The 247,135-nt window shown below is 45.5% G+C and overlaps 6 protein-coding genes and 6 long non-coding RNA genes across 23 annotated transcripts; 9 read left to right on the top strand and 3 right to left on the bottom strand.

The window, feature by feature from the left end:
- Nucleotides 1–9,421: 9,421 nt before the first annotated feature.
- Nucleotides 9,422–55,209, top strand: ZNF532 (zinc finger protein 532). 5 transcript variants are annotated; one of them, XM_084304477.1, is made up of 10 exons: nt 9,422–9,561; nt 12,029–12,138; nt 24,578–26,934; nt 32,664–32,845; nt 35,884–36,060; nt 42,536–42,698; nt 46,361–46,639; nt 50,489–50,601; nt 51,523–51,670; nt 52,946–55,209. In XM_084304477.1, the coding sequence occupies exons 3-10, from the start codon at nt 24,598–24,600 to the stop codon at nt 53,438–53,440; spliced, it is 3,894 nt and encodes a 1,297-aa protein (XP_084160603.1). In that variant the 5' UTR covers nt 9,422–9,561; nt 12,029–12,138; nt 24,578–24,597; the 3' UTR covers nt 53,441–55,209. The 5 variants fall into 5 exon arrangements, with proteins under 5 accessions (XP_084160603.1, XP_084160606.1, XP_084160602.1 ...); XM_084304476.1 differs by lacking the exon at nt 9,422–9,561 and adding an exon at nt 10,357–10,416; XM_084304478.1 differs by lacking the exon at nt 9,422–9,561 and adding an exon at nt 11,371–11,592.
- Nucleotides 55,210–70,182: 14,973 nt separating this feature from the next.
- On the top strand, nt 70,183–76,754 carry SEC11C (SEC11 homolog C, signal peptidase complex subunit). Its single transcript, XM_084304357.1, has 6 exons — nt 70,183–70,297; nt 70,479–70,588; nt 71,827–71,976; nt 73,727–73,846; nt 75,080–75,137; nt 75,544–76,754. Exons 1-6 carry the CDS (start codon nt 70,256–70,258, stop codon nt 75,595–75,597), a joined length of 534 nt encoding a protein of 177 aa, XP_084160483.1. The 5' UTR covers nt 70,183–70,255; the 3' UTR covers nt 75,598–76,754.
- Nucleotides 76,755–86,734: 9,980 nt separating this feature from the next.
- Nucleotides 86,735–91,002, top strand: GRP (gastrin releasing peptide; the record flags this gene model as incomplete). The annotated part of the gene is made up of 3 exons (XM_084304362.1): nt 86,735–86,882; nt 87,820–88,070; nt 90,949–91,002. 3 exons carry the CDS (start codon nt 86,735–86,737, stop codon nt 91,000–91,002), a joined length of 453 nt encoding a protein of 150 aa, XP_084160488.1.
- Nucleotides 91,003–99,654: 8,652 nt separating this feature from the next.
- On the bottom strand, nt 99,655–101,563 carry RAX (retina and anterior neural fold homeobox; the record flags this gene model as incomplete). Its single annotated transcript, XM_084304338.1, has 3 exons — nt 101,139–101,563; nt 100,809–101,035; nt 99,655–100,107 (listed from the first exon to the last, which is right to left on the bottom strand). Exons 1-3 carry the CDS (start codon nt 101,413–101,415, stop codon nt 99,655–99,657), a joined length of 957 nt encoding a protein of 318 aa, XP_084160464.1. The 5' UTR covers nt 101,416–101,563.
- An 8,136-nt stretch (nt 101,564–109,699) lies between these two features.
- Nucleotides 109,700–126,731, bottom strand: CPLX4 (complexin 4; the record flags this gene model as incomplete). Its single annotated transcript, XM_084304318.1, has 3 exons — nt 109,700–109,927; nt 123,409–123,496; nt 126,565–126,731. 3 exons carry the CDS (start codon nt 126,729–126,731, stop codon nt 109,700–109,702), a joined length of 483 nt encoding a protein of 160 aa, XP_084160444.1.
- A 4,682-nt stretch (nt 126,732–131,413) lies between these two features.
- Nucleotides 131,414–151,132, bottom strand: LMAN1 (lectin, mannose binding 1). Its single transcript, XM_084304435.1, has 13 exons — nt 150,925–151,132; nt 149,626–149,780; nt 149,430–149,537; nt 146,682–146,743; nt 145,845–145,944; nt 144,210–144,333; nt 143,759–143,817; nt 143,037–143,169; nt 142,142–142,335; nt 141,952–142,022; nt 136,673–136,826; nt 135,847–135,968; nt 131,414–134,399 (listed from the first exon to the last, which is right to left on the bottom strand). Exons 1-13 carry the CDS (start codon nt 151,118–151,120, stop codon nt 134,363–134,365), a joined length of 1,515 nt encoding a protein of 504 aa, XP_084160561.1. The 5' UTR covers nt 151,121–151,132; the 3' UTR covers nt 131,414–134,362.
- Nucleotides 151,133–151,253: 121 nt separating this feature from the next.
- LOC311220881 lies at nt 151,254–161,797 on the top strand. The gene is made up of 4 exons (XR_014619275.1): nt 151,254–151,680; nt 159,614–159,825; nt 160,591–160,618; nt 160,722–161,797. It is a non-coding gene; the product is annotated as an uncharacterized lncRNA (long non-coding RNA).
- A 5,756-nt stretch (nt 161,798–167,553) lies between these two features.
- LOC311220812 lies at nt 167,554–179,134 on the top strand. Of its 3 annotated transcripts, XR_014619264.1 has the most exons (5): nt 167,554–167,728; nt 169,929–170,062; nt 175,888–177,121; nt 178,522–178,595; nt 178,764–179,134. It is a non-coding gene; the product is annotated as an uncharacterized lncRNA (long non-coding RNA). The 3 variants fall into 3 exon arrangements; XR_014619265.1 differs by having other exon boundaries at nt 175,888–178,595; XR_014619266.1 differs by lacking the exon at nt 178,764–179,134 and having other exon boundaries at nt 175,888–178,731.
- A 9,239-nt stretch (nt 179,135–188,373) lies between these two features.
- On the top strand, nt 188,374–189,763 carry LOC311220813. The gene is made up of 4 exons (XR_014619267.1): nt 188,374–188,521; nt 188,643–188,692; nt 189,078–189,171; nt 189,281–189,763. It is a non-coding gene; the product is annotated as an uncharacterized lncRNA (long non-coding RNA).
- Nucleotides 189,764–190,786: 1,023 nt separating this feature from the next.
- LOC311220767 lies at nt 190,787–198,884 on the top strand. Of its 6 annotated transcripts, none has more exons than XR_014619242.1 (11): nt 190,787–191,313; nt 192,487–192,654; nt 192,794–192,895; nt 193,589–193,687; nt 194,416–194,489; nt 194,920–195,065; nt 195,196–195,438; nt 196,138–196,535; nt 197,333–197,431; nt 197,855–198,131; nt 198,624–198,884. It is a non-coding gene; the product is annotated as an uncharacterized lncRNA (long non-coding RNA). The 6 variants fall into 6 exon arrangements; XR_014619243.1 differs by having other exon boundaries at nt 192,465–192,654; XR_014619244.1 differs by lacking the exon at nt 192,487–192,654 and having other exon boundaries at nt 190,790–191,313.
- Nucleotides 198,885–232,916: 34,032 nt separating this feature from the next.
- LOC311220779 lies at nt 232,917–234,204 on the top strand. The gene is made up of 4 exons (XR_014619250.1): nt 232,917–233,554; nt 233,674–233,723; nt 233,823–233,891; nt 234,117–234,204. It is a non-coding gene; the product is annotated as an uncharacterized lncRNA (long non-coding RNA).
- Nucleotides 234,205–236,138: 1,934 nt separating this feature from the next.
- Nucleotides 236,139–236,681, top strand: LOC311220780. The gene is made up of 3 exons (XR_014619251.1): nt 236,139–236,390; nt 236,510–236,559; nt 236,659–236,681. It is a non-coding gene; the product is annotated as an uncharacterized lncRNA (long non-coding RNA).
- Nucleotides 236,682–247,135: the final 10,454 nt, after the last annotated feature.

Genomic DNA, 247,135 nt, shown 5'->3' with positions numbered 1-247,135 from the left:
TTAGCAATGCCTTTCACCTGGTCTATTTCTAATGCTGGTCATTCTCTGCCTGTCTTTGGAATTCAACAGCCTTCAACCTGGGTGCCTGTTGATGAAGCAAGTTAAGTTTGTCTTGGAGCCTTTGAAGGAGGAGAAAGGTGTGGTACAAATGAAAGAACAAGTTCAAATCCTTTCTCATGTCAGAGGGATTTTCTACAAACAGATCCTGAAATTTCACATTGTCCCTAGGAGGATGAGGATACACGTGGATTCCTAACAGGACAAAGGAGTCATGTAACTCTCTTTTCTTTGCTTTTAATGTGCTAGTATGATCCATGTGTTTTGCCCTCCCAGGGACCATTGCACCCACTCTGTTCTGAAAGCGAAGCTGATTGAATGGCATGACCTTGGCCAGCCTGTGCAGTTGGGCTCAGGTTCAGGACTTCAGTTAGCTAATGCAGTTTGTTGCCCGTGAGACTGTTTGGTTTTCCTTCGGTTGATGTAGGAACACTGCAGGTAAGATTATTCATGGAAAATGTAGCACAGTAGCTCAAAAAGAACAAATGATACTTTTTGTCATGAAGGAAGCCTACAGTGATATTTTAGTCATTAGCTATTCACTCCTAGATGTGGGTTTCTTGATGCCTGAGGCTCCAACCTGCACGCATACTTGTTGAACACAGACAGCGTGCCTGCAGAGGCTGAGGACAGCTGCATGAAGACTCACTGACAGAAGCTCTGTTTCTGCTGTCCCTCTCTCGCACGTGAACATGCAGGATAACACATGGTTAATGCCAGTAAAGCTTTGATATTTTCTGTAATTATTTTGTTCCATTGCTCAAGTTCCCGTGGCACAGCCCGGGAGCGGCCCCCCGGGCCCCGGTGGCCACCTGAGCAGTTGGCTGCGGTAGCCACCAGGTGTCAACGTTCTTCTGCAGAGCCTGCGCCTCCCGCCGCCGGGCGAGCTGCGGGCTCCTTCCTCTGTGAGAGGATGCAAAACTTCCAGTGTGGGGCTAGTGAGGCTGTGCTGTGGAGGGAGTGTTTCTGCAAACGTCGATTACACTCAGAAGCTGTGTAAAGGAGGTCCTGCTGTGGGACCAGGACCTTGGAGGGGGATGAGGAGGCAATGCTGGGACAGCAGCAGCTCCCCCAGACCCCAGGCACAACGAAGCCCTGGGCTGTGGGCAGGTGCTGGTGGGAGCAGCGGCTGCGTGGGAGTGTAACTTCTGAGGCAGCAGTTTCTGAGAGAACGGACAAAGAGGCAAGATACTCCAGGTCTGAAGCAGTGGATTAGGCCCACAGACAATGCGTGCACGTGCTGGAGGAGCCGATGCCCACAAACTGCTCATAATCTCCCCAAACAGCCTGACATTAAACACAATCTAATCGGGGCCACAGCAGGTGCAGTCAGACCGAGTATTGTCACCAGTGACAGCAAGGGATGCCTCACCGACGGATAACGCTCAGCCATCCTGCTGCATGGAAAAACGCTCATTCGAGTGGGAGGCAGCTGGGCTGGGGGCACGCAGCCGGCCCCCTCGCCATCCCACGGGAACGTGCTGTCACCTGGGGACCCCTTCCAGCGAGATAACTGCCCTGCATTTGTTTCTTTTGTGTGAAACAAACTGAAATGGCCTCACCACCTGCCACTCCGCACAAAGAAGGGAGAGCCACCAGGGACTGCTGATCCATCTCAAAGAAGGCTGATAAAGTGATGAGTACGGGCTGCCCTGGGTACCAAAACCTCTGGGCTGGGTCTGTGTTTGGGGTCCTCTGGCTCATCCCCTCCCTCTTCTGTGGGCCTTGATCCCTCTGCCTCTTCTGCCCCCTTTATGTCAAATGAGAGAGGGGCATTTCCAGTGCTGGGCACATAAATTAGTGGTGTGACATGCTATGAGGTGACATGTTATGAAAGCAGAAGTGTTTCCCTACCCCAGATGTGTTTTACAATATTTTTGGTGATCTAGGTTATTGGGTATTTTTAAGACTGCTGTAGGACTGCACGCCACTCAGCAGGCAGGAAGCAGGCGTTTCCGGCAGAGAACAACCTCCCTCCTCTCATCGTGCTAACACAGGCAAAGTTACCTAGGACAGTGCGTGCACATGCGGGTAATGCCAAAGCCCAGCAATGAGTTAACTGCTAAGACAGCAGGTGTTGCTTGAGCTAGAGGAATGTGTGCAGCAGACCTTGGACTCATGGTGGTGGAAGAAAGCCAAAGAGCTATTAATACTATTGGTTTCCTGTTGTTTAATTGTACAAACCTGCAACCTTCCTTAATGTCCCTCTAGATGATGGCTACAGACCTTTCATTTTCCTTGGAAATTTTTACAAAAAGAAATTTGCCTTGTTTTCAATCGTAGGTGACCATTTAGCTCTGATATGGACTTCTAAAACCCTCAACAGGACGGTGTTTGGGGACAGGTTGCTCCCTGGCCCATCCTTTTGCTCCAGCAAACTCCTCGGAAGAAGGCTCAAGACCTTGAAATGGGTATGTACAGTGTAGAGCTAGCAAACCTAAGATTTTAGGTTTCTATTAGTGAGCATGCAGCGTGAGACACGCTACATAAGTGTGCATACATACGTGTGTGTGTCTATGTGTGTGTGCAGCTTGCACACGCGTGTTGTCAGCGTGCAGCCCAGGCAGCTGTGCAGCACTGCCAGGGTGTCGCAGTGCACTGTGCGTCCCTGCGCATGGGGATGCTGATGGCCTGAGCTTGCGTGAGCTCAGCATCATGCGTGCACTGGCAGGCTTGGGCAGGGCTGGGGAGCACCCATGAGGAGCTCAGAGGGGCAGGAATACGACCATGCCGTGCCCATGGCCCCAGGCTCATGAGGGATGCAAGAACAGCCGCATCCTTCCAGGGGTGCTGGGCTGCACCATGCCACAGGCCAGAAGGGTCCCAGGGCGCTGGCACCATCCAAGGAAGCACCGAGGGCAAGGGAAGTGCCCTGGCCAGAGGCCACCGGAGTGAGCAAGCAGTCAGATGGCGGTACTGAGGTGCTGCCCCACAGCTGCGTATATTTTGCTGTTTGTTTGCACACACACTGGGCTTGGCATCGCCCTGTGGCACTCCACGAGCATTCTTCAGCTCCCACCTCACACTGTGACAGAAACACTAAACAGTGCACAGTGCAGACGCATGAATTATTTCCCACAATGAGCTCACCAGTGGTGTAAGGGTGACCCTACAGAGAGGCTGTAAGTCTTCCTTGTAACCTCCTGGTGTCCGTAACTCAGGACAAAGCAGGTGTCATTGCAATTGCTAGGGTTACGCTTGCTCACAATGTGTTTCCTGTGAGACCTGGCACAGGAGTCAGCTCAGCTGCCATGTGTGCAAGTTATTCAGTACTGTCAGGTAGCAGACTCACAGAAGAGGTAGCAAGAGTTGGAACATTAGGGAAATGGAAATGGTGATAATAGTAACTGTCTTTCCTAGGGAGGGATGATTTTCCAACCTTGTGCCATGGGTGGTAAATTAAACAGAGCTCTCGACAGCCAGTACATTTCAAGGAATTTATGTTTCCTAACCATCTGTAAAAATAACGTTTCCTTAAAATGATTCCTAAAGAAAAAGGATGTGTAAAAGAGAAAAGCTTGTAAGAGGTCTAGGGGATTTATTTGAATTTGTTTTTTATTAGCTGTTTATCATAAATATGAGTTTGCCAGTATTTTAAATATTCTGGGTTGAGTTTTATATCAATGCAGGCTGAGTTTAATGTGAAGTGCACATGCACTTCTCCCATATCTTATCAAAAATTTTGATCAAAGTTATTTCTGCTTTTTATTTCACTCATCATAGGGTTTGGGTGTCCATCATCACTGCTCTTGGAAGGCTTTTCACACATCCTGATAAGCCCAAGACATTTTTCTGACAATGTGTTTCTGTTCTGTTTCCTCATCAGCCCTGTTCCCTCTGCTGCACGCTGCCCCAGGGCTGAGACCCCCCGAACACCAATAAATAGGCTGCACAAGCACTGCAGCCCCAGTCTGGGTGATAGACTGCTTGTTGCTGTGTGGCTAGGGTTTTGTTCAGTGGCGATCTTTATGGCAACAGAAAAGGATGTCTTCAGCACAGCAAGTAGTGTTATTATACAAGCTAAATGGAATTTGTATAACCTTGACTCATCTTCTGTAGGCTTTGGTGGTGATGAATCAGATGTCCTTCCTCCAGCAGGAGATAGCAGGCACCAGCAGTGAAAGTTTGGGGTTGCTTGAAAGGCTCACAGGCTGTGCAGGCTGCAAATCAGCAAGCCTCCTTTATTTTTGCTTTTATTTTTGCTTCAGTTGTAGGAAGAACATAACAAGCTGCTCAAAATCAGCAACCACAGCCAGCCTAAGCAGCTGGTGGCATCCTCGTCCACAAAGACAGTAGAGAGCAGTGTGGAAACAGCCATAGCCGTGGTGGCATTGCAGTCTGCAGGGCTTAGACACAGGGGTGAACACACCCAGCGCTGCTAAGCCTGCCCAGACCCACAGGACAGCGGCCAGGTCCCCTGAGCATGCTGTTAGCAGGGCAACAGCAAGGAGGGCGAGCCGGGGAGTGCTGTACCTGACACTTTACTACTGCTACAGTAACACTCTCTCTTGCCCTGTGTTAAGCTCCAGCCTTTTCCTCACAGGGCTGGGTAAATGCAGGTGAACATACAGCATTCAAATAGCTGTTGATAGCACCATCTGCAAAAGGCTAATGGCTCATTCATTAAGCAGTGGGAGCCAGCACAGCCACAGTCTAATCAGATATTGTATGATGAATAATTCAGAAATAATCCTCGTATACTTGAATAAATATCAGGAGAAGGGAGGAAAAAAAAACATACATATGGCACGTTAAGGGAACAAAACAGACATTTTTCAATGTCCTATGCTGATGAGCTTCGTTATACTGGATGTTAATCATGCAGGTGGCTAATGCCTGAAGAGAAAGCTGACTGAGGGGTTTCTGGCCCAGCATTTGGAAGGTGTTAGTAAGCGGAAAAAACCATGGTGCTCATGGGAAAATCCATTAGTCTTGCATTTTGTAATTTGCATGTGGTCCCGTTGTGTAATTTGCTGGTAACACAGGTGGAGAATTGAGTCTGTGAGGCGATAGCTGGGAAAACCTGGGCCTGGCCTTCTGCAGTGCTCTCCTGTGCTGCTGGCAAATCACTTGGATCACCCAGCTCTTGCACACACACAGGCACCCCCACCCCTTTCACTGTAATGTTTTACCCTTAAATGACTGTTTTTTTATTGTTGTTATTTTGTTGGGGTTTGTTGTTGTTGTTGTTTGTTTTGTTTTGTTTTTTGGTCACTGTATATGTGCAATAGGGGTTCTTAGATATGTGTGTATCTTGAGCAAAATCCTTTTTTCTGACTGAGAAGATGCTTGAGACTGCACACTATAGTGCGCATCTATTTGCAGGAAAACTGCTCATGTTTGCTGTGAATAAAACTCACTTCAGCCCTGGAACTGGACAGCAGACACAAGGCAGCCTGGGCACCAGGTCAGGACTCAGAAGAGCCCCGGGGCTGGCCGGTGGCCTCCTCCTGGTAGCTCCGGGAGCCTGGAGGGAGGGCGAGGTGAGACTGAGCCTCAGCCCTGCATCAGTGCAGGAGCCTCCGAGGCAGACAGGTGCCATGGCACCCGACAGACATGGCACATGGCAATTTTGGCTTTTACGGTGCCCAAAGCTAGCCAAACAGAGTCATAGAATCATAGAATATCCCAAGTCAGAAGGGACCCATAAGGACCATCAAGCCCAAGTCCTGGCTCCACGCAGGACCGCCCAAAAACCAGACCCTGTGTCTGAGAGCGCTGTCCAAACGCTCCTGGAGCTCTGGCAGCTTGGTGCCACCACCACTGCCCCAGGGAGCCTGTGCCAGAGTCTACAGATGTGGCTGCAGGTTTGTGCCTTTCTGTTGTGCATTGTCTGTTCGCTAGAGTGAGAGGCATTTTCCATTGAAAATTGTCCTAGATTTTAATTTTTACTTAACTCCAGCATTAGCTAAGATGCATTTTGAGCCTGGCTATAGATTTCTCCTTTCCAAAGTCCTTCATCTTACATTGTATGAGATCACTTTCTTTTAATAAATCTGATCTTCCCAAAAGCAATCCTCGACCTTTTAGTCCAAAACATAACAGGAGACTTGTTTTAATAAGCAGTGAATGAAATTGAATTCTTTGCCCAGAAAATATGTAAAGAATTGTAATATGAGCATCTGAAAAAGAAAAGTTTAGTTGCAACATTTATGCTTTTAATACTAAATGTTTAAGTATAGTCCTTAATGAAAAGTAGTGCCATTGCATTCTAAGCAGTGACAAAAGGAAAATCTATGTATCACAGAACAAGAAATGTACATTTTTGCTGTGCTCTTGGGGATAATATGCTACAGGAAAACTTTAAGCTGGAAACCTAAAGAAACAACTCAAGTGACAGATAGTATTATGTTTTTGCCAAATGTTGTAGAACTATTAGAAAGAAAATAAATTTAGGATTTAGGATTTAGGATTGAAAATGTGGAGTTTATATTCTACCCTTCTTGGTTAAAGTAAGAATGTTTCACTAGCCAGGAGGGAAACGTTTTGTTACTGACTAAAATAACAAACAAAGCTGGGAGAGCACAAGAAAAAGGCATCATTTATTCTGACATTTAAAAAAATGCAAATTGATTTTGTCTTTATTGTGTAAATCCACCTGCAAAATCATCTTTGGACCCATTACATTTGTGATGTACAAAAGCTATACTTCATGCTATTTATATTTGATAAAATTAAAACTGCTTCCAATACAGAAAGTGGAAATAATACTCCAGGTTTTGGAGTTATGGATTTCAAGAGCCCTACAACCTTTACAAAGTTAGGTAATAAAGAAGTTGTTATTGCACACACCATCAGCATTCACTGCAGCATCAAGAGAAAATAGAATTTCTTCCACCACTGGTTCCAAGGATTCTGTGGTATGGTGTCTGCGGGGGAAGAGAACAGGACCTCTGCTCCAGACACTCATCACCTGAAGCAGAAGATCAAGTCTTACTCTAATCTAGATGTCAATGCTGCCTGCAGCCAGAGCCCCTCGCCACTGATGGCATGGGCTCTCGCAGCCCCTCTCCCTCCTCTGAGCCGTGCTGTGATGGGGGCCTTCTCCTTCCTTCCCCACCGCAGAGGGACTGTGGCACCGCACCATTGCAGGATAATAAAGGGCAGCGAGAGGAAGGACTTTGGGGTGGAAGCTTCAAGGTAGGAACTGCGCAAAGTGGGGAACCGAGCCTCTCCTCTCTGACTGCCCAGGTGATGTCCCTGTACAGACCAGCTGCAGAGGCAGGACAGAGGGGCTCCAGGTACCACCTCTGGAAATGCCACTGTAACCTAAAATCACCCGCTGTCCCCGACAGCCAACTGAAAAAGCTTTTCCTGCAGAGGCATCATGTTCTTGAGGTGAGCTGGGGACTCTCCCTCAGATCTACGATGCATGGTCAACATGCTGAAAAAAGTGCTGAAGCCTCACAAAACAAAACGGTACTGTGGGGACACTTGCATTGCAGTTTTCTCTTATTTTGTCTGCTTGAACAAAAAGGCTACTGGAGAAGGGCTGTCAGCTTGGCACCGCTTGTAAATGATACTTTAAATTCTCTTAATTTTATTATTTGAGAGTTAAATATTTTGGGTGCCACACTTTTTCTTCCACGGAGACGTCAAAGACACCTGGTTGGAAAGAAAACAAGTAGATCTGTCTGAAAGACAGCACACACGGGGACCTTTATGCCATGTATAAACTGTGAAAGCAATTAACGTTTTAGGTATTAATATAAAAGTAGTAGTAGCAGCTGCCTTCTTCTTTATACTATTATGCAAGCAGACCACAGAAATCCAGTGTAAGAAAACAGACTGTGTTTTTCACCTCTTTATCAGTTTATTGGTTAATCAGGGGGAAAAAATGTTAGAAGTATTACAGCCTGGTTCTACACGTCACTTGCAGAATGAGCCCTAGGCTTGTGCGAGCTGAATTTTGTGGCCCTTCCTGAACATTATAACTAGTGCAGAACACAAATCTATTTATTTTTAATATAATTTATCAATTTATGATATTCAAATCCTACAAACTTGTTGGACTCGCCAATTGCCACAGCTGGTAATGTAGCAGTTTGCTGGGATTTGGTTAAGACTGGAAACAAGTTAGAACTGGTATCTGATGAAGTCCCACCTGCTGGGGCGCGAGCGGCCCGGCCAACAATGCCTGCACACAGAGCTTCTGGCAGGGCATCTGCCCATGAGAGGCTGCTTTAGGAACAGTGCGGTAGCTCTTGGTGACTTGCTGCGTTACAACGGCCTTATAAGAGGTCTTAATACAACACCATTGTTTCAAATAGGATATGTTGTTATTTATATACTCTATAAAAAGTCAATTTATATCATAAACTGGATATGGGTGTTGCTGATTCCCTGCACTTACAGCCATTGCTATCACCCCACAAAGGGATTCACATGGGACACTTTAAATTCCAGGAATCGTGCTGCGCACTTGTGAAAACGACAGAAAGAGGGGAAATTTCATTTCGACGAAAATTTCATTTAAATTAAAAATTGCAACAATGGAGTGACGTCAGGCTGCCTTGCAGCAAACGAAAAGCAGCTTGTCACAGAGATGGCAGCCGAAAAGCACAGGCCGTCTTCAGGAGGGGCTGCGAAAACTCGTGTTAATCTTGGTTACCGTGAGACGCAGCAGCCGCGCCACGGGAGAGCCGCGGGCTGCGCTCCGCTCCCTGCAGCAGCGCGCACCAATGGCTCCCCGGCGCCAGCAGGCGGGGGGCCCGCAGGTGCCGCGCGCTCCGCCGGGCACGGGGCCGGCGTGCGAGGGGCGCCCGCGGCGTGCGGCCGGGCAGGGCGCGCTCCGCAGCCCCGCGGGCACGAGGCCCGAGCGGCGCCGCCTAGGGCGGCCGGGCCGGGCCGCGCCGCTCCTTCGCCCCGGGCCGCGCGCCAGCCGCAGGCCGGGGACGCGGGGGCAGCGCAGCCCCGTTGGCAGCCGCTGAGGGCGCCGCGGCCCGGCCCGGCCCGGCCCAACTCCGCGGCTCCAGGCCGGCGGCTGCGGCGGTGCGGGCGCGCCCGGAGCCGCCCGCGGGCACGGCGGGGCCCGGGCCTGCCCCGTCCCGGCCGCGGCCTTAGCGCGGGGAGGGCTCGGCCCCGGCCCCGGCCCCGGCCCCGTCGCCGTCGCCGCCCGGGGCGGGCTCCGTGACCGCCTCGCCTCGGCGCGTGCCGGCGGCGGGAGGCCGCGACCTGCCCCGCGCCTCCCGCCCGGCCTCGGCCCCGGCCCCGGCCCCGGCCCCGGCCCGGAGCCTGCCCGCGGAGCGCCGGGGGCCGCGGCAGCCCTCCCCGCCCCCGGCACGCTCCAGGGAGCCGTAGCACAGGAATCACACGGGAGCGTCTCCCCCATCTGTGCGAGCCGAGGCACCCCCACCCCCGCCTTCCCGCAGTCCCGCAGAGCCTCTCTGCCATTATGCTCCGCCGTCTCCCGGCCAGGCCCCTCCGCAGGCGGCCGGGGCGGCGCGGACCCTAGCCATGCCCGCCTGAGGCCCCCCCGGCCGGGGCAGCCGCGGGCCGCAGCAGGTGTGTTTGCATGGGGTGCGGAGTTTGCATGCGGGGGGGTCGCCTCCTCCCGGCCCGGCTCCCGCACCGCCTGCGCGCAGGCCCCGCCGCGCCGCGGGCAGGCTGCGGGGAGCGGCCCGCGGGGCCTGCCCGGCTCGGCTCGGCTCGGCTCGGCGCGGCCCGGCCCGGCCCTGCCCCGCCGGGGCGCCGCCAGGACGGCGGCGGCCGGAGCCCCGCGGCCACCCGAGCGGCGGCTTCGTCTGTCCCGGCGGCCGCCCCGCCGGCGCCTCGCCCCCCCCCGCCGTCCCCGTCCCCGTCGCCGTCCCCGCCCGGCCGCCCGAGGGGCCGCGGCCTCCCCTCCCCGGGCTGCCCCGCCGCGGGGTCGGTCGGTGCAGCCGGCGGGCCCGGCGAGGGGCGGGGGGCGGCGGCGCGGGGAGGGGAGGGGAGGGGAGGGGGCCGCGGGCCGTGTGCGAGGTGCCCGGGGCCGCGGCGGCCGCGGAGGCCGCAGAGGCGGGGGCAGCCCGCCCGGGCTGCGGGGCCGAGGGAGGGCCGCCTGGGGCCGCCTGTGCGGAGCGGAGGGGCCGAGGCAGCGGCAGAACAGGGCAGCGGTCCCCGGGGTGGGGTGGGGTGAGGGATGCGGGGAAGGTGCCGGCTCTCGGCGCTCTCCGCAGGGGAAGGGGGGTGCGGGTTGTGCCCGGGGCCTCTGCTAACAGTTGCAGGTGCAGCCTGGAGAGAGGCAGGGGCTAGGTGCTGTAGCCTGGCGTGGCAGCTCCTTGGAGGAAAAAGCCTCGCTGAAGAGCCATCCCGCGGCACATCCCGGCGAGGATGGGGCTTGGCACGTAGCAGGAGGTAGTTACGGGTTGTGCCAGTGCGAGGGTGAGTAGCCAAACAGGAGCGGGGCGAACAATGCCTGGGCCTGGGGCAGCTGTCAGCCTCGCAGGAGGAAAGGCCCCGGGTGGCAGAGCAAGCGGGGGGCACGGGCCACGAGCAGCGCTGTGCCGGGCCAAGGCAGGCGCAGGGCCCTCCTCTGGAAGGGGGCTGGCAGCATGGGGAGCCGTGCCACGGCGAGGCGTGGGCCCAGTGCAGCCGTGGGACGCAGCGCAGGGCTGCGGCCAGCAGCCATCTTTGCGGGGTGGGCCCCGGCCTCCCACGGCTGCAGCTGTGGGAGCCGGGGGGTGCTGGGGCGCCGCAGCCTTCGTTTCGGTGCCTCAAGGAGAAGCTGAAGAGCAAAGGAAAAAAAATCGTCTGAGCAGCCAACTCGGTGCTGCTCGGAGGGGGCAAAGGAACTGTTTTGCAGGCATCTCGCTGCTGCGGAAATGGATTTCTTGAGGGGAGGGAGGTGCGCGTGTGGGTAATCTTTGTAGTTAATGCAGCACGGAGCAGGGAGAATGCCACTCGAGCGGCCCCAGATGCAGCGAGCAGTGGGGCGGGTGGGCGCAGACCCCCATCAGCCCTGGGCATGAGGGGGCAGCTGTGCCGCCGAGCTGCGGCCACCCGTGTGCCGTGGGGAGCGGGGAGGGGGAGCAGCCCTTGGTTAGCAGCCCGTCTCCCAGTGCTGTGGCCGAGCCTGCCTGGTGCTGCAAGAGAGATCCTGTGAGGATTTTTATTGCGGTCTCTTTGTTAGCTACAGACAGGCACGCACACACTCACAGCTTTCAGCCAGGTTGTGGGAGGTAAGTGGGGGAGGAGAGGAAGGGGCGCGTGGGGCGGCACTGGGGAGCAAGGGGCTGCGCGGGCCGGCCGGGCACGGGCTCGGGCACGGCGGGAGCAGGGGGACCGGCTGCTGTCGGCCCCACCGCCACAGAAAGCAGAGCCCCTGCAATTCCAGGGACTTGTTGGCAACTCAGCGAGGGTTGCCATAGCTTTTTATGTAGGGTGACCAGAACCGGCTGGAACTGGTTTGAGGCAGATCAGCTCCTGAACACAATGCAGTCACTGAGCTGCTACAGTGGGATAGCTTCCTCCCTTCATGGCAGCCAAAAGCAGAGGAGCTTGCAGAAAGATACCATCCCAAAACAGTATGTGAATGCACACTTTAGACACACAGCACTGGTATGTGGCTAATGTAGTCATAAAGGATTCTGTATATAAATGTACATATTTGCAGTAACTGAGATTACTTTGGCTTTTCGTGCCTTTTTATGCTTAAGGAATGGGCAAGAGCTGAGATTTATGACCCTTATTAAAATATTTTTGCTTTGCAAGGGTGGGACACTGGTTATGCAGTCTATTTTAAAACTAAACTAAATAAAATTGATTGAATGATTTGTAATTGTAGTTGTGCTTGTGACTGAAGAATGCTGCTTTGCATGCTGTTTTATTTACAGGGTGCTGTCTTGTGGTTTTCTTCTTTAGGAGACGTTGGGGGGGGGTCTGTGCCTTTCTGAAAGGCCAAAAGGAAACGATATTGTTGTAGAATTGTGCATAAAAGCATTGCAAAGATGCTGTAAGGCATACTCGTTTCTCCCTTTTTTTTTTCTCCTTGTAGGCCTATTGATTGGGGCTGCCTTTAACCCTTTCATATTTGCAGAGGTAATGCATCTGTGGCAGTAACTGAGCATTGGCTAAAAAATTCTTTCAAAGGTCAAGGTTCACAAGGTGAGATGCGGTGTTTTGGGTATGAATATAACAATAGTACAAAGGTACATGTATATGAAAAGTAAATCTGGCTCCTGATTGCACACTTGGCACATTAGTAAAAGAGACAATGGTTTAAGTGTTAGTAAAGAAATACTATTAACCTCCAGGTTTAATAGGATTAAAGCTATTGTTTGTAAAGTCTTACCGATACCTTAGCTAAATACAGTATTTTCATTTGAATATCTTATATCCAGATAGACGTTTTTCACAATGTGGTGATAAAGCATAGGCCTCTGAGTGACAATCATAAATTGTGGACCACATGGCAGTGAACCGTTCTGTGCTGCTTTGCAGCATTGCACATTCAGATTTTGCCGTCTAATTATTTAAAGGTTGCTTGTGTGGCCATATGTGAGTAACCTGATGTTTATTTCTGAATCGAGGTCTTCGGTGTTAAACATGTACTTAATATATCTGACATAGAAAAAAAAAAAAAAAAACATAAAAAATAGATTGTAAGCATGGTGTTTCTTAAACTGTTGTAACCCAGGGAGAATTTTGCAGCAGCCAAGTGGAAAGATGTATTTTAGAGATCTGATGGAGCTCCAGTGGATTATTAGTTGCATGAATTATAATATTGTGCAGTAATGAAGTAAGAATGGGAAACCGGATGGGCAGTGCATCAGCTCCTGAGGGATGACTACTTTTAACTCAAAGCAATGGATAATGGATAGGATTATTTATTTATTTATTTATTTTTAATCTAAAAAATGAATGTGTACTTAGGTTTGAGCTGGCGTTTGCATCTTACAGTGAAAGCTGGAGGATTCAGAGAGAGGGAGAGGGGGAGAGAGAAGAAAGCAGTAACGAATATAGCAAAGGGAAGAACAAAGGCTGTTAGAGCTTGCACATTGGAACACTAAACATTTTGCTTTGGGGATTCTTTTGCCAGAGCTGTTACTTCCTATAGCAGGAAATCAGCAGCTCTAGACTCTTATGCAGTGTGATTTAAAAAAAATCTGACCAGCCTTGGCTATGTTAGCTGGTTTGGTAATCTACAATCAAGATAAATATGGAGGCAAAATGGTGAAAATGTTCTGGTCTAGGGTGAAATGATGCTTTTTTCCTCTGTTCAGCAGAATAAAGTAGACAGTCTTAAAAGCCTTGAGAGATTGTGGATATTGGGTAAGTTTTATGGTGGCTGATGATAGGCAGGGTGCCTGCATCAGAGTGTGACAAATACAGGAGAACCTTTTTTGTTTCTGACTGCAGCGGATTACATAAGATACTTAGATATTAACTGTAGAAAAGTGGAAGTAGAATGCCGATGTTTAGCTTGAAATTAATGTTTTTGTGGTTTTTAATGCAGCTGCAATGTATTGTTTCTCAGATTTGATAGGGCAGTAAGTAGCTTGTGTGGTGGAACAAAATGCCTAACAACACTGCGCTGATTTGTGTCCATCTTTTTCTGTAATTTGTATGCAGAGGTTCTATATATATTTGACTGTAGACATCTGTAGCAGAATTATGCTTACAAACATGAATTCTTGTTGCATGATAGGAATAGTATCTGTCGCTGCCCTTAATGCATGCTTTTTCCAAGTGTCAGCTAAAATGCATGTAACATGAGAGCACCTTTTAGATTTTTTTTCCCCTCAACCAGAATAGAAAGGTCCGTAAAGTTTTAAGTACTTGAATGGTCACCAAATTCAACATATCTGTTTTATTTGGATTTTTGAACAAGATCTGTGCTATGAATTTTTATTTTTAGCAAAGGATTTGAATTTGCGGGGACTTTGTAGGCTCTAAGATAAGAAACCTGAATAGATGCTGGAGTCTGCAGTATTCTTGGTGAGTTGTTATTTGTTTGTTTGTTTTTTCTTTAGACTAAAAGTGTTTGCAAATGCTCTTCACCGGGTGATTTTGATTTTGCACATAGGCCAGCTTCTCAGCAGAAAATGCTGCTTAATGTTTGAGGGTTGGTCCTCTGTCTCAGCAATCATGAGCTCATCTTCCGTTGAGGCTTGTCTCAGGAATTTAATCTTGAGAACAGGGGTAATGACTTATCAAATTTCAAGTCTCTTTTGAATTAATTAACTAGGTTTGTTTTTCTTGGAAGTATGAACGTGTGATAAAATATAAATATGCACACAGATTGCTGGGAATGGCTGTTTTTAAAAAAAATGTTGACCCTAATGTTTTAGGGCCTGTTTGTTGCTAGTGTTGCACAGGCAGGAGCACTCTCACTGGGGTCCTCTGGAGCTGCTTCATGCAGTTCTCAAGCAGAAATTGACATCCACTTAAAAAATTGAAGGAAATGGACAGGAAGCAAGTGTAATTTGGAACGTGGTTCAGAGTTGATTAAATGACGTGATTTAGTGATGGGACTCAGTAGGTCAGGTTGATGGTTGGAGTTCATGATCTTGAAGGTCTTTTCCAACCTAGATGATTCTGTGATTCCAGACTGCGAATCTCTGAATTCACGCTAGTGTTGTACATCCACACTAGTCACATTACTGTACCAGCCCACTTCACATATAGAATTATAAAACTAAACCATTTTTAAATGGGGTGCAAAAATAATGGTTTGAGGACCTACCTGCTTTTTATTAATTCATCTTATTTTTAAAAGAAATCAGGAAGTTACAAGGCCCAAAACTTTAACAGGATCTCTTTGCAAATGTAGGTTGTTTTTATTTGGACAGCTGTAGATAGAGATGGTATGTTCGGCTCCCTGTGGTGTGAGAAAAGAGATAACCTGCCTCCGTGTTGAAATACTCCCTTTATTTTTGCCAGCCAGAGGCTGGTAATAGTGAACTTTGAACCCATTGCATGTGGTTCTCTTCAGACTCTGCTAGAGGTGTTTCAGTGGCAGTGTGTGAGGAGACATTGACTAGACTTCAGAAGATGGCTCTTCTCTTTCCCTTCCTGTACTGTCCTACTCAAAGAGGAGAACTTGAGATAACCCGTTTTGAAAGAAAAAAAAAAAAAGTTCAAAAAATTAGTAGCTAGACTGCAAGATGAGGCTTCCAAGGAGCTGTAAATTACAAGGGATTTTATTTTGGCTGTGGAAAAAAAAAAAAAAAAAAAAGTGGGATTTTGCATAAGAAAGTGAATAAAAACTCTAAAGCCTGTCTTTACTTAATTATACCTATTGGGGGAAAAAGGACTAGAATTTTAAAAGGTAAGATAAATAGGATCTGTATTCAGGTACAGGATAGAGTAGAAAAGAGGACAAAGTCAATTAGCCACTCTTAGATAGCCAGTTATAGGAATGGATATGTTTTGAAAGAATGTGATAACATTCAAAGCAACTCAGGCTGCTTTTGAGAATAAATACTTGACTTGTTGGCTTGACAAGGCTTTGCCATACCTCATGTTAAAGACTGAATAAGAGACTCTTCTGCAGAGATCTTGTATTCGTAGAAGTTCTACCTGCACGAATCAACAACAAATGGCAGTGTAAGTTTTCAAACTTCATTCTGGCTGCAAGTGCATCTGCATTCTGTATGTGGAGATAAGTATCATCCTCATGGCCTCTGGGGACTCCCACATAATTCTGTTTACTGGGAAAAGACAATGTGTATACACATGCAATGTAGGTCTGTCTATGCCAGGTTTTTAGCAATATGCTGTGAACATTGTGCAATTGCACAAGTGCAATTCAGGATTTTTTTGTGTGTGATTTTTCCATAACTTCATGTTCTGCTATGCCAACTGTAATTTGTTACGGTTGCTTTCATTTCTGCTGTCTGTGATGTTGAACTTCCACATTTTTTGTGAAAGACACTCCAGAATTGAAAAGTTAAAAATATTGTAAACAATTGTAACCAAACTGAACTTTTGTACAAACCAACAGAATATGCTTGGTGATACATTGACTTTAGTGCTTTACAACTTGTTTGCTTTCAGTATTGGCCAGTTTAACACAGCTCTTGCAGCCTGTGTGCAGATTAACAGGCCTCAGTGATAGTCTAGAACTAGGCAAACAAAAGTAGAGTGAATGGAGGAATCTTTTTTTTTTTTTTTTTTTTTAATCCTTTTTTAAGTATTTTAGCAGTTATTACAAATTGACGTCTTTTGCATACAGTACTGGACAATATTTTCCTCCTTAAGACATCCAGATTTGTTTAAAGTGTCTTTATTGAACAACTTGCATGAAATTAAATCAAATCAAATGTGAACTGGTACCGTCTGTTGTGGTAGCATTTTCTTTCTGCACTTCAAATTTCAGAATTTTCCATTAAAATACTGAATCTGACTTTCTCCTGTTACACTGTATACATTCGCAAATTGTGCCCAAAGTTTTGAGAAACAAAATCAAGAAGCCTGAACTAGCTCCAGTGCTGCTAAGCAAGGCTTCCATAGCCAGCGATGGTCTTTGCTTGAAACCACATGCCTGCAGTTGCTCAGAGGTTGGGGATAAAAGAGAGGAGAATGTGGACATTTCCCCAAAGTTATTTTGGTTAGGACCTGACTGCGTATAGCTAATTATGGTTTCAGAAAACTAAAGAAAAACCATTATGTATACAGAGTTTTGCCATCTGCTTCTGTCTGTATGCTTTTGGCAATGTATGGTAACATCTACATTTGTCTAAGTTGGTAGAAATAACTTCTGTTGAAAACCAAAATGCTACATTTAATCATTTTACTGTAGTGAAGTTGTGCCTTTGACTAGTGGATACACGTGCTTGAATGGTCATATTTTATAGGGGCAGAGCAGTTTATTGTGAAGGGTGCAGAGACAGATGTATAAATCACAGGTACTGGCTGGGCATTGTGTAGCATCGTACCTTGTGCCAGTTCCAAAATGTTCTAAGTGATAGTGCTGGGAGCTGGGATTGTGCTCCAGATCAACAGTTTGTGGGCAGTGTTTCAAAAAGCTTCCATAACTTGCTTCCATTTGATAGAGGACCCTAAAGATGCGTTCAGATACTGTTATGATTGGGTAATAGGGCAAGGTAGGTCTGGATGCTCATTACTGGTTTAAAACTTTTATGATGAGAGTGGTCAGTCCCTGGAACATGTTGCCCTGAGAGGTTTTGGAGTCTCCATCTTCAGAAATATTGACAGCCTGACTGGACAATGTCTTGAGCATCCTACTGTAGCTGACTCTGATTTGAGCAGAAAAGTTGGAGTTCCAGAGGTCCCTTTCAACCTCAGTTATTCTGTGCTTCTATGAAATGGCTGTTGGAAACTTCTAGGGGCTAGTAAAGAATAAATCTTCAAATCCTTCTGAAACTATCGACAGTTGCTGTTGATAAATTAAAAAAAAAAAAAAAAAGTTAATACTTGAAATATGTCGATACTACTTGCCTTCCCAAGCTTTTTTGAAGAGGTGGAAGAGGAAGTAATAAAATTGGTAGACTGTTCTCTTAAAAAAATAGAAGTGCAAATTCAAACTTGTCTTACTCATTGAAGGTTGTATGTGGAGACAAGTAGGATTTTCCTTTTTTAAGGGAGCTACTGTGTATAATGTTGAAATATCAGATTGCTTGGTATAAATGTTGACTGTAAAACGCACTAGTACTTCAAAAAGATGGTCAAAAAGCTAAGGACTGGTACAACAGCTGCCTGTCATGAAGGTTTTATTTTTGGAAGCAAGAATCTGCCTGATTTTTTTCAATACTAACAAGTCATGGGATCCTTGATAAACCAAAAGGAGCCTGTATTTTATGTGAATATGATCAGCATTGCTGATTGTGGTTAAAGTGGCCTCTTGCATATCCTTCTTGCCTGCTGAGTATTTCAAACCACACTGAGTCATGATTTGAGATGTGGTTCTCATTTCCTGGAAAAGTTTTGGTGGTTGAACTAGCATATTGCTTTTGTCTCTCCTTAGATACTTAGCTTTCAAACTAAATAGTCAGAAGTGTTAGTCAATCATCATTGCTAATATGCAAGATAACTAATGAGCTGCTTATAATTTGTGTGTCAGGCTAATATTTGCCTAAGGTTGGGATATATTACTGTAAGTCTGGTTGAATCACTTACTTCTTCTCTGTATGATGAAATTTCTTGGCATAATGATACAAAAATAAAAAATATATATTTTCGTGCAGGTGAGGCTGGTATTACTCTCTGTGTATGCATTTTGTTCCAGAGTGAACTTGTTGCTATATAGGTGTCATTACTTGCATTTGAAAGCAGAATAATTACACCAGATTATCAGATATTTGTTCTGGAATACCACGTCTAACTGGGAATTTATAAATATTTTGCTGTTGCTGTTCCATAAATCTTCTTATAGAGACTAGGCATTACCATGTACTAGACACCAAAAAATGTTTTCTCAGTGCTGTTGTTTCTTGGTACTGAAAAGGATGCTAACTTTCTTTAAAGAATGTACAAAAGAAAATGTGTCTGCCCTAGAGAGAGCACAGTCCACAACTGTATATTGTATAGAAGTAAAAACAGTAGGAAGTGTTTAGGGAAATTAAAGGAATGTAGTCACAATAACATGAGTGCCATAGGTAGATGAAAATTAACTTCTTTTTTTTTTCTTTCCTTAAATAGTGAACAGATTTGCTGCTGAAAGGAAACTTAAGTTGCATATTTGAGCAGGAACATGGAGACATACAGCCAGTGTAGATGGTCATGTGGGATTTGAAGACAAAAGTTGGGAATTTAATACAGCAGAAAGGACAAGGCTGATACAGGCAGTTAAAACGATTGTGTGGTGCCATTGGATTTGTGGTTGAGAAATGAAGAGTTGGATGGGCAAGAGCGTGTGTCAAGAAGGAAAACTTGTTCAGTTTTTTACAGATTAATGATGAATAAAAGAATAAAAATTGAGTATGTTAGACCATGCTTGTGATTAAGAATATGTTGTTAGAAATATTAATGCAAAGAGAGTGTTCACTGGGTAAGTACTGGAAAGGCAGTTGGATTATTTGTCAGTGCTGGGTCTGAAAAGCTTAAATTGTTCTCGTACCTGACAGACAAAATCAATGTTATGCGCAGTTTGGATCTATGTGGGAGCTGGCAGATCACTCTGTTTTTTGCCTTCATTACGGTGGTAACTTCCCCCAAAAGTCTGACTGCTTGCAGTTGCTTAGCTTTACACCAAAAAGTACCTTTTAATTTCTGCAGTAATTTAAAGACAGCTTGGTCTGTCTTGTGGAGAATAATGTGCCCCATCTGCAGCAGTCCTAAAGCCCAGCTGTAAGATGGATCATACTTAGTAACTGAGTAAAAGTATTTTCTTCTGTGTTTTTTCCCCTTGACAGAGTGCGTGAAAAGGTAGGTTGGTTTGTTTTTTCTCATATGGCTAGAATCCCTCCACCTGGAACCAGCACAGATACAGGGCTTGAGGAGGAGCGACAAAAATTCCCTGTAGTAAAACAAAACTGCCTTTAATCCTTCAGAAGCAGCTATTTGCTTCTAGGCCCTAATGTTTCTTCAGTTGCTATTTATGTCATCACATGTTTGAGCCTTCCCCACATCTCTGCAAACAATCACTGTAAGAAAGCTGTATTTCAAAATGGTATCTTGAATCTGTGACAGTAGAATAGGAGCTTTCAGATGTACTCTGTCTTGCACATGTTCTGCCGTTTTTCTGGAATCAGCCTTAGAAAACCCTTGCATGCATCTTTAGGTTTTCCATTTTAACAGGTAGGATACGACAGCGCCAAAAGGTTTACAAGAATGTAACTATTCCTTATGGGTAAGGCAGCAGATTCTTGTCCTGCTCGCTTACTGCCTCACTGATGGCAGAGCGTTCTCACAGAGGGGTTCTTGTTTTGACATAATTACCAAGCGAGTGCTTCACTGGAATGTGTTACCAGATGAGTGAAAAGGCTAACTGGGAGAATAAGACAGTGGAACAGCAAAGCAGTATCTTCCTTTGGCTGAAACCTGGGCCGTTTTCTCCATGCTGTTCATAGGAAGCCCTTATTCAGGAGATGCATTTCCAAAGAAAGAAAAAATTAGCATCGTGAACAAATGCTTTGAACGGGGAAACAAAATGATCTTTATGTCTCCTCCAGCATTTAATTCAGACCTTACATTTCATCAAGATAATGATGTGCATGTAACAGTGGACTTTATCCCCAGAGAGACTGATGTAAACCATGAAGCAAGGATATCCTTACAACTCTCAGAGTCCTTTATCTTCTGGACTTAAGACTCACTGGTAGTCTTACCAGGAGTCCAGTCACCCACCGTCAAAAAACAGAACCCAAAAGCATCGTTTCTCGCTGCACTGTGGCTTTCTAGCTGTACAATTCCTGCTGGACATATCCTTTTTTTTTTTTTTTTTCCTTTTTGCTTTTATCACTGAATAATCGGGAAAGTAATGCTTAAATTTTTAAAGACCCTTTTAAAATTATTATTTTTCATAAAGTAATTCGAATTCCATTGCAAATGTGGCAGGCCTTCCGTGACATTCTCCTGGTAACAATCAGCAGACAGCTGGGAGGAGAGGCAGGAAATGGAGTTAGTCCAAGGGAAGTAAAAGGAGTTTACAAAGTGCAACCACCATCTGAAAACGAAATGGTACTGTGGACAGAGAGAGAACATCTAAGAACTGTCTCTTTATATAAGTGCACCCCAGATTAGGGATATTTAATTTATGGTATAATCTATCCAGTGTGTTTTGTAATATATGCTTCAAGTTAGTAGTCCCATGTATTGATGTGCATTTCATTTCTGTTATTTAGAAAATAAAAATAGAAAGTATTTCAGACAAAGATGTTTGAGGAGGTGGATGTCTTGCAGGTTGTTTCTTTAAATATTTTCTTTTTGCTTGTCCTTGGTTAGACGTGTTGCAGACTGCTTCTCTGTTTAATTCTGAAGATCTTCCTTTGTTAAGTGCACTTGAAAGTCATTAGCAATAAAAGAGATAATTTTAATGGCAGCCTTTTGATGCAAGGTGTTTTTTTTTTTTCATCTTTGTATGTCTCTTGGGAGATGTTGAGCTTTGCTCACAGCAATTCTCAAAGAAAGCAGCTGTCAAAGAAATTCCAGTTCCTGGAAAATCACCATTTCCTAGGGAACCAGGAACTTGCCTCATTTCCCATTCTGAAGTATTTACAGGCTTTGGGTCAGCCCAGAGAAGGAATAGACCAACAACTTGTCTGGCAGCCAAGGCGACAGTCAATTTCAATCTGAGATAAAAGACAAAGTTTCATCTTTAAGGGGAAGGGTTATTGAAAGATGTCTGTAGAAGCCACCTTCCTCTTTTTTTACTGAGTCCTGACAATTGTGAAGTGAACATAGTTCATATACTGAGTCTTAAATTGATACTCTAGAATAACAAGGAAAAAATTAATAAAATGTCAAGGTTACAACTTTGTTTAGTTGTTTAGCAAGACTTGCCATGCCTTTTCTCCCTTCTTGTTTAATTTAAATTGCTTTACAGGTTTGAAGGATGGCAGAGATCCTCTGCAAGGTCAAGAGCAGTTCTGGGTGCCCTATGCAGACGAAACCACTCCGTTCTTGTGCTCTGGTAGAGTGCAGGAATCGGTCTGGATGCCTGAAAGACAGTTGTAGCTTTATGCAGAGTGCTCTCTATGGATAAATGTATGATCTCAGCTTAAAGCTTCAGACCTCTGAATTCTTTTGAGATATTTTCCCATTTTGGAATTAGCCTTAATGAAGTTTCTTGGTAAAGAACAAATGCGTCTCCTCCTCTGTTACGTAGTTTTGCTCTTAAAGATACATGGATAAAATACTGTGTGAGTGGCCTTTACTTAATTCATTGCTATTGTTAAATGTTAATGAAACTCCATTACATATAATTGGAGGAAGTTTTAGACAAGGAATATTTTAAGGTTCTTTTTAGTATGTTTAGTAACTGCAAAAAGACATCCATAGATAGATGTACAGTTGGAGTGCAAGTTAGTATATCAAATCATTAAAAACTGTCAATTAAGGCTTTGTTATTGTGGGTTTGTGTGGATTTGCATGCTGTGGTCTCTAGAAACTTCTTCACTTAAATTTTATAACAACTTTCTTTGTAATGTTAACATTACATGTGTATGTGATTCTTCCTCTTTGTTAAATAAATAAAAAGAAGTAAAGTAATTCATAAAGATGTTAACAAGTACCTTGCAACCCAGCAATCTCTGCTCAGTAATTTGTAAGCAGGGTGTTAAAGTTGCAGTTCAGTCAAGGTGAACTGTTACTTAAATATCCACTGTCTGTTTTATTTTTTTTTACCAGCCTAGGTAGCGACTTAACTCTGAATTGTTGTCGTGCCTGGGTTATGTTACCACAGTTGTGATTATTTGCATTGTGAATAAAACATAACTGGGGCAGAAAAAAAAGGTCATTTTAGACATTTGTCTTTCAGGTTACATTCATTATGGTACATCCAGTGTGTTTTCTTAATTCGTGCTTCATTTATGATAAGGTATGCATCCACATGGAAACAAGGGATAAAATCAGACTGGCAGCTCTAGATAGTCTTTTGTCCTTGTCTGCCGTGCCAGATTCTGTCACCAAAGACAGAAATGTTTTGATCTGTGGTGTTCACTGTAGCTTAGTATTCAAACTAGCAAAGTGGTTTTTCTTACATTTTAACTATTGAAGGAGTATCTTGGCAGAGCTCCTCTTCCAATGTCTACGACAGCTGAAAAGAGGAAGCAGGCAGCAGGACAGCATCTTTCCGAAGCTGTGCTGTGGCCGGGCTCCTTTTGAGTGGGCTCACTTTCTGGTTGTCAGTTCTGTCCTTTGCAAGTTACTCCTAGTGAGTAATTCAGTGTCATGTAATAAATGTGTCTGGTCTCCTGGGATCTACTCTGGGTAAGGGCTGATGACACAGTGGTACACAGATACCTAAGCCAGTTTTAGGCTGAGTAGTTTAAAGTCCCAAGAACAAAGCAGTCATGACTGTGCATTCAGGCTAACTTACTCTTTGGGGACATCTGTGCAGGGTGGAGTTTTTCCCCTATTGTGCTTTGTTAGACAATTAGAGAAGGCATTCTGGAAAGGTTTCAATTTCTTGTTCTTTTCTGTTAATACCTTCACTGATGTAGAGTAAGTGATTATTGCAGTCTTCATCCATGGATTATATAAAAGTCTTTGCACTTCAGGAATGCTCATTTGTCTCTTTGTCTTGCAGGGAATAACTTAATGGCTTTTAAATCTAGAAGGGACCATTATGTTTATGTAGTGTGAACTTCTGCAAAGCTTGGACCAAAGAATGTTCCTCAGTAACTTTTGTATCAAACCTGTGTGTGTTCTGTATATGGAGCTTTTTGAAATAAATCAATAATAGACTTAAAAACATAAACAGATTAAAAAGGAAATTATGCCAGTGCAGGATTCCTTTTATCACAAAATCACAGAATGATTGAGGTTAGAAGGGACCTCTGGAGGTCATCTGTCCCCCCCATCCCCTCTCCCTTCTGTAATTCGTCTTTTTAGACCTCTGTAAGTGATTTGTTTTGCACACCTTTGCAAATTCTTGAAACATATGTGGAAAAAGGCAAATACCGTAGTGGGATTTATGAAGGAAAAGTACACTCAAAGTTAGCTTTCCTTTTACACAGCATTTGCAAAGTTTCAGTTTTTAGTTATCTGTTGGGTTTTGGAATGGAAAGGAAAAAACAGTGATAGTGTCCAGTGCTGGACAGAAAGAATGGGATCTGGAAATTGTTATCAGTAAAGGGGAAAAACAAACAACAACAAAAGAAACCCCTAAGGATCTGGTATTGTTTACCCTAAAAAGTAGACTGAAGGGAGGTAATGGTCTCAGCATAAAGTGCTGTTGCAAAGAGTATAGGTGAATAGAACCACGCGTAGTTGCATCAAGAGAGATTCAGATTATTCAGTAGGAAATACAATGGTGAAATTGTGAACAACTGGAATAAATTGCATTGGAGGTTGTAGAATGGGAGGTCTGTAAAGTTGATGAGACACCTGGAAAGCAATGCAGATATAGCAGATCCTTTGTGGGAGTTACTGGAGAAAAAAAAATGCATTGAGGATACTGGGAGACAGATATTCCATAATTCATATAAAGCAATTTAGCTTATAGAAAACAGTGCATTAGTCTTGAACTGTTAGTAGCAATACATCTGTTTTGCTCACTTTGAGAAGGTTCATGAGGTTGATAGTGCAAATATCAAGTCAAAACTAGACTTAGGAGGAATTGCAAATACCTAATTTTTCTGAAAGTCTAGGTATCTTGCTGTAATCGTAGCATGGGTGGGAGATGGTAGCAGGGAGTGTAGGAGAGTGGGCAGGAAGAAAGCTACTTGAAGAGAAAATTTGCTCCTAGAATAAAAATACTAGGTTACAGTCTGTGAACGTGATGGATTGCTGTAGCTCTTGGCATTGTAATCCAACTGTACCTCTGCACTGGATATTATTCTGTAATGTGTAATTTCTGAAAATACTACTTCAGAGGTGAAATAACTTTTTGTATGGCATATGTGAACATATGCTTATTTCGTATGTGTGCTATTAGAACGTAAAATTCTGAGATGATGATTTTCTGCTTATTTTACAGACTTGCTTACAATCAAATACATGACCATGGGGGATATGAAGACCCCAGATTTTGACGACCTTCTTGCAGCCTTTGACATACCAGACATGGTTGACCCAAAAGCAGCTATTGAATCTGGACATGATGACCATGAAAGCCACATAAAACAAAATGCTCATACAGATGAAGATTCTCATGCACCATCATCATCTGATGTTGGTGTGAGTGTCATTGTGAAAAATGTACGTACAATTGATTCTTCTGAAGGAGTGGACAAGGATGGCCACCATTCCACAGGCAATGGCTTGCATAATGGCTTTCTAACATCATCAGCTCTCGATAGTTACAGTAAAGATGAAGGCAAGTCATTTAAAGATGATGGGTCAACTTCCGAGAGTACATTGAAGGATTCAGCTTTCAACCAGTTTAGCCCAATTTCAAGTGCTGAAGAATTTGATGATGATGAAAAAATTGAGGTGGATGACCCTCCAGATAAAGAAGAGATGCGTGCAAATTTCAGGGCAAATGTCTTGACAGGATCTGTATCTCAGCAGGAATATGACAAACTAAAAGCACTTGGAGGGGAGAACTTGATTAAATCTGGTATCCCTGTTTCAAGCAGTATAGATAAAAATAAAGTAGCTAAACGAGAGACAGAGACAAACTCTGTGAATTTAAGTGTTTATGAGCCTTTCAAAGCTCGGAAAGCAGAGGACAAATTGCTAAAAGACAATTCTGAGAAGCTTCTTGAAAACAGGGTACTTGATGGAAAACTGAGCACAGAAAAAAGTGAAACGAGTCTTGCCAGCATTTCACAGTCCAAAGCAAAGTCATCAGCAAAGCTTTCTTCGTGCATTGCTGCGATTGCAGCACTGAGTGCTAAAAAGGCAGCTACAGATACCAGTAAGGATTTACAGTCTAATTCAGGAGAGTCTTCTCCATTACCAAAAGACATGAGCGAAAGTCCCCGGGCTATGGAAAAGTCACCCGAATCTCAGAGTCTTATTGATGGTGCTAAAAAGCCGTCTGTTAAGCCACCTGATAGTCCCAGGAGTGTATCAAGTGAAAACAGTAGCAAAGGGTCTCCATCTTCTCCTGCAGGGTCAACACCAGCAATTCCTAAAGTTCGCATAAAAACCATCAAAACTTCCTCTGGGGAGATAAAGAGAACTGTTACTAGAGTGTTGCCGGAAGTTGACTTGGACTCTGGTAAAAAGACAGAGCAGAGTGCTTCCATGGTAACTTCCATGACATCTCTGCTGTCCTCCCCAACTTCTGCTGTTCTTTCCTCTCCTCCTAGAGCTCCTCTCCAGTCCGCAGTTGTCACCAATGCAGTTGCATCTGCAGAACTTGCACCAAAGCAGGTCACCATCAAACCTGTGGCTACTGCCTTTCTCCCAGTTTCAGCAGTTAAAACAGCAGGTTCACAAGTTATTAATTTGAAGCTTGCTAACAATACTACAGTGAAAGCCACTGTAATATCTGCTGCTTCAGTGCAGAGTGCCAGTAGCGCCATTATAAAAGCTGCCAATGCTATACAGCAGCAGACTGTTGTGGTGCCAGCATCCAGCCTTGCCAGTGCTAAACTTGTGCCAAAGACAGTCCATCTTGCCAACCTTAATCTTCTGCCTCAAGGTGCTCAAACCACCTCTGAACTCCGCCAAGTGCTAACGAAACCTCAGCAGCAAATAAAGCAGGCAATAATTTCTGCAGCAGCCTCACAGCCTTCTAAAAAGGTGTCTCGAGTCCAGGTGGTGTCATCTCTACAGAGTTCTGTAGTGGAAGCGTTCAACAAGGTGCTGAGTAGTGTCAATCCTGTCCCGGTTTACATCCCAAACCTTAGTCCCCCTGCCAATGCCGGAATAACGTTACCAACACGAGGTTACAAGTGCTTGGAGTGTGGCGACTCGTTTGCTCTTGAGAAGAGCCTGACACAGCATTATGACAGGAGGAGCGTGCGAATTGAAGTGACATGTAATCATTGTACAAAGAATTTAGTTTTCTACAACAAGTGCAGCCTTCTTTCCCATGCTCGTGGACACAAGGAAAAAGGAGTTGTAATGCAGTGTTCCCATCTGATTTTAAAACCAGTCCCAGCAGATCAGATGATAGCATCTCCTTCAAGCAATACTGCTACATCTATGCTTCAAAGCCCTGTGGGAGTCGGCACGCATACTGTGACAAAGATACAGTCTGGCATAACGGGGACAGTAATATCAGCTCCAGCAAGTACTCCCATCATTCCAGCTATGCCACTAGATGAAGATCCATCAAAACTCTGTAGACATGGTCTAAAGTGTTTGGAGTGTAATGAAGTTTTCCAAGATGAGACATCTCTTGCTACACATTTCCAGCAGGCTGCAGACACAAGTGGACAAGTAGAGTATCATATGTTTAAATTCCAATGTTTCACTTATAAGCCTAGGAGACTTTGGATATGTTTTTCTTTCGTTTAGATGTTAATTACCTGAATCTCCATGATGCAAAACAAACTAAAACCACAAAAAAATCTTGCACGCACCTTTATAGTGAACGTCAACATTTTTAAATAAGACTTTTCTTAGAATTTTTTAGGTCATTGAAGTCTAAAATTTCCACTGTCTATTTTTAACTAGAATTTAGCATTAGCTTTTTTACAGGTGAACATTATAATACTGCAATTGATAATGGCCTTTACTATCTTTGTGCTTTGAAATTTGATTATCCCATGGAATCCACTTAATTGGCACCCTCATTAACAGCATGCTTTTTAGTCTGAGAAATATTTTTAAGTGATTCATTCTTGAGCCATCCGTGGGTTTTGTTATTTTCATGTAACACTATAAGTGAGGTTGGCATTCCTGTTACCTACAGGGACTCTAGCCAGCGAATAAATGGCACACTGTCCTGAAAGGGTACACGTGCTGTGTTCTTCAGGTCTTTCTTGAACAGAAAGTGGTGTTCACTAGCATACGTTACTTGCTATGTGACCATTTGCATATTTGCATTGGTTTTACTTTCCTCTCATGATTGCTAATGAATTAAACTTACTTTAGTAAAGAATTCTAAAATGGTTTGCGTGTGGCCTAATCTGAAACACCTCATTCAATAAAAGTTACTATTAATCAGTGTGCCATGTATTTTATAACCCTGTAAGAATTAAGATCATTAATTAAATGATATAGCTGAATTTCCATCGGAGTGTGCCAATTAAAAGGGATTCTGGCACGTTTCAAAGCATTCAGTTGATGTTGCGGTTTGTTCCTGCGCATCAGCAACAAAGCTGAAAGCCTGCAAACAGGCTCTGACTGATTAAGTCAGGGATGCCCTGGGAATATTCCTGGGACTCTCACAGTAAAGTGCAGAGTAAAGGATTACATCCTGCAGCTAGGAAGAAGTCCGCTAGAAACAGAAGTGCAGAGAGGTTCCCGCTGGAATCTCTTCACTGACCTTAAGACCTGTTATGTGGCCATGAAGCAGGTACACTGTTCCCACCAGTACAAGCAGAGATGCAAAGAGATATGAATGTGGAGATAATCTTGATTATATGGATTATGTGGCTCTGCCTCAGCTCCTACTTCACCAACTGGTTAGCAGACTTAGGCTGAAATTGCCTGGATCCACAGTGAAATGCAATGTGAGCAAGTTTGTGTTTGTAATGTACTACAGACAGGCCTACCTAAAGCCAGTTTATTTAAGCCTTATGTCAGAAAGAAGTTAGCAGAATATATTTTGTCCTTAGATCTTGCTGCAGTTTTGAACATTTTCTAATAGCTGACCAAGAGCATGTTCTGCACCAGCTCTCAAGTTGGGCAATACACAGTAATTGTTTTTAGCTAACTCCTCTGTTGGTGCACATTAAGTTTATCTTTTTTTTTTTTTTTTTTTTTTCCCTAATAGGTCCATTAATTATCATTTGTGGTATAGTAAGATGCAGTAGTCCTTGGGAAACCCCTGTTGTGTTTGGTACTATGAAAATGAGTAATTAAGATGGTAGTTCACAAGCAGAAAGCCTCCAAAACAACCAAGTGAATAAGACAGAGAAAATAGGTTGGGAGGATGAGGCAAGGACAAAATGGAAAAAATAGAGAACAACAAATATTAAAAAAAAAAAAAAAGTATTGTACTTGCTTTTTGTGAGGGCCTTTTTTTGGTATGGACAGGTAAACAGGTTTGTAGAAACACCTTTGGCCTTTCTTGCTACCTCTTATCGGTGCTTGTGCTCTGTTGCTGCTGAGTATGCTCTGTATGCATGTCCTCTTAGATACTGTTTACCTTGGTGAATTTACTGTGGAAAAGCAATGAGATCTTCACACAGCATCAAAATGTAGCGTCAGTTAAGCAGAAAGATAAGTATGGGTACACAGATACTGCTGTTTAAGGAGGAAAGCTTACGAAGATACGGAAAATAGCATTGCCTACAACCTACCGATGTGTTTTTATCTCTTGTTGGAAAGCCACTGTCTTTTAAGAGCTGAGGTATGAATAAGGCATTAGTACCTGCTTACTAGGCCATGCTTTTCCAGATTTCAAAAAATAAAAAAAAAATAAAATAAAAGCCTTGTGCTGCAAAACAGAAAGGAAAAGAAGCAATTTTCATGTTGTTCCATTTTAAAAGAACACAATCAACATTGTTTAAATGTTTGTTGAACTACCTCTTAAAAACGACTTAAATATTTTTTATGGTCCTTTTAATACATCAAGCAGCAGTTTTCAATTGTGTGCTTTTTTTATGTTGTGCTATATTGCATACTGTAATGATGTCGCGCTACTGCTACATCATGGAAGCTGCCTCACTGAACAGTTGCTTTACAGTGAGAGCAATGCCTCCAGCTTTCTTGACAGGTTAGCTTCTTGTCCCCTCTTCAGTTAGCATGAGCATCACTGCAAGAGTAGTGCTTGCTGAAGAAAGTCTGTGTATAGGTGTTTATTAATAAAAAATAGTATGTTACCCCTTTAAAAGCTTGAAAAAGAGCTTTATTTGACTTCTTTTAGTGCTTGGCACTGGGTTTTTGTTCTGAAACTACAATTAATATGGGGGGAAGGAGACATGAAAGTTATATAAAATAGATATTTTCACTTGAGGAGGAAGGAAGGAAAAAATATTTGGATGTAAAAAAAAATAGAAAAAATAGTTATTATTGGCAACTTATCATTCTTTCTAGTGCCTACCTCCTTACTCTTGAAAAGGAAATTGCATACTGCTTTGTGGTAAAAGTAGGAAGTAGCTGTTACTTCTTTTTAAACTCCTGCTATAAAGGTAGAATGTTTCTTTTAGAATAATTAAAAAATAAAAAATAAAGTGAAACATCAATTAAATGAACAGCAATTGAACAGCAATTAAAAAATGTTCCCTATAAAGTTTTTACTTTTCTGTAGCATCTTTTTTCTGTTAGTAGTCCCATTGAAAGGAACCAGACCACTCACTGGTAGATTTCATGGTTGAATGTAACCCTCACCTACTTGGTGGGGAAACAGAAGTAGCAGACCCAGACTAATGCATGTTAATGTTTGTCTTACTTATAGCTAGCTATAAGTGTATTGCTCTCGGGGATACTACATAGTTCATTTACCTTCATGCTCATAGTTCTTGTGTATCTTTATTTTCCACCTCCACCATTTTTTCTTCTAACCGTTTTTTTTTCTGGAACTTTGACTTCAAATGCAGGCAGGTGATGATTTTCACAAACTGTTTTATTTTGGTATGGGTTGGAATGAGAGAACTGGAAGTTAATGCCACCTTAAGCCCAGAATAAAATGGTAAGCAAAAGTGCTGAATTTCAGAATTTTGCAGTAGATTATTCTTGATCTACTCTAATCAGTTACAATTAAATATTTTCCAAGTCAACATAGCAAACCAGTAGCCTTAACAAATAGCATTATTGGCATTTCTTGTCAGTCTGAATTACTGGCATTGCAGATGAATCTTGAAGACTGCTTGTTGCAAAATCACCATCTGGGATACACTTAGCTGGGGTTGGAAAGTTGCATGGCTCTTACGTGGCATAACACCAGGTTTCCTTTTACAGTGCTGCAGACAAAATGCTTGGGAAGGGCTGTGAAAACCCAGTATGTTTCTGTGATTGGAGTAAGAAGTTTTGTTTTGTTGGTTTCTTACATAATCAAATAACATTCCAGGCCCTCCAGTGTTATATTGCTACTTGTTAATACATATATGACAGAAGATAAATTTTAGGAATGGTGCAGAAGGCAAGTAAATGTGGCAAGCACATTTTAAGTAGAGTTACGGTTAGTCAGGCGTTTGCAGCCCGTCAGCCTGAGCTGAATACAAAATTCACATCCCAGACCAGCTCTGTTCAGTGTCGACAGGCATGAGTCAGTGGTTCAGACCATGGTTGTTTGGTCAACTGAGGACAAACTCTGACATTTCAGAGTGGATAATATGACTATATTTAGTCATGTTTGTATGACTGTAAAGCCTTTTTGCTTCCGGCACTGGGGTTAGTATTTGTCTCGCATTGATTAAATGGATACAGGTGATTTTTTGTACTGGCAAAGTTGCCAATAGTAATAAGGCAAACTCATTTGAAACCTATTTGTAACACTGTAGTATTTCTTCTGCAATGGTAGCTTTGATTCTGCTGTTATGTGCTCTGAAACTACTGTTTTTTAAAAGACACAGGTTACTGGCCTAAACTGGAAGAAGGGGGGTGTCCCTTTGTGAAGCCCCTGTCTTTCAGTAAGAAACTGTTTTATCATGAGGGAAAGGATTATTTCTTAATTATTTGAGGATTTCTTTATACGTAGGTTAGTAAATCATTTTTAACACAACTTTGGAGATCTTGTTTTTTCTATATTCTTGCAAAATGTACACATTACTCCATCTGCAAGACTCTTACGGATAACATTTCTAAAAATATGTAAATATCTTGTTCAAAAATACCCATACCACGAAGAAGTCTTAGTTTTACTTTTAAATCTTCACAAGTCACTGATGACATTCATAATTTCCAGGTCATAAGAGAGAACAATAATCTAAAAGGTCTTACAAAGCAAAGTTGTACAAAATTAAGTCGTTCTGCAAAGACTTTTATTTGTGCTTGAGTTTTAGCCAGTGTTTCTGTTAAAGTCAATGAAGCAGTAGCTTCTGTGATAAAACTTAACCAGAAGCATTGCTCCATAGAGACTGTCAACCACCTGATTAGAGATCTTTGTGATGTAATACTCTAAATGAAACATTTTCACAAATGGTTTTACAGGTGCTGCTCTTTGTTCTCTCCAGTGATGGAAAGCAACTGTGAGCAGAAGTGAAGCGTGTTTCCAGCTCAGTTGCATCATTTACATTTCACCCCAAGAATGACACACAGTACCCAAAGAATTCCGTGATTCTGATTTGGCAAATGGTCAACATGTAGTTGAAGTTGTGTGGTTTTTTTTATTTGTTTTTTTTTTTAATTATTTTTGTGTAACAAAATACTAGAAAAGAATTGGTACAGGAAGTAGTTCCTGCACTAAGATTGCCCTTCAAAGAAAAGCTTCTGAAGTATTTAGTATATCTGCAGTTTTTACTCAAATGCACAATATTTTGATATTTTACAAAGCAGATGCTGTGGTCTAGCCTGAGAAATATATTTTGAAATTATTTATAGACTATTTGATTGATAATACTCTGTTTTGTTGGTATTAAGGATATTGCCAATAAAATTCATCAAGAGCAAGTATCAAAGAAAGTGAAGATAATATATATATATCTTTTTTTTTTTTTTCTGTGTTTATTTTTTATTTCTTGTCACGGTACTTTTAGATAAAGCTGCTATGTTTGTTTCTCAAGTTTTACATAGACTCCTTGCACTATTAAGGTAATCTTTTGAGGCACGTAATAAAATTTAAATAATCTGACATGCATCTTCTATGGTCAATGGTATGTGAAAGAGCTTTGTTTTGTCAGAATCTGGCACAAAATGCCAGTATATCCTGTGGCCAATATTCTTCCCTCCGTCCCATGAGGTTAGTCAACAGAGTCCAGAATTTAGTCCTTGGCTACTTCTTTTGATTCACATCACAGTCACAACATTTAACCTTTTGTTTGTATTGCAGTGTTTGACACGAGAAATTATGTCTAGCTGAACCAAACCTTTTGTTTCATCTATTTTGGTTTATCGTTTAGAAGACATGCAATATCTGCCAGATGCTGCTTCCTAACCAGTGCAGTTTTGCATCACACCAGAGAATTCATCAGCATAAATCTCCATACACGTGTCCTGAATGTGGAGCAATCTGCAGATCTGTCCACTTCCAGACTCATGTTACTAAGAACTGCCTGCATTATACCCGAAGAGTTGGTTTTCGGTCAGTATAATGATTACTTTCTTGTGAATTTATATGTAATTTATGCTTTCAAAAGTAATTTTCCATTTTCATAAACATTGTTTGTAGAATACAGCTTCATGGGTTTAAGGTTGTCATGGAAACAATGCTATTAGTACTACAAATTTTGGAATAAATACTGCATTAAAATTCAGCTTTGTTTTGGGCATCCGCTTTTGTATGTTATTAAATCAGAATATTAGCTAATCTCATTCAACCATAAAATGTCAGATTCAGGACTTCACAGTTTCTAAGGTCTAGAAAATTCAGATGTATTTTCTTAATTTCAGGTTCATAACAGACTTCTTGAGTTTTTTCAGGACATTGAATTTTAGGCTGTTCTTTCTGGTAGAACAGTCATTTTCAGTATTTATTATCAAGAGAATTTATTATCAAGATGTGGATGGGCATACTGCACCGGTCTGGTAGCATAATAAAAACAACTTTTTAAAGTCCTTTTTGCTCTATTTGCTGTGGGAAGTCAAGATTTGTCTCTTTATACTGCTTGAAAATTATCTTCCTCATTCAAACAGCCTGCTCTTCTGGTTGTTCATTGTTACTCTTCAGTTTTCCTTTTATTCTTTCGTTTCCCTGTAATGGCAACTCACTGAGAAAATGGGGATCAGAGGCATTTCATGAAAATGTTAACTTTTGAAAGGCTTGAAAATTGTTTTATCGTCAGAATTTTACTGACTCTGAGTGGCAGGCAGCACAGCGAGAGATCGGAAGAGCAACCTGTACAGCTGCTCTTTGCTCAGCAGTCCTCAAGCATTTCCATTTCATCCTATCTGACTGGGGAAGGGTGATTTAAAGTCCTGCCTACTAGAAAGCTTCTTCCCCTTCATGGTACCACAGTTCATTTACTAGGATGGCTGTGACGTCCTTCCACAAAGGGAAGAAAGCATTTTTCCTCCATCAAGGCAGCTGCTGTGGCAATCAGTTTTCAGACTGAACCTATGGCCTGACACAACTCTCAAATCTTCATGTTTCTTTGGATTCTTTTCTTTTATCCTTTCCTCCCTATCCTTAGGTCTTTCTTGTCCTAAGTTTCTTACGTCTGCTTCCTCCACTCTACTGCCCTTCCCAATAGTCTGTACCTCTTTGTATCATCTTCAGGGACTCTTGGCCTGCACCAGTAACACCAGAAGATTCATAAATCCTTCACAGTGAATCATGATAATGTTCCTAAGCTTTCTGAGATTTATCATAAACATCTCATGTCACACTAAGTCAGAATTTATTTGGTGAGAAGAAACCAAAAGTACTTAGGCAAGGAAAAGCAGCATCTGGGAAAGTTTAACTCCTCAGCATCTCTTTATCACCATGACACATGTGCTGGTGAAATGCATGGTATGTCTTGCCTCCCCAATGGACCTTGTAAGGCCAGTTTGGTTTCAGTGGTTTAGGCTAACTTCTGAACTAAATAAGCTAAAAGTGTCAACCTGAAGTTTGATTGCATCCTAGTGTGTTGAGAACATGAAAGGTGATGCTACAGTCGAAGAAAGGAAGGCTTGGGCCTTAGGAGTTGTTTTAATATGCAACAGTGGATGCTGAGGATCATTTATGATTTTGCATCACTAGAGAATAAATTCCAGGCAGAATGGGATGGAGGGGGAGAGGGGGGATGCGCCCCAGCTCTATTGAGGTGACGCCATAGGAGTAGAGCTATTGAGGATTCACTGCAATGAGAGGGTCACACTTTCTACTGCTATGAAGAAATGTTCATCTCTATATAAACAGAGAACAGCTTAACAGAACCCAAAAAGGTGAGGACCATTTACTTTAGAAAATGTACCGGCAAGTGGAGACTAGATAGCTATGGACTTATTAGGATTTACTAGTTATTTACTTATTTACTAGTATTAGGGATGTAAATTAAGTGCTTAAGAAAGAAAGGGTGACATTTCATAAAATTCCATGAAGGTGCATTTTAAAAGGAAAGCAGGATTGTTAAGTGTAATTTATAACTATCTAATGCTTTATTGGTATCATTAAGACGTTTAAACAGTATCCAAAAATCGAAATCCAATATCCATTTGATGTTTATACAAAAATGATCATGCTAATGTGATAGATGCCAGAATTATTATTTCAGAAGCAGGGGCCTTCCAAGTTGAAACTAAAACTCTTACTGCAAAACACGGATCACTAAGAAATCTGTTGATTTGACAGGTTATGTTTTAATTGCTTATTGCAGTATATTCGCAGACTTCCTGGGTATATATACTAAGACTGGACTGGAGGTGCATGGCACTATAAAAGGGGCCATTGTGGGTAGAAATTCTCATGTGCTAATTTTAATTCAATTTTTTAATCATTTTGTTTTAGAATAGATGCGGAAAGGTCACAAATTTTCGACATTGCAGAAGTACGTTTTTGAAAAATATTTTCAGAATTCCAATCTGATATATTGACGTGATTGTAGAGATTCAGTTTAGTTGTTCTGAATTTAAATATACTTTTTGTTTGTTTGTTTTAATCCAAGCATTGATTTGATTACTAGCACAGAAAATCATTACCATTATGTTTTCATTAAGTCTAAACAAGGGAAGTGGTGAAAATGTTTTGCTTACTGGTTTTTCATTTTGGTGGTAGCTCCTAAATTACTGTGGTGTACCTTACATAATCCACTGCATGTGAAAAAAAAATGCATTTTATAAAAGCTCTTTACAAATTTGCAGAGGATTGAAGCGTTCTTTTTATAATCAATAGAATATTTGTCTGACTCTTCTGTCTATTCTGTTGTAATATCATAAAACATGCTCCGACTTCATCTCTCTTAGATTTTACAAGTTAAAATTGGGACAATCCTTTTTTTTCTCCTTTTTGATATGCAAATCTCTGCTTATAGTGATTCTTATTCTGTTGTTTGTACTTTTAAATTGACAGTGTAATGTAGTTTTAACTGGTTATATGCATATGCTTAACTCTTCCACTTGCTTGAAAATCAGTGTTGATTCCATTTCTTTCAATACTGCTTTATGCTAGGCTGAACTGACTCTTTTCCACTCTTTTTGCAGCTGCGTGCATTGCAATGTTGTATACTCTGATGTGGCGGCACTCAAGTCTCATATTCAAGGTTCTCATTGTGAAGTCTTTTACAAATGTCCTATCTGTCCCATGGCATTTAAATCTGCTCCCAGCACACATTCCCATGCCTATACACAACACCCGGGTATCAAGATAGGCGAACCAAAGTAAGCAAAATTACTGTTTTTACTGTACTTGCTTGCATTCTAATAACCTTTGAAATTGCATTCTGTCCTGTACTTACAATCTTAAGTCAAGTACTGAACAATCAACAGTTTGTCATCCATTTGGTAATACGTGTCATTCTTCTAATATTTTCAGGAGGTTTTAGCTAGGAATTTATTAGGCAAAGGTTAAATTTCCATGAACATAGCCATAGCAGTTCTTTAAACACAGCACTCCAATAAAGTGATGCAGTAATTATAAAAACAATTCAGCCTGCTAGTGTGCTGCTTCTTGTTTTCTAATCCACTTACCTCACATGCATTTTTACTGTGAATTAAATGTAATGTGATTCCAAAAACAGCTGCTAAGACTCGCCAGTGCTTTTATAGTGATTTTCTTAATGTCTGGTTGAAAAGGCAGAAAAAAGTGATTTTATTTTTTTCTGTTATGTGTTTACAAATAGTTGTCTAGGTGAATTTGGGAAATTGGTTCTTCTGGTGCCATCAGCCCTCAAGGGTTGGGGTGCACACTTGTGGCTGGGGCGTTAGATGCAGCTGCAGTTGTCTCTGGGCAGACCTTAGGCGGCTCTCATGGGCTGCAGCCTCCTGCGGTGCCACAGAGGTGGTTCTGATCAGGCAGCTGCTCGCTTGTCAGGCTGCTATCTGCTAGATGTGTCCTCGTGAAAGCTGTAAGTTTGGGAATGGTGAGCTAGGTTTTAGCTTCACTAAAACTGTCATGTCTAAAGGACAACAATCCCCATCTGATAAGTGAGAGGTGCCAGCCTTTAAACTTTTTCCAGCCTTGCCCTGAAATTCAAAATATATATATATATACAGAGCTATTTTTATATAAGACTTTTTCTGATACAAAATCTTTTCTGGATTAAGGCAGAAGTGTTTCCATTCTTCACCTAGGTTGGTTGTATATAAACACAGTAAGTGGTTTACTGAAGGCAGTAAGAAGGAGCATAATTCAGGGTCTTCATTGTGAAAATGTTGAATATTCAAGGCAGGGGGAGCTGCAGGTGTCGACACATATGAAAATCAGACTTCAAACCGCATAGGCCTTAAGCCCAATGCCTTCTAATCACAGGCCTTTTTCTTCTCTCTTCTTCCTCTGCTGGTATGAATGCAGAACAGAGTAGATACTCAAATGTTTAACTCTGTTTTGTTCCGTTGAACTGCTTGGACCACGCAAGTACATTTTAACAAATTTCAGAGTCGAAAAAATATAGAGCAGATGAAAGAAATAAGGTATCCTGCATTGTAATAACCAGATTTCACAAGAATCTGGCATAACACTTTTATTTCTAGCCTATTAAAAGATCTGTTTGTTGGTTTTGTTGTTGTTTTTTTTTTTCTTTAGCAAAATAGCAACAGACTTACTGTGTCTGATACTAAATTCAGACATTTCCACCAGTGATAAATTATACCTTGTTTTAATTCAGGATAATATCTGAGTGACAGACTTTGACATACCAGCATTTAATCTAAAACTTGTTTAAGGTTCCCATAATTTCCATTACAGAAAACTGAAAGATTAAGATCACCAATTGTGTAAGATACTCCACATATGAAAAGTAGAGAAGATTTACTGAGTTGTGCTTGGATCTGTTGAATTCCTCATAAATTTGGTGAATTAAGTATTTTGCATTAGTTTCCTTTCCATATAAGAAGGTGTGTTTTCTTTAAATTTGGCCATTTAAATCAAGATGCTGTCTCACATGCTTGCGGAATGACTAGTAAGGTTTTCCCAGTCTTTGCAATGTTTGGAGTTACTTGTTTCTGTTTCACAAGCACCTGTAGGTAGTACAGTGTCAGCACCAGGGCACAAGATGCTCATTGATTACTGTCTGACCATTTAATGAGGTCTATTTCAGGCTATCAGGACCTGTGGTTTTCCTCAGAATTAACTTAATGTATTTATGCTGTTCAGCAGCAATGTAAAATGGAAAGTATTTTCTTGTTTGGATTAATTGTTTGCTGAGGATATTTCTCACATATCTTAGTCAAGTGACATCAAGTTTTCATAGCTCAAAGTCTTTTTTATCTACTGTAGTGTGCCATATTGTACTAGAAGAAATTTTATTCTTGCTTGATGAATATGCCAGTGCCACTGCTGGTTTACCTGTCTTGTGTTACCAGCTATCTGTGCTGCACAAGGCCTGCATACATTCTGAAAGCTTGACAATTTGTTGTAAAGAAGGAAGATAATAAATACAGTATTATAATACTAGAGATATTACCATGAAAGTTCAATTGTTTATTGTTACGAAGTAAGCGTTTTAAAATAAATGAAAAGCAGTGTACAGTACCCTTTTGTGTTTTAAAACAGGAAGCTTTCAGGCTTTTATGTAGTGTTTGAAGGTCATTTAACCCAGATTTTTAAATGGGAGTTTCAAACCTTATGCTGATAGGCAAATGTTTTCGAACTCCTGTCTGACCACAGAGCCTGGTTTCTAGAGGCCCTGGTCACGGCGGTGCTGCGGGAAATCAGGCTGTGTGTGTGAACAAATCAGGGGAGCTGGGAAGGATTTATTAGTTCTCCCTCATAAATGGGCCGAGACCAGCTCAGGCTCTGTTTACTTGTTCACACAATTTTTGTTTACAGGAATTAGGCTTAGCGGGTAAATGGCTGTGTGCCTCTGGCATTTACTGGAATTGTATGATTTATAATTATATTAAAAATGGTTGTTTCAGAACAGATATAGTAAACTATTTGCTGCATGAAAAATGAAGTCTATATGCAGTGATTCTCTAACAGTTGAAATTAGATTATCTTAATATAGGGAAATGGATGGCTTTCAACTTTGTCAGCTCTCTCCTGTAACATATCTAGGATGTTTTGATGTGAAACCTAAGCTTATATGTGATTTAGTTTTTTCAGTAAATATTGGAAGTCCATAGAAACAGCATTAAGGTATTTTTCATGGCTGATCTCTTTTTGGATATTGGAGAAATTCTTGTTTATGAAGCCAGATTATGAATATATACTGTACTCTCAGAACAAAATATATTATCCCACAAGTAGTGTTTTTTTTTGCGGAAAAATGTGCAGGAAGGAGAAATACCATGCTCTGCAAAAGCTTTCAAAATGCTAGACATCTTTAACGCAATATGAAAGTATTTTTCTGTGATATACATGTGTTCATTCAAAGATAATATATGAATATTTATTACCCAGATTTTTGAAAAATGAAGAAGTGTACGTATCATGCCTATTTTGGTGTGTACTGTGGAGCAGGAGTAGTTGTGCAGTGGCAGTACAACTGGCTGCCCTTCTCAAGGATCTTGTTGAACTTAAGCTGTTGTAAATTATGTCCTGAAGAAGCATAACAGCCTTTAAACTTTGGGCAGAGCTTTAAGCTGATGTATGTTAAATACCAATTACCTCAAATTTAAAGCAAATCAGCACACTCAGTTGCATGTGTTTAGGATTGAAAGTCATGCCTTCAAATGTGAGTCAAAGTAAAACTTGGTGGAGGATATAGTCACAACACGTACTGTTAGGTATCTTGGTATGAATTTGAATTAAGACAGAGGCCTGAGTTTTAAAGTTCAATCTATACCAGATAGTTCCTGTGCTTTTGTGAAAACAGAGTAATGTCATTTAGCTTTCATAGAAAATGTAAGTATTCAGCTCCTGGTGTTTTTAGAGAGAGATTTTTTTTTATATACGATGAATTCACAAATAAGTGATTTTTTTTGTAGCAGATTCACTTTCTGGTGCCAGTAGCACCTGTAAGTGTTAGTGAGTGGTGCATTACTCAAGGTGCACTTTAAGGTCTTTAAGGGACTGGGAAGAGCATTGGCAGCAAATCAAGGGAGGTGATCCTTCTCTTATCTCTTCAGTGCTGATGAGACACATCTGGAGTACTGGGTCCAGATCTGGCCTCCCTGGTAGAAGGGAGATGTGGACATAGTGGAGTGAGTTCAGCACAGCACGACTAAGGTGATGCAGGGCCTGGTGCATCTCATGTGAGGAGAAGGTGAGAGAGCTGGGACTGTTCAGCCTGGAGAAGAGAAGGCTCAGGGAGACCTTATCAATGTGTATCAATGCGCACCTGATGGGAAGGAATGAAGAGGAAGATGAACACCTTTTATCAGCACCCACTCACAGGACAAGAGGCAATGGGCAGAAATTAAACCACTAGAAATTCCATCTGAACACAATAAATTACAGGTTAGTGAGGTTGGAAGTCAAACACTGGCACAGATTGCCCAGAGAGGCTGCGGAGTCTCCACCTGTGGAGATGGTCAAAACCTCACTGGACATGGTCCTAGGCAGCTGCTCTGGCTGACCCTGCTTGAGGCAGGGCTGGACCAAATGACCTCAAGAACTCCCTTCCAACCTCAGTCATTCTGTAGTCTTGTGTTACTTTAGGTACATTATGAATCTGAGGCATACAATAGGTCATAGTTTATTTGGTTGAATTACATAATCCTGCAATAACAAATTTATGTTCTACAGACTTGAAATTGTTCCAACTCGGATGACTGTCTAGTTCCACAACAGACGATAAAGCAGGTTTTCCAACTTTTCTTTTGCCTCGTTTTATTTCCAAGATACTGTTCGAATAAAGATGTCATGAAATACACAGGCAATAATTTTTAATTCTGCCAGTCCTTATTTACATCTCATTAATCCAGAACACTGTAATTTTACTCATCTTTCATTAGCACTTAGCAGTGGCATTGAGTACTCAGTAAGAGGCACCAAAATTCTGGAATTGTGGTTGTTATCAGTGGTCCATGAGCAAGGAACCAGGAGGGTGACAATCTCCCTCCCAGGGGCAAGGCTTTGATACAGTCTCGTGCCTTGGGTTGTTTGCCTTGTTAGTTAGTGATCAGGTTTTGACATTTCATTACTTTTGGACAAAGTTGTTGAGGAAGATGTAAAACAGTATTATAGAAGACAGGACTTAAAGGATGGAATAAAAGTATTTGGTACCCCAGAACCAGGAAATATCATCAGGCAGTTAGTATCTGCTCTCAGCTTGTGTTCTGAGATATTAACTACAGAATTGTAGCAAGTACTTCTCTGAGGAAATTACATTTTTTCTTGGGTGTAGTGAAGGCAGCTGGCAGTAAAATTTTTGCTTCAGATTATCTTGAACTGTTCCGATGAGAAAAGACCAAGATGTTGGTTTAGCGTGCTGAGATACTCAGCAGCTGTGTGCTGAGGGAGATGATCTATTGCATAGTAAATCTTCACGCTCTTGCTTTTCTGTTTCCCTTAAACAGTGCATCCCATAGCGAGTGGATGTCTGTAATAGTGCCCTGTGCCTGGGCAGATTCACGTTCTCTCCATTTCAGTCTGCATTCACTTCAGTTTGTCTGCCAGGGTGGTAATCTGCTGATTTATTTCCCCGGGAGTTGTCTCTTATAATCTCAGTTTAAACTGTTAGTAAGATAAGTGAGGTTTTATTGATGTGAGATATATGAGGTGAAACTGCATTTTAGAAACCTTTTTTTTTCCTTACCAATTAATATCAAGAAACATTTCCTATTCCTGGCAAGCTCTTTAACACCTTCCTTACAGGAACTTACGTGGGCAATGAGAAAACTTAGCATGCTAACAAGCAGGGGTTTTGTTTGTTTGATTGTTTTTTAATGGAAATCCATTTTTTAGGACAGAGATCAACCTCTAAGTGATGGGATTAGGAAGACTGCTTTCACAGAGGAAGTGCCTGTCTTGGTACTCAGCACTTGTGCTTGAGTTTCCTTTATCTTATCTGAAGTTTCTCTGAAGTACCACTACAGATGGATAATGGATTTGATTTATCTCTCATCTGATGATCTATGGCAAATTTCTGTATTCCTTTTCTTTCACATGTCATTTCCTTTCATTCATTTTCCAAGTTAAAAAATGCATATGCTTTGAGAGAGGAAGTTGCGGTTTTGGTGGTATCTCTACATTGCTGTGATAGACAGATTCTTAAAGGCCTGTAATTGCAAAACAGGGAAATATCACCCTGTGAAGTCTCAGTTTCAGGACATTAACAGAGTCTAGATTTGTCATTCAAGAGGTTGAAAGCCATATACATTGACAAAAAATAAGTGCATCTTGAAGTGTAGTACTGATTATGATCAAATCAGTAACTCCCTTAAAATACATTGCCTTTGCAACCTGAAACAGGTGTATTCTTTGTCCTTCAGTTACAACATGGGTTCAGGAGCTGAAGACCTGTTACTTCAGAGTACTGTAAGCAGATGTTGGTGTTATATATGTAACTGGCATATGCTATTGTTTTCTGGCTTAGTCATTTTTTTCTATTTTTCTGCTTTTTCTACTGCTCCTTTATTTTGATTTTGGAAGATGTTCTGAATTAGTTTCATTTTACCTTTTTTCAGGCAGTGCAAAATAATTGCTTAAACGTGTCAGATCTTGTATCTGCTGAGAAAAAAGTTAACATCATGATTCTTGCTGATAGATCATAAACATGACTGACACTGTTTATTGTACTTCTGTTTTTAGAATAATATATAAATGCTCTATGTGTGACACTGTGTTTACTCTACAACCTTTGCTCTATCGCCACTTTGATCAGCATATTGAAAACCAGAAGGTGTCTGTTTTCAAGTGTCCAGACTGCTCTCTTCTGTATGCACAGAAACAGCTTATGATGGATCATATCAAGGTGTGTAGGCATCTCTTGTTTTATTCTTAGATACTATTTATCATGCGATATGTGTTTTGAGAAAATGCTGTAAAAAAGGCTCAAAATAACAAGAAAGCTGCTGGAAGAAAGAGATGTTAATAATTCCAAAAGATTAAATTGTGAATATTGTTTTCAGATGTTAGTCTTATATTTCATATGGTTTTCAGCATCTGTGATGTAACCACTTACTATTTCTACGTGATTGTTTATTTTGATATGCTAGGAATATCTTAGTACATTGCATTCAATATGTTATTTTATGAAAATTAAATGAGGAGATAATAGTGTATAATAATAATATTAGAGTACATTGATCCAATCCTAATAACTGTTGAGCCTTATTTACAGTATTTAAAGTATTATTCCCGTTGTTAGTAGTTGAGAATGCTGAGCACGTCACAAAATGGAACCTTTAATATTCAGAACTAACTGGGGGGAACCCGTACGTTTCTCAAATGTAGAAATTTTGTGTGTGGTGTCTGTGTGTGTGTGTGTGCACATGAACACATGCACACTTCAAAAAAAAGAACCTGAAGTGGATTTTTCATCAATATCCTTATAACTGCTTGAAGAATTTGACTAGAAAAGACTTATTGCCATCCTTGCAAATCATGTTATTAAGAATCAGCAGTCCCCTGGCTCTAACTTGCTAGCTATACACTTTAAGTACTCCGTTACCTTGTTTTAAATACACCAAGTCTGTTAGCAGTGCTGAAATTTCTTATACATTATTATCATTATCTGGTGCCTGGCAACTGTTGAAGTGATTTAAATAGTAAAATTTATATACAGAGTAGTGAAAAATCAGTTATCTTTCTTGCCTGCTAAAACTATCATTTTGCATTTTAGCCTCAACTATGGTACTTATAACCTTAGAAATCACTAAAGGTGCATTGAAAACAAGATCAGAATTCTTGCAAAAACAGCTGGTTTTAAAGCCAGTTTTAAACATGAGTTGGAGATAGGGAAATGTCCCAAGATGTTCAGAAATGCAAGGACAATGTATTTTCTTTGTTTCTGAACTAGTTTATAAATATAAACAGTAAGAATCATTTTAGACTTATGTCAGATACCTTAAATGGTCCTCTAATGCAGCAATGCAAAGTCATATTTTCTAATTCCTTCAATCTACATGTATCGCTTCTTTTCTAACTAGTTAGGCAAATTCCATACATTGGAGTGTATGTCTTATGTACATAATTAGTTTTTCTTGAATCAGGTATTTTTGTGGAAGTGATGTTACATACGTATTTCTTTAAGATCTGAAAACCACTTTGGGACATGATGTTACTGTAGTTAGAGATAGGAGCTATTCTTATATGTTAGGGTTGCTCAGCATCTCTCATAAAGTTACACTTAGTTACCTATGTTTTGGATACTTTTTTACATTTTGGCTGTAGTTTACCATGCCAGTATTTGTACTTTTGTCCAGTATATTCTTAGCATGTTACACTACAAATGATGCAGACAATTCTGAGAACAAAACTAGTGAATTAGAACACAGGCTTTCAGTAACAGCATTACAGCTTTTGTTCAGAATTGCTAGTGCTTTTACATTTAGGATGTGTGTATGGTATTAGGAACAACAGCAGAAAAGTGTAAATTGGACTTGACTCTAGGGGGAAAGAAAAAGACAGTAACAGGGTATAGATAAAAGCAGAAAAGGACACAGGGAGAGGAAGAGTGCTCAACAAGGGCAGAGCTCATCCCAGCTGCAACAAACATAATTGTTTGATATGGCTAGACATAAAGCAGCAAGGCAGAGAAGACTTGGATGAAAATAGAACAGAAAGGGTTAGAAAGAGGCTCAGAAGGAGGTTATTTAAAGCTACAAAAATAACCTAGAGTAATTCCTGCAGATGGGAAGGTATCTTGTTGGCAAAATGTATGTCTTATTTTCCTCTAATGGCTTGCTACAAAAAAAAAAAAAAAAGGAACAGCCAGTGATAACAGATAGTGAAGGTCTGGACTGGAGGCATAACACTTAAGTCTAGTGGTGGTATATACTGTCACTGTGACTTCAGGTTACGCTTTAATGCTTTGGGATTATTTTTAAGAAACTAAATTTCAGATACTACATTTAAAAGACATAAAGAAAGTTGAGCACTAATGCCTTACATGCTGATAAGTTAAGATGGGATGGAATCTCCAGATCGATCTCCAGTTGCCTGAAACTAGAGGACCCTCCTTCCCCGCACTCAATGCTTGTACTTCATCTCCTAGTGCAGTGAGATACCCCAGAAAACTTCTTCCTTTACTACACAATTTTAATTTATTCTTAGAAGCTGTCAGTCAATCCTGTGCACTTTACTTTTTAATAATGTCTTAGCTTTTAAAAGTACTGGCTTTCTTTTCCAGTCGACTATTCAAATAGAACGTGTTCTACAGATCAGGTTGATATTTGCAGTACAACATGCAGGTAGTCCCAAAAGCCACACGATTCACAAAGAACTTGGTACTATAGTGTTACACTGGAGAAGCAGATTGGTATACTTACATTGTCCAAATCAAGAATATATTAGATGCTTTTTGTTTCTGAAGTTACCTGCATGTTTAGGGTGGCCAGACACATTGTCCACAATAGCTATAATGCAGATCAATATATGAGATGATTAGAATGCTGTCAATGTAAAGGGCAAGTCTTTTGGATGTGAAAGAGACCTTGACAGTGGATCCATGTTCAACAATACGTTAAGCCTGGTTTGCACTCATCTTTGTTGGCCCAGAACCCTGCTGATTTATTCCTGTTGAGTCCATGGTCATATATGAAACAGACACACAGCTGAGGTCCAGGTCTTCCTGAAACAGTCATCTTCTCTGTGGGCTGAGGTATCACGCCACCATGCGACACTGGCTCCATAAACAGGGGAGCTGCAGAAGTTTTCCCATCATACTAATCAATTACCTAATCTTAAAGGCTAGAAATACATCAGTGAGGAAGGATCACTACCTAAGAGCTGCAGGGTGCTGAGCAGCTTGTAAGGCACTTAGCTGTTCCCGCCAGTCCTGCACACCTTTGATTCCAAGAACCGATAGCAGTGTGTAGCCCTAAGCAGTTATAACCTGAGCATGCAGTAAGACGGGGCTTAGCACAGGCTTAACATAAAACATTAATATATCCTAAAAAACATAATTGCCTGATCTTTCCAGAGTTACCTTTTCTTGTCTTATTTACCGATGCTCCAAGTCAAAACTTGTCAGTAAAAACCCTGCCTTCTTGGAAATCTCTCTTTAGACACACAGTTTGAAATGAGGATGTTCAATAAACTACATTAGGTAAGTAAAGCAAGAAACTGAACTTAACCTAATGTACTTCTTGAGCCCTTTTTTTCTCTTTATTCAACAGCAATTTATACTTAACCTACATAGTCTCATTTTTTGTGAAAATATCCAGCCACTGAATGAAAATTACTACTTTAGCTATGGCTGGTGTCAGTGTTGTTGGCTAGTTTCTGCCTGTGCTAGACATTGTCTATATTTAATCATTGTTTCTTTAAGTTAAAAATGTGATCTGATGAAGTATGACAAAGAAGTAAATGGAGACTCATGTTTCAGTAGGTCTTCTGCATTTTGTCAGTACAATTGTACACAACTGTGTTAGTTGTTTGCTTATATATATATATTTTTTTATTTTATTGTAGTCAATGCATGGAACTTTGAAAAGTGTGGAAGGGCCACCAAACCTGGGGATAAATTTGCCTCTCAGTACGAAACCTACAAATCAGAACTCAACCAGTCACAACAAAGAGGACACAAAATCTGTCAACGGAACAGAAAAGTTAGAGAAGAAATCTCCTTCTCCTATAAAGAAGGGAGAGCCTAAAAAAGTCACTAGTCGTGGCTGGACATGTTGGGAATGTGATAGGTTCTTCACTCAGAGGGATGTTTACATTTCCCACATGAGGAAAGAACATGGAAAGGTAAATGAATAATACCTAATTACAAAAAGTGAGTTAAACCTGAAATATTGTCTTTTTTTTTTTTTTTCAAATTGTTGTGGTTTTGTAATTAATTCCTTTAAGTTCCATCATTATTTTCCTCTGTTCTTACATGTATGTCATCTTTCTCTCTTTTGCTTCTTGGTTTTTGTCATTTTCTACATAGTTCTTTTGAGAAAATCTACACATGCTTAGTTAATTGTAGGCTTGTTCATCCAGTACCAACATTTCTTGAAGATGGAAAGAATGAAAGATGTTCCACTATTTCATCCAAGTCTTCTAATCTGATCCAGATTATTTTTTCCTTTGTGATTTCACAGTTCCTTCTGTCTTGAAAATTCATTAGCTGTTAAACTTAGGGAATGGAATCTCAATTTGCTGGTCCAATGAGCACCAAACAGCATTTCATTTTAAAGCTAGACTCACTCTAACATCAAATCATTGTTCTAATCTTACACTTGCGGGCTCAGGCAACAAGTCAGCAGAGTTGAGCAAGGTAGCATTTTTTATTTAAGGCAGCTAGATGTGAGATAGCTTACTTAAAACTGACTGAAAGTGAAATATGGAAACGCTGTAGTCTCAAGTCAGCAGAAAGACAGGCTGATGTCCTTGATGCATTCTATAACGTTTCCACTTAAATTAAAAGGACTGGCAGGTGGACAGTGGTGAAACTGAACAACTTTCTTCTGCTACTGCTTTCAGGGAAGAGAGCAACAAAACTGACTTTTTAAATTTAGCTTAAAAAGGAAAAGAATAGTGAAAAACATAACTTCACAGTGCAGTTTGAGGAGTCTATCTTCATACATTGCAGTGCTGCAAGCTAGAGTAAAGCAAAAAAGCAAAAAGTTTTGTTATTTAAGATGAATTTTCCATTTTCAGTTCAGACTTCATTCTTCCACATAGTACCACATTGTGGATTTGGCTACCAAGCTCAGTGAAGTCAGTGAAATTCTTTGGGTTGATTCAGTTTGAATCAGACCCTGTGCTACTGCTTGTAGCAAACACATAAGTAGTGAGTGATTCGTATATGTAGCACTTATGATTTGTATGAGGTTACTCAAGTGCATGAGTATTTACAGAAGTGAGGTCAAAGTGCTAATTGTCAAGCACAGAACCAAAAGGGGAAAAGTAAATTTCGGTTCCTTTATTGGTTTGGTTTGTTGTTTTTTGTTGTTGTTTTGCTGCAATAGTGTCTGTGTCCCCTGTTGCCTTGCCTGCATTAGCTCTCCTGATGGTACTAAAACTGTTGTACCCACCTATAGCAAGGGTTGAAACTAGAAGGCGGTTATCAAAGTCAAAGTGAGCCAAGACTGGGAGACACAAAAGCTGAAGATTACACTGACCCAAACATCAAAAATGAGCAGGGGCTGCATGGGAGGAAAAGATGCCAGGGAGCTGGGCTTGTAGGCAGGATTCAGGGCAAGGAGAGCATGGAACTGAAGGAAAACCAGGCGAGTAGGAATTAAAGGCCAGTTCCACAGAGTCTGGACAAAGGAGCAAGGAGTAGCAGGGCAGCGTTAACCCAGTGTCATGAACAGCCAGGAGCGGTGGTGCCGGGAGCAGTGCAGTTCCTCACCCCCCAGCGGGCTGGGCGCTCTGCCGGGGTCCTCTGCTGGACCCTGCGTAGCTGTGGGTGGGACTGGCCAGGGCAAGGTGCAGCCCGATACTGCAGCACCGCGGTCGTCTGCTGTCCAGTCCTGGCCTTTGCTGTGTGCCAGGAGCAATGGCCTGATTCTTCCCTCAACAGAGAAGCAAGGAATTAAACTAAAGTACTGTGCTGCACTGAAGAGAGAGAGCAGGGCTGGAAGGGACAGCAGATTTATTTTGTCTAAGTGATGAAGAATCATCCAGAGTGGAAAAATCTGTAGTTTTCAGGATGCTGATATGCTACAATAAATGATAGCACATTTTCAGAGGTTTCTGTGTCTCTTCAAATTTCAGTGCTTATCTCTGAAGCTGTGTTGTGCAAATTGTTTTATTCTGTTTCTAAACATTTTATGGAAAGGCTGAAAATGCCAGACTGCTGAGTGTCATCTCTAATTTTCTTATGACAACTTCAAGCAAATGGCTCCCAAGCCTGACTGAAAGACCATTTTCATGCTCATCCTTGCCTTCGGTAACTCCCACTCTGTTCTTTCAGCCACGTCTGAGAGATATTGCCTTCCTGCTGTAAAGAATGCCGTATTCAGGCTGCATAGCTACATTTCCAGTAACCCTTGGAACAAAACACACAAAAACAAATGATTATGATTCACAGAACTACATTTTCTTTTACCTGGTTCTCCTTTTACAGTTTGAGGGCGTGAAAGTTGGACAAACATCTCTGTTTGGTTTCTCCTGTTGCTTTAGAAGCCCATTTTTGCATTTCTGTCTGTTGAAGTCACTAAGGAATTAGTGTTAATTGCTTCAGTTTCAAGCCTAGCAAGTATATTTGTGACACTTATGCTACGGAGCGTCTATAAAGAAACTCCGTAAAATATGTTACAGTCCCTGTAGTATGACTGAACTAATTACTTACTCCTGATCCTGTAACACTCATACAATCATAGTTTAGTTTTCTTTCAAAATCAGTCCCTTTAGCAGCATGTAAAACGTTTTGCCCATTAGTGCAAATACTAACTCATCAATGCTTTTAGTGGCAAACAGAAGTAGGTTCAAGCTCAGATACACTTACTTTTTACACTGATACAATTCTTTAAAACAACACAAAGCAACACACCTCCCCATAATACTGTCACTTCTAAATGAGCTGGGGAATCACATCCAGTCTAATCAAAGCTACCTCAGAGTGACAGAAGGCAAGTAAAAAAATATTAGTACCATATAGATAATGCTTGTTCAATTAATTACAGTTTCTACAGTATAGGCCAGGGCTATTTTTTGATTGAATCCTTAATATGCCTTCACATTCTGCTTTAAGCATCCGTAAATTCTTCTCAGAGTACTGCAGTCAAAAGCATACTGCAAAACCATACTGCAGAATGTACTGATTAATGCATTTAATTAATTTGTTTGGGAATATTTCAGTTTCCTTGCTACAACTACTTGGGCTGGTAAGACAGGCCATTTGGACTGAGTTCTAGGATTGACGATGTGCTAGTAAATTTAAAGGATAGGACCATGTCATTCGTTCTTTTATAGCTGACAGTTTTGGAGATGTTATTTCTTCAGATACTATAGCTCCTGTGGCTGTGTTCAGCTGCAATGACATGGGTGGAGACCACTCCATCATTTTTAACTTTTCTTTCTCCTTACACTAAACTAATAGTAATATAAGATCCATAGAACTCCCCAAGTAAATGTTCCTCAAGCTGACATCAGACCATCTCTCCTCATGACTTTTTTGAGCCCTATTATCACATCAGTATTCATGACGTTTTGCTATGGTCACTATTTAGTATGTGCCCTTCGCCTCTTTTCTTGTGGGTGATTGGTAATCTCTCCCTGTCAGCAGCTGCAGAAGCAATTTGGTGACGGGAAGGGTGAGATTACTTTATAGTGAAAGCAGATCTTTGACCATGCTACCTTTACTGGTCCAGAAATAATCCACTGATTTTCTGTGCTTCTTTGATGGAAGAACTTCACTTCACCCACAGTTTGTGGTACCAGTTTACAATTTTGGTAGGTGCATGTGTAATTCATGCTGGTCACATTGTTTTGAAAGAGCTTTAATTCCTCTGACTCCTACAGTGTTGCTGTAGGAATGGTGTATAGTTGAAGATGCAGTGCCAGACACTAGTAAGTATGTTTCTTTCCTATTGTTAAAGGATTTAATGCATGCACTACTTTTACTTAGCTTTATTTAGTTAATGCATTTTTCTTCTTTTAAAGCAAATGAAGAAACACCCTTGTCGACAATGTGACAAATCTTTCAGTTCGTCCCATAGTTTATGTCGTCACAATCGTATCAAGCACAAAGGCATTAGGAAGGTTTATACATGCTCGTAAGTTCTATTTATTTATTAAACATACTAGAGACAGACTATAAGCCAACAAAAACATTGTTAATTGAATTTATCTTCTTAACTGTATAAAAGCAAGTGTCTTGTTCATTAAAATGAATCATTTATTTAAATACATTTTAATTGCATTATATTAAATACTATATTAAATATGTAAATATTTAAAAACAGTCCAAACTATTTGAGCTGTTCTGCCTGCATGAAACATAACAAACTACTCAGAACACATGTACGTAAAGTATGCAGCTTTTCAGGAGCTTTAGCAAGCAAGTCAGGAGTTCTACTGAGCTGAGAGTTTCCGTGGCTGATAGTTTTACAGTGGTGAATTTGGTGTTTAGTAGTCTCTGAAATATACAAACCACTCTTCTAATCTGCAAAAGTCAATATTAGTAGTATGTTTCTCATGCATAAAACAGTGTGTAATGTCAAAAAGTCCTCAGTGATATTTAAGTGGCTGGAGAGAGAACACATAATGTAATAAAAAGATCCATGTCAATCAGATAAAACATATAATAAGAAACTTTCTGCTCTATCTTTATGTGTATGTATACATATATTTGTATTTGCATACTGTGGAGCTAAATTCGATGTTATGATAAGGATGATATGCTCACAAGTTTTATTCTGACCCATGCTTCCTACCATTTTGGATATTATCTTCAGAGAACTTTCTCATTTTCTGTGAATACAAGTTGCTCAAACATTTGTAGTTTTATTTTGTAGTTGTTCTCCTTTTCTTATAATACTTACCCATATGATTGATTGGAAAAGCATTGTCACTGTAATAGATTGTCCTGTTGTCTGGATTTATTTACTAGTTCTGTTCTCATTCTTCAGAATATTACATCTTTTTTTTTAAACATGATATTTGAATCTCTGCATGTCTGCTTTGTGTTTGTATAGACACTGCCCAGATTCAAGGCGTACTTTTACCAAGCGGTTGATGTTGGAAAAACATATTCAGTTGATGCATGGCATTAAAGACCCTGATGTAAAAGAAATGACTGAATCGACCAATATGGAAGAAAGGGAAGTAAAAGAAGATACAAAGGTAATTTCTTGGATTTCACTGAAAGTGAGATTTTTTTGTGAGTATACATTCAGGATCTTTAAATAGATGCAGATATTTTGATCCCATAAGATTTTGATCTGTGAAGTAGAGCCCCCAAAATGTCTCAACGGTTACTGCAACAAATTCTATCCTGCTTGAGCTATAACATGTTTTTTGAAAGACTTTCAGTCTAATTTAATCACTAAATCATAGAGAATGTAACTCTACTTTTGGTGGTTTGTTTCATGAGCACCTTTCAAAACTTCTGCAACTAAGTCCTCTCATAGCTGTAGGAAAGCTAAAGGTTGCATAGAAGCATTATGATCTTATTCCAGGTACCCAGCCTTGAGCTTATTTGACATAAATTTTAGAGTGAAACTGCTTTCAGTCTGATGATGAGCGTTAGGAGGAAAGCAAAAATAAGAAGACAGCGCTGTCAAAAGACTTGTTACGTGCAGAGTTTAACAGCTTTATATATATATATTTTTTAAGTGTTAGGGGCGCTGTATGATGAAGAATTTCACATGTGATAGCACAACCAGAGCTGATAGTAGATACACAAACATACATGTTTTTTAAAATTTATTCTTGTCTTTTACATGACTCTTTTTCAGCCCAACATACTGCCTTTTTATTTAAGTGTTAAAAATGTGGCAGCTATATACATTGTCTTCTGAAATATCATGGAGTGTATCCAAGCTACGTAGGATGTAGAGGATTGTAAAGAAATATTCATGTCAGAAAAGTAACAACAAGAATTAAAAAAAAAAAAAAAAAAAGATATGTTTAAATAGTTTTAAAAAAAAACAAAACCTTGCAATATTAGTTCATCCTTTGCCATTGTGTTCTTTTGGCTACTAACAGCCAGTAGATAATCCATCCTGTCAAATTTCAGTTATGAAATATTAAGTGCAATTAAAATACAGTTTCGAAGGTGGTGCTAAAAACTTCTTAGACTGATACTCCATGCACAACTGTAGTCACATTGATGTGTACTTGGATGCAGTTACACTGGCAAGTTAATCATGTTAACACAGTGCATTAGATACTGTTGCTTTATCGGAGCTGACAAAATCTACGTGAAATTTATAGTAAAGAAAACCCTTACTTTTCTAACATGTGCGACATATATTTGCACGTATTATTTCAAATACCGTATTTTTCAAAGTTGTACAGGAATCTACCACTGGAAAGTTTTTGCAGTTTGCAGTCACAGTCATGGAAGTCACTGCATATTTATGCTTACACAAAATGCTGTTTATGGCTTTTTTTTAGGTTCCTAGTCCAAAGCGTAAATTGGAAGAACCTATACTGGAATTCAGGCCTCCACGAGGTGCAATCACGCAACCACTGAAGAAGCTAAAAATAAATGTTTTTAAGGTTCACAAGTGTGCTGTCTGTGGCTTTACAACAGAAAATCTTCTCCAGTTTCATGAACATATTCCTCAGCATAAATCTGATGGCTCTTCATACCAATGCAGGGAATGCGGACTCTGCTACACATCTCACGTGTCTCTCTCCAGACATCTCTTCATTGTACATAAGCTGAAGGAGCCTCAGCCAGTGTCAAAACAAAATGGGTCTGGGGAAGATAATCAGCAAGAAAACAAGCCCAATCATGAGGACGAGTCATCTGACAATACGGTATCAGACAGAAGATGCAAAGTGTGTGCAAAGACTTTTGAAACTGAAGCGGCCTTAAATACTCACATGAGAACACATGGCATGGCCTTCATTAAGTCAAAAAGAATGAGTTCAGCAGAAAAATGATCAGATTATTTGGGACACAGAAATTTCTCTCCACATTGGAATACTAATGACATTTTTGTTACAGAAAGTTCAAGGTATAATAGTGTTAACAGTACTGTTCAGGCTGTTGCAATATATTCTGCATAAAAATGTCCCCTTCACCTCATTGTCTATACCCTCAAAACCATTGAAGCAGTATTTGAGTTGAAAAGAGTTTGTATATATTTAAACTAATAACTTTTATACTCTTTGTTACGTGTTTGTATTGGTATCTAGTGGAAAATTGTTTTTTGTTTTGTTTCTGTTTTTTGTAGTAAGTTTCTCTAAAACAGAGTTCTTAATGCTGGGGCAGTTTCTCGGGTTTCTTAAATGAATGCTTCTGAAAGAAAGTTTAGCTAATGGGAGTGCATCAGAAGGCAGTGCTTGGAGGGGAAAAAATGAAGAAAGAAAACAAGCCAAGGAGAGATTTTAAATTCTACAGGACTAGTGTTTCTAAATGAGTAAGGAAGCTTTTAAACCTTCTCTCTACAAAGGAAAGAAAAAAAGAAAAAAAAAAAGAAAAAAAAAAGAAAAAAGAAAAAGAAAAAAAATTATCACTGCGTGTGTAAAGTGCAGTGCTGGTTTTAGGTGTCAACACCAAAACAGGTGCAGACCCCCTAGAATGATAAAGTACTTCTGAAAAGTATAATTGCACAACTATATATGTATCATGAAGTAATTTTTAGACCATCAGGTGCTTGTGATCAAAGCTAAAATACTTATAAAAGGGCTGGGCTGCTCTGGATTAAATAAATAAGGTGTAATTAGAGGAATAGGTTTATAATTATGATGTTTTTTGTCATGTAATTTATTAAACATATAGAAGCGAGTACACAGCATTATGTATTTTCCTTAATTTCTGGTTATCAAAATAAAATAGTTAACCCTTGCTGCAGGGGTTGGTGTTTCCCAGCTCTGTATGCTAATGCCAAATGTTCTGGTGCTCAGTGTTACATACAGCCACAACTGTCAAGAAGCTAACACACCAGCCTATGTAAGTATTACTGGGGCTTTCAACTTTAGCACAGATCTTACGATGCTAGTTCAGCCATTTCAAAAGTGTATCTAATATCACTAGTTATGCTTTCACAAAGTACAAAGAGGTACCATACTGTCCCTTTCATATATTGGTCTCTGTGAGAGTTATATTTTTGGTTTGTTTTTGCATTTTATACCTTGTATGTATCCCTATAAAATTTTTTGTACTTTTTTTTAAAACAAATCATGTATATATAGATAGCTGCATGATATATGGTAGTAATTGTTTGGTTCCTTAAAAGTCTTGCTGCTGTCAGATGTTACTATACACTATGTCCATTACAACTGTATTAAACACATTTCATATGTAAATAAATGTGGAGCATTTTGCCCCTAAAGATTTGTGAGATTCTGTTATTTATCATTAAATTTTAACAATTTTAACAATTTTAAAGATTGAAGTGTTTGAAAAAATACGGATCCTTCTCAGCCACCTCTGTAAACCTTCTTAATCATTCTGGAAATTGTGTATCAGATACGTTAATTCTGCTTTGTCTCTTCATCCTCATTCTTAAATTGATTCATTGGTAAATGCTTATCCCATTTATAAGACTCACCAATTGAGTGGTTATGAGGCACTCCATCCTAAAACAGCTGGCAATGCAGGATCTTAGTGTGTAATGTACACTGGCCATCACTGCCCTTCTCATTAAGTGTATACCTCTTTAATACTTGTTTGTTGATGTGCACTGTCAACTGTACAACAAATGAGTTATCACTATGCAGAATGGTGTTTTGTACACAGTGAACAGATAATAAAAGTTAAATTTTCACAGCCATTATTAATACTTCTGTTTGTTTTACCACATCATAGTGCTGCACCTCCACGGGATGCTGTGAACCAATAACTTATGTCATTGTCACTGTGAGAAGCAAAAGTCACTGACAAGCCAGTAGTGCTCGAGCCATCTGAAAGTTGTTGGGGACTATGTGAAACCATTCAGTGGTCACAGGCCTCTTCCTGGGTCAGACGTGTGGTGTAAGGTCCCACGCTGCCTGCTCCTTGTAATTGGCACCAAATGGGCACGTGGGATTTCTTCTTGCCTGGGCAGTTGAGTGGAGTTCAGCTTCTTGGCAGTGGGCTCTGTTCAATCCTTTCTAAGTAGAAGAAGGATTTAACTCTAAGTAATCTTGTGAAAGGTTCAATGGAAGGTAGGTTTTGAACTGCTTGATAATCTCTAGGCATGTTTCTTCTGTGTCAGAGTTTTTACCCACTTGGGTACACCGGGAAAGTACAGCTTTTTCCTCCAGGCCAGCAGTCCACTCTTCTAACTGTCTCCTTTTGACAGACAGAAATCCTCTCAGCTAGATAAGGGGATAGGAGTTCCTTAGAGAAATGTTGCTTCTTTAAACAAACAGTAAAAAAGACCTAAATAATAATAATGATTTTTTTAAAAATAAAGGAAATAAAAGGTTTAGCAGGACAACTAATTTCATGATGTTGATCACCTGTATTTCTTACCTAGTCCCACAGAGTCTGGGGATTTTCAGTCTCCCATCTTCTGAGTAATTCAAGATTCATCAAGATTCATAGGTATTAGTAATGAAAAAGGCCTGTTAGGTACTTCTCTCTCTTTCCAGGGTAGATGGAAATCCAATCCCATTTCCAACACTACTCAAGACAGTTTCTGTCTGTTCCTGTTGTGACTCTACTGCTTGGAAGTTGATCTTGTCCAAGGGGAGATTTCCTGGTAAAGACCAACCTGTTTTGTATTTAGCTTGATCTTGGGCAAAGCAAATTTTCATGTTTTATTTGGCCTGACCCTTTTCAAAAGTTATGGCTCCTCTGCTGTTGAAACCACACAATACAAGATTGTCACGGTCCTGTGCATGCTGGTCTCATCTTTGCTCCAGCCCTCAGGAGTCACGCTTGCTTACAGAGGGAAAAGCAAAAGCAAGTAGTGCCCAAATAGTGTCCAAAATGCAGGCACATTGGAAGCAAAGTGGCTTATTAATGAAATATGTTTTTCACAGAATCACAGAATCACAGAATTTCTAGGTTGGAAGAGACCTCAAGGTCATCGAGTCCAACCTCCAACCTAACGCTAACAGCCCTCCACTAAACCATATCCCTAAGCTCTACATCTAAACGTCTTTTGAAGACTTCCAGGGATGGTGACTCCACCACTTCCCTGGGCAGCCTGTTCCAATGTCTAACAACCCTTTCAGTGAAGAAATTCTTCCTAACATCTAACCTAAAACTCCCCTGGCTCAACTTAAGCCCATTCCCCCTCGTCCTGTCACCAGGCACGTGGGAGAACAGGCCAACCCCCACCTCGCTACAGCCTCCCTTGAGGTACCTATAGAGAGCGATAAGGTCACCCCTGAGCCTCCTCTTCTCCAGGCTGAACAAGCCCAGCTCCCTCAGCCGCTCCTCGTAGGACTTGTTCTCCAGGCCCCTCACCAGCTTCGTCGCCCTTCTCTGCACCCGCTCAAGCACCTCCATGTCCTTCTTGTAGCGAGGGGCCCAAAACTGAACACAGTACTCGAGGTGCGGCCTCACCAGAGCTGAGTACAGGGGGACGATCACCTCCCTCGCCCTGCTGGTCACGCCCTGCTGGTCACGCTGCTGGTCAGTTTTTACTGAGTTGGAGTGTGGCTGGTCCCCTGTCCCCTACCAGCAGCTGCTTGGGTGAAGGTTTTCACTCTCTCTGCTGGATGAGAGGCTGAGCAGAGCCCTGCTGCAGAGCAGGGGACAGTGCCGCCATCCTTGCTGTGATGTGTGGCTTTCAAACAGAAAGCATTTTAAGGGACAATGGCGCTATGTAGCCAGCAAGGACAGCACAAGGAAGAAAATGCATAAGAGAAGGTGTCCGCATTTCCATGCCAAGGAACCAGTAGCAATCAGCTAGGTGCAGCCACAGCACTCTGGGAACCTGGGGAGAGCTGCTGGAGGGCTATGGTAAGGGAAGGGGGTGAAAAGAAAGGAAATGACTTTGTGCCCTCTTCCCCTCTTCTGTACTCTCTGTTTGGTTGTCCAGTTGGTACTTTGAAAAGCATGGACTAGCCTCCAAGGCTTCTGCTGGCGTGCAAACTGAGCAATGACATGCACTGGGGGTTCAAATTGAAGTCACTTGGCCTGGTGTATGTGTGTTGTGAGTTTATGGTGCTTCCCTCAAGACAAGGAAGCAAATCCCAAGTTACAACTTCTCCATAGAGAAAACATGGGAACGCCAGGATGGACAGGAGTGGCAAGACGTCTTTCAGAGCACGCAGGGGGGCCCCGCCGAGGGCAACCCGTTGCAGCCAGTCCCATGGGGTGGTCAAGCAGCCCTCAGGCCTGCGGCCCTGCAGTGAGCCTCGGGTGCAGAAGCCAGGCCCCAGCAGCATGCAAACGGAGCCCCAGAGCCCTGCCAGGTCTTCCTAGGGAAGACGATTTCATGAGACCAGGCAGTGAACAATACTTCCTAGAGCAACGTGAGGCATAAATGGAATGGTAAAAAAACTCATTTTGCATGGCTAGGAGAATAATTTACTCTTGTAAACTATACAGAAGATATTTAAACATATTTTTACTTGAGTTCTGACATCTGAATTGTTTGTTTTTAATTAATGTTGTGACACTGACAGTCAATTATAATGATGACATTAGTACACCTCTTTGCTACATCTGCTTCCCTCTGAGGACTTAACAGTAATGAATAAAACCTCCTAGAGCCTCTCTGTGAGGTAGGAAAGGGATCATTTAGCTTCCAGTGTTTTGCAGCCACTCTTTTGGTTGAACACAAAGGTACTTAGCATTGTGCATCAACTCTCCAAGCAAATTAGAATGGAAATACTAATTAAGGCTTCAGGGAGCATTTAGGCAGGCAGAACAAAGGGTTAGTGTCAGGTCAGGGGTTAGCATTTGGCTGATTCACTCAATTCATCTAGTAAAAAGGCAGGAATTTCCGATTTCAGCAGGGGCAGTGCCTGTCGAGGGGTGGGTAGGGTGGTGGGGTGTGTGTGGGGCTGTATCCTCCCACTTGCTATGTGCATTCCCAGTCAATCCCTTCTGCTCTTCAGCAAGGTAGGAATTTCACTAGGACCTCTTCCTACGTATCCACCACCAACTGGAGCTGTGGCCCAGCAGTGTGCGCCTGTTCCACCTCTTCCATTCAGGTTCAGAGCAGGGCAGCAGCCACATGCCCACCGCCCAGCCTTGGCAGAGGCGCGCAGGCATGGCCGGTGCTGGTGCCTCCAGTCCCAGCGGTGGGCCACTGCAGGCCGTCCCTTGGGCAGGTCTGTCCTACGCCACTGGCCGTGGAGTGCCAAAGAAGGTGATGTCCTGGCTCAGCGCTCTCTGTGTGATGAACGGCCAAACCCACTGGCAAACAATCGGAGCAAGGACTGGAGAAGCTGGTGTGTTTTGGGCTAGGGAAAGTCTCGTTACAGTGTTGGTGCAAGTGCTCCTGATTCCTATGATGAACTTGTTACAGCATTGGTGGTATTTAGTAGGAAAAACACGTATTTCCCTCAAGGGTAAGATAGAAACGATGAAGTTCAGCTTATCACACTGCACCACTCAAAAGGCAGCAAAGCTTCTGGGGTGCCTCTGCCAAGGCTGGGAAGTCCCCATCCTGTCCAGCCACTGGCTTCTTCTGCCTCCTGAACATTTATCTCAGCCCCCAAAATTTTCCAACCGAGGCTCAGAGTCAGTAGTAGAGACTCCAAGGGAGCATGACAGAGTTCATGAAAGATGTTAAGAGAATTGTTTTTATGCTAACATTAGCAACTGTGTTGGTTAAGAAAAATCAGCACAAATATGTTGTTGTTGTCAAGCTATTTTGGGAGCTCTGGATCTCTGGTCCATTCACCAGTTCCTTCATTTTCCCTCAGACTGTAACATCATGCAGCACAGCATGCTAAAGAAAAAAAAAAAAAAAAAAAAAAAAAAAAGGAAAAACAAAACAAAAGCCTCCACCCTAAAACACTGTGAGCATTACATTTTGAATCACAAGAAATGTGATGCTGTTGTCATTGTCCATTTCAATAAAGAAATCGCAGGATCCATGGCAAAAGTGAGAGCCAGGGGCTGCACGTGGACACAGGGCAGGGCCCAGGTGCTGCCATGCCCCAGCGCTGCCCTGTCCAAGCGGGCTCTGCTGAGCAGTGGTCAAACTCATTCTCCACCTCACACCCCTTTGGCCCACCAAACCATGCTTTAGTGGTCAAAAGCAAAGCTTTCAAAAGTGAAACTCTCCCCCGCTCTTGCAGTTCATAGTACGTACACACTTTGATGCCTGGTTTGCAGGTTTGAATGGGCACGAGGCTTTCCCAGGGCCGTGGGTGTGTGGGCAGTGCCCAGCAGGTCTTCGGGCAACAGCACAGAAGCAGGCCAGCAAGGATATAGTACACATTAAGCGAAAAGAAAGATCAGGGGAAGTTTTGAATGCAAACAGCTTCATGGGGACGCTCATCCAGTTACCAGTGGGAAAGTGATAGAAAATGACAGCATGTGAGTTTACAATAGCACAGCGTGGAGCTGGCCCTTCGCATTGTGCATGGGGCCACACTGAGACATCAAAATGTTCAATTTTCCAGCAACAAAATGCCCTTGAGAAAGGCTGTGAGAAAGGCAGGACAGAACAATGGGCAATGGGAAGTGGGACACTGGGTCAGCCAGAGCCACCGCATCCAGGGCAATCAGCCCCCACTGGAAGCAACACCCCGTGCTGGATAACAGCCACGGTGGGCCCCGTGCTTCAGGGCACCATGAGCACTGCGGGCGTGCGAATGGTGTGAGGAGGTAATGAAGCCTCCAGCTGGTGATGGCTTCTCTGCCCAGCCACCCTGCTTGCGTGCAGCACCGGTATGGGCTGAGACCGACAGAGGCAGCGCAGTGAGAAAGAGCGGGCTGAAAGCACAGCTCAGTGCGCGGTGCAGAGGACGCCTCAGGATGCGACAAGGGGAACCATGGCCCGCAAAAAGCAGAACAGCCAAAACTAATAAAAGCTGTATTTCTAACTCTGTTAAACAGTAAAAGTGTGGAACTCAATGCTACAGGGGAAAAAAAAAAAAAAAAAAAAAAAAAAGTTTAGCAAGGTTCAAAAATGTATTTATATGAAATACAAACATTTTGGAAGGAATCCTCAATCTCTTATTCTGATATAATTATGCCTTTCCAAGAAACCAGATTACTGCATGTCTGCCCTGTAGGTTTTCTTCATTCACATTGCAAGAACATGGACTAACACAACCTGGAGACAGATGGGGTCTGGTAGCAGTTTCTACACTAGGGGTAACTGATCTACTAATTTAATCCAGCTGATCTAAGCCTTTGAAGCCTTTGATTTCCATGCAGGTGGAAACCTGCTTTTCAGCTGCACACATACAGAGTCACAAAGTTTAATTTTTCTGCTGGGCCTCAAACAAGGTTTGGCTGGACTGTTGGCACTGCTTAGTTGCTCAACTGAAACAAGATTTGACTTAGTCATAAAAACACAAGAAGAGAACAAAGCTCTTCAGTGTCAAGGCACACCTGCTTACATCCAAAGTACCACACAGCAATGACACTTCTATCCATGCAGGTTAGTTGTGAATTAGTCCCCAGAGGCATCTGGGTTGAAGGCTGTCCTGTTCATAAACAGTCTGAAAAAGGGAGCAATAGCAAAGTCACAAGATTGCTAATGAGACAAAGTTACGTAGGATCTTATAAATGAAGAATGATTGCAAAGCAAAGCATTGCATAAGAATATCACAGTAATGAAAAAGGTGAAAAAGTGGCAGTGGAGAGTCAATGTGGAAAAAAAAAAAGTGACATGATTCAGAAGTGAACAAACAGGACCAACTTTATGTACCAAGTGACAGATCCTGAACCAGCAGTTGCTAATCAGGAGAGAAGACTTGGAGCAGGGACTAATAATGCTATGAGGTTGTCCTCCTGGCACTCAGTAACGATTAAGAAAGCAAACAGGTTAGTAGCACAGGAATACAGACATAATTATAAAACATAGTTGTGCCATTGAATAAATCCATGAACACCTGTCCAGGGAATTTAAGCCTTATACAGCTTAAATTCCCCAGCAGCACTCAAAAGACAGAGCAGACCCATGCAGCACAGGGAAGGGCTGGAAGAGGGGATGGACACAAGATGGACTTCTGTACAGGGGACATCACAATGGGGTAAGGGATGGGCAAAGCAGGTGTGACAGAGGTTACCAAAGCCACAGTGATAATGAACAGGGAATGACATCTCCCTTCATGAGATGCAGTGGCATCTAAACGAGGCGTGGAGTTCCTACAGGAGTGCTACATCCTGTGCATAGTGAAGCTGGGAAACTCTGCAACAGGATGTTGCAGATCTTGACAGTTCATATGCACCAAAAAGTAATTAGACAAATTCCTGGAAGAAAGACCCAATCAGTGATCTTCAAATGCAAAGAGAGCTTCTCTGACTTGGGCAGCACCTGTTCTTAGAGCCTCCTCCAGGCAGACGGTGGTCTAGGCTTTGTCAGAGACAAGGCTGGAGCTGGACAAACCTCCGCTCTGATCTGGGCAGGTTGGCTTTAGACTCCTTCCGATCCTAGCTGTAGTTTTCTCTTGGAGGCTGTGATGCTGTCACGACCTCCTCCTGCTGTGCTGCCAGGCTTGGCTGCTTCCTGCCTCTGGGGGATATTTGCAGACGCAGAACTCAAGCTGCCGAAGGCCCAGATGCTCTCAGTTCTTAACCGCTGCTTATCCACAGGGAATCCAGCATGCCAGGCCTATTTAGTTTTTAAAGGATTTTTATATAACTCTGACCTTTTCATTCTGTTAATATTACCTTTCTCAGTGCGCCTGGCATGCACGCACAGCTGCCAGGCTAATAATGGGACACAGAAAAGCCTATTTTATTTTAAAACCTTTCTCAAATATTAGGGCAGTTCAGGAGCAAACTCCTCATATTTGAATTTCAGATTATCACCAAAAGGTTACCCATCCAGGCTCCCAGAAGGGCAAAGACTGAGTAATGGAGTGAAAAGAGAAACGAGGCCAGAAGGCGGCAAACAGCAAGCGGGCAGCACCCGACCCGCAGTGGGGCACTGCAGCTGGGGCTGGGCACGGGTGCACGTGAAGCCATGCGTCTCCATCCTCTGAAACGGTTGCATTTCCACAACGGTTTGGTTTCCACAACAGCGGCCACACAAAAGCTGTTTCATCAGTATTAATTTTTGAGCTTTGCAGGCCACCAGCAGGCAGGGAGACGTGCGGAGGATGCTGGGCACAGTGAGCACACCCACAGCGGCGCAGGGAGCTCTGCAGCAGGGTGAAGGCGCTGCCTGTGCGAAGCACTGCACTTGCCTCTGCTGCGACAGGGCACGTGAAAGGCCCAGGGAGAGCAGGGTGCTGGAAATGACTTGGATTCCTCTGGAAGATGAACTGGAGGCACTACTGTTGTCTTTTCTGACACCCTGGTTCCTTCGCTGAAGGGAAAAAATGTATTTGGAACAGTAAAGTGACTATTAGCAAAATAATCTGAATGTTGTCTCCCTCACAGATGTGTCCTGTAATGTGATTTGACAGAAGCCTTTATCCAGTTTGTTTATTTTATATTCTCAAATTCTGCCGTTTTGTATCCACAGATTCTAATGTGATAGTGGTGATATGAACGCGCTGCATTGTAAGCAGTGCCCTGAGTGCGCCTGCTAATGCCACCACAGCACTGTGAGCCAGATTGATATTTGAGGTCAAGGACAACGATATTTCCTACTTTAAGTGACTGTCACTTTCCCAGTTAAAATGCAGAGCAGTTCTTGATGGAATCAGACTGCAACTGGAGGAGCTGCTTGCTCAAAATACCACTTGACCATTACATTTACATACTGTTGCTGTTAGCAAAACGAGCAGGGCCCTTTATGTGCAGAGAAATGTCTCTTCATCAGGCAGCTCCAGCACTAGATGGTTTACCTCACCGAGATGTTTCCCACACATGCTGTGCTCCAGTCATGTAATGTCAAGTGCTTTCTAAATGCTCATAAAAGTCAAGGCAAAATCAAATATCAGGCTCTGTGGCCGGAGGCCAAATTCATCTCCAGTGAAGTCAGTTACCATGGATCAGATCAGTTTATGTGCTGCTATGACTGAGGCCTCCAGGAGCCATCACACGTATAATTTCTTTTCTGTTTTCTTGGACAGTGCTTTAGCCTCTGTCCTTCAGCACAGGTTAAGCAAATAGCAAAGTAAATGGGTATCATTATCAGCCTGAAACACTGCTGATCTTCCCAGGTAAAACAGTTACAGAAGGGAGAAGAGATCATGGAAGAGGCACTGATAGTTCAAGACGTGGTGACAAGAAATTAAGAGCTGCAAATGAGATTCGCCAAAGAAGTCAAAACCATTTAGGAATGAAAATGCACTGTGACGGCCCAGAAGTGCCACGAACTTTGCTCCACACAAACGCTGCCGTCAGCCTCCCAGCTCTGCAGCAGCCCCCAGCTGCGGCTCACAGCGCACCAGAGCCGCATCTCCCCGGCAGCAGAGGGGCTTTGAGGTGCCCCCACGCCTCCAGCTGCCCTCAGCCCCGCACCCAGCTGCCCGGGGCCTGGGCAGCGGCTGCAAGCGCCTGCACCGGCCACTCTCATCACATCCCTGACACGCTGGGATGTCAGAGCATCAGTGCCTGGGCACACGGCACCCCAAAAACATCAATCCTTACTGCTTCTGCTTTATTGCTAATGCTTTCTTTTTTGTGAGAAAAAGAAACAAAAAATCCCATAAGCCAGCTCAGCACCCTCCCCTTCCCCAGCAGTAAAATGAAACCTAACACGTTGCACACATCTCAGGCTCACCAGGAGATTGCTGCTGGAAAATGGAAAAGGATGAAATACCTCATTTTGTTGTTGTTGTTGTTGTTGTTGTTTGTTTGTTTGTTTTGTTTTGTTTTGTTTTTGTTTTGTTGTGTTTTGTTTTGGAACTTTGTTACTGCCCCCTTATTTACTCTTGGGTAGTTTTAACAATTAATAACTCTTTTCACCTGAAAAATTCTAAACAATTTTTTCAAGTTATTCCTGATTTTTGTCTAGTTCTTGGAGGAAGGGGAAGGAAAAGAGGGTATTATTATCTGCTAAATTCAATCAAATGTTCAGATAGTTTGATTCCTCGCTATTCTCTGCCTCCCCCCCCACCCAGCAAAAACAAAACAATCTGAAACACATCCACACAGCTGTAACCACATTAGCTATCCAGATAATGGGTTGCAGAGCAGAATGAAAATGTTGACTTATACATTTAGAAATACAACCTTGCAAAGTGACGTTTTGCTTGAAAACTGTGCTTATCAGTAGATCCTTGACAACTATCGAGACAGATAGCAAGATTCATGAGAGAAGGTACACAAGCCAGATGCCGTATGTGCTCTGAAGCAGGCAGGCTCCAAAGCAAGGTGCACACAAGAATCCATTGGGGTTCAGGGGAGAACAGAGGAGAGGAGAACAGAGGAGAACAGAGGAGAGGAGAGGAGTTCTCAAAGACTATTTAAAAAGGAATTGTTGCTGAGATATTTTAAATTAAAAAAAAAAAAAAAAAAAGTTGCTGTCCACCTAGCATTTATTCTAAAAGCAAAGAAAGGAATTTTATTGAGATAAAGGGCAGATAAATTTAAATGCAATACAAAACCAAAATAAGACTCTATGGCAAAATAAGAATGCCCCTCGGAGGCATGCACTGAAAATAATAGATAATCAGGACCTACACCAAGCCCCAGGGAAATGTCTATACTTAGATTTTCAGCCACTGAAAGAAAACCCTCTCAGAAGAGTGAGACTTAATCCGGAAAGGCCCATTAATAACCGAAACATGAAGGTCTACATTTCCAACAATGACAGGTCATTTTGCACGTCTTGCCTGTCGGGTGTCCAATTTTAAGGAACTTTAATGGGATTTCAAAGGAAAGACATGCAGCATTTCCTGAGACTACTTGATGTGGCATCTGAAATGACTTCAAAATCACCTCTGAAAGTAAAGATGTATATGTGGAGTCATATTATACCGTACCATTTCTCATATACAGAAAAACAGCCCTTCAGCGTGTCCATGGATATTGTGCATGTGAAAATGAATGAAAGATAACAAAGCCAATAAACCACACGCCAGCAGCAATGGGTACCGAAGGCTCCTGGATGCTGACGCAGGGGAGCAGGTAGCATCTCTGTCTTTGTCAGAAATGTGTTTTTATGCAGATGGAGGCACCTGAGGCACGCTTACATTCCAGCAACCTGTCCAGCCCATCCCCTGTCATCACCTCGGCTTTGTGCCTCAGAGAATGGTACAGTGACCAGTGACTGATTGTACTGAGAAGCTGAAGAGAAGTACACACTGGGGCTGATGTGGAATCCTCCAGAGCTTGGCTCAAGTATGTAAAGTTGGATGAAAAGATCTGAACACAGAGACACCTGGTCTCGTGTAGCTCCTCTGACAGCAAACCAAAGGTAATGGGTAAAAGTAATCATGGTCCTGCTTATGGACATAGCAAAAGAAAATCAAACTGAGGCTGGCCAAGCAGGTGATGAACAGTATTGTCTGCAGCATAAACACGAGCTAGTGTTACTTCCAAAGCACAGGTTCAAGGGAGATTTGTTTAGTGCATACACAAGCTGCTTGTTGACGTTCACAGTTCAATCCCTTCCTTCTGAAATACAGCCTTTCTCTGGTATGCATCTTTTCCCTTTCAGAGTTGTTCCTGGGCAGATATAGCGGAAGCTTCTTTCATAGCAAAGGTGGCTTTCCACTTAATTGCACTGCGATGCTGCTACTGCTCTGGGCAACTTAGTGCTCCAAGGACGAGGAGCCAGAGAGGAGCCAGAAGAGAGTGTGAACCAGAAGAGATTGGTGTGAGTGGCATCCCGTTGCTTTTGGACAGCTCTGCGTGCATTACTGGCTGCTCTAATAGCCTGTTGAGTGAGAGGAACAGAAAGGAGGCAAGTCCAAATGTATGCTGAAAAAAAAAAAAAAGAGCTCACTCAGGAAGTCAGTTATTGCTTTTTTGTGTGTGTGCTTTACCCTGAGTGGCTGCAAATGGACTTCTGCAGCTTTCTCTATTAACCTACATTTTTCAGCTCAGGTGCAAGGTGCTAGTTATTTGCCCATGAACAATCTCTTTGAAAACAAAGAGCTGTAACTCAAATATTATACATATATATATATATAGGTAGCACTAATGCCTGGATGTTTGAAAAGGTCTGGCAAAACAGACAGAATGTCAAGAGCTACATTTTTCTGTGGACTAAAAAAATTAGCATAATTTTCTAGCCGCTGAGCTTCAGAAGATCTGCTGTACAAATATTGAAGTCAAACATCTGGAGAATGGAAAGATTCAAAAACACGTGTAACGTTTAATAATCAAAACCATTCAGACAGTAAAATAACAAAGCCACCAGCAGAAGTGTGGGTGAATCCTAGCATCTGTGGAAAAGTGTGATCCTGAGATGGTTCCCTTGACTCATTGAGAACAATGGGTGCCCAAAAGTGTCTTCTGAGCTTTGGAAGGCTAAGCAACGGCAAGTTGTTTCCCAAAGGTACTGTCAAATGTACTCTGGTCTCAGAATTAAGTGTAGATTTGTGCTTTAGAGAAAAGAATGTAGCATCTTCTGTGACAAACAAAAAACAGACAAACAAACAACAACTAAGGGGCTTCAGTCCTCCTGGGTCACTCAAAGTTGCATTTTCTTTTCTTAATTCTCCAGAGACTAGCTCTGCTTTGTCTTTCTACTTGTTGCCAAATTAGAATTTACCACATGAATTTCCTTTTTTATTTTCTTCACCGAGAATGACTGCAAAGAACCATTCTAACACTGCCCAGTCTCTGGGCATTTATTTCCTCTAAGATGCTGCCATTTCCTTGCTAGATAGCTTGTCCTTAAATGCAAGAATTCATGCATTCCTAATTCACAACAGGCAACAATAATTTTTGTGCTTTGTGAATGTTTTGTGAATTAAAGCACTACCTACAAACAACAACAGAGATCATTCTCCTGTCAGCCATTTGGCTTCATGCTGCGTATTGCAGCATTGCAACTCTAGTCTCGGATGCAAAGTCATCCATGTACTTTCAGCCATTCATTTTGTGACCTCTTAACTGCAGCGAGGCTGTACAGAGCTACATTTGCAGGGAGATGTAAGAGCACAATAGCCTCCTAAGCCTTGCTGTCATCTTTGCACTAGTGAATTCCTGAAAGAAATCAAAAAAGAAATCAAAACTTCAAAAGTCTCACGATTTATTCTGGATTGCAGCAACTACAAGAGCACTGCAAAACATCAGCTAGCCCATGGCTTATCGGCCATGCTTTCTTGTATCTGTGCAGTCCATTTTTCATATTGCAGCAGCAATATTTGAGGATTGCAGAGTTTGTTTACAGCTGGCCAGCTAGGTTTCAATCATGCATCACAGCAGTGCACTGTTCAGTTGTTGAACCAGTCTGAAACAGCTTATTGGAAGAGATGTGGTTAACCAACCTTAATGTCTCTCAAAATCACAGCCAGTATAACTTTGCAAATAAGGTCTTAAACTTGCTTAGAGGAGATGGGTAACAGAAAAGTGCAAAATTCTCACAATTATATATAAACAGATAATTAAATGCAAAGTAAAGCTTTAAGTTTATTCTACTTTAATAGGAATTTGGGAGTGGTACACAGGATTTTGGAACAAAAGCTCTTATATATATATATATACATATTTAAAGCAAATATAATATTCTGCATTAATACCATGAATTAATAGCTAAAGTGAAAAGTCCCTCTATAACCACAAGAAATACTGTAAAGATTTCATTCCAATCACACAGTAAATTTAACAGACTTAACTGTCAGATGATTTCTCATTGCCTATGACTTATGATGCTAAACTCAATTCTGCTGCCTCAGTGTAAATTAACATATATTCAAAGAAATTTTCAGATGTACTCCAGGTACAAATGCTTTTGGTGTAAACAAGTATAACTTGGACTTACTTTCCTTGAAAGGAACAATTTTCTGGGAGAGAAATGCAACTAGACAGTAAGTAGCTTGTGTGTTATATTTTAATTAGTAGCTTTGTGATCATCATCTCTCAGTTGTATAACTATCAGTCTTCTGGGAAATGCATTTATGGGAGCAGTCAGCTATTGAGAAGGAGGACAGGCTCATAAATAGGCATGGATTATAAATCATCATCACAGTATGCACCTAACAACAAGTCAGAAGCCGTGACTGACAGTTTACTCATCATGAAGAGACTCATTTCAAAAAGGAGAACGTGTGAGACACCACGAGCTCTTTTAGGAGAATCAGTAATTAACTGTTTTTAATTAGAGGAGCAAATGAAAAACCCCAAACCCATATGACCACCCTCTCACAATAACAACTCTCATGGTTTCATCGTGGGCAGAAGGTAACCAACAGGTGTTTGAACTCTTCATAAAGCTTCACTGAACCATTACCTTATCTTTCATTGCCTCTGTCTTATATGGACACCTCTGCAAAAGGACTCAATACACCATAGAATATGCCCAAAAAACTTTACGCAGCTACAGATTTTGTGGGTAGCAGAATCACCTGCAAGAGACTGTGACTTGCTAATCCTCCTTACGCTGATTGCAATCTATGATCACGTTGTCTGAATCACCATTTTAAATCTTTGTTTAAAAAAAAATAAAAATCCAAGCAGATTCATACCCGGAAAAACTCTATTGTTATTTTTTAAATCAGTCTAAGTAAGTATCACGTTATGAAAACCTGCTCCAGGGGTATTAAAAAAACTTTTTGCTAGGCAAGAATCTATCAAGCGTTACAGCGGGCAGATCAGCCGTTTAAAAATTAAATACCTCTGTTCCACAGTGTTTTAATTCAGGTCTTAATTAAACAGAGAAAATTTGGAAACCTTCTAGCCACCTTTGGGTTTGCTCTTGTGCGGTTTCCTTCCCCTCGCCTGTCTTGTTAATTACTTCTGAACGCTGCCGCTGCTCAGAGGGGCAGTGACAGACACAGATCGCCCTGCGCCCAGTCGCTGTGGCCCGAGGGACGCGCAGCGGCCCCGCTCCGCGGCGGTGCCCAGCTCCCGGTTTTACCGGGCGGCTCCGGGGCTCGGGCTGAGCGGGCGGGCGAGGCGGCCACACTACGGCCGCCGCCTGCGGCACCACGCGACGGGCGCGCCGTGAGCGCAGCGCCCCGCCCAGGCGCGGACGGCCGAGGGGGCCGCGGGGCTCCCGCTGCGAAGCCGCCCGCAGCCAGCACCGCGCCCGCTGCCGCCCCCCGGCACGGGGAGCCCCGCCGCGAGCGGCCTGACGCGGGTCGGTCTCTGCCCGGGGCCTCTCGCCCCGCGGCCGCCTCCCCGCCGCCCGCGTGCTCGTGCCCCGTGGGTTTGCCGGAACCGGCGGAGCCCCGCGGCACTCCCGGCACCGGCGGCCCCGCCCCGCCCGCCCGGCCGGGCCAGCCAATGAGCCGCGCCCACGCCTCCGGCGAGAGCTGCCCGGCGCGTGCCTGACCGAAAAGCGCCGGCCTCCCGGGCCGCCGCCGCCGCTCCGCCGCCCTGCAGACGCGCCCGGGTCGCTCCGCGCTGCCGCGGGGCCGCGGCTCGCCGCCGGGAGCCCTCCGGGCAGCAAACCGGCCGGGCGCCTGAGGCGGCGGGACGCGAGGGGCCTCGCCCGCGGGGGCCTCGCGCCGCGGTGCATGCTGGGAGTTGTGGTCCAAAACGGTGGCGGCCACACGCAGCGTGAGCGGGGCGGGCGGCGGCGGAGAACTACAACTCCCGGGGAGCCCCTCGCTCGGGGCAGGCGGTAGTGCCCCGGGGCCGCGGCGGTGGTGGTTGTGGCGGGCGGCGGGGCCGCCATGGACCTCTTCGGGGACCTGCGGCGCATGAACAAGCGGCAGGCGGGTGGCGGCGGGGCCCGGCGGGGGGCGGGACGCGGGACGCGGGACGCGGGACGGGGCGGGGCGGGGCGGGACGGGACGGGACGGGCGGGTCTCGGCCCGGGGCCGTTGGCCTGGCTGCCCGCCGGGGCTGCGCCGTGCCCCGGGGCGCCGCGCGAAGCCGTGCCCGTTGTCTCCGCAGCTCTACTACCAGGTGCTGAACTTCGCCATGATCGTGTCCTCCGCCCTGATGATATGGAAGGGGCTGATCGTCGTCACCGGCAGCGAGAGCCCCATTGTGGTGGTGCTCAGGTGGGTGGAGGCGGAGGTGGAGGCGCTGCCGGCCGTGCCCAGCCTTGTCACAGCCCTCGGGCACCGTCCCGCGCCCTCTGGTAACGCGTGGGGCTTCGGGCATCGCCCTGCAGGAGCCCACAAACGCTTCCCGCTGTGTCTGTGTCCGGGCGCTGAGCAAAAGCTGCTCGCAGTTGCGATCTAATTTGGTGAAGTCTATGGAAGCAGTAATCGAGTGAAACCTTTGAAAGCCTGGGTTTGTTCCCGTACCGTACAGATCAGCAACTCAAGGTTGGTTGTCTGTATTGCTACCTAGGCATAGTAATCCTTGGACAGAGGGGTTATGATTCCAAATCCCAGCTCGGCTTTAACAGGAGTACACATAATCCTGTGAGGCTTCTGTTGTCTGAAGAATTCGGTAGGCGTATTGCACCTTCTAAAGGCACTGAACATTTTCAGGTTTATTTGTTCGTTTCTTTTTTACCATTTGTGCATTTAAAATTGCATTACAATAAAGCTGCTTTTTTAGTAAATTACACTTCTGCATGGCTTTTATCACAATGCTAACTTACTTCAGGTACGTAAAGACCCAGTCCTGGAGGCCCCTGAGTACTGACCAAATACACAAACTCACAAACTTTAAACATATGTTAACGGAAGATTCAGCCCTGTAGAAATTGAGTGTGCATCAGTAAGGACCATATGCAGGAAATAACAGTGTTTTGATGGAAGAAGTCTGTTACTGCAGATGGTAATGGGATCTGGAGCTCTACCTTTAAGGATGTTACCAAAACCTACTGTGTCTGGCTTTGGAGAAAAGGCATGGACTTTTCTGGTCATCAGTAGTAATCATTGGTGCAGCTAAAAGTTTTGCACTTGTTAGCTCAACTCAATGTAGAGAAGTCTTTCTGGTGCTGCTCTGAAACATCTTTTGGGCTTTTGCTAATGGATTGGTTGTCTTAAGCAGAATGGCTTATTTTGCTCGTTCGTGATAGCTACAATACTGTTAACTTTTCTATAGAGCTTATTTGTTTTATTTCTTTCACTGAGGCAGTAAGAACATCTTCTATAGGCTGGCTCAGCTCGGAACTTGATGAGGTTTCAGTTGTGTGTTAAATATCTGTATGGTGTTGCTGAATGGTGGAAGCTACAGATTTCAGTTAAAATTGTGAGTTTATCTGTAAGAATTAACTGCTCTCTGTATTCATGTTTCTTCCTTTGTTTGCCATAATGCTGATACATTTTTTCTTTGTTTGTAGTGGCAGCATGGAACCAGCTTTTCACAGGGGAGACCTGTTGTTCTTAACAAATTTCCATGATGACCCAATCCGAGCCGGTGAAATAGTTGTCTTTAAAGTTGAAGGCAGAGACATTCCAATAGTTCACAGAGTAATCAAAATTCATGAAAAGTAATGCAACTTGGCATTTTCTTTGTTTCTAAATATAGTTTTCCTACTCCATGATTTTCACTTACATTATAATTACCTAATACTTTGTGAAAAAGGCAAGCAAGGATTTGCTCTAAGATACAGCTTGTCTCTAGGATGTGATCAGCTTCTGCTCCCCGTTCTGTGGCATGCTTCTTGAGACTCTGGCTCCTGTCCCTCAGCAAAGTTGGTCAGGTTCAAAGTAGGTGAACCTACGCCAAAGAAGAGTCCAGAAACACAAGCTGTACACGTCATTTTTTTTTTCAAATACTTACATCCAAGAACTACCTCTTTTATTATTTATTTTTTTTTAATACTTAAATTGTCTTCATAAAAACTCCTTATTTGTTGATATCACTACTGGCAATTAGCAGCTTTTTGAGAAAACTAATTTTGAAGACTGGAAACCTACTAACTTTTGTTTGAATGGGAGTGTTAAGCCGAAATCTTGCACATATCTGCATGTGCATAATGCTTAAAAGGGAGCAAAACATGACAAGTTTTCTAACAGCAGCAGTTAAATTATATCATGTTGAAAACAAAATGTAAGGTGCTCTGTCCATTTGAAACATTAGGGAAAGGCAACGATTTGTGTGAAGGGTTCAATACCTGTATTCCTACAAAAGGAATGAGCCGTCTAATGGCCAGGAGAAGTCAGGACATCAGCTCTGGCTGCAGGGGAGCAGCCAGGCTCTGAGCACTGCGTACGTTTGTTCATGTGGGGGAAAGAGTGCAGTGCCACCTGCTGAAGCTGTTCGCATCACTTTGCTTTCCCCATACATGGCAGTAAAAACCCTACGTAATAACTTTGTTCACCCAGTGTTATTTCAAGGCTTGTTACGTGTATTATTTCTTATCTGCCCCATTAACAAATAACAAAGATAAGTGAAGTTTTGCCAGGAACTTGCTATATTGTTTAGCTAAACAGTAAGTGACTTGAAAGTGTATTGCAGTGACAAAGTATTGACAAAATATTTAATTTTGATGCAGATTTGCAGCTATGTTAAGGGGTTCTCAGTATTTACTTGCATCAAAAGGAGGACAGGACTTTATTTTGATGAAAATGCGATTACTAGGAGTTAAATATAAAAGAGAAGTACGTGGAGCATTCTGTTATACTGTTTTCTTTACTACAGGAAAATCTGGGGGTATGCCTCATGCTTCATGAACCTTGTGGTTGAAATTCAGTTAAATTCATTCTGCAATGTGCGATGACTTCATGGGGTCTTACTCAACGTATTGTCATAAAAAGAAAAAAGCACAAGCCTTTTAAGTTTTTGCACTGTTGAGATCTTTGATAAATAAAATACTGTTTCTAGTTTTTTTTGTTTGATTGATTTTTAGCTTAAAATTTCTGTTCTATTGAAAATAGAGAGGATTTTTTGTTTTGTTTTGTTTCCCTCCAGATTGGCATATCCTGATTTTGTTAAGGAAATTTAGTGCCAGTTCTGGACAGAAAATATCCAGATCATAACATCCTTTCATATTCATTGTGTAATTGCTTACATCAGATGACAGCCTAGGAAAAATGTCTCTTGTTAAAATCTGTTGACTCTGTCAGTAAAGTCTAAAATGTTAATGATTTAATGGTGTTTGTTAAATAAGCAGGACAGGCAGGACTGGAAGTAAACATTGTTATCTAATCTTGTAGTACGTTTCATTGTGCTTTGTAGATGTCAATTGTGGTTTTTAAATTAAGTGGTATTTACTTTATCACCTCGTTGCCTTCTAGAGAAAATGGGAACATCAAATTTCTGACCAAAGGTGATAATAATGAAGTTGATGATAGAGGCTTGTACAAAGAAGGTCAGAACTGGTTAGAGAAGAAAGATGTTGTTGGAAGAGCAAGAGGGTGAGTGATGCAAAGTCTGTTCTCTATAACTAAAATAGAAAAAAAAAAAAATGAACTTAACATCAGTTCCACTCTTCTATGTAGTGTGGTATTTATTGAATTTCATAAATAGAATGGTAATAAAACTAGTTTACCTGGCAAAGTGGTGTTCTGTAGCCTTCTCACTAATGTGGACGGGGAATATTTTTTTTCTTTTTAGAAAAACAGCACACTTAACACACCAGTGAAAAAAACCTAGGCAACCTATCCTTGCAATTGTTAGAATTTACTAGGAAATGTTTCCACATCTCATGAGAATCTTATGCAAAGTTTGAGCTTGTTTCCTTTTCCCCAGTTGAGATAAAAATTCAACCTCTTAAGACTTTTCTCAAATAATCTAAATTTTTATGTAAGAAATACATAGGCATATATATATATACACGCACACGTGTGTGTGTATGTATGTATGTTGAGATATATAAACTTAATTCCCACGTCAGGTGTGCATTACTGACAAGTGTAAATGATGGTTTTGCACACTTGTGATTTTGGTCACTTTTGCTCAGAGCCTGTTGCAGAGCATTTTTTGGGCTAGGAGAATGTTATTAATGCAACAAGAAGCTTGATGCGTGTTCTGCCATATTCAGTGGGCAAAGATTAACAGTGTGGGCCAACCCTAGTAGAAAGTAGGACTTTTTGTATCAGGTTATACATCTGTGTATTTTCTTGCCTAATATAAGTGTTCCATAAGCAGTCATAAATATAGTAACTTGCATAACAGTACAAACTACTTTTCTGGAATAATATTTATTTGCTTGTTATGTTAATTTAAATGTTAAATTAAGTTCCATATTCACTTAAAATTCTTTCTGTTTTAGATCATATGGCTTTTATACCTTCATAACAACTGAAAAACTGATTCTGATGTGTTGCAGGATGTTAGGCTTGCTTTTGCCAGTACCCCTCATTTTGGTGATACTTGCCATTTTTGGGGTGCATGTGTACTCTTAATGCTATGAATAATATTCAGCAAGTTGAAGGATTTACATGATGGAAGGAGTAGGGAGTCAGAAATCTCGCTCCCAAATTTGCATTATCAAGTACATACTGTCTTTAAAACCTTTGTTATCTGTCTGAATGTTTTTGTTTTCTCTGAAATCCATTATCTAAAGTTTTCAAAACCGAGTAACATTGAAACATATCCATGTCATTTTTGAGGGTTAATTTTACATTCATCTTTTTTGTCAATTACAGGTTTTTGCCCTATGTTGGTATGGTAACTATAATAATGAATGACTATCCAAAATTTAAGGTATGTATACAAACACTTTGAATACTTAAATCTAAAACTAAAAAATAGCAAATGAAGGTAATATGAAAAGAATCATGATACATGCAAATAAATTTTTGTTGTTAGCTAATGTGAAATAAGTAGTGTTCTTATGCTTTCTTAATTTAGCTTGACTGTTACCCAGTAGAACTGACTATTTTCAATCATTTGAAAACCATGTATAGGATGTAATGAGTTAAGCATACACAGTTGTGATGCCTATTTATAAAGAATATGATCACACCAGAATACTGCTGTAATTCTACAGGAACACAACTCAGTAACTGTACTCATCTAGAGGTGTAGAGGGCATGTTTCAAACAATTCATGATTTCAAAGCTTCTCGTAAAAGAAATTTTAATCAGTCTTCATTCTTTTTCTTCTGCAGTATGCTCTTCTGGCAGTAATGGGAGCTTATGTACTACTGAAACGAGAATCCTGAAGGAAGGAAAAGGGAAAAAATCACTTTTCCAAGAACAAAATACAAAGTTAAATATACAGGAGAAAAAGCCTAATATATTTCAGATGTTTTAATTTCTGTATACTGTTACAAAACTGTGCAAACTTGTCTTGTCTAAATAAACTGTGCAATTAAAGCTATTGGCTGATGGTTAATTATATAAAGGCAAATTTACCATCTGAACTACGTATTGCTTTGTTAGCCTTTTGCAAAGGGGAGACACTGACTGTCGTGCTAGAGTAGCTTATGGCACTCCTTAACATGCTGTAGAATACAGTGATCTCGCTGTGGTCTGATGAAGGCTCTTTTGTTTTAAAGTGGTACTGCAACTGAACCTATTTTGCCTTTCCTGTGTGTTCAGTTATTTTGCTTGATTATTTTTGATCTCTTGTCAACTCAATCTCTTCACAATCTTGCAAACTATTTTATTAGTACTAATAAAGACATAGCATATGGGTTGGAACAGGTGGTGAGTTGTAGGAGGTTAGTCGCACTGATGCCTAAAGAAAGTTGTCTAGATATGGTCTGAATGGGAGCAAAACAAACGAGCTTTTATTGTGATTAAGAATTGAGAAATGGAAATGTAGTGGTTCTACTGTTTGTTTGTTTTGTGAACATGAAACTTGGTCCTCAGTGGGCTAGAGACAAAAACGATTAATGGCTGGATTTTTAGGCACTCTACGTGATTCTAGAATGCAAGGTATTAACCTTTCTGCCTTTATGTTCCTTGCTGTAAGACCAAGCTAACAAAAAATCTTTGTGGGGATTTATTAATACTTATGAATTACTAAATGAAAAGCACAGTTGTGTGCTTCAGAAATATTACCAATAAGGGAAAAACATAACCCAAATTCCTGTTTTGAGGATGTATTGTTCTCTCCTGTCTTATGACACCTGAAGACTGTTGAACGTAAAATTTGTTTTTGTTTTTGTTTTTGTTTTCATTTTAAAACTTACCTGATAACCATCTTACATGAAGTTCTGGGTCTTTCTCTTCTTGGATTCAAATGTCAATTTTGTACCATCGACAAAGCAAAACTTGTTTTCTTTACTTGCTTTGTTTTTGTTTCTTTGATAAGGAACAGCGTGATGCTTTTTTTCTATGGAGTTTTGTTTCTTCTGTAATCCCTCACCTCTACAAAAATATGCCATTATACAATAATGGCACCCCTTCTGTTGTAACTGCCAGTGCTGAAAAGCAGGTAACTGCTGAATTTTTCCAAGTAATATTACTTCTTTTGTGTCCTACTAAGCAGTCTAAGCAGTTTTCACAACAAACTGTATTACAAAAATGACTTATTTTGTATCAATTTGTGTAGAAATAAAATTGAGTATAATAAATAACATGTCAGAATAATTTAGGTATTCTTAAGGCAGTCTTTCTGGAAGTGTACCATCCCAGTTAAGAAAAAATAATTTTTGGAGGCAGTGTATGGGTAGTAAGTCCTGTTTCCCCGGACCAGTGTTCCTGAAATCAGAATTTATTCCCACTCCAATACAATTGCAGTCAATTCTACCTTTGAGAGTGGGATTCTGGACATACCCATAATAATGGGCCAAGCTTATCATTTGGGTTGTTTTATGTTCATAGAATCATAAAGCGGTTTGGGCTGGAAAGGACCTTGAAGCCTGTCGTGTTCCATCCCCCTGCCAGGAGCAGGGATGCCTTCCAGCAGCCCAGGCTGCCCCCAGCCCCATCCAGCCTGGCTTTGGGCACTGCTAGAGATGGGGCATCCCCAGTTTCTCTGGGCAGCCTGTGCCAGTGCATCACTGCCCACATAGTAAAGAACTTCTTCCTAATGTTTAATCTAAATCTTCCCCAAATCTTCCCCCTTTCAGTTTAAAGCTGTTCCTCCTTGTCCTATCAGTTGTGTTCAGTGGAGCCAACGCAACGCGCAAACCCAGGATGAAGTTAGTAACTCTCCGCTGGAAAACAAACAGGAGAAATATAAATGCAAAGGAGGAGGAGCAAGTTTAGCTTTTGGGAACAGTGAGCTGCTAGATTTTCCCAGCTGTGGCATGTTTTTCACCGCTGTGCTTCAAAAACAAATACGCTCTTGCTCTAAGAATGCATTTGTATTTGCTTTGAGAAACAACTAATGAAGCAGGCTTCTAAGGAACACCAGGGAAGTAGTGGAAGTAGTATCACGTACTACGGAGCTGGGAAGTCAAGCTGAGTAGCAATGTGCACCCTTAGATTAAGAATTCTCCAACAGCAGCAGGAAGTGAACATAAATACTTTGAGATTGATCAGACCGTGGCTGAGATCATGCTGTGAAAGCCCCACCTGACCCAGTCTCTGCCCATAACCCACTGTGTGTTGCTGAGCATTGGCTGTTGTAGCTGCTGCATGTGGTTTGCATTGCACTGTTCAGTGGCAACACTCCTGCAGCCTAAGGCTTCCTGAAAATGCTAGCTAGCCTGAGCAGAGAGGATCCTCCATGTCGGGTGGGTGAATAGGAGAAAAGAAATGTGATTAGATAGATCATGTGTAAAGCCATAAGGCACAAAATTCCAAGCACACCACCTGAACCCTTCTTGCTTGCTCTCATTCCCAGCCCACTTTCTCTTTCTTCAGCTAGCATTTCCCCAGCATGTCACTGAAATTCTAGTTTATGGCAGTGAACTGGCATGAAACAAAACTATCCAAGGGTTTAGGATGTCTTCCAGGTCCAAGACCATAGCTTGCTAAGTTAGGTCTTTTGAGCTGTAAGCATTACACTTCTGTAAACTGTAGAGTGTGAAGTCTTTTTCTCAGTGGAGAGGAAGTGATGTTGTATACTAAGCTTGGTTAATCACATCTCTTTTTCTCAGAGAAAAAAAATGCAAGCTATGCAGCACATGCTTTTTACAGGAGAAGTGCTTTGCAGTTCTGCAGAATGTGAATAGCCTAGCTTTTTAAGACATTTGTCTTATTTTGAACATCAATGCTGCTGACAGGATTTGTCACTCAGAAAGAAACGCTTTCAGCACTCACCTCTTAACATATCGGAAAAGATTATTCAGATTTTTTCCTGCCTTTTCTGTTAATCACACATTTTTCCACATCTTTTCCACATCTTTGTCTTACTGACTTAAGGCCCATCACTGATAGTTCCTTGAAAAGCAAAAGAGAGAGAAGGCACAAGAATCCACAGACAGCTGTATGTCTGTCCTGAAATGACTTTTAGTCCTCATTTAGTCATACCCGGGGGAAGAAGCATTGGCACCCCGAAACCTTCCCTGTCCAGCTGCAGGGGTGCCTAGCACAAGTGCTTGGTGCCAGCAAGATGTACACCCCTAAGGCTGATTTCCACAGGAATCCAGGTGTCGAGAGCTGTGGATAAGTATGTTTTCAGAAGCCAGAAGGTAGGCTGCACACCTAATTTCCATTCCAGCTTCTATGGAGCTGCCTTAGCACTTCACAGTACCCTGGTAAGCAGCCTTCTGAAGCTGGAAGCCTGAAACTTTTCAGTTTTAAAAAGAAAGGAAAAAACAAGTTTTGCTATGTTTAATTTGACCTCTGGTATATCTTGGCCACAGTATTTCATACAGCTTCTACCAGCCCCATCATCCAGGTTCACCTGCAGCCTGCATTGGTAGAGATAAAATGTGTGTGGAGTAAATGGAGAGAGAACTCCAGTTCAAGCCTTGTTAGCAAGTCATTTCTCTCTGTGTTTAATCAAGATAGCAAGCAACAGTGATGAAAACATTTTCACTTGTGTGCATGGATTTTATCAGTGTTTCTTTGAACATCTTACGGGCCTAAAGGAAACAAAACGTAAGCTACGTAAATGACAAACAATTCAATACGTTTCCCTGCTACACAGCTTGGCTTAAATAAGTGTATTCCATCTCTTTTGTCACCATTTATGCTTCAGTACATTACCTTTGTACATGGAACCGACTCTGCTTCTCTATCATTTGCATGTGACTATGCTATCAGCAGAAATTACAAACACATATGGTGTGTACATGTAGTCTGTATCTATATGTAGATCTATGAAAACCTGATGTGGTTGTCACCACCATCTCAATTCTGAAGCTGTTTGCAATATGAGTATCTGTCTGGATTTGAGGTTTTTGTTGTTTTGTTTTGTTTTTAAAAAAAAAAACCATTATGGACAAAGCTCCATTTCTTTTGTACTTACGTTAAGACATCAGTTTCCAGCATGGTGAAGGTCACATTTGTGGGAAGGGGAAGGGAAAGGGGAGTGGGAAAGGGGAAGGGGAAGGGGAAAGAGCAGGAGAAGAGAAAAGAGGAGAAGAAGGAGAAGGAGAAAGAAGGAGGAGCCCCACCTGGGTTTTTGCTGTTTGGCAGGCAGCAAAAACAGCATGGCTCTCTTCAGGGAGACCCAAAGCCTTGGTTCACTGCCCTGGCCAGGGCCATGCTCCAACAGTTGCAGCACAGCTGGGGCTGTGTTTGGTTGCCTGAAGGTAGCCCAAGGGGCTAGGGGCTGGCCAGAATGGCCCCTGCTTCCAAGAAACATCGACCTATTTGCCAGCTGCTTAGTGAGCTGCTGTTTTCTTGCTTTGCTTCTTGTGTCTGGAGTTTGGGGCCTCCTTATAGCCTCGTGGCTTGAAAATGCCTGTCCCTTCTGTCACCTATGCTTGTTCTGCTCATCATCTAATAGCTATCTAGACTTCTGTCATGCAGTTTCCTCAGCTCTATTTTCTCAAACATGTATCATGTTTATAAATCCAGCTTTAGCCTCTAAATATGGAAGAAAGTTGACATTTGGGAAAGAAAACCTGTAGTTTTATATTTCCACGGTACTTATTTTCCATAGATTTAGTTGCAAATTGACAAATCGGCAGATGAGTCACCTGCTGGGTTGCTGCACAGCTCAGCTACAGCTGGTGTGGAAGTCCTGCTGAAACAGCTCAGCCTGCATGGGGAGAATGTCCCTAAACTGCTCCTGTGCCCTTCTCTAGACAGAGGTCCTTGCATGTTTGCAAGGCTTGCAGCTGTGCCACCTCTTCCAGCTTTCCCAGTGGCCCACCAGGGTCTGCCCCCCCTCTCCAGGCCCGGACACACTGGCTGGTGAGCCCCAGCACCTCCGTGCACCAGCTCAGGCTGCCAATGACCTGTCCCAGCCCTGCGTGCCCACAGCTTGTGTCCCATTGCTCTGTGCTCCCCCAGATTGCCAGCACAGCTGTGCAGCTTGAAGCATTTGGTCTTCTCTGGGAAGGCTCAGCTGGGACTGCCTGCATCTGGCCAACAGCAGTTCCCAAGAATGCAGAAACATAAATGCTTCCCACTTGGGTTCTCGAATATTGAACCCTTTCACCACAAAAGCAAACAAACAAACAAAAAAACTAGAAGGGATGGTTAACACAGCCCTCTGACACACATTAAATTTGCAATAAACCATCACCTTAGTTAAGCCTCAACTGTCGAGGTCTAGGACTTCCTAAAATGAGGTACAAACGATGCCAAATATCTTAAACTGTGCCTCATTAAATAAATGTTTGTCATTTCACGTTGTTCATCCTCTTCATCCTCTGCAAAGTTGTGGAGCTCCTTTCTGAAAAAATGTCTGCAGTTCTTCAGGGAACTGTTGCTGCAGAGAGTCAGTGCTCAAGTCAGTGCTCAGGCTGTTTGCAGAACGCCTGCCCTCCATACGGGTTTGGAGCACTGAAGACTAGTCCATTCAGCATCTTCAACATTTACAAAGTATTCCTTAGTGATCATGCCCTATTATTACATTGCTGATATGCTTAAACCATTGTTTGCTCTGTACATATGTCATAGCTATCTGTAACGTCAGAATCACTACAAATAAAACGATGAAAGCTACACCATTTTTCTTTTATCCCTTTTTATTTCCATAAAAACTGTCTTGCTGATGGAACAATCATATTTGTCTAAAATGTGAAGGAAGCAAAATAAACAGTGCTATTCTGATATCAGCATTTAAAGTCCATTCCTGTTTTCTGCCATGAAGTACAACAGTTGTTCACTTTGCCACAGGGAAAGATACATGGCAAGTAGAAAGGTATCTGAAAATACAGAAAGCTTTTTCTTGAAGTTCAACCACGAATTTCATAGAATCATGGAATCATAGAATGGCTTCGGTTGGAATGATCACCTAACTCCAACCTCTCTCCCCCCTCACCCTCCACCATAGGCAGGGATGCCACCCACTAGATCAGGTTGGCCAAGACCCCATCCAGCCTCACCTCTAGGGATGTGGCATTCACAATTTATGTTATTATGTTATTACATTATGGGAATTTATGTTATTGGATTTCTTCTTTAAGAAATAAAGGTTGTCTCATATGAACAAGTCACTTAAACTGATTGCATACGTTTATTGTACCTGGATCCTTTCCTGTTGTGGGGGTTCCAGTACATTATTTCTGTATATTATTAAATTATTTTTTTTTCCTGAAGAGGTTAATAGAAAAAATAAGAATTAGGATAAATCCATGTTACTTTTTTATCCTTATGAGGAAGCAAACAAAGACATGCTTGTAATGCACAAACATGTCGAAGCAGTGGGCCAGCCCTGTCACTGGGCTGAGTGGTGGCAGTGAGGCCAGGGAAGAGAGCTCGTCCCTGGACCCATCCCCGCAGCCCTGGCCAGCGGTCCTCAGCCTGCGCCTGGTCCAAGTTGCGACCCAAGGACAAGCCCTGCCATGGCGATTGGACTCAGAGCACATCCTTCCCTGAGTGCCGAGACCTCACCCCTGGCTGCTGCTCTGCTGCCGGCGAGGCGCAGGCAGGGCACGCGGCTGTGCCTCACACCCCTGCCGCCCTGGCAGCTCGGCTCCCAGACACACTTCGCGGGGGCCAGGCCAGGCTGGCAGCGTGTGGGCTGCTGGTGGCAACACACCACCCCGTGCTCCACTGCCTGGCTTCTTGCCATCGTGGTGGAGGTGCTCCCAGCCACCACGGGGCCTAAGATGCTCATCTTGCCCACTTTCTGCATTTGCAGATGGGAATTATTCAGCATCTTTGCTGTGCTTTGGCTTAGTTTTAATTGGAAGCTTGGGTTTTATGTCCTAAAGATTGTTTTTTTCTGCTTGAGATCTAGTACTTGGTTCTTTTTGCAGGTGTGTTTTCCATGTGCTGCGCTGCTCATTCACATTTGCAGCTCTGTTCTAGCTGCAACCCTGTTCTAGCTGAAAGACGAGACAAGGTACGCAGTGCACCAGTTCATGCCCCATCAGTCTGAAGATACTGCCATTTTCTCCTACTCCTCTAAAGCCACTAAGGACCTGGGGAGGGGGTTGTCAAGCTGCAAGAGTTTTTTATTGAAGAGATTCAGTTAGTTCATTTAATTAACCTGTCTGCCTAATTGCTTTGAGGCCACAGGCAAGCAGCATTACTCAGGCACGTGTTCCCCTGGGCCTAAGTCGTCCTGGACGCAGTAACACAGCTCACCCAGCGAGGTGCTGTGTGCAGGACCAGCTGCTCACGTAGCAGGCCACAGCCTGCCTCCTTCGAGCAGCACCCAGTGGTGCTGTGATAACCAACCGCTGGCTGTCACAGAGTCCTAGTCTGGCCAGGGCCAGTGCCGCTGCTGCTCCCTGCCATCTGCATGCTCTGTGCCCACCAGTCCTGGGTCCCTACTCAGTGGTCCAGGTACAACTGTTCAAGCATTATCTTCTCTTCAGCCCACTGCAAGGCATGGAAGAGCAGGTCAGCTCACCTCTGCTGGGTTGTCATGGATTGGATTTGCCAAAGTGGCAGCCAGACATTCTGACAGAGGGTGAAGAAGGTCCTGTGAATGCCCTGATGGATGTTTTGATCCCCAAAGAAAGCCAGCTTTTCACCAGGCAGCTATATCTTACAGACAAATGAAGTAGAGTTTCCGGCATGTCCAGCACATACTACAAACAATACGATATGTTCTGGGGTGTGTGTAAGCCTAGACTCCACAGAGCCTAGGCTCCTTTGGAAAAGCACAAGTCTGTTTCTGATACTCTCTGTAGATATGTTGAGGGCTCGATATTTAAGTTCCAACTTCATGGGTTTCAGTTGAGTGTTTGCATGAACCAAAATACATGTGCAAACTGGGGGACTGAAGATCTTATTAAGGTCTTTTTCTCCTGAAAAGAGCAAGGATAAGCTTCCACTGAACACAATGATGAGACCAGGCTGTCATGATGGCTGTCAGTATAAAAGCAAAGGTAGAACCTAAAAAGATTAACAGGCCTCTAGGGTAGCTTTAGTTTAGGAAAATTATTTTCCTTTTCCAGAAAGACCAAAAACCCTCTTAGTGGCTTGCTTCAGATAAGCCAGTTGAATGTTTGGGGTAGTTAACATGATTTTAAAATGTACCTTATGACAAACCCTGAAGATAAGTTTCTTTTTTTTTTTTTTTTTTCCTCAGCAAAAAATGTCCCTCAATTCAAAAAGTCAATCCCAATTAAAAAAGAAAAATCAAATCCAAGTTCAATCAACTCTGTAGATCAGTACTTTTCACTGTAATTTTAATGACCTAAAGAGCAAACAAATTAAGACCATTGTGCAAGATACAAAAATGAAAGTGCATAAGGAGCAAACTCAAATTAAAGTAACCTAACACAGGGTGAAATGAGATTTAATGTGAAGGCACATCCTTTAGCACATGAAACATACGAAGACATAGTATATATACAAAATCTGAGACAGGTTTATTTGTTTGGATAGTGTTTGTAGCAAGTGAGACTTAGGAGTGCTTGATAACAATCAACTGAGTAAGAATTCATGCTTTGGCACTGCTAGCCAAAGCCTGCTAACAGCATAGGTGTTGCACACAGCCGTATGTGACTTAGCTGTATGTGACTTTTTGATCAGAGGTTTCAACCTTGGTTTATGCTATTCATCAGCAATAAACCCAGCAGAAAGCAACAGAGGCAAAACCACCAGAAATGGCTGAAAAGTAACAAAAGCATCGTGTGGAAGGTAGCAGCAGAAAGCAAGCGGTTTCCCAGGTTAGCCCGTGTGGCAGTGCCAGCAGCCAACCACTGCTCTGTCGATATCGGGCCCTGGCCCTACGGGGCCACGCCATGCGGGGCTGTGCTGCACCGTGCTGTGCTCACGGGCCTGGGGGCCGTGGACCGGGAAGGCCAGGGTGGCGGGGAGCACGCTGGGGCCCCAGCACAGTGGCTCCAGAGTAGTAGGCAGGGAGGTGAGGACAACTGGAATGCTTTCAGTACGGCCACTGCAGCTTAGGGAAGGCAAACGTTTTGCTTTGCTTTCTTCTGAAAATAGACAGTTTTCTGAATTTTCCATTTCCTGTCTCGAATTGTGATGAGCAATTAGAATTTCCCACGGGCGGCAATGATGCAGCTGATCATCTGTTGCTCAGCACAGAGCACGTGTTTTCCATAGCTGTGCTGCAGGCTGCACAGTGAAACTCCTGATTGAGGCATGGAAATACTATTGTAAATTAAACAAGAATGCATAATTAATAACCAAAATAAAAGAATGAAACGCATGAAGCAGTAAAAGGAGATGCAATAAACTAAGACTAAACAAGGGAACACTTTAGCTCATACAGTAGGCCACACAATTGACTTCACAAGTGATTGTACTAGATAATTTGCCCAGTAATTATGTTAGTTTATACCCAAGGTAGTTTCCGTTAAGAAAGAACTATGGGTATAGTTCAGTTCTAGTTTTGTAGGGTCAGCTGAAGGACCTGGCAAGTCCCTTGCAGTTAGCTCCGTTAACTGTATCCTGACACATTTCTCTAGACACTAAACCAGCACACAAACTGTGCCAATTCCAGATGACTACATCCCTGTGTCTGTTCTCTTCTGGGACAAACAGCACATCAGGACTCCACATGCCTCTACTACTCATCCACCTTCCCTCCACCAAATCTACGTACCTGGAGCTGACTACGCCCTTAACTGTTCCAGTTCTTCGTGGCCTCCACAGTCCTCTGTTGATTCCTTCAGCGACTCACCCACCCTTTCCTCTTCAGCATCTCTTCAGGATGGAAATCCTTTCACCCATTAACTGTCAGGAAGTCGGCCAGTTCCGGGTGCCTCAGAGTGCTGGAAAGTTTACAGGGTCTCTCTGCAAGGCAAGAATAAAGTTCTGCAAACCTGAGAGTCATATTCATAAACACATGTGACAGTAATTTCATGCAATGCTGAAAATTCAAAGGAACTCTTTGCCCAAGATCTTTTTTCTCAACTTAAAATGATGCTGTCCTTTGTGTTTTGTCATTTTACAATGGTTTCTCTGCCTCAAAAAAATGCTGGAGCAACTTTTTCCCGTAAGCTCTTCCAACAGCCTGTCACCCCGTTCAGTCATTTCAGGCTAGAGCAGCAAATCAGTTCTGGGGACATTGTCGTGCTTTCTGTACGCAGGCAGATTCGTTTGGACCGTCGAGTCCTTCCAAAGGGTAGTGTAACGGAGAGGGAAGGCAGACACCCCGGCTCCCGGGTGCTGCAGCCTGGCCTGGCAGCTTGAGAGCCCCCCCCGCTCTCAGACCCGGCCGCCCGCACCCGCGCTCCCTCGCCCGGCTCCTGCGCTCCCGCCGCGGCCCCGCCGCGCTCCCGGCACGGGGCACCCGGCCCGCCCGGCCCGCCCGCGGCCGCCGCAGGGCAGCACACCCGCCAGGGGGCCGAGGGGGGCCGAGGAGATCTCAAACTTCTCAGAAGTTGCTGGCTTGCAACTGCTGGTTTACACTCGCAAATTACGAGCGAAATTGCCGGCGCTCCCCGCAAGTACGGGATCCCCCGGCGTCCCCGAGAGCGGCCGGGACGGGGCGAGCGGCCCCGGGGCAGCCGGTGCAGGGGCGATGCCTGGGGAGGGCGGCCCGACGGGGCGGCCGCAGAGCCCCGGGAGCGGCGCCCCCTCGCCTCCCCCCGCCGGAGCGGGGGGGTCCGGGCTGCGTGCGGCCGCCCCCGCCCCCGCCGGAGGCAGGCCGAAGGCACGGGGGCCGGGGGCGGCCGCAGCCCCGGCCCCGTGAGGAGGCGTCAGGCGCGGGAGCTCCGCTCGCGCCCGGTCCCGGCTCCGTATAAAGGGGGGCGGCGGCGGCAGCGCTTGGCCCAGCCGGAGTCGGAGCCGAAGCCGGAGCCGGAGCCCGGGCGGGGGCCGGCTCGCAGCGGAGGGCGGCTCGACGGCGGCACGGGCACCGGCACCGGCACCGACACCGACACGGGCAGGGGCACCGGCAGCGGCAGCGGCAGGATGGGCGGCGGCGGCCCGCGGCGGCCCGGCGCGCTGCCGCTGCTGGCGCTGGCGCTGCTGGCAGCGCAGGGCGGCGCGGCGCCCCTGCAGCCCGGCGGCTCCCCCGCGCTCACCAAGATCTACCCCCGCGGCAGCCACTGGGCTGTGGGTAAGTCTCCGTCCCGTCCCGTCCCGTCCCGTCCCGTCCCGTCCCGTCCCGACCCGTCCCGACTCGTCCCATCCCGTCGGGCTCCGGTCCACCTGCTGCTCCGCGGTCTCCGCGTCCCCGCCAGGGGCCGTCCCGTCGGCACCGCTCCCGGGAGCGCCGGGCTCTGGCCGGCACGGGGTGCCGGTGCCGGCACTTGGCGAGCGCACGGGCGATACAGGAGGGGCGATGCCGGCCGCGCCCGCCCCGGTGCTGCCGGCCCCGCCGTGCCGCGCTCCGCGGTACGGGGCTGCGCTGCACGAGGGCGCGGGTACGCGGTGACCGTGTCGCCTCCCGCTGCCTCCGTGCTCAGATCGGCAACCAGAGGCCAGCCCGAGGGCAGCTGGGCAGGAGCCGGAGCTCCCCAGCACCGAGGCGGAGCCGCTGCCCTGGGGTGCGCAGCACGGAGCCGGCCCCTCCCGGTGGTCTCCTTCGCAGCCCAGCGCCGATTACGGTTGCGTTTTAATGGCAGCAAAGCATGGGATGGCAAAAACGCATCCAGTTCAGCTGCTGGAAAGGCACTGGAGCGTAGACTTTAATATTAGAGTTCCCACATCCCACATCAAGGCAAGGAAAGTCTAAAACTTTCAGCTTCTCCGTCCAGTCCTTATTCCAGCAAATCTAACCAGGTGCCTCTCCCTAGCTCCAGGCAAAATGCGTGGTCATCTCTGCCCAGTTTGGAGAAACATTCCTTCTGCCAATGTAGGAAACCAGTTGTGCACAACACCGACAACATCTCCAGTCCCAGCTGTGCTTCAGTTTCAACATCTTCCCTGCTCTTCTCTCCCCTTCCCTCTCCTTCCCTCACACTATCGGTCAATTTGAACTTCCAGCTGATGTTTGAGCTATCAAATCCATGCCTGTCTGGGTGAATTTCATGCTACAGTCATTGTTCTTACAGGACATTTAATGGGGAAAAAGAGCACTGGAGATTTTCCTTATGGTTATGAAGAAGAAAACAAGATCCCATTTTCAGCACTACCTGAAAATATTAAGCAGCTGGATGACTCTCTGCAGTGGGAAGAAATGTCCAAATATTTGTTACGGCTGCTGGAAGGGAATGAAAATAAAAGTGCTCACTTCTCAAAAGGAGGGCTTCCCTGGTATACGAGGAACACCTGGGAGACAGATGACAATAGCAGCTGGAAAGATGTAAGTAAGACAAAATCTGTAAAAACATTCCTTAAAGTCAACTTTTGTGTTACAGTGACGTACTGGCTTCATCTAACTGTTGTGTTGTCCAGAAAAATAATAGAAATGTGCCTAATGCACTAGTCATTCAGTCAAGTAGGATTTTACTCTTGATTAGAAATTGTCAGTCACAGATTATATTGTTTATGAACTGATTTGCTACTGGGCATAAATTCGACAGGTGTTCAACAGATTGCAGTGTCCGGATTGCCTTCAAGTTGCTCGGTTGTTATATTCTTTTATTTCCTAGCACTTCGTGCTGAGATGACCACACCAACAGCAAGTTCTGTATCAACTCAGCAAAAACGAGCTAGTGTGAAAAACAGGCGTGCATGCAGAGAGAAGGCAAAGCATTGTGTGCAAAGCACATCACACCAGCTGTTCCCTTCTGTTGCCATTCCAGGTGCCATTATCATGTTTGCCTTCAAGGTGCCGCAGCCCCAAGGGATGGAGCAGCTGAACTGGAGGGTTTATTCAGCTCCTCGGTCTGCATTTGGCTCACGCCAAAGTCTTTTTCCCCCAGGCATCAGTTTTTCTGGCTGATGATGTGGACCACTACTGTGGTCATCTCTGGTCACACAAAAAGAATCTGTGGCTACAAACAAGCTTTAATGTGCACCTAGGACCAGCCTCTTCCTCGCTTAAGTTAGTGTACTTATGAGTCCTAGTTCACGAGGTAACAAGGCTGGTACAAGTACAGATTTGGTACAAGTACAGATTCACCCCTATTCTTTTGGAAAATCCTGTGAAATTCACTCATAAGGATATTTGTGAGGTTTTACAGAAAGTAATCTGAGTCTAAAAGACTTATCAAGTAAACTGCAAAATGTACTAGAAAACTCCTTTCTTTGTAATGCACGAAATTCAGAAATGGTGATAGAGTTGCAGGATTCTTCTGGTTGACATTGAAACAGCATAGAAAGAATAATACACACCATTAAAGACATCAGTGGGAAGAGTTTTTTCTTCCCATATTCTACAGTGATATTATATAGTTAATATTCCTCAGCTAACTTCACCTTGGTCTCCCTCTTGGAATCCTAGCGCAGTGGTCAGTGAATATCTTGTCACTGACTTGCATAAGGATAAAGATTTACTCATTAAAGTAAGTTGTGCTTTTACGTCTCTTACACCACTGATATGAATGGTGTCCATATGTTTCTTTCTGGCTATGGCTTTATGACAGTGATGCTTATAATAACTGTGATTAATACTATCTAAAAAGTAAGATATTTATTGCATCCTCAGCTCTGCTGTGTGCAGCTTTGTAATCAAATTAGACAAACAAATTCCATTACATTATGTAAAGAGGGAAATATTTTGACGTCTATAACTATTTTGTAATAAATCATACTTAAAAAGGACAGATATTGCCCTTACTGAATTCTGTTCACATGTGTACTTTTACCCTAAATTAATATCCAGAGTTTGGGGGTCAGGCATTGAACATATACATGGAATAATGAGGTTATTGCCTTAAGTCTCCAGAATTCTCAAATGAGGGGTAAAATAAATATGTCTTTCCTGTAACTAAGACATAGAACAACTGGCAGAACCTCATTTTGCCATAGAACCTTTTGTTTCCAATGCATAAAGTTAGTTTGTCTCTATCCTGAAGTAAAGCATAATCATGAAAGAAGTGCCAAAGCTGTCCTTTCTGCCTGTTGGACACAAACAGCTGATTATATGCAGCCTAGAGAAGATGGAAGGTATTTTTCCCATTGGCTTCGGAAAGCAAAAACCCAGCACCTAAAAATCAAACTATATATCTATATACATCTGCTTGAGATCTGCCTTCCTGATGCAGGAGACCTGAAGATTAAATGTAAGCTTTGATTTTAGAAGACTGTGATAATTTCCTAAACCTTTAATTAATGGTAATTGTTACCTTTTTTAAAAGTGGCAATGTTTATTTAAAAAAATGGAATTCTGGTACATACGAAATTCGGACATACATATATGCAGTGATAGAGGAGTGTAAATGACCTTTGGATTTTGATTCTGTAGATTTTTCTGGATGTGAGGGGTTCCATGTTGAATATACTTGGTGCTTTATTTCATGGAATTTTTCAAAAGTAACTGATGTAGTTTAAATTTTGAACTTTAAATTTGAAGTCGGAAGTTACTACCCCCAAAGTCAGAGTCTGCAGCAGTAAATACAGATATTTCCTTCAGGTAATTCAATTCAGGGTCTTGTTTATTAGCTCACATTCACTCAGTGCATTCTTCACCACTGATGCTCACACTGTGCTGTACAGTTCTCAATAACAATAAAATAATAATCATAATTAAAAAACCCTTTCTAGCAGACTGAACCAATGGAGGATAAGTATCATAGTACACACATAGCCAAAATGGCCAAGAATTGATCATAACAGGAAATTAGGCTTAGGGTGGTGTGCCTGAGTTACTTTTTCCTATATTCAGTTAATGCAAATGAAATTAGCAAATGAAGACTTTGCCTGCTCTTTATTCAGTGCGTTAACTACAATTCAAGTAGTTAAAGGACAGAAAGGAAATCTCTTCTGCAAGCTGTTCTAAGTGCAAAAAGTAAGTTGGAAAATAATCTTTAAATTGTTTCTGTGACTTGGCTTTTTATCACTAATGAGACATTATATAAATGAGATGGCAGACTGAATTATTCAGGAGAACGACTTTCCTCGTACTTCAGCAGTTGGTTATTAAGCTAACTGAGAAAAATGAGGTCTGTTTTGGAAAGATTATTAGGAATTTGTTTTTTATTTGAATACACAGAGCAGCCTGTGTATTAGGCTTATTAACTTAGTGAATGACTTTTGTCAGGACTCATCTATAAATACTATTTTTCTTTCTTTATTAGATGATGGAGTATTTGCTTCAAGTTGTGAATACGAAAGAGAACACTCCAAGCTGAAAGAAGGTCTCTAAACCTTGAAGAAATGGAATACTTTCCATAAGAGACTATGTTTCACAAACACTTGATTGTATCAGATAATCAACAAGGTTTTCTTTCTGTAAACAATATTTCCTTTGAGTAAAATATCTAAATACAAATATTCTTGTATGTTTCAGCAATGACTACACTCTACTTCATTTTAAAGGTTGCATTTTCCCACTTGAATGGCTTTGATATGCATAATTGTCATGGAAGGGTCTTCCAATTAATTATACAACGTCTATCTAATCAGTTCATCTCTTAGTTTAAAATTACATGACATTTCAACATTTGCAATAAATAGTTTGAACGAAAAGGCCGAGTTTATACTTTTATTTAATAAAATGGAAATTGGCTGTGTCATAGCTAGTAACAAAGACACAATAGAATGATTCACTTTCCACTGAAGCTCTTCTTGAATTGCTCCCGGGCCTGTCATTTTGTTCAATAAGGGGGAGCTGACACTGCCTTCTCAAGGTAGCTCTGCACCAAGTGCAGGGAACGCGATGCACTGCCACGGCAGGCAGCAGGCAGGTCTGCTGAGCGATGCTCTGCCTTGTTTGACTCAGAGGCGAAGTGGCAGCTGAGCGTGTTCCCCCCCCCCACATGCACTCCTACAGATGTGACTAGCAGGTCCAGCACCTTCATGTTTCCACAGGAGTCTAAAGGAAGAACATTGCCTCCCAGGAGAACAAGTGAGTGACACCTTTTGTGGGGCTACAACACATTTTAGCTAAGCAATGCTCCTTGCTTACTTGTAGTTTTCAGTACACAACTGGACAGTCCCTTCATCAAAAACCCAGACAAGGAGATAATGTGCTGCCACCTCTCAAGTGAGAGCACTGACAGACCAGATCGTAAGGATGGGGGGAAGCCCAGCACAAAGCAGGAGAAGCAGATCTGGACAAAGATCTATCTTTAGCGTAGTTTCTACCTTCCTTGGCCCGCGCTGTGGAGCAGGAGTGTTTGTTCAAGTCATGGGCTCACAGCTGTGCCTGTGTGATGCAGCTACAAGAAGGATCTGGAAGTTTTGGTAATAGACTGTCTCATCATGACAGGAGTAACAGACCTGGGTCAGAGAAGAATGAATAAGAAAGAAAACGGTGCCTCCTAAAACAGCAGTGCCACAGTCCATGAGCTGTTTACTCACCACAAGAGCAGGGGCACCAGCGTTTGCTGTTCATTAAACACCAGAGCACAGGCTGAGCCACTGTGTACTCGGGGATAAAAGGTTAGGAGGGTTAAGGAGAAAGTAGGCAAGAGAGAACAGGACCTGCACCGGCGGGACCTTGCAAGGAGCATGCCTGCAGAGCAGGGCACTGCAAGGTGGCCAAGATGTTAGGCAAGCACAGGTCAGAGCCAGATGTCAGAGCGCCCCATTTTTCAGTACCACTACTGAGGCATCTTCATCCCTTTCGGAGCATCAAGCCTTGTAGCTAGTGGTCTGAACACATCTGAATCTCTGATGCAGTTGTTTAGGGACTTCTTAGGTACACCGGTGTGCACTGACTGCTGGGGAAGGATCTGGAAAAGGCATCACTGAGACACTCGGGTGTGAGCTGGCTTCCACATTGCCCACTCTAGGTTCAGGCAGCTGTGAGCAAGCCCAGCCACAAACCATGCATCTGAGATGCATGACTGATGGCAACAATGGACTTCAGGCACTCGCAAGCTAGCTGTGCAGGTTGGAGAGATCTCATGATGGGAGCTGAGCATTGAGGCCGACCAGGCTACAGAAGGCAATTCACAGTTTGGCACTCTGTCCAGGCAGTGGGATATACAATATCCTGCTCGTTCACTGGTATGCCCTCCTTTGGCATAATTGCATTTATTGCATTTCCCCCCTTAAGAGGATGGAAGATTTGGCTTTAGGACCCTCTCAGTTCAAGGCTAGTGTGAACCTCCAGTTTCTATTTGAGCGACACAGCTTTTGGGGATATTGACTGTGATAGCAAATAGCATCTCCCGACTCTTCTGCGGGCCGTAGCGGACCCCGGCGGCTCCCCCTGCCCGCCAGGCCGCACTCCTGTGCCGGGCGGTGCCGCAGCCCTGGCCCAGGCTGCCCAGAGAGGGGCTGGGGGCAGCTCGGGGAGGTCTCCAGCAGCCGCCGGGCCGTGGGGCTGGGCACCCTGCTCGGGGGGCTGCTGGGCCGGGGGACCAGGGGCACCCGGGGGAGCCTCCGAACCCAGCCGTGCCGTGTACCGGGGAGCCGACCACGCGGCGCATCGGCGAGGCGCCCGCCCTGCCGCAGCACGGGCCCGCCTCACGGACCGCCGCGGCCGCCCGGCGGGACGGGCCCGGTGGCGCAGCTCCGCCCGGTCCCGGCAGGGGGCGCCCCCGGCCAGCGGATGCCTCGCAGCGGACGCAGCCCCGGGCCGCGGCGCCCCCGGCCGCCCCCGGCCCCTCGCCGTGCGGGAGAGCGGTCAGTAGACGGCCGGTGGTTACCTGCGCGCTTCGCTGCAGGTATCCTGGGCTCCAGGGCAAATTCCGGGCACCTCAGCGAGCATCCCAAATTAGGACAGCCGCGGCGGAGACCCGGTGGACTTACCTGCTGGCCCGGGGCGTTTGTCACTCGAGCCTGCTTACCGCTTCCCATTTCTCCTTTTTCTGGCCGATCACCGCCCTGCCCTGAGACAGCGTGAGACCTGGCCCACAGGTAGGATTGGCACCTCAGCGAAATCGCTCTGCTTTCATGGCGTTCCAGCCCTGCCTCCCCTCCCTCACACCACACGAGGCGGAAGGACCTTGCTCAGCATGCTGCAGCTCAGCCAGCACCACGCACCCCCAGGGATATGATGCCATCCCTGGAAAGTTTTCCTTATACATCTGAATCAGTCGTCCCTCACCCTGCCCTGTCGGTGGTGAAGGCAGAGTGGAGGAAGGGGTTGAGCCAAATCAGAAGGGCACTTGGGAAGGTGGCTTTGAGTTTTCATGTGGCCAAAGGCACTCAAGGCGTGCGTGTGTTGCACACCCAGGAAGGAGAAGAAGCCTAGCCCAAAAGCCGAAGCTCCATCCAAAGGCTCAGGCAGTCTTCGTACAGACTCCAGGTGGGATCCAAAGCACAGCACCTGCTGCCACCAGCAGCCTTGGCCTCTGGCTGTGGGTCTGAGGGAGCAGGGCTCTCTCTCTTGCAAAGCCTGTGTGGTATGTACCAGGCCTGTGTGGATGGCTCAGGCTACCCGAAAGGGGTCCCAAATGTCACTAAAAGCATATGCATAGGTAACTCAGTCGTACCATCCCTGTCTGATGGCTGGGTAAGTCATGTGTCTCTGAGACACAGTTTCTCTGCGTGTTAAATGGCACTCTCCTGTTCCACAGAGGCAGCATCTAATAAACTAGAAAGTATATGGCAGGATCTTGCAGGGAGGGGGTAGGGGATCAGCATGTTTATGATGGGTTCACCATAAACACTAGTTTATGGCATCTGCATAACCCTCTGCAGATTTGCCTGCCATACAAGCCATGCTGTGTTTGAGCTATTCTGCAGCCAGCAGTGGCATTTGAGCAGGAGAGGGCTGCTGGTGGGCCAAACTTTCTGAGGAGCCATTTATTTAAAAACACGGCTTAAAACTAGCATCCCCTCCTTGGTATTCTGGGTTTGTCCAGTGTTCTGTCTTACTCCATGCAGCTGCCCCCTCTCTGAGAAGGATTCAATAGAGAGACATCTGACCTACCTGAGATGGTCAGCAACTGGAACACCATCCTCTTTGTTTACCCCAACACTCCCTTCTTTGAGTATCAGTTGCCAAAGCTTCAGTTCTTGCCATCCAAATTCCTACTGCCTACAGTTAAACTCTTTCTTGAAAGTCTTGCCTAGCTGACTTTAACTTCTTTTCTGTACAGGACCAGAGCTTATTTCATGGTTGTTAGTGGGGCAGAAATTTCATATGCCAAAGAGATGACAGCCACATGTCAGCCAATTTTCACATCATCCATTGGCAGGACATGGAGATGCTAGGAGAGAGGAGACACAATATTCACTGTGCCAGAAAAGTTGGTAATGTTGTCAGGGTGATAATGTCCTAATCAGTATCTCCTTCCTTGCTTTTTATTCTGCTCTCTTTTGTTTGATTTATTCCATCATTTGCTCCCATGACGGGATTTTATAAATGGGTACTCAGTGGCTGACAAATTATAATGAAGGAAGTCAATAAAGTTTCAAGTTTATATCCCATGGCATCAGTGACACAGGACAATGCTGACTGCATGGAAGAAAGAATTTGAATGTCTGGCCCAAAAACACTGTAGATGAAGGAAAAACCCTTGAATTAATGCCTGTTGGAGCTGGATTTCACATTATGTCCCAATAGGAGGTACCTGAACGTTCTTACTTGCAACCCCTGCCAGATGTAGCTGAGGCAGCTGGAAAGAAGAACCTTCAGGTCTCCATCTCACCTGCAGACACTAACAAGTCCTCAGCAGAGGAAGGGAACAAAATTGCCCCAGACTCCCACAGCCCAGAAAAGAAATTTGAACTGTGACTGAGCTCTGTGTGCTTTCATCTCTGGGGCTGTGACCTGTCATGGCTGTAGAGCAGACACCATGGCCAGCTCGCTGCTGTAGAGGGGTGACAGCAGGGTGTACTAATGAGTGCCAACCTACATGGCCACATCTCCTGACACCATCCATCAGGGACTGAGAGAGCCAGTCTTGCTTCACTGGAAAGCAGCTGAGCCAAACTGTGGGTCAGAATTCTACTCAACTTAAATAGGTCAGGATTCTTTGTGAGTTTTCTTGAATACTGACAGGATTTTGAGCAGGGTTGTGAAAGAAAAGAGATTAGAATATACTTTCTGCTGAGAAATGGTGGCATTGAGACCAAGTTTCATGATGACATTTTATTTGTAACTACTAATTCAGAGATCTTCAAAGCTCTTGATGATAATTGTCTTCTCTCCTGCATAGCTCATGCTATTGACCTGTACAAAACTTTACAGAGCACTTCTCTATATTAAGCCTGGGATTTCTGTCTGGGTAAAAGCAGCCAAGCCTGATGGAAAGACTTCTCAGGAAAAGCTGTCCGCCTCTCCACATTTCATATCTTAATGAGAAATCACCCAGGATTAACCTCATTTGCAAGTGGAGAGATTGCTACAGGTGAAGCAGATGCAGAGATGGTGATTCAATTTTACTTTTCCAAAATTCTGAAGCCAAATGCACAGTGGGTGATCTCATGATCTGTATAATATGAATAAATGTATATCTATCCATCCTCTCCCCAGGTAAAAAACATGAAGCTCAGACAGGTCGTGTGGGATTTACCTGGAAATGTATTGGAATGCTTTCCAAACATAGCTAGGGTCCTAGCTCAGCCTGTTCATTCAATTAAAATGCAATTGGAAGGAAAGGGGAAAGAGCTCCTCAGCTACTGATACTGGCTGCCTTCCCCATGGCCAATTTAACTATGAGTAATTCCCTTTTGACCGGTAGCAGACATACACTGTCTTGCTTCCCAGTCCCAGCAAGGTTTGCCTCTCCCGGCTCATCACATCCCCTGAGCAAGGAGATGCGGTACCCCCAGGAGAGCATCTGTGCACATCTGTGTGTGTGGAATGGTGGCAAGGATTTGTCCCGCATGTACAGATCCCTCCCAGGAGTCTCCCGGGGCAGCCCCTGCCAAATGCCCCGTAACCAGGACACTGAGTGAAGACCAGGCCACACTTCTAAAAACTCTGAGTGTTTACAGCTTCACCCACCAAAGCCTACACACTGCCATGAGCGGTTACCCTACCAATAATCTCAAGTTACTATCCAATAACCTCAAGTACCTGTTCCCATGTCCTGGCCACCCTGTCCTACAAGTCCACTTCTCTCAAATGCCATGGTTAGCATAACAACCTTTTCTGTCTGAAATTGTCTCCATTGCAAGGGCGTAGATTTCTTAATATTTTCACTTGCTATCTTTTATTGGTGTAATTTTTCCTTAGAACTTCAGATGTTGCAAAGAAGTTTAATATAGACACTAACAATACTAGCTTGTTAATACAATTTAAGCAAAAGAATAAATAGATCACTCAGAAACAGCCAGGCTAAGAGTCTTAGCAAAGTTAGAGTAAAGAAGTGGTTAAGGATCTAGATGATTTAATCCACTTTTAAGAAAAGGTTTTACAGTGAGCAATTAGATGCTGGTTAAGGAATTAATCACTAATGGGTCATTAACTCTGACTGCCATTGTACAGTTAACAAGCCGAGGCAGGATTATTAGACTCAGCACCCAATTAAGTAGGAGAAGATATTTACAACAAACTGAACAAATGAGCTTTTAAAATGGAATGGGACAATTTGAAAGAAAGTGTAGGAATACAGGAAACCAGACAAGGTAGGAGAGAGATGCAAGTTCTGTCCCTTTATTGGTTTTAAAAATATTTACCTCTCTGTGACCACTCATGTTTAGCAGATTAGAATGTTTCTTTTTAGCAATAAACTTGTCACTTTCCTTGAAGCACACAACTGATCTTTGTGTGTAGATAATCCATTGCAGGGTTCACATTTACAAAATATAAAAAAGACCTGCTTAATATCCAAGTAAAAGAACAATTGACACAGCTTGACATAATTACCATTTTTTGCTTGCAGATTTTGGATCAAGAGCTTGATAAAAGTGAACAGGTGTCTTCACTTTGCTGTCCTGTCGCTGTCTGTTATTAGTGCTTGACTCTAAGTTACTGAGCGTCAATGCTGATTCCGGTGCTGAACAGAAAGTCAGGGGGTCTTTCACGTGGCTTTGCAGGACATAGGAGAATAGGAGGCAACAGGGAGGGAGGGTAATAGCAGCAAAATGGGGGAGAACACCACTGAGATCTCAGGGTTTTGCTTGCTAATCGTGAGCAAGAAGCACGGGAAACAGGTTTTGGGTGACAATTAAATGCATTCATGTGCAGGAGGGTTTTAAGCCGAGTAACACCAAGCGGGACTGTTCCTGTCCCTGGGGTACCAGGGTGTGTGCAGCCTGTGTAGACATCTGTTAATGCGTGTCTTCTTTTGACGCAGCCCAGGTGTGCAGGCACATCACAAACACGAGGAGACATCTCTCCCTCACAGCCACCGGAGGAGATGTGCCTTACTGCAAGCCCCGTATTCTGGGCATCCTCAGCGATACAAAGCTCACCTGTAAAAGGGGCAGCGGGGCACACCTACATGCCCCCCAGGCCAGCACGGCTGGGGAAGGGAAGCCCGGACACAGCATGGGGCCTGATACAAAGAGGCAGGCTGGATGCGCACAGAGGCCAAAGAGGGAGGGAAAGGCGTTTTCAAAATAAAGGGATTCTCATTATTATCTGCAAAAGGAGCTCTCCAGACAACGGATGGGGCTGCTGTGGAGGAGGCTGTGAAGGGATGTTTAGAAACTGCTGTCTGAGGTTAAAAAGCTCCCTGAAGTGAAGCTGAACAAAGCTGACATACTTGTTTCTGACAGGACTCTTAAAGATACGCACAGATTGTGAAAATATAATTAGAAGCCAGCCTTTGTCTGGCCACAACGAGTGGGAAATGGTGAAAGGAGAGGTCTCCCAGTCTGCATTGAATCATCCCCAGGACACAATGAGGACGCTTGTGCATCCTTCTCCCTTCCCTAATGAGAAACGTTAATTGCCACAACCTCCAGAGTGTGCAGAGCGCCCCGTGCCCAGTGGAGGAGAAGGGGTGTTTCATTACAGCTTCTCAGCCCCATTACGGGCAGTAACGGAGATAATGGAAAATAAAGATGCCGCAGATTTAGTTTAGGCAACTCGGGAAGGGTGCTGTGCAGTGTGGGGTGAGCGCGGCCCAGTGCCTTGCCAGCACCCCAGCCTTGCCAGGCCAGCTGCCCCAGTCAGCCCCCACGCAGCGGCTGGGCTGAGGAGCCAGGAGCCTGCAGGACCTACCGGACCCTTCTCCGAGGTGGTGGCGTGGGCTGGCAGCCCAGGATGGGGGCAGCAAATCCCATCCAGCCCCCAGGCTGTCCTGCTGGGTGTGGGAACGCTGCAGCTGGGCCCTGGTGGGGCCCCGGCCACTCTTTGCAGAGCATGGAGCCACTGGCTGGGTGTGCGCCCGCCATGGGACCACACCTCTGGCCCCATCAAGAGCCCCCGGCAGTGACTGAAGGGAGCCACCACAGCCAGGGGCAGGGGGAAGCATGAGACCCCCAGCAAGGCTAGGCTGCAAGGAGGGAAAGGGCCACGGCCAGGCCTGCGGCTCCCCACCACACGCCAGAGGCAGCGAAGGACCTGGCCTGGGCAGCCCCCTTGTGCAGACACACAACGCACAGGCTTCACACCAGTTGTGGCATTTAATGGTGCAAACAGAAAACCCTCCCCAGATCACACAGGCCTTGGTTCCCAGCCACCCTACGCCGCTCTTCGCCCTACTTCAGCTTTTATTGCAACTAAAGCATCCAGCCAAGAAGGGAGAACGAAAGAGATTTTTTTCCTAAGCTATGATCTGACCCCTAACTCCGCAGGGCATGTGGAAAAGGAGATTAAAAAGACCACAAAATACAAAGCAAGCCAGGGCATGGGGAAAAAGCTGGTGTGAGGGACAGCCCTCCGTTGTCAGGTCCTTGTCCAGGGGAGTCAGAGTGGGTCAAGGGTGTCCCTTGGGCATCCCGGTACCAGCCTTCCCAGTGCTTTTGTCCCAGGTGCTGGAAGAAGGAGCTCAGATCGTCTGCCAGGGTTTGCCGATGGACTGGATGTGCTCCTTGGCCTTCATCCGCAAGGCAGCAATGCTGGTGTTGCGTGGGTCCGCCTCGTCCAAGGGGAACTTGTCCACAAAGGTGGCCCCGCACTGGTAAGGCGGCGGTGGCCCCATTGCCCCCAGGGGCTGCAGCGCGTGGGTCACAGCCGGAGAGTTCAGGAAGGGCGGTGGCGTGTAGCTGCCAGGCAGGCTCTGCGGAGAGGCCACAAAGCCAGGCAGGCTCTGCAGGGCTGTGCCGCTAGGCACAGGCGGGCTGAGCCACGTTTCCAGGGGCAGGCTGCTGCTGAGGGGGCCCATGGGGGTCGCCTGTGGTGAGCGGTTGAAGGAGAGTATAGGTGAATCCTGAAGCTTCATAGAGGTCACCTCCAGCTTCTCCTGCCGCCGCCACTTGGCCCGTCTGTTCTGAAACCACACCTGCAAGCACAGCCGTGTTAGCCAGGCACCGCTGCCCCCGGACAGCGCTGCCACTGCCACGGAAGGCAAAGGCTTCCCCGGGCACAGAGGGAAACATGAGATGGAGCAGAGGGAATAGAGCAGGGCAGGGCAGGGCAGGAGAAGGCACCGAGGCAGGAGCGGACTTGGAGGTGCTTCCCCGTGGGCTTGGGGAAGAAGCGTGGTGAGGGCCCTCTGGAGACACCCTGCCGCTGGCCGGGCACGGGCTGTGCGGAGCCACCTTGGGGCCGCGCCGCTCCCGGCTCCACCGCCCGGCTCTGCCGCCCCGGTGCCCCGGAGCGGGACACGCCGCTTAACCGGCGGCGGCCAAACGCGAAACGGCCCCGGGCTCCGCCGGTCTGTGCCTGCCGCGTCGGGGCCGTGCGAGCGGGGCCAGCCGGAGACGAGCCCGGAGCTGCGGCGCAGCCCCGCGCCCCGCGGTGCCGCTCGGCCGGGCGCCGGCCGGGGCTCCGGCAGCGGCACCGGAGCAGCGAGGCCGTCGGCGCGGCGGGGCTGAGCGCCTCCCGCTGCCACGAGTGAGGGGCCGGGCCGAGCCGGGCCGGGGGCTGCCGGCGCCGGCAACGCGCGGCTGCGCCGAGCCCGGCCGGGCCGTGCTGCACCAGCACTCCCGGGGCCGGGGCCGGGGCCGGGGCCGAGGCCGGGGCCGTCCGTGCGGGCGTTACCTGCACGCGGACCTCGGGCAGGTTGACCTTCATGGCCAGCTCCTCGCGGCTGTACACGTCGGGGTAGTGGGACTTCTCGAAGGCGCGCTCCAGCTCGTGGAGCTGGTAGGTGGTGAAGGTGGTGCGGTTCCGCCGGTGCTTCTTCTTGGGCTGCTCCTCGTCCGACGGCTTCCCCTCGCCGCCGCCGGCGGGCAGCTCGGGGCTGGCGCTGCCGGGGCAGTACGGCTCTGCGGGGGGAGAGAGGCGAGTCAGCGGCAGCGCGGCCGCCCGGGGCGCGGGGAGAGCCGCCCGCCCGCCCGGGACCCGGCGCCCCTCGCCCGCCGCGCTCACCTTGGAAGCGCTCGGCGCGGCCCTGGCGCTCGGCCGGCGGCGGCTCCCCGAGCATCTTGGGGAGGCCGTGCCGGGGACCCCGCTTGTCCGCCTCCTTGGCGCTGCCGGCGCCGCCGTCGGGCGGGAAGGGGCCGAGGAGGCCGTCCTCCTTGCTGAAGCCCAGGATGGCCTCGATGCTGTGCAGCCTCGACGGGTTCCCCCCGGGGCTGCGCGCCGCCGGAGCCGACAGCGAGAAGGCGCCCTCGGCCATGGCGAGCGGGGCGCCGGGCGGGTGCATGGGGCGGCCGGCCCGGGGTCCCGGCGCGGCGGCGCTCCCGCCCGGCCCCGGGGCGGCGCGGGCAGCTCTGGCACGGCGCCGCCCGGCGGGCTGGCCTCCTTGGGGCGGGGGAGGAGTGCCGGGGGGCGGCGGGCCGGAGGGAAGGCGAGGCCCCGCGCCGCTCCGGCCTGGCGGGGGGGCAGGGCATCCCCGGGGCCCCGCCGCCGCCGCCCGCTGGCCCCCCGCCCCTCCGGCCCCCCCGGCGCCGCCGCCGCCCCCGCCTCTCCCCGCCCCGCCGGCCCCGGACGGCACCGGGCGACGCCACCCGAGGCGGGGCTGGGCGGCCCCCCGCTGCCGCCGGGGCCGGCCCTGGCCGGGCGCCCCGCCGGGCCCCGCCGCCGCCGCAGCCCCGCGGCCGGCCGAGCGCCGTCGGAAGCCGTCGTGGGACAGGCGGGGGGGAGCGACCCGGCACGGCGGGGCCCGGGGCGCGGGGGCCGCTTGGCGGTAGCGCGGAGGACGGGCCCGGGGCAGAGGCTCCCGGAGCACCCCCGCGCACACGCTCCTCGCCCCGGCAGCTCCAGCCCACGCCTGTCCCGCGCCTTTGGAGGGCGCCTCGGCCGCGGAGGCGGTGTTCGTCTCGGACGAGAGGCGCGAGGGGGCCGTGGCACTGTCCCGCGGCTAAATGCAGAGGGTGAAAAGCCCCGGGGGTAAAAGCTGCTGCTGTGGTCCCCCGACGGGGTACTTGCCCTGGGTTCGGCAGCCTTCCAAGTCACGTTTACTGCCCGGGTGAAAACGCACGTGGGCTTTTTGGGAGGATGAGCTCCGGAGGTATCGGGGCGGGGGTGGTGGTGACTGGGCTCAAGTTGTTGGTATCACTCCCGAGAGGACAGAGGACGACAGGCCATGTGAGCAGAGCCAATTCGGCAGCCCAGTCCCCTGCTGAGGGAGTGGGGCTGGAGGCTAGAAGGCAGGACAGGGTGCATGGGACATCTACAGTTTGCTTTTGAAGGTGAGGTGGAGAGCTGATCCCACACCCTGCTTTGCACCGGGCTTGGTGGAGGACATGAGCTCAACGCAGTCCTAACTGGGGAACAGCATCGTGTCTCCCGCCTCCAACTTACTTCTTTCTGCATTATTATTTTCCCTGCCTTTCTCTTTCCTTCTCTTTATCACTTTTTCCTGCTAGCACCTGCCCATTTCTTTGAGGTACCAACCATCTTTTGTCCCAGCTAAAGTGACAAACACAAAAGCGTCAAAGTGGTTTTCAGCCTGCATTTAGCTTCAAAGATGCTTCCATTTCGAGCCTGAGGAGGGTGTATGTGAGTGAAAAACATTGGTACTGCTTCTTCCAGATACACGTGCTACTGAAAGGTATGGCTTCTTCCCTCAGGATATCTTCACTCCATCTTTGTGTCTTCCTCCCGATTGGCAGCGTTTGCTTCAGCCCTCGCCCACACCTTTTTAAGGTTTATGGTCTGATGTCCCAAAGTTAATTTCTTGTAGCTCAGCAGCTTTTCCTAATCGTTCCAGGTGAGGTCTGCCCTCACTGGCTGCTTCCAGGGAGAGTGAGAGGGGGGGTGGGAGGAAGCTCAGCCATCCATTGGCAAAGAGGGAAGAGGCCAACAGAAGAGACAAAAAAAGGTTAGTGTGGCTTTTGTGCACGATATAAAAAGCAAGTCAATACCATTGTAGGGGCATTGGAGGGTACTCAAAGCAATCAGCCAGGGGCCATTGTGTTCCTTTAATCTACATGTGTATTTCCCAAGAACTCCATTAGCGAAGATGAATGAACTGTGCAATGTCCCTAATTTCTTCTAATTTGGAGCTGGGTTTTTATGGCACTCACAACCAGCACTAAACATGCCTGTTCCTCCAGAAACCCTGGGCACACTTGGGAATCCTTTTTGCTTGTTGTAGCACACAAACACACACACACACACACACACACACACACAAAAAAAAAAAAAAAAAAAAAAAAAAAAAAAAAGCAAGGAAAGCAAGGTGAGATGAAGCAGCATAAGCTTTTCAGTCAGACCCTGGCCTGGCAGTTAAGAGCCACGAAGGGTATTGGATCGTGGCACAAATGCAGCTTTTCAGGTTCCTGTCAGAATTGGCAAATACAGGAACAAGACTCAGAATTTTTGCTATTACTTCCAATGTGACATACAGCAGAAGACTTCCACCCCAAAGCAGGGTGCACATTGCACACCGTACATGAGAGACCTTCCTCCCCAGTAGAGCAGTCTCCTCCCTCCTCAGCAGTAGATCATTACAGGCGTACAGAAAGTCTAGAGCCGTTTTTGTCATTGTTTTTGCAGAGGAGTGGAGTTGCTGAAGGAAGCAGCGACTCCCTGGGTCAAAACATGTAAAAATATGGAAAAAACTGTATCAGAGCAGAGACCAGCTCTGTCTCTTCCAGCTCTGGAGCTGCCTTTTCTCTCTTGCCCTGCTTTATACATGCTGACTTCAGTGCCCTGACACACACACACATGAAGCATCAGATGGCACTGAGGAGGGAGGTTCTGACTGCAGCACAGAAACTCTGATGGTTCCTCAGAAACTCTGATGGTTCCTCTAATAGTCAGAGACTAACAGAGAGAGTTTAGGGTGGCGAATGAAAGGGGGGCATCTGAACATTTCCTTTAGGGTCTAATGCACTGGCTGCTAGCTGAATCTCTGTTGTCACAGTCTCCTGGGATATGTCTCATAGGTATGAAGCCTAAAAAAATTGATGGTACGTCACAGCTTCACAAAGACCATTGCTCTTTGGAAATGTACAGGGCAATCAGATCTGAGAATATTCATTAGGTAATCAAGTAGGTGCGATTTATTACTTGTCTATCCAAAGGCGGCCCCTGATCCACCACCTTTTTAATTTATTAATATTAGTTTCAATGCATTATTGCAACAGTTATTGCTGAAATTATGTTTGGAAGCTAACAAGAATTCTTGAGATGGAGAATCTCTAAAGTGCAGCTGTCCCCAATGCCTACTTCTGGTTTATGCATAATGAAGACTAAATGGGAATAGTTTTGAACCTGTTGATGCTGTTAAGAGAAGTGTACTGGATGGGGCTTTGCACAGTGAAATTGGCACCATAAAATGCCCCAGATTCGTGTTTCCTTTTCTCTTGTCTTTATGTCAAGCCGAAATAATTTACTGCCTTGTAGAGAAGACATCTGAAGCTGAAGTCAGTCTGCAGGTGAGAAATCATTCTCCAGACCAGTGATGTTCAGCAGGGATTGCCACCCTGAGAGATGAACAGGACTTTCAAGGTCAGACAGCAAATCGACAATGTAGGGGGAATATTCATCCAGCAGGAACCTGTACCCTGCTGCAGTTTGCATGCTCTGAATCACATCACAGATTGTTAAAAGCTATAAAAACTGACTTTGCTTCTCTCTCTGCAGAAGTTTGCAGTTCAAGAATCTCTTTGAAAGCATGATGTATGAGAAAGCTGCTGCCTCCCCATCACTTCAGCACTTGTACCTTGACAGTCACCTCCTGATTCCTTTCTGGTGGGATTTTTCTCCTCCATCTCTAGGAAAGCTTTTTTTTTTTTTTTTTTTTCCTTTTTTTCTTTTTTTTTTCCCCACCAGGACAGAAACCCCAGGGAGCACTGGCTGGAGTGAGCTGCTGCCAGTGCTTGCCTCGGTGGTGGGCACAGGAGCAGCCATGGCTGTGGCAGGAGTGGGGGTGGCCACGTCAGGACGGTAAGTGGCACGGGCCTGGTGCAAGGGCTCAGGCTTTGGGTTTGCCATGCTTGAACATCCCTCCAGGGCGGGGGAGTGGAGGTTCATGCTGTAAGGCTATATTAATGAAATCCTTCTTTACTTGTTTTCCAATTAGCCTAATTGAATTCGGATTGCTTAAAAGTGGGCACCAGAGACATTTATCTTGATGGGATGACGGCCTTGAGCTCCAGCGATCCTATTAACTGTAAGAACCCAAATCCCAGGTAGGGCAGGTCCAGCAGTAGCTCCCATGTGACCTAACGCCTTTAATCTGCTCCTCTTCCGTGCAGCTCACACACACACGTGCACATACAGCCATGTACTCATATGCACACATGCGCACAGGTGCATGCACATATATACATGTGGATTTGCACACACATGCACAAAACACACATACACATGCACACACAGACAAGCACGCACATGCAGTATCTAACTCTTTAGGTTCCAGCAGCCTTAGGAGAAAGATTATTTAGTGAAAGACCTTGGAGAAATACCTTACTTTATTGTCCTTACGAGTTCACAGAATCAAAATCCCAGACTCACAGACCGGTTGGGGTGGGCAGGCAGCTCCTGGTCCCCCCAGCCCAGCAGCCCCCCGAGCAGGGTGCCCAGCCTCACGGCCCGGCAGCTGCTGGAGACCTCCCCGAGCAGCCCCCAGCCCCTCTCTGGGCCGCGGCACCGCCCGGCACAGGAGTGCGGCCTGGCGGGCAGGGGGAGCCGCTGGGGCTCCGCTACAGGGCTGCCGCTGCGCCTGGACATGGGCAGCACTGACAGAAGCCTGCTTTTTCATCGCATCATCTCTTCAGGTATTTATGTAGATAGGTGTGTTTAGACACACTGATGTATTTATATACATCTATTTATATTAATTGAGTCAAATTGGTGTCAGCATGCTGCTTGCCTGCCCTCTGTGCTCCAGGCTCCCCGTGAATCGTCCCCAGGGCTAAGCCTAACGAGCTGTGGGGAGGCCTCAGTGCTGAGGCCCTGCGAATGCTTCACCCCTGAGAAATGCTGCACCCCTGAGGCTGATGGCAGTGCCCAGCTCTGAGGGATCCCTGCACTCCAGAGGCCACACTGGCTGCTTGGGGATGGGGGCAGCTGGGAGTGGTGCAGGCCCTGCCGTCTCTGGGGTCCGCTGGTTTCACCCCAAGCCTGCTGCCCTTGCCCACGGGTCACTGGGAGCTTTCTGTGGTGGAGGTGCCGCCTGGCAGTGGTGGTCCTGGGGTGCTGGCTGTCATGGTTGGGCACTGTCAGCCCCTCCATCCTGCCTGCAGCCCAGCAGGGCCTCAGCACCACTTCTGCTGCCTGCCACCACCACTCCTGCCTTCTAAAATAAGCACATGGCTCCTCCAGACAGCGCCCGGGGCAGCTTCCTGAATCCCCAAACAATTGTGGGAGCCAGGACAGCTTTTACCCCATAGTTCTGCAGCTGCTGTGGGAGGATGGGGACAGCTGGTGCCAGAGGGGTGAGCTGCACCGTGCTGCCCAGGGTCAGCCAGCAGGGCAGATTTGCGGCCAGGCCCTGGCCATCATGCTGACCCACACAGAGCTGCTGGGGCAATTTGGTGCAGTGGCGCTGGCCCCACCAGCCCAAGGCACACCCAGTGCCAGCCCGGGAGCAGGCGCAAGCCCTGGCAGCCCAGGGAGACGCCAGTTGGAGCGGAGGCCATGCTGGACTGAGAGTTTTTACATCTACAACACTAAAAATGGTGCCAATGGCAACCCAGGCTGCTCCAGCAGCAGATCAGATTGGCTGTGGCCAGCACCAGGGCCAGGCAGCGTCCCCTGCCATGGACGGGGTCCCTGATCCATCCCACGCCAGCCCCCAGCTACCTCCCAGCCCCGCTTGCCTCTGCTAACCCTGATTTTTTTTTTTTTTGAATCTCGTTAATCACTTGTTTGGTGATTCTGACTGTACTTTCTTCTCTGACCCTTTAAACCGTGAAAATGCTGATCCTATATGTGCTGACGAACTTAATTAGCTCCTTTAAACCACCAGATGCTTTCAATAAGATTTTCTGGATGTCCCAGGCACATTTTAATTCAAAGGTCAAAAGTCTTAGACTTGTTTACTGTGGTGTTTTAGAGATAAAATAATTCACCCTGTAAAGTAACAGAACAGTGTGGAGACACCTACCAGCTTTATATAAATACAGAGGGAAGAGTGTTTTCTTGGGGACTGCGGTGGGGGAAATGTTTAATAACAGGCTTTAAAACAACTTTGCAACTCAGATTTGAGCAGTCATTGCCAAGCTTTCTCAAGAAGATTGCAAGCAGCCAAGAACCCTCCTGCACAGAGGTGTCCCATGGGCCAGCATCTGCCACCTATGCCCGCCTCTCCACTGGCAGCTCTGGCATCATGGCCATCTCCCAGCTCCACCAGCTCCCAGCAGGATGGGACCAAGCACGGTGCACAGCTGGCAGGGCAGGGACTCTCCAGCCAGGGCTGAGCCCTGCTCTGCCTCGTGGAGGCACAAGGGCAGCCTGCAGGTGCTGCCTGGATTCACCGGAGAATCCAGATGGCCAAGCAGGCAAGGCACGTGGCAGGTTCTGTGTCTGTTTGCCCCTTGGCACTGCCGCCATGCAGCTGTGGGTGACTGTTGTCCCACTCTGCAAGGAGAGGTGCTGTCCAAGTGCATGTGGCAAGCTGCTCTGGGCTGCCACAATGGGGGGACTTAAGCTGCCAGATAAAGAGGCAGGTGTTCTTCCTGTACTTAAGTCTGAGGAGACCCAGCTGTCTTCTGCATCCCTTGGAAGATCCTCCCTGTTGGTGGTGGGGCCTTCCGCAAAGTCAATCCATAGGACCACCCAATTTTTCTCCACAAAACTCTAATTTCCCAGGGCTTGGCAGAGCCACCACAGGTGGTGAAGGACATGACCCAGCACTGGCAAAGGGAATTCAGAACAGGGTGAATTGCACATCTGGAGCACACTCTGTGCTTTGTAGACCAATCTTCTGTGCTTTGGAGAAGAGAAGAGAGAGGGGAGGGGAGAGGAGAGAAGAGGAGAGAGGAAAAAAGGGAAGCAAGGAGGGAAGGAAAGAGAAAGAAAGGAGACAAATCATATTTAGTGCATTTATTCATTTTGAATGAATATTTTTACTTGTTTGGGTGGAGACAGAGAAAGAGAGAGACTTATAAACCTGTAGGAAGTTGCTACACACAATCACCTGCATATTTCATTCACAGACTATCTCTTGTAAAACTTACAAAGTACTTCATTTCACAGAATATTTGGGCTCCTCATGAGCAGCATGGTATGCATCAGCCATGTGTTAGAGCAGTATGGCCCCTGTATGGATTAGCATGCGTGGTAACTCATTGCGGTGCAAGTGCAGAGACAGGTCGATGTTCACATCTGCCTTAAGCACAGGGCTCTGCCCCACAGGGCCAGAGAGGTGTCCTGTGCTGGCCCAGGTTGCTCGGGTCTCCGGGCCAGTGGCACAGGCAGCCATCTGGGTGCTCATATGGGGCTGGGCTGCTCTAGCTGTTACCCAGCATCAGTCCCCCTTGCTGGGGAGTGGGAGCTGTCGGGTCAGCACCCGCTTAGCTTCTCCACAGGAAAAAAAAATAACAATAAAAAAAATTTTGCTTGGTCCTGAACCTAAGGCTGTTGAAATGGGTCTGGCTTGTCCTGCAGACTCAGTCATTCAACACCAGTGAAAGACACACTTTTTCTCATGGTTTGGGTGCACTGCCTGGGCATAGTCTGCCAGGGAGGCCAGGTTTATGTTTACCTCTGCCTGGAGCTAACTTCTAGAGTAAATGCAGTGAACTATACAAGTTACATGCTGGTATTCCAAGCCCCAGAATTTGGCTCACACAGAAGCCAAGCAGAGGGGCAGTGCTGACAGCTTAGATTTGAGCTGCATTTGAAGACTGGCAGGATGTGACACTGGAGCAGCCTGGAAGAGTCTGCATTGCTTGTGGTTCGTGGTTCACTGATAGCTACCAAGCCTTGGTTTCCTGCAAAGCCCCACTCATTCCTATGTACAATGACATTATTGTCCCAAGCTGTAGCATTTTATGCTTTTTTATATGTAGTACAGAGGTGTTCAAAACCTTTTTTTTTTTAAAAAAAAAGTTTTGCAAAAACCATCAACATTTGAATATTGGTTTTCTTTCAAAATGTTTGAAAAAGACATTTTATTACATATATATATATATATTTCCTTCTGAAAGCAGTATTAAATGAGTGATTACCTATATGTTATGCAACAGAAGCACAATTTTAATTACAAAATACACATTTAGTAGCATTTTGATCAGTTTGAAAAAATGGAAAAAGGCACATATTTCCCCCAATTTTTATTATTATTATTTTTTTTAAGCCATCTTTTTCCCATGGAAAAATGTCATGTTAAAAAATTAGGATAATTTCTAACTTTGCACTAAGCGAGTCACAGCATTTAATTTTTTGACCCCCTGGAGGTTTTAAAGTCTCTCTCCCTCTCTTTTATATTTACATTTACTGCTATAGAGCTAAGTGCATTCTTCTGCCTGCCCTCACCCCCCACTCCCTTGAGACAAGGTTGAATTCACAGCCCTGGGATAGCAGTGCCTCTTCTACATCACAGAACACTTCTGCTCAGCAGCCTGTTTCATTTCAGTGAAGGTGGCTTGTGCCTTTTCTTTGATCGCATCCATGTCCATATTCTGAATATTCTGCAACTGTCCCAGGATAGAGTCCTTGTCCTCTTCTTCTACCTGATCTTCTGCCACCATCTTCTGAAGGTCTTCTGGCAAACCCACATCATCTCCAGCCATCTGTATTTGATTCTCATCCAATTCACTCTGATACAAAACAAAATAAAAGCAGTACATGAGAGTATTTCTGCTTCCCCAGGACCTAAAGAGCCTCTTTTTTGTTCGTTTGTTTGGTTTGGTTGGTGTGGGTCCTGCCCACAGGGCAGCAGTACCTGGCACACCTTGTTAGGGTGCTCACCACTAGGCTAGTCTTTCCATGAGGCATGCGGCTGTCCCACTGCAGTTACCTCCTTGAGAAGGAAGGTGAACAGCCCAGGCTCTGCTGCCAGCATGCACAAGTTTTGTGCTGCATCTTGATTACCCTTCCCTTCAGGACTGGATGCTTTGGGTTTTGCAATTTTTCTTATATATATGTATGTATGTATGTATATAGGCAAATTAAGATACTACACTTTTAAATAAGAGGCTACTTTGTGCTCCATGTGCATGCCAGGATAGCTGTAGCTGTGAATCTGTAATGCTTTCAGGTAAAAGTAGGCGGTGTGTCAGTTTGTAGAACCCAAGCCAAGATCAGGAAGAAAACCACTGGTATTCCAGTGGCCTGCTGGAAGCTGCCCCGGAGTCAGATATATGCAGGTGCTGAGTGACGGAGGTCAACTTCCTAGAAACTGGCCACTGGAATATCATGGTAGGTGTTAGCTCCTCTGACCTAATATAGAAAGTAAACTCACTTTTTCTGCCATTTCTTTTCAGGCTATTGACAGATTGCTGTTAATCCTCCATCCATTTCATTATATGAAAATAAGTATGGCATTTGCCTGATGACTACTTTTTTGTTTTCATTACAGCTGGGAAGGTAAAATAAATGGCAGTTAAAAACAGTGTGAATCTGAGCTGCTAAATGACATATATTTTGCTTAAAGTAAAAATAGGTCCTATTTATAATGCAAGCCTAATAGCCACAGGGCTTTATTTGATCAGCTTTACTGCTTTCTACCTTTTGTATTAGGGAATGGATCAGCAAGTAAATTCACCGTTTAGATATTTGCATTGAAACATGTTGTAGCAACAGGGCTGTCATGAATAGATTCTTCTGCCCCAGCACTGAATTATCTACCACTATCATGCAATGCCTAACTATCGCCTACAGTTACATAACGAATAGCAGCCCCCCTCCCCGCCCCTCCCAAATCAGGTGCTCTATACACATGTATGCAACGAGGTCTGCAAAAAACTCACTCTGCTAAGGTCTACCACAAACCCACAAGTATATCAGCAGCACTTTGTTCAATACTTCAGTTTCACTGAAGTCACACTAGTTGTGAAACTTCTTTTCTACTCCTGTTCTGCAGTTTCAACCTGGAAGGTTGCTATTACTTTTGTGTTTCGTATACTTTCTGTTAGGCAGCAATTAAATAACAATAATTAAAAAAAGAAAAAGAAAAAGAAAAAGATAATGCTCAAACTGTACAAAATTTTATATTAAAACAGAGAGCATTTCATCGGGATACCTGCCATTTTAATACCTAGACATGCTCAGGAGAATAGACTGGAAAATGGCCTGCAGCAGTTGCAATCGAGAGAGAGTAAGGGAGAGATGAGATCTGGTGATTATCAAAAACTGGTTTCAGCAAGGTTTGACACAGGCCCTGCAGTTCCCGTCTTGGCCATGCCAATGCCAAGTCCCTGTAGCAGCTCGCTGTTCTAGCAATGGGAAGGGACAGTAAATGACCTTCCCCTTTTAAGACCCTTTGCATTGGCAGAGGGGCATGAAGAAAGCTGCATTAATGCAAATAGGATTTCTGACACAACTGAGGTCTTTCTGGGTTTTCAGTGAACTGTAGAAGGAGCCTGCCCAGTTTGAGTGTTTAATATGAAGTATCTTCTACTTAGAACTTCGCACAATACAAAGGTCACACAGTGTAAGAAAACTTAGAATTACTGGAAAAAAGGTCTCCATCTTCACCAGACCATGTCTAAATCTTATCTAGGCCTTTGGTTGGCACTCCAAGTCATGACGAAGAGCAAGGGATGCCTGGCACATAATCAGAGCAACGCTGTAGTGCTGGTAAGTGGGATAATAGGAGGACTTAACAAAAGCAAGGATGGAGGTTTGGTGCACGTCTGAGAAAGCAAAAAGAGACAAGAGAAGGAACTGGTTAAGCAATTAAAAGGGCTGAGATGCAGTAGGCACTAGGCACACTTGCTTCCTGCCCGCCTGTTGAAACACTCTATCAGTGGGGCTATGTCAATTTTTCAAACAATGGTGATTTTGTTCACATTTTGTTGTGGATTCTGATGGATCCTGAGCACAGAAGAACAGGATATTTTGACACAGTTCACACATCAAAGATAAGCATTAATGCTTCATTACATCTCCAAAATGAAGCATGACAGCAGCAAAGGCCTGATATGAATAAGTAGCAATGCTGTCAGCAGGAGGTGTTTTTGAGAGTGAGAGGGGTCTTGGGTTTGCATGAATGAATGAATGCAAGGGTGAATGGAAGGATGTATATGAGCAATGGCTGTGTAGTTTCAGGCTTTTGCAAGAACAAGCAGGCTGGTATGCTTGACTGCATAGCCACTATTTACTGTTACATTTACTTGCACAGCATTATGCTTGTAATAACTATACTTCCCGTTAATCTGATTTCCCCCATTTCTTCTGAAAAATACAGAGAGGTTTATCATGATTGATGCTACTCAATCATGTAGCTAAAATGAGTAAGGAGATCTCTTGACCCTGTTGAATATGGTTTGCTGCCATCAAATCTGAGGGAGCTAGTAACAATATCCCAATCAGCAGAAGTGTTCTTTGTTGATTGTGTAGCAGGAGCAACAGTTTAAGCTTTTAATCCACAAGCAATAGCTATCAGAGGAGTTTTCCTTCTGAAATTCTCCCACATCACAGTACAGGATGATAAAAAGATACTGGGCTACTTATTGAAGAAGTCTTCCTAAGCAGCCGATGACACGTTTTCTTTCCTTTAGAACTACTTATAATTTATCATCACTGCATGCTAGCATATATTTTGTGGAGAAATGGCCATATAATGCACATGAAGGCAATGTTGGCAAGTTGAATTACTGTTTGGCATGTTTTTGCAGCAATGTCCCCTGTCCTGCTGAAGTCTGAGATGTGATGCATGGCACAGTTTGGGGTTTCAAAGTGATCTCTGACCAAAGATGAATGTATCCAGATGTGGTTGAAAGCAGCAAAATTCTGTCAAAGTCACTGAAATTCCACCTGCTTTTATCCTCTTGATATATAGCCTGGCCTTGAGTAGAGTCAATACGAGCTCCAACACAGGAGGGTTGCTCAACAGCAAGCAAAGAAGCCAGCAAGATGCACATTGCCTCTTCTTTTTTTCTTCTAAAAGTTGTCAGATCTGGTTCTGTTCCTTTGTTGTTTAAATGGAAATGTTACCTTAAATACCTGATTTTACCCAGTGTTGGGGGGGGGAGGGAGGTTGTTTTGTTGTTGTTGTTTGTTTTTAAGCCTGGTGGAAACAAGCTTTGCTTTCTCACAAGAAGAGATGAGACAGTTTTCCCAAAGAATGTTCTTAAAGTCAGGTAAATGCCGCTGCAAGCATCTGCGTACACAGTGAGCATGCAGCTCCAAGCACACACTTTCAGAAGCCCAGAGCAGGAATGCGGTGCTGGAAATGCACAATTATGTCTGTTAGTTGCAGGCAGCAGCTTGGGATCAGAGTGCAAGCAGGGTCTGCAGCTCCCTGCTGCCCCAACATGCACACAGGTGGGGACTGTACCTTGCTCAAAGCCAGGTACGGCTCCAGTAGTGATGGAGGCACTACCCTGCATCAGAATACACCCATCTTGGACCACAGACAGCATCCAGATAGGCAGTGCTAGTGGATAGGACAGGTTAGGGGGTCTCTGACAAAGCCACACAGAAAGCCCCCCTTCCCTTAGTAAACCTACAGCAGGCTGGATCGTCTGTCTCCTCGTGAATTAGCTCTCCTATCCCCATAGTCTCCATGTCTCTGCAAGTGCTCAGCCACCCTTTTAGGGTCTCTGAGGACACAGAAACAACATCTATTCCTAGCAAATTAAATATACCTCGTGCTGGTCTCTTGCCCCAAGGCCAGCTGGCCTGCAACAACCCACGGCTATGCTATTGAGCTTTTTTGCCCTACAAAACAGGGTGGTCCCATCTAACTCCCTGTTGGGAATGCCTATCCCAGCTCCCAAACCAGCCCTGGGAACTGCCTGGGAGAGTGCCCAGGCCAAAACTGGGACAGACACTATTCTGACAATTCAGCAGCACAGATGCTGGAGCCTGAGTGCCTGGGAGTGTTCTTTGACCCCGATTATGCACCTGGTGCAGTAATGCGGGTCAATGGATCAGACTCAGCCAGATCCATTTTGTTACAGGAGCGATCCAGCTCTGAGTTCTCTGTACAAATGTGGCAGGCAGCTGTAAGCAGAAAACAGGCTGTCTATTTTTACCAAGTCTGTAAGAAAAAGTGATGAAAGCTTACTGACTAATCCCCAGTGGAGCCAAACTGTTTTCCAGCATCACTAAGCGACACATAAGTTTCCTTTTGGTTATCTTCCTGCCATAAAATTTACCTGTGCCTATACACAGAGACTCGTAGATAGGAGAACCCAGACCTGATCCTGTCTCTTGTCCCCTGCAGTGCACCAGCTGTGTACAGAACCAGAGCTCACCGACAACTTGACCTGCAAGCAAGAGCCGCCACGAGCGATGCAGCATCATGGTGCTGACCTGGCCTCTCCCCGCGAGCCTCTCCTGTGCCATGTCCATGGCCATGCTGGGACCACAGGTAGGGGCACCGGGCAGGATGAAGTAGAAGGCAAGAAGTGAATAAAAGGGTTTTTTGTTGGGTAGTGTTTTTTGGTTGGTTGGTTCGTTGTTTTTTTGTTTGTTTGTTTGTTTGTTTGTTTAAACACACATTATTACTTGCATCACTATGCATTAGCGAGGTTTTAGCATATACATTTTTGGATGACACTCCTCTGACCATAAACACAGCTCTTCAGGAAAAACACAGAGGGGATAGTGCGATTTCCAAATTTCAAATACAAGGATGCTGAAAGTAATTTGTGTTCCCACAAACACAAACTCACCAGGACCATCTTCTTTTCTTGCCTGATCTTCTCTATTGCACTTACTTGTAATTACTGAATCTTTCCTGATTCTGGAAATGAAGTTTCTCAAGTTCCATAGTTAGTGGAGTTGCCCAGTCTAGTCCCACACTACTAGTATTTTAGATGAAAGCCTTCCTCTAAACAAAACTAAACTAGATGAGATCAAATCACTAGCTTGCAAAACATAGCATATGGTGGAACATCTCTTTTCACCCTATCTTAGATACCAGATTTATGCTAAGGTGACCCTGCCCTGCTGTGTGTGTAGAAAGCAGTTTACAAGAAAGCAAGTGGAATGAAATCAGCTGGCATGAATGTTCAAAATGGATGTTCAAACAAGTGGTAAAAATGCACTTTGTTTTGTATGGAGGTGATGCACTGAGTACTCTGCAGAGGCAAAAGTTGTCCACAGACTAAATGTCTCATGGCTAAAAACATCTTTCTGATGACAAACCTAAGTTGACAATTCTGTTAATAGGATTAGGTTCATTAAGGGACTGCTTTCTCTTATAAATGTGTCCCAGATAGCATGGAGTTTTAGATTTTGAACTGAAAAGGGGGCCCTGCTTAGTTCTGAGTTTCATGCTTTCATTTGCAATGTGTGCTAGTGAATGATACTGGCAATATTCAGAGTTTCTATCCCTTAATGCGCTACCTGATATGACTTGCAATTTTCAGAATAACTAATGTAGCTGGTCTACGTTATCACAAGTCTGAGAGCATTTTGCTGGCATAATTTTGTGTCATAGAATTGATTTTTTTTTTTTTTTTTTCAGGGACATACGCTATGTATGTAATAATATCTTTTTTTTTTTTTTCCTGTTTTCATAAATGTTGGTGAAAAGAAAGGAGACCTTCATGCAATAAATGTAGAAGTATTTTCTATAAGTAGAAAAAAAAAATTGAAAAGAAAAGCATGTCCTGCTAAATTATTTGAAACCACTGAAAATCAGAGAAGCAAAGTATATGCTTAATAAATTCTTTGCTGGCTTAGAGCTCCTGTCCTACCTGAGAGGCAGGTCCTCTTGTTACTGAAGCTATGCTTAGTGTGTACCACAGACAAATCCTGCTGGAGACGGGGCAGGCCACTGCTGCATGCCCTGGGCATGATGAGGCAGCAGCGCACTGGTAGGAGGTCAGCCAGGGGCAGCTGCAGAGACCTTATCACCCTCCCAGAACTGGAGAGAGCACTGCAGATGGGAGACTTCCAAAACCACAGACACCTTGCTCCGCTGGCTTTTATGCAAGAGCTGGGTATGTGGTTATGCTTAAGCCTTTGAAAGAAGCATTTTTTAGGGCCTTACGGAGTGTGAAGAGGATGTGGGGAAAAGCTGTTCAGTAGCTGTCTCAGCACATGCTTCCAAAAAGGAAAACAAAGCATAACAAATGATCTAGTGTGATTTTACTACATGTCCACTATCTAGACTAATGTCTAGAGATTTAGGCCAACAATCCAATCAACCACTTAAAATCTTGTACTTCCCTGTTTTGCATAATTAATCTTTCAGTAATTAAACTCACCCCCAGGATATTTTTTTCCTCTTTCTGTTCTTGTCATTCTGCTGAGTACCTGCAGCCCAGAACAAATGGTATATTGCAGCTGATTAATACAGAATAGCATGGAGGATGCTCCTTATATCCCATGTATGACACTGGTCATGCACAGAGCTAACATATATGCACATTTCTCCAGGCATATCTCTTTCTCTTCTGGCTGGACATTCTGTTCAGAGGGACTCTGAAGATGAGTTATGTTTGGCTAGACTTTCCGACGCCAGGCTATAGCTGTGAGCAGCTGCCTACTGCTCCCTAGCACATTCCCTGCAGAAACAAAAAATCAGCTTTATTCACACAGCATGTATCCTGCACGTTCCTCGGGCCCTGTGCTGTGTGCAGGCAGCATGCACAGTCTGTCTGTCTGTCTGACTGCCTCATCAGGACTGCACGACTGAGCTGAGGCGCTCAGTGGCTTTGGCTCAGCCCAGGCTGGTCCGATGGCCTGCAGACGGTCTGTGCAGTCTGTAGGAGGTACGCAGGTCTGGTACCTGCTGGAAACATCAGACTACACAGTGCAGACATGTATGTCTATTTAAAGGGACACTCAGCCATAATACCAAGGCCTCTGGGCAGTGAAAAAGAGTAAAGTGTAAGTACAAGTACAAGTACAAGTAAGCGTGTGGCCTTGGGAGCAACCTGCAGAAGGCCAATCATACTTTGATTTAAAGGGGTCACTTATATGAGAAGCAATAGGCGTGGCAGAAGTCCTCCATTTTTGAAAATGACAAAATGTCTTCAGATAATTTTAAAAGCCCAATGCCCTTACAGAGAGTTTTTTGATCTGAAATGAGTTTTTATGTAATACTGTATTCATTGTAAATTTACGTATGAAAGCTTTGTTCAACATTTATACATTTGGAGGGAAGGGTGAGTGGAAGTAGCTTAGGCGAAGCTTTCTCCACAGAATATTTTCCCCTGATTTTTTTTTTAATCGTTTGTTTGTTTTTTGTTTGTTTGGTTGGTTGGTTGGTTGGTTTTGGTTGCAAAAAGACAAGTTTTTAAAAGCTTGAGAAAAAAAAATATTTTTCACCTCAGATTATGAATGAGGCCTGCCAGACTGGTTAAATACAAATGGTGTGATTTTATCTAAGTCACAAGATTCATTCATTTTTCAACCAAATTGCAAAGTTTGCCTTTAGGTTCAAGCAAATAATTGTGATTTCACATAAGAGTGATGTAGTTTTATGAAAATGGCACTAGAGGGCCTTCGACAGCTCAGGGTTAGACACAGCATCTACCACCTCATAGAAGAAATACATTATTTATAACTGGTGTTTACATTATATAATCACTTTCTGAGCCTAGGTTTCCTGATTTGTTTCCTAATTTGTAATTGTTTCACTGCTGAATCCTTTACTTCTGGCATTTCTGATGTTTTAGTAGGTAATTCTTTAAACAGTACATCAGAGATGGTTGCAAACGTTTTAGTATTTAGTTGTGCTTTCCACAGAAAACACATACCTATTTAATTTTATTCCTTACACACTCTAGGATAGTTTTTAAAATTACTCAGTTACATTTGACTTTGATCCCAGTACAGGGATCAGGCCAGGTAATGTGTCTGAGGGGCTAGCAAGCTGAGGCCAAAACTGCAGTAAGGACTGCTTATATCTAATCTAAATCTCCCCTCTTTCAGTTTAAAGCCATTCCCCCTTGTCCTATCCCTACACCCCTGACAAGGAGTCCCTCCCCAACTTCCCTGTGGCCCCCTTTAAGTACTGGAAGGCCACTGTAAGGTCTCCCCGGAGGCTTCTCTTCTCCAGGCTGAACGACCCCAACTCTCTTGGCCTGTCTGCATAGGAGAGGGGCTCCAGTCCTTGATCATCTTTGTGGCCTCCTCTGACTCACTCGAATACATCCATGTGCTGGGGACCCCAGTGCTGAACACAGTGCTCTAGGTCTGTAGCCATGCAACCTTGCATTTTTCTTCCTCACTTCAGTAAAACACTTTCCTCTGGTAGACATCAGAAGACATTATTGAAGCTTCAGCCTTGCACAAGCACTTTGCAATGCTTCTGCTTTGACAAAGTTAAAATTGCAGGACTCGGCAGCTCCTGGGAAGGTTTTTCGTTCAGCTTTTCTTTAAGTTGGGTCACCACTAGCCTTGGGGTGACTCAGTGTTCCCTGCTGTTACGTGACCTCTGTGATGGCAACCCTGAGCAATCACAAATGAAATACCCTGGGGTATTAATAGTTTAGTAGTGGAGAATATTTTGAGTGTGTTGGACTTCCTGTTCATAATTAATCCCATTGCTACTGCTTAATTAATATAGAAACGGAGAAGTTTCATGGGTAGTTCTCAACCTTGACCAGGGCCATCATCCCAATTAAATATCTCATCCCAGAACAGAAAGGGCTGGAAAATGTGGGCTACTTACTGCTAGAATATTGTAATTACACTGGTATAATAAGAAAAATTCTATCTACCTGGGCTCAAAATCAATGAAGAATATGGGTTCTTAATTTTCTTGAAATTCCTTGGAGTTTATCACCTGAATACCTTCGCAGTTATGCATCACAGAGCAAGAACATAGGACTTTAGTTAAACACAACTGAGTTCATCCCATTTGGAAGCTGAGTGACATGACAAGGGCCACCAAAACACAGAGAAATCCATATCTTCATGTGACTGACGGACCAGCAAGCTCCAAAATCTGCTGACTGCAGGAGAGGCAAAAAAAACAAAAAACAAAAAACAAAACAAACAAACAAACAAAAAAAACAACACAGAGACCACACAGATCACAAGGTCGTAACAATATTTGTGAAGGTAAAAGCAAACAAGGAAATCCAGGCAACAGCCAGGAGGCATTTTCAGGAAGCATTTGCTCAAATGACAAAATTTCAGTAAGTCACTGAAGTTGTATTTCACATAACTGTACCTGAAGCACATCTTAAGGAAGCTGGAAGAATAAATCTCTTAAGAAATCCTTTGCAAGCATTGAAAGAGTAACCAGGATAAGAGCAGTTTAATAGCATATAAACCACTAGTGCTCAGGCTCAGTAATTCCTGGCAGAACTCACATGACTTTTTAACAATAGGGGAATAAGGAGGCTACACAAACTTGAGTCTGCAAAGCCCTTCCAGAAGTGACCTTTACTCAGTGCCACTGCACAGGCCCGAGCCCAGGGAGAGGTGCAGCCTGAGGTCAGCAGAGGGAAGGCTGCCTGCAGGGCAGCAGGCTGCAGGAGTGCAGCCACTGCTGTTTGTGTCAGGACGAACCCAGGGAAGGGAGTGCTTCCTGAGCTTCCCCCCTTCACCCAGTAAATCTGCCAGGCCAACAACAGCAGCTGGAGAAGCTGTGTCATGGGCACCTCATGCAGAGCCACAGTGCTTGCTAGGCTGAACCATAGATGAGAAACCAGAGCATAGAATGAATAAATGTTATGCATGTGCATAGTAGAGAAATTCAGTAAGCTCAAGACACAAATATTCTTCTCCCTCCTTATAAGAGTCCAAACTACACAGTCTCTGGGAACTATTTATAACACTGCTTAAGACAGCATTGATTCAAGCAAAGACAAACTTCCTCGTTCTCCAGGAGACATCGAAGCCTTTTGGTGCATTGATTTACTCACTGCAGTGCTCTACAGTGCCTGATAAACAAGGCCAAAAGTTGCAAAGCTATTCAAATCTTCTGCTCTTCACTGTCCTGTCAGTAAGACTTGAGATCACAACCTGATCTCTCCTCTTAAAACCAAGCTGGCAATGAACCCAGAAATTTGGGACACCCCAGCGTCTCACAAAATTCAGATTCAAGCTCAAGTTTGTGAGCATAGAGTGAAAATGGGATTGTTCTGCTAATTCCAGCTAAAGCAGAGTATAAGAACCAGTGTTTTATGGATTAGGGGTGGAATGCTTCTCGCCTAACTTCAGCTAGTCTAACGTAGCAATGTGACCCCTTCTGTGGGAGGCATGCATCACTGAGAGGTGAGCCAACTCCACCTTAAACACCTATCTGGAGGTTTGGCTAGATGAGGTTTCGTGCTCATTTCTTTCCATTGATGACAGAGTCCCTGAGTGGCTGTATTGCATCAAGTGCTAATTTTTTTAGCAGCTAAGTGTACATATGATGGATTCTTCACCTTCCTCCATTTTAATTAACCAGAAAAACAATGAGAAATACTGACCAGAAAATAAACAGTAATGACTCGGAGCTGGCAGGCAAGTAGCAGTAATATAAGCAAGCTCCAAAACTGCTAAGAAGAAAATGCTTCCTTGGGGGATATAAATTAAATTTTCAAAAACACTAACATTTCTTGGCAGTAGCAGTTCTGAGCAAACACTGTTCCATACTACTGCTTTCCTGCCTGTTGAAGAAGCCTATGAAATAAACATAAAAACAATCTTTCAAAGCACAGAATCCCGAGTTATTTTCTCTGTGTTGGAGCAAACAGTGCAGCGTACTCTGGATAAAATGGAAAAGCATAACTAATGGACAACACCCACATGCCAAAAAACACTTGGTTGAACTAACTCATAGGCTTTCAATTCTGTGGCCCAGAGAACAGTCTCAAATTTTAGGGAGTCCCTAAGTGCATGGTAGTAATTTGCACACATGAGTCTTCAGTTACATCTTCAAAATGAATGGGAACTAAATGTAACTTCAACTTTACAGATGTTTGAGTAGAGCACCATTAAATGCTTCAGGATGACAGGGAGATATTGCATGAATTGGAAAACTATGTTCCTTGTCCTTTGGGGAAAAAAAAAAAAAAAAAAACAACGGGGGGGGGGGGGTATTTCATATTTTCACTGTATATTCAAAGGAATTTAGACAACAAAAGTCAGAGCTTAGGGCACAGGGATGGGATTCATCTAATCTAACAACTATGAACAACTGTAAGAATACAGGTATCTAACCTAACATCAGCACTCAGGCTTCCACTAGTGATTGAAACTTTCTGTGGAATACTTTTGATTTCATCTGCTGTTTAGAAATAGTGTATTATTGTTCTCTATTTACTTCCTTTACAGTGGTCACGAATTGACACATCTCCATTGCATCCCCTCACAGGCACGTTTAACCGATGCTTGTGCCAAGGCCATTCGAAACTGCAGATTGCTTTTGTTGTTCTCCTATCATTTTGAGACAGAGTGATTAAAACTGCATTCCAGTTTCAAGTTGTTAAAGACTGCAAATGTAACCTAATAATGTTTTCTGATTTTGGTGTCTATCCCTTTCCTAATGATTCTTGAAATTTCTATTTTCCCTTGGACACCAGTGAGGACTCCTCTGATGTTTTCTGTGACTCATTTGCAATGACTTTGAGATCTCTTTCTTGACTGGTAGCAGTTCATTTGAAACCACCCATCCATAACACACAGAGATAGGGCGGGTATAACACACAGAGATAGGGCGGGTTTTTCTTCTTCTTTCACTACTCTTGCAGTGCACCTCATGCAGCGTTTCACTGCCCATTCACTCACTATCATTATCGTTTCCTGTAACTGCTTAAGCAAGTTTTAATTTCAACACCCTTAACACTTCTGTACATTGAACTCCCTCAGCTAATTACTGAATATGTTAAACAGCTCAGATTTTTCGCAAAATCTTATTGCTTACCCTCTCCATTGTGAGGACTCATCATTACTGTCCTTTTTCTCCTAGCTTTTGAATATTTAGTACTTCATGGACCTTCCTTCCTGTTCCACCACAGTTTGTTTTTTTCAAAGAGCCTCTGGGGAAGGAATTTGACCAAAGGTGTATATATATATATATTTTTTAATCTAAAACTAATCATTTTCACCTTTATAATTAGTCATCTCATCAGAGCATGGTGATCAATTTGAAAGGTTGGGCTGTCTGATACAAAGGTCTTTTTACTCTTCTTCCCATCACATGATTTTTGTCCATATATCTGTTAGCTATCTTTGGTAGTTTTCCCCGTTTTCCCCACATTTCCTTTAAATAAGTCAGTTACTGATTTATTTTCCCATCTATATCTTATGGAGCCTTTTTTTTTTTTTTTTTTTTTTTGAAAACATGTTCACATTTGCCACCTTCTGAGATTCAATGGCAGACAGAGTACCTCGGTAAGTGTGGCCATTCATAATCTGAAAGTCCTTTACAACTCTTGGATAAATACCCCGTGGCCCTGGAGTACTGTGCATGGTGTAACAACCTCCTCTGACAACCGTGAGTGGAGAAAATTCCTCTGATTCACTCCCACAGAAGAGACTGACTGACTGTTCGCAACTTAAATTGCCACCTGGGCTTTCTGCCACGACCCAGAAGTTATCACGGCTGCTTCCTGCTTTTAACAAACCTCCAGATTTCAGTTGTTTGCAGCTTCTGATATCTATCTCTATATATTTGTTTTGTTTTGTTTTGTTTTCTGGGAATACTTTGCAAAATAAGGCAGCAATAAGGAAAAGCAGCACTAAAGAAAAAAAGAATGGACTGTTTGCCCTACTTGAAAGACGATAATACAAATGAGCACTCAGAAGTTTGGAGAGTTCGAGTGTACAGCTTGTAGAAGAGTTTTCAGTAGTTTTGCTTATTTACTTTCTGGTTTATTATTATATATATTTTTTATTTAACTGGTGTATGTTGCTGATTTAAGAACATATGTACTAGCTGCAAGGCTCAGTCAGACCAGATGTCCAGCTTGCCCGGTCTCCTATTTCAGATCTGACATTACAGAGATTACTACAAGAATCTTTCCATTTAATTCATCTACTGAGCAGGAAAAAAGGGGTCTAAAACCAGCAGCCACTAGGAAAATCCATAGCTGTGGCCACCTTGGCTTCTGTACTGAGCTGCAGCAAGGATCTTGCTAACGAAGGCAGTTGGCTGCTTTCGGAGTTCTGCACGGGCGCTGTCTGCTCTAAAAACAGCCACTGAGGTAGGTGAAGTCACAAACTACAGGCTTACCTTAGGGAGTCTGTACTTTTCTCTCAGATGAACCCTCAGACAGGCTCTCTCTGCCTTTTTCTGTGCAAAGGCTGCATCTCTTTCCATCCTGGAAATCAGAAAGGATAATAAAAAAAAATAAAAAAGGAAAAAAAAAAGTTTCTTCAAGATACTGATGAAATACTGTCTGTTACAATGGCAGAAGTTATTCCTGAAGTCATGTAACTTGCTCACAGGCACAAAAAGAGTGATAACAACAAAGTGATGCTCAGGGGCTCAAATTCCTGAATCCCAAGCTTGCTCTCAGTGCACCTCTCTTAAGTACTATGAAGAATGAAATACTGCTTGTCTGGAGTTTGTGTCAGTACAGGCTGTTATCGCTCACTGTAGCAATTCTAATACACAAAGCAGAAAATTTATGCTTGTTCCTTGTTTATCCCACCAGGTGCACTTACAGTGATGGCAATGTTCCTGTTCTGCAAGCAGGACATTCTTCTAGCTTGGAAACCCATGGTAGAGTGTTTTTTCTAGGTCAGACCAAAAAGTTCACCTATCCTAGAGTCCTGTCTACAACAGTGGACAGTGGCAGACAAAGACAGAATTTAAGAGCAGGATAGGCATCCTGTATCATAACCGTCCAGCTTCCTAAATTCATTAGTTTAGGGACTGCTGGAGCTGGAAATTGGCCCTACATCATCTTCAATAGCTTTGGATGGCTTTTGTCATCTGTAAATTTTCCCAGTCTTTTCTTAATCATTTATTGCTCCAGAGCATCCTATAACAACTAATTCCACAGCTTCTCTCTGTGGAAAAGTGCTTCTTTTGCCTGTGATTTTATAAAATGCTTTAATTCAATTCAAAGATTCTTCATAAAAATTCTTTGTTAGATTACTTAGATATTTATTTCAAAATGTGTGTTGTCAAAGATGATTTCTGGTAATATTTGATATCATTCACCTTCCCACTTTTTTTTTTTTTTTTTTTTTTTTTCAGAAGAAGCTTCATAGAAATTCTCAGGCAAAATTGTTTTGTTCCAGTATAGATATTTTATCATGTTGAAAATTTGTCACGTTGGAGTGAAATATTACCTTTCCTCTGCTTCCACAAAAGAGTTTTTGCATCACTCTTCCTCTCTCTCATTTTTTAAAAGAACTAGTTCACATCAACTGCAAGCCATCTTAAACTTCTTTCATCCAGTAATAGATGGGATGATTGGGAAAAGGGGGTTTTTTTTGCACTTCCTGCACATTTTTGCCTTCTTTCTCAACCTTCCTCTTCTCCTGCCCATTCCTTCTCCACAGGAGCCCTTACTGGCCCAGGCTGGTGTTGGGATATGTTCCCACAGGGTAGTGCTCCCTGCGATGTTACAGATCCCTTTGGGTGCTCTGTGAGGCTCGGGGGAAGGAGGGGATTTTCTATTTAGGTAGATCTGAGCTTTTCACTTGTCCTGGCATCACAGGAAGACTTGGCAATCTTCCACCGTTGCCTGGGCCCTGATCTTACACCCTGTTGTTCTGGAGGATTTAGTTATTCCCAGGAACGTGAAGATTTGTGGCTACAGGAAACAGATATAGGGGTTGTTGCATGACAGCCAGGAGCTGATGTACAGCACAAACTGGTGCCCCCCTCCCCTCTTGCTTTTAAACTCTTGTGGTGCTGGAGACAAACTCTAGAACCATGCTGGAAACTGCTGGCACAAGCCAGCTGTTTGTCTCTGCATATCACACACTTTGCTGAGAAACAGCAGTCCTTGAATTTTTGTGGGTTAGTCACAAAACAAAACAAAACAAAACAAAACAAAACAACAACAACAAAACAAACAACATCAAAAAAAGACAGGACAGTCATGTATCAAGGTGCCTGAGTATGACTCCAGCAAGGCACTTTACATCCCTGACCTCCACTCTGTACAGCTGAAAGCTGGGTAAAATCCAGACAGCCCTTGAGCAGATGTTCTGCCTGTGCCGAACATTTCTGACACACATTTACATAACCACACAGCATGTGCTATCCTCAGCCACATCTTCTCTCTGAAAGTACTGCAGATGTTCCTACTGTAGTTCCAAATTGTACTTTCAGAAGTGCTCCTGCAGTGACTCCTCAATACATTTCTGTATGTAACAGACATGCCACACTTGAAAACTTCATACAAATAATAGTTTTTCCTGCATTCTTCCCATTCCAGGAATCCTGGTTTGACTCTGTCTCTTTCAAATATCCTGTGACAAAAAGACATAGCAAAACTTTCTGCATTTTATTCAAAAGTGAGTATTACCCACTCAAGGTTTTATGATAGAAACAGCTGCTGCTAAATACAGACCTGGATACCTCAAATTCCGTCAGTCATTAGCCTTTCACCTATAATCATCTTACGTGAAGGATTTACACAACCATTATGTAATTGATCATTAGAAGAACAGATGCACCTGAGATTTAAAAGTCAATTGTTTTCTTATAAAGAAAGCAATTATAAATTATGCATGATTTGACTTACACTAAAAGTCCTTTATTTTACTTCTGTTTTGATATTGGAACATAACAAGGGGTGAAGATTATAACTACAGGAAAAAAAAAATTACATTCATGACATTTAATCATCTGAAAAGTTCTGCTTTATTCAAGTAGATTTTAGGAAAAGTAACTAAAAATGCAACTAGAAGAAATAACCATCTTAAAACTTATGTCTAGATAGATATTAGCTGTTTTACATAGCACTCATTACTTTTTCTGTGTCTGCCATGATAAACATGGACCAAGAAAGAACTATACATGTAAAGTGTACTACACATGGAGTTCTAGGAGAGCAAATCATATGGATTTTAAAATCAACTACTACAATATAACCACCTTTGTACATGTGAAAAAAGTGTTATATATAAGGCAACTCCAATTAATCCAACACATCAAGCTGTGGTGAGAGCAGGAGAGTGTAGGAAAGAGTTGTAGGATGAGGGGGGAGAAGGAGGAATACAATAGTTTATCATTTACAGTTGGTGAAGTTTTATTTTGGAAAGCTTCTCCAAAAAAGACTTTTCTGCTAAAAATATATATATATATATATATATATATGTTTGAAGCCCTAACCCTAGGAATGTCTGTCTTCTTCTTGGGTTATTTTTACCTGCACAAAGTCACAAAGAATCAGCCCCATACTGGTAATAAGGATCAGGTACTCACTTCTCCTCAACCACTTGCTTTTGATATTCCTCATACTCCTCTCTGGTCATTCCTGCAGCGGCTGCTGGGTCGGAAGGAGTGCTTTCTTCCTTGTTTTCTTCCCCTCCACCTCCAAGTCCCAAATTCTTTACCTGGTTGCTCAACATACTTTTCATTAGGAAGGCCATCCTCTCCTCAAGAAAAAAAAAAAAAAAAAAAAAAAGCTACAAGAAAAAGCCAAGCCAAACAAAAAAATGTTTTCAAAACTGACAGTCATAAGAGAGTTTCTACAGCCACAGCGGCTCTTCAAGGGCACAGCACTAGTGAAACGTGAATGCCAACACCAGTTTGTCAGCCATAAGCTGGATTAAAGAGTGAACTCCTTAATATCTAGAGGCAGATGGTTCAGATTACTCAAAAAAAAAATCATTAGATGCAGCTACCTACTTTTTATATTAATACCGTAAGCTAATTATATATATATGTGTGTATATATATATATAAAAATTATTGTGTGCAACATCCCTTTGACATCTTCCATCTCAAAACTCTCACAAAGACCAAAAAATTTTCCAAGGAAACAATCAATGTGAAATAAAAGCCTGGTTGACTAAATGGCTATAATAAAACTGCAAATTCTGGGCTACTGAGCAGAAAATCCTTTGAGGTTTACACAGTCCAATGAGATTTGAAAACTGGAATTCTTCATTAAGAAAAAAAAAAAAAACAAAAAAACAACTAATCATTTTTATCCAGTAATATGTTATCACATTGGACAGAAAGTACATGGAATTTTAATTCCCTTTTCATATGATTTGTTTGTCTCACAGATGAATGGGGCATTACTGTCATCATTACTTTTTTTCTTTTGAAGGGAATCACATTGTGTTTTCTTAGTGTTCATTCCTTGTGGTTTATTTCACTCTTCCCTAGGCTCTATCCAATTAGATCACCACCTTGACTGGTGCTGCATACAATAAAGGAGAAATAAATCTTACTGAGCTATTATATGTGGGCTGCTGGTGCTAGGTTTCTAATCTGTCAAACTTTTGTTCACATCGTTAGCTTCATCAGGTTTATTCAGCTGAAGATCTGCAAGATCTGCTACCTAAATCATAGGCTATTTGACTACCTACTAAGCCTCAAATGTTCATGATTTGGAGTTTTGAATATTTATTGTACTTCGACTAGCTGCATGTGGCATAATGAAATATCCTGTCGTCTTGATTATCTAAGTGGTTCTCCTAGCACTCTCATAATTTCACTGAGAGATGGAAGGATTTCTAGTTTGCCTAATGCCTTAATCTGCATTAGAGCCTTTCTAATTAAAGCAGACCTGTTACTATTTTAAAATGGAAAAAGAAAAAAAAAATACCAGGACCTTCTGTAATCCTGGATTATTAGTGATTAAACAAGAACCTTTGAATTTATTTTTGAAACAGAGTATCACTCCGCAGCAAGAACTCAAAGTCACAACAAAATTTCTTTGATAGAATAACTATACCTATGAAACAGTTGCTTTTTTTTTTTTTTTTTAATCAAAATTGATTTTGATAATCACTCTGCACCTTCAGAGCTATGCATAAATTGCAAGAATTTGTTGGAAGAATCACCTTTTTGCATCTGATCAACTTTGACCTTGATTTCCAAACCTTATTGTACTTGTCCAAGTGCTTAACAGAACTGAGATCATACAGGTCAGATAGTTCATCCCAGTTTAAGTAGAGAATGCTAAACCTGATTATACCTTACTCTGAAGTTGAAAGTGTAAAACTAAACACAATTTATGACCTGTCAAAATTTGAAAACTAAAAATCCAGCATTTAGTTTATACATAAGATGTCATTGCTTCTACTTCACAGAGAGTTACTTCAAAATGGACCTGGCAATAGTCGGTCTGATTTTCTTTAGCACCCAAAGACTTCCCTGTTTCAGCTTGCTGACCCTCTGAGGCATCCAAGGGCAGAGTGGCTGATGGTATCCTGCATTTCCCATCCTTCTGCATTTTAGAGAAGACTGTTCAAGCGAGCTGACAACTAGCCAGCACTGTGGGCCTACTGCTGGTCCCCTGTAGCTGTGCAGGCATGCTAGCTCCACCAGAATGTGACATGTTAGTGCCTCATCATTCTGTACCTGTGCTTTAAGTGGTGCTTTTCTACTTTTTTTCTCCATTTACTGGATTTGACATGATGCATACAAGCAGGAATGGCTCTAACCTGCAACTCTTCTGCCTTCTGCTGAAGCCAAGACCTCACTCATTTTGGTGGTACTTGGAAAGCCCAGCAAACTGGCCTAATCTAGAGTCTGCCAGGAAGAAGCCGGCCTTTGGGTGACCACTATGACTGTGAGCAGTACAGCCACCCAATACAGAGAACAAGACCACAGGACCCCCTTTCCCTTACGCAGACAGCTTTGAGGGGAAGAAGCAACAAGAAAGGGCTATTTATAGATCATTTGACTTGAAGTTGACAGCTCTAAGCAGAAGCCTCTGGGGGGGGGGAAATAAATAAATAAATAAATATAATTTTTTCCTGAAGTGTAACCTGATTCACAAAGGTGTCTTGCCCCATGTTCCTCATAACACAGTGAGAGCAGAAGGTGCTTCATCAGTTCAGGTATATCTAGCAATAGAGGTGGCTAGAGAAAGAGGACATCACAACTCTGGATAAAAGTTTTTGTCCTGCTGACCTTCACACACACTGCTTGAGCAAAGTTAACAGAAATGTGAACATCAGAAGCTGGAGGATTGTCTTCTTGATCTGCTTCATCTCCAAGCTATATCTCACCCAAGTTCACAGGACAAAAGGGTACCATACAAACCATGTACGTATCACAAAGAGGCTTTTAGTGGCTTGCAGAAGCACTTGATTGGGCAGCCTAAAGTCATACATAGGCAGTGTTTATGCACAGATCCTAAAATTCACCTAAGTTCAGTAACAGTATGTTAGGCATCACAGACAATCATGCTACAAGAGAAGTTTAAGATCAGATAAAATTACCTTTTGATTGTTATCATGTTCTCTGAGCTTTGACAGCCATTTGGTTGTTAGAATGCTGGCCCACAACATCACCACTTAGTGCCAACTGCTTCTCAAGTCCTCTTGAAGTGTTTGGCTCATCTGTATCAAAAACTCCAACAGGAGCAATGCGTTTGCACAGTGCGCTCAAAAATGTGACATGCAGCACTGATTTCAATTAATAGGTTTCAGAGACTTCTACTTCTGTTATTCTTTGAGCTACTGGTCTTTACTGATGAGAACTTTCCCTGACTTCAATCACTACAGAAATATTGCTGGTACCCCTTTCTGCCTAAAAGAGAAAGGAGAGGAAGGTTGCATAAGATGCATTCACACAATGAGAGACTGAGAAGGCAAGAAAGCTGAAAACTGTCTTGGAAAGTGGTTGCTATGAACCTGAGATCTTGCCCTCCAGGTCTTGAGATAGGTCTCATGAACCAAAGAGCAAAAGGGTTTCTAATGTCTGATTTGAAATGGAAGATAACAGAAAAGTACTTTGAAAGTTATTGACCCTACTGGCACTGGAAACCCTAAGAAACACAGACTAGCTGTGAAACTTTCTAAGACTAAATAAAACTAACTAGTGAACTGCTGACTTCATTATGGATTCAGCAAATAATAAACACTCGGTCCAATAAGGAACACATTGCTCGCAGTACTACCTAGTTACCTACCCTGGGTGTCAAGGACTGGAATCTCCAAAGTAATTCCTGCTCTTGAGAGGTGCTGTAACCACTGCCTGTACTGGTTACAAACCACTTACAACTTTTTGTTGATTACAGGAATCACAGGCTTAATAAAAGCATACAGTCGGCTGCTTATTAAGTACTGGTGTTGCTACTTCCTTGGCTTTAAATCAATGACCTTCCCCTATAACTTAAACGAAAACTTAATTAAAGGCTCATTTCCCATGTTATCTGAACTGGACAACGTGAAAAGAAAAAAAGCCCAAGTTCTGTATCTAAAGAACAGAGGCACCTGCAACCTCAGAATAGAATTTGGAGTCCCGAAACAGGCAATTCACAAAGGGCAAAGTCCAAAAGCCTCACAGACAAGACAGCACAAAAATGCTGTTGACAGGCAAGCATCCAGACCTGAGAACGTGTTCCCAAAACAGGGTCACAGCAGACACCACCAACCACGTCATCCAGAAGTAGCTAAGCATTCTTTGAAAGGGCCCAGACTCTCCCACCTCTTCGTCCCTCTAGAACAGGATGTTGCTTTTATGTAAGTTTGAACTTCAGACCATTTGCAGAGAAAGACAGAAATAGGAATTTTAGGTCTTTCTCAGCTTGAACAGGTTCAAGTCAAGACCCACCCACCTATCAGGCAATTTGTTCCTGGTTGGGGAAAAATCATAGTCAATGAGGGGATGCTTAATCTTCCTGTGAGAGATTACTACAGATGATTTACTGGACAGAACAGTATAAATTAAAAACAACAACAACAAAAAAACACACAGACGCACAAAACCCATTGAGACTACCTTGTTTTGGGTAGACATGCTGTTTTTTAATAAACCAGGGCAGAGCACGCAGATGAGGGCAATTTGGGGAACTTGGAAAATGAACTACAGACATACCAGCAATCTTCAGCTCAAAAAAATTAGGTACTTTGTATGATCGAAGCGGCCAGCAAACAACTTGATTTACTGTTAAGAGACTTCGAAGTTGACACAGTACTTTTCACCTGACCCTACATATCTGATACTCTTCACACAAGCTTTTGAGCAAATCCAGTTCTGATTAGAGTTATGTTTGAGTCTTTTGTTCTGAAGAACAGCATCAAGAATGCTTCCAATACACTTAGACTTCAGTAACACATACCAGATTAACCAGATTAAAAGAAAGAAGTTTACTAAAAATATGCATCTTTATTCAAATAAGGTTATTTCCAAACTCCAACCACCAATTTACATTATTCAGAAACAAACATATGGAAATGTCAGCTGTTCACTTTTTAAAAAAACAAAACAAAACAAAACAGTAGACAGTCTTCGGTGTTACAGTAATTGATGCAATCAATGATAAATGTCAGATTTTCTTCAAACAGGAAGTTAGGTAATTTAGAACTACTGAATTTTGCTTGAAAGATTCAGGTATGACTATTTATTTAGTATACTCTAATACAATGAGAATCCCTTGTCACAGCAAAGTATTTGCCACTTATCATTCACACTTCAAATACTGGTATTAGATTTGCTCTCCCATCATATTGTCAAATTGAATTGAAAGTTGTCTTCTCTTAGTCCTGAAATCTTACTTGACAAAATGAAATATGTTATCAGTGTTGAGAGAAACTTCATATCAAAAGGCTACATTAACTGACAAAAATTCTTAAAATCCAGATTTGTTGCTAGCACTTCAAGAGTAGCCAGAACAAAATTTGGTCTGTGTAATTGGGAGTTTTCCTTTGATCCAGTGAGTTGTGAAGCAATTACTGATGTTCCAGGGAGCAATGACTGTGAAATGAAGCATGAAGCAAAGTTATCGCTTGTAGGATGTTACACGTCAGGCCTTCTGCTCCCTAATGCAAATGTTTCCCACATGGGAGACAGGTCAGATATACTAGCAGGGTAAACACAGAAGCTGAACCCCATATGAGATATAGCTGTTGATGCAAGTTTGTCGCTAACCCCCAGTCCCTGCCTTCCCTTTTTCCCAAGGAAACCACACAACAGTATGGGGCGTCCAGCTTTGAAACAGTTACAATTGGAGAAGTTCACAGTAACAAGAAGTACAGGCTTCCTCCAATACATACACTGGAGCTGTTCCTCATTACACCAGACCTATGCACCTAATTCATTAGGATACAGTCATTAGCCTTTCTGTACAAAGGGTCTTGCAAAGCCTGCTTTGAGAGAGGGAGTTCATTTAGGTGTTGCACTGATGCAAGAAAACTAGCAATGGACAAGAATAACAACGTATATCTTCAGAACAATTTAAGAAAATATATTAAGCTTAGTGAAAAAAGTCAGGGTTGTAATAGTTTGGACTCAAGGCACCTGTAAATATTTGCTGGTGTTAGAACTGAATGGATAAATTCCTGTGTGTTACTCTGCATTCTCTGAAAAGGTTTTCATTTACTTATCCTACTTATCCAGCAACATGAGCTTGAGGCAGTAGTTTCTCCAATTAGTACACCAAAATCTCAACTTCAGAAATGAATCTATAAAGCTATACCAGTATGCTACACAGCATAGCTATGTAAATAGGTGTGTAGGTAGTATAATTTTATTGGTATAGCACAGACACCCACTTTTGGGGCACTGCCTTTTCAGTAACAAAGTGTATTGCATAGATTTATCATTTCTCCAAATTGTCAGGCACAATGCTAGAAGTGTTCTTCATAACAGTGAATTTGGCAGCACACATTGCACTCCCAGAAGAACAGACTGGAGAACTGCAGGAGTAGTATACTAGGTTCCAGACAAATTTTGCAGGTTTTCAGACAAATTTGTGATTCAAAGAGAAACATCCAGAGACATTTGTGTATTTTATAGAACTAGAAGAAAAACAAAACTATTCTAACTCTACACGTAAACAACTTAAAGACAAAAGTTACCACAGATATGTAAACAAGTCAAAACAAATTAATTTCACATTTCTAATTTGGGCTTTCTGCTTTGTTTCGTTTCAGAAACAAATGTTCATCTGATTAGCAACATCAAAAGAAAAACACGTTCAATCTTACACGTTAGGTATTAAACCAGGAATTGATACACAATACTGGTTCTACAATAGCTGCTGGACTAACAAACATTTCTGAAGCAACAGTCTGCAAGGAAAGTTGTTAACATTCAGTATTTGTAGTTTAGAATACTTTCCATGTCAATATTTAAATCAAAGCATCTGTATTTGATACATGATAGACACAAGACAGCTTTATAACAGTAAAGGCATATTTCCAAATTCAACATATCTTGAAATCAGATAGGAAATGGTATAAAGCAATGGCATCTCTGTTGAAAAAGTTCCAAAAAGTCTCCAAACAAGATTACAGACAGACTTGAAACTACAAAAAAGAAATCAATCCAAATATATCTGAAGAAACTACTTGATTATGGTTTTTTTGCTCACTGCCTAAAAACAGTACCCAAAATAAGGAGATAAGACTTTGTTTGCTTATCTTGTATAGTTTGTTCTATACCAGATATCAGCAGTCTAACTTAACAGTTAGCAGGACTGTCTTTGCATCCATGTACTAAAGAAAAGTTAGAATCTGTATATCACAAGGAGTTAGAATTTTCAAAATCATTCTTAAGCCATTAGATCCAAATAGTAAAGAAATGAAATGTTTATAACAAGTTTTCCTCCCCTCACAATAGAGAGGTGTAGTTTTGTTTTGATTTAAATTTTTGGTTTTAGAGGGTTTTGGAGAATTGTGTGTGTTGTTGTTTTCTAAATCTGATACGGATACTTAGTGGCAAGTTTTCTGCACAAATCATCAATTCACAAATTCCCATTATCAACAGCCACCAAACATGCTTATTTTAAATCCCTCCTCTGAAATTCTAACAGAAGAGGAATACAGTAAACACCTTCCGGTATTTATCAGAAACCTAATTGAGAACAGAGCCCTAGATAGGGTCCGCAGCCTTCCCCTTCCTAGCATTTGCTCTGCTGCTCCCCAGTCCATTTTTAACTTTAATATTAACAGTTGAAATGAGAAGATGGTTTAACAAAGTTAAATAATTTACAATATTGAAGTATATCAAACACTAAGTTTTCCCTCATTTACAGAGCTGTATGATTTTCTGTGCATACATACTGCTGTTATGTACACACAAAAGGAAGAGGTCATCAAAAGAACTTTTTGGCTGCTGCTTCTTGTTGACTCCTGAAAGAAAAACCAGGAGAGAATTCATTATGGATGTACAGTAAAAGATTACCTAACTGGTTTAGATAGTTCGTTCTTTTATTTTGGGATTGAAAGATTCCATTCCCCTTCAACAGAAGCTTAAAGAAATCAAACATAAGTTGTATCACAAAAACAGTATATAAGTTACTCTATTCACAAATATAAAGGAAGCATGATTATAGTTCCAATTTTGCATCAGATGGAAACATTCTGGGTAGAAAAAACTGTGGAAGAGCTTATTAATTTATTATTAAAATTCTCTAATTAATATTCTCTAAAGCTTCTCAATATCTGATTTTCCTAAAGATCATGACAGAAGAGGAAACGTGCAATTAAGCAGCATAAGAACTTGCTTGAAATAGAAATAGGACTTTTTTCACTCTGGCACAGAAAATTATTTTCTTTAGTGGATATAGATACTGTACTAGATAGAGACACACACACACAAATAGAAGTACAAGGGTATCAGAAAGAATTGAAGGTGACCAGCTCCTCATTTATCTTGGAAGTCATTTCCCAGTTGATGAAATAACATGACATTAAAAAAAACCTCCCTACTTTGTGAAGAAGCAGACATACAATAAAAGTTGATGATATCAGAGCAGCATTTATATTATATTAATACTAGTTATTCTTCCATAAAGGTAGTAAACAGCATTTTCTCTTTGAAAAGCACTGCAGCTATTTTGGTCCTTTTATTCCAAAGAAGTGTCCATGTATGAGAGAAACAGGACCACCAAACAAGTAAGTCCGTATTCTCAATAGGTTTCCCTTTCCACTGACATTTAATTTGAATGTTATGATGTTACAAAGAAGAAGAGAATACAGCAAACATCCCAATGTAAAAACCGAGCAACAACCACCAAAAAAAAAACCACACAACCCACCCCTCCAATGCTAAGAACTCCATAAAACATCAGTATCTCCTTATCTGTCTCTTACATAGGATATGTATCATAAAAAAGTTCACTGACAAATCTGTCAAATCAGACAAAAGCTGTTAGGCACATGTAGCAAAAACTCAGATCATGTCAGATTTTGTTAATAAATGTCAGTAAGTCCAGTAGGGGACCACAATGATGGTCAGGGGCTGAAGTGCATGCCTCAGGAGGAGAGGTATGAGGAACTAGACTTGTTCTTCCTAGACAAAAGAAGGTTTTGAGAGGTCTCATGGCAATTTCCAATACCCAGAAGATGTTATTGAAGAGACAGGAGCTGTTTATTTAGAGATGCATGTTAAGACAATGATAGATAACAATCAAGTAGAACTTGAACAGGCTGAACTGAAGACCTCAAAAGGTCTCTTCCAATCTGAATGATTGCTTGTTTTAAAGAAGATTAATATAATCATATCATCGCAATTGCATTTCTACTCAGAAGTTCTAAAATCATTTGCCCTGTTGTCTTTCAAGAAAGATATACTTACCTATACATGATATAAGCAATGAATAACACTGTTTGCACTGCTACAAATATGAAGAAGTGCATTGTAGATAAGCATGATGGAAACGGTGGCAAGTCTGGACACTTTGACTTCTCACTGGATGGCTAAGAAATAAGAAAAGCGTTATCTGAGAAGAGAAACAACATGCCATCAAAAGATCGCTACGCAAGAAACAAAACAAGGTCTGTGCACCATGATCTAAAAATTGAAACAATCAGAAATCAGCCAAAAATGACAACTACTTTGAGAAAGTTAATTTAACTCCCTGTTTTTCACTTTCCCCTTTCCTCTTTGTTTCTCAGATAACCTGACTAACGATAACCGAAGGACCACAGGAGAAAGAAAATAACAACCTTGTATGGGTTCATAAGCTAATTCAGCCTAATTGCTATCTAGGTAAGACTAATGTGTTCCTGAATGTTAACACAGTCATCTTTAACATTTACGTATCTGAAGCAGAGCTTTCCTAAGTTTCCCCTGTTTCAACCTCTCCCTTCTCTGCAGAAGCTTACAAAGTCTCCTATATATGGAACTGTTAAGCAGGGGTACAAACACAAAAGCACCTACAAAACTTAATTGCTTGACCTTGTTTCCACAGGAAGCTAGACTAAAAATCATGCTCTTTGTGCAAAACTTCTCATCAAGACACAGATCATGCAGTTGGGTCAGGGCAGTGCGGTTTCAGCGAAGCAGCTTAATGAAGGATTAATTGCTCTGTAAATTGCATGCTGGCTCATCCCAGCTTTTTACCAACAGCCAAATAAAGAAGCATTACAGTCATGCTTTACACTAACAGCACACAAATTACCATATTTCGTTGTACTAAATGCTCAATGTCCCTTTTTACTACGTGAAGGTGTTCTTTGATGTCATTGAAGTGTTGACTTGCTTCATAGACTCCTGCAGCAGAACCAGGATGTTGAGCTCCACTGATCAGCCTCAGAGTATCAGCCATGGAATTCCTAAAGCAAGACGGACAACAAAACATCATTCAATACAAAACATTTTTTTATATAAACAGCATTTATGTTGGACACATTTCAGTCCATTAAAATTAGTCTGAAATACACAGGTACCCAAAAAGGCAGAAAACATTCTTCTGGCTTCCAAGAATACTTCTCAGGAGGCAATTCCTTAACCAAACTATTGTCTTTAATATTTGATTCTGCAGACAGTTTCAATTTGTACAGTGTGCTACCTCCCAAAGTCACACAGAAAACAAGATCTGGCAAATATTCTATTGCTAGACATCTGCTTTGCTTGATTGATCAAGTCTAAAACAAGTCCTTTATCTAAGTCTCTTGCCAAGGCTTTAGGATAAACAGAGTATAATACAATCTTTGAAGAAAGCCAAAGCTGTTTTATAAAAATAAATAAATAAAAGCAGTCATGTAAGAAATAAAAATAAAGAAGCGGCTTTAGGGATAAGAAAAGATTTAGATACATCCTTGTTTCATGATTATCACTTATATGAGAAACTCATTTCCTATATGCACTGTCATAATACTTAATATTGTTACCATGTGAATTCATTTTGCTGCTCTAACAAATCATATTAAATCCCTGAAAAGTTGAGGTTCCATACCTAGTTTTGTTTGAGGTGAACTAATCAGTGAGAGAAAAACACTTAGTCTCTAGTCAATATGTTTATATAGTTTTCCCTTACTGTGATGTCTCTTTTCAGTTGCAAAGAGGATTATTTTCAGCTAAAATATTTATCATGTGAATGTTAATCTCTTCGTTATTAACAGAATAAGCACTCAAAATGTACGTCTTTGGATTCCTGTTTAATTTACTTCAAACTTCACATTTTCCTTCAGATTAGAGTTTACTTTAATGCCTTCAAGGTAAAGTCCTAACTCTTTGTACAGTGGTCAGCAATTTAACTTGCACCTTAAGAAAAAAAACACTAGAACGTCATTCCTTGGGAAAACTGGTAGCAACAATACATAAGCGCTTCACAAAATTTTATTATTGATTTTAAATGGTTTATATTCGTTGTGCAAATTGCAAGGTAAGCATCAAAACTTAGATGTTTACAAAGAATCTTCATAAAGATGGTGCTCATCTTTTAGCTTTGCATCAGTTGCTCTTTATGCCATTAAAGTTCAAAACACAGAATTAAAAAAAAAAAGGTACCATACAGATTCAAAGGCACTACCACAAATCTAGGTAAAAACTGCAAACGCAGATACGTTATTATTTAGTTTCACAGCTGCTGTCTCATCATGGCAAAAATTTTGCAGCATGCTCAACTACTTGAAGTAGCTACATGTTAAGTCAGAGCTACACATTGAATTAATCTACTCAATTATATTAAGCTGCAGATACACCACTTTAGAGAAAAAAGGCACTTAGCAATTGTAGCCCCTCTTAAATGTAGGATTAACGATATACTCTTCTCCAAATGAAAGACTACTAGTTTTTCCTTTTAAGTATCACGCAGACAATCAACTTCACGAGACAAACAATATTCTGCATACTTCCATAAAAAAAAAAAAAAAAAATCTCCTCACTTCCAATAATGATCCAAGAATTCCCCTTTTCCTTCCATGTTCGTGAAAAGTCAATCCCACTTCAGCACACTGGAAGACAACCCACTTTCCAGTTTTATTTGTTAAATACAGATAATGTGCTGCACTCTAGGTATGCATGGATTTCTGCAAAACTCTCAGTACTTGCAATATTAAAAACAAAGCTATTGAAGTAAAGTTATCAAAAGGCTTTAACAAAAGACAGCTGCTTGCTCCTACAAGCTGCTGCAAACAAAGATAGGTAAGACATCTATCACTCATTCTACATTTTTGTCTTTGAACCAATAGTATTTATACAGGCAAAATTAATGCAAAAAAAAAAAACCACTTCCATCTGTCGTGAATTAAATGAACATATCCTGAATAGCATTAGCATATAATCCATACGTTTTATATTTTTATGTTATTAACATATAAAGTCAATTGGTTACTATTTACCTGCTGTTACAATTAGTGTTGTAATAACTTATTTTAGAAGAAAGTTTTTCCACTGGAAATTGTTCCTAACTACCCCATGGAAACCCATGCAATGAACAGCGGGACCACTGCCTAATAATTGCTGATTGTTTATCTTGGCCCACTATTTTCAGTGCTAGAATGCAAGTGAGACTCATTTGGTACATCTCCCTCCTTGTACCAGAATCCCTGTGTAATGAACAGAAATCGGCATACCCGCCTTCCCCCAGATTAATCCACTTTGTTAAAAGCAAAATAACTTCCCTAAATAGACATGGTCTGTATCAAATTTAATTTACTTTACTTTTGCATAAACAATATCATGCTGTTCGTTTCTACTGTATGAACATGCAAGATTCTTCTGTAATCAGATGATTAAGAAATCCCCAAATCTTGACAAGAAAATTACTTAAGACAGTAAGTCCTTTTCCTCTGGGATGACCAGCAATACCAACAGCGGGCTGTTCATTTCTATCTATAAATAAAACATTTATTTAATCTAAGAAAAATATTAAGACGACGTTACACAAACTCATACCTAGTAAGTAGTCACTGAAAGGGCAGACTGCCAGTGTTAACAAGAAAATCTGATTTGCTTGTAAGGTATAAAGATTTGTCAAGAATATTAATGCTAAAGCTTCCGTGGAAGAACAAGTGCAAAAAAAAAAAAAAAAAAAACACACAAAACAGAAGCACTCTAATCTTCATTGTACAAAAACCTGACCTACTTAGATGAATGACAAGATCTGCCCCTGAACTAATACCAGAGGGGAAAAAAAACACACACACAAAAAAACACGAACAAAAAACAAAACAAAACAAAACAACTGCTTATACACAATACACAATATCAAGTTGTAGAATTGATTATTTTTTTTAAGCCAAAAAATAATGTTTTAACTACTGAAAATGAAGTAGTAAACCAACTTAAAGACATTCCAGCTAACAACAGCTATTGTTAAACATCTTGGAAGCATTATATAAACACCCCCTTGAAAGACAGGCATTTTCTCAGACCCACTTTAGCAGTATCGAACCTTAAACATGGAGATCTTTGCTTCATTTGGTAACTTAATTAGAAAAGTACAGCATACCTCTCAATCGATTAAAAAATATACACCTTAAAAGCTAAACTATTAATCATTTGGGAACTTGCAAGTGCCCTTGCAGATATAGAAGATTCCTGAGAAAGTTAAAAGTCCTGGCAAAAGTCCTGTGACAAAAGACAAAACAAGACAACAATAAAATCAGGAGCCTTAACATTTGATTCTGACAAGTCCCACAAGACTGATACACAACTGAACTCAATCAGGCAAGTTCTGTGTCTGTCAGTCTCCTTTACTGTGATTATCTTTTGCTACAAAAAGATGCATCAGTATCAGCTGATAGGCAGTTTTCACACAGCAAATAAACGTTAGACCATTAAATACTCACAAATTAGAAAAACAATTTTTTGACAACTTCCCTTATCACTAAACCAAAAAAGGTATTTTAAGTCATAGTCAGGTTTCCAGCATCTCCAAGGATGGAGACTGCAAAACCTCTCTGGGCAACCAACCTACTAAATGTCTCACTACCATCACAAGCAAAAATTTATTTATTTATTTATTTTTTACATCTGAAGAGCAAACAGAACTCCATGTATTTCAGTTTGTGCCCACTGCCTCCCATTCTGTCACTGGGTACCCAGTGAGAAGACTGGCTCTGTCTTCCCTCCCCTACCACCCACACCCCAAATCTTCCCCAGCCCCCATCATCTCTAAAATCAGATGTTTACACACATTGTTAAGACCTTGCTGAGCCTTTTCTCCAGTCTGTACAGTCCCAGCTCCCTTATCTTTCATTGTGTGCCCTTAATCATTGTCACGGTTGTTTACTGGACTCCCTCTACTACCATCCACCCAGACCCCACAAGGTGATGCCACCAATGCCGAGTAAAAGGCAAGTCATCACCTTTGACACACTGGCAACATTGCCTAATGCAGCCCAAGATGCTATTCGTGGTCTTTAACATAAGGGCACACTGCTGTCCCACATTCAACTCGTCTACCAGTAAAGTTCTTTTCTACAGAACTGCCTTCCAGATGATCAGTCCCCTGCCTGTACTGATAGATGGAGTTACACAGCTGCAGGACTTTGCACTTGCCTTTAACTTCATGAGATTCTTGTTGGAACACTTTTCCAGCCTGTCCAGGTCCCACTGAATGGTTGCACAACCATGTGAGTATCAAATGCTACTCCCTGCTTTGCATCACCTGTAAAACTGCTGAAGATGCACCCAGTCTTACTGTCCACATCATTAATAAAGATGCTTGAAGAATAATGGCCCCACTACCAACCCGAGGTGCACCATTAGTGACTGCCTTCCAGCTGAAGCTTGCATCACTGATGACAACCCTTTCTTTGACCCTGGTAGTTCAGCAAGACTTTAGATTTTTGTTTATTTATTTTAAGTGGTATCTGTGGGTTTTGTTGTTGTTTGTTCTTGAACTCTTAGAAACAGAACCACCTTTTCATAAACTCCATGAATAAGAATTCCCAGTGGAAATGAAATCTGAACATTTTAATTTGCACAAAACTTCCCTTCAGAAGACTTACATGCCTTAACAGATTTTGCTTACACTAAAATATGTATATATATATATATTATGTAACTCCTATTGTCCGCATACTCCTGATAAAATGACAAGATACTCCAATACAACATAATTTATTTATTAAGATTCACCAGCTATAATGTGAAGGCATTCATGCTCATGTTGTTATCAATGCTCTAAAAATCAGAGCAAAAAATTTTCATGAGGTAGCAGGTTACCAAACTAGTCATTCTACAGAAACCAACTGGTTCCAAAGGTGCTCGACTTACCTTGCTTTTGCAGCAGAACCTCATGATAAAGTGCTGCACGTGAGGGGGGCTTAACCACTGTATGGACACAAACTTATGTTTATTACAGAAATTGAACAATCATCACTAAGGAACACATACAGAAATTTCAAGTTTACCCACATTCTTCTACTGAAATAACAAATTTGGCTTAAAAGGTGGAAACTAATAAAATTCAAAACAGCCTTAATATTTAGAAAAGAAAGCATTTACCTCATTTCATTCACTTGTCTAATGACCTCTTCTTGAGTTTTCACAACGGTATCAATCTCTTGCTGGGAAACCTGGTGTCGGGGCAGGAACGGGTGAGAAAAAAAAAAAATCAACATATCTTGGAAAAAATAATTGATTGCACTTTCGAAATTAGGCAGAGATATCAACTGCAGTTTACTTTTTGAGTTACCTGTACTTGTTGGCCTGGAACACCAGCTCCTCTTTTAGCAATCTCATCTGTGACTGCAGAGACATATCTTCTCTGCTCATCCAGAATCATGTCCAATTGTCTATTTAGCTGCTTGATTTCAAGATGAATTCGATTCTGACCTTCAAAGATTTGCCTCAGTTCACGATCATTTACAGTTTCAAAAGGATCATCCGCTGGTAAGAAAAAAAAAAAAAAGCACAGGAAATAGTTAACACATATGCATTCATCGTAAGCTGCACTGGATTTTTCTTGCACCCTTGAAGTTTCCACACTGACATACTTTTCCAGTAATTAAATATATTTCTTCCAATAATTGGATATATCTCTAAAGTCTGTATATGTTTCTGTTCATTTGTTTTGTTCTCAATACAGGCATGAATCAGAACAGTTCAGTTGGATGGAACCTTCAAAGATCACAAAGAACAACTTCCTGACCACTTCAGGGCTAACCAAAATTTGAAGTATATTACTGAGGACTGTTGAACACTGACAGCCTTGGGGCATCAGCCACCTCACTGGTAAGCCTGTTCCAATGTTTGACCACCCTTACAGTGAAGAAATTTTTCTGAATATCCAATCTGAACAGCTTTCTGCCATTCCCATGCATCCTGCCATCAGTGTTCCTCCAAAGGAACACAGTCCAGCACATCCCTTTCCACTTCCTCTCCTCAGGAAGCCTGAGAGGAAAGAGATCTCATATTACGGAAACCATTTCACAAACACAAAGCCAAAGATTCTTAAATATGGTACAGGGATATAAAAATCAGTAGGAGCTTTGTTAAGATCAGCATGCCACAGTATTAGGCCCTAGTTTTGAACATCCTGGAAAGCAAATATTTTCCTTGAAAACTCAAAAACTGCTCAAATAACTTGCCTGGCTGTCCTTGAACATCAGGATGCTCCTTTTGAAATTCTTCTTTCTTTTTATCCAATTCTTGTTGAAAGTGTTCAAACTCTTCTTGATATTTTTCTTTATCTTTTTGAGGAATTTCTGCATCTGGTGTGGGCTTTAAAACATTATCAAAAGGTAAGGGGGAGAGAAAAGATTTTCTACCACTCCTATATGACACACTGTCCAGCAAATGCTGTCTAGACTTCAGGTCTGATGGCATGACAATTTGCGAAGCACATATATTAACATATGTTAACAATATATTAACGTGGAAGCAAGAAACCAGGCATTCGCATGGAAACTCATGGCTTTTTCCTGAAAAGCCTACTTTCTGCAATTATAAAGATGTCAAGTTTTACAAGAACAGATGAGGATTAACAGTACAAAAGTGTTCTACAGGAATGCAAAGTTGAAAGTGAAAACAAATTTGTCCAAAGTGTACCTTTGTTTGTTTTCTTTGCATTTTTTGTTTTAATATCAGGATTATCATCAATTCAGTGTTACTTCAAGAGTTCTGGTCCTCAATGTAACTAAACTACTGAAATACTATAGTATTGATCTTATTTTTCCAAAACAGATGACAGCACAGCTCCATGCCAAAATTTAGAAACAGGGATGCTAATTATGACTGCAGAAAAAAATGCCAAGATCTGGTGCTATACATATATTAGCACATTTTACTAGTTATGCATAGAGACACTTACTACTTCCTTCCCAGGCTCAGTCAACTGGAAAGTCAGAAAAGACAGGACATCGTGGTCATCTGGATTAAACAAACAAACAAAAAAACAACAATACTAAAGAGTACTGCTACATATTATAAAATATCCTGCAACTTTTCAGGTCAACCTTCCAACTTGTAAAGGATCTCCAGCTAAGAGTATCCTCTCAAACCCCTCCCAAGTTTATGCAGTAGCAAATGAGACTGATCAACATCTTTGTCAGGACAAACTAAAGGTATTTCTATTCTAGGCATGAAAAAGATCTACGCATTTCAGTTATTTGGGAACAGGAGGAGATTAGTTCAAACAGGAAGAGATTAGGTCAAAAATTAGTATAATGGATCAACACCAGCCATAAAAGTGTTTAAAAAAAAAAAAAAAAAAGGTCTCTTGCAAGTCTCCACACTGTCTGCCACAATTTAACATTTTCTACCTGCAAGTCCCCCTGTTGCTGCAGATATTCCAAAATATCCTTGTGATGGCAACACCATATCTTCCACTTTAGCACAAAATTCAAAATCTTCCTTATCCGGAGTAAATCCATTGTTAATTAATACCTAGAAAGACAAACATCTATAGTTTTAACCACAAAAATCTATTTGAGAAATTACTCAGGCAAAGCTATTTGCACGATCTGGTTAATTGCTTTGTTAATTCATACTAATGGACACAAATACAACTTATCAGGCAACTTCATAGTTTTTTGGCTTCTGAAAGCAGGTGTTTGATTTCTGAAGATGGTTCTACTAGAAAAAAAGCATAAGCTTTTACTTTTTTAAAGAAGAAAGGCCTGATTCAAAGTTCAACATGAGCAGAATTCCGTATTTTCTATTCATTGAATAAGAGGACATATTATACAGACGTAAGAGAGATAAAAACTTACTTACCTGTTATAAGAAACAGCAAAACAGATTAATACATGGAAAAATTCATCAAGATCTAATAATACTAACTCTTGTTGAAGAAATCCGTGACTCAGTGATCACTAAAGGCCAATCTATCAAGTATATATCCCAATAGGATTCTGGGCAACTCGTGTTTTTGGTCCAGCCTAGTACAGTCATCCTTACTGCTCTTCAATCGATCCTAAGCTTAGAGATTCTCCCTTCCTCCACCAAAGCATTCCAAGAACCGCTAAGGTTAGCTGTACCACTTGGGTGAGGAGCTTCTAGATAAGGCATCAGCGACTGGGCATATTCAAAAAGAGAGCAGCCTCAGTCTGCAATTTAATTTTCATTAAAGACTAACACATAGCTTTTAGCATTACAACTGAGTACAAGGTCCACTTTTTTAGGTGCCCTCATGTTTACTTTTAGAGAAACTTTTACTAAAAAATGATAGCCGCATGTTGTAACTGACTAATGCCTATGAACAGTATCTTTTCAGTAGAAATCAGAAGCCAAGAAAGAAATACTTCAGAGCTATTCCAACCCAGCACCACATTAGCATTTTTGTCCCCGTATCTAGGAGGCAATCATCCAAATAGTATTTAAGAAGTCTTAAATACCCCCTTACACCAGTGGTTTTCTATCTTCTTTAACATTTAAAGTCCTCCTGCTTCTTGGAGGTGGGAATTCTCAAGCAACAAATTTAAGTGTGCTGTCAAAGAGCTGTCTTTTCTTAATCATATTTTAAGAATCCCCTACAGTCAACTGGAAGCTCTCTGATCAGCTTGAGAAATATGCTCAAGTTCAGGGACTGCTCAACTGTGTGAAAGCTGAAGAACATACGCTGGCTTTGGGACACATTTACAGGCCGGTCAACAGCAACACAGCAGGGTCGGAGCACATACATGTATGAATACAGCAGCATGACTGAACCCCACGTAACATCAGAAAAATCAGCAATACCTGCTAAGTCAGCTCAGAAAGCTACAGATGTGCTGAAAGAACTTGTCTAGTATTCGAACATACTGCACCTCATTCCAGCTTCCAAGCTACTGAGCTCAACTTTTTCAAGCATATTGAAATTAGCGTAAGAGGCCTTTGTAGCAACTATTTCAAACCCCCAACCCCACGCTTGAAAAGCTGAGAAACATGAGTTAATTAGATCATTTCAGAGTACTTACAGTCAGTGTTTTTTGGTAGTATGTAATTTTTGCTCGAACAGGGTAGGGTTTATTACGGAAGTCCCTCTGACAGGAGGCCAATGCTTGAGTGGAACCATCACTATGCAAGAAGACAACTTGCATAAAACTATATCTTATGATATATCAGCTAAGACAAAAAAGCATCACTGTATCACTAAGAAGCATCACACTATTTTTTCAAAATGTAAAAGCTGTTGCAAAAGATGTCTCTCAGTTGTATTGAGCTTTTCTGAAGTCTGGGCTCAACAGTACCAGGTGGTTTACACAGGACACTATAGGTAGAAACAGCAATGGGAAAGTCTGCTTTTAAGACATATTCCTGCACCGGTAAACTAACTATAGGCTGGACCACACCAGATAAACTAAATGCCTCTCTCCCCAAAAATACCTCCTCCCTTCCTCCCCCCCCGCCCCCCCCAAAAAAAAAAAAAGTAATTGTGCTGTTGACAACAGACCATCAGAAATCAAAATTAAACCAATTAATTTACTAAGAGGCAATTAATTTTCAGCTAATCACTCGTCATCTATAAGCTGCATACGGAACACCCTCATAAGCAATGACGAGGTAAAAAGTCTGTACTTCCACTTCTCTGAGTTCACCCACACCTAAGGCCACATAACACTTAAATCAGTTGCCCATTTCTGTGCTGTTAAAACAGTGTTTTAACAAACAGAAAACCGTAGATATAAAGGAATACATAAACAGAGTTCCATATAAAATAACCCTTTAAAATGTTTCTTGGAGAGTTTCATGCAACACTTCTTCATTCAAAAAACAAACATTTGTCATTAAGTCAACATTGAAAATAAACTTACTTCTGATGGTCATACAGAAGATTTCCATTGTTCCCTACTACAATCACTCCAGGATTGTTTTTCTAGAAAAACAAATAGCAAACAAATGGGATAGTTTAATTCAAAGAGAACTATGTGACATCACTGATAGCCTTCCTGTGAAGGAAAACCTAGAAGAATAACACCTTCTAGGTGTTATTTTTATGTCATCTTTAAGTACAGAAAGCAAGATGACTGAAGTAGTGTGTCATCCTGCATACTTTGCAAGAGACAGGTATGTTCTTTGTATAGCTAGGGGTGGGGAAAAAAATAAGTTCTTGGCTATGCCACTGAATAGCATCATTTGATAAATACAGAAATATAAATTCATCTATGGATTTTATATGTAGCAAATATACAGATCTTAGAACTCTTAGATGACTTACTACATCTGACTTTGTCTATGTAACTCAGAAAAACATTCAAACAGGCTGTATGTTGACATCTTGCTGACTTTATCAGTCACTAAAAAAAAGAACTCAGGAGCTATCTGTCACTGGCTAAACAAACATATCCCCAGTTATTTAAACTGCTAGAAAATGAGAACAAGCTGAAATGGGAAGAGCAGAACAAATTTACAGCGCTCTTCCAGATGCCTAGAGGAGTTTAGAAAGTTAACTCTAGTTGTTATAGGAGCATGAGTTTTCAGAGATAATCTCTACTTTCCCTTCAACATTACCATTCATTATTTCCCACAGGAATTTACTGTCCAATTGGACAGATTCCCAACTCTTAAGAAAACAAAACGTGGATTTCAAGATTCCAATAAATGACATATTTCTCTATTCACAGTGACAGGGAGCAAGTGGTCCTTTTTCTTTAATACTTTGAGACCACTACAACTGAAGTATGCGATTGCTTTCCCTCATCACTTACACTGGGACAACAGAATTGTGCATGGTGTAGAGAAATACGCCATAGTTTCTACTTCTCAACAATTGATTTTGATTAGATGAATTGCTTCAGTATCAGCATTACGCCTTCTCAGTACCACCAAAATACTTAAACAGCATCTTCTTAACAGTCTATTCTAGTGTAACAACAGTATTACTGTATTATTTCAAACATATTTGCATATATTCTGCAGAAAGTGTGTAAAACCAGTTCAATTTCATAGCATTAATGAATGCAACCCACGCCTAGTACCCTTTAGAGCATACTAGACAGATACTAACATAGTATCTTTTCCAACCTAAATGATTCTATGATTCTATTTAGTGTGGTTCTTACTATTTCAGCTGTTCAGAGCTATAAAACTTTTTTTTCCTTTTTGAAAAGCTCTTTTCACCATGTCTACAGAGAAATAAAAATTCAACTCTAGGATAGCCTGCAGCTTTAGAAAGAAGTGAAAAAAAAAGGCTTTGCAATTTTTAGAATCAACGTCACAACTAGGGTGCTTTGAGTTGGAAGTACTAGGTGGAGTCTACTTCTGAATGCTAACATATTAGGCTGATGTTCAGCTACATCCTAGGCACCTTCCAGCAAACATATGAAAAACAGTACCAGGAAGGTTTTCTCCATACTGGGACTGAAGAAAGTAACAGGCTATCATCAAAGAAGTCTTATGGACTCCAGTATTTAAGACACGTCAGACCAATGCAGGCATGGCACACACTTTCGTTTTGACTAGAAATGACACATCACCTTCTTAAAAAAAAAAAAAAAAAAATCACATCAGTGACTAAAATTAATCACTATTTTACTAAAAGAGTCCTGGAACTGGAAAACAGAACCATCCACATGCAAATTTTGACAGATGGTCTTTTCAGCCAGCTAAACTATGCAAAAGTCCACAACCCTGTCAGAAGTCAGAAAAGCTTTTAAAATTCTTAGCAAGTTGAACAACACTCCAATTCTTGTCTTTCAAGATCTAAATCATAAACGTCACCTTCAGTCTGTCAGCTTTTAAGTTTGCTGTATATTGAAACCCATCTGCAGGAAAAAGAAAAAACAACACACTAAACCTTTGCACCTACAAATAAGTAGCTAGAACAGTAGAAAAAAGCCAAAGCAGTACCAGAAAAGCGAAGCAGACCAACTGCATATTGTTAGAGTTTCTGAGGACCTTTGATGCATTCTGGACTGGAAAACTGAAAACTCAAAAGCAGGTACCTATAGCAATGTTACCGATTTTTAGATGAAAGTAGGGAAAAAACAAACAAACAAACAAACAAACAAACAAACAGCAACTATCATCATTGCCACAGATGCTACCAAGCTGCTCAAGGCAGATTTGTTCCACAAAAAAAGAGCATCTCTGCTAAGAGACACATAAATCTGCTTCCACAGTAGCATATTTTGTACAACACACCTCTTCCAAAGCATAACTCTTCAGGTTTATCAACATTGCAAACTGTGCACGGACATTCCAAATTTCAGCTTATACATATGTGCAATGCATTTTCCCTCCAAACCTAACAGATGAGCTAATATTCAGTAGATTCATTATGTGTTACACTCCAACTTTCAAGCTTGAACTTCCTACCCACTCTCCCCCCCCACAAAAAAAAAAAAAAAAAAAGAAAAAGTGACACACTTGAAAAAGTATATAGAAGAGGTCAAGCTGAAATTGTATTAAGGAAAACATGACTATTTTAAACCAGCCCTTTAAGTGAAAGATGGAGGGAAATAGGAAAATGGCATTCTATTTTTTCCCCACAAAGCTATATGTACCAAACAGGCAGGAAATTAATTTTATCTCTCTGCTAGAAGAGTTTACTTCCAACTAACCTTTCCGTCATTGTCAAAGGAATCAAAGAAAATTCCAACACCATTCCACTTATCAGCTGCCCCAAAAACAGGACCTTCCATGCCTTGCTCTTCTGTAAACCAGATTGCCTATTGCAGAAAGAAATTAAGAGCTGTAAGTCAAGAGCCACTTTTTGAAGTACGTCTATTTTTTAAACTTAGATCAAATTTTTAATACCAGTCCATCAGCTCCAATGCGGCCTCTTCCTGTAACTCGAAAGGTCACTTCGACTTCCCAATATTCAAATATTGACTTGTTTTTTGTCCACACTGATCCTCTTTGGCTTTTCAAAGAAGTCGTTATTCGAATCTGATCTGCACTTGGTATTGCATCTAGAAAAGAACGGAACCAACGTTAAATAGAATAAGAAGTATTGTGAATGCGCAACCAGCCATTTAACAAGTCCTCTAAATTCACAAAATTGTCCAGTCACTTCAGCTCGAGTTTTCAGAACAGCTTTTTAATGGAATACTCTATCACTTGAGAATTAAAACAAAACAAACGGAAAAAAAAAACACGCAACACCATCCTTACTCCTAATAAGTTAATTACAGTTCTTTTACAGAGTACTTGTTCACCTTCTATTTGGTAGTGCGATGTACAACTTGAATAGAACATGGGTCTTGTCGTTAAGATACTAATTAAGTTTTTTTTTTAAAAAAGATTTTGTTTCCTGCCTTAAGCATCGTGTGATTTTTTCCACAAATCACTGTTTTCCCTCCTGCTTTTTACGAACAGATGTTCTAGCCTTCTGTTTAGCGGTTTAAAGAAAAAAGAGGCACGAGTTGAGGGAGAAAGAAGGGAAGAGTGAGGAGTCATTCACACTTATGAAATAACATCTATTTGGCTTAAAAAAAGCAAGCAAGAACGTAACGTGCAGACAGTTTCCTCCCTGTCACCTGTAACTTCACATTAACATCGAATAGCCTTCAGAGCTCAAATGTAACGCTCTCGAGCCAACCAAAACGAGCTGAATTAATATCTGGCAGAAAGCGAACAGCAGCAGTTAGCGCTACGGCCGAAGCTACCGGCCAGGAAGGCCCAAAGCGCCGCCGCGATTCACAGCGGGAGGGGGGCGTCGGGACGGAGAACTCGCCGGCGACCGGGGGCCGCTGCCCCGTGGGCGCAGCCGGTGCCCGGCGGAGCCGAGCCGCGCGGCCCTCGCACCGCGGCCAGCGGGGGGCTGGCGGCTGGCCGCCCGCGGGGACACGTCGACACCTCCGGACCGCTCTCGGGCAGCTCCGGAGCGGCCGCCGGCGCTTCCCCGCTACCGCCCAGGCTCCTCGTAACCGCCCCCGGTTACGAGCCCGCAACCTGCCCGGCCGCGGCCGGCCAGCTCCGGCCACCTGCGCCGTGGCTCCCGGCCCCGGCCCCGGCCCCGGCCCGCCGCGGCTCCCGCCCGCCCGTTCCGTTCCCCGGGCACCGTCGCCGGCCGGCCGCAGCCCCCTGCGCGGTTGCCGCCCGCCCAGCACTTACTGCCCGTATGCGCCCAGAACGGCACCGTGCCGTCCGCCTGCACCAGGTGCGGCCCCTTGAAGCTGTACTTGTACTCGAACCGGCGGTGCGGAGGCGCCGCCGCCGAGCCCCCCTCCGCCGCCGCCCGCCCGAGGGCGAGCAGGGCACCGGCCACGAGAGCCGCCGCCAGGCCTCCCCTCCGCGCGCGCGCCGCCATCTTGGGCCGTGCTGCGGGCCGCCGGGCACAGCCAACAGGGCGCCGCGCGATTGGCCGAGCGCGGGGCCGGGCCCGGCGGGGCGGGGCGGGGCGGGGCGGGGCCTCGCCCTGCAGCCAGCGGGGGCGGCGCCGCTGCTCGGCCCGGCGGGTGCGCGGCCCTCCCGCGGGAGCGGGGTCCGGGCCTCTGCCTCAGGGCGCCTGAGGGGCCGTGCCACGGGGGGCCCCGCCGGGTTCCCGCCGGCCGGCGGCGTGCTCCTGGCCGCGGGCGGGGCCGAGGGGAGCCGAGCGTGGCTGAGCCATCCCCGCGGTCGCGCCGCGCCCGCCCGCCCGCCCGGCGTCCCGCTACGCGGCCGAGGGGAGAAGGGCGCTCCGGCCCTCGCCGCCGCCGCCTCGGCAGGGGCCCCGCTTACGCAGGCTCTGTCTGCGCCTTCCAGGCCGGTCGCGAGCCCCGTAGAAAGCAACCCAACAGACAGGCACGGACACGGTTCCCTCACGGCACGAGCCCCGCCGCGCCGGGCCGCGAGGGAGCCGCAGGCCGCCGGCCGGGCGGAGCCGCCCAGGTGAGGACGCGGCCGCTGCCGGGCCCCGGGCGGCCCCGCGCCCCCGCCTCAGGCGGTCGGCAGGGGCCGGTTGCGCGCGGGAGCCGCCTTCGGTCCCGCCGCTCGCCCCCGCCCGCTCCCGGAGGCAGCGAGCAGCGGGGGGGGGCACCGTGTGCTCGCTCGGTTGCGAGGGGCCTTTTCGCCCTCGCGTTTCGTCCCGGCCTTTTCGTAGCCCCTCGTTTCCGAGCTCCTTTCTAGTCCGCTTGCCCAACCTGGGAGTACGTGCGACTTAACGGTAAGTGGGTTCAGAGCCTCGAAAAGGAGATGGCCTTGGAGTCGTCCGGGAGAGATCAAGTTCGGTTTGTGCTGTTGTTTTCTGTTTGCTTGTTTTTGTTTTTTTTGGTAGTGTACGTGCTTCAGCATAGACAAAGTAAAACCTGACACATTAACTGGGAAAGGTATGTGAGCTTCCTCAATTACACAAAGCAAATACACTGATCAGGTGTTGTATGCCAGCAAAATATTTCTGAGATGAATTTTAGAAGAACTTAAATAAGCATATTTTGTATTCTTGATAAGTTAAATGGTAATATAGAGGAAGAAGCACTCGATTTTTGTTTCTGTGTAGTATCCCGCTATATTCTAAAGTATCTCTAAATAAGAATATATATTGGTGGGGGGTTTTGGAGTACAGCAGTGGGGGATATTTAGGGAATCAAGAGTTTCTTCTTGGCAGCTAACTGGGCTGAAAACTTACCTGTTTCTCTCTTTGGTAAAGATCTAGAAAGTGATTTTCCTAGTAGAACCCTAGAGCACACTGGCAATACAATATGCTGCAATTACTTTGGGAGGATAAAATGGCATATTCATCAGAGATCTGAATAGAACGACATGAAGCCCTGTTGTGTCCACATCATACGTTTGGCAGTAATCTTGGAATTTATCATGCCAAAAAAATAATTGAATCACACTAAAAGAATAAAAACCGAAAGCACTAGCCTTGAAACAAATCTCTTACCTACCCACATACATAAGCATGTCTGAAATTCTACCACTTAGAGGCACAAGCACAGAACAATACATGATTTGCAGAACAGACACTGTATACTGCAAAACTTCATGACATATGAAATTGTTTCAGCTAATTGTATTAGTAGATAAAACAGAATGTTATGCAGTTACTCTTCCATGCATCATTCTTGCTGTCAATTCACCTGTCATTTGATCGATTGTGTCCCTTTGTTTTATACAGTAATTCAGAGTTGTTTCATAATTGTCACACAGCATGTGAAACTCAGACAGTTTCACAGCAGTCCATAGTCAATGAACAGGATTTCCCAGGTCACCATTTGTTTAATTCTTGCCATTCTGTCAAAACTCTACTTAGCTTGTACAGTCACTCTGCACTGAAAACTTCACTACATTGCAATAACTCTCGCTCCAGCCAGTCATTTCCCTCGGCTGAAGAAGAAAATGAAGTAATCAAATTGTATGAACATGTGTAGACACAAATGATCTTAGAGACTACATATATAAATATTTATTTTACATATACATTGGCTAAATGACAAACTCTAGGGATGTCAAACTTCAAAATATTTTATTTAAAGGAATATTGAATAACCATTTATCGTCATACCTTCCCTTTGTGTCCTTTGCATTTATACTGTGAAACTCTCAGCCCTGCCATGCCAGAAAGATTTGGTTAATGCCGTGGAAGTTTGACCCTTTCATCTGAACGTGTGGGTAACAGCGTTGCTATCCTGGGAAGGCCCCAGCAGAGCAAACTGCAATGAAAATCTTCCTTCAAGTCCACTTTCATTGCAATTACTACTGTCAAGATCACTGCGGCCTCACTCGTAACTTCTATCTCAGAAAATCTCTGTCAAAGATATCTAGCTCTGCAAGCATACCTTGCACTTTGTACAATGTTTTGTTCACGTGAACGTTTTTATCATTGTACCAAGTCTGCAAAGGTGTTCCCCTCCAAGTTTTTCTATAGAATGCACAGTACAGTGCACGCTTTACACCAGCACAAAGGACTCCTTCATTAACGCATGTAAGTCATCTTCAGCAGCAGCATAAATTATCAGTAAATGTCGCATGAGCATTTTTTTTGCATATTAAAATTGCACACACATGGGAAGGCTGGCCAGTGTAGCTTAGTTGAGGACATGATCCCATCATATTTATCAGACTCTCAGACTGGTCAGGGAGGGCAGGGAGTCCCAGGTGCCTCTGGTCCCCCCAGCCCAGCAGCCCCCCGAGCAGGGTGCCCAGCCCCACATCCCGGCAGCTGCTGGAGACCTCCCCGAGGAGCCCCCAGCCCCTCTCTGGGCAGCCTGGGCCAGGGCTGCGGCACCGCCTGGCACAGGAGTGTGGCCTGTCTTCAGTGCAGGAAAAATTTTGGAATGTGTCCATAAGGTAGCCTAAGGTAGCTAGTAACTGGCTTGTCTGTGGTTACATAGCAGATTAACCTCACTTTTTAGACATCTGCATCTACAGGATAGGCATTTACATCTGTTATGGCTGTTCTGGACTCCTTGTATAACCAGCATAGAAAAGTGAGCGCTTCAGGGGCAAGGGTAATCTCATTTTAAGTGGATGCTTAAAAGACATCAGCACGTACCTTAGGAGTCCTGTTTTCTTCCTATCAGTAATACAGCAAGCTAGGTCTGCAGTAGACATCTCTATCCCATGCCTTCATTTAAACGTCGAATCTCACATCGAATGGCTTGGTAGCTAACCCCTCTCTTTTTCTCACCATCCTTCAGCAGCATCACCTATTTCATCCTCTGCAGAGTTTTCTGCTTGTTTCAAACTGTGTTCAGGAGTCAAACTGTGGTCAGGAGTATACTTCTCTACATCATCTGCATTTGTTGAAACAAAAATAATTTGTTTTATCCATTAGATGAGCACTCAGCTCACTTCGGAGCAGCCAAGGACACTCCAACAGCAATGCTTTAGTCATGTACCACCTTTCCAAGAGGGAATTTTAATTTGGAGGTGAACATATTTGAAGACTTTGTAAAGAAAGCATGCACATTTCACTTACTCTCTGTCAGTGCCTATGGTAATGACCAGAAATGGTAGACCAGGGATCTCAACAAGCTTTTTGTGCATGGCTGTACAAAAGCAGAACGCGATTCCTCCAAATATTTGCAGTTTTCTGGAAAAGGAAGATCACAGACTGCATTTTTCTATAAACAGTATTCGTGGCTTTTTCAGGCCTTTCTCCTGATTTGAAGTTTTTGTCTATCCAGTCCAAGAACAGAAATAAACCCCTAGGCATTACACAGTCAAAGAGGTAACACAGCTTTGCACAGCTAAGGCTGTGTTCAGAACATGGAGTATCGTGAACAACCATGAACAACCACTGTTTCAACCCCCACACACACTTGCTTTAACATTCTTAGTGCTGTTCCACCTAGAAGAAGAAAGAAACCAAGCCTATCTGTTTCCTAGGCCTGGGTTGTGACAGTGGGTCTGTTTCCCGTGGGACCTGAGCAGGCTGCTGAAATGGGCCTGCTGGAACCTCATGAAGTTCAGCAAACTGAAATGCAAAGTCCTTCACCTGGGGTGGAACAGTCCCACGCACCAGGAGAGGCTGGGGAGTAACCTGGTGGAAAGCAGCCCTGCAGAGGAGGACTTCGGGGTCCTGGTGGACAACAAGTTTGACATAGAACAGCGATAGCACCATCACAGCAAAAAAGTCCAACAGCAGCCTGGGCTGCATTAGGAAGAGTGTCACTAGCAGCTCAGGGGAGATGGGTTTTCCTCTCTACCGTGTAAATAATAACAATTTACATTCTATTCCTAGATTAAACAGGATAGTGCTCTTGCAGTTTGTGGCTTGCACAACCTTATGCATGTTAGATTGCTAGCTGATTCTTTAAAGGTCAGAGGAAAAAGAGTTCTGACTAAAAGCTGGCAAAATGTAGTTCTTAAAATTAATTGCAGGATTAACCTACTTGCTTTTGGATGGAAAGCTCCCAACGTCTTTCCAACACCAATACTCAGCAGCAACATAAAAAATTACCATGGATCAGCTGATGCTTCCACTAAAATCAGTGGAATTTTTGCTGTTGACTTGAACTGAAAACAACAGTGAATCCTACCTGCATGTTTTAGAAAACAGAAATATTCCATCATCACCCTTGAAACAAAGTAAATGCCCCAGCCTGCTGAGCAAGACTGCTCTGGTGAAGATGTTAAAAGGGTGCTAGAGGTAACCACAAGCAGAGTGTACTCAAGCCTCAGATAAATTTCTTTGTGGAAACTGCTGATAAAGCCATATTTGAAATTATATGCTGAGCTAAGAATGGGAACAGCTGATGTGCCAGCACGCAGCCCTTACCATTCCCAGCTGAAGCAGTGGTGATCCTGGAAGAGCCGGAGAAACACTGTGACGTGGCTGTGGGTTGAAGCACCACGGCCAGATTCCCCAGAGCTCATCTGCCATACCCTGCACTCTGGGAGACCGCATTGCTACAGTCTCTTGGTCACCATGAGACCCCTAAAACTCTTTGTATGTGAGTTAATTGCCAGGCTGGGGTAAGTAAAGGATCTTGCTGCCTGCCTTGTTAGATCCCTGGAGCACTCTGTTTGCTTTGCTGTTCTTCTTTTCTGAACTATTTTGCTCAGTTTTGTCACGGAGAATTGAAAAGTTTTTCCAGGCTGAACTGATCCCAAGCTGAACTGTACTTAATGTATCTTTTACCTGAATTGGAATATGCCATAGACTATAAGGCGTTATTGTACAACTGTTTTCTTTTCACGTTTCAAGATAGAGATCAAAAGGATATAAACCAACGAAATAAACCAGGGGTGGAGATGAAATAGCTCAAGAGCAGCTGAACACAATCTCAAGTGTTTAGGATATCATTTTTTTGTTGGTGGTGGTGTTTTGTTTTTTTTTTTTTTTCATATTGATTATCTTCATTCCTGGTAGAGATGTCAATCTAATGGTACAACAGAATCAGCATTTTTAGAAGTGATCTCTTATTCAGATACCTTCATTCCCCTGCTGGTTTTGCTCTGAGAGGAACCAATCACAGCTTGTCACAGCCTAGTAGCTTAGCACTTTAAAAGATTATTTTAGATGACAGCATATTCTCCTTTTCTATTCTTCCACTCCTTTAACCTACACAAAGGGATAGTAGAGGACACAACGTTTTGCAGGTTCCTCTGTGTGTTTCCACTAGACTGACAGAGAAAGGTAATTCCTTTACCCCAGGGGAATCTGTGTCAGACCTATCTCTGGCCACCACACCCACCTCTGGCCACCAGACCCTGTGGTCTCCGTTTCTCTCTGTCTCTTCAACCCTTCTAATTTGCTGGTTTGTGTGTGTGTCTGTTTTCTTATGGTAGCCATGAGGTTCCTGTAATGAATGTGAAGATCTGACCCATGTTTCTAACAGACCCTTCTCCAAAGCAGGCAGTGGAACCAGGAAGTTCCCTTCCTTATTCCTGGTATTTTAAGGGGGACAGGAGGGGAGGGGGCAGCTTACTGAACATCAGTAATCCTTTTTTTCCATCCTGATAACTCCCTATACTTTGAATGCAGAAACTGAAAGAAGAGAAGGGTGGATTTCTTAAGAAATCATCTTAAAATGCTTTCTTTTTTACAGTGTGTATGTGAAATATATGTATCTATGTATTTCCAAATGCTTAAGAAAACATCTTAAAATGGTTTCTAATTCTGTGAAAATCAAAACTTTTGGAAGAAGTGCTTGGAAAGCTTCCTTACACCCCCAGATGTCATAGGGCTCACCAGACCCTGTCATTAAGGAGTTTTTCAGTGCAGATGTAATGTATGAATTCTAATACTCTATCGGAGGTGGAAAGGGTGCGTGCATATTTGTGTGTGTGCTCACATAAATAACTAGGTGGCTTTCAGTCATTTGGATGGCATCCAAAGATTTTATCATGGGTACTAGGCTGTCTTAATAATTGTGCATGGAGGACTCCTCACCACACCTCATCTGAAAATGGAAACTCACTCCTTTAAAGGCCGTATTTCCATGCACAGAAAGCTTCCCTGCAGTCCACCCTGACACACAGGAAAACACCCAGAGACTTCCAAATTACACAAATTAACAGTTAAGAAAGAGTACTATCCCTTCGAGCTGTTTTGACTACATGAGTTCACTATTGAGCTCACTGTTTTTTGTTTTTTTCCTATTAAGGAAACAGAAAATGTTTCTTAATTGTAAGAAAATTCTTCATTTCTGTCCTGAAAATGACATTTTAATTCAAATACAGTGACAGGGAAGTGATGGTTCAGCAAAGAGAGAGCGGAAAATGGTTCACTGGAATGAAACCTTCTTGAACTAGCAGGGACAGACAGCCTTTTCATCTGAGAAAATACTTGCCATCATCAGTCCAGTTACTAGTGGGTTGATGCTCACTCAGAAAAACATGATCGTATTGCTGGAAGTATGAGCAGAGATGCCAAAGAAAGTGTGAATATATAGTGCTCACCAATCAAAGCTCTCACACATCTAGAAATGCATCTTCATAAGACAATTATTTTTACAAAGATCCATCGACAGGATCATAAATTTCTTATAAACGTAATGGACCAAAAAACTGTCTCGGACCCTGCCAAGCAATAGATGGCATAGGTTTCTCTGTCATTATTCTCAGAAAAATGCCATCACATTTTTCAGAGGTCTCAGCAGGGAAGTCTAAGGCCCTGTGACTATCCAGCGCCCATGAATGTGTCCTTCAGCCTGCAATGCTGTGAGCCCTTGGATACGCCAGAGACCACAATCCTAGGAGACAGGGGAAAGAAAATGGAAAAAAAAATTAGGCCACAGTGAAGCCTTTCTAAAAAGTGCTGGGGGAACCATTGCTTATTGTGCTAGTGATAAACTTCTGAGGTGTGTTGTCTTGTACTTAGCAATTCTGAGCAGGAATGGAAGCGACTGTATCCGTAACTGAAGTGTAAGATACAAGCAGGTCTTAAAGAGAAGTCTGCAATACTGCAGGCTATAGGCAGCACTTACCTGTCGGGGCTCTTCCCATCTTAATGATTAGTCACTGATTTTTATGTGTATCCATGTGAACAAGCATATGTGCACAGACCCGAACTACCTTACCTTTCACAATAGACAGGCATGTGCTGAGGCAGACAGCGCTTTTTTTTGGAACCATGACACTGCATTTTTAGCACAGCTTTATAAAGCTTCTCATGCAAGTGAAAGGCTCACTCCTTGTTAAGTAGCGTGTCACAGGAAACCAAGGAAAGGAAAACCACTGTGCACCTCTTGTAATTTCCATTTATCAAATTGGTGAAACAAGGGTGTATTTTCAGAAATCTTTAGCAATATTTTTACTGATAACCCTTGTTTCACCTCTACAAGGACACCTAGAAGTAGTAAAATCATTTTTCTTTTTGCATGAAGAGTATCTTAAAATGTACTGTAGCTTTAAAGAGGCAATTAGTATTTTGACTCCTTGTTATTAATTCCTTCATTTCCCTCTTGCAACCTTGAGGATTCTCTCTTGTTCCTCCTCCACGTCCAGGAATCCATGTATGAAGTGTATTACTTAATTTCAGTTACAATGTTAATTACAGAAGGCAAGCGGTTACTGAATCTTGCACCATAATTAATCAACCTGATATTTACTTACTACATTGTTCCTACCGGATTAAGCTGTAGCTAGACAAGCAGGGCAAGGAAAGTGAGTGACAGAAGCATTATCATGGCACTCTGCCTCCCATTGGGAAAGTTCGTCTTCCTTCTGAAAGAGACGCCTTCAGGGATCATGTAATTTGAATTCCCTGTGAATTTGGTGTCATCTTAGCTTGACCAGCTCTGGAAGAACATATTAACCTCCCCTTGTGATTTTCAGAAAACCATTCTAATTTAGCAAGTAATTAAGGGTCACATGTAGGATAAGGAGCTGGATAAGCTTGGATTACGCACAGGAAGCTTTGTCTCCACAGCAACCCCGGCGGAGAGCTGCTGGCGCCGGGGTCAGGCCGTCACTGAAGCCCGCGCTGCATTTCCACCTGGTGAGCCAGTGCTGGAAACAAATGCCCGCAAAGGTGGTCATCGCCAAAAACTCCAGGACAAAGGCTGCAACCAGTGGGAGTGTGCTGCCGAGCGAGGTCGAGAGAAGTCCACAACAGTGACGCTTGACAGACCCCATGTCTTTGTAAGCGAAAATTTCTTCGGTCATCACCCACGACTTTCTCTCAGTGTGAAGCGGCCGGTGTCTGCGCAAGCTGCCGCCGCTAACGCTTGGCCTCCGCGCCTGACGTCAGCCTCTGGCTGGCTGCGGGCCATGCCCACGGGCAGCAGGGCACAGGGCACCCCAGCTCAGGGCATGGCTCCCCATCGCAGGGCTGCAGGCTCTCGGAGACAATCTCCTAGATCTGTTGGGGCGGGCACGGTGGGTTAACTCCACAGGCATGGCTAAAACATCCAAGCAGGTCGTTCGGACACGTACCTTTTATTTTTAGCTTTGAAACCAAGAAAACCGTTTTTCTTTCTTGCTCTGGAGAAACTTTCAGATTTCTATCCAATTTAAAATCAACTCCCCTGACTTCAGAAATTCCTTGTTCTCACCAGCATCTATTTCTATGAAAATATACAGGCTTTCCAGTGGAAGAGGCTTTTTAAAAAGCGAATAAGTTAACATTTTCTGTTAACATGCTGACATTGCTTAATGTAAGAAACATTAGGGAATCCAATTATTGTGCTATAAAGCAGCATTACTAAAATATTATAGGGTACAAAGAGTAGGAATGACCTATTGGATATGAAATGCTTTCTCAATTCATTTGTACCCTAGCTATCTCCTGTGATCTGTGAGGGAAAGAACCACACAGGTTTTTTTCAAAGCTCTCTTCAGAACAAATAAGCATTCTCTACTTTTTGCTAAAGTCAGATGACATTGTCATATTATCCATTTTAACAGTTGGGCCATTCCTGGATCTGGAATGCAGGTACGTCTAACTTTATACCATGCTTTTTGGAAATGCATCTCCATTGTGGATATATAAATGAGGACAATTTTTATTTCACCTTCTCTGCTGTTTTCATGTGCAGCCTTTGTTTCACATTAGACCACCGCTGCTGGCACTGTGGGAATTGAGACACTCCACTCTCTGAAACATATACGTTAGAACTTGCCATAAAAAGAAGACTGTGATGAAGGTGAGCTGAGAACCTGTCACGTTTGTGGCAGCCACTGGCCCCAGCAAGTCTGCAGTGAGCATTAAGTATACTGCTGCTCACAGAAAACTGACCAAAGGAGAGCACTGCATGGAGGAGAGATCTGGAAAACACAGCTATCAGTAAAGGCACACTTCTAACATCAGTGAAGATTAGATGAAGGGGAGCACACCACAACCCATAAAACATAAAAATGGTTCTTTAAAAAAAAAAAAAAAAACAAACACAAAACAAAGGAATTTACCTTCTGTGTCAACAAGTAACTGTTAAAAAGAATAGTGGCTTTAAATGAGTATTGGTTTTAAACAGGAAATTTTGTATTTGTTACAACTGCAGAGTACCTGGAGAGAGTGCTGACAAGGCATAGCATCTCTGCAAAAGCTTTATTAGGAAAAGTGTCTGTGCTGCAGTGTCTGCTTGGCAGACATACAGGACAGATCATCTCTGAGAATTCCTTCCTTTCTTGATAATCCTTGCTCTGCTTTATTCTTCATATTTCACAGTTCCAGGCTAAAAAAAAAAGTCACAATAGTATCTAGTTCCTCAAGTGGTATTACCAGGACAGTTAAAGGACTTGAGCAGTGTTGTTAGTAATAATTTGTTTGCACGTAAAAATGCTGTACAGACTGAGATAGGGACAGAGAACATTTTTTCTCTGGTTATTTTACTATTTTATTTATCATGCTACATCTTTGGTTCCCCTGGCCTGGACTAACATCAGAGTTTCTAAAATAAAGCATCCTTGTTCAAACATTATTATGATACCATTTTGTTGCAGAAAATGTTCTGTGGCTCTTCTCTTGGCTGCAAGTTGTCTACCACACCTTGTTGTGCACGGTATGCTATTGCAGGTGACTTCTGGGTGAGCTAAGGCAAAGCTTCAGCTGTGCCAAAAATTGCTTGGAAGTTCACTGGTATGAATTTATCTTGATATGGAACAAATAAAAATATCCTGCCTGACTTAACAAAGTTCAGGCTGCAAAGTAATTTTTGTACCTATCTTCGTATTGGTTATATTAGTGTATTTAGGCAGGATCAGAATCCCAGTGCCACTGAGATACAAGGAAAGCTTAACCTGATTCCTGGCAGGACTCAGTTCAGCATCTGATCTAGCAGATGTACCAGCCAAAATTTTACCAAGGGTAACAAGTGAGCCCTAGGATCAAGTCAGACATTCCACAACTTAAGTAGTGTAAAATGCGCAAACAAGGTTATGGTGAAGCTTTGTAGCTTCCACATGGCTCTCAGATACTCTTCAGCAAGCGGTCAACTTCCACAATGGTTCCATTCCAGCCCTTTTCTCTTTAGCACTTTTATTAAGGAAATACTGTTAATGCTGGTGTTCCACAGTAAAGGAAGCAAATGCTTTTCACTGTGCAGAAGGCTTTGTGTTCATATTTGCTCTGGTTCCCAAAATAAATAGCAGGCTAGTTAGCAAAATCATGAGTATGAGGTGAAGGCAAGGCACGTCCTCTTCAGCCACCAGTTTAGGGATGCCATCACAGATTTAAAAAAATGGCAGGAGACACCATTTGCTAATTATTATTCCCAGATCAAAACTAAACCTTAGAAATAATGCTTAGTCATAAAATAATAAAGGGCATTGCTCTTTCTGTGACCTGCTTAGTAGATGAGGCTAGATTTCAAAAAGATGCATAAATTGGTTGGCTAATTCCACAGACACATGAGTTAATGAATTGCTAAGAGCCTAACATGCTTTAAAAGTCAAATGGCTTAGCCTAAATGTGGCCTAAAGCTGCAGAAACCCATGGTAGTAATTGATATTTTGATAGTTTTAGCTTTCATACACATCCACTGGAAATTGGTGGGGGTATCTCACCATGCAAGGATCCTTTTTGGACCCCAGGAGGCAAGTGCAGTGGCACAAAAGCTCATCCTCTGTCTCATTCTTACCTTCTTTTGTGCTTTACTCAGTTCTAGGGCTGCAGACTGACAATATTCAGTCAGCTCTTCCCCGATCTTGTTGAGTATTTTAAATACTGAACATCTTCACCGCAGTGAGAGCCCCCTTCTAACACACTCTCCTGCAACTTTGAATGGCGAATTTTGAGTTATATTTTATTAAAACGAGCAATTGTCCTGTTCATGTTTATCTCAAGCAGGGACGAGCTGAGCTGATTTAAAAACATCTGAACCTCTTTGAGCATTAAAAGTTGACAAATTTAGAATCTTTTAAAGCAAATGACCTGGAAGTGAACCATGAAAAACATGGAAGCACCCCCAGCTTTGAACTTTGGCTTCTTGAGCACAGCCTCTGGACAAGCTGCTCATGTGATCCTCGGCACAGCACAACACAACTAACACCACACAGTCTTCTCACTGCTTCCCCACTCTACTTGATGAGTCCTTTTCACTTGCCAGGCATCTACCCCATGCTTGGAGTCTCACCTCTGCTACATTCGTTCTCTCGTTTGCTTTACTTCACCTCCCCTCCTTCCCCTGTTTGCTTTCTCCAGGATACTTATCTGCCTCCTGACAACAGGCCTTCCCTCAGCAGCTGGACACGTTTCTAGATACTTCATTGTTTCTCTAATGCAATATAACTGTCAGCCCTAATGGGGAGGACAATATAAGGAATGATCAATCCCTAAAGCATCGCTTGATGGCTGAAGGACCATCCAGATTGTTTTCACTGCAAGCATGCACTTTCCCCCTTTAGTTTCTACATGCAAGCAGGAAGGAGCTCTTGGTAATTTTGGTACCCAAAGGATAACTAATCAGATAAAAGCCACATTCAATTTAACTTTGTCAAGAATTTTACTGCTCGAAGTAGAAGCAATGTGCAGAATTCAGGGGAAAACATACACTTATGCACTGAGACATGCTCACAGCATCCTGGTCACTCAACTGACTGGCTTCCAGGGACCTTGGATGGCAGGGCTCCCGACTGCAGCAAGCGTGCAGCCGTGCAGGCTGGGCTGCCCCAGCCACCCCACAGCAGCGCTGGGTCACCACACAGGTCCCTGCAGAAGGGTTCCAGAGCACGCGTCCAGCTCTCCTTGGACGTGCATGCCCCAGCCCTGCCCGCTGTGCCCATTTGGACTGTGGCTGTATTCTCTGGTGGCATTAAAACCCCATCCCTTCCATTTGCAGCAGTTCCTACTGAGCTTGGCTGCATCCCCCTTGTCTTTCTTCAGTTGCACTGGAAGCTGCAAAGCCTGTTTCAGCCTACCTGGCAACTGTTTTTAGCATCCAGTGTTACCTAAAGGATGGAGATACTTCTTAGTACAATCAGTATTATAGAAAGAGGTCATGCATTTCCCAACATTACACTTCTGTTCTTTTTACCAGAAGAAGTTAAGTAGTGTTGTTTCACAGGAGCCGCTTCTCACCTTTCTCTGAAACAATGATCACTTTTTCTGCAATGCTGAGCTTGTGACTAGCACTGCATGCAGTATCCTGAAGAATCCAGTTCCTGAGTTGTGAAGTCTGTTCCTTATTGCTGGTATGCTTGTTAGTTTCCAGTCACCGCTAACCAAATGACTAGGCTCTAGCAGCAGCACCTTGCCTGATGCTGTACTTTAACTCCTGGAAAGGCAGTAGCATGTAACGGGAGCACTTTAACAGCTTGTGAGATACTCCCCCAGTGAGCATAGCACGGAAACACAAACAGAAGATGAAGCTTGAAAAATCAGGTGCCTTTTGCTTTGCACACTTCACCAACTGCTGCTTTTGCTTTTTCAGGCAACCTGCATTCCCATGCCTTCCTTTAGTCAGTCAGTCCAGCTCACCATATGACCATTGCCATCAGTCCATCAGTCCTGTAGCTTTTCCAGCAGCTCACTGTGCCTGTGGTGTCTCAGGACACGGTACAGGGCATGTGGGCCTGACTCCCCAGCAACCTCTGTCCTGGGCAACCTATGCAGAAGAGGGGTTGGAAAGGACAAGAGTAAAAACCTGCCCACCTTTCCCTAGGGTTCTTTCCAGACTTGCTGTATTTTCAGTCTCCTGTGATACCCTTCAGGTATTTTCTTTGGAAATAGCAGTCCCTTACTGTCACCCCTTGGGCCTTTTCCCTTCACGTGAACTTCATGAACAGGCTTTACTTCCTTTGGAGAGGACTTAATTATTAAACATTAGCCTAAGAGTGTTTGTGGTGAACTGACATTTCCAAAACGACCAATATTCAGGAAGAGACATTTTCAGACTTTATTGTACAGAGCAGCAGGAAGAAGGATGAGGAAAGGCAGGGAAGTTTCACTCACCTGCCTCTCCTGTGCTACTTGCTTTCCCTGGGGACATTACCAACGGCAGCAGTGGCGGGCAAGTGGCTTTTCCACGTGAGGTGCTGTGCTACCGTACCGGGGATACAGAGGGACAGCTGACAAATCCCCTCTCAGGTCAGAGATGACAGATGTGTTGTCCACTGGTGGTAGGAGCCACTGGCCCAGGTTCACCTGTGAGCTGGCCTGAAGGTACACCAAGGAACCAGTCCCAGCAGAAACAAAAGGTGCAATGCTAATTACAGGTGTGATACTGCCTTTGCCGTGTGACATCTGCTCCATGCACTTTGCAACCACTAAACTGTTTACCACTTCTGCAGGAAAAGATAAGGCTTCCAGACCCAAACCTACCAACGAGGGGAGGTGGTTTAAGGCACCTTCATCTCCCGTGTTAGGTGTAGTAGTGCTGCATGTGCCCCCAGGCTGCAGCTGATGCGGCAACAGCCAGAGCAATAACGCCACCATCCAGCAGGACTGGGAACAGTAGGAGCTGAGTAGAGACCTCGGCTCTCTTGCCTCTTCGTTCCTTAGGACCAGGATCACCTTCACCTTCAGAAAATGAAGGTCATTCCTATTTAAATGTGTGCACGTGCTCATTAGGAAGGGAGGGGGCCTGGGAAGCATCTTGCTAACAGCAGCCAGGCGAAAAGTAAACTGGAGGAGGAAATGGAAAGAGGGTAAGATATGTTTAAGGATTACATCTTGGCATGCGCGGCATGTGATTTTACAACCCATGTCATACTGGTTTGGGGTAAACCAGAAACTATTAATCCCATGGGAAACACAGGAAACCCAAGGGACTACCTCCTGCAAGCATTCTGTGAGAACACAGCAGGTAGCAGTGGTGGGAGCGTCGATCTCTGCAGGCACAATCATACCTGCTGTGGAAAACACATGAAGATTTTTAATTTTTAAGTACATAAACTAGGAGCAGGGGGAAGAAAATATATTTGCTCAATTAGCCTTAAAGGGAACCAAGATGATTTTTTTTTTTTTGTATTGTTTTGTTTTGTTTTTAGTTCTGCATCTTCTGGGACTTTTGAGAGCAAAGACCTCCGCTGAGCTTTAATAGGTGGATGGCTCTAGGAACACGTTTAGAGGAATTAATTGTAACTTTGTCCACTAGAAAGTTTCTTTCTACCAGCCAGCAAGAAATCCCTCGTTTTCATGACAACCAAAAGAAAAGCAAGTGCCCATGCATAAGATTGAACAGAATCCTGTTTAGAATGTGAATAGGGGGACAAATTACCAGGCATAAACACCTCCCCATGTAACTGGCTGTTTGCAAACTAATTGGTCTTTCCAACTGCTGAGGAAAAAAAAAAAAAAAAAAAAAAAAGATAAAAGTGATGAAAGGGGGAGCCTTGACTGTTGATTTCTCCTCAGCATGAATAGACCATCTGAGTTGTCTTAACAAAAGATGCATCGTTCTTGTATGTTTTATAGTTTTATCTGCTTCATCCTTAATTTTATTTTTATTATTATTATTTTTTTGTCCAATATGAAACTGTTCAGCCAAGCAGTTTTGAACGATTTAGAGAACTGGCTGGTGGTACTGAGTCTGTGACAGAGGGGACGAACTTGTCATCATCGGCCAACTTCTCTCCGGAGCCCATACATATGACGTACATGTGAAAAATGCAACCTTGCACCTACTGAAAGATCACGCCACATGTCTGTGTAGACTATATATAAACAGATTCAGAAATGGCAGATTGTTTTCAGCAGTGATGTTTGCGGTGTCCCGTTCAAATAACTTGCAGGATAATTTTTGCCTGTTGCCAGGTGACATCAGCACTAGACCAGTTTTTTTTTTTTGTACGTTATCGCTAGGACTCAGGAACGCTTTCAGTAGCAGGGAATTCCAGAATTGGTGTAGAAATTCAGGAGGCAATATCAGCCCACCTTCAAAATAGGTGTAAGATACAGACTACTCAGCGTCACTCAAAGCCTTTTTTAGGAACTGTGTATGGATATGGCAAAACTGGGATCTAGGAGCTCCAGATGCAGTTATAGTTAACCATGCAGCCTCTTGCAAGAGGTTTAACACTGTACTCTAATCAAAATACTTTACGTAAAACTGGCAAAAAAAAAAAAAAAAAAAAGTAACAAACATGCAAAGCATTACAAAAAAAAAAAAAGAAGTTTCTATCTTTTTCTTTTCTTCATGGGCTCAAAATATTTAGGGTATTTCCATGTATGAATTGTTGCTGAAAACGACGTCCGAGTTATTAATTGCATACCCTGTTTTAAGTAGCAAAAGACCAAAGTTTAAGCTTGCAAAACGCCAAATGCCGAAGCAAGGAGAACGACAGCACGCTCGCCCTCGAACACGGGCGCCTCTCCTTCTACAGGGGCGCTTGCAGTTGAGCGTGCCGCAGCTGCTCGTGCCTCGCTTCCCGAGGACAGCGAGCTCCTTGGCACCCGCAGCCCCCCGTGCTTCCGGGGCGCAGCGCCGGCACGGCCCGCTGCTGCTGCCGCCTCGGCCTCGGCCTCGCCCGCGCCGCGCCGGGCCCTGCCGCCGTGCCCAGGCGCTGCCGGCCTTTCCCTTGGCGGCGGCCGCGGCTGGCACGCGGGCGGCAAAGCGGCGAGGGACGAACGCGGCCGCCCCGCCCCGCCCGTGCTTTTCTGCGCGAGGTGAGTGTAAGCTGCCCCCCGCAGCCTCTGTCGGCGGGTGAGAACCGTCTCTGCGCGGTTCTTACCCGGGCCCCTGCGGCCACAGGGCCCGCGGCCGGCCCCGCCGGGCACCCGGCACCCGCCGCCAGCCGCCGGCCTGCCCGCGGCGAGCGGGGCGCGGCTGCCGGCCCGGCACTGCCCCTTCCTCACGCGGCTCGGGCCAGCGCAGGGCTGTACCCGAAGTCGGTCACGTCCCTTCAGCTCTTGGCTGCGGCAGGGGCACGGCTGTGCGTGCGTTCGTGTGCTCATACGAGGCGGAGGGGTTGCTTGGGTTTTGGGGTGGGGGGTGCTAAGCCCTCATTAACTCCACTCACGCTGTCTTACTCTGTTTGCCAGTGCTTAAGCACCGCTTTTTAGAAAGGCAACCAATTAGCACCTCATCAGCTCCAATTAGAGGAGACAAAAGCAGTGTAAAGATAACTCAATGAGAGGGGGTGGCACAACATCATGTAATCTCTTAAGACAGCAGTGAGCATTCACTGGGTGAGCTGTGCCGGGCCTATTCACCTTTTTTTTTTTTTTTTTTCTCCTCTGGATGCATTTAAGACTTTTTTTTTTTTTTTTTTTTTCCTCTTCTTCTGGGAAGCCGGGCCTCCCAGGAGTCCCAGAGTCTCTCATTCAGGGCTACCTGTTTACAGCTCACCGAACAGAAGGACCTAAACAATCCTATATTGTACGCCTGGTGCTTCCTTAAACTTAGGCCTCCACAATGACATGTTTTCAGAAGCTGGGCAGAATAAGTTAAAGGCCGGCTTTATACTCATTAAGTGTTCTACTTGTACTGTCTTCTAATTACATGGCAGGGCAACAATGTATTTTTTTTTCAATGGAGTTCTTTGGAGCAGTTAATTTGGTGCCTGTACTAAATGCCCCAAAACATTAATTAGTGTGGAAGGAACCCTAATTTCCTCCGTGGCTTTCCTCTCCATTTACTTCCCTTGTTTTCACATAGGCTTGGATGAGCCTCTATAATGAAATTACCTCATTAATGCCTTTATTCTTGCAGAGTAACTCATTCAAGATCTACCATTTAGTTTTAATTTAATGCTGTCAAAAGCAAAAGGTGCATTCATGTCTTTGATTAGTGCTTTTTTTTTTCCTCTCTAAAGAGTGGACAGATTTAAATTATTAAGATGGCAAGTAGTGAGTTATAATTGGATACAAGCAGCACTTCAGTGAATATTAAATGCTTTCAAAGCCTGGCCTATGTGGTCTGCTGACTATTAACTGTGTCCAATGAGTTACTCTGTGGGTTTTGAATTAACGGCACCTTAGCTACTGTGAAGCAAATTAAGTTTAATTTTGTTTATAAAAAACAGTGAAGTTGCATTTATCAACATGACATTTAGTTGTAGCAGAGTTCGGTTTTTCCCATTATGCTGTACTGACCGCATCACTTGGTTCCTCCTGCTAATGCAGGGTCTCATCCCATACGTCACAGCCATGCAAAGCCTAGCTGGAGACCTGTTTATGTATGGGCAGCAGGATTGAACCTTTCGTTTGCAAGAGCTCCTCAGTTCTCAACGTTGTCAAGAAGAAATCACCCCAGCCACACATGACTGCACTTTTTCTTTCCTCCACACTTGTGTAATGCTTTCCAGGCACCAGTCTCATAATATTTTTCAGAGATGGGGACAATTTCACCTAAAACAGAACTGAATAAAAAAAATAAAAATAAAAAAATAAAAAGGAGAAAAGAAACGAAAAGAAGAGGGATATTGAACACTTCTCTTCTGTAGTGTGGAAAAAAATGAATGTATTTTCACAGCAATGGTTTTCTGTACAGACATTTGAGGCTGTGGGTTTGTACGGAAACTCTCCGTGAAGGTGGTAGCCGGGCAGGGGCTGTCCTGGATCTGCATGGACATCTGTACCCCACGTTGTTGCAAAGAAGCTTGCCTTCCCCATGCCTTTCCACCTTGTGCTGAAGGGGTCATTTCTACAGGCAAAAGTGTGATAACATTAATAGAAAACTCTGCTGTTCTGGGTTACGAGAAGCTGTATCCCAGGGTACTGAGGACTAGCATTAACTTCAGTAGATTTCAAATTAAGCCTTTTGGTGCTTATTTTTTATTAATCGTTTAATGTTTATATACAGATAAACAGATGTGAAGTGCTATGTTTCTGTAACAATGAGGATTACTGGTTTGTTTTGCCTCAGGGAGGAATGCAGCAGAATCCTTAAGCAAATAGAAGTCTTCCGGTTTTTGGTCTTCAGGAATACTGATGTTTCCACAATACTGGGCTTGCCCTTTGAAGCCATAGCAGGAAGCATGCAAGAGAAGCATCTTTAGGGTGAGATATTTTTGGGTTATGATTTGGTATAAAATTTCAGTCTGGCTTTAACCACTGCTCAGCTTTAAGGCCTAAATTATGACAGTAATTTCATTCATATTTTTATAGATAGTAATCTTTAGTAAGTTTTAATTCAGTAAATTTTAATTTTTAATTTAGTAAATTAATTTAATTTAGTAATTTTTTAGTAAATTTTATAGTAATTCCCACTGCAGTTTTTTGATCACTTACAGGCACGATTAGAATCTGTTAAAAGACTGCTTGCAGAGTTCAGTGATACAAAATATGTCTGCTGTTAATTGTGAATGCACACTTACAAACTGTTTTCATACCAGCAAGTGAGCAAGCAGGATTTAACATCTGATCCTTGATCTTTAGTTCTCTCTCTTCTTCCTCCTTTCATTTTTACAACCCATGTCACAAAATAACAGAGATGCACTCAAAAAAAAAAAAAAAAAAGTGCATGTCAAAAGACTTGAGCAACCTCTAGTCTGCCTGGCATGTGTGTGTTGTAATTTATTGTGTGGCTGCAGTGCTCCCAGAGGTCAAAAATCAGAGAATCACATCCATGGAGACAGAGCCTCTGGAGGGCTCAGAGCAGGTGCAGGCGCATCAGCTTGCTCACAGCCTTGTCCACTTGTCCAAGGCCTTTAAGTTTTGAATACTGTGAAAGGCAGGGGAGCTCTCCCTTGGCCCCTGTTCCACCTGCATAGCAAGAACTTTTCCATATGAAATAATTTCCTTAGCAAGGAAAATTACCGTGTCTTCAATTTGAGCATTAAATATCATATGGTGATTTGTTATGATAAGGTTTTCTAGTGCCATCAATTATAAACCTATCATAGTTTGTGTTCTACATATTATAAATGTTTGATATATTTATTCCATATTATACATTATATTTGCACAAAATACCGTATAATTATTATATTGTTGGTTTTGTATTATTTAAATAATTCAATATAATTACATAAAATTATTGTAGGAGTAACCAGGTTACCTTTCCCTGTAGAGTGCATATGTTCAGTTACCACCTTGTGTGGAATGAAGATGTGGCCGAGAAGGCTGTTGAGGTGGCTGAGGAAAGAGAAGGGGACTGACAGGTGTGACCCCTGAAGTGCCATGCAAAAGATCCCTTCTGCTGTCTCCCACCCTTTGCAGCACTTTGGGACCAGCTTGTTTGGCCTTTTGGTTCAGAAGTTGTGTTGGCTACGTCTGTGCTCCAGATGAAACAGCACCAAGAACTGCTTTCTGCCACAAGGCCATTTAGCACAGGTTGGATAACAAGTGTTTCTCTAAGCCATGTGAAGGCTTCAGTCCAGGGATATTTCTGTGTAACATACACTGCCAAATTTAGGCTTCTCCTACCGTCCAACAGCATTCTCCCCCAGGTCCATGTTAGTCTACTGACTGAAGTACGTGCTCAAGAAGCAAGATAACCAGTCCAATTATCTCCTCATCTACAGGAAGTACGCACATTTCAAATTATCACACCATAGCTTTTTAGGAAAAAGTGTAAGGAATGGTTCTTGCCATCCACTTCTTTCCTTTTGAAGCAGGGCATTATGCAGAAAAAGAGACAGAGAAGGCAGACAGGTCCCTTGTGCTGGGAGCTGGAGGTGCGTTTGGTCTCTGCTGTCTTTGTATTTCATGCTTGTATGAAAAAAAAAAAAAAAAAAAAGTACTTGGAACAGAGACCAGGAGCCAGGAGTCTTCTCTCTAGGGCAGGTGTCCTTGCTGCAGGATAACCGCAATTGTAGGAGTCACCTAAAGAGCTCAGCTTCTGCTCCATCTGGTCCAGTGACTATCAGACATGGAGAGCAGCTAAGGAGCCCTTTCACCGAATGAGCTAGTTGTACGTGGTGAACCCAGTAAATCTGCATGGCTGCATAGCGGCTCAGTGAAAAACTGGGCGCAGTCTGAGTGCTGATCCCAAGACACAGCCTGAAAACGCTGTAGGACACGCAGATGGAATCTGACATGTGCCTATGCTCAGGCAGAAGGCTTAAGTGGATGTATGAGCCACAACAATCACAACCAAAAAACACTATGAGGATCGACTGAAGTGGCAGTTGACATACATTTTCATTCCTCAGCAAGTATGGAACAAAAAGCAACAGCAGACTCTGGGTATACAGGGCAGGCACACGGAGATCGGTGAGGGAAAGGTGTACATAGAGTAAAAGGCCAGCGGAGTTCTGAGGCAATGGGCCAGGCACAGAAGTCTCCAGGGAAGCTTGTGCTGCACAAAGATCTGGGCTGGCCTGGCTCTGATCTTGCTGGTCCACAGCAGGCACCTTGAGGCTGTGCTTCATGGCACAGACATGCTGCGTTAGGCAGCAGCCATGTACTCCCTGACAGCTGCTGCGTGCTGTTAAAGACCTTAACACCTTGGTGCTGTTAAACTGCTTGTGAGGCCACAACATGGGTTAGGTGAAGGAACTGAGGTTAAAAATAGCTGCTTCCCCCTTCTTTGACAGGTTAATTTCAAGTTCCCTGATGCAATTCATTGCACTGTGCCACCTGTCTGTGTACTGGCACTGTTTGGCAGGAGGGAGCAGAGAAGGATGAGATGAGATGAGATCACACGACCACTGAATCATACAACGGTTTGGGTTGGGAGGGATTGTAAAGATCTAATTCCAACACCTCTGCCATGGGCAGGGACACCTCCCGCTAAATCATGTTTCTCAAAGACTCATCCAGGCTGGCCTTGAACACTTCGAGGGATGGGGCATCCACAGCTTCTCTGGGCAACCTGTTCCAGTGCCTCAATTTCCTCCTTATGCCTAATGTCAGCCTACCCTCTTTTAGTTTAAAGCCATTGAGTGGCTAAGACAAAAGGATCTTTGCCACTGATGGAAATGCTAGCCTCTCCTCGAGTAGGAGACAGTGCAGAGCAACTTAAGTAAGCACGTGCACCTGAAGAGCATGTTTTTACCATCCATTTATGAAGAAGGATTCTTAACAGAGGCAAGTCAGTTTCAAACTGGAGAATTAACTACACAGTGACAAATTACTGCTGGTCAGAGCTCTTACGCTCCAGGCAGCGAGTGTTAAACCAACATGGTCCATGCAGACAAGACTGCAGTGTGCGAGTGCCCCCTTTTGTTCTAATGAGACTTCGAGAGCTGTAAGGGAATCACAAGAAAGGTGTCACAGCACTGAAAGGTGACTTTTACAGCTAGCTGGAAAAGTAGCCTGTTAACATGGGAGGCTGACAAAGGCAGGAAGGTGGCTGACAAAGCCCTGGTACTGGAAGAACAGTACAAGGAAAATCAAGAGACATCTGCAACCACAGGGCAGAAATGTGAGCAAGCAGAACCTCTTTCTGCATTATGCTGGAAGAGAAAAAAAAAAAAAAAAAGTGTGATATCAGCAGGCTCTAGGATCATGCATTGCTCAGGCATAGCGAAGAGTCTGAGGAAGAAGATCTCTGTCGCATAGCATAAGAGCACAGAAAACACCACCGGGTCCGACAAAGCCAGGCGCTCCGATGGGACAACGGGCAGCTCTGCCTGCGGGCACAAACGGGCCCTACTGCTCTCTACAGCTCTGTTCCCTGTGTTCCCTGTCCTCCCCAGCCTCTGGATAGAGATGGCAGGGAGTGGAGGGGGCTGGCTGCACCCTGCGGGGAGGGAGCAAGGAGCTGCAGGGACAGCAAAGCTGTCAGGGTATGGAGGCTCCCATCACTGAGATGGGTAATGGGAGCTAAATGCACTGCCAAACGTCCTTCTTAGGAAAGAGAACAAACTCAGATGTTCAGAATGAGTGAGTGATGTGTCAGTGCAGAGCCTGCACTTTGCTCTCTGGTTCACAAGAATTGTCTTAGGTACACGTAGATACCTCTGCCTGCTTTCTGCCTAGCAGGATGCCCTTGAAAGGTTTCTAAAGGCAGATACAGTCCTGCCCTGGCAAAAAAAAAAAAAAAAAACAAACAAAACAAAAAAAAAAACTTTCCTTTTGTCTGCTGGAACCCCAGACATCACCTATGCTGCATAAATCAGAGAGATTTTATTACTGCGTGGCGTCCCTGCACTGGTGAATTCCTTCATGTGACCCGGGGCTATGCAGAAAACCTTGTCAAGTCTTTTATTCAGTTTGATCAAAAGAGCCCTGACACAGACAAGCATTTAGCTGAATGAGGGTTTCACTATGAATAGCACAAACATTTGGATTCAAGTGTGTGTTAGCAGCAATCAACTGAAATCTTCATAATGAAGGCCTGTGGGAACTGAAGGTAGCTGAAAGAACGGGAAAAGATTCTTTGTGGGGCTAAGCTAAAGACCTGCTTCTTGTAGGCAGGTCAGCTGTGTTCCGCGCAGAGCCGGCAATGTGCAAACACGAGTATTCTGCCTGGCCCCCGCAGAACACCGCTAACAATACGGTGGTTGTGGCAAAAGCAGGTCGAAAATTCCCATCGACCTACCGCTGGGGAACGGGGCGCAACGGCCCGGAACCGGTAGCAGGAGAAGGTCTGGCATGACTTGGCAGTGCTTGCAGGACGCAGTACCTTGCCGGGGAGCGCTCGCCTTCCCTCGGGCCTAGTTTACGTGTCCGTGTGGGAAACAGAGAGGGTTACCGGCGGCAGCGATCCTTCGGACAGCACCAGCAGCACCGTTAAAGAAAAGCAGCGAAGCGGCTGACGGCTCCCGCTGGGAAGACGCTCGATGCACGTCGGTTTTGAAGACCCGCATCGGGGAACCGCAGCAGCGCCGACAAGGGAAACGAGCAGCAAAAGGCTGCGCGCGAAGGCCGCCACCCGGGCTCACCGCTCGCGGACACAGCGGGGCCGCCGCCGGCTGCAGCGCCGGGCGCTGCGGGGCCGGACCCGGCCGCACAGCCAGCAGGAGCCGCGCGCGGCGCTCGGGAAGGGCGCGGAGCAGAGCGGCGCGGAGCAGAGCGGCACGGAGCAGAGCGGCACGGTACGGAGCAGAGCGGCACGCCCGGAGCTGCGCAGCGCCGCCGGCTCGCCTCGGGTGCGGGCGAGCTCCGGGCCCCGGCGGCTCGGGGAGCAGCTGCTCGGCCCCCGGCGCCTCCCGGCCCGCGGCTACGAGAGCGCGCGGCGGGGCCCGGGGCGGCAGCGGGAGCCGGGCGGGGCGGGAGCGGGCGCTCTGCCGGCCCGGGGACGCCGAGCGGGCGCCGCGGTCGGCGGCTGCCCCGCGGAGGCAGGCCGAGGGCGCCGGGCCCGCGCCGCCCGGGGCAGGGAGCGCCGCGGGCGGGCCTCGTCGCGGCCCTCGGTGCCCGAGGGGGCCCCGGGGCGGGCCGTGCGCTCTGCGCCCTGAGCGCGGCCGGGCCCCGGCGCGGCTCGGTGCGGAGGAGGGGCCCCGGGCAGCGCTCGGCGCTGCGGGGCCGGAGGTGCCGCCCGGTGCGCTGGAGCCGCCGGGCGTCGGCGGAGCCTCGCGCGGTGAGAGCGGGAGCGCGAGGCGCCGGGCTCCGCCCGCGGGCGGGTGGCAGCGCAGCGGCCGGGTGCGGAGGAGGAAGGCGGGCGGGGGAGGCCGCGCGAGAAGCGCCCGGCCCGCGGGATCCTCGCGGCGGTGGCGGTGAGCGCCGGGCCATCGCTGCCGTGCTCCGCGGCCCCCCGGGCTGCCCGTGCCCTGGCGCCGCCTGCTGCTCGTGCTTCTCGTCAGCCCCCGCCCGGCCGCCGGCTCCGTTTTTTGTTGTAGTTTTTTTTTTTTTTTTCCCTCTCACTCCTGTGAGGTGGTGCCAGGGCTTGTGAAAGTCGTTGGAAGATACCCACCGCATCCTTGTTTCGTGTGGTGCTTTATCTAAAAATAACGCTTGTAACAGGCCGTTTCTTACCCACCGTGTATTTTATTTTACAGGTACTGTCCACGCATGTAAACTTCCACGGTCCATTCTTCCAAAAACTAGGTGGTCTTCCGGAGACGACCACAGGAAAAACATGTAAATGACGAGAACGAAGCGTAGAGCTTAGAGGTGCCCCCGTCTGCTTTTCTCAGGCACTCTCCGTAGGTTGCCCGGCATTTACATGCAGGGCTCTGCTATGGAACAGGAGAGAAGCTCTGGGAATTCTCCTGGTGCCGTGGAGAGAAACACTTTTCCGAAACAGCCTCAACATGCAAAGAAAAGCAGAGGGAACGATGTTGTGAAGGGAAATTCTTTCCTGAAAATCTTTCCCTGCATGTACTGGGTCTGGCTGGGATGGAGTTCGCTTTCCCTGCAGCAGCCCATACAGTGCTCTGCTCTGCGCTTGTAGCTACAACAGCACTGGTACCTCATCAGTGTTTTGTAGATTGTTGTAGCTGGCGTAGCACCAAGACTCTCTCCAAACCCCCCAGATCCAGCAAGCTTGTGGTGGGTAAGAAGTGGGGAGGGGACATCACCAGGGCAGCAGACCTAAACCAACCAAAGGGATATTCCATACCATCTGATGTCACACTCAGCAATACAAGGTGGGAAAGGGGAAGGAGGGGGGTGGCTCTCTTTTTGAAGATAGCTGTCCTCCCAAACAACTGCTGTGTGTATTGAGGCCCTGCTTCCTGGGATTTGGCTGAACACCACTTGCTGATGGGAAGTAGAGAGTAATTTCTTTCTTCCCTTTATGCTTCTGCACAGCGTTTGCTCATTTATTTATTTATTTATTTATTTATATTTTTCCCCTTTTAATTAAATTATCCTTATCTCAACCCATGAGCTTTTCCTTTTCCTTTTCCTTTTCCTTTTCCTTTTCCTTTTCCTTTTCCTTTTCCTTTTCCTTTTCCTTTTCCTTTTCCTTTTCCTTTTCCCTTTCCCTTTCCTTTTCCTTTTCCTTTTCCTTTTCCTTTTCCTTTTCCTTTTCCTTTTCCTTTTCCTTTTCCTTTTCCTTTTCCTTTTCCTTTTCCTTTTCCTTTTCCTTTTCCTTTCTTTTTCTTTTCAGCATACTTTCTTCTCCCTCCCATCCCTGTTTTGAAGAGGAGTGAGAAGGAGGCTGTAGTGGAGTTTAGCTGCCCGGCACTGTAAAACCACCACAGTGCAATAACTGTCTGTGTGGTTCTGTCGTTCTCAGTGGTGCTGCTCTTTGACTTTAAGCAGTGAAAGGCCAGGCTGAAATCTGAGGTGAGCTGTGCCTTCTGTAACTGAATGACAGGGCTGGTGCGAATGCCCCCCCTCAACACCTCATGTAACATCCGTACTGCCAGTGAGCACGTGTAGTGACCGTCATCTCATCAGAGATGAACCAGCATCCGAAACCCGCGATTCAGGCTGCTCCCCAGTTGGCTGCCATACAAAGCCGGGCATTTCCGAAGTATCTGCTGAACTCTCTGAGTGGTTCTGGTTGCAGCAACAGCTTGAAAAAACAGCGTTCAGAAGGAGGGCAGGGAAGGCGCTTTTTCTTGTCTGGTGGAAAGGGAGATGGAATTTGGTGTGTAAGGGACCAGCAGGCAGGCTTCTTGCATGCTACATGTGGGTGCTTCCACATGTTGGTTTATGTCAGATGATGTGGCAGTTGGTCAGATTTTCCCTTGACTAAATTAACCGATTGTAGTGGAGATACTAGTGATTATCAGTTATTTGACATTTGCCAGAAGCCCTATGGCACACGGTTTGCTTACAAAAAGAATACTTTATAGTGCACCAGCCAAACAAGAAGTCAATGTATTTAACTAACTATAGAAAAGTCCAGAAAACAAAAGAGTTTGATTTCCAAACATATGTAGCTGAATTTTTGTGCAAAAGCGCAGATCAGACACGCAGGCAAACTTGCTTTTGACAGGCATAGGTGAAATCTGGTGTGGATGGACAATTCCATCCTACCGAACAAACAAACAAAAAAGAATCCCAAAGTGAGTGGAAGGAACCAGGGTAGTTATATAGGGAAGCCTGGGAGCACGGGGAGTTTCAAGGTTTCCTCGTTCCTCTCATTACAGAGCGTCACCTTCAGTTGCGAAACTTCTGTCAGTTGGTTGAAGTGTTTTCACAGTCCATTTCTGCTTCAAGCTTACCACTACCTTTCCTCTCCTAGAATACTTCATCCCAAACAGTTTAGCTACTTCTAAGCTAGAATGAGTAAAAGTTCCTTAGAGTACAGCATTTCTGGAGTCTTGGATTCCTGCTCTGCCTGTCCCCCAGGGCCTTAGGGACGAGAAATCTTAGGCTTAATGTTTTTTTCCCTATGAAATACGGTCGCATTAAAGGGCGTAGCTGATTAACTTTGACTGACTGTTACTGTTTGGATTCAGGGTACTGGACTATCACGGTCACAGATTCACCTAAATGAGGTAGCACGCTCTCGTTCTAGTCGTGTTCAATGAGAACTGTCACGGCTAGGAACAGTGCATTGAAGGGCAGCGTTCAAACGTTACCCCACAGTGACCCAGGGTGGAGGGTGCCAGGTAGGGGGAAGAGAGGCTCGGCCCTTCGACTGATCCCGGAAGTCAGACAGGTATCCTTCTGGGGGGTGTCTTCCCTAACATCCGCTTGCACTGAAGACAGCTTGCGTTATTTCTCTCTTGTAGGTGGGGCCTGAGTGGCTCTGGTCGGGCACGCCGTGGTTACGATTGGCGGGAGGTTTTCCCGCTTTCATGTAAAGGTACGGGGGGGGTCTGAGAAATTCATCCCCCAACCATCCCCCGTGACACCGGAAGAATATTGCACCTTAATGTTGGAAAAACTGTTAGAAAGTTGCGTAAACGCATAAAGCTGTGAGTGGTATTTTTTTGTTTGTTTGATTGCTTTTATTTATTTTTTTTTTTTTTAGCTCGCACGTCAGCGCTGCTCCGTGAAGCCGTGCCTGCTGCTCTGCTTCTGCACATGCGCGGAGCCGGCCGCCTTGCCTGAGCAGAGAGAGCCGGGGGGCGCTGCAGGACTCCCGCACGCCGCAAAACGGCAGCGCCCTTCTGCGGAGCGGAAGCAGCACCGGCCGAGCCTGTACCGGGCTGGCAACCGGGGACGGAAGTGGTGTCAGGAAGTGCCTTAACTGAGGGCGGAAGCACTCCCTGATTTGCTGGAAACCCAGGGCGGAAGTGTCATCACGGTGTGCCTTAACTGAGGGCGGAAGCACTTCCTGATTGGCTGGGAGCCGAGGGCGGAAGCGGCGTCAGGACATGCCGGCACTGTGGGCGGAAGCTGTCGGGTCGGGCTGGGCCGGGCTCAGCTCTAGCCGCTGACGCTCGGTGCGGTAACGAGGATGGTGGTCGGGGCCGGGCCGGGAGGGGGCGAGGTGGCAGGCGGGCGGGGCGCCACGCGGTCGGCGGCTTGTACTGCAATGGCCCTTGTGCTGGGCGGGGGCGGCGCCGCACCGCACCGCACCGGACCGGGTGTGCGGCGGGGTCTGCACGGCGCGGGGCTTCGGGGGGCTGGGGGAGAGGGGAGAGAGGGGGGCGGCTGTGGCGGCGGGGGGGGGCAGAGAGGGCAGCAGGAGGAGGTGCCGTTGCGTGCGTGTGGCCGACGCCCCTCTGGGGGGCACGTACCCTGGAGCACCTGCCTCATCAGTCAGCTCAGCCTGTACAGGGTGTACATTTTTGCTCCAAGGCTAAAGTGTTAAAGACACCAAGTTCCAGCTTGCCAAATCCTTGGTTACCCGAGTTAATATCCTCCCTTCCGTTCCTCTTACTCTTTTGTTCAAAGGTAATGTTGTGAATCACAGAAAATGCAACGAAGAGTGGAGCACCTGCATGTAATTAATATTTTCCTTTTAAACGGTAATGTGCCAGTAGTAAGTGGCTCTTCAGATAATTTTATTTTCGGTTGTTCTCATTTAAAAACAGTCTCCTGCTCCTTTAACAGCTTTCTTTTAAAAGACAAGTTGAAGTTGTGCTGGCGTTAACAAGCTCTTCACAAGGTACTGGGGCTGTCCTGAGGATTCCACTTGACCAGCCAGCAGAAGAGGCAGGGAAACATACTTACGTTGATGGCCTGAACTTCTCTTCCTCTTACTCTTTTTAGTACTAGCCAGCGTGTGTGAGACATCTTTTCCTTCTCCTGTGAAGCAGGGGGCTGGTCTTTCTGGAAGAGGTTGTTTGACCATTGGAATTACACCAGTGAGATTCAAGAAGGAAATTAAATCCAAAAGCAGCAGCGTATCTTTATTACTACGTTAAGTGAGAAAGTGACACGTGGAACGAACTCGTTATAAACAATTCTGAACTCTTTTTCTTATCGGGAACGTACTTATCTGTACCGTTGAACGTACTTGGGGGGGAAAAAAAAACAAAAAACAAACAAACAAACAAAAAAAAACAAACCACAGTAGTACCTTGGAATACATAGGGCGATTCATCCCTTCAGGATCATTACACGGCAGCTGTATGTCACCACAATACGCCTCTTTTGCTTAATGGTGGACTTCTAAGAGGGAATTTACTTGGGTCAGGTATACTGTGTGTATGTGGTTTTATGCGTGTAGAACTGCCTGTACTACACTATCTCTTAAATAGGTGGTGGTAAGAGGAGACAGCTTTCTTCTAGTAGATTCTTACTTAAGTTTCTTTAGTGATTCCGGGGGCACTCACTTGACCGTGATGTGCCTGAGCAGGGCCTGTGACCTGGTTAGCACCTAAACCTCCTCCTCTGATGTGGTACAGCTGTCTGCTAAATTAGTTACAGAAAGATGGTGACTTTAACTCAGACAGTTCTCTCTTACCTCGCTATTGTTTTACCTGGATAATTTGAATTTGGATTAGAGCGGCGGAGGGAAAAGATGCCTTACGCTGAAACGGACGCGAGTCTGTGAGAAGAAAGCCAGGCGTCCTTGGAGACTGTGCCAATGAAAAGGCGAAGAAAAAATGAGTGGAATAAATCTCAGTGCACGTAGTCCTGCATCCCGAAGGGAGCACAGAAGGAAGGTTGCTTGCTTAGAAGAGCAGTGGATGCTTCGTGCCCGCCTTAAAGAGAATATTAACAGAGAGAATTCGTTGTAAGACAAGCTGCCCCGCGGGGTGTGGGTAGCAAACACGTTGGAAAAAATACAGCCACAAGCTCCGAATGGCACAGTAGGCGAGCTGTGATCCGCCCGACAAGGCCTCCCGCGGGCGGCCTCTACCGCCACCTGCTGGTGGGAAAGGGGTACTGCAGGCGGCCGAGGGGCGCGCATAGCGCGGTGACTCCCGCGGGCGCCCTCTGCCGCCACCTGCTGCTGTTATTCGGGTACTGCAGGCGGCCGAGGGGCGCGCATAGCGCGGTGACTCCCGCGGGTGCCCTCTGCCGCCACCTGCTGGTGTCATTCGGGTACTGCAGGCGGCCGGGGGGCGCGCATAGCGCGGTGACTCCCGCGGGCGCCCTCTGCCGCCACCTGCTGGTGGGAAGCGAGTACTGCAGGCGGCCGGGGGGCGCGCATGCGCGGTGGGGGTCCGGTGGCGCCCCCTGCCGCCACCTGCTGGTGGTAAAGGGGTACTGCAGGCAGCCGGGGGGCGCGCATGCGCGGTGACGCCCGCGGGCGCCCTCTGCCGCCACCTGCTGGTTTTAATCGGGTACTGCAGGCGGCCGGGGGGGGCGCGCATGCGCGGTGACGCCCGCGGGCGCCCTCTGCCGCCACCTGCTGGTTTTAATCGGGTACTGCAGGCGGCCGGGGGGCGCGCATGCGCAGTGACGCCCGCGGGCGCCCTCTGCCGCCACCTGCTGGTGTGAAGTGAGTACTGCAGGCGTCCGGAGAGCGCGCATGCGCGGTGGGGGTCCGGTGGCGCCCCCTGCCGCCACCTGCTGGTGGGAAAGGGGTACTGCAGGCGGCCGAGGGGCGCGCATGCGCGGTGACGCCGGCGGGCGCCCTCTGCCGCCACCTGCTGCTGTTATTCGGGTACTGCAGGCGGCCGAGGGGCGCGCATAGCGCGGTGACTCCCGCGGGTGCCCTTTGCCGCCACCTGCTGGTGTCATTCGGGTACTGCAGGCGGCCGGGGGGCGCGCATAGCGCGGTGACTCCCGCGGGCGCCCTCTGCCGCCACCTGCTGGTGGGAAGCGAGTACTGCAGGCGGCCGGGGGGCGCGCATGCGCGGTGGGGGTCCGGTGGCGCCCCCTGCCGCCACCTGCTGGTGGTAAAGGGGTACTGCAGGCGGCCGAGGGGCGCGCATGCGCGGTGACGCCCGCGGGCGCCCTCTGCCGCCACCTGCTGGTTTTAATCGAACACTGCAGGCGGCCGGGGGGCGCGCATGCGCAGTGACGCCGGCGGGCGCCCTCTGCCGCCACCTGCTGCTTTTAATCGGGTATTGCAGGCGGCCGGGGGGCGCGCATGCGCGGTGACGCCCGCGGGCGCCCCCTGCCGCCACCTGCTGGTGGCATTCGGGTACTGCAGGCGGCCGGGGGGCGCGCATGCGCGGTGACGCCCGCGGGTGTCCTCTACCGCCACCTGCTGGTTTTAATCGGGTACTGCAGGCGGCCGGGGGGCGCGCATGCGCGGTGACGCCCGCGGGCGCCCTCTGCCGCCACCTGCTGGTTTTAATCGGGTACTGCGGGCGGCCGGGTGGCGCGCATGCGCAGTGGCGCCGGCGGGCGCCCTCTGCCGCCACCTGCTGGTGGGAAAAGCGTACTGCAGGCGGCCGAGGGGCGCGCATGCGCGGTGGGGCCCGGGGGCGCCCTCTGCCGCCACCTGCTGGTGGAGAACGAGTACTGCAGGCGGCCGGCGTGCACGCATGCGCGGTGGGGTCCGGTGGCGCCCTCTGCCGCCACCTGCTGGTGGGGAAAGGGTACTGCAGGCGGCCGGGGGCCGCGCATGCGCGGTGGGGCCCGGGGGGGCGCCCTCTGCCGCCACCTGCTGATGGGAAAGGGGTACTGCAGGCGGCCGGGGGGCGCGCATGCGCGGTGATGCCCGCGGGCGCCCTCTGCCGCCACCTGCTGGTGGTATTCGGGTACTGCAGGCGGCCGGGGGGCGCGCATGCGCGGTGACGCCCGCGGGCGCCCTCTACCGGCACCTGCTGGTGGAGATCGAGTACTGCAGGCGGCCGAGGGGGGCGCATGCGCGGTGGGGCCCGGGGGCGCCCTCTGCCGCCACCTGCTGGTGTCATTCGGGTACTGCAGGCGGCCGGGGGGCGCGCATAGCGCGGTGACTCCCGCGGGCGCCCTCTGCCGCCACCTGCTGGTGGGAAGCGAGTACTGCAGGCGGCCGGGGGGCGCGCATGCGCGGTGGGGGTCCGGTGGCGCCCCCTGCCGCCACCTGCTGGTGGTAAAGGGGTACTGCAGGCAGCCGGGGGGCGCGCATGCGCGGTGACGCCCGCGGGCGCCCTCTGCCTCCACCTGCTGGTTTTAATCGAACACTGCAGGCGGCCGGGGGGCGCGCATGCGCAGTGACGCCGGCGGGCGCCCTCTGCCGCCACCTGCTGGTTTTAATCGGGTATTGCAGGCGGCCGGGGGGCGCGCATGCGCAGTGACGCCGGCGGGCGCCCTCTGCCGCCACCTGCTGGTGGGAAAAGCGTACTGCAGGCGGCCGAGGGGCGCGCATGCGCGGTGGGGCCCGGGGGCGCCCTCTGCCGCCACCTTCTGGTGGAAAAAGGGTACTGCAGGCGGCCGAGGGGCGCGCATGCGCGGTGGCGCCGGCGGGTGCCCTCTGCCGCCACCTGCTGCTGTTATTCGGGTACTGCAGGCGCCCGGGGGCCGCGCATGCGCGGTGACGCCGGCGGGCGCCCTCTGCCGCCACCTGCTGGTGGAGAACGAGTACTGCAGGCGGCCGGCGTGCACGCATGCGCGGTGGGGTCCGGTGGCGCCCTCTGCCGCCACCTGCTGGTGGTATTCGGGTACTGCAGGCGGCCGGGGAGCGCGCATGCGCGGTGACGCCCGCGGGCGCCCCCTGCCGCCACCTGCTGGTGGTATTCGGGTACTGCAGGCGGCCGGGGGGCGTGCATGCGCGGTGACGCCCGCGGGTGTCCTCTACCGCCACCTGCTGGTGGAGATCGAGTACTGCAGGCGGCCGAGGGGGGCGCATGCGCGGTGGGGCCCGGGGGCGCCCTCTGCCGCCTCCTGCTGGTGGAAAACGAGTACTGCAGGCGGCCGTGGGGCCGTGCATGCGCGTTGCTTATTACGTCGTTGTTTTTTTTTGATGTGTAATTTCCTACGCTCCTAGGTTTTTCTTCATATGTAAATCACACAGAATCACAGATCTTCTAGGTTGGAAGAGACCTCAAGATCATTGAGTCCAACCTCTGACCTAACACTAAAGTTTGAGCTAATTCCCGTGGAAAATATTTCATTTACTTTCTTGGTTGTATTGTCCTTTCTATGTTCAAAGCTGAGGCATAAATACGGTAAATTTTGCTTCTAGAAACACCCCAGTTCTTTTGTCTGCACTCTGCATGCTGTAAACTAGGGATAGGCACAAAAAAAAACAAATAAATAAATAAATAAATAAAAGAACACAGCTGCTGCTGCTCCTGCTCTCTTTCTTGTGGTTTGCCCCCTCCCCTTTCCCAGGTGATTGGGTTTGGGTGCTGGGCGGGGCCAAATGGTATAGGAGCCCCAGGCATGCCATCAGAGAGCTCCTTCTGCCTGGGCTGCTCTTTGGGGTCAGTGCTTTGTTGATGCTTCTGTTAGCTACATGCAGGGTTCTGTTGGTGGGTCAGGGTCTGGTACGATCTTTTAGAGGAAACCGATCTAGTAGTATGTGCATTTATTGCTTGAAGCTCTTTGGAGGTGATTAATTGTTATAGCACATTTATGGATAGGATGTCAATGTTATTTTGTGCGTTTGCTTTGTTGTTCTAGGTCCCTCGTGATTTTTGCAGGGTTACAGGGCAGATGCCACCAGATCTACCCCTTTTGTTGTTTTTGTTTTGTTCGATTTTTTTTTTCTTGATTTTTCTTTTTCTTTTTTGGAAGGGGGTTTGGGATTTGAGCGTCCTATTTTTTTGGGTTTGGGATTTGAGCATCTCAATTTTGCGGGTTTGGGATTTGAGCATCTCAATTTTGCGGGTTTGGGATTTGAGCATCTCAATTTTGCGGGTTTGGGATTTGAGCATCTCAATTTTGCGGGTTAGGGGTTTTAGGCATAGGACTTCAGGGGTTTAGCGTGGTAAATAATTTGGGTTAGGTCTGTAGGGGTTTCGAGGATGTTTAGGGATAGGGCTTGAGGCTTTTTTGTGTAAGGGCGGGAAGGGCTAGGGTTACAGTGAGTGCTGTTAAATGTAGTTCTCGAAAACTCGGCCTCTGATTGGCCGTGCTGGCTGTCCAGGGAATTCTGGTAGGTGTAGTTTTCCGGCACCAGGCTTCCGGTAGGCCGTGTTGACTGCCCAGAGCATGCCGGGAGATGTAGTTCTGGGACTCCGAACTTCCGGGAGGCCATGTTGGGTGCCTAGAGCATGCCGGGAAATGTAGTTCTGGGACTCTGGACCTCCGGGAGGCCATGTTGAGCGCCCAGAGCATGCCTGGAAATGAAGTTCTCGGGAACTAGGGTTGGGGTTAGGGACTAGGGCTGGGGCTAGGGTTAGAGTTTAGGGTGCGGGTTGGGGTTAGGGTTAGGGCTAGTGAATGCTGGTTCTCTGTGTTTGCAGATGACGGTGAGCGTGTTTAAACTAATTCCAGTTGGAGAAGCTTCAGTTACTTGCTTGGTGCCGTTATCAGTTCAACATTAAAAGCTGCAGCAAAAGCAAAAGGGGATTTTTGCTTCTAGAAACACCACAGGTCTCTTGTCTGCTCTCTGAATGTTTTTGAGATAAAACAGATTTTAAAAAACAAAGGAAAAAAACAAAACACAGCTGCTTCTTTTGCTCTCTTCCTACTTTCATGTGCTTTGCCCCTCCCCTTTCCCAGGTGATTGGGTTTGGGTGCTGGGCGGGGCTAAATGCTATATGAGCCCCAGGCATGCCATCAGAGAGCTCCTTCTGCCTGGGCTGCTCTTTGGGGGTAAGTGCTTTGTTTTTCCTTCTGTCCGTTGCAGGGTTGTTTAGGCAGGCTGGAGTCTATGGATTTCTGGATTTTAAGTGCTTGGAATTCACTTAGTAGAGGGATGTTTAGTAGGGGCTGCTGGCTCAGTTTGGGGCGCGGTTGTCACTGCAGTTATTTTCCTGCAGCCAATAGAGTAAAATTCCAGTTTGCCTTTTAGAGGTGCTATAAGTGGGTAAAGAGAACAGATGGAAGCGTGTGCCACGTGGGGTAGGCAAGCGGCTGAGGTACAGGAGGGGATGAGAGTATGTGATTTTTTTTCTGGGGATGAAATGGACTCAATTTTGTTGGTGTATAATCTGTTCTGCTCCTAGATTTTTCTTTCAATGTGAAGAAAAGTTTGAGCTAATTCCAGGTAAGAAAGTTCCAGTTACTTGCTGGGTCGTATTGTCCTTTTAATATTCAAAGCTACAGCAAAAGCGTGGGGATTGTTGCTTCAAGAAACACCCCAGTTTTCTTGTCTGCCCTCTGCATGCCGTTGAGCTAAAGCAGACTAAAAAATAAATAAATACAGGAAACACACACACAAAAAACAACAATAACAAAAACAACAACAACAACAAAAAAAACCACCATTGGGTGATGTGTTGTGAACGCAACGATCGTTTAATCCCTTTGTTTTCCCAGGTGGTGTGGATGATACTGGTTGCACTGTTGGAGCTTGGATTTGGAGAGGAACAGGTGAGCATAGTTGTATGTTGCATCAGCAGTAGTCAGCGTTGTGGAGAAGGTTGGGCATCATGACCGGCATGCTAGTGAGTGCTGGTACTCTGTTTTTGCAGCTGATGATGAGCCTGGCAATTGCCTAAGATGACGACCAGTGCCTGTGTATTTCTTGAGGCGGAGGGAATTTACCATGCAGCAACCTGAGAGCTAAGTTGGGGGGCACCTGGTATTTGCATATCTGGGGTGGCTAATGGGAGCTGGGAGCCAGAGGAGCATGGTGCCTGCTGGCTGACTAGACTTGGTGCCACGGAGAGGGTGGTTCAGGCTGGGTCACGTTCAGGCTGCTTGTGGCTGGGTCACCAGGCTAATAGAAGCAGCGGGATTATTTTGTAGCGTGAGTGCGTGCGCCAGGCAGGACGGTTTCCTTCTGTTCGTCTGTCCTGTAGTGTTGCTTCTGCAGCGTCTGTTCTGTGCTTCTCGGGTCTTGATATCCTTCTAGCTTTTTACACTGGACTGACCAGACAGGGGACTTGGTAGCGGTGCTGAAGGGCCTCAGTGCTTGTTTTGTCATCGTGGCTCTGATCCGAGCACTTCTTGTCTTGCAGTCGCTGCTTGAAATGCAGTTCTGTTTCAGGTCTCGTGCATCATATTCGGTTTGAGATGGCGTCTGTTTCCATCCTCACTCTTGCGGAAGTCATCTGGGCCGCATCAGGAGCTCTTGCTTGGAAATTGATTTCCTAAGCGTCGTCTTATGTGATTAAGGAGGTATTGGGGAGGCAAGGACAGTCCCCTGACAAGGACTGTGTATCTCGAAACAAGACACCGGAACTCACGATAAGGAAGCGGCAGACGGACAGAGAAACAAATGTAAGGACTATAAATCTCAAAACTGGACGTTGGAATTCATTATAAAGACACAACAAAGGGAAGAATTAGCAACAGCCAGCTCTTGCGATTAAGAAACATGCCAACTCAGCGGATTCCTGACCAAAGGTGAAAAGTACACTGTGAGGAAGACTCGGGGTCTTCCTCCCAAAGACCCCTGCCCATGTCCCAAAGGCCCCTGCCCACAATTCTTGGGAGGCTCTACGCAGGCGCAAGGTGCCAAAAGGCGAATTAGCATGAGAAGCGAGGGAAGGCGGGGGTAGGTAATGAATATGTATAGGCGCCGGTAGAATATTGATTGATTGTATAAATTCAAGACTGCTTTCTGCTTTGGGTATGCACGATAGGTGGAGAGATCCCCCGTGCATCCAGCGCTGCAATAAAGAATATACCGCTTAAAGGAATTTCGGCTTCAATCTTTGAATCATATGGGGTTTTCAGTCCCCATCCTTCTGGTCTCTTGCCTTGAAGGCAGGCTTTTTAGGCCTCCATCACCCCAGTTCTGGCAGTGTCTTCCAGTTGCGTGTCGTGACATTTGCGTCTCTCCTTGGGTCTGGTGCAGAGCACCTGTTGTGACTTGCTGTTGCCATAGGGCTTCCCTCCGGGGCTCACTTTTTCTTGCGCCTTGTGTTGTGTGTTTTGTTTGTAGTGTTTGTGGCGTTCCTGTGTGTGTATGTGTTTGGTCTGGAGCTGTCCTGCCTGGCAGTTAGTGATGACAGCTAACGTGGCAGTGCATGGGTGTGCTAATACATTGTCCGGACTGTGTTGGCGAAGACATCTGGTCTGCCTCTGCGCACGTACTGAAGGGCAGCTGGCACAGTCATCTCTGTGGTGTTTGTCAGATGTGTGTGTGGGGGGGAGAGTTGAGCTGCTTGTGAGCAGCTGCTCGCATAGTGCTTGAATGGTGTGCTTGAGGAGGAGGTCTGTCGAATCTTGAAAGCTTACAGATAAGGGGTTTTTGAAACTTTTATTTTTATTTCTCTCCTGTCCCCAGTAGAGTGTAAACCTTTGGAGGAACCTGTCACAGGAAAGAGCTCCTTCCGGAACTGTTCAGCGCTCCGTAGGCAGCTCGGTGACTGGCTTGGTCTACTTCTGAGGTGTGCTGAGGTATGGGGGCTGCTGTTTTGAAATGATAATATTGTAAACGGGGTCCCTTTGTGTTGTTGAGGGATGGGTGCTAATGCTGGCAGCTGAATGATTATCTTGTGACCGTTTTCATTTGTTAAAGCTGAAACACAGTGTACAACGCGGGACTTGACCGGAGCTGCTTTTGGCAAGGTGAGCGATGAACAGATGTAGCAGGTACTTTAGGGGTGCAGTTGTCACTGCAGTTACTTAACTGCACAAAGTACAGTAAAAATCCTGTTTATATTTCAGGGGTGTTGTAGCTGGCCTAAGAGAGCAGATGGAAGCATCTGCCTCGAGGGCAGGTGAGGGAGCAGAGGTTAGGGAGCAGATGAGAGTAACTGTCCCAGCTGTGCTGTGGCTTTGGATGCTGCTTCAGCCTATGCTTTTCTTTTTGTTTCACAGGTGTGTCGCACAGGCTGAGTGGGGCCAAGCTGCACTCTGAAGAGCAGCACGGGAAGGGCGGGCTGTTTGTGAGCTGGATTGGAGCAGAACTGCCAAGTAGCACGAGGTGACTGTGAAGGGTCTTGCTTTGCAGGTGCCATGGCAGGCTCTCCACAGAAGCGGTTGAGGATTTGAGAAGAGGTTGCAGATCATCGAGGAGCGACACGTGCAGGGACGGCTTGAAAACGGTATGGCTGCTTTCTCTTCTGTTTATCAGGTGTCCCAGGCAACGTGGGCTGTGATGTTAGCCTTTAGGATCGGAACAAAGCAGGCGCTGATGGCGGTCTTCTTTGGTAGGCAAAGAGGTGCCCGAAGCCCCCTCCTGTGCAGCCTGAGCACGCCTCGCTGAGGATGAAGCCTGCTTTCCAGCAGTTCTGGAAACTGTGTTGAGGCTGAAATGCTGCGTCTGTGTTCGGGTTGGGGTTGCACCTTGGTGAGTGTAGGGATGGGTTTTAAGTGGGTGCAGCGGAGGGCCCGGCCCCAGTGTCCTGTAGTGTGTTTTGACCCATCAGCATAGCCTTTTGGTTCTCAGATAGCCTGCTGAAGTAAGTGATTTTTGCTGCGAGTGGAACGGAATTGATTTTGTTGGCGTATAATCTGTTCTGCTCCTAGATTTTTCTTTCTGCGTAAATAAAAGTTTGAGCTAATTCGAGCTGAAAAAGCTTCAGTTACTTGCTTGGTTGTGTTGTCCTTCTAACACTCAAAGCTGCAGCGAAAGCGTGGGGATTGTTGCTTCTAGAAACACCCCAGTTCTCTTGTCTGCCCTCTGCATGCTGTTGAGCTAAGCCTTATAAATAAGTAAATAAACCACAGCTGCTGCTCCTCCTCTTTCTACTTTCATGTGCTTTGCCCCTCCCCTTTCCCAGGTGATTGGGTTTGGGTGCTGGGTGGGACCAAAAGGTATATGAGCCCCAAGTATGCCGTCAGAGAGCTCCTTCTGCCTGGGCTGCTCTTTGGGGGTAAGTGCTTTGTTTTTCCTTCAGTCAGTTGCCGGGTTCTCTAGGCAGGCTGGAGTCTATGGATTTCTGGAATTCTAAGGGCTTGGAATTCACTTCATAGAGGGATATTTAGCAGAGGTTGCTGGCTCACTTTTTTTTTGGGATGGTGGGATACGCTCCTGTGTTTGATCTGTATTTTAATCTCTAGATGAATCAACCCACTTGTGTAACTCTCCAGAGGACTAAAACCAGCTTGATGACATGCTACAAGAGGCTTGACCGCGTTGGTGCAGTATTACCAAGAGACTGAGCAGGGTCACCTTTTTCATCTGCAGAGGGTATGTCTGTCATTACCCCTGCCGGGGCTGCTATGCATTCATGGCCTTGTGGCATTTGTGGACTTCAGTTTGTTTGTTTGTTTGTTCGTTTTATTTGTCTGGCTCTGGTCTCTGTGTTTGAGTCCTCTGCATGTGTGGCACTGTTTGCGTATCCATTGTGGATGTGACCTTCTCTCTTTGTTTCTTGTAGCTCAGGGCGTAGGCACGGAAGCTTGAACGAAGCATGAGGGTGAGTGGACAGCAGTGGGGGCCCCGAGTTGGTCGGTGGACTGTGTGAGTCTGCTTCAGCTGTCGGGCCGGCTTTGCAAGTGCCTTGCGACAGCAGAGTACGTCTCCTGCCACGTTTCTGACACGTGCCAGACGTCAGCGGTTCCAGGGTTCCAGTTCCTGAAATGCTGGAGATGCTCGGAGCACGAGAGGAGCTGGGGCGTCTTCGGGGGGCTGGGGGAGAGGGGACAGGGGAGAGGGGGGCGGCTGTGGCGGCGGGGGGGGGGCAGAGAGGGCAGCAGGAGGAGGTGCCGTTGCGTGCGTGTGGCCGACGCCCCTCTGGGTTGGCTGGACTGCTCCGTCCCGAGGCATGCTGGGAGCTGTAGTTCTGCGCTGCCGGGCGGCCACGTGGGCTCCGGGCTGCGCGGCCGGGCCGGGGCCGGGGCCGGGGCCGGGCCGTGCGCGCCGGGGGGCGCAGGTTGCCGCTGGCGGCGAGCGCGGTTGCCGGCGGTGAGGCGAGCGAGAGCCTCCGGGGGTGCCTCCTCGGACCGTCGGGCCGGGAGGGGCGGGGGGTGTTGAGGCCGGGCACGGGTCCTCGCTGCGCTTGATCGTTGGGCTGCGCCGCGCCGCGCCTCGGAGGCTTTCCTCTCCCTGCGTCCTGACAGCCGGCTCTCTCCTTGTGCTGCGGTTCACCGGGGCAGAAGCAGCTCCCCGCCGCTAGGACCCCTGCGGGGTTTGTTGCCGAGCGAAGGTGGCGCACCGGGTAAAGCGAGGAAAGCCGCAGCTGGCGTGCTGCGGTCGCAGGGTTCTCAGGAGAGAGAGCAGCCCGTCCGTCCCGACTGTCCAGGTAAGTCGCAGCGACCTCGGGGTGGAATCAAGGCGTGCTCGTAAGCTTCCTGCAGCCCCGGCTCAAAGGCTTCATTGAATTTGCGGAAGCGCGAGCTGCTCGGCGCTGGGAAGCGCAAAGGGAAGGAAGGCACGTAGTGCCTGCCGAGTCGTAGTAGCCTCTTAGACCTAGAATGAATTGGCCTGTCAGGCTCTGTCTGTTGCTCAGTCTTTGGTACGAGAGGCTAAACTTTGTCCCGCCTCAGCTTTCGGAGTTGTCCTAGGAATAGACTGGTGCTTGCGGGGCTTTCCAGGACGCTGGTTGCGGTCAGTGAGGACAGACGTGAGAGGCAATTTCTGTCTGTCTGTCTGTCTATTGGTTATGTCCCAAGAGTTTTGCTTGAACTGTGTGCAATAAAGGAGGCCTTGGGCCTGTACTGAGCAGCGAGAGAGAGCAAAACTCTGCGTAAGCACTGGCCGTGGCAACGTTGCTTGGGAGTTGAGCGGCTGGGGGTCTTTCCAGAGGTGGGGGGTCTCCCCAGCGGAGCTCGGTACGCAGGCAGAAACGTGACCTTCGAGGTCTTTGTTTGTCTTGCGCTGCAGCTGTGGTATTTGACCCATAACTGTATGGAGTTGCTGAATTCTAGAGGGGATGATAGAGACGTCCCTGGTTCAGCCTTTTTTTTGCCGCAGTCCTTGCAGAAGTTCTGGAAAAATGAGTAGTATCCTTCTCTTTAAGTTCACCTTTTAAAGAGTTCTTCCTGCAGACTCCTGTCTCCGTGGTTTAGGTACGTGATTTGTGTGAAACAGAGCCAGACTTTCCTGTTAACGAGCGCCCTGACTGAAATTCCCTGTTGTTGGAGAACAAGAACCATCAGTGGTGCTTGGCAGTTTAAAACCTCTTGGCTTACGCAAAGGCTAACTTGCCAAAGCGAATGGGAAGTAGCCTAAAGTTCAGTAAATGCGCTGAATAGAAAAGGCCGTCTTCTTGACGGGAAAAGAGCTTTGCAGAACGTGAGCTTTGTTTCCCGTAGGGCTCCCTGCTTGCCCACCTGTTCAGCGATTACTGCAGGCTTTGACTGGTCCCCTCAGGCCCAATATCGCACACGTGCTGTGCTGCAGACGGTGCCTTAGCTTCCTTGCCGTCTCGTGCTGCGTTACTTGTACCTGCAGAAAACTTACTTCAGTGTCACAGAAACCCCGTGGGAAGCGTTCCCGACTCACGCTGGTAGGACCATCCCGTCGTGGCTGGTAAAATCCAGGAGCAGGACGATGCTTGGAAGAACGTCACCTATGGAGGAGAAAACAACAGTCTCCTTCCTGTTAGGCAACAGGTTTCCAAGACTGGTTTCCCCACCCCCCTGTGCGTTTTGAAGGAGGCAGTCCCTAAGCTGATGCAATCCAACTATCCAACTGCATCTAAGATGCTGGTTGTTACTTCCATAAGCTATAAAGGAACTTAATGTGTTCTGTGGTTTTTTTTTTTTTTTTTTTTTTTTTAGGTCGAGGCTTGTGTGCGTGAGTTTGGCTTGTCGCGATGGCCGGTGTAGATGATCGCTCACGTGCCCCAAAGCTCCTTGTGCTGATGCTGGATCTGCCCCACGGTAAAGGACCGCATGCTGTGTGTTCAGCTTTTCTTCCTTACCGTGTCATCCGTATGTATGTATGTATTTACTTCTCTGAAGGAAAGGGTGGATTTTTCGTGGGTCCCTCTGTGCGCGTCTCGAACCAGGCTGCAGTAAATACGCGTAAGCGAGTAGGCTGCTGCAGCGCGTCCTGGACAGTATCAGGGTGCTACTCTGCTAGCAGTGGAGAGCTGGGTGAAGGTGCCCAGGGTAAGGGCTTGTTCTGCCTCAAGTTGAACAGAAAGTTTCAGGAGTTGAGCATCCCAGGGGATGTTTGTAGGACTGCTGTTAGACGATAAAGGTTCAGATGGCTGTCGACGAAGGGGATTTTGTTGGTTCTTTCTCGATAGCTGTTCCTGCCAAAGATCGCGTCGGTCACAAAAGGTGGTAGTAACCTTGCGGTTTCTATGTTCTGTAGCTTTTGTACTAAAATACACTGGCAGATGAATAAATGAGCAGGTACAAATACACGTGACTCTATAGCTGAGACTAAATAATGTGCAGTTTCTTCTGTGTTTTATCTTTCAAAGCACGTTGTTGCTGAGCGCCTGAGCTTTTTGCTCGCATTACCGAGGAAAGGGAATGGCAGTGCTTCTTCCCCCCTCATCTCTCTCTTTTTTTTTTTTTTTTTTTTTTTCCCCCCCCCCCTCTCCTCTTCTTCCTCGATGACAGGGACTCGAAATGTTTTCCTTGGATGTCCACGTGAAAAACGAAATAAATAAATAAATGCTGATGGTGAAGACACTGACAGAATTGGGTGACATTTTCAAGGTAGAGGAGGGGCGAAGAATGTGGAAATTCCTGGTACATTAGTGGTGCTCTGTTAACAAAACTGACGTATACGCCACTTGCTGTTCCTAGTTTTTTGGTTTGGTTTTCCTTTCAGTAGTCTCCCCGAAGGCTTTTGCGGACACAGGGTGTATCTTTTCTGTTCTTCCAGTATTCGTTTGTCAGGAAAGACGACCATGCAATCCGAGGGCTGTGGACAACCATCTACCAGGTGGTTGTTGCAGCCTCCATCGGTCATGTTATTTGTGCTTTTAGCTCGCCCTCTCCTATATCTTGAGTTGAATTTTTTTTTTTTTTTTTTTTTTTTGGCAACGCTATGTTTGCAGTGATAGCATTGCTGCCGAGGTATTTTTTGACTAAAAATGATCTTAACTGTAGTAGTGAATTCACAGAGTGTGGCTTTGTGTAACGACTCCCGCGATCACAACTTTTTTTTTTTTTTTTTTTCCTTTGTCACAGATAGGAGGAAAGCTCTTTCCAGAGAGATGGAAAGAAAGTTGTTTCAGAATACGTTCAGAATGTCTGAAGTTGTTTCGGAATTTTTTTTTTTTTTTTTTTTTTTTTTTTAGTAGTTAACGGTAGTACAGCCCACAGAGCAATTTCTTTGTGCGTGAGAACTCGCGGGTTAACTGAAAGTTACTTGTTTTATTATAAAACTAGGATTTGAAGCCACGGGCATTCAGAAATGCATATGATATGTCTTGTCACAGTCTTCTAGATCAGCTAACCGGAATGAGAACCAATCTTCTGAAAACACACAGGGATATCGTGGGGCAGGATGAAGGTAAATGGACACGATTATTTATTAATATTCTGGTACAGCTATTTAATTCACCTAAGTAGTGTTTCTGTCCTCGGTGTGGGAGAGGAAGTAGACTTTGCATCGTTTCTTGGGTCAGTCGTCCTTCCCTAGATTCTGAAGGAAAAGAATGAAATTTCTGCCTTCTGTCACAAAACATGTTGTGCGTGCTTGGAATTTGAAAATTAAGTTTCATGGGTGAGCTTTCCTGTGCAACAGGATGCAGTAGATGTTCTTATAGTGATGGTGAAAGGAAAGAGGGGCGTTATTTGCCTTTTGCTTTTCCTTTGTTTTGTAGAGGGAGGAAATAGTGATTTCTAGTTCTTAAATGCTAACACTGGAAATGGAAGCATGCGAGGCTTGTATTTCCTTAGTCTTAAGGTAGACTAAATTTAGATACCTTGTTCTGCTGCAGACTGCCTTCACGGCGTTCCTGTTGCTCAAAGGGGAAATCATCAGGAGTAGTTGAAAATGATGCCTTCACCCCTTCGGGAGATTGATCCAGATCAACCAAAAAGGCTTCTTCATACACTTGGCAGTCTGTTCAAACAGGATGAGAAGGTAGGAGAAGTCTTGCTATCTGCTGTATCATTATTTGAAAAGTAACTGAATTGTAACACGGAGGCAAATACTCTGGTAGTGAATCGACGAAGCAATTGTATTTTACTTATATTAAAAAAAAAAAAAAAAGTCTTTTCAGGGTATGATGATAGATGAAGCAGATAAATTTGTTGCTGGGCCTCAGAATTAAGATCAAGCGTCCTGGAGAGCCCAATACTCCAGCATCACTAAAGAGAGAAGGCGTAGCATGTCGCCGCTATTGCAACGGCCACAATCACTGTTGTGACAAACCATGTTGGTGGGAAAGGGCCACCCTGTGCTGCTGGATCTCCGTCACCATATCTGAACCTCAAAGGCATGCCAACAAATAAAGGTATGTTGGAGTTGTTGTAGTACAGGAACTTGTGTGGTCATAAATGGACATAGTGTGCAGAAAAAAAAAAAAAAAGGTCTCCGTGCTTTCTGTGTTAATTCAAAAGGACACGTAAGCTTTAGAGTTAATTGGGACTGAATTTCTTTGGTCGGCTTAGACAAACAGGCTGTTGCTATAGGTAACGAAGTCCTGAATGAGCAATAATTTTGAACTGTTTCTAAAAAGTGCTGAAACCTTTCACCACGATGGTTTGGCGGTAGCAAGGATTTCATTTCAGCTTTTAATTCTCATTTGTGTATTCTGTAGTGGGGAAGGGAGAAGTGGGGAAGGAAAGTGTGTTTAAAAAAAAAAAAAAAATTTTTAAAATTTCTCACAAATAGTAATTTACCCACCTGTTGCAGCAGAGTCGAAAGAAAAATTTGCTGGAACTGGGGGAAGGAGGGGAAACTTTAGTTTACTGTAGTCACTGAAATGGGAATACAGCAAATAACTTAACGACAGTCATATGAGACGGTAGCAGCCCAAAAGGAGGTATTCCTGTGGTTGCGTCAAAGGGTGAATAAAACTACTGAAGTGATCTGACAGTGCTGAGTAACTCTCTACACAGTACTTTCAACAAGAAGGGATGCAGAATAATGTCCTTCTGTGTTTTTTGATCCTGCAGTTATATGCACTACTAAGCTCCTTCTTAATTTTCAGACACTGGTATCAGTACTGTCCAAGATGGTAATGGAGAGAAGAAAGCAGAAAACTGTCAGTTGCTGGAAAAGCAAATTGATGGCTTGTCTGTGCAAATGGCTTCTTCGGTTCCAGCTGTTAAGGGAGAGGATGAAATGTCACCTGGTGACTTAGACTCTCTACATGATGAGTTCAATTGCTTAAATGATGCAAAGATGGCTTGGATCATAAGCCTGGTACCAATGCACTTGTTCGAGGGCCTCTAAATTACAGCGTGGCTGGAGATGACCAAAAACGAGTGATGGAGTCTACTTCTGAATCTGTGCCAAATTGATTTAAAATAACACCTACAATGTTGGAGGGAAGCGATGCTGGTATTAAAATCAGAGTGGTGAAAGAGGTTCGCAAACGTGGAAGAAGTAAGTTCTTTATTAGTGTATTAAAAATAGGCTAGGGGTACAGAAGACTTTTTCTTGAAATGAGGATCTATTTTGAAAATAAAACCTCAGATTTGGAATGATTTTTGATTACTCGTGTACAAGTAGTGGAAGAACAAGAAAGTAAGTACATGTATTCACAGTCCAACTTTATATCCTCACCGTCCTTACTGCAGCACTCTTAAGCAGGCTTAATCACAGCACCATTCGTGTTTTCATAGTTGGTTCAGAGAAGAAAACACAGAAACCAATGAAAAAATACTGTTGTTTCACATCTAAGGTGTCCGGTTCATTCTTTTGCGCTACTTTTTTTTTTTTTTTTTTTTTGTTAAACTTTATACGAGACAATCGTGCTCATGCTCCACATAGATCGGTCATCTTGTAAAGAGTAGTTATCTTAAACCTCTGCTTTCAAAAATGACAGCTCTAGGTTGAAACATGGCTTGGTATCCCTTTGTTTCTATTAACTGCTGATCATGGCAGCGTGTTCGTGGAGATACAAGGCTTCTCTGCTGATTAAACCTAGTCTGCATTTTCCAAGGGCAGGTGTTTCTAGATACTGCTCTTTTAAGAGAACAAAATTCAGCGTTACATTTGAATATCAGCTAATCGATATCACTTCAAATTATTGGTATGCTGGCTTTTTTTTCTTATGTGCATTACTGTATGCAGAAATGGGAAACTCTAGGCTGTGTTGTTTTTCCTTTTGGCTGTTGAGATTTACTGAAAATGCATTTACAAGATCTGTTTCTAATATCTGTTTGGATCTCTTCTTTAAGATCGTGAAAAAAATCTTCTCTCTTCTTGAGGAGGTACGTACAAGGACGGATGGAAACTCAGAAGTATTTCATTGAATTTGCTATAAGGGAAGGAGCAAGGTTTGTATAGATACGAATGATTCAGAGTTAAACGCTAACGTTGTTCATGATAGCAAATCTCAATCTTTTCCAAAACAAGTGTTTTGTTTTGACATACTGAAATTATTACAGTTTCAGCGGTCAAACTGCCGTTGTATTTTCTGAAGTAAATGGTCGTTACCTAGAGCTGAAGTGTGAAATAGAAAGATATGGGTGGTTATGGAAGAAAGACCCAGAATTTGCGTGGGTTGGGGAAAGATGGCTGTATCAAATTAAATTTGCCATTCTGATGTCAGAAATGAGGGAAGCTCTTCCATGCTGGAAACAGAGAGCCTCTGCTAATACTGTTTGTCGTGGCAAAATAATACTGAGTTATTTAACTGCTGTTTTTGGAAGAAGAAATGAAATTACTTCCCTAGGTTTAAAAATCGTGTCTTAATACAGCACTTAGAGAGAACGCTAGAGGAGCTAGAGTTCAACAGCCTACCCAACAGAGTTAATCAGGTGAACGGTAGATAATAGTGTACCAGCCAGAGGAATACGGACCGGGAATGAGTTTGCTGTGCCGCAGAAGAGTGGAAGAGGACGTAGCTGTTGCCCTCGCCATCCTGGCGGTCAAGTGATCTTACTGTCAGAGTTTGAGAAGAAGCAGCAGAGCTTTAACTTTACGAACCTCTATCGGCAGAAGCTGGGCTGTAACCTTAAGGACGTGCTATGAAAGGTGTGGCTTTTTTCCTGTGGAGGGTGCTCTTTGCTCAACAGGCTGAAAAAAATAACCATTGCTGCCCCTCCTGCAGGTGGTGAGAATTTACTCACTTGAATACTGTCATTAGCCGTTTTATGTGCAATAGGCAGTGGATCGCACTAAAATGGGGCACTGTCAAATGCACACAGTGTCTGCATTGTGGAGAGATCCCATCTGTTGTGTGTCGTGTCTCCCCCCCCCCCCCCCCCCCCCAATAAAAAAACAAACAAACAAACAAAAAAACCTCCCAGAAACACCTGCACTGGTAATATTGCATGTTGCCAGCACAGAGACGAGGGTCTTGTTCCCGAGAACTGCTAGCCATGCCTTTAAACTTGAGATTCAGCGTAGATCGAGAGTAAAGAAACTGCTGTTGTGTTAATGAAAGCTAAAGACAGCCCTGTGACTGTTACCACTTGGTGGTTACTAAACAATCTACCTCAGACTCTCTTCTGTTTTTATCTGCAGACATTATGAAAGCGCACCTGAGGCTTCCCAGGTCCCTGACTTCAGTTCTCTTTCATCCCGTGAGCAGGACGGAGATTCTTCAGGTGGCCTTGCCTTGGCACACGCTGTGCTTTGGAAGCACTAAAAAGAAATGCTTTTAAAAGTGTGCATTTATTTTAATGTTCATACAAAAGAGACTGGTTTTGAACAGTGTTGTTACCGGATCACTAATTTGATATTTTAACTGTATACATTTTTTTGAACATAGGTGTGTGTGTGTGTGTGTGTATATGTGTATATGTATATATATATGTATATATGTATATATAAAACGGTTTATTTTTTATATATATATATATATAAAAAATAAACCGTTTTATTAATTCTCATTAAGTGCTGATCTGAGGAGTCTGTAATGGGCAGCGCTGAATTCCTCGAATTGTCTGTCACCAACAGACCGCTAATATTTTTTGTGAAACCAGTCTGCATATCCTGAAACCCCACTTCTGGTAATAGCTGCGGAATGTGTTTGTTATTTACCTCCCGGTAGCACGTACCCTGGAGCACCTGCCTCATCAGTCAGCTCAGCCTGTACAGGGTGTACATTTTTGCTCCAAGGCTAAAGTGTTAAAGACACCAAGTTCCAGCTTGCCAAATCCTTGGTTACCCGAGTTAATATCCTCCCTTCCGTTCCTCTTACTCTTTTGTTCAAAGGTAATGTTGTGAATCACAGAAAATGCAACGAAGAGTGGAGCACCTGCACGTAATTAATATTTTCCTTTTAAACGGTAATGTGCCAGTAGTAAGTGGCTCTTCAGATAATTTTATTTTCGGTTGTTCTCATTTAAAAACAGTCTCCTGCTCCTTTAACAGCTTTCTTTTAAAAGACAAGTTGAAGTTGTGCTGGCGTTAACAAGCTCTTCACAAGGTACTGGGGCTGTCCTGAGGATTCCACTTGACCAGCCAGCAGAAGAGGCAGGGAAACATACTTACGTTGATGGCCTGAACTTCTCTTCCTCTTACTCTTTTTAGTACTAGCCAGCGTGTGTGAGACATCTTTTCCTTCTCCTGTGAAGCAGGGGGCTGGTCTTTCTGGAAGAGGTTGTTTGACCATTGGAATTACACCAGTGAGATTCAAGAAGGAAATTAAATCCAAAAGCAGCAGCGTATCTTTATTACTACGTTAAGTGAGAAAGTGACACGTGGAACGAACTCGTTATAAACAATTCTGAACTCTTTTTCTTATCGGGAACGTACTTATCTGTACCGTTGAACGTACTTGGGGGGGAAAAAAAAACAAAAACAAAACAAACAAACAAACAAAAAAAAACAAACCACAGTAGTACCTTGGAATACATAGGGCGATTCATCCCTTCAGGATCATTACACGGCAGCTGTATGTCACCACAATACGCCTCTTTTGCTTAATGGTGGACTTCTAAGAGGGAATTTACTTGGGTCAGGTATACTGTGTGTATGTGGTTTTATGCGTGTAGAACTGCCTGTACTACACTATCTCTTAAATAGGTGGTGGTAAGAGGAGACAGCTTTCTTCTAGTAGATTCTTACTTAAGTTTCTTTAGTGATTCCGGGGGCACTCACTTGACCGTGATGTGCCTGAGCAGGGCCTGTGACCTGGTTAGCACCTAAACCTCCTCCTCTGATGTGGTACAGCTGTCTGCTAAATTAGTTACAGAAAGATGGTGACTTTAACTCAGACAGTTCTCTCTTACCTCGCTATTGTTTTACCTGGATAATTTGAATTTGGATTAGAGCGGCGGAGGGAAAAGATGCCTTACGCTGAAACGGACGCGAGTCTGTGAGAAGAAAGCCAGGCGTCCTTGGAGACTGTGCCAATGAAAAGGCGAAGAAAAAATGAGTGGAATAAATCTCAGTGCACGTAGTCCTGCATCCCGAAGGGAGCACAGAAGGAAGGTTGCTTGCTTAGAAGAGCAGTGGATGCTTCGTGCCCGCCTTAAAGAGAATATTAACAGAGAGAATTCGTTGTAAGACAAGCTGCCCCGCGGGGTGTGGGTAGCAAACACGTTGGAAAAAATACAGCCACAAGCTCCGAATGGCACAGTAGGCGAGCTGTGATCCGCCCGACAAGGCCTCCCGCGGGCGGCCTCTACCGCCACCTGCTGGTGGGAAAGGGGTACTGCAGGCGGCCGAGGGGCGCGCATAGCGCGGTGACTCCCGCGGGCGCCCTCTGCCGCCACCTGCTGCTGTTATTCGGGTACTGCAGGCGGCCGAGGGGCGCGCATAGCGCGGTGACTCCCGCGGGTGCCCTCTGCCGCCACCTGCTGCTGTTATTCGGGTACTGCAGGCGGCCGGGGGGCGCGCATAGCGCGGTGACTCCCGCGGGTGCCCTCTGCCGCCACCTGCTGGTGTCATTCGGGTACTGCAGGCGGCCGAGGGGCGCGCATAGCGCGGTGACTCCCGCGGGTGCCCTCTGCCGCCACCTGCTGGTGTCATTCGGGTACTGCAGGCGGTCGGGGGGCGCGCATGCGCGGTGACGCCCGCGGGCGCCCTCTGCCGCCACCTGCTGGTGGGAAAGGGGTACTGCAGGCGGCCGGGGGGCGCGCATGCGCGGTGACGCCCGCGGGCGCCCTCTGCCGCCACCTGCTGGTTTTAATCGGGTACTGCAGGCGGCCGGGCGGCGCGCATGCGCGGTGACGCCCGCGGGCGCCCTCTGCCGCCACCTGCTGGTGGAGAACGAGTACTGCAGGCGGCCGGCGTGCACGCATGCGCGGTGGGGTCCGGGGGCGCCCTCTGCCGCCACCTGCTGGTGGGAAAAGGGTACTGCAGGCGGCCGGGGGCCGCGCATGCGCGGTGGGGCCCGGGGGGGCGCCCTCTGCCGCCACCTGCTGATGGGAAAGGGGTACTGCAGGCGGCCGAGGGGCGCGCATGCGCGGTGACGCCCGCGGGCGCCCTCTGCCGCCACCTGCTGGTGGGAAAAGGGTACTGCAGGCCGCCGGGGGGCGCCCTCTGCCGCCACCTGCTGGTGGAGAACGAGTACTGCAGGCGGCCGGGGGGCGCGCATGCGCGGTGACGCCCGCGGGCGCCCTCTGCCGCCACCTGCTGGTGGAGAACGAGTACTGCAGGCGGCCGGCGTGCACGCATGCGCGGTGGGGTCCGGGGGCGCCCTCTGCCGCCACCTACTGGTGGGAAAAGGGTACTGCAGGCGGCCGGGGGCCGCGCATGCGCGGTGGGGCCCGGGGGGGCGCCCTCTGCCGCCACCTGCTGATGGGAAAGGGGTACTGCAGGCGGCCGAGGGGCGCGCATGCGCGGTGACGCCCGCGGGCGCCCTCTGCCGCCACCTGCTGGTTTTAATCGAACACTGCAGGCGGCCGGGGGGCGCGCATGCGCAGTGACGCCGGCGGGCGCCCTCTGCCGCCACCTGCTGGTGGAGAACGAGTACTGCAGGCGGCCGGCGTGCACGCATGCGCGGTGACGCCCGCGGGCGCCCTCTGCCGCCACCTGCTGGTGGCATTCGGGTACTGCAGTCGGCCGGGGGGCGCGCATGCGTGGTGACGCCCGCGGGTGTCCTCTACCGCCACCTGCTGGTGGAGATCGAGTACTGCAGGCGGCCGAGGGGGGCGCATGCGCGGTGGGGCCCGGGGGCGCCCTCTGCCGCCTCCTGCTGGTGGAAAACGAGTACTGCAGGCGGCCGTGGGGCCGTGCATGCGCGTTGCTTATTACGTCGTTGTTTTTTTTTGATGTGTAATTTCCTACGCTCCTAGGTTTTTCTTCATATGTAAATCACACAGAATCACAGATCTTCTAGGTTGGAAGAGACCTCAAGATCATTGAGTCCAACCTCTGACCTAACACTAAAGTTTGAGCTAATTCCCGTGGAAAATATTTCATTTACTTTCTTGGTTGTATTGTCCTTTCTATGTTCAAAGCTGAGGCATAAATACGGTAAATTTTGCTTCTAGAAACACCCCAGTTCTTTTGTCTGCACTCTGCATGCTGTAAACTAGGGATAGGCACAAAAAAAACCCAAATAAATAAATAAATAAAAGAACACAGCTGCTGCTGCTCCTGCTCTCTTTCTTGTGGTTTGCCCCCTCCCCTTTCCCAGGTGATTGGGTTTGGGTGCTGGGCGGGGCCAAATGGTATAGGAGCCCCAGGCATGCCATCAGAGAGCTCCTTCTGCCTGGGCTGCTCTTTGGGGTCAGTGCTTTGTTGATGCTTCTGTTAGCTACATGCAGGGTTCTGTTGGTGGGTCAGGGTCTGGTACGATCTTTTAGAGGAAACCGATCTAGTAGTATGTGCATTTATTGCTTGAAGCTCTTTGGAGGTGATTAATTGTTATAGCACATTTATGGATAGGATGTCAATGTTATTTTGTGCGTTTGCTTTGTTGTTCTAGGTCCCTCGTGATTTTTGCAGGGTTACAGGGCAGATGCCACCAGATCTACCCCTTTTGTTGTTTTTGTTTTGTTTGATTTTTTTTTCTCTTGATTTTTCTTTTTCTTTTTTGGAAGGGGGTTTGGGATTTGAGCGTCCTATTTTTTTGGGTTTGGGATTTGAGCATCTCAATTTTGCGGGTTTGGGATTTGAGCGTCTCAATTTATTGGGTTAGGGGTTTTAGGCATAGGACTTCAGGGGTTTAGCGTGGTAAATAATTTGGGTTAGGTCTGTAGGGGTTTCGAGGATGTTTAGGGATAGGGCTTGAGGCTTTTTTGTGTAAGGGCGGGAAGGGCTAGGGTTACAGTGAGTGCTGTTAAATGTAGTTCTCGAAAACTCGGCCTCTGATTGGCCGTGCTGGCTGTCCAGGGAATTCTGGTAGGTGTAGTTTTCCGGCACCAGGCTTCCGGTAGGCCGTGTTGACTGCCCAGAGCATGCCGGGAGATGTAGTTCTGGGACTCCGAACTTCCGGGAGGCCATGTTGGGTGCCCAGAGCATGCCGGGAAATGTAGTTCTGGGACTCTGGACCTCCGGGAGGCCATGTTGAGCGCCCAGAGCATGCCTGGAAATGAAGTTCTCGGGAACTAGGGTTGGGGTTAGGGACTAGGGCTGGGGCTAGGGTTAGAGTTTAGGGTGCGGGTTGGGGTTAGGGTTAGGGCTAGTGAATGCTGGTTCTCTGTGTTTGCAGATGACGGTGAGCGTGTTTAAACTAATTCCAGTTGGAGAAGTTTCAGTTACTTGCTTGGTGCCGTTATCAGTTCAACATTAAAAGCTGCAGCAAAAGCAAAAGGGGATTTTTGCTTCTAGAAACACCACAGGTCTCTTGTCTGCTCTCTGAATGTTTTTGAGATAAAACAGATTTTAAAAAACAAAGGAAAAAACAAAACACAGCTGCTTCTTTTGCTCTCTTCCTACTTTCATGTGCTTTGCCCCTCCCCTTTCCCAGGTGATTGGGTTTGGGTGCTGGGCGGGGCTAAATGGTATATGAGCCCCAGGCATGCCATCAGAGAGCTCCTTCTGCCTGGGCTGCTCTTTGGGGGTAAGTGCTTTGTTTTTCCTTCTGTCCGTTGCAGGGTTGTTTAGGCAGGCTGGAGTCTATGGATTTCTGGATTTTAAGTGCTTGGAATTCACTTAGTAGAGGGATGTTTAGTAGGGGCTGCTGGCTCAGTTTGGGGCGCGGTTGTCACTGCAGTTATTTTCCTGCAGCCAATAGAGTAAAATTCCAGTTTGCCTTTTAGAGGTGCTATAAGTGGGTAAAGAGAACAGATGGAAGCGTGTGCCACGTGGGGTAGGCAAGCGGCTGAGGTACAGGAGGGGATGAGAGTATGTGATTTTTTTTCTGGGGATGAAATGGACTCAATTTTGTTGGTGTATAATCTGTTCTGCTCCTAGATTTTTCTTTCAATGTGAAGAAAAGTTTGAGCTAATTCCAGGTAAGAAAGTTCCAGTTACTTGCTGGGTCGTATTGTCCTTTTAATATTCAAAGCTACAGCAAAAGCGTGGGGATTGTTGCTTCAAGAAACACCCCAGTTTTCTTGTCTGCCCTCTGCATGCCGTTGAGCTAAAGCAGACTAAAAAATAAATAAATACAGGAAACACACACACAAAAAACAACAATAACAAAAACAACAACAACAACAAAAAAAACCACCATTGGGTGATGTGTTGTGAACGCAACGATCGTTTAATCCCTTTGTTTTCCCAGGTGGTGTGGATGATACTGGTTGCACTGTTGGAGCTTGGATTTGGAGAGGAACAGGTGAGCATAGTTGTATGTTGCATCAGCAGTAGTCAGCGTTGTGGAGAAGGTTGGGCATCATGACCGGCATGCTAGTGAGTGCTGGTACTCTGTTTTTGCAGCTGATGATGAGCCTGGCAATTGCCTAAGATGACGACCAGTGCCTGTGTATTTCTTGAGGCGGAGGGAATTTACCATGCAGCAACCTGAGAGCTAAGTTGGGGGGCACCTGGTATTTGCATATCTGGGGTGGCTAATGGGAGCTGGGAGCCAGAGGAGCATGGTGCCTGCTGGCTGACTAGACTTGGTGCCACGGAGAGGGTGGTTCAGGCTGGGTCACGTTCAGGCTGCTTGTGGCTGGGTCACCAGGCTAATAGAAGCAGCGGGATTATTTTGTAGCGTGAGTGCGTGCGCCAGGCAGGACGGTTTCCTTCTGTTCGTCTGTCCTGTAGTGCTGCTTCTGCAGCGTCTGTTCTGTGCTTCTCGGGTCTTGATATCCTTCTAGCTTTTTACACTGGACTGACCAGACAGGGGACTTGGTAGCGGTGCTGAAGGGCCTCAGTGCTTGTTTTGTCATCGTGGCTCTGATCCGAGCACTTCTTGTCTTGCAGTCGCTGCTTGAAATGCAGTTCTGTTTCAGGTCTCGTGCATCATATTCGGTTTGAGATGGCGTCTGTTTCCATCCTCACTCTTGCGGAAGTCATCTGGGCCGCATCAGGAGCTCTTGCTTGGGAATTGAATTCCTAAGCGTCGTCTTATGGGGTTTTCAGTCCCCATCCTTCTGGTCTGTTGTCTTGAAGGCAGGCTTTTTAGGCCTCCATCATCCCAGTTCTGGCAGTTGCTTCCAGTCGCGTGTCGTGACATTTGCGTCTCTCCCTGGGTCTGGTGCAAAGCACCTGTTCTGACTTGCTGTTGCCATAGGGCTTCCCTCCGGGGCTCACTTTTTCTTGCGCCTTGTGTTGTGTGCTTTGTTTGTAGTGTTTGTGGCGTGCCTGTGTGTGTATGTGTTTGGTCTGGAGCTGTCCTGCTTGGCAGTTAGTGATGACAGCTAACGTGGTAGTGCATGGGTGTGCTAATACATTGTCTGGACTGTTTTGGCGAAGACATCCGGTCTGCCTCTGGGCACGTACTGAAGGGCAGCTGGCACAGTGACCTCTGTGGTGTTTGGCAGATGTTGGGGGTGGGAGAGTATATCTGCTTGCGAGCAGCTGCTCGCATAGTGCTTGAACAGTGTGGTTGAGGAGGTCTGTCGAATCTTGAAAGCTTATAGATAAGGGGTTTTGAAATGTTTATTCTTATTTCTTTCCTGTCCCCAGTAGAGTGTAAAACCTAGGAGGAACCTGTCACAGGAAAGAGCTCCTCCTGGAACTGTTCAGCACTCCGTAGGCAGCTCGGTGACTGGCTTGATGTACTTCTGAGGTGCTGAGGTAAGGGGGCTTCTGTTTTGAAATGATAACGTTGTAAATGGGGTCCCTTTGTGTGGTTGAGGGATAGGTGCTAATGCTGGCAGCTGAATGATTATCTTGTGACTGTGTTTTCCTTTGTTCAGGCTGAAAGGCAGTGTGCAGTCCAGGACGTCATGACCCGAGGTGCCTCTGGAGTGGCTGGTGCGTGATGAGCAGAAGTAGCTGTTATTTTTGGGGTGCGGTTGTCACTGCAGTTATTTTCTTACATCCAATAGAGTAAAAATCCAGTTTGCCTTTTAGAGGTGCTATAAGTGAGTAAAGAGAACAGATGGAAGCATCTGCCATGTGGGGAAGGCCAGCGGCTGAGGTACGGGAGGGGATGAGAGTAACTGTCCAAAGGGTGTTGTGGCTTTTGCTGCTACAGTTGCTTTCTCTCCAGTTTATGAGGTGCCACAGACAAGGTGGGCTGAGATATCCTTTAGAGTAGGAGGAAAGCAGGTCACTGGAATGCTGTGTGGTTCCTGAGAAAGGTGTTGTAGATGAAAACGGTTGTCTGGTGTGGCAGTTCCTGATGGTGGTCTTCTTCGGTAGGCAAAGAGGTGCCCGAAGCCCCCTCTTGTGCAGCCTGAGCACGCCTTGCTGAGGATGAAGCCTGCTTTCCAGCAGTTCCGAAAACTGTGTTGAAGCTGAAATGCTGCGTCTGTGTTTGGGTTGGGGTTGCACCTTGGTGAGTGTAGGGATGGGTTTTAAGTTGGTGCAGCGGAGGGCCTGGCCCCAGTGTCCTGTAGTGTGTTTTGACCCATGAGCATAGCCTTTTGGTTCTCAGATAGCCTACTGAAGTAAGTGATTTTTCCTGCGAGTGGAACGGAATTGATTTTGTTGGTGTATAATCTGTTCTGCTCCTAGATTTTTCTTTCTACGTAAATAAAAGTTTGAGCTAATTCCAGCTGAAAAAGCTTCAGTTACTTGCTTGGTCATATCGTCCTTCTAACACTCAAAGCTGCAGCGAAAGCGTGGGGATTGTTGCTTCTAGAAACACCCCAGTTCTCTTGTCTGCATTCTGCATGCTGTTGAGGTAAGCCTTACAAAGGGTAAATAAACCACAGCTGCTGCTCCTCCTCTTTCTACTTTCTTGTGCTTTGCCCCTCCCCTTTCCAGGTGATTTGGTTTGGGTGCTGGGTGGGACCAAAAGGTATATGAGCCCCGGGTATGCCATCAGAGTTCATTCTGCCTGGGCTGCTCTTTGGGGTAAGTGTTTTGTTTTTCCTTCAGTCAGTTGCATGGTTCTTTAGGAAGGCTGGAGTCTATGGATTTCAGGATTTTAAGTGCTTGGAATTCACTTAATAGAGGGATATTAAGTAGAGGCTGCTGGCTCACTGTTTTTGGGATGGTGGCTTATGCTCCTCTGTTTGATCTGTATTTTAATCTCTAGATGAATCAACCCACTTGTGTAACTCTCCAGAGGACTAAAACCAGCTTGATGACATGCTAGAAGAGGCTTGACCGCGTTGGTGCAGTATTACCAAGAGACTGAGCAGGGTCACCTTTTTCATCTGCAAAGGGTATGTCTGTCATTACCCCTGCCGGGGCTGCTATGCGTTCATGGCCTTGTGGCAGTTGTGGACTTCTTTTTTTTTTTTTTTTTATTTGTCTGGCTTTGGTCTCTGTGTTTGATTCCTCTGCATGTGCCGCACTGTTTGCGTATCCATTGTGGATGTGACCTTCTCTCTTTGTTTCTTGTAGCTCAGGGCGTAGGCACAGAAGCTTGAACGAAGCATGAGGGTGAGTGGACAGCAGTGGGGGCCCCGAGTTGGTCGGTGGACTGTGTGAGTCTGCTTCAGCTGTCGGGCCGGCTTTGCAAGTGCCTTGCGACAGCAGAGTACGTTTCCTGCCACGTTTCTGACACGTGCCAGACGTCAGCGGTTCCCGTTCCTGAAATGCTGGAGATACTCAGAGCACAAGAGGAGCTGGGAGCATGATGCATCTCCTTGGGATGTTAGGTGAGCGAAGCGGTGGTACTGGGTTGGAGCACGTGGCTCTGGGGCTTCTTGGCTGTTGCAGCAGGGGAGGAAAGGAGTGGGTATAGACTGTTTTGTGGATTGTCATGTGTGTCTGTTCTTTCTCCCTGGTCTAAGCCCCGTGACCTTGGTTCGGCACACTGAATGGAAGTGCTAAGCCTGGATCGGGAAGGTGAGTGGAGAAAAGTTGGAAAACGGGTATTGTTTTTGGTGTAGAAGTCTCTTGATGTATCTCTGGGTGACTCCTCTCTTTCAGGGACGAAGAAGGTCCTGGGAACATCCTAGCTGGCCTCTGTGGTCCACGTTGATGGTTGATTCTGAGCCCTGAGAATTAAGTCCAGGGGCAAATACTGCATGTTGGGGAGTAGTTTAAAGGGCGTCTATCTGATTTCAGTAGCGGAGCAGGTCAGTTGACTACTGTTTTGTTTCTGAGGAGGTTGTTTCACTGGAAGAAATTTGGCTGGTGTGCTGGCGCCTGATGGCACTTCATTTCTGCAGGTGAAGAGGAGCCTTGTGCCTGAAGCAATGTCCTGGCTAGTCTTTGTGTTCCTTGGTGAGGATGGAACCTGCCTCCCAGCATTCCCAAGCTAAGTTGGGGGGAGGGGCAAGTGCTATGTTTGAGTTGGGGTTGTGAATGCACCCATAGGGCGAGGGTCTGTGCTTTTAAGTCATTGCTTTGGATGGGGCCTTTCAGGATTGATCAGATCAGGCAGAGAGATTATGTGTGGGGAGTTCTGTCACGTACAGTGTGAACACATTGCAGGCAGGGCAGTCCCAGCTTGTCATCTGTGTTCTGTGTTGTCTGTGCTGTACTGTGCTGTTGCTCTTGGTGCTCAGCAGGCCCTGGCTAAGTCATCCTGAGGGTACTGAACACTTGACATCATTGGAATGTTGCTGATGTTCAACTGGGAGCTGAGCACCTCTCGTCTTGCAGTGGGAGCTTAAAGGAATCCCTTCTGTGTGTGTAATACTTGTTTGTATCAAACGTTTCTTGATATGATCAACATATATTTCATGCTCCTCAGGTCTTGATATCCACATTTCCTTCTTCCACTGGACAGATTAGATGGGCAACTTGGTAGCCACACCAAAGTTCCTAAATGCTTGTTTCATCATTGTAGGGCTGATGCAAGCACTTGTCTTGCAGTCACTGCTTGAAGTGCAGATCTGTTTCAGGTCTCGTGCATCATATTCGGTTTGAGATGGCGTCTGTTTCCATCCTCACTCTTGCAGAAGACATCGGGGCCGCATCAGGAGCTCTTGCTTGGGAATTGATTTCCTAAGCGTCGTCTTATGGGGTTTTCAGTCCCCCATCCTTCTGGTCTGTTGTCTTGAAGGCAGGCTTTTTAGGCCTCCATCATCCCAGTTCTGGCAGTTGCTTGCAGTTTCATGTCGTGACATTTGAGTCTCCTCTAGGGTCTGGTGCAAAGCACCTGTTCTGACTTGCTGTTGCCATAGGGCTTCCCTCCGGGGCTCACTTTTTCTTGCGCCTTGTGTTGTGTGCTTTGTTTGTAGTGTTTGTGGCGTGCCTGTGTGTGTATGTGTTTGGTCTGGAGCTGTCCTGCCTGGCAGTTAGTGATGACAGCTAACGTGGTAGTGCATGGGTGTGCTAATACATTGTCTGGACTGTTTTGGCGAAGACATCCGGTCTGCATCTGGGCACGTACTGAAGGGCAGCAGGCACAGTCATCTCAGTGTTGTTTGTCACATGTTGGGGGGGGGGAGAGTATATCTGCTTGTGAGCAGCTGTTTGCATAGTGCTTGAATGGTGTGCTTGAGGAGGTCTGTCGAATCTTGAAAGCTTACAGATAAGGGGTTTTTGAAAGTTTTATTTTTATTTCTCTCCTGTCCCCAGTAGAGTGTAAACCTTTGGAGGAACCTGTCGCAGGAAAGAGCTCCTTCCGGAACTGTTCAGCGCTCCGTAGGCAGCTCGGTGACTGGCTTGATGTACTTCTGAGGTGCTGAGGCAAGGGGGCTGCTGTTTAGAAATTATAATATTGTAAATGGGGTTCCTTGTGTTGTTGAGGGATGGGTACTAATGCTGGTAGCTGAATCGTTATCTTGTGACTGTTCTCATTTGTTTAAGGTGAAACAGTGTACAACACAGGACTTGACCAGAGCTGCTTTTGGCAAGGTGAGCGATGAACAGATGTAGCAGGCACTTTAGGGGTGCAGTTGTCACTGCAGTTACTTAACTGCACAAAATACAGTAAAAATCCTGTTTATATTTCAGCGGTGTTGTAGCTGGCCTAAGAGAGCAGATGGAAGCACCTGCCTCGAGGGCAGGTGAGGGAGCAGAGGTAAGGGAGCAGATGAGAGTAACTGTCCTAGCTGTGCTGTGTCTTTGGATGCTGCTTCAGCCTATGCTTTTCTTTTTCTTTCACAGGTGTCTCGCACAGGTTCAGAGGGGCCAAGCTGCACTCTGAAGAGCAGCACGAGAAGGGCGGGCTGTTTGTGAGCTGGATTGGAGCAGAACTGCCAAGTAGCACGAGGTGACTGCGAAGGGTATCCATCTTGCTTTGCAGGTGCCATGGCAGGCTCTCCACAGAAGCAGTTGAGGATTTGAGAAGAAGTTGCAGATCATCGAGGAGTGACATGTGCAGGGATGGCTTGAAAATGGTATGGTCGCTTTCTCTTCTGTTTATCAGGTGTCCCAGGCAATGTGGGCTGTGATGTTAGTCTTTAGAATCTGAACAAAGCAGGTGCTGATGGCGGTCGTCTTTGGTAGGCAAAGAGTTGCCCGAAGCCCTGTCCTGTGTAGCTTGAGCATGCCTCCCTGAGGATGAGGCGTCCTTTCTATCAGTTCCCAAAACTGTGTTGAGGCTGAAATGCTGCGTCTGTGTTTGGGTTGGGGTTGCACCTTGGTGAGTGTAGGGATGGGTTTTAAGTGGGTGCAGCGGAGGGCCCGGCCCCAGTGTCCTGTAGTGTGTTTTGACCCATCAGCATAGCCTTTTAGTTCTCAGATAGCCTGCTGATGTAAGTGATTTTTCCTGTGAGTGGAATGGAATTGACTTTTTTTTTGGCGTGTAATCTATTCTGCTCCTAGATTTTTCTTTCTACATAAATAAAAGTTTGAGTTAATTCCAGCAGGAAAAGCTTCAGTTACTTGCTTGGTGGTAATGTCCTTCCAACATTCAAAGCTGCAGCGAAAGCATGGGGATTGTTGCTTCTAGAAACACCCCAGTTCTCCTGTCTGCCCTCTGCATGCTGTTGAGCTAAGCCTTATAAGTAAGTTAATAAAACCACAGCTGCTGCTGCTCCTCTTTCTGCTTTTTTTGTGCTTTCCCCCTGCACTTTCCCAGGTGATTGGCTTCAGGTTCCAGGTTGGACCTAATAGTAACCGAGTTGCAGGTATACCAACAGAGAGCTCCTTCTGCCTGGGCTGCTCTTTGGGGTAAGCGCTTTGTTTTTCCTTCAGTCAGTTGCAGGGTTCTTTAGGTGGGTCAGAGTCTATGGACTGATGCATTTTCAAGTAGAAACCGGTATGCATGTCTTTTTGAGGTGGCAACTGGCAGGATCTGTCATTGTAAAGCAATCTAGTAGTAGGTGCCTGTATTGCATGCAGCTCTTCCTCAGGTGAGTAATTGTTATATCAGTGTTACGGATAGTATGGTGATGTTATTTTGTGTGTTTGCTTTGTGGTTCTGGGTCCCTTATGATTTTTGCAGAATTACGGGGCTTTTTTTGAGACTTTGCCTTTATGTCAAATCTTATGAAAGTCACAACTTTGGTGGCAAAGTGATGGAGCGTGGTTTAGGAGAAATGTATCATGGAGGCTCCCTGTGTGAGCATGTATCTGAAAATGGCAGCATTGGGCATATAAGCAGTGGTCTTTCTCAGGGTTAGGGGCGGTTTGTTATATTTCTGGAGCTTTTGCCTGTGTGTTTGCTGTCTGTCGAGTCTTTAGACCATAAAGCCTTCTAGGCTTTATGTGCATGGAATTCACATATTTGAGGTATGTTTATGAGGGGTTGCCAGGTACGTTGTTTTTGGGAAACCGTGGGGTAATGTTTCTTGACCGCATAAGTGCGGTAGTGCCTAGAGAGTGAGCAGGGTCACCTGCTTCATGTCTAAAGAATAAGTCTGTTGGGGCACATTTCGGCGCGGCGCCGCCCGGGCACATTTCGGCGCGGCGCCGCCCGGGCACATTTCGGCGCGGCGCCGCCCGGGCACATTTCGGCGCGGCGCCGCCCGGGCACATTTCGGCGCGGCGCCGCCCGGGCACATTTCGGCGCGGCGCCGCCCGGGCACATTTCGGCGCGGCGCCGCCCGGGCACATTTCGGCGCGGCGCCGCCCGGGCACATTTCGGCGCGGCGCCGCCCGGGCACATTTCGGCGCGGCGCCGCCCGGGCACATTTCGGCGCGGCGCCGCCCGGGCACATTTCGGCGCGGCGCCGCCCGGGCACATTTCGGCGCGGCGCCGCCCGGGCACATTTCGGCGCGGCGCCGCCCGGGCACATTTCGGCGCGGCGCCGCCCGGGCACATTTCGGCGCGGCGCCGCCCGGGCACATTTCGGCGCGGCGCCGCCCGGGCACATTTCGGCGCGGCGCCGCCCGGGCACATTTCGGCGCGGCGCCGCCCGGGCACATTTCGGCGCGGCGCCGCCCGGGCACATTTCGGCGCGGCGCCGCCCGGGCACATTTCGGCGCGGCGCCGCCCGGGCACATTTCGGCGCGGCGCCGCCCGGGCACATTTCGGCGCGGCGCCGCCCGGGCACATTTCGGCGCGGCGCCGCCCGGGCACATTTCGGCGCGGCGCCGCCCGGGCACATTTCGGCGCGGCGCCGCCCGGGCACATTTCGGCGCGGCGCCGCCCGGGCACATTTCGGCGCGGCGCCGCCCGGGCACATTTCGGCGCGGCGCCGCCCGGGCACATTTCGGCGCGGCGCCGCCCGGGCACATTTCGGCGCGGCGCCGCCCGGGCACATTTCGGCGCGGCGCCGCCCGGGCACATTTCGGCGCGGCGCCGCCCGGGCACATTTCGGCGCGGCGCCGCCCGGGCACATTTCGGCGCGGCGCCGCCCGGGCACATTTCGGCGCGGCGCCGCCCGGGCACATTTCGGCGCGGCGCCGCCCGGGCACATTTCGGCGCGGCGCCGCCCGGGCACATTTCGGCGCGGCGCCGCCCGGGCACATTTCGGCGCGGCGCCGCCCGGGCACATTTCGGCGCGGCGCCGCCCGGGCACATTTTTCTCAGGTGGAGCTACTGAGCAGGTGAGATAAAGGAGTTGGGAACAGAGAGGTATTGCACAACTGTATGTTGCATTAGTAGTAGCGAGCGTTGTGCAGGAGGTGGGTATTAGCTCTGGTGTAGAGGGATGGTTAACTGAGATAGGTCACATAGACATAAAACGGCTGAATCTTCACGATTTGGACAAACATTGCACACAACTTGTCTGAGCCAATCAGACACAAGGACACAATATTCGTTTGCAGTTTGGGAAAGTACCGACTGTGTTATTTCGGTCGAAAGGATGAGGTAGAAGCTGATAAGATAAGGACGTAGGGGGACCAATCATGAGCTTAACTTTTGTAATATGTATGAGCTAATTATATGTTAAGGAATAAAAGGCGTCTGAGCTATCCAATAAATCGAAGCTTGCTGATCACTCATGTTGAGTATCCTTGTCTTCCTTCCGTCGACAACAAATGGCGCCCGAACACGGACCCTGCTGGCGGTGAACCTGCGAGCCACGGATCGACGGAATAAGGGAAGGAAACAGGTCCTGCAATGCAGCTCAGGAGGTGGAAGGGACGAAAATGCTAAATCCTCGCACCCGGGAGCACCTATAGAGGGTCCCGCCGGCCACGCGTCGCCGAGGTCTTGCAAAGGCTGCAACAGTGCTGACGTAAACAAAGGTATGGAGAGACAAGCGACGTATGATCTGCTCAGGTGCTTTTTAGAAAAGCGGAGCATGCAGGGTATAGACTGTAAAAAGGAATTGCGGAGGGACGCGGAAAAAGGAATTGCGGAGGGACACGGGAAATTGAAGTAATCGCGGTGTGATGCGGGACATCCGAGATCAGGTTGCTACAGTAGACCAGAGGCATCAGTGGACAACGGCAGCCGACCCTCACTGTGTGGCGAGTCGGCACAGAGCAGAGGGGTGGACATCAGGACCCTGCAGACTGTCTGACGTAACCATGGAAGCAGCGGCGGCTGTGCTGCTTCTCTCTGGCATTCATTTTATAAGAGGTTTATCTTGCAATGCAAAAAAGACTATTCGTCCCCAGATCGGTGTTATAACTATGTTTCTGGATAAGATTCCGTGGGGTTGCCACATTCTATGGATTAGTAATGACGACTTTAGCTCTATTGCGGGGCAGGAGTGCAGAGATGCAGATTACACTGCCAAATGACCACCGGCAGACTTGAGGAGACACTGCTCGGCTGCGGGGATCGGCTGCAGCGTGGACGCCCCTAGGTGCACCCTGAGCGTTTTTGCTCGGAGGGGACTCCACTCTCAGCTGCTCACCACAGGAGCAAAGATCTCCTGAAGCTGCAGACAAACAGTATGTTTTCAGCTGCTGGAGGCATACTAACTGGAGTGTTAATAATTGTATGTGTTATTCTTAAATGTCCAGGTATTTTGTGTTGAAAGTATTTGTGTAAGGGTAAGGTTTTAAAACCAAGTGTTGCAAGTCACTTCACGAGGAACACAATGAGAGACAATACTTGTTTGTTTGGTTATGATTCTAAATTATATTGGCCACACGTATTGTTTGCTTATCATTCTAAATTATATTCTTGTGGTATGATTGAGGTTGTGGTATGATTGAGATTGAGATGTGCCAGAGGCCTCTGGGTGTGCAATTGTGCTGTGTGTGTGCGAGTGTGCTATGTACTGTGTTAGTGAGAGCGTGCTCACTGCCATAGTGCAGGTTGCCATAGTGCAGGCTGAAATCATAGGAAATTAGTGCCGGCAAAAAAATCATAGGAAAATGAAGGACGAAGTAGCCCTAGATTCATTACAGTGCTTTTTAGAAAAATGGGGAGTCGATTGTAAGCAACTAGCAGGACTAGTTGCGATCGGTCGAGCAAAATCATATTTCACGAGTATGGAGTCAAGGACTGGGGGCTTTGGGAGCTGAAGCAAAATCTAATAACAATCCGATGTGGAATAATGACACTGCAAAGGCTCTGCCACCTGGCATGTTTTTGATTTGCGGGGATCGTGCATGGCAAGGAATACCTGCCAATGCGTTTGGGGGTCCATGTTATCTAGGGCGACTCACATTGTTCGCCCCGGACTTACACAGTCTCCGGAACCAGAGCTTGTCGCAGAGATCCAAACGAGCTCTTAAGACTTTAGGTTCTGACTGTGACGATGGTGTAGAATTATGGGGCGCTGCTGAGAGAATATTTGCTTCATTAGTTCCAGCAGTGGGAACTGCACGTGCTTTGGCTAGCATTAATAAGCTTGCTTGTTGGGCTGTTAAGCAATCAAATGTAACAACTGAAATTATTACTGAAATGGCACAAGATATGGATAGTCTTAGGCATGTTGTGTTACAAAATAGAGCTGCAATTGATTTTTTGCTTTTAGCGCAAGGACATGGATGTGAAGATTTTGAAGGAATGTGTTGTTTCAATCTTTCAGATCATGGTCAATCGATTCATGACCAGTTGAAATGGTTGATGGAGCGCACAAGGAAAATTACAGTACAACCTAGTTGGCTTGACAATTGGTTGCAGTCCATCTTCGGGGGTCTGTCTAACTGGTTAGTGAGTCTAATCAAAGAGGGATTTTGCTTTCTGCTTATAGTTATATTGATAAAAATAGCTGCGCGAATAATTTTTGGTTGCTTAACTAAGAAGCTTGAACAAGTCACAGAAAAGGTATTAGTAGTCCAAAATAAAAACGGGGGAATTGTAGAGGGATGGTTAACTGAGATAGGTCACGCAGACATAAAACAGCTGAATCTTTACGAGTTGGACAAACATCGCACACAACTTGTCTGAGCCAATCAGACACAAGGACACAATATCCGTTGGCGGTTTGGGAAAGTACCGACTGTGTTATTTCGGTCGAAAGGATGAGGAAGAAGCTGATAAGATAAGGACGTAGGGGGACCAATCATGAGCTTAACTTTTGTAATATGTATGAGCTAATTATATGTTAAGGAATAAAAGGCGTCTGAGCTATCCAATAAATCGAAGCTTGCTGATCATATCACTCATATTGAGTGTCCCTGTCTTCCTTCCGTCGACAACACTCTGGCATGCTAGTGATTGCTGGTTCTCTGTTTTTGCAAGTGATAATGAACGTGTTTGACGTAATTCCATTTGAAAAAGTTCCAGTTACTTGACTGGTCGTGTTGTTATTTCAATATTAAAAGCTGTAGCAAAAGCATGGGGATTGTTGCTTCTAGAAACACCCCAGGTCTCTTGTCTGTTCTCTGCATGATGTTCAGGTAAAGCAGATTTAAAAAAAAAACACAAATAAACAAACAAAACAAAACAAACAGAAAAAAAACAGCTACTGCTCCTCCTGCTCTGCTCCTACTTCCTTGTGCTTTGTCCCTCCCCTTTCCCAGGTGATTGGGTTTGGATATTGGGCGGGGCCAAATGGTATATGAGCCCCAGGCATGACATCAGAGAGCTCCTTCTGCCTGGGCTGCTCTTTGGGGTAAGTGTTTTGTTTTTCCTTCAGTCAGTTGCAGGATTCTCTAGGCAGGCTGGAGTCTATGGATTTCTGGATTTCTAAGTGCTTGGAATTCACTTAACAGAGGAATATTTAGTAGAGGTTGCTGGCTCTTTTTTTTTTTTTTTTTGATGGTGGGATGCTCTTCTTTTTTTTGAGCTATATTTTAATCTCTAGATGTATAAACCTACTTGTGTAATTTTCCAGAGGACTAAAACCAGCTTCATTTCATGCTACATGTGGCTTGGCAGTGTAGATGCAGCATTACTAAGAGCCTGAGCAGGGTTGTATCAGAGTCTGCTCTTTCCTCTGCAAAGGGTATGTCTGTGATTACCTCTGCAGGGGCTGCTGTGCGTGCACGTCTTTTTGGCATTTATGGATCTCAGATAGTGTTTTTTTTTTGTGTGTGTGTGTATATTCTAAGCTTTTATTTTTTGAGGGGCAAATAGTGTGTGTGCTGAGCGTGGTTGGCAGGAGGAGGTGGGGAGCTGCTCAGGACTGGTAGGTTTGGTTTCTCAGAGTGTGCGGCAGCCTTCCTGTGCGATGCGACTGATTGTTGGGCAGGAATGTTCCAGTTTGTGTGTCTTAGCCATTGTAGCTTGTGTAGTGTGTGTTGTGTGGCCCGGGCAGAGTTTGCTGTGGTGCTGTGAGCGAAGAATCTGAGTTAGAGCTGTTGAGCAGCTGAACTACAGGAGCTGGGAAGAGAGAGGTATTGCAGTAGGTACGCTGTGGCTCTGAGGTGCCTCAGAGTGTGCGTTTCTCTTGTGTCTGCAGGTGCTTTGTGCAGTCGTGGACAGGAAAGGGAAATCCTCATGTCACGAAGCTCTGAGGGAAGGTGAGTGTTGTCAGCCTGGTCATCCCTTATCTGAAGCGAAGGGAAGACGCTCGGGTGTTTCCCTGTGAGGGTCCGAGGTGAGGCTGTGTGGGATAGAGGAGCAGTGTGGCAGGTGTGTGCTTGCAAGAAGAGTGGTCATTTTGTCCTTCTGTTTTCCCAGGTGGTGTAGGTGATGCTGGCTGCTCCTTTCAAGCTTGGACCTAATTTGCAGGTACCGAGGCAAGTGGCCTGCTGTTTTGAAAGGATAAAACTAAAGATGGGGTCCCTTTTGTTGTTGAGGGATGGGTGCTACTGCTGTCAGCTGAATGTTTATCTTCTGCCTGTGTTTTGCCTTTGTTCAGGGTGAAACGCAGTGCGCAGTGCAGGACGTCTTGACCCGAGCTGCCTCTGCAGTGACTCTGGTGCGCGATGAGCAGAGGTAACTTGTTTTTGGGGCGCGGTTGTCACTGCAGTTATTTTCCTACATCCAATAGAGTAAAATTCCATTTTGCCTTCTAAAGGTGCTATAAGTGGGTAAAGAGAACAGATGGAAGCATGTGCCATGTGGGATAGGCAAGCGGCTGAGGTACAGGAGGGGATGAGAGTATGTGATTTTTTTCTGGGGATGAAATGGACTCAATTTTGTTGGTGTATAATCTGTTCTGCTCCTAGATTTTTCTTTCAACGTGAAGAAAAGTTTGAGCTAATTCCAGGTAAGAAAGTTCCAGTTACTTGTTGGGTCGTATTGTCCTTTTAATATTCAAAGCTGCAGCAAAAGCATGGGGATTGTTGTTTCTAGAAACACCCCGGTTTTCTTGTCTGCACTCTGCATGCTGTTGAGCTAAAGCAGACTAAAAAATAAATAAATAAAGGAAACACACACACACACACACAAAAAACAACAATAACAAAAAAAAACACAATTGGGTGATGTGTTGTGAACGCAACGATCATTTAATCCCTTTGTTTTCCCAGGTGGTGTGGATGATACTGGTTGCACTGTTGGAGCTTGGATTTGGAGAGGAACAGGTGAGCAGAACCGTATGTTGCATCAGCAGTAGTCAGCATTGTGGAGAAGGTGAGCAATGGGGCCAGCGTGCTAGTGAATGCTGTTACTCTGTTTTTGCAGCTGATGATGAGCCTGGCAATTGCCTAAGATGACGATCAGTGCCTGTGCATTTCTTGAGGCGGAGGGACTATACCATGCAACAACCTGAGAGCTAAGTTGGGGGGCACCTGGTATTTGCATATCTGGGGTGGCTAATGGGAGCTGGGAGCCAGAGGAGCATGGTGCCTGCTGGCTGACTAGACTTGGTTCCACGGTGAGGGTGGTTCAGGCTGGGTCACGTTCAGGCTGCTTGTGGCTGGGTCACCAGGCTAATAGAAGCAGCGGGATTATTTTGTAGCGTGAGTGGGTGAGCCAGGCAGGACAGTTTCCTTCTGTTCGTCTGTCCTGTAGTGCTGCTTCTGCAATGTCTGTTCTGTGCTTCTTAGGTCTTGATATCCTTCTAGCTTTTTACACTGGGCTGACCAGACAGGGGACTTGGTAGCGGTGCTGAAGGGCCTCAGTGCTTGTTTTGTCATCGTGGCTCTGATCCGAGCACTTCTTGTCTTGCAGTCGCTGCTTGAAATGCAGTTCTGTTTCAGGTCTCGTGCATCATATTCGGTTTGAGATGGCGTCTGTTTCCATCCTCACTCTTGCGGAAGTCATCTGGGCCGCATCAGGAGCTCTTGCTTGGGAATTGAATTCCTAAGCGTCGTCTTATGGGGTTTTCAGTCCCCATCCTTCTGGTCTGTTGTCTTGAAGGCAGGCTTTTTAGGCCTCCATCATCCCAGTTCTGGCAGTTGCTTCCAGTCGCGTGTCGTGAAATTTGAGTCTCTCCCTGGGTCTGGTGCAAAGCACCTGTTCTGACTTGCTGTTGCCATAGGGCTTCCCTCCGGGGCTCACTTTTTCTTGCGCCTTGTGTTGTGTGCTTTGTTTGTAGTGTTTGTGGCGTGCCTGTGTGTGTATGTGTTTGGTCTGGAGCTGTCCTGCTTGGCAGTTAGTGATGACAGCTAACGTGGTAGTGCATGGGTGTGCTAATACATTGTCTGGACTGTTTTGGCGAAGACATCCGGTCTGCCTCTGGGCACGTACTGAAGGGCAGCTGGCACAGTGACCTCTGTGGTGTTTGGCAGATGTTGGGGGTGGGAGAGTATATCTGCTTGCGAGCAGCTGCTCGCATAGTGCTTGAACAGTGTGGTTGAGGAGGTCTGTCGAATCTTGAAAGCTTATAGATAAGGGGTTTTGAAATGTTTATTCTTATTTCTTTCCTGTCCCCAGTAGAGTGTAAAACCTAGGAGGAACCTGTCACAGGAAAGAGCTCCTCCTGGAACTGTTCAGCACTCCGTAGGCAGCTCGGTGACTGGCTTGATGTACTTCTGAGGTGCTGAGGTAAGGGGGCTTCTGTTTTGAAATGATAACGTTGTAAATGGGGTCCCTTTGTGTGGTTGAGGGATAGGTGCTAATGCTGGCAGCTGAATGATTATCTTGTGACTGTGTTTTCCTTTGTTCAGGCTGAAAGGCAGTGTGCAGTCCAGGACGTCATGACCCGAGGTGCCTCTGGAGTGGCTGGTGCGTGATGAGCAGAAGTAGCTGTTATTTTTGGGGTGCGGTTGTCACTGCAGTTATTTTCTTACATCCAATAGAGTAAAAATCCAGTTTGCCTTTTAGAGGTGCTATAAGTGAGTAAAGAGAACAGATGGAAGCATCTGCCATGTGGGGAAGGCCAGCGGCTGAGGTACGGGAGGGGATGAGAGTAACTGTCCAAAGGGTGTTGTGGCTTTTGCTGCTACAGTTGCTTTCTCTCCAGTTTATGAGGTGCCACAGACAAGGTGGGCTGAGATATCCTTTAGAGTAGGAGGAAAGCAGGTCACTGGAATGCTGTGTGGTTCCTGAGAAAGGTGTTGTAGATGAAAACGGTTGTCTGGTGTGGCAGTTCCTGATGGTGGTCTTCTTCGGTAGGCAAAGAGGTGCCCGAAGCCCCCTCTTGTGCAGCCTGAGCACGCCTTGCTGAGGATGAAGCCTGCTTTCCAGCAGTTCCGAAAACTGTGTTGAAGCTGAAATGCTGCGTCTGTGTTTGGGTTGGGGTTGCACCTTGGTGAGTGTAGGGATGGGTTTTAAGTTGGTGCAGCGGAGGGCCTGGCCCCAGTGTCCTGTAGTGTGTTTTGACCCATGAGCATAGCCTTTTGGTTCTCAGATAGCCTACTGAAGTAAGTGATTTTTCCTGCGAGTGGAACGGAATTGATTTTGTTGGTGTATAATCTGTTCTGCTCCTAGATTTTTCTTTCTACGTAAATAAAAGTTTGAGCTAATTCCAGCTGAAAAAGCTTCAGTTACTTGCTTGGTCATATCGTCCTTCTAACACTCAAAGCTGCAGCGAAAGCGTGGGGATTGTTGCTTCTAGAAACACCCCAGTTCTCTTGTCTGCATTCTGCATGCTGTTGAGGTAAGCCTTACAAAGGGTAAATAAACCACAGCTGCTGCTCCTCCTCTTTCTACTTTCTTGTGCTTTGCCCCTCCCCTTTCCAGGTGATTTGGTTTGGGTGCTGGGTGGGACCAAAAGGTATATGAGCCCCGGGTATGCCATCAGAGTTCATTCTGCCTGGGCTGCTCTTTGGGGTAAGTGTTTTGTTTTTCCTTCAGTCAGTTGCATGGTTCTTTAGGAAGGCTGGAGTCTATGGATTTCAGGATTTTAAGTGCTTGGAATTCACTTAATAGAGGGATATTAAGTAGAGGCTGCTGGCTCACTGTTTTTGGGATGGTGGCTTATGCTCCTCTGTTTGATCTGTATTTTAATCTCTAGATGAATCAACCCACTTGTGTAACTCTCCAGAGGACTAAAACCAGCTTGATGACATGCTAGAAGAGGCTTGACCGCGTTGGTGCAGTATTACCAAGAGACTGAGCAGGGTCACCTTTTTCATCTGCAAAGGGTATGTCTGTCATTACCCCTGCCGGGGCTGCTATGCGTTCATGGCCTTGTGGCAGTTGTGGACTTCTTTTTTTTTTTTTTTTTATTTGTCTGGCTTTGGTCTCTGTGTTTGATTCCTCTGCATGTGCCGCACTGTTTGCGTATCCATTGTGGATGTGACCTTCTCTCTTTGTTTCTTGTAGCTCAGGGCGTAGGCACAGAAGCTTGAACGAAGCGTGAGGGTGAGTGGACAGCAGTGGGGGCCCCGAGTTGGTCGGTGGACTGTGTGAGTCTGCTTCAGCTGTCGGGCCGGCTTTGCAAGTGCCTTGCGACAGCAGAGTACGTTTCCTGCCACGTTTCTGACACGTGCCAGACGTCAGCGGTTCCCGTTCCTGAAATGCTGGAGATACTCAGAGCACAAGAGGAGCTGGGAGCATGATGCATCTCCTTGGGATGTTAGGTGAGCGAAGCGGTGGTACTGGGTTGGAGCACGTGGCTCTGGGGCTTCTTGGCTGTTGCAGCAGGGGAGGAAAGGAGTGGGTATAGACTGTTTTGTGGATTGTCATGTGTGTCTGTTCTTTCTCCCTGGTCTAAGCCCCGTGACCTTGGTTCGGCACACTGAATGGAAGTGCTAAGCCTGGATCGGGAAGGTGAGTGGAGAAAAGTTGGAAAACGGGTATTGTTTTTGGTGTAGAAGTCTCTTGATGTATCTCTGGGTGACTCCTCTCTTTCAGGGACGAAGAAGGTCCTGGGAACATCCTAGCTGGCCTCTGTGGTCCACGTTGATGGTTGATTCTGAGCCCTGAGAATTAAGTCCAGGGGCAAATACTGCATGTTGGGGAGTAGTTTAAAGGGCGTCTATCTGATTTCAGTAGCGGAGCAGGTCAGTTGACTACTGTTTTGTTTCTGAGGAGGTTGTTTCACTGGAAGAAATTTGGCTGGTGTGCTGGCGCCTGATGGCACTTCATTTCTGCAGGTGAAGAGGAGCCTTGTGCCTGAAGCAATGTCCTGGCTAGTCTTTGTGTTCCTTGGTGAGGATGGAACCTGCCTCCCAGCATTCCCAAGCTAAGTTGGGGGGAGGGGCAAGTGCTATGTTTGAGTTGGGGTTGTGAATGCACCCATAGGGCGAGGGTCTGTGCTTTTAAGTCATTGCTTTGGATGGGGCCTTTCAGGATTGATCAGATCAGGCAGAGAGATTATGTGTGGGGAGTTCTGTCACGTACAGTGTGAACACATTGCAGGCAGGGCAGTCCCAGCTTGTCATCTGTGTTCTGTGTTGTCTGTGCTGTACTGTGCTGTTGCTCTTGGTGCTCAGCAGGCCCTGGCTAAGTCATCCTGAGGGTACTGAACACTTGACATCATTGGAATGTTGCTGATGTTCAACTGGGAGCTGAGCACCTCTCGTCTTGCAGTGGGAGCTTAAAGGAATCCCTTCTGTGTGTGTAATACTTGTTTGTATCAAACGTTTCTTGATATGATCAACATATATTTCATGCTCCTCAGGTCTTGATATCCACATTTCCTTCTTCCACTGGACAGATTAGATGGGCAACTTGGTAGCCACACCAAAGTTCCTAAATGCTTGTTTCATCATTGTAGGGCTGATGCAAGCACTTGTCTTGCAGTCACTGCTTGAAGTGCAGATCTGTTTCAGGTCTCGTGCATCATATTCGGTTTGAGATGGCGTCTGTTTCCATCCTCACTCTTGCAGAAGACATCGGGGCCGCATCAGGAGCTCTTGCTTGGGAATTGATTTCCTAAGCGTCGTCTTATGGGGTTTTCAGTCCCCCATCCTTCTGGTCTGTTGTCTTGAAGGCAGGCTTTTTAGGCCTCCATCATCCCAGTTCTGGCAGTTGCTTGCAGTTTCATGTCGTGACATTTGAGTCTCCTCTAGGGTCTGGTGCAAAGCACCTGTTCTGACTTGCTGTTGCCATAGGGCTTCCCTCCGGGGCTCACTTTTTCTTGCGCCTTGTGTTGTGTGCTTTGTTTGTAGTGTTTGTGGCGTGCCTGTGTGTGTATGTGTTTGGTCTGGAGCTGTCCTGCCTGGCAGTTAGTGATGACAGCTAACGTGGTAGTGCATGGGTGTGCTAATACATTGTCTGGACTGTTTTGGCGAAGACATCCGGTCTGCATCTGGGCACGTACTGAAGGGCAGCAGGCACAGTCATCTCAGTGTTGTTTGTCACATGTTGGGGGGGGGGAGAGTATATCTGCTTGTGAGCAGCTGTTTGCATAGTGCTTGAATGGTGTGCTTGAGGAGGTCTGTCGAATCTTGAAAGCTTACAGATAAGGGGTTTTTGAAAGTTTTATTTTTATTTCTCTCCTGTCCCCAGTAGAGTGTAAACCTTTGGAGGAACCTGTCGCAGGAAAGAGCTCCTTCCGGAACTGTTCAGCGCTCCGTAGGCAGCTCGGTGACTGGCTTGATGTACTTCTGAGGTGCTGAGGCAAGGGGGCTGCTGTTTAGAAATTATAATATTGTAAATGGGGTTCCTTGTGTTGTTGAGGGATGGGTACTAATGCTGGTAGCTGAATCGTTATCTTGTGACTGTTCTCATTTGTTTAAGGTGAAACAGTGTACAACACAGGACTTGACCAGAGCTGCTTTTGGCAAGGTGAGCGATGAACAGATGTAGCAGGCACTTTAGGGGTGCAGTTGTCACTGCAGTTACTTAACTGCACAAAATACAGTAAAAATCCTGTTTATATTTCAGCGGTGTTGTAGCTGGCCTAAGAGAGCAGATGGAAGCACCTGCCTCGAGGGCAGGTGAGGGAGCAGAGGTAAGGGAGCAGATGAGAGTAACTGTCCTAGCTGTGCTGTGTCTTTGGATGCTGCTTCAGCCTATGCTTTTCTTTTTCTTTCACAGGTGTCTCGCACAGGTTCAGAGGGGCCAAGCTGCACTCTGAAGAGCAGCACGAGAAGGGCGGGCTGTTTGTGAGCTGGATTGGAGCAGAACTGCCAAGTAGCACGAGGTGACTGCGAAGGGTATCCATCTTGCTTTGCAGGTGCCATGGCAGGCTCTCCACAGAAGCAGTTGAGGATTTGAGAAGAAGTTGCAGATCATCGAGGAGTGACATGTGCAGGGATGGCTTGAAAATGGTATGGTCGCTTTCTCTTCTGTTTATCAGGTGTCCCAGGCAATGTGGGCTGTGATGTTAGTCTTTAGAATCTGAACAAAGCAGGTGCTGATGGCGGTCGTCTTTGGTAGGCAAAGAGTTGCCCGAAGCCCTGTCCTGTGTAGCTTGAGCATGCCTCCCTGAGGATGAGGCGTCCTTTCTATCAGTTCCCAAAACTGTGTTGAGGCTGAAATGCTGCGTCTGTGTTTGGGTTGGGGTTGCACCTTGGTGAGTGTAGGGATGGGTTTTAAGTGGGTGCAGCGGAGGTCCCGGCCCCAGTGTCCTGTAGTGTGTTTTGACCCATCAGCATAGCCTTTTAGTTCTCAGATAGCCTGCTGATGTAAGTGATTTTTCCTGTGAGTGGAATGGAATTGACTTTTTTTTTGGCGTGTAATCTATTCTGCTCCTAGATTTTTCTTTCTACATAAATAAAAGTTTGAGTTAATTCCAGCAGGAAAAGCTTCAGTTACTTGCTTGGTGGTAATGTCCTTCCAACATTCAAAGCTGCAGCGAAAGCATGGGGATTGTTGCTTCTAGAAACACCCCAGTTCTCCTGTCTGCCCTCTGCATGCTGTTGAGCTAAGCCTTATAAGTAAGTTAATAAAACCACAGCTGCTGCTGCTCCTCTTTCTGCTTTTTTTGTGCTTTCCCCCTGCACTTTCCCAGGTGATTGGCTTCAGGTTCCAGGTTGGACCTAATAGTAACCGAGTTGCAGGTATACCAACAGAGAGCTCCTTCTGCCTGGGCTGCTCTTTGGGGTAAGCGCTTTGTTTTTCCTTCAGTCAGTTGCAGGGTTCTTTAGGTGGGTCAGAGTCTATGGACTGATGCATTTTCAAGTAGAAACCGGTATGCATGTCTTTTTGAGGTGGCAACTGGCAGGATCTGTCATTGTAAAGCAATCTAGTAGTAGGTGCCTGTATTGCATGCAGCTCTTCCTCAGGTGAGTAATTGTTATATCAGTGTTACGGATAGTATGGTGATGTTATTTTGTGTGTTTGCTTTGTGGTTCTGGGTCCCTTATGATTTTTGCAGAATTACGGGGCTTTTTTTGAGACTTTGCCTTTATGTCAAATCTTATGAAAGTCACAACTTTGGTGGCAAAGTGATGGAGCGTGGTTTAGGAGAAATGTATCATGGAGGCTCCCTGTGTGAGCATGTATCTGAAAATGGCAGCATTGGGCATATAAGCAGTGGTCTTTCTCAGGGTTAGGGGCGGTTTGTTATATTTCTGGAGCTTTTGCCTGTGTGTTTGCTGTCTGTCGAGTCTTTAGACCATAAAGCCTTCTAGGCTTTATGTGCATGGAATTCACATATTTGAGGTATGTTTATGAGGGGTTGCCAGGTACGTTGTTTTTGGGAAACCGTGGGGTAATGTTTCTTGACCGCATAAGTGCGGTAGTGCCTAGAGAGTGAGCAGGGTCACCTGCTTCATGTCTAAAGAATAAGTCTGTTGGGGCACATTTCGGCGCGGCGCCGCCCGGGCACATTTCGGCGCGGCGCCGCCCGGGCACATTTCGGCGCGGCGCCGCCCGGGCACATTTCGGCGCGGCGCCGCCCGGGCACATTTCGGCGCGGCGCCGCCCGGGCACATTTCGGCGCGGCGCCGCCCGGGCACATTTCGGCGCGGCGCCGCCCGGGCACATTTCGGCGCGGCGCCGCCCGGGCACATTTCGGCGCGGCGCCGCCCGGGCACATTTCGGCGCGGCGCCGCCCGGGCACATTTCGGCGCGGCGCCGCCCGGGCACATTTCGGCGCGGCGCCGCCCGGGCACATTTCGGCGCGGCGCCGCCCGGGCACATTTCGGCGCGGCGCCGCCCGGGCACATTTCGGCGCGGCGCCGCCCGGGCACATTTCGGCGCGGCGCCGCCCGGGCACATTTCGGCGCGGCGCCGCCCGGGCACATTTCGGCGCGGCGCCGCCCGGGCACATTTCGGCGCGGCGCCGCCCGGGCACATTTCGGCGCGGCGCCGCCCGGGCACATTTCGGCGCGGCGCCGCCCGGGCACATTTCGGCGCGGCGCCGCCCGGGCACATTTCGGCGCGGCGCCGCCCGGGCACATTTCGGCGCGGCGCCGCCCGGGCACATTTCGGCGCGGCGCCGCCCGGGCACATTTCGGCGCGGCGCCGCCCGGGCACATTTCGGCGCGGCGCCGCCCGGGCACATTTTTCTCAGGTGGAGCTACTGAGCAGGTGAGATAAAGGAGTTGGGAACAGAGAGGTATTGCACAACTGTATGTTGCATTAGTAGTAGCGAGCGTTGTGCAGGAGGTGGGTATTAGCTCTGGTGTAGAGGGATGGTTAACTGAGATAGGTCACATAGACATAAAACGGCTGAATCTTCACGATTTGGACAAACATTGCACACAACTTGTCTGAGCCAATCAGACACAAGGACACAATATTCGTTTGCAGTTTGGGAAAGTACCGACTGTGTTATTTCGGTCGAAAGGATGAGGTAGAAGCTGATAAGATAAGGACGTAGGGGGACCAATCATGAGCTTAACTTTTGTAATATGTATGAGCTAATTATATGTTAAGGAATAAAAGGCGTCTGAGCTATCCAATAAATCGAAGCTTGCTGATCACTCATGTTGAGTATCCTTGTCTTCCTTCCGTCGACAACAAATGGCGCCCGAACACGGACCCTGCTGGCGGTGAACCTGCGAGCCACGGATCGACGGAATAAGGGAAGGAAACAGGTCCTGCAATGCAGCTCAGGAGGTGGAAGGGACGAAAATGCTAAATCCTCGCACCCGGGAGCACCTATAGAGGGTCCCGCCGGCCACGCGTCGCCGAGGTCTTGCAAAGGCTGCAACAGTGCTGACGTAAACAAAGGTATGGAGAGACAAGCGACGTATGATCTGCTCAGGTGCTTTTTAGAAAAGCGGAGCATGCAGGGTATAGACTGTAAAAAGGAATTGCGGAGGGACGCGGAAAAAGGAATTGCGGAGGGACACGGGAAATTGAAGTAATCGCGGTGTGATGCGGGACATCCGAGATCAGGTTGCTACAGTAGACCAGAGGCATCAGTGGACAACGGCAGCCGACCCTCACTGTGTGGCGAGTCGGCACAGAGCAGAGGGGTGGACATCAGGACCCTGCAGACTGTCTGACGTAACCATGGAAGCAGCGGCGGCTGTGCTGCTTCTCTCTGGCATTCATTTTATAAGAGGTTTATCTTGCAATGCAAAAAAGACTATTCGTCCCCAGATCGGTGTTATAACTATGTTTCTGGATAAGATTCCGTGGGGTTGCCACATTCTATGGATTAGTAATGACGACTTTAGCTCTATTGCGGGGCAGGAGTGCAGAGATGCAGATTACACTGCCAAATGACCACCGGCAGACTTGAGGAGACACTGCTCGGCTGCGGGGATCGGCTGCAGCGTGGACGCCCCTAGGTGCACCCTGAGCGTTTTTGCTCGGAGGGGACTCCACTCTCAGCTGCTCACCACAGGAGCAAAGATCTCCTGAAGCTGCAGACAAACAGTATGTTTTCAGCTGCTGGAGGCATACTAACTGGAGTGTTAATAATTGTATGTGTTATTCTTAAATGTCCAGGTATTTTGTGTTGAAAGTATTTGTGTAAGGGTAAGGTTTTAAAACCAAGTGTTGCAAGTCACTTCACGAGGAACACAATGAGAGACAATACTTGTTTGTTTGGTTATGATTCTAAATTATATTGGCCACACGTATTGTTTGCTTATCATTCTAAATTATATTCTTGTGGTATGATTGAGGTTGTGGTATGATTGAGATTGAGATGTGCCAGAGGCCTCTGGGTGTGCAATTGTGCTGTGTGTGTGCGAGTGTGCTATGTACTGTGTTAGTGAGAGCGTGCTCACTGCCATAGTGCAGGTTGCCATAGTGCAGGCTGAAATCATAGGAAATTAGTGCCGGCAAAAAAATCATAGGAAAATGAAGGACGAAGTAGCCCTAGATTCATTACAGTGCTTTTTAGAAAAATGGGGAGTCGATTGTAAGCAACTAGCAGGACTAGTTGCGATCGGTCGAGCAAAATCATATTTCACGAGTATGGAGTCAAGGACTGGGGGCTTTGGGAGCTGAAGCAAAATCTAATAACAATCCGATGTGGAATAATGACACTGCAAAGGCTCTGCCACCTGGCATGTTTTTGATTTGCGGGGATCGTGCATGGCAAGGAATACCTGCCAATGCGTTTGGGGGTCCATGTTATCTAGGGCGACTCACATTGTTCGCCCCGGACTTACACAGTCTCCGGAACCAGAGCTTGTCGCAGAGATCCAAACGAGCTCTTAAGACTTTAGGTTCTGACTGTGACGATGGTGTAGAATTATGGGGCGCTGCTGAGAGAATATTTGCTTCATTAGTTCCAGCAGTGGGAACTGCACGTGCTTTGGCTAGCATTAATAAGCTTGCTTGTTGGGCTGTTAAGCAATCAAATGTAACAACTGAAATTATTACTGAAATGGCACAAGATATGGATAGTCTTAGGCATGTTGTGTTACAAAATAGAGCTGCAATTGATTTTTTGCTTTTAGCGCAAGGACATGGATGTGAAGATTTTGAAGGAATGTGTTGTTTCAATCTTTCAGATCATGGTCAATCGATTCATGACCAGTTGAAATGGTTGATGGAGCGCACAAGGAAAATTACAGTACAACCTAGTTGGCTTGACAATTGGTTGCAGTCCATCTTCGGGGGTCTGTCTAACTGGTTAGTGAGTCTAATCAAAGAGGGATTTTGCTTTCTGCTTATAGTTATATTGATAAAAATAGCTGCGCGAATAATTTTTGGTTGCTTAACTAAGAAGCTTGAACAAGTCACAGAAAAGGTATTAGTAGTCCAAAATAAAAACGGGGGAATTGTAGAGGGATGGTTAACTGAGATAGGTCACGCAGACATAAAACAGCTGAATCTTTACGAGTTGGACAAACATCGCACACAACTTGTCTGAGCCAATCAGACACAAGGACACAATATCCGTTGGCGGTTTGGGAAAGTACCGACTGTGTTATTTCGGTCGAAAGGATGAGGAAGAAGCTGATAAGATAAGGACGTAGGGGGACCAATCATGAGCTTAACTTTTGTAATATGTATGAGCTAATTATATGTTAAGGAATAAAAGGCGTCTGAGCTATCCAATAAATCGAAGCTTGCTGATCATATCACTCATATTGAGTGTCCCTGTCTTCCTTCCGTCGACAACACTCTGGCATGCTAGTGATTGCTGGTTCTCTGTTTTTGCAAGTGATAATGAACGTGTTTGACGTAATTCCATTTGAAAAAGTTCCAGTTACTTGACTGGTCGTGTTGTTATTTCAATATTAAAAGCTGTAGCAAAAGCATGGGGATTGTTGCTTCTAGAAACACCCCAGGTCTCTTGTCTGTTCTCTGCATGATGTTCAGGTAAAGCAGATTTAAAAAAAAAACACAAATAAACAAACAAAACAAAACAAACAGAAAAAAAACAGCTACTGCTCCTCCTGCTCTGCTCCTACTTCCTTGTGCTTTGTCCCTCCCCTTTCCCAGGTGATTGGGTTTGGATATTGGGCGGGGCCAAATGGTATATGAGCCCCAGGCATGACATCAGAGAGCTCCTTCTGCCTGGGCTGCTCTTTGGGGTAAGTGTTTTGTTTTCCTTCAGTCAGTTGCAGGATTCTCTAGGCAGGCTGGAGTCTATGGATTTCTGGATTTCTAAGTGCTTGGAATTCACTTAACAGAGGAATATTTAGTAGAGGTTGCTGGCTCTTTTTTTTTTTTTTTGATGGTGGGATGCTCTTCTTTTTTTTGAGCTATATTTTAATCTCTAGATGTATAAACCTACTTGTGTAATTTTCCAGAGGACTAAAACCAGCTTCATTTCATGCTACATGTGGCTTGGCAGTGTAGATGCAGCATTACTAAGAGCCTGAGCAGGGTTGTATCAGAGTCTGCTCTTTCCTCTGCAAAGGGTATGTCTGTGATTACCTCTGCAGGGGCTGCTGTGCGTGCACGTCTTTTTGGCATTTATGGATCTCAGATAGTGTTTTTTTTTTGTGTGTGTGTGTATATTCTAAGCTTTTATTTTTTGAGGGGCAAATAGTGTGTGTGCTGAGCGTGGTTGGCAGGAGGAGGTGGGGAGCTGCTCAGGACTGGTAGGTTTGGTTTCTCAGAGTGTGCGGCAGCCTTCCTGTGCGATGCGACTGATTGTTGGGCAGGAATGTTCCAGTTTGTGTGTCTTAGCCATTGTAGCTTGTGTAGTGTGTGTTGTGTGGCCCGGGCAGAGTTTGCTGTGGTGCTGTGAGCGAAGAATCTGAGTTAGAGCTGTTGAGCAGCTGAACTACAGGAGCTGGGAAGAGAGAGGTATTGCAGTAGGTACGCTGTGGCTCTGAGGTGCCTCAGAGTGTGCGTTTCTCTTGTGTCTGCAGGTGCTTTGTGCAGTCGTGGACAGGAAAGGGAAATCCTCATGTCACGAAGCTCTGAGGGAAGGTGAGTGTTGTCAGCCTGGTCATCCCTTATCTGAAGCGAAGGGAAGACGCTCGGGTGTTTCCCTGTGAGGGTCCGAGGTGAGGCTGTGTGGGATAGAGGAGCAGTGTGGCAGGTGTGTGCTTGCAAGAAGAGTGGTCATTTTGTCCTTCTGTTTTCCCAGGTGGTGTAGGTGATGCTGGCTGCTCCTTTCAAGCTTGGACCTAATTTGCAGGTACCGAGGCAAGTGGCCTGCTGTTTTGAAAGGATAAAACTAAAGATGGGGTCCCTTTTGTTGTTGAGGGATGGGTGCTACTGCTGTCAGCTGAATGTTTATCTTCTGCCTGTGTTTTGCCTTTGTTCAGGGTGAAACGCAGTGCGCAGTGCAGGACGTCTTGACCCGAGCTGCCTCTGCAGTGACTCTGGTGCGTGATGAGCAGAGGTAACTGTTGTTTTTGGGGCGCGGTTGTCACTGCGGTTATTTTCCTACATCCAATAGAGTAAAATTCCAGTTTGCCTTCTAAAGGTGCTATAAGTGGGTAAAGGGAACAGATGGAAGCATCTGCCACGTGGGGCAGGCAAGCGGCTGAGGTACAGGAGGGGATGAGAGTATGTGATTTATTTCTGGGGATGAAATGGAATTAATTTTGTTGGTGTATAATGTGTTCTGCTCCTAGATTTTTCTTTCAACGTGAAGAAAAGTTTGAGCTAATTCCAGGTAAGAAAGTTCCAGTTACTTGCTGGGTCGTATGGTCCTTTTAATATTCAAAGCTGCAGCAAAAGCATGGGGATTGTTGCTTCTAGATACACCCCGGTTCTCTTGTTTGCACTCTGCATGCTGTTGAGCTAAAGCAGACTAAAAAAATAAATAAATACAGGAAACACACACACAAAAAACAACAATAACAAAAAAAACCACAATTGGGTGATGTGTTGTGAACGCAACGATCATTTAATCCCTTTGTTTTCCCAGGTGGTGTGGATGACGCTGGCTGCACTGTTGGAGCTTGGACTCGGAGAGGAACAGGTGAGCACAATCGTATGTTGCATCAGTAGTGGTCAGCATTGTGGAGAAGGTGAGCAATGGGGCCGGCGTCCTAGTGAATGCTGGTACTCTGTTTTTGCAGCTGATGATGAGCCTGGCAATTGACTAAGATGACAATCAGTGCCTGTGCGTTTCTTGAAGCGGAGGGACTTTACCATTCAGCAACCTGAGAGCTAAGTTGGGGGGCACCTGGTATTTGCATATCTGGAGTGGCTAATGGGAGGTGGGAGTCAGAGCAGCATAGAGCCAGCTGGCTGACTAGACTTGGTGCCACGGAGAGGGTGGTTCAGGCTGGGTCACGTTCAGGCTGCTTGTGGCTGGGTCACCAGGCTAATAGAAGAGGCGGGATTATTTTGTAGCGTGAGTGGGTGAGCCAGGCAGGACAGTTTCCTTCTGTTCGTCTGTCCTGTAGTGCTGCTTCTGCGATGTCTGTTCTGTGCTTCTCGGGTCTTGATATCCTCCTAGCTTTTGACACTGGACTGACCAGACAGGGGACTTGGTAGTGGTGCTGAAGGGCCTCAGTGCATGTTTTGTCATCGTGACTCTGATCGGAGCACTTCTTGTGTTGCAGTCACTGCTTAAAGAGCAGTTCTGTTTCAGGTCTTGTGCATCATATTCGGTTTGAGATGGCGTCTGTTTCCATCCTCACTCTTGCGGAAGTCATCTGGGCCGCATCAGGAGCTCTTGTTGGGAATAGAATTCCTAAGTGTCGTCTTACGGGGTTTTCAGTCCCCATCCTTCTGGTCTGTTGTCTTGAAGGCAGGCTTTTTAGGCCTCCATCATCCCAGTTCTGGCAGTTGCTTCCAGTCGCGTGTCGTGACATTTGAGTCTCTCCCTGGGTCTGGTGCAGAGCACCTATTCTGACTTGCTGTTGCCATAGAGCTTCCCTATGGGGGGTCACCTTTTCTTGCGCCTTGTGTTGTGTGTTTTGTAGTGTTTGTGGCGTGCCTGTGTGTGTATGTGTTTGGTCTGGAGCTGTCCTGCCTGGCAGTTAGTGATTAATGTGGCAGTGCATGGGTGTACTAATACATTGTCTGGACTGTTTTGGCAAAGGCATCCGGTCTGCCTCTGGGCACGTACTGAAAGGCAGCTGGCACAGTCATCTCTGTGGTGTTTGGCAGATGTGGAGGTGGGAGAGTATATCTGCTTGTGAGCAGCTGCTCGCATAAGTGCTTGAACGGTGTGCTTGAGGAGGTCTGTTGAATCTTGAAAGGTTACAGATATGGGGTTTTGAAATGTTTATTCTTATTTCTTTCCTGTCCCCAGTAGAGTGTAAACCTTTGGAACCTGTCACAGGAAAGAGCTCCATCTGGAACTGTTCAGCACTGGGTAGGCAGCTCAGTGACAGGCTTGATCTACTTCTGAGGTGCTGAGGTAATGGGGCTGCTGTTTTGAAACGATAATTTGTAAATGGGGTCCCTGCTGTTGTTGAGGGATGGGTTCTAATGCTGGCCGCTGAATGATTATATTGTGACTGTTTTCATTTGTTAAAGCTGCAACACAGTGTACAACGTGGGACTTGAGCATAGCTGCTTTAGGCAAGGTGAGCGATGAACAGATGTAGCAGGTACTTTAGGGGTGCAGTTGTCACTGCAGTTAGTTAACTACACAAAATACAGTAAAAATCCTGTTTATATTTCAGAGGCGTGTTGTAGCTGGCTTAAGAGAGCAGATGGAAGCATCTGCCTCGAGGGCAGGTGAGGGGGCCGAGGTAAGGGAGCAGATGAGAGTAACTGTCCTAGCTGTGCTGTGTCTTTGGATGCTGCTTAGGCCTATGCTTTTCTTTTTGTTTCACAGGTGTGTCGCACAGGCTCAGAGGGGCTAAGCTGCACTCTGAAGAGCAGCACGAGAAGGGCGGGCTGTTTGTGAGCTGGATTGGAGCAGAACTGCCAAGTAGCACAAGGTGACTGCGAAGGGTATCCATCTTGCTTTGCAGGTGCCATGGCAGGCTCTCCACAGAAGCGGTTGAGGATTTGAGAAGAGGTTGCAGATCATCAAGGAGCAACACGTGCAGGGATGGCTTGAAAACGGTATGGCTGCTTTCTCTTCTGTTTATCAGGTGTCCCAGGCAATGTGGGCTGTGATGTTAGTCTTTAGAATCTGAACAAAGCAGGTGCTGATGGCGGTCGTCTTTGGTAGGCAAAGAGTTGCCCGAAGCCCTGTCCTGTGTAGCTTGAGCATGCCTCCCTGAGGATGAGGCGTCCTTTCTATCAGTTCCCAAAACTGTGTTGAGGCTGAAATGCTGCGTCTGTGTTTGGGTTGGGGTTGCACCTTGGTGAGTGTAGGGATGGGTTTTAAGTGGGTGCAGCGGAGGTCCCGGCCCCAGTGTCCTGTAGTGTGTTTTGACCCATCAGCATAGCCTTTTAGTTCTCAGATAGCCTGCTGATGTAAGTGATTTTTCCTGCGAGTGGAATGGAATTGAATTCTTCTTTTGGCATGTAATCTATTCTGCTCCTAGATTTTTCTTTGTAAATGAAAGATTGAGGTAATTCCAGGTGGAAAAAAAAAAAAGAGTTACTTGTTTGTTTGTATTTTCCTTTCAATATTCAAAGCTGCAGCGAAAGCATGGGGATTTTTGTTTCTAGAAACACCCCGGTTTTCTTGTCTGCACTCTGCATGCTGTTGAGCTAAAGCAGACTAAAAAATAAATAAATAAAGGAAACACACACACACACACACACAAAAAACAACAATAACAAAAAAAAACACAATTGGGTGATGTGTTGTGAACGCAACGATCATTTAATCCCTTTGTTTTCCCAGGTGGTGTGGATGATACTGGTTGCACTGTTGGAGCTTGGATTTGGAGAGGAACAGGTGAGCAGAACCGTATGTTGCATCAGCAGTAGTCAGCATTGTGGAGAAGGTGAGCAATGGGGCCAGCGTGCTAGTGAATGCTGTTACTCTGTTTTTGCAGCTGATGATGAGCCTGGCAATTGCCTAAGATGACGATCAGTGCCTGTGCATTTCTTGAGGCGGAGGGACTATACCATGCAACAACCTGAGAGCTAAGTTGGGGGGCACCTGGTATTTGCATATCTGGGGTGGCTAATGGGAGCTGGGAGCCAGAGGAGCATGGTGCCTGCTGGCTGACTAGACTTGGTTCCACGGTGAGGGTGGTTCAGGCTGGGTCACGTTCAGGCTGCTTGTGGCTGGGTCACCAGGCTAATAGAAGCAGCGGGATTATTTTGTAGCGTGAGTGGGTGAGCCAGGCAGGACAGTTTCCTTCTGTTCGTCTGTCCTGTAGTGCTGCTTCTGCAATGTCTGTTCTGTGCTTCTTAGGTCTTGATATCCTTCTAGCTTTTTACACTGGGCTGACCAGACAGGGGACTTGGTAGCGGTGCTGAAGGGCCTCAGTGCTTGTTTTGTCATCGTGGCTCTGATCCGAGCACTTCTTGTCTTGCAGTCGCTGCTTGAAGTGCAGTTCTGTTTCAGGTCTCGTGCATCATATTTGGTTTGAGATGGCGTCTGTTTCCATCCTCACTCTTGCAGAAGTCATCTGGGCCGCATCAGGAGCTCTTGCTTGGGAATTGAATTCCTAAGCGTCGTCTTACGGGGTTTTCAGTCCCCATCCTTCTGGTCTGTTGTCTTGAAGGCAGGCTTTTTAGGCCTCCATCATCCCAGTTCTGGCAGTTGCTTCCAGTCGCGTGTCGTGACATTTGAGTCTCTCCTTGGGTCTGGTGCAGAGCACCTATTCTGACTTGCTGTTGCCATAGAGCTTCCCTATGGGGGGTCACCTTTTCTTGCGCCTTGTGTTGTGTGTTTTGTAGTGTTTGTGGCGTGCCTGTGTGTGTATGTGTTTGGTCTGGAGCTGTCCTGCCTGGCAGTTAGTGATTAATGTGGCAGTGCATGGGTGTACTAATACATTGTCTGGACTGTTTTGGCAAAGGCATCCGGTCTGCCTCTGGGCATGTACTGAAAGGCAGCTGGCACAGTCATCTCCGTGGTGTTTGGCAGATGTGGAGGTGGGAGAGTATATCTGCTTGTGAGCAGCTGCTCGCATAAGTGCTTGAACGGTGTGCTTGAGGAGGTCTGTTGAATCTTGAAAGGTTACAGATATGGGGTTTTGAAATGTTTATTCTTATTTCTTTCCTGTCCCCAGTAGAGTGTAAACCTTTGGAACCTGTCACAGGAAAGAGCTCCATCTGGAACTGTTCAGCACTGGGTAGGCAGCTCAGTGACAGGCTTGATCTACTTCTGAGGTGCTGAGGTAATGGGGCTGCTGTTTTGAAACGATAATTTGTAAATGGGGTCCCTGCTGTTGTTGAGGGATGGGTTCTAATGCTGGCCGCTGAATGATTATATTGTGACTGTTTTCATTTGTTAAAGCTGCAACACAGTGTACAACGTGGGACTTGAGCATAGCTGCTTTAGGCAAGGTGAGCGATGAACAGATGTAGCAGGTACTTTAGGGGTGCAGTTGTCACTGCAGTTAGTTAACTACACAAAATACAGTAAAAATCCTGTTTATATTTCAGAGGCGTGTTGTAGCTGGCTTAAGAGAGCAGATGGAAGCATCTGCCTCGAGGGCAGGTGAGGGGGCCGAGGTAAGGGAGCAGATGAGAGTAACTGTCCTAGCTGTGCTGTGTCTTTGGATGCTGCTTAGGCCTATGCTTTTCTTTTTGTTTCACAGGTGTGTCGCACAGGCTCAGAGGGGCTAAGCTGCACTCTAAAGAGCAGCACGAGAAGGGCGGGCTGTTTGTGAGCTGGATTGGAGCAGAACTGCCAAGTAGCACAAGGTGACTGCGAAGGGTATCCATCTTGCTTTGCAGGTGCCATGGCAGGCTCTCCACAGAAGCGGTTGAGGATTTGAGAAGAGGTTGCAGATCATCAAGGAGCAACACGTGCAGGGATGGCTTGAAAACGGTATGGCTGCTTTCTCTTCTGTTTATCAGGTGTCCCAGGCAATGTGGGCTGTGATGTTAGTCTTTAGAATCTGAACAAAGCAGGTGCTGATGGCTGTCTTCTTCGGTAGGCAAAGAGGTGCCCAAAGCCCTGTCCTGTGTAGCCTGAGCACACCTTGCTGAGGATGAGGTGTCCTTTCTACCAGTTCCCAAAACTGTGTTGAAGCTGAAATGCTGCGTCTGTGTTTGGGTTGGGGTTGTACCTTGGTGAGTGTAGGGATGGGTTTTAAGTGGGTGCAGCGGAGGGCCTGGACCCAGTGTCCTGTAATGTGTTTTAACACATCAGCATAGCCTTTTGGTTCTCAGCTTACTGAAGTGATTTTTCCTGTGAGTGGAATGGAATTGAATTCTTTTTTGGCATGTAATCAGTTCTGCTCCTAGACTTTTCTTTCTATGTAAATAAAAGCTTGAGCTAGTTCCAGATGAAAAAAAAAAATTCAGCTACTTGCTTGGTCATTTTGTCCTTTTAATATTCAAAGCTGTAGCAAAAGCATGGGGAATGTTGTGGAGGAATGGTTAAGTGAGGTAGGACACGTGGATGTTGAGCAGTTAGGAGGTCATGGGCTAGGGGAGGTACCGTACTCAACTCATATGAGCCTGGGCATGTGCGCAGCTGGTTGAGAACCAATCAGGCCCAAGGACACGATGCCCTTGTGTGGTTGGGAAAGTCCCTAAGGCAGGACGGTAGCTAAAAGAGGGAGGAACTAACTGACAAGATAGGAAAGTGTTAGCCAATCCTGAGCTTAGTTTTTGCAATATGTATGAGTTGATGTATGTATGAGCTCAAGGAGGAGGTGGAGAGGTTGAGGGCCATCAGGGAGTGTGAGCGGGAGATAGACTTCTGGAGTAACTCCCTGCAGGGCCTCAAGGGGAGGTGCCGAGGTGAGACTTCTCAAATGGGGGCGGACCCCCTGCCCTGTCCCCGTCGGGCAGAGGGAGGGGATCTGGGAGCTGAGGAGGAATGGAAACAAGTCCCTGCTCGACATCGCAGGCGATCCCCTCCCCTTCCGGCCCCACCCTCCCAGGTGCCCTTACACAACAGGTTTGAGGCCCTAGAGGTTGAGAGGCCGGTGTGTGAGGAAGAGGTAGCAAATGTTCCCAGGAGGATGCCTGGGGCGAGGAGGTCGACTCCGCGCCTCAGGACTGCCTCCACCAAGAAAGACAGGAGGGTTATTGTTGTTGGCGACTCGACTCTTAGGGGAACAGAGGGCCCTATTTGTCGGCCTGACCCTACCCGTAGGGAAGTCTGCTGTCTCCCTGGGGCCAGGGTCAGGGACGTTGCCAGGAAGCTTCCTAACCTGGTACGCCCCTCTGACTATTACCCCCTTTTGATAGTCCAGGCGGGCAGTGATAACATCGAAGAGAGAAGCCTCAAGGCTATCAAAAGGGACTTTAGGGGACTGGGTCGGTTAGTGGATGGAGCGGGAGTGCAGGTGGTGTTTTCGTCCATCCCTATGGTGGCAGGGAGGGGTTCAGAGAGGACACGGAAAGCCCACCTGTTAAACACGTGGCTCCGGGACTGGTGCCAACGCAGAAATCTTGGGTTTTTTGATCATGGGGCACTTTACTCAGCACCTGGCCTGATGGCCGCAGACGGGTCCCTATCTTTTAGGGGAAAAAGGATCCTGGGCCAGGAACTGGCAGGGCTCATCGAGAGGGCTTTAAACTAGGTAGGAAGGGGGATGGGGCTGAGGCTAGGATTGTTGGGGCTGTGCCAGGGGGAACAATGGCAAGGCTGGAGGATAAGGCTATGGCCCAGCTGAAGTGCATCTATACCAATGCACGCAGCATGGGTAACAAACAGGAGGAGCTGGAAGCCATCGTGCGGCAGGCAGGCTACGACTTGGTTGCCATCACGGAGACGTGGTGGGACCAGTCTCATGACTGGAGTGCTGCAATGCCTGGCTATAAGCTCTATAGAAGGGACAGGCAGCATAGAAGGGGTGGTGGTGTGGCTCTCTATATTAGAGAGTCTTTCGAGGTTGTAGAACTCGAGGTTGGGAATGACAAGGTCGAGTCCCTTTGGGTTAGGATCGGCAGGGACAACAAGGCTAGTGTCCTGGTCGGGGTCTGCTATAGACCGCCGAACCAGAATGAGGAGACGGATGAGGAATTCTACAGGCAGCTGACAGAGGTTGCTAAATCATCAGCTCTTGTACTCGTGGGGGACTTCAACTTCCCTGACATATCCTGGAAGCACAACACAGCCCTGAGAAAGCAGTCTAGGAGGTTTCTGGAGAGCGTGGAAGATAGCTTCCTGACGCAGCTGGTTAGTGAACCTACCAGGGGTGGTGCCCCGCTAGACCTTCTCTTCACAAACAGAGAAGGACTGGTGGAGGACGTGATCGTCGGGAGCTGTCTTGGGCAGAGTGACCACGCAATGGTGGAGTTCACTATTCTTGGCGAGGCCAGGAAGGGGACCAGTAAAACCGCTGTATTGGACTTTCGAAGGGCTGACTTTGAGCTGCTCAGGACACTGGTTGGTGGAGTCCCTTGGGAGGTGGTTCTGAAGGGCAGAGGGGTCCAGGAAGGCTGGGCGCTCTTCAAGAGGGAAGTCTTAATGGCGCAGGAACGGTCTGTCCCCACGTGCCCAAAGACGAGCTGGCGGGGAAGAAGACCGGCCTGGCTCAACAGAGAATTGTGGCTTGATCTTAGGAGGAAAAAGAGGGTTTATAAGCTTTGGAAAAGTGGGCAGGCCACTAAGGAGGACTTTAAAGAAGTAGCGAGGCTGTGCAGGGACAAAATTAGGAAGGCCAAAGCTCATCTGGAGCTCAATCTGGCTACTGCCGTTAAAGATAACAAAAAACGTTTCTATAAATACATCAACACAAAAAGGAGGACTAAGGAGAATCTCCATCCTTTACTGGATGCGGGGGGAAACTTAGTTACAAGAGATGAGGAAAAGGCGGAGGTGCTCAATGCCTTCTTTGCCTCAGTCTTTAGCGGCAATACCGGATGTTCTCTGGATACTCAGTACCCTGAGCTGGTGGAAGGCGATGGGGAGCAGGATGTGGCCCTCATTATCCATGAAGAACTGGTTGGTGACCTGCTACGGCACTTAGATGTGCACAAGTCGATGGGGCCGGATGGGATCCACCCAAGGGTACTGAGGGAACTGGCAGAGGAGCTGGCCAAGCCACTTTCCATCATTTATCAACAGTCCTGGCTATCAGGGGAGGTTCCAATCGACTGGCGGCTAGCAAACGTGACGCCCATCTACAAGAAGGGCCGGAGGGCAGACCCGGGAAACTACAGGCCTGTCAGTTTGACCTCAGTGCCAGGAAAGCTCATGGAGCAGATCCTCCTGAGAGTCATCATGCAGCAATTGCAGGGGAAGCAGGCGATCAGGCCCAGTCAGCATGGCTTTATGAAAGGCAGGTCATGCCTGACGAACCTGATCTCCTTCTATGACAGAGTGACGCGCTGGGTGGACGAGGGAAAGGCTGTGGATGTGGTCTACCTTGACTTCAGCAAGGCTTTTGACACCGTCTCCCACAGCATTCTCCTCAAGAAACTGGCTGCTCTTGGCTTGGACTGGCGCACGCTTCGCTGGGTTACAAACTGGCTGGATAGCCGGGCCCAAAGAGTCGTGGTGAATGGAGCCAAGTCCAGTTGGAGGCCAGTCACTAGTGGCGTCCCCCAGGGCTCGGTGCTGGGGCCGGTCCTCTTTAATATCTTCATCGATGATCTGGACGAGGGCATTGAGTGCACCCTCAGTAAGTTCGCAGATGACACCAAGTTAGGTGCGTGTGTCGATCTGCTCGAGGGTAGGAAAGCTCTGCAGGAGGATCTGGATAGGCTGCACCGATGGGCTGAGGTCAACTGCATGAAGTTCAACAAAGCCAAGTGCCGGGTCCTGCACCTGGGGCGCAATAACCCCAAGCAGAGCTACAGACTGGGAGAGGAATGGTTGGAGAGCTGTCAGGCAGAGAAGGACCTGGGAGTGATGGTGGATAGTCAGCTGAATATGAGCCAGCAGTGTGCTCAGGTGGCCAAGAAGGCCAACGGCATCCTGGCTTGTATCAGGAACAGCGTGACCAGCAGGGCGAGGGAGGTGATCGTCCCCCTGTACTCAGCTCTGGTGAGGCCGCACCTCGAGTACTGTGTTCAGTTTTGGGCCCCTCGCTACAAGAAGGACATCGAGGTGCTTGAGCGGGTGCAGAGAAGGGCGACGAAGCTGGTGAGGGGCCTGGAGAACAAGTCCTACGAGGAGCGGCTGAGGGAGCTGGGCTTGTTCAGCCTGGAGAAGAGGAGGCTCAGGGGTGACCTTATCGCTCTTTTTAGGTACCTCAAGGGAGGCTGTAGCGAGGTGGGGGTTGGCCTGTTCTCCCACGTGCCTGGTGACAGGACGAGGGGGAATGGGCTTAAGTTGAGCCAGGGGAGTTTTAGGTTAGATGTTAGGAAGAACTTCTTCACTGAAAGGGTTGTTAGACATTGGAACAGGCTGCCCAGGGAAGTGGTGGAGTCACCATCCCTGGAAGTCTTCAAAAGACGTTTAGATGTAGAGCTTAGGGATATGGTTTAGTGGAGGGCTGTTAGCGTTAGGTTGGAGGTTGGACTCGATGACCTTGAGGTCTCTTCCAACCTAGAAATTCTGTGATTCTGTGATTCTGTGATTATGTTCGAACTAGATAAAAGGCGACTGAGCTATCCATTAAAGTTGAAGTTCACTGTTCACTCATATTGAGCGTCTGTGTCTTCCTTCTGTCGACACCAAATAGCACCCGAACAGGGACCGATCTGAACGGGATTTGGACACTGCTGGCGGTGATCCTGGGCCACGGTTGGACGGAATAAGGGAGGAACCGGTCCTGCAACGCAGCCCAGGAGGTGGAAGGGACAAGAATCCCCTCACCCGCGTCGGGAAGGTGAAAGGGACGTGGAGTCCCCGCACCCAGGAGAGGATCCCGCCGGTCACGCGTTGCCGAGGTCTGAAAGGTGAAAGGGACGAAAACTTGGAGTCCCCGCACCCACAGCTCGGAAGGTGGAAGGGAGTCCCCGCACCCGGGATGAGCCTATAAAGGGTCCCGCCAGAGAAGCGCCGCCGAGGTCTTTGCAAAGGCTGCAACCGACGTATATAAAGGTATGGAGAGACAAGTGGCGTATGCTTTGCTCGAATGCTTTTTAGAAAAGTGGATCACTTCAGATATAGACTGCAAAAAGGATTTACCAGGATTATTAGCATATGGAGTAATGCAGGGTTGTTTTATCAATCCTGATACAGTTTTTGAACAAACAGAGTGGCGTAAATTTGGGGACAAATTGTTTGATGAAGTTATTAATGAAAATAAGGCTGCTAAAAAATTATTGAAGCCTTGGAGAGCAGTCACTAACGCCTTAGTTATACATCAGGCTGAGCAGAGAGTCGCTACTGCTGCTACAGAGCGACTGGGATTGCCGGGAAGTGTGGGAGCTGGGGATTGCCCACTGCCGCCTTCAGTGAGAACGATAACGCTGCCTCAGGGGGCTACGGGGCAGTGGGAGCCTCCCCCCCCTCAGTCACCGCCACGAGCAGTGCTGCGCTCGGAGTTCCGCGGAATCGAACGGCAGCTGACCCTCACCGTGTGGCGAGTCGGCACAGAGCAGAGGGACGGACATCAGGACCCTGCAGCCTGTCTGATGTAACCATGGAAGCAGCGGCGGCTGTACTGCTTCTCTCTGGCATTCTTTTTATAAGAGGTTTACCTTGCAATGAAAAAGGGATACTAACTGGAGTGTTAATAATTGTATGTGTTATTCTTAAATGTCCAGGTATTTTGTGTTGAAAGTATTTGTGTAAGGGTAAGGTTTTAAAACCAAGTGTTGCAAGTCACTTCACGAGGAACACAATGAGAGGCAATACTTGTTTGTTTGCTTATCATTCTAAATTATATTCGTGTGGTATGATTGAGGTTGTGGTATGATTGAGAGTGAGATGTGCCAGAGGCCTCTGGTTGTGTGAGTGTGCTGTGTACTGTGTTAGTGAGAGCGCATTTATTGCCATAGTGCAGGCTGAAATCATAGGAAATTAGTACTGGTCGAGCAAAATCATGTTTCACAAGTATGGAGTCATTGTGCGAAGTAGCCACTTGGAGAAACTTAAGGGAACGTACTGTTTAAAACTTTTTGATCGTAATGAGTCAATTCACAAATCCATTACTTTCCTGAAAGAGCACATGAGAAAGAGTCAATATGGTATCAATCCTTTCAATCAATGGTTCACTGATTTGTTTGAAACAATGCATAGATGGTTACTGGGATTAGTCAAAGAGGGATTAAGGATTTTGTTCACTGTGGTGTCAATCATCATTGCATGTAGTATTGTGATAAATGTGGTTAAAGAGTTACTTGCAAAAATGTTATAAAATGTTATAGAGATTTTGAAGTGGTGCCAGAAACAGGTACCCAGTGGATCACTGCAAAGTGGACTGAAGCAGCTTTAGAATCTGCACATGCCGAAGACGACCAGGAAGAGGTTCCTGATAATCATTCTGACAATGACGTGGGCTGTGACACCTCGACGACTATCAAGAACAGCCTTTGATCACCATCAAGTGATTAGGTTTAAGTGTGTTACTACTAAGTTGTGTTACTTACTATTAATTGTGTTACCATTAAGTGCTTACAGTAATTGTAGTGTTATTAGGGTTAAGTTGTATAGTTGTGTTATGTTATGTACCCTTTCAGAACATGCTTGTTTGGGGTCCCGATAGGGGACCCAAAGGAACTGAGTGAAATGTTAGCACCATACTCTGCCCGTATTACTCTGCTTAATGGATCTTTTTCTGACTGTAGGAACTGCACACGCTTTGGCTAGCATAAATAAGCTTGCTTGTTGGGCTGTTAAACAGTCAAATGTAAACACACAAGTTCTTTCTGAAATGTCGCAAGACACGGAAAGCCTAAGGCACGCTGTGCTGCAAAATAGGGCCGCTATTTATTTCTTGTTCTTGGCTCAGGGACATGGGTGTGAAGATGTAGAAGGAATGTGTTGCTTTAATCTTTCCGACCATGGTCAGTCAATTCACGACCAGTTGAAATGGTTAAGGGATCATACACAAAAAATTGTAGTACAAGATAGTTGGTTTGAAGGTTGGCTTAAATCTTTTGGGAACATGGGTGGATGGGTTTTGTTAGTTAAAGAGGGACTTTGCTTTCTACTTATAATTATATTGATTATAATTGCTGCATATGTAACCTTTAACTGCCTAACTAAGAAACTAGAGCAACTCACAGAGAAGGTATTTGTAGCACAAAATAAAAATGGGGGAATTATGGAGGAATGGTTAAGTGAGGTAGGACACGTGGATGTTGAGCAGTTAGGAGGTCATGGGCTAGGGGAGGTACTGTACTCAACTCATATGAGCCTGGGCACGTGCGCAGCTGGTTGAGAACCAATCAGGCCCAAGGACACGATGCCCTTGTGTGGTTGGGAAAGTCCCTAAGGCGGGACGGTAGCTAAAAGAGGGAGGAACTAACTGACAAGATAGGAAAGTGTTAGCCAATCCTGAGCTTAGTTTTTGCAATATGTATGAGTTGATTATGTTCGAACTAGATAAAAGGCGACTGAGCTATCCATTAAAGTTGAAGTTCACTGTTCACTCATATTGAGCGTCTGTGTCTTCCTTCCGTCGACAACAGATTGTAGCTTCTAGAAACACCCCAGTTCTCCTGTCTGCACTCTGCATGCTGTTGAGCTAAGCCATATAAATAAGGTAATAAAACCACAGCTGCTGTTCCTCTTCTTTCTGCTTTTTTTGTGCTTTCCCCCTGCACTTTCCCATGTGATTGGCTTCAGGTTCCAGGTGGGACCTAATAGTAACTGAGTTGCAGGTGTGCCATCAGAGAGCTGCTTCTGCCTGGGCTGCTCTTTGGGGTAAGTGCTTTGTTTTTCCTTCAGTCAGTTGCAGGGTTCTTTAGGTGGGTCAGAGTCTATGGACTGATGCATTTTCAAGTCGAAACCGGTACGCATATCTTTTCGAGGTGGCAACTGGTAGGATCTGTCATAGTAAAGCAATCTAAGTAGTAGGTGCCTGTATTGCATGCAGCTCTTCCTCAGGTGAGTAGTTATTACAGCAGTTTTACGGATAGTATGGCGATGTTATTTTGTGTGTTTGCTTTGTGTTTCTGGGTCCCTTATGATTTTTGCAGAATTACAGGGCTTTTTGTGAGTCTTTGCCTATATGTCAAATCTTTTCAAAGTCACAACCTTGGTGGCAAAGTGATGGAGCAGGGTTTAGGAGAAATGTATGATGGAGGCTCCCTGTGTGAGCATGTATCTGAAAATGGCAGCATTGGGCATATAAGCAGTGGTCTTTCTCAGGGTTAGGGGCGGTTTGTTATATTTCTGGAGCTTTTGCCTGTGTGTTTGCTGTCTGTCGAGTCTTTAGACCATAAAGCCTTCTAGGCTTTATGTGCATGGAATTCACATATTTGAGGTATGTTTATGAGGGGTTGCCAGGTACGTTGTTTTTGGGAAACCGTGGGGTAATGTTTCTTGACCGCATAAGTGCAGTGCTCCCAAGAGACTGAGCAGGGTCACCTTCTTCATCACTGAAGAATAAGTCTGTTCGGGCACATTTCAGTGCGGTGCTGCCCGGGCACATTTCTCAGTTGGAGCTACTGAGCAGGTGAGTTAAAGGAACCAGGAACAGAGAGGTATTGCACAATGATATGTTGCATTAGTAGTAGTGAGCGTTGTGCAGGAGGTGGGTATTAGCTCTGGCATGCTAGTGAATGCTGGTTCTCTGTTTTTGCAAGTGATGATGAACCTGTTTGACGTAATTCCATTTGAAAAAGTTCCAGTTACTTGACTGGTTGTGTTGTCCTTTCAATATTAAAAGCTGCAGCAAAAGCATGGGGATTGTTGCTTCTAGAAACACCCCAGGTCTCTTGTCCTCTGCATGCTCAGGTAAAGCAGATTTAAAAAAAAAAAAAAAAAAAGAAAAAGAAAATGAAAATCTGCTGCTCCTGCTCTGCTCCTACTTTCTTGTGCTTTGTCCCTCCCCTTTACAATGTGATTGGGTTTGGGTGCTGGGCAGGGCCAAATGGTATATGAGCCCCAGGCATGACATCAGAGAGTTCCTTCTGCCTGGGCTGCTCTTTGGGGTAAGTGTTTTGTTTTCCTTCAGTCAGTTGCAGGGTTCTCTAGGCAGACTGGAGTCTATGGATTTCTGGATTTCTAAGTGCTTGGAATTCACTTAACAGAGGAATATTTAGTAGAGGTTGCTGGCTCACTGTTCTTTGCGATGGTGGGATACGCTTCTGTTTTTTGAGCTATATTTTAATCTCTAGATGTACAAACCTACTTGTGTAATTTTCCAGGGGACTAAAACCAGCTTCATTTCATGCTACATGTGGCTTGGCAGTGTAGATGCAGCGTTACCAAGAGCCTGAGCAGGGTTCTATCAGAGTCTGCTCTTTCCTCTGCAAAGGGTGAGTCTGTGATTACCTCTGCAGGGACTGCTGTGCGTGCACGTCTTTTTGGCATTTATGGATCTCAGATTTTTTTTTTTTTTGTGTGTGTATGTTCTAAGGTTTTGTTTTTTTGAGGGGCAAATAGTGTGTGTGCTGAGCGTGGTTGGCAGGAGGAGGTGGGGAGCTGCTCAGGACTGGTAGGTTTGGTTTCTCAGAGTGTGCGGCAGCCTTCCTGTGCGATGCGACTGATTGTTGAGTCTCTCCTTGGGTCTGATGCAGAGCACCTGTTCTGACTTGCTGTTGCCATAGGGTTTCCCTCTGGGGGGTCACTTTTTCTTGTGCCTTGTGTTGTGTGTTTTGTTTTAGTGTTTGTGGCGTGGCTGTGTGTGTATGTGTTTGGTCTGGAGCTGTCCTGCCTGGCAGTTAGCAATGACAGCTAACGTGGCAGTGCATGGGTGTACTAATACATTGTCCGGACTGTTTTGGCAAAGACATCCAGTCTGCCTCTGGGCACGTGCTGAAGGGCAGCTGTCACAGTATATCTGTTTGCGCACAACTGCTTGTTTACCTCTATTCATTTAATAAATTGTAAAATTTAATTGCAATCCAATTTGGGGCCCAGTCATGTATGACAACTGGGGGCTTGTCCGGGAGG

This window comes from Netta rufina, assembly GCF_964035555.1.
Source record: "Netta rufina genome assembly, chromosome: W".
NCBI lineage: Eukaryota > Metazoa > Chordata > Aves > Anseriformes > Anatidae > Netta > Netta rufina.
This window is presented reverse-complemented; position numbering and strand designations above follow the sequence as displayed.

What these genes read in the sequence shown, in the direction of transcription:
- ZNF532 (XM_084304477.1), top strand. Translation starts at nt 24,598, where the DNA reads ATGACCATGGGGGATATGAAGACCCCAGATTTTGACGACCTTCTTGCA. An exon ending in CTGCAGACACAAGTGGACAA is followed by an intron (nt 26,935 to 32,663) that starts GTAGAGTATCAT and finishes TTTATCGTTTAG; the next exon opens with AAGACATGCAATATCTGCCA. An exon ending in TTATGATGGATCATATCAAG is followed by an intron (nt 42,699 to 46,360) that starts GTGTGTAGGCAT and finishes ATTTTATTGTAG; the next exon opens with TCAATGCATGGAACTTTGAA.
- LMAN1 (XM_084304435.1), bottom strand. Translation starts at nt 151,120, where the DNA reads ATGGCGGCGCGCGCGCGGAGGGGAGGCCTGGCGGCGGCTCTCGTGGCC. An exon ending in ACTACCAAAAAACACTGACT is followed by an intron (nt 144,334 to 145,844) that starts GTAAGTACTCTG and finishes TTGTCTTTCTAG; the next exon opens with GTATTAATTAACAATGGATT. An exon ending in ATTGCTTATATCATGTATAG is followed by an intron (nt 134,400 to 135,846) that starts GTAAGTATATCT and finishes TTTTTCTTTCAG; the next exon opens with GAGTCAACAAGAAGCAGCAG.
- SEC11C (XM_084304357.1), top strand. Translation starts at nt 70,256, where the DNA reads ATGGACCTCTTCGGGGACCTGCGGCGCATGAACAAGCGGCAG. An exon ending in GGCGCATGAACAAGCGGCAG is followed by an intron (nt 70,298 to 70,478) that starts GCGGGTGGCGGC and finishes TTGTCTCCGCAG; the next exon opens with CTCTACTACCAGGTGCTGAA. An exon ending in CCCATTGTGGTGGTGCTCAG is followed by an intron (nt 70,589 to 71,826) that starts GTGGGTGGAGGC and finishes CTTTGTTTGTAG; the next exon opens with TGGCAGCATGGAACCAGCTT.